The sequence below is a fragment of the Pogona vitticeps genome, chromosome 1 (genome assembly GCF_051106095.1).
Source record: "Pogona vitticeps strain Pit_001003342236 chromosome 1, PviZW2.1, whole genome shotgun sequence".
NCBI lineage: Eukaryota > Metazoa > Chordata > Lepidosauria > Squamata > Agamidae > Pogona > Pogona vitticeps.
Window position 1 is genome coordinate 40,829,452 of NC_135783.1, and position 270,211 is coordinate 41,099,662.

Sequence of the window (270,211 nt, forward strand, 5' to 3'; positions counted from 1 at the left end):
GGACCTCCATCTTTTCTGTGCAGCCAGATTGTTTTGTTATTGCCTTGGCAGATTTCAGAGGTCATAGAAAGTGCCTAAAATTCACCCTCTTTTCCCCACCACCAAAGCAGCAGTGTACAGATTGTACTTGTGGGAGCAGAGGGTCTCCTGGATCTTCTGCTAATACTTGTTTATGAAGCTTACACCCATCAACAGCAGAAGGGCCTAAGAGCTCTCATCAGCAAGGTTATTTATAGGTAGCTTCCCTACTAAAGTGGAACAGTTAATCCTATTATATATCTAGCACAGGTGGGTGATGAACGATTTGAGTCACACTGCAGCAGATTGGCATCATACTCGTATACCAGTGCCAGCTAATAGCTTGCAAGGTATGTGCTTTCTTTCTTGCAAAAATGCAGATGTAGTACAACTAGAAAGAAATGGAAACTATGAAGTTTGGTAAAAAGAGGCAGTGCCCATCACAAGATAATGTACTTCTGGGCAGAAACTATTTCCAAAGTATGGTAGGGAGAAAGGGGTATAAAGTACCCCAGGGATATACCACCGTGTCTGTCTTCCAACTACTTTTCCATTGGTTGTTGTAGGTTTTTCGAGTTGTTTGGCCATTTCCAGAAACACAGCCAAACAGCCCGAAAAACCTACAACCACCATCGGATCCCGGCCATGAAAGCCTTCGAGAATACTTTTCCATTGTCTGATCAAAGACTCAGGACTGATTGCAAGGTAATACTGTACAACCTTTAAAGCACATGTTGAATACCTGCATAAGGAACTGCCAAAATGTCCAACATCTTTCAGGAACAACCAGGGAGCAAAATATTAGATGTTGCTGCTGGATCTTGGGCTTCTGGGGCCTTCAGTAATTCCAGCAGTGCATGTCTTCAGTATGTGCATTTATCCTTTTACTTGTGGCACAGTAACATAGCACCACAGTATAACACCCAGAGTCACAGCATGCAAGTATATCAAATCAGTATATTGTGAGCAAGAGTAGAATAGGAGCAACAAAGCAAGAATGGCCTCACAAATTATTCACCCTGTTCAAAAGTGGCAAAACCAAATGCAATGTTAAAGGTGTGAACAACGAGCGGGTCTGTGCTTTCAGTAGGCAGACTGTAAAACATAATCCATTGACTGGAGTTCTCAACTGATACCCACCGTTCCTGCCTGATGATCCAGTGCATGAGTACTCCGAAATAAGCCACTCTATTTTCTACCAGACTTACCCAAAAGTAAGAGAAATGTCATGCTTAATGTAGCACATCAGATCAATTCTCTTTCACTCTTAACTCCACACAGCTTTAAGGTGAGGCAATTGTCCTGAAATATTACCACAACCGTTCTGCAGTGCATGGCTTGGTCCAGCTGTTGCACATTAGGAAAGTCCTTGGGGTCATCTGCTCCTAAAAGGGCAGCTACCACCTACGTTTAATCCTGGAACAATGACCACCACTTCAGTGTCTCTTCACAGTGCCATAACTCCAAATGTGGATGTCTAAACCAAGTGTCTTGGGGGGAAAATCCCTCTGTACCCAGCCTCTTCCTTCTGTATCAAAGCTTTGCCATTAGGAATGTGTGTCACTTTTGTACAGATGCTTATGCAACATTGCTCATAAATCAAGGGCCTATGCATTTCAGGGATCCTTCTCAAGATAAAACACTAATATATGGTCATTGTATTTTGTATTGTATTTGTATTGTAATTAAGTGTAGTGAAGCTAAAGGCATGAAGACAAAATAAAATGACTATAAAGGAAAGCCTGCATTTGGATATGTATTATCTCTGTATTGACTCAACAAACCAACTGGTCAACAAACTCTTTGGTTCGTTGGAAGATGAACCAATACGCTTGGCCTCTAGGAAGACTGCAAGCCATAAGTAAAGTGGCTAAGCTACATTATGTACTAGTAAAGAAAAATAAACCAAACCCATTTTGATTATGAAGACAAGTGAAAGGGATCAACTACAACTTACAATAAACCAAGCTACCTGGTAAAGACTCACACTTTCCGCATTGGTTACAGAAAAACCATTAACTTATCTGGGTAACATGCAGCTGGGCTAAATACATCACTAATGCTCTTTTAGGGATTAGATTTGCAGCATTTGCATCACAGCAAATTGGTTTTACTCTCAAGTAATTGCTACACATTTGCACTGTGCAAAAAATAGGATACTCATTAGGTGACGTACAAAAAGAACAAAGGAGTCGTCTGATCTGCTCACATCTCAATCACTCTGCCTTGCAGCAAGGACAAGTAAACTACGAATGCTTAGTCATCCTGTGAGGTGAACCCAGCCAACACTATTCCCGCCCAAACATGCCAGACAAAGAAACTATAAAGCAACTCACACACTGACACTTTGGACAACATGATGAACAAGCCACTCTTTTTGATTTCCCCAACTGGCTTAGCCAAACCTACTCAAAATGGCAGCAATTAGGCAACCGGTATCAAGGTGTATTCAATAAACAAGGTTGCCAGTTTCCTAATTGTTACCTCCAATGTAGCCACTGTGTAACAACAGTATCTGAATGTATCAAAAATTTCCACCTGCTTTTGTTGCAAGCTTTATTCTGGAAGCCTCCTTACTCAAAGAGGTGGAGGCAGCCTAAAGGAAGATATAAACTGACAAATACACATGAAGTGCATAAACTTTTTTATGCTCAAGACTGGCACATCTATAGAGTACATCAACATTGTACAGCCTTAAAAAGGTATTTAAAACATCTACTTTATCATATTTTACAGCTGCTGTTCTGTGCCCTAAATATCTAATCAAACTGGCATGAAAAGTGATTTTTTAAAAAAAGGATACTCTGTAATAGCTCAATTTTCTTAAAAGCAATGAGTATCATTAAAGTCAGACAACTATCAACAGCAGTTTTACATCAAAATTTAAACATGAAAGAGGCTGATGTTGGACATCACAAGGTTCAGTGCATCAAGGTATATTTGCAGCCTTAAATAGACACCACTAATTTTCGGATGGCTTATAATTAAAAGGAAGCTTAGGGCCACAATTTACAACTGCTACCTATAGTTACAAATGATCATTAACTACAGGACTGCAGCTTTTTCATATTTAATGCAGATCAGGAAAAACTGTTCCATCCATGTTGGAAATATAATTAACTCTTCTGTAACTAGCTAAAAGTTAATCTAACATTGAGACCAATGTAACTTCAAATTGCTGTACATTTAAATGCAGTTTGACAAGACATCTCATTTTCAGAGATGAAGCCGTTTTGTTGTTTCTGTGGCTTTCATTTTAACATCAAACCTTTAAAATGTATTATGTCTTTCATAGCAATAGCACTATAAATTCATAATCATGCATTTCTCCAAAGCGGCATTTCTCAACCAGTGGTGCATACACTATCGATGGGAAACAGAGCAGTGTCCAGCAGGGACTCAAGGTTTTCATAGCAATTACTAAAAATTCATTCTGTCCATCCCTATCTCCTTCTGCAAGTAGGATGTGCATCTCATACCAGCCATGAATTATTCATTTGTGACCTTTCTGCATGATAGTAGTAACTTGAACACTCAGCTTTTTCTGATTGCAGGAGAAAGCCTGAAAAAAACACCACCAGTCTCCTTCTCAGGAAAAAGTGAGAGGGAGTTTATTCTGTCATGAAAAGTTTCAAGTTTTTTGACATGAGGAAATAATATGAAAATTGAGAACCACTGATTAAAAGAAGCATGTTACAGTAACACATAATTAAATCTGCTACTGGCAACGTTACAGCAATTATATAAAAGCAACAAGAATTTCACCATGCAGCCCTTTAAATGACTTTTCCAAAATATGTGCCTACAGTGAGAGAATTCTTACTGTATACTGTACAGAATGACAAATACCAAACTGTATTTGGGACTCAAGCATCAAAATATAGATCTACCTTAATTTAAGTTGGCAAACAGAAAATTGTCCAATGGCTTCATTCACATCTTAGGCTGTAGCTGCTCTGCTGGCTGAATAGTTGAGTGAGTTAGGTAGGTATCTGGCTGTGAAGACAGAGGTTCAGAGTTTGATTCCCACTGTGAGTCCCAGGAGAAGAACCAGGCTGTGTAGCCTTGAGGAACGTGCATAGTCCCCCATGGCCCCAGAGAAGGGAACAGGAAACCACTTCTGAGTACTCAACTCCTAGGAAAACCTGACACTTTGCCATATGTCAGAACTGATTTGACACCATGTAAGAACTACTACTACTAACTACTACTACTACTACTACTACTATGTTTATTATGTCTGTAGCTGGCTTGAAACAAGCTAAAGGTTACAGTTAGCTTGATGTGTGTCCCAGAAGAAGGGAAAACGTGCAGGTGCAGCAAAAACAGATTCATCTGTAAGTTTTCACCGATATATCCTTCCAAAAGACAGCCAAACATGACAGTCTGACCCAAGGCAAAAAGCTGGCAATGGCTGTTACAAACCCAAAGGGAAACACATTTCCTTAGCATATTTCCATGGCAGAAAAATGCGTATTTCCTCCAAAAGGTAGATAAAAGGGCACCTATCCATGCACAAGTGATGTCACCCTGTAACCTCTCCCTGACCTAAAAAAAAAAAAAAAAACTCAGGAGCCAATCAGGCTGCTGGCTGGACACTGCCGGCATGTGTAAGATATTCATGGCTGCCAGCTATAGCCTCAGTAACAAAACCATTTCTCCAAAATATCAAGGAAGAGGAAAAGTCAAAGTGCATAGTCTTTGTTCCAAGAATATTTTGCTGAAGGTGCTTCTGACATGCTACTGGTTTTGTGCTTTTTTAAAAGGGCACACACAGACATAGATGCACATATATATACATATACTGTTTTTAAAGTGCTTTTACTATAAACCTGAAAACATTTGTGCTCTTTTAGATTCCCTCGCCCACCCACACCATTTCTTTATTTACACTGCTCACTGAAGGGACACATTCTTCAGACAAGTTTCAGCTGCTTACTTTTTGCTTTGGTGGATCTGCCTGAATAATGAGCTATAAGTTTCACGTCTCTGCCCCCTTCTTTCCATAAATACTGTCAGCTGTCTCCCTTTTTATTGCTATTTCTTTTCTTCCCCTCACTGAAGACAGTTTAGCAAGGTGACAAATCTTAGTGCTTTGTTTAACAAGCTCTGCAATCTCACGTGGCATTATAGCTTCATTAGAACTTGGGATGTAAAGCATATTTGTGAAGTGGCAGAGCATATCAAAACAGCGCTAGATAGAAAAATTGTCTAGGATTCAAATAATATGGCAGCTCACATATTTTACACAAGAAATGATCAGGGAAAGTTGCTGAAACTAATATTATTCCATTCCTCAGAGTCATAATGCCCTTCCATAGTCTGGTTAGAGCTGTGTACATGTTAAAGAAGTGTAGCTACAGGACTTTAGATAAGACAGGATGCCATGCAGGTGGATGGCTGGATTCCCATATGTGCTTTATTGCTGATACCCTCAGCTCAGGACTAGAGTGCTTTTCTTCAACAGATGTCATCCACCAGCTTTATCCCATTAATCCCACGGTAAGTCACTCTGTTTGGCCTCACAAGGACTCCGTAGTTTGGCTTGCAAGTGAAGTAGCGCTTGTCACCCACAGAGCCATCATTCTTGCCCTTCGCACTCCGTAGTTCCAGGCCAAGCCAGATCCCAGGAGCAAAGTCTGTGGGCCCAATGTAGCGAATGGTACCCATCTCACTGGAACTGGTCAAGAGGACCTGGGACCCTTCGTGAAGCTTCACTGGGCCTTCAGTGCTTGCTGTCGTACTGTTACTCCAACTGCGCCACAGTGAAGAATTTTTGGATCTGGACAAGGAGAAAGAGAGAAGACTACATTTTGAAAACCAAGGCAAAACAAAAGCTGACAGCATACACGTACACAGGGAACACAGGGAACAATACGGTGATCTCTTAAAGGCAATAGCCCTCCAAGGTCTCATGCCTAGCTGTACTTGAGATACCTGGTGGTCTTCCATTCAAGTCCTGAGAAAGACAGATCCCGCTTAGCTTCTGACATTAGACAAGATCAGATGTGTTCAGGGCAGTATGGTAGTTTTTTTACTGATCTCAGTAGCAAAACATGCACTCAATGGCCCAAATGACTATTGCAAAATACCATACACATAATGGCAATTGTGCAGTCTTCAGGCATTCCTGTCCATATGCAACCTATTGCATCGTCAAGCATGTGATGGACAACCAGCAAAACCTTGAACATGCTACTTGAAGGACCTTTGGATTACCCTTCATGATTTCAATAGGATTCTGGCCACTTACTCTGAAGACTAGAAGGTGTACTCGTGAATCCAAGAGAAAAGCCAGTTTATCCCTCTTTTTTATGTTTTTATTTAGTTATTTAAAGTATTTTTAACCCACCTTTCTCCTTAAAAAGGGTCCAAGGTGGCTTACAACTTAAAAACAGTATTTAAGTCAGTAATAACAAGTATAATCAAGTCCAGGATGTTTAGAGAAAGATGAAAATGATGACACTTTCCTTCCAATGGAAACAGAACCTATGAAAGAGCTGTACAGTATATGTTGGGATGCAACAAAGAAGCTGCCTTATACTGAGGCAGACCATTGGGCCATTTAGCTCAGCACTGTAAACTCTGACTGGCAGCACCTCTCCAGGGTTTCAGTCAGGATTCCTTTCTAGCCCTATGTGAAGACACTGGGGGCTAGGGACCATCTGCAACACACGAAAGAGGGTTAAATCTCTCTTCCTCCCTTGCTGCGACCCAACAGTTATCAGCCCCACTTCCTCCAGTGGCTCCTCTGTGGAATTTTTTAAAATGCATAGTATGCCAAGATCTATTTGACAGTTCTGATTTTAGCTATTATCTCTAAATGCACGATCCATTTTTCTCCCCAAGCACACCCAACACAGTGAAAAGGCAAGCAGAAAATACTGTATGCTTGGTTTCTTCCTATAATCATTGAAGTGAGGGTGAGAATTAGGAACTACATCTCTGTATCAAAGTGACTCCTTAATTACCAAGATGTATGGCTCGAGAGAGAAAAGAGAGGTTTACTTCATCTAATTAAAGGAGATGACAACACATTCTGCTTAGAAAGAAAGAAACAGTCACCCACTTGATAACAGCATTTTTCCTGTTTATTTCCTTTTGGGATGGTGCAGAGGTGGTACTAAAGCTCCGTCGGAAACCTGAACATAGAAAGATATTTTTTTACACCAATCTAATAGGCAATAAACCTATGTTCATTTTTCTCTCTTATGAAAAGAAAGGCTGTTATGTAGACTTTTTCTCAAAGCACAGCACAGGAAAAGGGATCACTCTTCCTGCTTTATTAAGACCCTTACTGTCTTCTGAACCAGGACTGCACTCCATCTTTAACCCTGGGCTGTGAAATGTCCAGCTGCAAGTAACAAACACTGCACAACAGTTGGCCCACTGCACTGTGTCATGAATGAATTGTCAAAACCCCAAAGCCCTCATCAAGGTCATTGTCAAATCTATCCCACTGCTTGGAACTTAAGATGCCCCTCCATGGAAGCAAGGATAGTCTGAGGCAGCAGAAGCCTTGTCCAACCAGATAGCCAACATGATGGCAGAATTTAACAGAGAAACCTAAGCTATATGATTCTGCAAACTAAGCAGTAAAATAGCCACTCTTCTTATCAATGCATCCTGCCAAGAAGGGAGATTACTTTAAAGAGAGAGAGAACCAATGTTTTCTTTTCCAAAGAGGAAAAGAACATTTCCAACATTTTTCTGCATTTCAGGAAAAATGCAGGTGGGTGGGAATGGGAAAAGCTGCTGCTTTCAGGTCCTCCCACTACATTCTTAGTCCCCACCATTACAAACAAATATCACCAAGAAGGTACAGCAGCTTCAATTTGGGTAGCTAATGGAAAACAATGAAATTAGATGCATATCCAAAACTTACCAGGTAAAGAATGATTCATTTTACTCGATGAAACATCTGGGAGAGAGTCAGATGATCCTGTTAGCCTGCAAATAAAATCATGTGTTTAGTGGTAGTTCTCTTCCCCCCCCCCCCAAAAAAAAACCCCAGAAAAGCTGGATTCTTCTGAGAAAGCTGGCAGAGACCCATTGTGGCGCATACCAAGAGTCCACTTGGAATTAAGAGAAAGACAAGATCCCACCATGGCCTATAAGTTTCATACAGATCCAAAATAATCAAGATTAAATGTGGGAAGAGTTAAACAAAGAGCTCTGGCATCTCAGCAAAGAAAGCAATTCAGTGAAAACAAAGCAGAAATACTTTATTTGTACCATTAAAAAAGATACATCCTATTTTCACGTCTATATCAACAGTGAAAAGTTGTTGTGCAGAAACCTTTTCAGTTACACCTTTTCCTTTAGGGCTATAAGAAACTGCCATTTAACCCAAGTTGTTGTTCTTAAGTGCCATCAAGCCGCCCACTAACTTATAGTGACCCTATGGATAAGCAATCTCGAAAATGTCCTCAATATCCCTGCTCAGCTCTTGCAAACTCAAAGCTGTGGCTTCCTTTAGGGAGTCAATCTATCTTGTATTGGTCTTCCTCTTTTCCTGGTGCCCTCAACGTTTGCCAGCATTGTTGTCTTTTCCAGAAAATCCTGTCTCCTCATGATGTGCCTCAAGTAGGACAGCCTCAGTTTCAACATTCTTACCTCCAGACATAGTTTAAGTTTGATTTGATCTAGTACCCCTTGTTCATCTTTCTGGCAATATAGGGTATCCACAAAACTTTCTTCCAGCACTACATTTCAAATGAATCAAGTTTTTTGCCCGCAAGCTTTATTTTACTGCCCAGTTTTCACATCTATAATAAGTGATCAGAAATACAAGAGAGTGGATGGTCTTGGTCTCCAGTGACACATTCTCACACTTGACCATCTTTTCTAATTCCTTCATTCCTGCCCTTCCTAGTCTCAGTCTTGTTCCGATTTATTGGCATTTAGACTGAGGCTTGAACCAAAGTATATAAAATATCTATTTCAATCTCCTCATTGTCAGCACTAAAGTTTTGTAGCTCTTCAGTAGTCATAATTTTTGTAATCTTAACATTCAACTGCAGTCCAGCTTTGGTACTTTCTTCTTTGACTTTCCATAAGAGTCATTTCAAGTTGTTGCTGCTTTCTGCTACTAAGATGGTGTCATCTGCATATCTTTAAACACTAGTGTTTCTTCCACCAATTTTCACTCTTCCTTCATCTTAATCTAGTCTGGCTTTGTGTATTATACATTCTGTATATATATCAGCTAAGGGGATAAAATGGACCCTTGTCTGACACTTTTGCCTTCCTTTCTCTCTCTCTCTCTTTCTGGCACAGACCAATCAGAAAGGAAACCATTTTGTTTCTCTGTATTCAGTCTTAATTGTAACTTCTTGTCCACAATACGGGTTATGCATCAGGACAAGTACAAAGGCACACCCATTTCTTTCAGATCAACCCATAGTTTCTCATGATCTACACAGTCAAAGGCTTTGCTGTCTACAAAGCATAGAATGATCTTCTTATGAAATTCTTTGGTGTGCTCCAGTAGCCAGCAGATATCTGCAATATGATCTCGAGTGCTTCTTGCTTTTCAGAATCCAGTTTGACATCAGGCATTTCTCATTCCTCAGAAGGTAAAAGCCTTTGTTACAACACCTTAAGCATCGCTTTATTTGCTTGGGAAATTAAAGCATTGGTTTTATAGTTACTCTTTGGTATCTCCTTTCTTGGGGATTGGTATATACAGTATATTGAACATTATCAGTGTGTCATTGTTTAGTTTCCCTTATTTGCTGGCATATTCTTGTTAGGATTTTGACAGTGTTTGTGGCTAACAAAGTAAATAATGGGTAAATCTAACTCAGTATTGAATTGGATTGAATTATTACATTTGGTTTATTGATTAAACTAATTGACTGTCATTCTCTACAGTTTTCGATGGAGGCCTTTCCCAACCCTAATTGGAGATGGTGGGGACTGAAATTCAGACCTTTTCCAATCACCATGTTGGCCTGTCCCTGAACTACAGATCTTCAGTTGTACTGGATATTAGGTGAAGGTTTTAAACAGCCATATTTGTAATAAGTAGATTTCTTTCAGTGAGAAGAAACTTTAAATTCTAACAACTAAGGAAACAGTTTTAGAAGTCAGGAGTAATCTAACACACAACCGCTTTTTCTTTACAGCAATTCAGCCAAAAGCACATGTCAAGTTTATTGATTGCTATCATATTAGCTCCAAAGATTGATGGCTTCCTTTTGCCATCCTCAGAACAAGAATGATCTCAACTTTGGCAGAACAGCGGTGTGGTGCTCCTTTTGGCTCCCATCCATTCTAAACCAGATTCCAAACAAAAATATTTATTATTTTTTCATATTTGTATGTATTTCAACACCAACGACGATGGCATGGCTTATAAGATAAAAACAGAAAAAACAAATACAAAGCCTCCAATAAACTTAAGAAAAATGATTCTGGTAATTGAATCTGCAGTTAATACCGCAAATAAGGAAGAGGAATGAATGCATCCAGAGGAAGAAAAATGCCTCTCAAATAAATCAGCTTGAATAAACTATCAAGATGAGTAAGCATTCTTTTGAATTTATTTTCAAAGTAGCCTGGGAACAAGCACCTCAGTGTAAACAAACTGTGGTCCAAGGAAGTAGGGGTAGGAGGCATCTCTTTAACATTCCAGGAGGAAGCATCTCCTTCCTGAACTCTGTCAACAGGGCAGTACCAACAATCATAGAATTCCACTCTTACCTCTGCACTCTGGATGGTGGCGCAAAGACACCATATCTTGGAGAGCAGCTGAAGTACTGCACACCTGCAACTGAGCCATCGTTCTTGCCATGAGGTTTGTCCAGCTCTATTCCACACCAAAATCCTGCAACAGTCCAAGTCAGATATTTGAAGAGTGACAAATAGGCAAAAACAAAACCTTTCAAATTAAGTGTTATAGGCTACAATCAAAGTAAATATTTATACCCACATAGGAGCACTGGCTTAACCCAGAGCAGCAAACTGCTGCTAATTAAAATGATCTGAACAAATTCCTAGTCACGTGTTGAGTCATACAACTGGCACACTACTAGGAATTCATCTTGTAACACACTAACTGGCAGCTATTTGCTGCTCTGAGTTATGTCAATGTATTTAACCATGTGTAAATATTTATTCAAAACTCTGGCCACTGTATGCTATAAGAAAAGTTTAATTTGTTGCACAGAAATAATTCCTGACAATTTGACTAAAATCCTCAAATAAAGGAGGGGAAAGTCTTTTTAAAATATATCAGCTTGGATTAGCTACTAAGATGAATGTGTGTTCCCCCAGGTTTCATTTCAATTTCTAAAGTACCACTGAAAACCATTTCTATGAATAAAATTGGTGATTTTAGTCAGGCAGGAAAGGTGGTGGTGGTGGCGATGAAGCAGGAAGTGGCTTCTGAAATGCTACATTCCAAGAAGAATAATCCATAGAATAAGATCATCTTCAGTTTATAAGAACACCAAGGCTATCTTCCTTGGTCCTGTTCCAAATGTATATATTTGACTGCCTGACATTGAATGCATAGTTACTTTCATTCACTTGCCCCGAACTCAATAAAAAAGAAAGAACAGAATAATTACACTGGATTGGATCAGAGACTGATCTAGACTAGCTTTCTGCTCAGATAGTGGGCAGCCAGTCACTTTTGAGAAGACCACTAGTCATACAGCATCCTTCCAAACAAATTTCTTAGCAACTGATACACACTACCTCCAGCACTGGAAAAATATACATCCTTCCAAATTAATACTCGCTGATAGCCTCATCGTCCATGAATTTGTTCAGTCTCCTTTTAAAGTTATCCATGTTGGACACCATCACTACCTTTTGTAATAGTGGATGCTACAGAGTTCATTATGCATTGAGTGAAGAATGACCTCCTTTTCTCTAACCCTTTAGCTTCAATGGATGACAACAGGTTCCAGTATTATAAAAAAGAAAATCTACTTTCTCCACAGTATCGATACTTTTACACATCTTACTCACTGAGCAGCCTGAATGTTGGAAGCTTTCCTCCAGCACCTTGATGGTTTGGGTTGCATTTTTCTACTTGTATAGTAACTTTTTTAGATGCAGTGGTCAGAACTGTACACAATAACACATGTGCTGCCCCTATGGAGTGTATAATGGCAGTTGTACCTTCAGTTCCTTTATTAATTATGGAATTTGCCCTTTTTTTAACAGCAGTTTTACTTTTGGTTCCTTTATTAACTACAAAATGCTTGACAACTACTTCTTACATGATTTAATTCCCTTAGACTGAAAATTAAAATTGAAGTTACTGAAGTTCCAGGTGCAGTTTTAAGGGCAATACTAATTACAAGCTGAAGCAGCCAAAATTCACTATTGGTTTAAAAGGATTGGCTGGAGAAGAGTAATTTTCCTCCTGCCTTTAAGATCAAGAGCAACATATTTCAGACCTCATGTCAATAACAATGCTTATACAATACCTGAACCTTTACTGGCTTGAACTCATGTGAGACGCTGCAGTGGAAGCATTTCCCACAACAGAGCAACTCTTCTTTCAGGTCCAAATACACATTAGCAGTGTGCATGAGTGCACATGTGAATGTTTCAAGATACATTTTTTTCTCTCCACACTGTTAGTTCTACAGCAAAATTACCAAGCTTTAGAAGTTCCACCATCTCAAACACCAAAAGAAAGCCCAAACAGGCTATTCTGTAAGAGCTCAAAGCTGGTGAGAAGGACAAAAGTGCCACAGGCTGACGAAAACCAGAGACCACCAATAGCAAACTACTGTCTGTTCAGTCTAAGCTCCCAAGCCATTCTCCTGGGCTTATCGACAGGCTATGTGGAAAAAACACATTATGTGCCACATAGCCTGTCTGGAACTCATCATCTGAGCTTACTGACATCAAGTGTGATGTCCCCAAGATGGGGAGGGGAAGGTCTTCTACTTTGCCTCAAGCAGCCAAATATTGTAGGGCAGTCTGCGATAGCCACACCAAAAACTCCAGGTTTCAGACAGTCATCTTAATATCATTTCCACTGCATTTTAGTTCTGAATTAGCTAAAAGCCCAGTTCCTGATCAGAAGCAAATTCAGATTAATCATTATAGAGGAAAGACATGAAAAGAAGTGGCCAAGCAGAAGCTACCTTTGATGCAGACCGCTTACCTGGTGCAAACTTGGTTGTCCCATAGAATCTAACTGTTCCGGTTCTCTGTCCTACCACCAGCACTCTATCTCCAATTTGAATTTCTCCTTCATCAAAAAGATTCCTCCTTGCAGATGGAAAAGTGTTATTTCCTCCTGTTCCATTGGGTTTACAAAAATCAAGAGGTGATATATGAATCACATACAAGGAGAAAAGGGCAATTACTAAATGTTCAAGTAAAGAGTCAACACAGCAGCTTTTGTGGAACTAAACAGAATCTGAACTCCAAACCTGAACAGCATTAACTGCAAATCTGAACAGCATGTAGGGTGAACACAATCCACTCACCCTTAACTTACACCTCTCTCCAGCCTGAGGAAGAATGTGTGGCCCGTTATGCTTTTTTGCCTGTGTGTCTGATATACCATGACTAACTCAGGCCTATAACACCCTACAACCCTACCCACATTTACAACAACAAGTAATTTATGGAAAAATCTGTAGGTCTCTTGTTTTAGATTTCAGCAATTGCATTAGGAGAAGCTTAGATTTGCCCTGAACACAACGAGGCCTATTTGCTTATCACCATTCAGGGAGTAGTATTTTAAAGAGAACAATGAAAATGAAATTGTACCAGTGAGAGGTTTGGATGCAACAGAAGGGGGTCTTGAGCCCTCCTTCTTATTACTGCCTGTTGAGGTCCTCTTCTTGGGACCATTCCGCTTGCTGTCTAATGAAGTAGTGGAAGATGAGTTGCTGCTGGAGCCAAGGGACGTTGCTAAAATTAACAAACCACAGCGTTACCCAGATATGAGAAAATGGCAGACAAGATGTATACAAGGCAAGAATTCATCCAGATTTTTATTCATCACCCTAAGGAAATAAGAGAAAGTATGTGCCAAAGCTAACTGCTCATGATGGATGTCACTTAATCTTTCAAGCTGATTTTAATACTATGTAGCACTTGTAAGCATGGAGTGTAATTGTAAAAATAATGCAGCCTCGAGTAATAAACGACATCATCCCTTTGCTTTTGATAGCCAGTATATTAAATTTTTGATGAGAAAGAGGGAGAGTGACATTTTGTGGGTGAATTATGAAGTGTGAGGATTAGTGCCTATTGCATGCTATTACGCACCATATTAATATTAAAATCTAGTCTATAAAATAAGATTGCAAGGTAAATCACTTTCATTTCAATTTGTGAAATCTTGATGCCCATGTTGCCTACAAAGATTTATCTCCAGCTTCTCCTTCTCTTACAGCTTCCTCTTTTGGCCCACATGAACCAACATTGATGATATAGTGCATGCATCTTGGCTTATTTGTCTGCAATGCCAGAGATACTACTAATTTATCTTTCTGTTAGAAACAGTTTTTCAGGGAAGCTTTGTGCCTCGATTCAGCTGTATTGAAACACTTGAAAACAATAATAAAAAGGGACCAAATACCTGCTTTGTGTTATACAGTACACTATACTCATCTCAGGCAGTCCACAGGCAACATCAGAAGACCAAATAGCATGTTACAGATAATGAGGACAATATCCTGTTAAATTTCCACTGACCAGAAAGTCCCACCACTTCTGGCAAACGCAAGGCAGGCTTTCTTCATGGAGATCCCCACTGTCATAATTGTACAAATTATACAACCCCACCTTACTATTCTAGTGGGATTGCCACTCAGCACAAGCTCAACAGGAAACTTCCCTGTGGCATTAAAAGATAAAATAATGTCAGTGTTCCAAGGCATGATTTGGGAGAACATTTGCACTTGAAAACTCTGATTTGCAGACAAAAGACTGTGTTTACAATTACAACAGCCCAAAGACCAGTTACAAAATAAAGCAAAGTTTCCATAGTCTGGAAACTATGGAGGTCTGTAAAACTCCTTCTGCAACAACAAAATGTTTTTAACATTTGAAGAAAACTCCCAGGAAGCATCACAAAGCTGATGACTGTGAAAAAGAGCACAAAACCTTTGGCCACTCTGTAACATAATCTCAGTGTCAACATGACACCCTGTGGCATCTACCGAGGTCATGAATATTCATATGCTACCTGCATAGACCAATGGGAGTGCTGGAGGGGCGGAGTCACGAAATATAAGAGACTCACCAGGAGGAGGAGGAGTAGTTAGTCAGATAGTGAGCTAGGGAGTTGAAGAGACTGAGATAGAGTTTTGGAGTTTGAGCGGGAGAGTGGCAGTTGAGAGTGGATGAAGGAGGATGTTTGTTAAGAGTTAAAAACATTGCTTGAAGTATCTTTATCTGTAACAATAACCAGTTTCTATTTGGTTCTATTAGAATGACATATGGTCTGGACATCTATCATTAATGATAATGTTGATGTAATGAGCTGGTGGCAGCTGAAAGACACATAGCGTGAACTCTTAGTTTGGTGAAACAAGCAGGGGCCATGTGGGGATGGTGACACACCCCAAATGGCCTCCAATGTTCTTCCTTTCTCTTTTTTACCAAAGCTGATTTATTCACATCCTTCTCACACCAACTGACAGAAAACCTTCAACTGAAATGATCAGCAAAACGCTAGTTATTCTGGAAGTTCCCATGCTCTCACCAACAGCCAAAAACATCTTAAGAACAAGTTACCTTCTTTAACTGGTGGAGTTTTCGTTCCTCCTTCACTGCCCAAAAATGCAGAATCAGAAGTACCCTCTTTTCTCAGTGAAGATAAGCCTGTGGCCCAAATCGATAAAGCCATCAGAGTTCAGCAATAGCCCTCACCCCAGCTTCAAGAACAAACATCAGGCATAAGGAGCATGTCACTAAACCTAAGTTCCATTGTACAATTTCTGAATCATCTGCAATAGAAAGCCCCTCATTCTTTTACAGATAAAAGAGACACTTAAACCCTTTGCAGCAGCTCAGTAACCAAACCAGGATTCTGTATGCATGAAATGACAGGTTTGTGGATTCAGGGTTTTGATACAATTGGTTAGACGCAGGTGGTGAACAGCAAAGAGGTTGGGCTCTTCTGGGTAATTTGAAGTAGATCAGCAAGGATTTCTGATTCCCAGTTGTTTAACAATATTAATGACAAAATGCCTTCCACATATACTCAGTTCAACTCTGATATTTAGAGCAATGTCCTGAGTTCAGAATTTATCAATTCTAAGCATTTCCTATTTATATTATGTTCAGTTGACAGAGCAGGGCAGGAAGAATTCCTGCAAGTCACAAGTCTATACTCCCTTGGTTGATTTTATCAACTGCATTAATGAGATGTACAAGTTTTCATATAATCAGGTGCCCTTTAAATGAGGTAAAGTGTTTTAAGCATATATTGTCTCAACAGAGAAACAAAATCTACCAAGACTTGAAAATATCCCCCAAATTCACTATTAATTAAATCCTAAGTGTGAAGTGTGAGGATTAGTTCCTAAGAAATTCTAATCACAGCTCCACAGACAATGTCAGCTTTTGCCCTACAGTGCCTGCATTAGTACCAACAGTTTCAAAATACTTAGGATAGTTATTAGAAAAATTGTATTTGCACATAGAAATATTTTGAAAACAGAACCAATGGTTAGCCTAAGTGAACAGCCATGCAACCCTAAATAAAATATGTATGGAAAATAATAGTAACACTTAATAATGACCCACAGACCCTTGATTACATAGTAATAATAGACAATATGCTACAGTTAGCAAGGAACACAAGTCTGTTGTTGATTTTGCTAGCAATAGTCATAAAGGTCAGAACCAAATTTCTCCTCAGTTATGTCATACCTATATCCAGCTGCTGGGGTCTTTTTTCATACAATTTAATGACTATTATCTATTATTAGGGTTTTTTGAAACCAGGCTCAAAGACTAAATGGAATAAATATGTTTATAGATGGGCTTCTCCACACTTTATTCTATGGGCAAAAAACAGCTGTTGGTAAAGAATCTGATTAAAAAACCAAACACCAACCAACAACTCCTTTAAATCATGTATGGGCAAAGGAGGCATTTTGCTGGACAGCAACTCCCAACGTTGCTCACCATCAGCTGTGCTGTGATGGGACTAATGGGAGCTGAAATCCAGCCACATCAGCAGAGATGAACTTTGGCTTTAAATGACATGAATATTACCAAAAAAGGTAGTAGGTAATTCAAATACATCATTTCTTGGTGCTTAGATCTATGAATTTAAAGAATCCATATTGCAAAGTCAAAGGGGGAATTGCGATTCTCCATTAAGCACAAAAATCAAGGACTTATTCACATGTATAAGGGCACAGAGCAATAACGTCTAACTGATCCATCACATTGGGAGGGGGTTCTCTGCTGAAGAAACCATCCTTTCTAAGTCCAGAAGGGCACCTGCTATGTGGAAGGGAGGAGGGCATCCTTTATCATGATTTTCCCATTGATTATTTCTTTTCAAAATTTCCCCTTCCAGTATTTAATGGGAGTGAGAACAAGACTGCCGGTACCTGGAGGGGATTTTTATTTATTTATTTATTTTTGGTCCTATCTCAATTCATGTTGGGGAAACAAGATGGTTCTGAATTTCTCAGAGGACATGGGCCCCTGCCCTCTACCCAACATCTCTACTTCCAGTTCTACCACTCCTGGACCAGTCATAGTGGTGGTGTTTTCACATCACATTGGTTTTCATTATTTAGTTTGTGAAGCAGACGCAGCAAACTATGGACTGTGTTTCAATTTTGGATAGAAAATAGTTCATCTCATAATACATCCTCTACCTTCAAAATCAAAACACAAGATTATAATGATTACCAGAGTTCACTTTGGAAGTCACACGTGTTACATCGATTTTCTTGGATTTACGTGCAGGCAGAGGCCGTGAAGAAGAAATTCTTACATTCTTTTTCTGCCCTGAAGCTTTACTTATTTTAGAAAGAGGTGCAAATATGCCTATAAGAAAAGATATACAAGAAAGATCAAGGATATTAATTGCAGAGCTCAGCTATTACTTGATAACCTATTCAAATATTTATGGCTGCTCAACTATTTAGAGGACTGCTGGGTATCTGAGAGTCATGTGCAATTATGTCAGTACAATTATGCCGTGACAGTTAGTACTAGAAAGTTGCTTCAAGCGATACTGTTCTCTTTTATGGACAGGAGATGAAGCACACTGTAAATCTGGAACACTTAAGCTTTCACATACAAAAGACTTTGACTGAAATGGGAACTAGTTTCATTACTCCTACATGCGTTCTATTTTTCCACCATTTGCACATATTTTTTTAAATAAAGCCATTAACAATCATTCTTAGCTATAATAAACATAGGAAACTTCAGGAATATCAAAGGTAATGGAGGCACATAGCATATTGGGAAGTGTCAATCTAAATTATAATGCAATCTAGTTGGCACACAAGGAGGCAGACACTACTGGTAATTATTAAAAGATTCAGGTGAACTACTTATGAGCACTTTTTATAGGGGCCATGAATGAGATTTCATGACAGAAAGTCTAATTTTAAATCAGTTGACACAGAGCGGGAGAAAAAGAGCTTAACTTGACAGATATGTGAGCAAGTCAAAATACATTATAAGAGCATGCAGGACATACTAAAATAAAATACTATACCATGTTTGGGTGCACACTTGAAATACTGCACTTTCCCAACACTTCCATTGTTTTTTCCTTCAGGTTCATCCAATTCTACACCAGCCCACTGTCCACTAGCAAATTCTGTTGTGCCACAAAATCGTAATGTCCCGACCTAACAAAAGGAGAGAGAACACCCTGCATGTTTTCACTCACTGATACAATAGCAACTCTGAGCTCTTACCGTGCTATAGAATCATGACTAAAATGTGTAGAACTGAGCCCTAACATTATACACGCAAATTTCACCAGCCTGCTTAGGAGGATGTCATCCAGCATGGCAAAGAATTTTGCGGAATATCAGATAACATATTGTACATAATACACACTGCTAGGGTAGGACTGGCTTTAATTGGCATGTTTTAGGCTAGTATAAGAAAGTTTGTTTTATTGGGAACAGTTTGATTAATGGCCACTGTTAATAATATAAAAGACACAGCCAATGGTTTCTGCACTTGTATTCTTCAAAGCTTTCACGGCCGGGATCCGATGGTTGCTGTAGGTTTTTCGGGCTGTTTGGCAGTGTTCTGAATGTTTTTCTTCCTAACTTTTCGCCAGTCTCTGTGGCTGGTGTCTTCAGAGGACAGGAGTTAGAACTCACCAGAACACAAACAGACCATCATTTCTACATTTTTCTTCCAACTTCACTTCACTATTTGTAGCTACACCTCAACCATGTGTACTGTTACATATATCTGAGCTTGCAGGTTAACTCTCTGTATATCTGATGAAGTAGGCTACTGTTTACAGAAGAAACACACACTTTTACAGCATCAAGCCATATAAATAAAACAAAATTAAATGCAGAGCTTCAAGTACTGACATATATTACAAAAAGCCAAGTCAAATAAGCAAAAGACACTAAAACTACAAATATGACAATGTAAGACCAATGTCTAAGTTTGGCTATCTATTCTGCCTACTATGGCATGCCGCCCAAAATTTTGCTACCAGTTCTGTAGTAATCCGATTTTGATCAATTAACAATTGGTTACAGTAGTCCGAGTCTGACTGGCTTGTCATGTCTTTTAAGAGGGGTGTATACAGAAGAAATGCTATAATACATTTGTTCATCTTTAAAGCATCACAAGTCTCTTGTGTGTCTTGTTCAACAGACAAAAAATGCTATCCATGAGGGTAAGAAGGGTAATGACTTATCTGTTTCTCCAGACATCAAAGGCTGAAGTAGATCTAGTGGGCTTAGGTTATAGGAGGAGACCGCTTTGTTAACAAATTTGTTAGGAGAAATTTGTTATCTAATGATGAAACTGATTAAGTGAGTTCTCCTTAGCTAGAGGTCTCCACACAGGCACATGAAATATGCTTACTCAATTTTCCACATCAAGCAGTGGTTTGAACCAGACAGATCATAAAGCTGCCTCCAATTCTGTGAGGTTTTTTTTACTCTATATAAATTCATACAAAAATTCACAAATAGAAATTGTAGTATGTGCCAAATCCCAGATCTCAAAATATGGTGCTTAATGTAATAAATATTTCTGCAAAATTAAGCATCTGTGTGGATATTTTAACATAGTTTATGTGTTATTTTACACATAAACTGGCAATCTACAATACTTATTTAGCCCGTACACCAAAATAGCATAGACCAAATTACCAAAGAATAAACCTACACATGATTAAATGAAAATAAAATGTTCACACAAAAAGCTGAAGCTTTAATTCTCTTTAGATAATTTCAATTCCTCTTGAAAATAAATTGTACTTCTCAAATCATATGCTCTGCAAATCCACAGAATTCAGGCAATAGCACAGGTGTCTGCTGCACACTCATCCGTTATACACAGTGTATCTGAGTAAAATAGGAGAGCCCACTTCCTTTCTGAATGGTGTTAGCCAATCACTATGGTAAATTTCAATCTTCCAATATCAGCTTTTAAATTGTGAATTTCAATTATGGTACTGTGTGGTAATAAGGAAAAACTCAAGAATTCCTAGTTTCCAAAACATATTTTGACATATAGTATTATATGAGTAAGAGGGCAGGAAGCCAATTTTTATTCAGTAGGCTAATTTGATTGCTAACATCATATTTTGTTGGTCAGAGTCAGGACAGAGAATAGCTGCAAAATCCTTCTATGGGAATGGCTGCTTACAGTGTTATATGGGGGTGTGACCCACAGACCCAGCCAAGGGACATAGAGTTACAGATACCACTTAAAACTAATCTCCACTGGCTCATTACAGCAAATGGCTGAGGAACAGTTGCAGAATCAAATGCAAACTTTATGGGCCACTGCTGGCTCCACAATGACTACCACCTCCAGTTGCAATGATATATGTGAAGAGGATTCACAGTGAAAATATACAGCTTTGCATAAAGATTTTATTTGATATGTGCTTGGATAACTGTGGAAATGGCTTTATACTTGATTTCATTTCAGAGCAGAAGCAGGTTACATTATCACCTAAAAATCCCATTCGCACATAATTACTGTGAATCTTGATTCCATCAGAGACAATAACAGTCAAAAACATGACAACCAGCCGTGAAGAGCAATAACTGTTGGCCAAGATATGATCAAGATGTGCCTACAAGCTGAATAAGCTCCATAAGTTAAAACATCCAAGTACTGAGAGTACTTGAAGCACCCTTAGCATCTCCAAGGACTAAACTTTAGCTAGCTTCTTTTTATACATAAATGATACTGATACAGCTAACTGTGCTCTTTCTCCTAATTCCAAGAGAAAGATATTTTTATGTATGTATGTATGTATGTATGTATGTATGTATGTATGTATGTATGTATGTATGTATGTATGTATGTATGTATGTATGTATGTATGCATGCATGCATGCATGCATGCATGCATCTATCTATCTAATCTATCTATCTATCTATCTATCTATCTATCTATCTATCTATCTATCTATCTATCTATCTATCTATCTATCTATCTATCTATCTATCTATCTATCTATCTATCTATCTATCTTATATGCCGCACACACTACCCAAAGGTCTCTGGTTGGCTTACATCAATTAATTGCACAGCAAGACTTAAGATTTGCATTAGCAGCTCAAACCAGACTTCAGGACTGAGCAGTCAGGCACATTTCAGGCTTGTGGACCGACTAAGTTTTTTCCTAGAACATCAGGACCTACCAAATAGCTTGGCAAAGACAGATATCGTGAATTAATGAAACCCGAACCCACAAACTTTGCTTGAATTTCAAAACTGAACGGGCCTCATATTTTTCCACACAGAAATGTTGCAGCTATTGCTGAAGAATGAGAAATAAGGAACCCTCAGTAACCTAGTATGAATGACCCAAAGGTCTCTCAGTAGATTAAAATCTACCATTTGCGAAAAGCAAGGCAAAGCAAATTGTGCTGCTTCTATACTGTCCCATAATGCTTAAAGCACTCTCTGGGTGGTTTACAATTTAATTATGTAGGCCATACATTTCTCTCCCCCACCCAGCAGGCTGGGTACTCAATTTACTGACCTTGGAAGGAGGGAAGGCTGAGTGAACCTCGAACCACCTACCTGAGATTGAAGGCAGGTTGTGAGCAGAGTTTTGGCTACAGTACTGCAGTTTAACCATTGCATCACAAGGATTCTTGTTAACCCTTGGTCTAATGAGGCAAACCATCACACAAAGAGCAAGGGAGCCCATCTCAGCACAACTCTACACATCAATCATGACTGCCCCCATCTAGTCCATATCCATTACGAACAGTATGTTTATTCCAAATACCTTCTGTCCTGCAATAACAACTCGATCTCCCAGCTTTAGACCAAGGGATTCCAGAATGTCTATCCCAGTGATATTATCATAATTTGGAAGCATGGCCTTGGAAATGTCACAGGATAGAGGCACTGCATCTAAAAGCATCTGCTTGATCTCTTTAGCACTTGCTGCAGCATCTGCCATCTCCAAAGGCATGTCTACTGGGTCAGGAACCACATCTGCTGGTGTCTGCCCTTTGTCATTCTAAAAAACAACATAAACATCAGCCAAATCAGAAAAAGCATAAATTCATATGCTGTATTAATGCAGTTCAAGATGTAACTATAGCTCATTTTATTAAGTAACTAATAGTTATGATTACTGTAAATAGTTTTCTACCTCAATGGCTAAAACACAGATAACAAAAAATATACATCCTGGAGGTAACTGGTGATGTGGGTCCTGAAAAATCAGTGGTAATTAAATGTGCGCTGTGTTTCAGTTGTGCCTAAAGGCCAGTAACATACACACACATATGCATGCACACACACACACTTCTAACATACATGTATAAATATGTACATTAGGTGCGTGCACATATACATATATACACGTACATGTGCCAGCTGGATAAGCTCAGTGAGTTGAACTCCTAACTTCTGCAGAGCCAGAGGGAGTTCAATTCCCCCTCGAGCTTCCTGGGAGAATAGCCAGCCTGTGTGGCCTTGGGCAAGCTGTACAATCAGTCCCAAGTGACCCTAGAAGAAGGGAAATGGCAAACTGCTTTTGAGAACTCTATCTAAAACACCCTTGAAAGGGCAGCCATGAGTCAGAATTGACTTGATGGCACAGCATTATTACTGTATATGTACATGTACACATATGTATATATATACATAGAGACATGTACAAAGAAACGTTTCCTAAAGCATGTCAGCCATCATTTGTCTAAACTGCAATGTTTTGGAACACTTTTTGATAAACACTCTAAGAAAGATGTCAAATGTAGCTAGAAAAACTGAAAAAAGCCACATCAAAATCTCACCCGAAAGGCAGGATTGGCTCCGTGTTCCAATAAACGCTTCACAGTTCCTGTGCATAAATTGAAGGCAGCAATGTGCAAAGCTGTTCCAAAATCAAAATCACTGCAAGTGGCATCCACATCTACAATGAAGCATCAGGCATAAGTGAGACTGGATGACCAAGCACCAAGCACCAGTTGTGAAACATGCTAGATTGGTACCGTATGTTGTTCTTATCCTTAAGCCAAATACGAATGGCAAACATAAACGCGAGACTTAGCACAATGGGCCAAAGATATTCCCATCATTAGTAGTAATAAATTTATATCCTGCCTTTCTTACGTTTCGGAAATCTTTTATTATTTTTTAAATTAATTAAGGAAAAACAATAATGACAATACTTACATAAAAAGTGTGTACATATCTACTGTACAACAATTTTATCCCTGTGCCACCATCATCCTTGGGACCAGATAACCAAATATATTCTTAATCTCTTTTCACCACATTCTGCTCCAAAAATACATTGATTGTTCTGCTGCCTTTCCCTTTTACAAAAACATAATTCAAATATAGATTCCATATCTCTTTAAAATCATCGTATTTTGTCACTCCCCTTCTTACTTTTATTTCACATGTTAGCTTATCATTTATCGCTAAGCTCCACATTTCTTTATACCAATCTTCAAGATTAATTTGTCATTTTTCCAGGTTGTTGTAAATATTAGCCTTTCTGCTGTGGCCATTATAACTATTAATTCTTTCTGTTCTTTTTTAAGATGGTCATCCTTGATTATATTTAAAAGGGCAATAGTTGGTGATATTTGAATATTATATCCAATAATTTCTCTGATTTCTTTGAAAACCAATGCCCATTCTTTCTTTCTCATTTCACAACTCCACTACATATGTAAATAACTTCCTTTTTCCTTTTTACATCTCCAGCACTGAGATAGTACATTTTTACTTATAATATTCAATCTTACTGGGGCAAGGTACCATCTTAATGTGACCTTATAACAATTTTCTTTTACCCTTATAGACATATTCTTCATTATTCTTTGTGACCATATTTTGTTCCAATCCTCACTTTTAACCTCTTCCTCCAAATCCTCTTGCAATTGGTTTTTCATCATAGCTTTTTTTGCAGCCAACATTTATTAGAATCTTATAAATCACACTTACTGTGCCCTTTCTTTTATTTCTTTCCTCTTGAACTTGTCTTTGCTCTATATGGTCTCCTCAAATTTAGTAAATTTTCTAATTCTCCTGCTTTACTGGTCCACTCCCTTGTCCAACTTTCCATTTGGAGTAGACTTAACCAAGATATCCCCTCTTCCTCTCCCAAGATTTCCTTTATAGTATTTTTATCTTTCATCTTTTTCATCCAAGCTCTTAATGTATTTAACCCTTTCTCTACTAATATTTCTTTAATTTTAGTTTTAAGGATTTGGGGCCTCTGAGCCTCCACTGCTTCTTGTAGTGGTGAGATACGTGGACTCAATATATATCTGAATTTTTTCCAACATTCTAAAAGCAACACCTTAAAAATTCAGGGCATCTGAACATCCATGAAGTTCATGAAGCTTTGTCAGGCATGATGGTTCACTGTCTCTGACATTTATACCCCAATTTGCAAGGACCCTAACTTTCAAGGCAATAATCAGTGAAATGGCAGAAACAGTTACAATGATAAGACATGATTAGAGATGAAAGCATGCTAGTGTGGGAGGAACCATAACTGAGACAGAAAATCAGACTTCAAAGCAACTGGGTATTTAAATCCGAAAGATCGCAAAACAGAGCAACTTAATTTGCAAATTAAGTGAGGTGAGAAAAACTCCTGCTGTGCATTCAGAGTGCAGTTTTCAGCAATTAAGAAACTGCCTCCTCTAATCACAGGCTACCTGCAAACTCTGTTTTTGTGAGTTCTAATCAATAGCTCAGTGGTTTAGGTATATGAATTCAGAACCAGAGGTTGGGAGTTTGATTCCCCACTGTGTTTCCTTGACAGGGGTTGGGCTTGAGTATCCAGCTTTGTAGTTCTAAATTGATGACGATGATTGATGATGACACTCTATTGGATTAATTAACATTTTGCTCCATAAACTTCACTGCATTCTGTCTGCAGATGTCTGTAGATAAAAACTCTCAGAAACTCCTCAGCTAGTTCCAAAATGAATGTAATTAATAAAACCAAAAAATGTTTTGCAACTTCTTCCAGATCTCTATTTCCACAGCTAAGAGTTTCAGTCTTCTGAAAGTATCTAAGCTGTTTCAGTGTTTACATTAATCTTTCCTTGTCTTGAAGCAAACATGCAAAGGGAGTGTATACCCAACAAGCAGTAGCAAAACTGCCTCACAGCACAGAGAACAGAACATGTCATTGAAGATAATAATGGCTGGGAATTACATATAACAGTATAATGTATGCTGATCTGAGCATGAGCTACTTGTTTGTTTACTTTCCTGAACACCAAGCTACTGCTCCCTGCATGCAAAGAGAGGTTCCTGCACTCAGATATGTCTTACTAAACAGCAAACAAGATGAATCCGGGACAAATAACCAGTAGACTTGTTGGGAGCACTCCTGAACTATGTGGCTGCCACCAAATGACACATGCTTGCTGTCTGCCATTTACAGCTCAATTCACCAGTTTCTGGAGGAGAAAAGAGGTCCTGATCATCTACTGGGGGAATGGGAGAGGGGAAGCCTAGGAATGTCCACACAGTAAGAATAAGAACTCTTTGGCTCCACAGATGTGATGGATTTGCAGGGGCTCCTTATCCAGTTCTGAAATTTATTTTATCAATATCTCAGATCAATGACTGGAGATAAGAGTCTGTTTAATTCAGAAAACTGAATACAGAGACAAGAAGAAGGGCTCCTTCCATGTATACTGATTCACAGCACGGTTAAGTCAAATGTAAGTGCAGGAAAAATTATATAAATCCTGCTATCACCGGAGTGCTCACTGGAAGGACAGATCCTGAAGCTGAGGCTCCAATACTTTGGCCATCTCATGAGAAGACTCCCAGGAAAAGACCCTGATGTTGGGAAAGAGTGAAGGCAAGAGGAGAAGGGGATGACAGAGGATAAGATGGTTGGACAGTGGCATCGAAGCTACCTACATTAATTTGACCAAACTCCGGGAGGCAGTAGAAGACAGGGGGGCGTGGCGTGCTCTGGGCCATGGGGTCACGAAGAGTCAGACATGACTTAACAACTAAACAACAACAACAACAACAATCTACACAAAAGGAGGCAAGCAGACTCCACTCATGCACTTAGATTGTTCTCTTCAGACAAAAGCAGCATGTCTAAAGAAAAGTGACTGTTCTATCCATGGATAGAACACGAGCCAGAACTTGAATTTTTTTTTCATGCTGTAGGTTGTGGGGGAGTCTCCATCAACAGAGAGGCTCTTCTGTACAGACAAATTGCTTTTGCCTCAAAACAGAAACTATAGGGAAGATCAAAGCTAACCCGTTCTCCTTCTCATGTGTATAATACACATACTTCACAAATGTGTGAATAGGGATATTCTCAGCATAGGAGTTGAGACTCTAAGATTTTCTGAATAGAAAAAAATGTATACAGCTAGAAACTAGAAGCATGTTCAAATGAACACATGGACGATAAATATCCATCTCACTATATGGAAAGTGGAAAGTTGAAAAACCTTGAAGTACTGCATTTGTCATCACCCTGCATGCCCTTCTGCCCCATAGAAACCAACTATGGGGAAAATGTGCATCACAGTCCTATCAAGACACCGCTAAGAGCCATTATACATGCATCTTTGTCCCCTTTTTATTACCTTCATACGTGAACAAGAAAAAAAGTAACATAAGGAGCAGTACTTAGAGATATTAGGAAATAGACATGGATGAGGTGTAAGACATCCAAGGCTATTATACCTGGTCATATTTACCTTTTGGCTTAGCGTTTTTCAAAATGACACTAATGAGCTCTGGAACATCAAAGTATGCGGCATAGTGCAAAGCATTCATATTTGTCCAGCGACTCCTCAAATTGATATCTGCGCCCAAATCAATTAGTTGGGAGGCAAATTTGGTAGCAGTTTCTACATCCCCTGCAAAACAGATATTTTCAAAAAGCATTTATATATGGTTTAGCAGTATTTAATCCACTATTGCAACATGCCAAATAAGTACTAGGTCCAAAGAATGTTGTCAAAGTTAAAGTAATAATTATGAAGCCCAGGCATTCTCAGCTAGATGTTTCTTTAAAATATAGTTCCAAGAATTAGCTAGACATTTACTAGTTGTAAATATAAAGAAACACTGATGAAAATAAGCTTTACGGTACTTTCCATATGCAGTTATAATCTCCTGCCAGGAAGCCAACTCCAACTTACAGTAAACCCTCTCAAAGTTTTTTTAGGTATAAAATACTTAGAAGTGGCAGCTTACCGTATCTAACTTCTAAGAGTGTGAATGACTGTGAAGTTTTGCCCAATGCCACACAGGCTGGCTCTTCACTCAGGCAGCACAGTGGAGAATCAGACTCCTCTAGCACCACCTAGGCATTCCAGCTCTCTTAGCTATCTAGTCAGTTTACTTGTTACAAGTACTAGCACCAAAAATATCAGTGTATAATTTTTGTTATAACTATCAACAAAGCAGTCATAAGAACATGAGAAGAGCCATGATGGATAAGGTCAAGGGCCCATCTAGTCCTGCTTCCCGTGTCTCACAGTGGCCCCACCGGATGCCTCTGGGAGCACACAAGGCAACTAGATACCTGTCTCTTGATACCCCCTCCCTTGCATCTGGCATGTTTAGGCACCTTCCTTTTAAGCCTGGAGATTATATATCCCCAACATGATTTGTAACCTGCAATGGACTTTTCCTCCAGAAATCTTACCAATCCCCTTTTAAAGGCATCTAGGCCAGATGCCATCACCACACCCTGCGGCAAGGAGTTCTAGAGACTAACAACATGATGGGTAAAGAAATATTTTCTTTTGTCTGTTCTCACTCTCCCAACACTCAATTGAAGTGGATGTCCCCTGGCTCTGGTATTGCGTGAGAGGGAAAAGAGCTTCCCTCTATCCACTTTATCCACCCCCTGCATAATTTTATACATTTCAATCATGTCCCCCTTTAGGCACATTTTCTCTAAACTAAAGAGCCCCAAATGCTGTAGCCTTTCCTCATAAGGGAGATGCCCCAGACCCATCATCATTTTAGTCACTCTCTTTTGCAACTTTTGCAGTTCCACGATGTCTTCTTTGAGGTGTACAATACTCCAGGTGTGGTCTTACCAGTGTTTTGTACAATGGCATTATAATGTTGGATGTTTTATTTTCAACCCCATTTTTAATGATACCTAGCATAGGATTAAAGTCCTTTCACTTCAGGCCTTTATAACTGTAACAACCCCAGACCTACTGGGATATATCACCCTATAATTAAGCTGCCACCAACCATTCCCTGTAAGGAGTCACACAGACCAGGAATGGATTTTAACAAATAAAAGAACAAGGTTTATTTAAATAACAAACAGGGTAAATAAAAAGATCAAGTAAATCAGATACTGTAACGTGGCTTAGTCTCAAACTTACACATATAACAGTTTGGTTCACACAGAACCCTTTAAAGTAAAGCACAGACCCTGAACCTATCAGTTCTGGCTACCTATAAAGAAACCTGAACCTATCAGGTATGTACGAACTGACACACAGTTGTACTCAGTCTGACACACAGACTCCCACTCCAGCTTCTTCTAAACTTCTCCACACAAGCTCCAAATATTTATACAGTACAGCTCCTCCCCCTGATGTCCCGCCTTCCACTCCCCATAGGATGGAACTTTCCCTCCAAACCCATGACAGACAGGTAACATCAGTGCTGTATGTAACACCTCCCCTCTTTATAAGTTGTTTTGTAGGGGGAAAGCTAAAGTGCTTTTCTCCAAAAAACAACCAGGATCAAAACACACAAAAACAGTTATACAATAACATACAATCCCATACTTACACTCTAGGTTAAACATATCAATTTTTGCATTTAAACGTTAATATTTACAATACATTAAGTCACCTTTATTAATACAAACCAAGCATGTTTAATAAACAAGTACATTTAACTTTTGGTCACCAAAATATATACATAGTCCATGGTTTCTTCGCCGTCTTCATTCTTCAGGTCTTCTTGACAATGCGTCAGCAACACAGTTCATTGACCCTCTGACCACCTTCACTTCAAAGTCATAATCTTGCAGGTTTAAAGCCCACCTCATAAGTTTACTATTATGGGTTTTCATTGTCTTTAACCACTGCAGTGGTGAGTGGTCAGTGCACAGAACAAAATGTCTTCCCCAGATGTAAGGTTTGGCCTTCTGGATCGCGTATACTATGGCCAGGCACTCCTTTTCCACGGTTGCCAAATGTCTCTCACCTTTCTGGAGTTTCCTACTCAGGTAGGACACTGGATGCTGGTCACCATTCTCATCCTCCTGGCAAAGAACTGCTCCTACCCCGCTGTTAGACGCATCGGTGTAGATGATGAACTCCCGGTCGAAGTCTGGAGCACGCAGCACTGGATAATGGATGAGCGCCTGCTTCAACCTCTGGAACGCCTCCTCACAGTCGCTGGTCCACGGGATGCAGTCATCAGTCTTCTTCCGCGTCAGATCGGTCAGCGGAGTCGCCATCTCGCTAAACCTCGGGATGAACTTTCTGTAGTAGCCCACCAACCCAAGAAATGATTTGACTTTTTTCTTGGTGTTGGGTCTGGGCCAATCGCGAATGGCTTCTATCTTGGCCTCTAGGGGTTTGATCACTCCTCCCCCTACTATGTGACGCAAGTATTTTATTTCTGGGCTACCCAGCTGCAGTTTGTTCTCTTTGCAGGGCCTAAGCCAAAGCACTTCCTCCCCTGGGTTAAAGTGCCGCTCCCTGGCTTTCTGGTCATACCAGGTTTTCTGTCTGACCTTCTGAGCTTGCAGGTTTTCTGCTGCTAGCTCTGGGTTTCTCTTCAGGTCATTCATTAAAGAGTCTATATATGTCACAACATCTTGTGGGTCATCCTGGGTGATCTGTTCCCAATTTTGTTTGATTAAATCAAGTGGACCTTTCACCCTTCTCCCAAACAAAAGTTCAAACGGACTGAACCCGGTACTGGCTTGAGGCACTGATCGATAAGCAAACAAAAGGGATTGCAGCTTCTGGTCCCAATTGTTTGGATTCTCTGCCAAGTAAGCCCTAATCATGCGCATCAGAGTCCCATTGAACTTCTCCGTTAACCCATTACTTTCAGGGTGATAGGCAGTGGTTTCCTTGTGCTTAATTCCACAGATTTGCCATAACCGTTTCATGAGCTTCGATGTAAACGATGCGCCCAAATCTGTGATTATTTCTGAGGCAAATCCCATCCTGGACATATACCCCACCAAGGCATCTGCCACTGTGTTAGTTTCGATGTTAGTCAAGGGTATGGCTTCGGGGTACCTTGTGGCATGGTCCACAATGGTGAGAATGAACCTGTTCCCCCTCTTTGTGGCCTTGGGCAAAGGTCCCACAATATCCACTCCTATACATTTGAACGGGGTGTCAATCACAGGCAACGGGCACAACTTCACCTTGGTCCTGTCCCGGTTATTCCCCTGCCTCTGACACACATCACATTGTTTACAGAACTCCTTGATCTGCTTCCCTATTTCAGGCCAGTAAAAATTCTGTGTGATTCTCTGCTGTGTTTTGTTCACCCCTAAGTGCGCAGCAAACATGTCAGAGTGCCCCCTTTGTAAGATCATGGGGCGATACTTTTCAGGTACCACTAGCTGACTTCTGATCCCATCTCCCCCTTTTGAGATATTCATTAGGGTCTCTCTATATAAAATTCCCTTTTTCTCACGAAATCTCGCTGTGGTTTCAGGTGTTAGCTGGGTGTCTGTCACCTGTTCAACACACTTTTGGAGAGTGGCGTCCGCCTTTTGCTCTTGGCCAAATTTGCTGTCTGTGGTTAAGGTTTCTACCACAGCTTCGGAGCTACCCTCACCTGCTTCCGTCTCGGGCTCTCCAGTACCCCCTTGAACTGTCCCCGTGGTGGCTTGTGAGCGTGTAATCACTAGCACCCGTTTCACATGTTCAGCCAGGTCATTTCCCACGAGCACGGCTGCTGGCAGAGTCGATGAAATCGCTAGCCGCCAAACTCCCTTCCAGCCTTGAAAGCTCACAGGTACCTCAGCTACTGGCAGTGAGATCACCTGCCCCTCAATCCCTGCCACCTTCAAGCTCTCATTTGGGATTATATACTCCCTAGGAATAATGTCTGGATGGCACAGGGTCACCTGGGAACAAGTATCCCTTAGCCCCCTATACTGATGGTCAAGTATTCCTACGTCCACCCCTGCGGTCTCAAACAATTGTGAATCTGTTCTCACTAGTAAGCAGCGCTTGACCTCCACTAGAGGACCATTTTCCCCAGCCTGATCAGCAGATGTAACTGTTCCAGATTGAGTAACCATGGCAACAGGCTCCCTCAGTGGCAAGGAGCCTTGCTCTGTCTGGACACAGAACACAGCTTTTGGCTTGGTTCCACTCAAATCATGAGGCAAATTTCCCTTTAGCTGCTTTAATTTCTCACACTCTGAGATTAGATGGCCCTTTCCTTGACAGAAATAACATTTTCTGCTGTATTTGGAGTCTTTCTCATCTGGTTTTGGTTTTCCCTCCAAAATCTGAGGTCTTTGTGGTTTCATGTCTGAGGGCTCCCCTTCAACATGGGCCCCTCCCCCTTGCTGGTTTTTCCCTGGCCCCTGAGAGTACTTGCTGTAGGTTTCTTTGTGTTTACCTACAGATTTCCCCTCAGCACCTAAGGGCTTTCTTATTTGGTAAATAAAATCTGCGATCTCTGCCGCCTCTGTCACAGATTTCGGTTTCCTCTCCCTCACCTGGAACTTCAGTTCCCCATGCAGGACTGAATAAAACTGTTCCAGCGCTATCAGGTCTTTGAGCTGCTGGAAGGTCTCTGTCCCCTCCTGAGACAGCCATTTCTCTAGCAGCCTCACCAGTTGGGCCCCCACTTGGGTAAAAGTCTGCTCTGGTTTTTTGGTGAGTGACCTGAATCTTTGCCTCAGCTGTTCCGCATTTATCCCATGTCTGGCAAACACCAGTTTTTTAAACTCAGCGAAATCTTTTAGCAGTTCCTCTGGCATCTCTGCATAGACTTCTGCCAGGCTGCCACTGATTAAAGATCGCATAATGGTCATCTTCTCAGTTTCCCTTACTGAGAAGTCCACAAACGCTCTTTCCACGAGGGAAAAGAACACCTCAGGGCAATCTCCCTTGTGGTACACAGGGAATTTCTTCAGGTCAGTTTTAGACAATTGGCCCACCTCAGAATCTCTATTGTTATTATTGTTCTGATTCATCATTTCCAATTTTCTTAACTCAAACGCCATTTTCTCTCTCTCCAATTCCATTTCAAATTGTCTCTGCCTCTCCCTTTCCTGCATTCTTTCTCTCTCTAATTCAATTTGCCTTTGTTTCTCTTCCCTTTCTATTTCCCTCATCCTCAGTTCATGCTGTTGGGCTAGGAGCATTTTCCTGAGTTCTGGGTTCTGTTCTCCCGTGCTCTCATCCTGCACTGAGCCAAATTCCTCCTCAGAACCTTGGTCTACCTGGGGTTCTCTTACTTCACCCATTTCTGCCATTTGGCTTCGAGTCAAGGGCATAATCCCCCCCCGAACAGGCTGCCTTCAAAAGTCAAGCCTCAAAATAAAGCGACGACTTTTTTCCTTTTGCCTCAGAAACAGCTTTCTATAGATTGCTGCTGTTCCTTCAGCACTAACTTGCAACTGTTGCCAGGCAGAATTCACCCCCTCTGCTAGGCCTCTCAGCAGACAGGCTAGATCACTGTTACCTCACACAGTTTTGCCTCAGCCCTTTCCCGCCAAAACGGGTTGCCTCAGAGCTCCCTAATCTAGTTCCCTAATCTCAGTTGGCACGTTCTTCCACTAGCGTACCTCCCCGTGAGGTAAGCCTAGAAGATTACCTACGCGCCCTCAGATTTTCCCTGACTAGACCCCCCTTGCTCTGGGCACACTTGCCAAGGCTTTGCTGGACCACTGGACAACTGGATCAGTCGTATCCCACACGCTGGACACCAATCAATGTAACAACCCCAGACCTACTGGGATATATCACCCTATAATTAAGCTGCCACCAACCATTCCCTGTAAGGAGTCACACAGACCAGGAATGGATTTTAACAAATAAAAGAACAAGGTTTATTTAAATAACAAACAGGGTAAATAAAAAGATCAAGTAAATCAGATACTGTAACGTGGCTTAGTCTCAAACTTACACATATAACAGTTTGGTTCACACAGAACCCTTTAAAGTAAAGCACAGACCCTGAACCTATCAGTTCTGGCTACCTATAAAGAAACCTGAACCTATCAGGTATGTACGAACTGACACACAGTTGTACTCAGTCTGACACACAGACTCCCACTCCAGCTTCTTCTAAACTTCTCCACACAAGCTCCAAATATTTATACAGTACAGCTCCTCCCCCTGATGTCCCGCCTTCCACTCCCCATAGGATGGAACTTTCCCTCCAAACCCATGACAGACAGGTAACATCAGTGCTGTATGTAACAATAACCTATAACCAATATGTATTGGTTTAAGTTAAATTAAGTCTTGGTTTGCCCCTCTGTTTTAACACAGAGAAAGTGAAAAGGGGTCTGCTTTGCTCTTTTTTGCATGAGGAATGGTATAGCACAGACTAAGATCAGCCACCTTTTCAATCTGTTTCTGTTTCAATCTGATAGCATCAGCTATCTCATTCATTGTGCCTCAGTCCCAAACTGGATTTCAAGACTTCTTTCTTCTTCTTACACAAGAATTATACGCCTATTTCTAACAAACACTCATGTACACATTTTACCCAACAATCTAAGTGTACCTGTGTGCCATTTTCACACGCAAATATGATCCAGAGTGTATTTTCTCTAAAATGCAACTTCAAGCCACGCAAAATAATAGATTTCTTTTTTTTTAAATTTTTTTTATCTTTTTTTTTTATTATTTAGGTACAGGGATAGAGGGTACAAAAAGAAAGAGGGGATAGGAAAGGAAAAATGGTTTTGGGGGATAGGAGAGCATAAAGTATAACATCATCCAATCAATTCATATTACTAATACATATCAACTTTTTGCTTTTTCACAGTTTGATTACCCTCCTGCTTTTATCTTATCATTTAATTTTAATTTTATTCTATGTTATTCCAACATTGTCTGGTAGCTGCTGCCATTTATACAATACATCCCATCGTTCAGTTTCTTTTTGAATTGAACAGTCTTTCAGCCCATCTGACAGAATATCCATTTTTTTCACTTCCCATATTTTCACCATAAAATTATCTGGTTTCAGTATCTCTGCCTCCTTAAGATTTTTGTCATAATGCTTTTTAATTTTGGAAGCTGCATGGGTCACTGGATAACTCTCTACTGCATTCATATTACCTGGTGTCATGTCTAATACAGACGATTCTAAAGTCTGTACAACTTCATTTAAGTTTTGTTTGGCATCTACTGTCCCCTCTTTCGTCCCGCAAAATAATAGATTTCTGAGGCATGCTGTGTTCTATTCTACTTCCAAGTCCCAGGAAGTTCAAAATAGATATTAATATTCAGAAATGAGACTCCAACGAATTCCTTTTCCATCCCTACTCACAACAACATTCCTTCCCTTACAGTTAGTCTGAAACAGCAGCCATTATTAGTAACACTGCCATTTTTGCAACAGTTACCTGTTTTAGCTCACAATGGCAAACGGCCAACAACCAACCCATAAAACAGTGGATTATGTTGTCAGTGGTGTAGTTTTTAAAAAGCACATCTGACTAATACTTCTCAGCCAAAAAAAGAGATGTTCCTTGACTTGATTGGAAGTAATAGAACTTAAAATCATTTCCTTTAACAAATAATGCAACATGTTGAAGCTTATGTAGGTATATTTCATTTATTACAGTATTTCTAAGCTGACCTATATCAATAATTCTCAGAGCATGGTACTTCAATATATAGCAGCCTGCAAACAATAGAATTAAGAGCATTCATTTTCAAGTGTCAAATAAATTTATTAAGATCTTATTTGTGCAATGTCTTGACATACTTTATGTCTACCATGATAAAATAACATATTCCTGTTAATTAATACCATTTGTATTGTATTCATATCTGAATATTTCAATAGTTGCTATGGAAAGAAGGAAAAGAAGCCACAGGCTTGAGTTTGCAAGAGCTGGGCAGGGTTGTTGAAGATAGGACATTCTGGAAATTATGCTTAAATCAGAGGCGACTGGACAGCATGTAATAACAACATCATGGAAAGTTACTTTTGCTGAAGGAATATGGAGACCACGGAATGGATTGAGCCACAGAAAGCTGAAATGTTTAATTTTAGCACAGACTCCCTTTAGAAGACTTACAGAGCAGGAGAGCACTAAAACACAACCCATTTCTGTAATACATGATTACCATGAAATAATGATTGATTGATTGAGCAATTGAGTTATTTATTTATTTATTTATTTATTTATTAGATTTATATACCGCCCATCTAGAACGTGTCTACTCTGAGCAGTAACAAGCCCTCAACTCCAGTTTTAATGAAGACTGTCTTGCAGATGGTCAGATATCCAGAGATGATCTTTTAGTTATAAGAGAGAGGAGGCAGACATGCTCTTTCATAACACTTAATCAACTGGAGAAAACAACCCTTTTTGGTGAGTCTTCAAACATTACTGTGCCATCCACATAGTCTTGCTCATATTTAAGTTCTCGCTTGGGACTTCTTCCCAATTCTTTTTATTTTCTGTTACTCAAAACTATTATTGCCTAGCTGTCCTTGACAGATTCTTTTGTGTGTGTGTGTGTTACTTTCACAATCATTCTGTGGGGAGAAAGTTGCTTATAAGTGTTATCAATAATAAACAGTATTCTCACAGTCCTGTCATATGAAGCAGCCATGGTAGCCTTTTTTTTTCCGGCACAAAGAGCAGCACAGACACATCCTATTTCAACTTCAAATCTAAAGAGGGGCAAGGCAATCCTGAGAAGAGATGAAGACCAGTCACATCTTCCACCAATAAGGACAATTGTCACTGCATATCTCTCAGTTCTTTACTTACCAATACCATGGGCCCCTGATTTGCACGTGTAATGTAAGAGAGTCATGTCAGTTAAGCCATCTCTGTCATTCACATTGCAGCCCCTCTTAAGGATCTGCAGAAACAACAGAACAAGACTGTATATGACTCCAATAAAATTATGTAAAATATTTTAATTTTAGACATGTAAAATTATTATTTACATGTTATTTTCCTATATTAACATAGCAATTTCAAGTCTTTCACAGTGCCTGAGATAAATGTCATTATCACAATGCACCCCATTAATGCAGTATCTGATGCCTTCTATCAGTGGCCTTTAAAAAAATAAATTTAGATATGACATGCAAGATATGGGAAAGGTATGCAGCCCCATATCACTCCATCCCCTGGAGCAAGCATTTTGTACAACTTATCAGCTCTTGCTAGAATTCCAATAATTTAAACTTACATTTTATTCAGAGTTCTATTTCTGTTCCATATGGAACTAGATACACAGACACTTTCTGTAACATTAGATCTCATATAAAAATGATATTGGTAGAAGTGGCAGTTACATACACCAACACACACATACACACACACACACAAACATACAAATACTGTGAATTATCTTTACACTTAAGAAATTTCAAAGCACTGCTCACCTCATTCCCAATTATATCAATGTTCTGCTGGACTTGGGGGACCCACTGTCTTAAAATTGCAAATAGTTCCGAGACAGATGTTTTTGGGTTGAAAAGAATTTCCTGGCATGCTGCATCATTTGGATCAAAAAAGGAGAACTCTGAAGGAACAGGTGGAAAAAGTAAGTTTAGTTTGCATGTATTACCATAAGTCTCCCTTCCATCCTCTCCCAATATATTTGTTGACATACTATTCACATACTACACAGATTGTTATGATCCTCTGAATTGGTAGCAAACCTTGGGGTGCTTCTAGATAGAGCTTTAGTGGACAATTAACTGATCTTAATCGAAGAATTTGATTAGAGGTTCGGATGAGTAGAAAATATTTATTTATTTACTTATTTATTTATTTAAAATATTTTACCCTATCTTTCTCCTAAAAAAGGACCCAAGGACGCTTACATCATTAAAAACAGAATATTAAAAGCAAAACCAGGTACATTTTTCAAATATTAAAAAATTACTTACATTATGTTAAAGATGTTAAGTAAAAGCATTTTACCCCAGAAGTAAAAATGGCACACGAAACTGCCATGTTGGAGAGAAGTATCTCTCTCTCTGTGTCTGTGGCTTTGGAATGGGGAGAAAAACATTTGCTTGAGACTGCACTCAAACATATAGGAAAAATAAGACTGCTTTAACCTTTTTTTTTTTTTTTTTGGCTGACTTTATTTCCTCTCAAAATCACCCCTATTAAAATAGTACTCTTCCCATCCAGGTAGAAAATTAACAAGAGAGGAAGATACTGAAAGAAAAAATAGTTAGCAAAGTAAGAATTGGACATTATTCTTAATTCCTGTGCTCCTAGAGCCCGTCTCAACCAGTATTAAATATTTGTTTACCAGAAAGTGACATAGCTCTTCAGATGGCCCTTACCTAGTTCTATGCTTGGGAAAACTAGTATGCAGAATTAGAGGTAGGAAAATCACAAACATGTACAAAAACCTTAATTCAGTTAAGTAGTCCAGAATCATTAATATCAGAAATTCATCAGAAACTTGTGTTAGTCTAATTATGTTGTCTTATAGGCAATTCAAGTGTTTTGCCAGCTATTCTGAATGTACAGAGTTTATACAGGGAATAAAAAACAGCAGTTCATTGCATCTTAGTTAATTGCATTTGTTGTCAGTCTCATTAATGTAAAGATGTGATTAGAATAAAACCTATTGATGTATACAGCTGTTGGAATGGATAAAGAGATCGATTTATTAGCACTAAGAGTACAGTTGGAGCTCCTTTTATTTATGAGACAATTAAACATGCTTAGTGACTGCACACTTAGTTCAGGCATCAAAATGGCTATTAACAGATAAAATTTAGAAGCTAACTATCCTTGCATTAGCCACCTAAAGAACATTTCTCGAGGTCTAAGTAAATGGATTAGTTCTGACCACTGCGTTCTTCTTATGAAACAGAACAGTACATACCCCAAAGTTACAGAAAAAAGAAAACCCAAAGTTACAGAAAAAAGAAAAGAAAGCTAGTCTTCCAAAAGACGGTCAATGTAATTTTGAAAGCATCCTTTTGACCCTGTACCAGGCTGAGGAAGGGTCTTCCATGGCTCATGGAAGGAGAGAAGGGAAAGAAAAGGGATACTGCTGTTGCACAGAAGGTGACACATTAGCACTTTCATGGGGCAATGCATCTTGCATATGACATTAGAATGGTTCCTTTGAAATCTGGGCATTATATTTTACTCTGATTTCAAGATAATTCCTCCTCTGGCAGTTGAAAAATGTGTATCATCTGGTAACAGGCAGGTGTTCAACTCCTAACATCTGCTTTCTTGCAGGATATACAGGCTGCAAAGCTGTCTCATACTGTATTTTCTTCTCAAGAAGTCATTAAATCCCACAAAGACTTAAAGAAGACTATCTACTTCCATTCTTCTTTAAGTGTATTGACCTTGTGATTCCTTCTTTTTCATATCAAAATAAAGATAGAATCACAATACTGATTCACTTAAAGAAGGCAGCAAGTAGTTGGTCTTTTTATACTCAACATCTTTGCCTGCAGCTGGTATAAGATTCATATGTTGCAGGTCCAGTGTGTTTGATGAGGAGGGTTTCCTTTCGTTCAAAAAACTGGCATCTACACAACACATACTTAACTCAGATCAATTCTGAGATCAAATTATTTTATATGGGAACTCTCTCTACATCTTCACTGAAAAAAACATGCACGCCGAAGTGGATTTCGAAGTATGGACCTGGCTGACACAAGCCAGTTGCAATTTTTTGCACTATCATCATAGGCACAGCACCATTAAAATGCTCATAATTAAGAAATCTCTTTCACAATCCGTTCAAGTGCAGCAAACACCAGCACAGCCTTGCACTGGAAGCTTCTTCAAATGTTTAACTGAACACAGAACACTGAAGCAGAAAGCATGACAAGCACTGGGTTGAAAGTAAAAGAACTGAATTATGGAGCAAAGACAGTACACACAATCTGACGTGATTAATAGATCTGGAACAAATCCCCTCGGAGTACCCTCATTAGTTTTCTACAGGAAAACGTTGAGTCATCCTGAGATGTTTCACTTATCTCTGGGACCATAGCTAATTTATTACTGAAATTTTTAGACTCAAAATGTCCTTAGTAACATGCTATATACACCTGTTCAATGTGTATACCAGCACAGTCTTTAGCTAAAACAATATTCTGCTTGCTGTTTTTGATAGATGCATTTGACCATGTCAAGAACATCAGTTTGAGTGTGTCAAACTAGCTTCCTACAACCCATGCCATCAATTTTAATTTGAAGATCCAAACAAAGCCACCAAACAAGTTATGTATGTAATGAATGTAAACATGTTGCCCCACTCTGTCAGTCCTGTCAATCAGCTTACTGCCTTTTATTCCAAAGCATTCATAAACCAGCAAGTTGAAAATGTCATCTTTTCTTATTTTCTTTTAGAAGATTTGCACTAGGTATCAGTGGTAGAAGCATTCACTTGGGAGTTAAGTCCCAATGAATTCAGCAAAAGTTATTTCTGAATTAACATACCTAGGATTGGCATGCCACTGTAGCATGGCAAGTAAATATGCATTTCCCTTAATGTCTAGTTTGACTACCATATACCATATTTTTCACTCCATAAGACACAATTTTTCCCCCTAAATAGTGGGGGAGAAAGTATGTGCATCTTATGGAACGAATACAGTACAAAAGGGTTGAACCACCACCACCCAGAAGCCCACTGCCATGCTGGGAGGCCTCTGAACTGGCACCAAATGCTTGCTGTTTGGACTTCACCATTCTGCACTGCTGGCTTTCCAGGATCTGCTTCCTGGAGCCCACCTGGAAAACCAGAAAGGCCAACAGGCCTATGACAGCAGGCAGTGAAAACAGCCAAGAACCAAAGGGGAAAGAGTGATTCTAGAAAGACCAGGGGAAACCACAAACACAGTACCCCGCTTAGGCAGTTGATTTTCCCACATTTGGGGAAATCACAGGGGTTAGCACATCGAAAGTGCAATAGATGAGCCTCACCCTGGGAAAACCACTTTGATAATCATGGTATCTCCCCTGCCAGGTATGAGTTGGAATGGCCCCTGAACCTCCCGCCCCTTTCTGTGCCCTGTCCCCCAAAGGCATGGTGATGCCCCCGGCTGCATCTTCTGATCAGAACAGGGCTGCACAGCCGCACTCCCGAAAGAGGCCAAGAGAGCTACTCAGTGTTTTCGGGTGCCCCACAGGACCCCCATCAGGGACTGGATGTTCCTCCCACAATCCTCCAGTGCACAGATATTAGCATACCTAATATGCGGGGAAGGCAGGGAAAGCGGGGAAATTCAAACTTTCAGTTAATGAAGAGGCTGCTTATCTGCTTCCTTGCTAGTCCATGCAGTTAGAGAGCTGGGAGAGAGACCTGGGACTGCCTGGTATTGTCATTTTAAAATGTAAAATTTAGTTTAAAAGCTGTTTGTTTGGAGTTAGTGCTCGGGTGAAAAGGTGCTCCGTTTGAGTTGAAACCTGCTTGTGTAGAAACTTGCATACCAGTACTTGCTTTAAAAGCTGCCTGGGAAGCCGTTCAGACCAGCGCCGATCAGCTGTTAGGTGGGGAGAGGGGAGGGGAAAGGAGCAGGAGCAGGAGTGGAGAAGAGCACAAAATGGCTGCCATCAACTTGCAAACTTTTCAACTAGTTCTGGGCATCTAATAGAGAATGTATTTCCAAAGGGTGTTGCAGCAAGGAAACTGTGCCTCGTGACTTCTAACTGGATTACAGTACCTGCTTCCTGATTTCAGCTACTATAGTTTGTATTCAGTTTTCTTTGGCTCGTCAAGAACATTGTTCATGGCTTTGTGTGGCCTAACCTGTTGGGCCTTGCATGCTATAAGCGTTCAATTATGTCAGAAATTGGAGATTTGGTCTTATGCTGAGCATATGCTACTGCTAGTGAATGGGATCAGATTAAGCTTCGTGTTGCTGTTCTTTTGCATAACCTAAAGTAAATAAGGAAAACCAGCTGTTAAATAGTTTAATTCCACTATTTATCCTCCACGCAACTAAAAGGGACCTCTCAATGCAGTGCCAAATCAGACAAACCATTTCTAACTTAATATAGGCTTGAGCTGTAGCTGGGCAGAGTTGCACAACAATCTCATCTGTCATTGAGACATTTCTATAAGCATGGGGAGGAGGTGGATGAAAGGAAATGTAAAATATAGGTAGAGTGGTATAGGTCTTATCACTGGCTGATAATGGTCTATATGTACTTGAATTAAATTTATGGTACACAAATTTATGGTACATAAACTAGAGTACACAAAGCTTTAAGTCTCTCCATTTGTTAATGACATTTGGTAATGGTTCTTAATGCCACTGTTGACTGCTGTTCACTTTACATGGTTCAAATGTTATTCTGTTATACTTTATTAAATATTTTATTACACTATTTGGTTCAGAATATATTTTCCCTGTTTTCCTCCTCTAAAAATTAGGTGCATCTTAAGGTCAGGTGCGTCTTATGGAACGAAAAATAGAGTACTATAAACAAAAAGGTGCTTGCAGCTTGTCTGTAGGCATGTGCATTTGGGTTTTGGGTGGTTGCTTTGGTTTGTTTTTACTTCAAATCCTAGAATTCTCCTTTCTGGGAGTTCCAGCTGCCAGGCAGATATCAAAATTGTGATCACCTAGATGAGGGCTGGGCTGGAAGGCCTCATGACTCATTACAGTATAAGACAAACTGCGGCTTAGCTGCTTGTTAAAAAAGAAAGTTGCCTTGGTGGTTGCTGGGAGTTCCCAGCAAGCTCTAGGCCCAAGGTTAAGCTAGCTTGGACCATGAGGCCTTCCAGCCCAGCCTTCATCTAGGTAAGTGCAATTTAGGTGTCTGCCTAGCAGCTGGAAATTCCTGAATGGAGAATCCTGAGATTTAGATTCTGAAAACAAAACAATACAAAAACATGAATGAACATGCCTAACTGTCATAGCCCAAACTTGCAGTGAAGTTCATAAGTCTTGTGTTGCTTTCATATCTTCATTTCTCAAGGCTGGAATCCTGAGTAGTAGTTATTCAATAAAAACAGAAGCAGACATGCACAGTATTTCACATGGAAACTGTTCCATACAAAGAAACTGCCACTGTATTTCACATGGAAACTGTTCCATACAAAGAACCTGCCACTGAAGTCTATGAATTTTCCCAACTGAACATTATCCTTCTGTATTTTTCCTTTTAAAGATATCCTTACCACATTCAGAAGGCATTGGTGCAGCTGAAACTGAATAGGTAACAGGATCTTCAGAGCCAGGGATAAAATATTGGTATATTCTAGTCAGTGAATCTCCTTCTACAGAAGGGTCAGGCAGATCCTCTATGGTCATCTTCTAGAAAGCCACCTTTAACAAACAAAATTAAACAGAGAATATCTCAAAACACATAGATGGTACAGTAGCCAAATTCCCATTGCACAGCTTCAACTACACGTCAACCTATCAGACTAGAACATGCACCAAAATCCAACAGAGACTTGTTAATTAGCAGTGAGAAACCCCTGCAAGTTATGCTTTTTTCCTTCCATAGGCATAACTATGTAATGGAATTTCAGCCAATATGTTCAAGTGCTTATCAAAAAAAGGCAATGCTAGGCTGCATTTGATTTAAATCAAATTGATTTAAATTTTTAAAATCAGATTTTAAGAAATTACAGTGGTGCCTCGCATAGCGAGGTTAATCTGTTCCAGATTAACCTTCGCTATGCGAAACCATCGCTCAACAGAACAAAAAACCCATTAAAACGCATTAAACTTGGTTTAATGCGTTCCAATGGGCCCTAAACTTACCCTTGAGCGAAGCTTCTCCATAGGGGCGGCCATTTTCAGGCCCTCGCAAAGCGAGGGCGCGGCGGGAAAAGTTGCGGTGGCCATTTTGGAACCGCTGATCAGCTGTTTTCCCCCGCTTCGTTGTGCGAAAATCACTAAGCGAATCGCTTAGCGATCGTCGCACAGCGAAAAAACGCCATAGGGGCCATCGCTGAGCGAACGCTCCAGCGATGGCCCGGACCCCCTCGCTATGCGAATTCATCGCTCAACGGAGCGATCGCTAAGCGAGGCACCACTGTATTGACTTTTATCCACCCTGATTTACACTGCTATTCCTGTTTTCAACTCTACCTCAGAAATTATTAGCAATTCTCTTGCAATAAAATACTCTCTTCTACCACTTAACAGAATAATCATTGTGTGCTGTCAAGTTGATTCTGACTTATGCCAATTCTTTCCAGGGTTTTCTAGATAGAGAACACTCAGAAGTGGGCTACTCTTCTTTTCTTCTGAGGGCAACTGATCAGCTTGGCTCTTCTCCCAGGAGGCACCGTGGGGCTTCCAACTCCCAACCTCTAGCTCCACAGCTAGGTGCCAAAACCACTGAGCTATCCGGCCACCACAATTATTAATGTACCAAGCATAAATTAAAATATTCAGCACACTGAAACACTTTGAACTCCAGCACTTCTGTAGACCATCAGAAAACATTTCACCACTTGAAGATATTCAAATTCTCCACATTTGGGATAAAACATGAAAGGAAGCAGACTCCCCCTCCCCCCATGTATTATTATTACTAAAACAAGCAATTAAAATTCAAAGTTTTTGAGAGTTCTTCTCCATGCAAACTTGTGCTCACAACAGTTACACCGGTTGACATTTTGAGGGTACTTTCAGACAAAACCATATTAGCTCCATGTTAATCTATCTCAACGTAAACACAAAGTTTTTGCAGTTTAAACAGAAGCACCTGGAACATCTTAATGGAATCCAACTGAAAAATTACACCAGCCTAAGTCCACTGGAAAATGCTGACAAGGTAATAAATTGGTGTAGGCATTTATTGTTGTGCATCAAGTCCCATGACTTTGCTTCTTAAGGCACTTGTCACTAAGTGTTATGATGATACATTTAGGTCAGGAGGCATAAGTAACAGGATTCAGGCCAGTATTGGTTAATGAATGCACAGCAATTGCTTCTTAGTAAAATATTACATGAGCCAATCCAGCATGCTTTTCAAGAGACCAATGCTTTCAGATAGCCTTCTGAATTTCTAAAATTGTTTGTCATCCAAAAGTAAAGAATAACAATTTGGATACCACAATTAAGTACACTTAGCAATGACAAAGACTTCTTAAAAGAGTACTTTAGGCATCACATTATTCTGTAGTTACTATGCAGTGGTGGGTTTTATAAGGTATGTCAGTGTTTGAAGATTCTTCCATAGCACAGTATAATGTATAGAACCTGAATGCTTCTAACCATCCAAACACACAATAATCATGTTTTATATAAGTACTTCATAACTGGGACTACTTTAAATCCCATGCAAGACCAATAAGAATATTTAACTATCACTGATGATAGATACCCCATTCCAATATTCCCCAAACTGATGACCTCTAGGGTTATGGAAGATGAAGTTCAAAACAATCTCTAGAGGACATCAAGCAGTGGAATCTGCCTATTCTATATATTATGATGTCACTATGGTGCATGAAACAAAGCTTAGGAACAGAAGTAGGTCAAGCTCCTCGCCCCTGCAAGCTCACTCCCCAGGACAAACACACAGTGCTATTCTTCTCATAACACCGAGGAGCAAAAAGATAGCCAGAAGCCTCATTTAGTTCATCTTCCACTACTGCTTCATCCAAATCCAATGAGTCTACAATTTCTCACTCAACTCATCTAAATGTGAAGTCAAATAATTTATATGGCTTGTAGGGCATGCCAGTATGTTTTTTTTTCAAAACTGATAATCATGCTCAAGTGTTCTAGTGTACCCTGCAGCTCCAAACCATTCAAAGTCTAAGCATTAATTAAAAACACAATATACTAATTTTTTAAAATAAGAACTATGGTCCTCTGCTTTCCCGTGAAAACTCCAAATGAGTTTGATGTAGTGCCATGTGCTATGTTAAGCAGATCTGAATCTACACCTGATGGGAGGACACTTGAAAACCTTATTCTATGAGCTCACAAAAAATAGGTAAAAAAGTATTGCTAAGAAGTTTTAAAAGTTGTCACAATAAGCAAGAACAAAATTCTAAACACAAATACAAAAGATTATGTCTTTTATTTAATTCAGCAAGACTATCAGCTCCTCTTATATGAATTATTTCCCTCTTTTTTAAAAAAATTGCCTCTTATATATAGTTGTCAATTTTTGGCATTTTTAACCACTCAAAGGGTGGAATAATATAGTGGGCCTTGTATTGTTTACGAAAGTAGATCAAACCTTTCTAATTTTCCAGCACCCTCAAACCCATCAGTTACTCTGGCTGAAATCTAATACTATAGCATCCCCTACTGAGCCCCATTTGATTGTCGACCTAGCCCCTCTCCTTCACCCGTTTCTACGCACATTACATGAATATCGTATTTTTCGCTCCATAAGGCGCACCACTCCATAAGACGCAGCTCATTTTTAGGGGAGGAAAACAGGAAAAAAATATTCTGGCAATTTCGGCCTGCACGGGTGGGTGGGTGGAGCCTCGGAAGGGTCCTAGAGTGCCTTCCAGGACCCTTTGGAGGCTCCCCCATCGCCCCCCCCACGGGGCCAGTGGGGGCCAGTAGGCGCGAAATCGCCAGCTTCCAGGACCCTTCTGAGGCTGCCGAAATCGCCAGCTTGCAAGACCCTTCTGAAGCTTTCCAAGCCTCAGAAGGGTCCTGGAAGCTGGCGATTTCACCCCTGCTGGCCCGACAGGGGGATTCTCTGAAGGTCCTGGAAGGCACTCTCTGACCCTTCCAAGGCTCTCCCCACCCCCGCTGGGCCCTGGGAAACACTGTTTTATAGTATTCGCTCCATAAGACGCATGCACTTCTCAGTGAGTCTTATAGAATGAAAAATATGGTACATCCCACCTTCCTCTCCATACTGTTTACTTTTGCAACATCTTGCCTGTGGAAGATCTTGAACATGTGCACACTTTGTTGGTCCTTTTTGGTTGGCCTAATGAAGCTACCAGCCAAGTAAAAATTTGGAACTGGTTTTATGGCTAATATGGCTCCCTTATTTTTTATGAGTACAAAGGCAACCAGACTTTCTTATGCAAGTGAAAAGGAGATCTTCAAAATTTCTCTGAATGGCTGTCTAGTGCCAAGCAGTCTTCAAGTTTTTAACTTCAGAAGTTCAGTAAAGAATCCATTCAAAAAAATTATTTGGTCTTAAACATGTGCCTTTTGATAGATTCCGATCCCTACAGTTGAAGAGCATGTGCTCATAATCCAAGGAACACTAGCTCTTCAATTTATCTGTGTTAGAGCACAGTGGTAACTCATATTTTGGAAAGTGTACATATATCATAATTAACCTATATGTTTATACCATATTTCTCAAATGGTACAATAGAAATGTTGCAAATGTGTTTGCATATATTTCAGCACAGATTGTTGAAGGTTAAATGGAAGACACACTTGACTAGGTACTTAGAATAACATTTATCCTTGATCACATATAGAGTCAGGGCACATATGGCCTTATTATTGTCTTTATTTCCAGATTACTTTAACCCCACTCCAGCCATAATGGTCAAATTGAAAATGGGTTGCCTGTCAGTCAATGAGGCTTAAAATCTTAGTATGCCAATTTAGCCGCGGAGTTAGTTATCCCAATAAAGCTCTACATGGCTTGCATCCTGCTTGCCTTCAATTACTCTTCCCTTCTGCTGTTTTCATCATCTTAATAAATGATTGGGGTACCATATTTATGATTGGTATACCAAAATTATATACTTATCCAAGAGAGGTCGAGAACAATAAACACTAATGTCCCCCTGGAGGTAACCTCATATTTACAGAACTCTCCTCCAAGGGAGGCCACCTAGAGACCAATTTTGGAGATTTTAAAAATTCTTAGTATAATGATGCTGAGTAGAAAGCTTTTGTTGGTCAGAATGAAGAAACAATATTTCAAATTGGTCTGACCTATTTTATTTTTGCAGGAGATCACGTCTAAATAGATTTTGTTTTTGTTCTATAAATATAGGATTCATTGTTTTAAACTATTCAGACCACATTTAAAGTAACATGACCTCTTGAAGACATAAATATGGAATAATTAAAAATAAATCTGCTGTTCTCATTTTTAGCGGCACACAAACTAATACTAATTTACTGCTGACATCAAGTCAAGGTCTTAAAATACACATGGAAACAAGATTTCACTGATGTTATTAATACTCAAAATCCTCATGTTATTACAGTGGACCCTTGACTTACAGACTTTTCGAGTTACAGACTTCTCTGGCTGCAAAATTTAGATTCGACTTGCAGCCAGAGAATCGACTTACAGACCAGAAAAAAACCAAAATGGAATAAAAATAGAATAAAAACCACTGGTTACGAGATTAATCGGTTTTCAGTGCATTGTAGGTCAATGGAGATTCGACTTACAGACTTTTCGACTTGCAGCCACCATTCCAATACGGATTAATTCCTTAAGTAGAGGGTCCACTGTAATTCTCAGCAATAAAAAAACAAATTTGTTGCTCTTGTAAATAAAAGCAGATGGCAAATATTGTTTACAGGAACTACTATTTTACAGGTTAGGTTAAGACACTGCCTGACAAAACTCCAATACTTGAGGACTCATATAAATTTTTCTATAGCTATTCTGCAGCTCAAGAAGTCTCAGTAGCCCAAGATTTAGATTAGGCATCCTTCAGTCTCGAGAGACTATGGTAACGTGTTCTGTATGGAGGACTTGGAACAACGTCTAGTGTGGCTGAGGAGGCCAATTTGAGAGTGACAATCCCTTCCACACTGAAGACAAATCCAATCTGGCCCCTGTCCAGCTCCCTGATTTTGCTGGGTTCGGGACTGCCTCTTGGCCTCAGCCTGCTGGACAAGGGTCTCTTCAACTTTATTTATTTATTTATTTATTTATTTATTTATTTATTTATTTATTTATTTATTTATTTATTTATTTATTTATTTATTTACTCACTCATTCATTCATTCATTCATTCATTCATTCATTCATTCTACTTATATCCTGCCTATCTGGTCTTGCGACCACTCTAGGCAGCTTACAGACACATAAAATAACAAGTAAATATAACAAAAGAAATTATTACATTAAATAACCAGTTCTTCAAGATGGAGAAGAAAAAAAATAAAAAGTGAACAAGAAAGAGAAGAGGAAGAATCAGATATTAACGGGAGGGAAGGCCTGCCTGAACATCCATGTTTTTAATTGATTTTTAAAAATACCCAGCGAAGGGGCCGCATGAATCTCCAGAGGCAGATTGTTCCAGGGGCGAGGAAACTGGGAGAGCCTGTGATGCACCGCCTCCAGGCTGAATGCTCAGATGTCAAGGTTTCCCATCTGTTGAGGTCCATTCCTAAGGCCCTCAGATCCCGCTTGCAGATATCCTTGTATCGCAGCTGTGGTTTCCCTCTGGGGTGATTTCCCTGCACTAATTCTCCATACAGGACATCTTTTGGAATATGACCATCAGCTATTCTCACGACATGCTCGAGCCAACTGAGACATCGCTGTTTCAGTAATGTATACATGCTAAAAATTCCAGCTCATTCTAGGACTACTCTGTTTGGAACTTTGTCCTGCCAGGTGATACCAAAAACGTGTCGGAGTCAACACATATGGAATGTGTTCAGCTTTCTCTCCTGCCTTGCACACAAGGTCATGAACAACCTCCAATTCTTCTGTGGAGATGGCAATAGAGGGAGGTGAGTCCACGCTCTGGCCCATGACTTGTTTCCTTCAGGCTGATTGTTAATCCAAAGTCTTGGTAGGGCTTGCTAAAGCGATTCGTGAGTTGTTGGAGGGCAACAACAGCTGCATCGTCCCGCAAGCATTTCAGCTGGACTTTGGGCTTCACTCTCAATCTAGAGAGATTAAAGAGCTTTCCGTCTGATCTAGTCCGGAAATAGACACCTTGTGTTGCACTTCCAAAGGCCTGCTTCAGCATGACAGCAAAAAAGATCCCAAACAGGGTCAGTGCAAGGACACAGCCCTTTTTCGCTCCGCTTCAGATGTCAAAGGGATCTGATGTTGAGCCATCAAAAAGAACAGTCCCCTTCATTTCCTCATGAAAGGACCTGATGATATTAAGGAGTTGAGGTGGACATCCAATCTTGGGAAGTATTTTAAAAAGGCTGTCCCTGCTAATCAAATCAAAGGTCTTTGTGAGATCTATGAAGGTCACAAAGAGTGGCTGTTGTTGTTCCCTGCATTTCTCCTGCAACTATCTGAGGGAGAATACCATTTCAGTGGTGGGATCGATTAGCTCGAAATCTACACTGTGATTCTGGATATACTCTATTTGCAAACACTTGAAGTCTCTTCAGCACAACATGGGCAAGCAGCTTCCCTACAATGCTGAGAAGAGAGATACCATGATAGTTATTGCAGTCGCCCCTCTCTCCTTTGTTCTTATACAATGTGACAATGTTTGCATCCTTCACGTCCTGTGGTACTCCACCTTCCCTTCAGCAAAGACAAAAGATTTCATACAGCTCGGTGGTGATAATCTCTTTACAGCACTTAAACACTTCAGCAGGGATGTTATCCTTCCCAGGTGCCTTGCTGGAGATGAGGGAATCCAAGGACGCTTTTATTTCTGCTAAAGTTGGTTTGCTGTCCAACTCTTCCAAGACAGGCAGGCACTTGATGTTATTTAGTGCCTCTTCAGTTACTATATTCTCTCTGGAATATAGCTCAGAGTAGTGCTGCACCCAGTGTTCCATCTGCTGTGCTTGGTCCTGGATGATCATGCCTGTAGCAGACTTCAAGGGAGCAGATTCCTTCTGTATTGGACCTAAAGCCTGCTTGATACTGTTATACATTCCCTTGATGTTACCTGTGTCTGCTGCTATCTGTATCTGAGAGCAGAGCTGAAGCCAATAATCGTTGGAACATCTCCTGGCAGCCTGTTGGACTTTGCTATGAGCAAGTCAAACAGCCTGCAAGTTGTACTCACTAGGACAGGCTTTGTATGCTGCTAGAGCTCTCTTCTTATCCTCGATGGATGGCATCAACTCCTCCGAATGGGCTTCAAAGCAGTCTGCCATCTTTTTGGTCTTCTTGCCAAATGTGGACAAGGCGGTGTTATAAACAGTGTTCTTGAAATGTTCCCATCGTTCAGGTGCATTTGGATCAGCTGGGCCTGGGTTTCCTCAAGTGCTTGGGCAAATTCCTCCCAATGACCTCTCCCGTCGGACGTAACCCCTGGCGCCATGCTCTATGCCAATCGAGCAAAGACTTATAACCGGTAACTGCTACTTCCCGTGTTGTTTCGACACTGTATGTGAAGCTGGAGTGTCCTCTCCAGAGCATGAAGCCTGGGTAAAATAATATGGAGGATACGCTGTTACCAAAGCAGCAAATCCCCCCTCTCCATGTCACTGAAATAGTCCAGTGGAAAGGCAAGAGCCAATATAACTGGTTCCAGTGGCGTCGCAGGAGTTGCCAGAATGACACAAATTGCCTCCGGGACTCCGGCTCCGGATTTTGCCTCGAAGTTAACTCCTGAAGCTTTTTCCAGCCCAAGATAGCCTCTAGACAATAATCTTATCCACAAGCCATTCCTACCACTACCAGGTATCTTGTCAGATGCAACTTCTTTCGTAATAGTAATAAGAAAAGTCTTACAATCTAGGCCACCTTCCCAAATATGCCACTCCTCAAATACATTGGGCTGTCCCTCCTATCAATGCTGTCCCAAACAGCATTGACAAAGGCAGTCCAACACATCTCAGGGGAGACAGCCTCCTTGACAACGGCTGGACTTGATGATCTATAAGGTTCCTTCCAATTCTGCGGTCTCTGAGATTAGACTAGATCTCTTGTTGCCTCCCCAGATAATGAAATGTTTTGTCCCAATTTTTCTACTATTTCCTTAGCACCTTTCACCTAGATGTATGAATTGCTACAAAGAAAAGCAAACTGTGCTGCTTATATACTGCCCCGTAGTCCTTAAAGCTCTCTCTGGGTGGTTTAGTTATGAGGCTACACACTCTCCCCCTCCCCAGCAAGCTGGGTACTTAATTTACCAACTTTGGAAGGATGGAAAATAAATCAACCTTGAGCCAGCTATGTAAGCCCATAATCAAACTCTCAGGTTGTGAGCAGAGTCTTGACTGTAGTACTGCAGTTTAACCAGTGCCCCATGAGGCTCCTATTTACAAGGGATGGAAACCTGAAATCTTGCAGATCTTGTTGGATTTCAGCTCCTTCATTCTCCTGTTAACTAGGGCTAAGTAGGATTGCTGTCCAAAAACTGAAGATTTACATTCCCTACTCTCTAGTTAAGGAGATCTGCTGAGAACTGATTACCTCATGCATTTTCTGAATGTGTAACCCGTTTATTATGACAGGAAGGGGCAAGACAGATCACTCTGTTCTCCCTTTCCACACCCTATGACTGTACACTTTGAGCTAGGCATGTCCGACAAATAAAAGCCCCATACACACTGCAGACATAACTACCTCATGTGAAGACTCATTTCTAGCTGCCATACCAGAAGTCAGAGAGGGATTTATTAGTGACCAACTGAATAGAGAGGAAAGGCCTACATAATTATGGGGGAATAATGTTTCTCCAAGTACAGACTATGGTACAACACACTTTCTACTCTCAATCTCAAACACTCTAGCCATCCCACAATTTTATATTTTTGGGGGTAGGCTCCTTAGTTATAAACAGATGTGTATACATATGAAATTAGTTTAAATTATAAATATGCAAGTCAGTATGAGTAGCTGGCCATAGCTTGGGTAACTATTGATAGCAAGACAATGGCCAAACTAAAATTTGGTATTTGTGCCAAAAGCAGTGGTTGTTGCTTTTTAACTGCACAACAACTTCACTTTGAGATGTTCTAAATCCATATTTACCTTTTCACGCAATAAGTCTTCTCCAGCTGCTTCCCTTCTACCACTTTTTAAAATGAGTTCTGGCTCTCACAGTTCTCAACTGGAAGTATGTTATATCAAGAGAACCCACATAAGAGCAGGGTCACAACCAGCACTCCCTGGATGGTTTAGCAATGTGGCTTGAGTGGCTATTCCATATTTTTATTTGCATTGTCAGTTCTGTTTCATTATTCTGCTGCAAACCACCCGGAGTAGTGCTTCCAACTAATGGGGCAATATACAAATCTAATGAATGAATGAATGAATGAATGAATGAATGAATAAATAAATAAATAAATAAATAAATATTAAATTGCCTAGATATCATTAATCATGGTAATTTCAGTCTCCACTAACTGCTAACACTAGACAAGAGATAGCTTAAGACATTTTGCTGTTTGAGGCAAGTTACAAGATCCTGCAAATGACCAAGTCTTACTTCAGCAGTAGCAACAGAATAGTGTTTTCTACCTCAGCTGAGCACACAAGACTACTCCAGAGGGAGTGGGACAGGCGGTACAGTATACACAACTTTGCCTCCCCAACAGAAAGGAATGATCAAGGATTCACCAGGAATAATGTGGTTCTCCTGCTGCCCCTCATAAACACAGTCCAAGGGTGTTGCCTAATGGTAGCAGGACCTAACTGAAAAGTCAGTATTGGCCACATAAAGTTAATAGCTTATAAGGGTGTTAACAGTTACTGTATATATTTTAGGCTGCAGAATATATGAGTAGGCTATTGGGCTAACATACACAGTACACGAGCATGAAGGCCAACTTTTCAGTGCCAAAGTTTCAGAAGATACAATTTCAGGAGTCTGATACATCTGTCCAACCTGATTTACTTTCAGAACTAAATAGCATTTATATTTACACTTGTACTATAAGTAGCAGTGTATCAGGTAAATGTGAGGAGACAACTGCTTGCAATCCAGAGAGGGCTGTGAGTAGCACAGATTAATATGTAAAATCAGATCTAATTTGACATGGAAAACATTAATCAGCTTTCACCTGACAACTTCAGGATCGCTTCCTGTTCTGTTAACAAGTACATTATATTTAGACAGAAATTATGCTAGAGAAAAAACACAGAGAGTAAACTAATCTTACAATATCTAAGAACATTTAGAAATACTAGAACTAGTGTTTTGGGGGTTGTTTTCGACTGCAACTGTCACTTCTGGGTGGTGTATTCTAAAAAAGTAATTTTTCAAGGCTCTGAGGAGTGTTGTCTGAAAATTACAGTCAAGCAAGAACTGTGAGTTAAGAAGCAGATTAGTCCACATGAGAAACTCAGTGGCTTGTCCTCAAGAATGGACAAGTACTTACATGCATATTATGAATTTCTGGATGGTACATGATTGAAATTCTATTTCAGCCTCAATTACTGTCATAATTGCTTCTGTTGAATGCTATTCTTGCTACCTTATTGGAGTTTTAAAGAAACTGCAGTTCTCCCACCAATTCAAAGTAGATCCCACTTCTTAATTAGCTAATATGGAGAGAAAACTCCAAAGTCACACTTTTCAGTTTTGTGGTTTTACTAAGATACTTTGTAAAGGGGCACTTTAAGAACACTTATATAAGCCCTAAATTAAAAGGTTAACAACATCTATGCCCTGGAAAAAAGTAAAGCAGAACACGAGTGGGGAGTCTGGCCTAAGGCTTTACTCCTGACCTAAAAAGCTACCATTAAGTCTAAATTAATACTGTATTAAAAGTACTAATTGCTTGCAAAAGAGAGGTTTGGAAACACAGGAACCTGAAGGTGAACACTCACGCAGATGCAGCAGACTATGCGACAAAAAGGCACAGACTGGGGAATGGGTTAATCTTAAAGGTGCCACAACAATTTTGTTTTATTTTTATTTTATTTTTATTTTTTTGTAAAACAGACTTAAGACAGCACTCACTTAAGAAACCGCTCCTAGAACATAACACGCACAAGTGCCACCGTGACTTATTTTCTGTACAGCGATGCGTTTGCGAAGTCAAGAGACTCCCCCCCCCCTCCAAAAGGGGCATCCCGATTCCATTCCGCAACCACAAACCAGTCTCTTTCTCCCTCCCTCTCCTTCCAGATCGCATTCTTTGCGCACTCCAGCGGCATCCACACGTACTTCCCCTTGATTTGTCATCTGCAGCCCTCCAGGGCCAGAAAAGTGCATAAAAGTCACCTTTGACAGTTGGCGGGATTGGCCGCCCTTCCCCACGGAAAGACCCGTCACGGAGCCACCGAGAACGCCTGCCCGTCCTTCCACGTGGGCTTGTTCTGCCAGACTCGCCCCCTCCCACTTTTGACTTCCCCCGCGCATCACATCCCCCCACCCTTCTCTTCACATCACACAGGTGGGCTCATATCGCCTTCCTTACCCCCTCCCCACAGGTCGTCGTCATCATCATCATCAACCCACCCACCCGCGCGCACCCAGTGTCACACCACCCCGTCGCTCGGGAGATCGGCCACCCCACATTTCCCCCTTTCCTTCCGAGCTGTCAGGGGAGGAGAGACCGGGCGCTAGCCATAGCCCCTCGACCCACGCTCCCGCTCGCTCGCCCGCCCACCCCCTACCCGGCCGCGCGCTGGAGCCGTTACCTGCCCTCTCCGCCAGCTGAGGCTGCCTGACACGAGGATGGAAGACGCTCGCTCTCCCCCGCCCCTCCAAGGGCCACCCCCAACCGTCACAGAGGCGCTGTCGGAGAGCGGCTTCCAGGCTGGCTGCCTAGCTCGTCTTCCACGCCCCACCCCCAAACACCTCCGTCCATCAGCTCACAGCTGGGATCCAAGCTAGAAGCGCGGCCACTGCGGAACTCCGCCCCTTCAACCATCTCCCCCCGCCCGCCCGCCAGCCACTGTTAGTCTCTCAGCCAATCGTCAAGATTAGTCCCGCCCCTTAGTCGAGACGTTTTTGCATACTCAGGGTCTTCGGGTCGAATGGCAGCGGCCGCCTCACGCGCCGCGCCGCTAGTCTGCACCTAGGAAACGGCGCCAGGAGCTGCGCTTGCGTTCAATAAGCTGTTCTTCATCCTTTTCCCCGCCAGCCTTCCTATTTCCGTGCTTTTACTAAGTAAAATAGGGAGGAAAGGGGGGGGGAAGCATGCGCGGCCCGTCAGGGGCATCAACCTGCTTTGTCTGACCATTGGATGGTTGGGGGTTACTTAGCGGTGATGGAGAATGCCCCGCTTGTCTGTCTCTGAAACCCCTCTGCAGGCCGGAAGACCGGTGCAGGAAGCGCCGGAGCACCGGATTCTCTGCATTGAGGAAAGATAGCTGAAGATAATTATGCACTACATACATACATACATACATACATACATACATACATACATACATACATACATACATACATACATACATACATACATACATACATACATAGTCTGCACCTAGGAAACGCCAGTAGAACTTAACCGAATTTAATTTCTGTACACACACACACACACACACACATATACATACAATACTGTATACCGTTTCCCCGAAAATAAGACCTAACCTGAAAATAAACCCTAATATTATTTTTCGGGATGCATGTAATATAAGCCCTACCCCAAAAATAAGCCCCACTTAATTGAAACCCCTACCCTGCACCATTGGTGCAGCAACCAGAAGAAGATGACAGGACTGTATTTGAACAAATGTAGATTGTTATACATGAAGAAAAAAATGAAACATCCCCTGAAAATGCACCCTAATGTGTTTTTCAGAGCAAAATTAATATAAGACCCTGTCTTCTTCTCAGGGAAACACAGTATTTTGTGTGTGTCTGTACATACACACATGCACACACAAAAACCCTACTTGGTGACTTGTTTAGTTGTTAAGTCATGTCTCTTCATGACCCCATGGACCAGAGCACACCAGGCCCTCCTGTCTTCCACTGCCTCCTGGAGTTGGGTCAAATTCATTCTGGTAGCTTCGATGACACTGTCCAACCATCTCATCCTCTGACGTCCCCTTCTCTTGCCTTCACACTTTCCTAACATCAGGGTCTTTTCCAGAGAGTCTTTTCATGAAATGGCCAACGTATTGGAGCCTCAGCTTCAGGATCTGACCTTCCAGTGAGCACTCAGGGTTGATTTCCTTTAGAGTGGATAGGTTTGTTCTCCTTGCAGTCCAGGTATCCAGGCTTGAAGATAAATCCATCCAAGTTGCAGAGATGAGTTTTTAGGGGGAGTAGAAACCCATCCGGCACAGATTGACTCTCTATTCACTTATCTGCCTTTTAGTTGACCAGGCGCACCTCTATCTTCCCTAGATTGAATTTCAGTTTGTTTGCCCTCATCCTGTGTAATGCCTAGCACAGATGAACTAGACAATTTAATTCTAGAATCTGGATTGTATCATGTCAGACGCAAATATTTTTTCTTTGACTTCTGGTTTTCATAATGCTGGCAATTCTTGAGTGTGTCATTCTGAACTCTTTGACGAAAGATTGATATTAAAATAAAAAATATTACAAAATCTGTAATGTGAGCCTCCACCTACAATCTTCAGTGGCTCAGTATAGAAGTAAATAGGTTTACCACATCAGTGAGAACAAGTCTTGAGTGTATGGGCTGGGTTTGAAAATTACCTGCCCAACCAGTTTTTTTTAAAAAAAGAAATTAGCTGTCAGAAAGTAGAAGAAAGGCAGGAGCAGGCTGAATACTTGTATAACTTGCTGCATCTGAAGTGGTTTGGAAAGAGCTTTGACTTTTGAGAATGCAGTTTTGTAAGAACTAGGGTTGGTTCACATGCTCTACAACATTCACTGTTATTTCATTAATTACAGTTCACCATGGAATGCTAAAACAAGATGAGGCCTGTCTATTGAAACTTGCAAAGTAATTAAGTTATGGGTTCATTTTCTTCAGGACCAGAATTTTTTCTGCTTTCCAGATAATATTGCTGCATGTTCAGTGTAGTCTTTCTGTGGATTATAGTGGCTGTGGCACACCGTAGTTCCTAGTCTTCTGTAGCATTGACTATAGTGGCTAGAGCTGATGGGAGAGTTGACATTCCTTGGCCCAGCATGTAACACATGTGCAGTCTAAACTGCATTTTACAACCTGCTTGCATCAATAACCAGCAACCATTATTACAGCAAACAGATCCCCAAAGAAAAAAAGACATTGGAGTGACATTTTAAACCCACACATTTTAAAACAACAGAGAGGTCACAGTACACAAATCCTAGAAGCCACAGAATGCAAAAATAAATAAATTTACATTTTAAAATTACAGTCTAATTTTCACATTTTAAATCCACACTGCAAGACCCATCAGGACACAGAAACAACCCCCCCACCTAGCCCTACCAAGCTGCAAAAAAACCCTGTACAGTACAGTAAATACTGTACAGTGTATGTACTCACCCAGAACAGTCTCTCTGTTTAAAAAAAAGTCAAAAATAAAAAAATAAAAAAGGAAAAAAATACAGTCCGTACAGTACAGTATCAGGCAGTACCAGGCACTACTGTACCAGGCAGTCTGAAGACTCTCTCCCTATCCACTCTCTAACTGCCTGGATGAGTGAGGTAGCAGACAAACAGCCTCTTCGCTGGCCAACGGTCAACTGAAAGTTCAAATTGTGTGCTTTGGCCAACGGTCAACTGAAAGTTCAAATTGTGTGCTTTCCCCGCCTCCCCCATGGTTTTTTTCCGTTCGTACGTTGAAGCTCGGTTCGCAAGTAGAAGCAAAATTTTGCGAATGGAGGTGTTCGTAAGTTGGATTGTTTGTAGGCAGGGACGTTCGTAAGTAGAGGTTCCACTGGCCAATTTAAGCCTCTTCAGCATCAGTGGTTGGTGCATAAACTTGGATTACTGTGATGTTGAAAGGTCTGCCTTGGATTCATGCTGAAATCATTCTATCATTTTTGAGATTGTATCCCAGTACAGTTTTTCCCACTCTTTTGTTGACTATGAGAGCTACTTTCTTTCTTCTATGAGATTCGTGCCCACAATAGTAGATACGATAATGTCTCTAAGAAGCTCTTAGATGAAGAGTATTAGAAGGCTAGTCAATTTTGAAAAAAGTTGTAAAGTGTGCTGAAAGCAGTATATTTTATAACTTTCTCCTCCTCCAGGTCAGTAATGGTCAGCAATACACATTACCCAGACAGAATCAAATAAGGTATACTCAGAGGCTTCAGTGTGACAAAATTTCCCAGTGTGTACAAGTACACATTTTGAGATTGGTTCGGGTCATCCAACCAATTAATTTAGCACCTCACTTTCATCAGTCTTGCACCAAATGGATCCAAAATAACCTAGCGGCTGCAAGCTCACGTACAAGAGCTAGCTTCGCTTAAAAGTAAAGCAGAAAATCAATATCAATGTAGATTTTGTGGGTAAAGGAAAACAGTGCTCCTCGGGTGTATAGCCCTTAATTATCAGACTCATTTTCTTTGTCTCTGCGATAAACAGAATGCAGCAATGTCTTCAGTGCTAAATATGCTGCTTTTAAAATAGAAGATGATTCATATTGCTGTAGCTCTGTTAACTATGAACCTACATATTTGGGATCCTTGCAAACTCTATATCAAATTTAGCATTGATATTTTCCATTATTTTGCAATCCTCTCACAACAGAATAACTGATAGATAAAACCAAGGTTCCTAGTTAATGCTGAAAAATCTAGCATTGCCTTTTTTAAAACCACAATATGTGCCTGTGCCAAAGGTAAACAATCAAACTTTATGTTTTATAGCACAAATGTTTCAAGAACAGATGGAAAGCTATCCACTATGTAATTTCTTGGCTCATTCACATACATACTTCTAATCTCGTCATAAAAATTAGCATTACTTTGGCTACCTTTAGAGACCTCTAATACAGAACCTGAACATGAAACTGTTGGAGAAAATAGCATTTTTAGAAAAGATTATATAAAAATGAGTATTTGTAGAAATATAGACAAACTTATGTATAGATTTTAATTCATTTTAAAAAAACAGAAACTGAAAGTGAAATACAATCAACTTAATACTGGAAAAATGCAAAACAGATCAGAATTAGTCTTAGCATTCATCCAACCTCAATTTAGGACCCCAATTGGGCTTAGAAGAGCTTTGCGAAGGTTGTCTATATATTGTGAGCAGGAAGACCTGATAATTTTCAAAAAACAAAAATCATGTCTTTTGCCAAAAGGCCATTAATACCAACATGGATTATAAATCAGCATAGAATTGATCAGATCCACCAATTTAAATATCTAGGTGTCATTTTCCAATCTAACGGCTCTAGAAAAGCACACGGTGATTATGTGGCATTAAATGCCCAGAGAAGTTCTGCTGCAATATTACAATTTATGAGAACAAAGGGAGGGCATTACATTCCCTCAGCCATTAAATTGTTCCAAGCAAAAGCAGTAGCCCAACTACTGTATGGCTCCCAATTGGGCCCCTTCCAAATATTGCAACCTTGGAATGTGTGCAGTCAAAATTCCTGAGGGCAATATTAGGAGTCCCCAGAGATGTCGCCAATGTAAAACTAAGATTGGAAACTGGTCAAATTAAAATCGAAGCCAGGATATGGATTGCAATCCTCATGTACTGGCTCAGACTGTCTTATCTCCCTATTGGTCTTGCACCACTGATCCTGCAAGACACCTTTAAGTCAAAATGGGTTCAGTTAATTGAACAAAAAATAGCCTCTTTGGGTCTCTCTGGGTTGACTCTGTTAACTATGGGAACGGAACAGGCAAAGAAAACAATCAAGCAGCGCATTGAGAGACAAAATGATTTAAGTGGTGCCCCAGAATTCTACCTTAGGGAGGATTATCTATATAAGGTCACAGCAGCACCTTATTTTGCCCAGTTGGAGCAGCCCAGGCATAGAAGGGCATTTACCCTGGCCCGGCTTAATGCGCTACCTTCAGCAGTGCAGGAGGGACGGTATAAAAAGATCCCCTGGGTAGAGCGCCTTTGCCCATGTGGAATGGAGCAGATAGAAACAACTGAACACGTTCTGTTGCGGTGCACATTTTACAAGGATGTATGTGAAGAACTCGTCTCCTCTCTGATTGGCCGATTCCTCGGCTGTACAGAGCAACAATCTATGCACATGCTTCTATCTGACTCCAATCCCATTCTTACACATAGGGTTGCCAAATTTTTCACTGCTGCAATGGGCATTAGAAAAAGGACCCTAAAAGGGGATGAGCCTCATGTAGTTAGAACATGATTTGCCAGAAATTCTGGAATTGCTTTAGGGGAGATGTTTTGATGCTGTTGTTCTTAGAACCCCGTATTTGCATTTTATCCCAATATTTTCGTAAATCTTTGTATATTTATATATTTTGAAGTTTTATTTGTGGCTGGTCTCAGACCGTAATAAAGTTTTATTCTATTCTATTCTAATTTAGAGCATCAATAATTTTATTATTTTACATGACTACAACATACAGTACGTTTATCCATTCTGCTTGGAGATAGTTGAACTCACACATTAATTCATTTTTGGGTATTTTTCTGAGTTCATTCTCCACTCATGATTCAGCTGACCCAAATAGGTCAAGGAGGCAATAGCAGCACCAGTACTATCTTTCTTGTGAGTCTTGGAGCAATTCTGTGTGAATTACATGGATGAGAATTATAAATAAGCTGAAAGTCTCAAACATTATATGCATAGCTCCTATGAATAATGAGGATTATCATACGAGACTACATCCAGGCTGTTTAGCAGTCACAGTGTTGGACTAGGCTCAGGAAACCTGAGTTCAAATCCCTACCAAGGAATGAAACTCAATAGGTGAACCACAGGCCAATGAGAGCCTCTCCTTCTTCACAGCTTTGTTGTGGAGATAACGGGAAAAGAGGAGATTTGTATACGTTGCCTTGAGCCCATTGAAAAAAAGGTTGGGTATAAATGTAACTAATAACTGATAGAACTGTCATGCCTGTGAAAATGTTTTCTTAAGCATTCTTCACCTGGTCTGTAGGAACACAGATTGCCTCTCGTGTTTGTACTAGAAGTGAAATTGTTTGGATCCCATTCAAGAACACTGAAAGGACATTTTCATTAGGCTAATCGCCTGCGTCTGCTTGTGTTCGTGTAGCCTTTTGACATAGAGAAGATTACTGAATGCAAGCGTGATGCTGAGAAACGTGAGCAACAAGAACGATTTGTAGGCCACCCAAGGACTGCTGCAAGTAGTCTTGTTTTTTCTATGTAAACATTTGGTGTAAGCAGATAAAAGGTAAGAGTGTAGGGGACTAAAAACAGGTTTTTGTTGTTATTTCTCAATGTACCCAAAGAAAGTTCTCAAAAACAGCTGTATGTATGGGATAAATCGGAAGGAAAGCCAAGCAGTTTTGACGTTGCAGGTCAGAAAAGGCTGAGAAACTCTGGTCGGGATGACCTAATAGGCTTTTCATTCTCTCACCTAACCTGACTCTGTGTATTGTGCTTTCTTCCTGATCAGTATTATCCATCCAATGTCACGTTTGTCCTTGCAGGTATTTGTCTATTGGCATTTTGCCTTTGAAACAATATTTATTATGGCCTCTTTCTTTGGATTTTCCAAACACTGACAACAGTTTAAGAAATTAAGCATACTGGGGAAATGTGTTGTAAAAATTATAAACTGCAATGTACAACAAGAAAGCTCTGTTACAAATGCAACAAACTCGTTGAGCGATATTTAGCCTAATGAGCTTAACATCTTATTTCTGGTTGGCATCTGTCAAGGCAGAAGCACGATACACAAGCACTCCTAATCACTAGCTCATTCGAAATGCAATTGCTTTTGCACCACGGGTTTGTATCTAAAGGGGAAATTATTAAGGAGAAGAATGTGTCATAAATTCTTTGTCAAGAGATGCACTAAGAAAGGTGAAGAGGGAGCTGTGTAATAGCTAACAAGGCAGTCTACAATCTTCAAACTCTTCACAATGAAACCTTCAGAAACATCAGATCCTGACATCGGCTGAACTTGTAAGTCTCATTCTTTTCATTTCCTTCCTTGATCAATTGGACATATTTCAAGAGTAAAGAAAGCTAGGAGGTGGGAGCATAATGGGCTGCACTCCTTCACGTAGTGATATTGCTAACCATCATGTGAAACATGGTGTCCTGCCAGCTGATTTGGAAAGGGAAGGTTTCTCACTTCCACTGCTGATCAAAAGTTCTTCCTCTTATGATACTGAAGAATTTTGTCAGGAAGAGACTCAAGTTAAAGATAACTTGCTCGGAAATTCATCAGATGAGGATAAAAATGTTAACTTCTGTTCCTCATTTGAGGATCCTTCACTACCTGAGCTTGACCAGGAACAAAAGGAAGTTGAAAGAACAGTATCTGAGAATGAGATAGCCATCACTGAATTAATAGAGTCTGATAAACAAAAGGCAGAGGGTAGTAAGATAAAGAATCAGGACTCTTGCACATCAGAAAAAAATAGTGCTACCTTGGAAGACAGAAATGAAAGTAGTGAAAAGCAAAACCTGAAGAAAGGGAAAAAACAAAAGAATAGTAGGCAAGGAAAACAAGGTCGTCATTTGAAAACAAAAGAGAAATCTACTCCACCTGTGGTTGAGAAGAAAGTGGATTTCCCAGATCTGCTTGTTAAGGCTCATCAAAATGCATATGCCTATCTTAATCCCAACCTTTCAAAATACGAAGTTATTTTGTGTATGGCCAACCAGGCTACTGAAACGCAGCTAATAATGCAGCAAATGGTGAGCTTTTTACTATTTCGGTTTGATGAAATCAATCATCTTTTGGAAGAAATTACCAATGACGGAGAAGATTTGCTCAAAGAAGTGGGAGGGCACCTGGCTTGGCCAGCGGGCAAAGGGAACCCAAAAGAGCAACCAGATCTCTTACAGCAGTTGCTACAATACACAGTCAACAAAATGCATGTGCTAAATGGAACTGTGGCTTCCTTGACCTCTTATGCCCTTCAGGATTCTTGTAGCTTTTTACAGTCTGCTGGTAACAACTTAGAAGAAAAACTGAAAGCAAAACATGCTTTTGACGAACGTTTGCTCAGGATAATAAAGCTTCTTGAAGCATCAGCAGTTGGGGCTACTCATGCTCAGCCTGAGGATATGCCTCTTTATTCTGAAGACAGTGGAATAGGTATAGACAGTGAATCAGTCAAAGACTTGAATTTCATTGATAAGCACGGAATGCATGCAGATTTTGATTCTTGTCTGCATGTTCATCAATCTCTAAATCAGAGCAGGACATCAGAAGAAAAACAGTGGCCATGCCGCTCGGTATTTAACACAAGCAGGTCTCACGTCTGTGCACTAGAAAAACAATTTAAGGATATTTTTTACCCACCAGCTCATACAAAGAATTTAATGCCTTCTTCTTCAGAAGTAATACTAGAAAATACAGCCACCAATCCCTATAATCAAAACATCATCAAAACTCCTTCTCTTCACCCTGTGCATTGTGGTGCCACTCATGATGATGATTGTTTCAAAGAGTGTGCATCACTGAATGCATCTTCCACTAATGAAGACAGTGACAATAGCTGCTCTGAAGAAGAAAGTGACAGCGTATCTCTGTCTGCAGCATCAGATTATAATCAGAAGATTTCCAACAAAAGGATAGATAGCCCAGAGAATGAGGAGATTATACTCAAAATGAAAGATGCGATTAGTGGAAAGATCAAATTTGTCCCAACTAAATCTGGAAAGAAGGAATGGGTGGAAGAGGACAATGGAAAAGGATCACTGCGTCCTAGAACAGCAGCAAGAAGCCAGAAGTCTCATGTGAAACAAAGAAGGTCTAGATCTGAGGAATCTCTCAAAAGTCATGGTGAGGACCCAACTCTTCTGGAACTTCAAAGAACTCAGAAGGGGCTCAGCAAAAGGTTGGAGATGTTTTACACACTTAATGGAGAAAAGGATGCATTGGTATCCCTGAACCGAAAAGAACCATATGACTTGCAGGATTTTGAGCATGTTACTCATAGGTCATCCACAAATAAACTAAAGGCATCTCTTGCTAAAAACTTCAATATATTGCCCAATCAAGAAAAAGTCCCATTGTTTAGACAGGATCAAAATGCTATTCGCCAACCACCTGATGAAAGGAAAGGTAGGAAGCATATCACAACAGCACCATGCTCAGTGGATCTCGCATCCAGAAAAGAAAACCAGCCCCCTGGGACACAGAAACTGAATCGCGTTGATTGTGCTCCACCTCGTAAATCTGTTAAGAAATTGATTGAAACCTTCAGCCCCACGGATAATCTTGCAAAGCCTTCAGGTTTAAGAACCCTGGGCCCAATAAAATGTATCAGAAAATTTGGACTTCCAAGCATTACTCCTAATCTACCACTTCCTAGAGGGCTTGTGCCTTTGAATCACAAACATAGGATTTCACCATTAGGAGAAATAAATTGCAGAGACTTCAGTTTGTCACGCTGTCGTTTGGGTTCTGCTGATTCACCCATACCAGCAAGTGGAAGTGAGGCAAATGAGGATTCAGATGAAGATGGCATGGAAAACTTGCCTCCACCACCTCCTGAGATGTTAATAGACACCTCATCTGATTCAAATGTGTCTTCAGAAGGTACAGAGAGAGAGAACAAGGATTCGGGAATTACCCCAAACACTGCCAAGAGGAATGAGTATTGCACCAATAAGAAAAGTATTCAAATTTCTGCACGAATGAAAGCTTCCCTATGTTCCATTGACTTGTTACCAAGTAAGAACCTCAGTGGTCCCAATCTCAGTGCCAACAAAGCAACAAAAAACACTGAGGGGGATGCAACAGCAAAGAAACATTCCCTTGAGCTGAATTCTAGCCATATGCCTGACTGCCATGAGGAGATCTTATTAGCATCCAGAAGGGATCAGGAAATGGAAGAAAAAACTGTAGATCTGCATAAGCAGTCCCATAAAATAATACCTCTACAAAATCTTACTGAAATACCAGAAGATAATGGAGATAATGTAGGCAGCAAAGAATGTCCTACACCATTTGCTTTCACTCAGAAAAGGAGCTCTCCTGATGCATTCAGGAAAAATGAGAATGCAACAGGTTTTATCAGACGAGTGTCTCCAGCAAGAACACCACCTGCATCACCTCCCAATGAGAAAAGACTCCCAAGCCCATCACAACTTCACAGGCACTTTAAGCAAGCCTCTTTCTCTACTACTTCTCGACAGCCTAGTCCGCCTTCTAACTCCAAGGTACCAAGCCCTCCAGCAGAAAGGAAGGTGCCTTCGCCACCTACCCAACAAAACCTATCCAGCCCTCCGATGACACGCAAACAGCAAAGCCCACCAGTTCGTCGGAAACTGTCCAGTCCACTAGCCCACCGGAAAGAAGCAACCCCACCTCCTTTCTCAGCTACCCCATCCCCACCTGCTTCCCCATCTCGATTACACAAAGCATTACAGAGCAAAATTGACTCTGGGGATGAGCAGCAACCTGCCTCCCCGAAGATTGTCAGCAATGCAGGCTCAATATTTTGTCCAGTTACAGCCTCTTTATTTGAAGCTAAACCAGTGATGCCACCCAACAGTTTCACAACAGGGACTCTTGTGAGCCATCCTGAAGCTATCCTTGCAACATTTGTACGGAGGAGCAGTGCCCAACTGGAGCACTCTGGGAACCAACAGAGGAAAGTTTCTTTCAGTGCTTCAATCCCACAGCCTTTTGTAAGGAGAAGCGCCTCTGACCGCAGGCCAGGATTACAGATTCCAGTACCATTGTTTGCTGCATCTGGAAGTGAACCCGTGCTTAGTCAAATAAGGTAATAAGTGTTCTTTTGAAGTTTTTTACTTTACATTGAGATATATAAACTTGAAGCTGTGTTGCTTTGTAGAAGGAGAAAGCTACTTTTTTGGACAAAATCTCTCAAGAATCCCACAAGCAGCATAGTGATGGGCCATGTTGTCTGTAGTCTAAAAAAGTAACTTCTCCCATTTTTGCACTTTCACACCATTATCCCAGCTTCAAGAACTTCTAAGAGGAGTATTCTTATGAATGAGGGAATTTGAGTTAGACATTTTTAAAAAATTATTTTCTTTGACTACTACTACTAGAATTCCCGGCAGACATGGCCACACCTCTGTGGTCATGTGATTCTGGGAGTTGTGGTCCAAAAATTAATTTTGTAAAGCTGTGCTATTAGGGCACCTCAGGACACACTTGAGTGCTGCAGCTGCAGATTGATATGCTTCATGTCTCTGAGGTGACGGCCCATGCCACAAGTGGAAAATCAGTCGAGTGAGTACTAGCACCAAGCCATGCTGCCTATGTAGACTGGCTTTCTTCATAGCATTAAATGAAAAATCAGTGGTTAGTGTGGGTGTGGGGAAAACATCAGCTTCCAAGACCCTTCTCACCTGTGAAGCTGCCTAGCTGGCCTTAAGGCTTAGGTATCCCATTTCACAAAGTGATAGTTAAGCTAGAAATGTTTCTGAACATGTTGCAGGAAAGATGGGATGCTTACATAATAAATACATAATCATAAAAAGAGCCAGCACGCTTACTTCTTTGGGGCACTTAGTTCCTCTGCATCAGGTCAAAACTTTTCTGTTTGCCTGAGTGGTTTCAACCAGCTTCATCCCCACAGATCTGCTTTGAAGTTTTATCAATGTGCTGCCTTGTAGTTTTAAACAAAGGGTGGAGAACTGTGCTGCATTGTCTCTGTTGCATTGTTTTGTTATTACGGTACAATGACCTGGAACCCACTGGTGAGCTATGGTCCAAAAAACATCTACCATTTCCGCATTAATTTGTCACATTGATATCCCAAAAGAGCAGCTTAGACATAAAAAAAACAGAAAAATAAATTAAAATGAGAAAGCTTAGTTTTCCTGTTTTTCAGTGATCTGTGGCAAGCTGATCCATGTGGATATTCCCCTAATTTTAATGTATGTACTATAGCAGCACCTTGAAAAGTTGCTTCTTAAGAAAAATGAATGCAATAACATGTTGAAAACATCCATAACTGACTGCACAACGATGGTCTGGTACCTAGAGTATTCTCCTACCATGGCTTGGTTATGGATGGCTTCTGCATGTCATTATATTCATCCTTTTTAAAAGTAACTTTCCATGTTAGCATTTACTCCTGTGGCAACTTCTCACTTCACGAGTTAAAACATTGTGTATACCAACAGTTACTGGGATTATGAGCTTATACAACTACCTCATGAAGACCTATGAACTATGAGAAACAGGGACTATCTGTTTGATTTGAACATGTGCCCTAGAGTTTCCGCTTCCTTCATTTGGCATTTTAGTAAAACTCTAGTAAGGATGACTTTAGCATCCTAACTGCAGTGTGGGAAGTGACTGTGAAAATCAAGGGCCTATTTTTACATACAGGATCTGGGGATTTTTTATTTGTTAAGCTGAGACATAATAGAATAAAAAAAACATGGTCAGGTGGACCAGATGGGCGGGATACAAATCAAATCAAATCAAATAAATAAATAAATTATTTCAGCCATTCCCTACAAAATGCTGAGGAGAATTTTACCACACTGTGTCAGAAATGGTGTTTCCCTTTGCTCTTAGTTCTTTAACTAGCCCTGATAAACAGTTAACAGTATTTGCTCAGTACCCCTCAGAACCTGAAGAATAAGAAACAAAATTCATAACAATCATTTTTGTATCTTTTCCTTCATCATCCTCTGCTAATACTGCAACATGAATGAGGTGATATTGCCTCATAATGAGTCTCCTATCCCAGCAATTGGCAGCTATTCAGTGTGAGTGAGGGCAATTTTTATGCAGGTTTGGGTTTGTTTGTTTACTTTTTCATTTTACCCCTGTTACCAGAGAAAGAGACAGATGAAATAAAAGACTATAATAGCAGCTACACTTGTCCTTCAACATCGAGTTAAGCCTTCACCCAGAATCTGGTCACTCAATAGCATCAACTTAAAATACTGAACAGAGAGAGCAGTCCTGTTATTTCCCCATTTAAGAGAGCGAGAGAGTAGTCGAGAGCTTACCATCCTTTGTTTCGGGTTGGTTTTTGCTTTTCAGTCTTTTCAACCTTGGATTCAGGCTTTCAGTGTGTAAACAAATAAGATACTCAAGCAAGCGTAGTGGTGGTGGGGCAGCGGCTATTATCCCAGAATAACTGGTTGTGTAAGCAGGCTCCATATCAATTTTCTATGAAACATGTGCTCTTCCTTCTGACTTTACTGTCTCAAGAGAGAAACGTGTCACTGGCCCCAATTAGAGTTGGAGTGTTTGTCCCAGCCTTGCTAAAACCCTGGGGAATTTGCTTTTAGTGTTTTAAATTGTGGGGACTTGCAGCCATCTGGTCCTAGAAGGAGGGAGGGAGGTGTACTGAAGATATTTGCTCTTTTGAGCCTGGTCTTTGGCCAGGAATCAGCCTCGAGGGGGATGCATTTTCACAGCACTCTGTCCATATAAATCCCTTTAATCCATAATAGGATTTGTGTGCGGGTGGGTGTAATAGGGAAAAAAAGTTAATTTTAGTCCAGTGATAAATATCAGATTAAAGGCCTTCCTGAGGGGAACAGCTGACATAATATTTTGTGTGACTCAAGGCCATGGACTCTGTCTGATGACTTGGACCAAAAGAAGAGTCTCAGATATGAATCCTTCCAATGCTGGAGTAGATTTCTGTTGGGTCATGACTGCATCAATATTATCGTTGTTGGTTGTTGTAGGGTTTTTTGGGCTGTTTTGCTGTGTTCTGGAGGTTTTTCTTCCTAATGTTTCGCCAGTCTCTGTGGTCGGCGTCTTCAGAGGACAGGAGTTAGAACTCTGTCTGTGTTCTGTATTATTGTTGTTGTTACTGTTTCTGCTTAAATCTGTAAGCACTTGTATGGGAATAAACTCCTGTACTCACCAGGACTTACTTTGACTCCCTCTATGATATATTCTGTCGAGGCTGTACTTTCACATTAATGATACCTTGATAAAATTGATTCTTGGTGTCAGCACTTTGAATTGGTACAAAAGAGCACTTCAGTGAATACCCACACTTCACTGTAACCAGATATAAATATAGCTAGTATTTGTGTATCATTTCTGATCTGCAGAAGTCTGCTTTGCAGTCTTCCTGGTCTTTACTCTCAAGCTGGAAGGAAGCAAATATACTTTCCCTGAAGATACAGATCTCTTTGAAGAGAAAGATGATTAGCAGGTGTAAGTGGGGCTGTGTATATTATGATTTTGACATCGATTTAACATCTATATGAGGCCGCTGGGTGGGGTCATCAGGGGGTGTGGAGCCCGATGTCATCAGTACGCTGATGACACCCAGCTCTACATCTCCTTTCCACCTACTGCAGGAGATGCCGTTCTGTCCCTTCAGCGCTGCCTGGGGACCGTACTGCAATGGATGCAGGAGAACGGGCTGAGGCTGAACCCGGACAAGACGGAAGTACTAAGGGTGGGCGCTCCCACAGTCGGGGCCTTGGGAAACTCGCTCTCCTTTGGGGGGGTGACCCTCCCTGCTAAGGATGGGGTTCGCAGCCTGGGGATCCATCTGGTCCCGGTGCTCACTATGGAATCCCAGGTGGCGTCCGTGGTACGAACCACCTTTTACCATCTTAGGCGGATAGCCCAGCTGCGACCCTATCTCGATGTTGGGGCGCTCACTACCTTGGTGCATGCGCTCGTAATCTCAAGATTAGACCACTGTAATGCGCTTTACGTGGGGCTGCCTTTGAGGTTGCTGCGGAGACTGCAGAATGGTGTCTCCGCAGTGGTGCAGAATGCGGCGGCCAGACTTCTTAGTGGGGTGAAAAAATACCAACACATTTCCCCCACTCTGGCCCCATTGCATTGGCTGCCCATCCATTTCCGCATCAACTTCAAAGTGTTGATGCTTACTTATAAAGCCCTAAACGGTTTAGGGCCTCGATACTTGGCGGAACACCTTCTCCCACCAAGATCTACCCGTGTCACCCGCACGAGTCAGGAGGTGAGGCCGAGGAGCCTAACGCCGAGGGAGGCTCAGAGGGAGAAGACAAGAAATCGGGCCTTCTTGGCGGTGGCTCCTCGCCTCTGGAATAACTTACCCCCTGATATTCGCGCGGCTCCCTCGCTGGGTATTTTCAAAAATCAACTAAAAACACTGATGTTTCGGCAGGCCTTCCCCCTCAATCAACTCCTGATCTTTCCTTCCTCTCCTTTCCCCTTGTGTCTGTTCTAGTTGTTGAAAGTTGAAAGTTTTTCTTTATATGATATTGTTTTATCTACATTGTGGTATTTTTTGGTTGTAAGCCACCTAGAGTGGTCTTAACCGACTAGATAGGCGGGATATAAATAAATAAATAAATAAATAAATAAACAAACAAACAAACAAACAAACAAACAAACAAACATGTTCAGAGAAATAGGAGAATTCATTAGTAGATATACAATTTACTGTGCTAAAATCTCAGTTTTCATGATGGTGATAGAACTTTTGAGACTATGAGCAACACCAGGTGAATCCTTTAAGGTAAAACAATGGTTGGCAGTTTTTCAAGTGTTGCTCATAGTATTGCTGCTCTGTATGGCTTCCTGGCCTTTCACATGCTGGTAGAATATAGAAAAAATCAGAATCTATTATGCACGCTGGCTTATGCTTCACATCAGAGTGAGCAAGACTGGAATTTCCAGATAGATCTCTGGATGCTTTTACAACTTCATCAGTTTAACAATAACAGGTAGAATTATAAGTTTGTTGGGTTTTTTTTTTTAAAAAAAAACTATGCCATAAGTACTATAGTGCTAATTGCTTCCCTCTTAGTCTGAATCTGCCTTATTTTTGAAGTATGAATATAAATTTGCTTCCTTGAACAGTCATGGAAAAGTTTTTTGGACCAAAGCTTCCAGAATCTCCTACATAACATGGCCTGTGTGTTTCTTAGCTCTGATCCTGATCTTTTTGTAGCTTTGTTGGTTTGTCTTAGTAATTGGTCTATCCTTTGTACAAAGTTTGGGAGCGCTTGAGCTAATAGTTCTTCATCTCCAGATGATTATGGAGTATCGTTTTGGTGTGAAGAAACTGCAGTTAATAACAACACAGGAACTAGACTGCATGGTAATAAACACTTAAGACTTTTCAAAATGGGTGTTGCTGGTGTTCTTGCATTCATGCGTGTTTGCCAAAAGGTCACATTGCATTAAACATCTCTCTTTTAAACACCTTCTCTCTTTCCAGCACAGAAGATAGCTATCGACTAACAGGGGACAGTTGGAACAGGACAGGCTTCCCTGATGGCAAAGGAGCAGGCAAATCATTTTCTTATCCTGAACTCTATGTTGTTGGACAAGGACTCCATAAAGACTGAGTAGAGGTGATAAGGTTGGAAGATGGATGCTGTCATCCAAGTCTTACTACCATCCAAGACTTAGAGTCCTGCTATGTGTTGTCTGAAGCTATATGTTTTTGCTGTACCAATCATGCCAGGCATGATTGGATACTGAGTAGAAATGAATTTTGACCTAGGAAAGGAATGCAGACCTGAACCTCCCTGTGCTCAAAGAAATTAAGATTGTATAGCTGTCCACTTCTAAAAGACCAGCATTTGCAATCCAGAATAGCATAAACTAAAGGCAGCATGTGAACTGCAAGAAAGCACCTTTAGCAAATATTTGCTGTAGAATCAAAGAAATAGGGCTATATGTCCCTAGGGGAAGACCAGAAAAACAAACCTTTCAAGGCATCGCATCCAAAGCCGCATCATCTGCTACTCTACACAGTGATCAGTAGTAAAGTAGTACATCTGTATGCACACAAGCAGTGACAGGAAATGCATGGCCATGCAGAGGTTGTTAGATTACAGCACCTCAGCATCCCTTCTTACTGGCTGTGCTAGCCAGGACTGATGTCAACAATATGCGGATGTTCCCTGGACCAAAGTATTTGAGCCTGTTGGAATGATCCTTTGCTTTAAAGGAAGGATCCTCTACCAAAAGTTTGGAAAACCAAACCAAATCTACTTTTGTAAGACTGAGATCTTTGGATATATTTATGCTAGCACATGTCTCATTCATTCATGTAGAGAAAAAAACAAGTACATGATGGATCATTCCGTCCACAGCAGTAATAGTGGACCAGACACAGAGTGCATATTGTTCCCAGCATCATCAACAGCTCCTGTCTCCAAATGGGATAAAGCACAATGACATGGTATATAGGCAGATGTGTTCACACATGCCTTAGAATAATAAATCCAGAAGAGAACTCACCCTTGGTGGCTACTCCATCTTTGGCTCTTGCAGACATACTATAAAAGCTAGCTGGCACCTCAGTGTGTTGTAACTGCTTATGAATTATAGTTTCACAGTGTTCTTGTTACAAGCTCAGTCACACACGAGGGGATTAGAATCAAAAAGCCAATACAAGATAACATTGATTAAGTTTAACATCTGTTGCATAAAATTCTTTTTAGAAGGACTGTTTTTTCAGAAGGTATAACCTTAGCCACCATGTAATCTCACTGTTTCTGTGTCTCAGAGCATAAAGCTTCATTTTACTTACAGCAAATGTGTCATATATGATCAGGCCTCTTTTTTTAAGCAGCACTAAAAATTTGCATATTTCTTGGAATGCGCTTAGAGAATAATCAAACATATCATCTGTTAATGTGCAATTGATTGACAATGTGATTCTGTAGAGAAGAAATTTCCCTTGCTGCATTGCCATTATTTTCAAAAATTATTATAGCAGCCTTCACCAACTGGGTGTATTGGACTACATGTGTCCATGTGTATTGGACTACAACTCTCATAACCCACAACTACTGGGGCCATACTAGCTGGGCACTATGGGTGTTGTAGTCCAACAAATACAAAGGGTTCTGGGTTGAGGAACACTGACATATCTAAACAATAAGGATAACTCGAGTGTGTAGATAGATCAAATATTTTGAGAGTAAAATTATGTGCAGTATGTTCATGTATTCCCCCTTTCTGATACCAATCCGATATATATATATATTTGTTGCTGTTTTAAGTCTATAACCTGATGTTAACAGTTATTGTTCTAATTTATTTCTCATAGAGATTGGGTGTCATCATGTTTGTTGGGTTATAATTTGGATGTTGCAGCTCTAAACAATAATGCTATGTTGTATCAAGACCAAACATTATTTTACAATGTATTCATAACTTTCTATATTTTTGTACATACTGTATTGCTTTCTTTCTGCTCCAGATTTGTACATTTATGAATATGAATCACTTGGTTTGTATTCAGAAATTATATTTGTTTGTTTTTTTTAATCTGCTGTGGGAAGTCTTATACTGGAGTAAATTCTCTCTTTTCTAAGCTTCAAAGTCTTAGATACATTTGTTTTCATAGTGCTCCTACGAGGGAATCAAAACAGAAAATATCCCACATGGTCATGTTCCAAAATACTGTACGTAAACACACACACCCAAAAATATATATCAGCCATCATATATGAGTCCCCACCAGAATAATTGGATAAAAGATTGTCTGCCATTTATAGGTGTTCTCATACTCTCACATAAAGACTGAAGTGGAGGGAGGACATGAATGCACCAATGAGACTCCCCCCCCCCCAATTAAGGTGTTTATTGTAGATTCAACTTCCTTTGTGGCGTAGTTTTCAATTTGTAACTCTTCCTGTGGTTTCTCATTATTTTTCTATATTTCTCATATCCTAAAATGCATTAAGGAGGGCAAGATGAAAGAGTTGTGCTAGCATTTTAATAAGTAGCACTGTGAGCCCTTTTTGGAATCCTCTGTGGAATTTGCACAACTTACCTTTTTGAGCTTCTAGAAGGGTTTGACAAAGATGAAGACTGGAAGAAGAGCAAGTCATAACATTGTCCTGTGGTGCTTGTTTGGAAGCATTTTTGATAAACAGAGCTGTAGTCTGCAAAAGCATACGGCCAGTTCATCTTTAAGGTTCTACAACACTTTAAAAAAAACATAGGCTAAGAGACTCAGACAGCCATCCACTCCCCCCGATAGTTACAATCGCATAACGAGAGCCTGTCCAATGTATTCCCATAGAATACTGGAAAATTTGTGAATGCTTCAGAACTAGCTGAGGGGTTTGCCTTATAACTGAATTCTGAGATACTAAATCAAGGTGTCCATTACATCAAGCATATGAGTAAAACATATGACTAAAGCATCTGATTGTCACAGCTGGAGCTTTTCACACCTCCTATAATTTGGAAATTGGCATGTCCTCTGGTCATAAAATGTTGACTTTGTTTGAAAGACTAGTTTCTCAGACACAAAGGTCTGATAGCACAACCTCTGAAACGATAGGATGACTTCAGCTACAATGATGTTAGTATATCTGTAATGTATAGTTTAAACTGCTTGTTCCAACTTTTTCCAATTGTTAAGAAGCTATGTTATCCAGTTCAAAGTATACATTGGTGAACTGAAGCAAAATCAGGCAATCCAGATTCATTTTAATTTTTATGTGTGTGCGTGTTTGAACTGCCTTTCAACAACATGTTCTTGAATGCACAACGATACTGCAGCAGATATGGTCTCCCCAACCTCTTAAGAGTTAAACCTAGAGCACGATGAGCACATCCACTCTGCAGGGCTAACTGGCTTTGTTTACCTGCATAGTAACCTAGCTGACTGCTTAATGCACAGTAACGTTGCTCCTATGCCTCTCATCATATTTCACTACCTTGCAGGAAAGTTCAAGCAGTGTCACTTTTCTTGCCACGTATCCTCCCGCCAGAATTGAATACACACTCTGCATAGCCAAGAAAGCAACAACTTTATGCAACCTTTAATTTGCAGTCCTGTACCAAAAGGAAAGGATGTGGGGAGCTTTAACGGCATCACCAAAAATATGCACACCTTAAAAACAGCACAGACTACAAGAAATCTCAATTATTAGAATTCAAATCAGCCCAAGGGTTTTTGCCCTCTATACGTCTGCTCTCTGCCCTCTCTGCAGTCAAATATGCAAAGGGCAGAAAAGCAAGATGGAGAGAATGCTAGTGACAAACATAATACATAAATTCAACCACGGTGTCCTGTTGGAAGGAGAGCAAAAATCCAGTATTTCTAAAAATGCTGCAGAAAAAGATATTTATGGGCCACAGAAAATATCATGCTTGGACTCATTTAATTTTTCTACAAGTTTCTCCACCAGCTTCTATAAAAAGCAACTGGTTGGCCTGCCGTTGAAAACCCATTTTCTTCTGGAGCAGGGAACAGAACAGTTGAGGGAATAATATTCCACACCAAAAGCATTGGTGAAGGGATTAAAAATAAAGTTCTGCCTGCCGTAGCTATTTTTTATAAGCAGAAAGCTGGGGCTATTAGGGGAAATGTGTGTGACTAACTCTCAGTGGTACAACAAATGCTGCATTTATCAAAAATCGAAATTTTCAGATACAGTAGTCTGTTCTTTCTTTGAATTTGAGTATCCAAAACAGAAGGTTGTCTGTGCATTTAGCAACAGGTGGAGAAGGATTCTTTTGATCTATTTATTATCGACTCATTCTTAAAAGGCTGTTGAGCTCAGAAGTAATCATGGATGGAACTGAGCTGGTAGTTCTTTTTCTTTTCTATTCATACCTTTCTGTGGCAATTGAATGGGCTTTGTTGTACCAACCTAACAGCAAAAACAGCCAACAGTTGAGCCATTTTACATTTTATTTACATTCCTGAGGTATAAATACAGTATAATTCAAGTATACTGGCAGTGAAATGCAGGAATCGAGGGAATTTCTCTTACATATTTATGCACATGGGATTCAGGGAGGGGGGATATTGGGGGCTCTTCCAGATGGGACATTTGTATCCCTTTAATTTCCCTACGAGGATTCACAGTGTGGGGTAGTGGATAGAACAGAGTTTGAATACCCACTTGACCATGGGAACTCACTGGAGGAGTGGAATTGGTAAAACCTCTCCTTAAATATCTCACATACCTTGAAAGCCCTATTAGGGTCACTATAAGTCAGTTCTGACTTGACAACATAGCACACACACAATTTCTCTATCATAACAAAAATTATCCAAACATCCAATGTTTCTCCTAAAAATTATGTTTTTATGAATTTCCACATCTTTTTGTGGGAATTCATAAAAACAAATCCCAAATCCCTTGGTTTCTTTTCTCTCTCTCTTGGGAGCAGAATGCAAACACATTGTGTTTCTCATGCAGCAAAATCTAGAATATCCTACCCTGAAACTGAAACTGTTGGAGGTTTGAGTAGGATGAGGCCACCTGAATCCTCCCTTTCCACTCCCCCTCCCTCATCTTGGTTGCAGTATGACTTCCTCCCCTGGTTGCTTTGGGTTTTGTCATGTTTTTCCCCTGTACCACCCTTTGTGGCTTCTGCTTTTTAATGCATTTTATTGGTGTTTTGCGTTGCTTTTTGTGATCTCGGAGCAAGAAGCAGCTAATGATGAGCAGCAATGCAGAAATCGAGATGAAGGAAGGGCATGAAAGAGGGTGGAAGTAATTTTTTTAAAATTCAAAAATATGTCAGCAATAGGAACGGATGCAGCCCAAGGGAAGAGGAAGTGAAGTGAGGGCAAGGGTGGGAGGGATACTAGGTGGCAGAGGAAGGGGGAAGCAGGAGGGAAGGAGCAAAGCATTTGGCTAAAGAAAGAACAAAATATATGTATTGATGCATGTATGATCTGTCTTTCTGTCTCAAAGCATTTTTATGCTACATTTTATTTTTAAAAACCTGAAGCTGTTCATAACAAAAAATAGAACGATAAAAGAGTAAAGCCAGTGGCTAAAATGAAAAAAGCATTAAAAGCAATCAAACCCCTGAATTAACAGGTAGTAGCTGAATATATATAGTGAAATGTGAAACTTATACATAAGGCAGAAAAGAGTACATAGAATGATTTTGGATTTGATATGGCAATAGGTATAGATTGGATATTAGTATGCTATGATTTCCCCTCTCCCTCACAAATCCCCTTCCCTCACAAACCCTAACCCCCATGTCCCTATGTCACCCTTTATGTAAAAAATAAAATAAAATTATAAAAAAAAGCAATCAAACCCATTAAACACAATTTATTAAAAACTAGGGTAACTTAAGTGGCAAGAGGAAAATAGTATGGAAAATGCTGGGTAAACACATAGACCGTTAATGGAAGCATCCAGCACTGGGAATCTGCCAAATCTCAATGGGGAGATTATTTCACAGGGTAGGGGCCACAACAGGGAAAGCCCTCTTCTGTACTTCAGTGGGAAAAGCTTCTTTAGCAGTAAGCAGAGTTCCTTCCTAGAACATAAAGACTGCGGTGGTCTTCCTAGGAGTAGACCACCCCAGGGTCTCAAATATCCTGATCCTGAGCAATGTAGAGATTTATAAGTGAAATAACAGATTTGTGTGACATTTTTGGTCAGCATTCAACTAAAGAAATAAGAGCAGCAAGTGATTCACCCTGTGAATCAAAGAATGCACCTCCATTTTATAGGCCTACCCTCAGGTCAAAGTGTAATTTTCAGGAACGGTCTCTGAGGCTTTTTTGTGATCACAAGTTGAAGGACAGTATGTGTGTGTATACATGTTTGCACAAACCTTGTTTCTTTAGCAAATTGCCTTGCCGTAGTTTGTGACAATGGAATCCCAAACTGACGCCCTTGCAGTTTGCTCCCAATGCTTTATAAATTACATTTTGCCAGAACAGAGTGTCTTTCCAGAAGCATCCTAGTTTAAAAAAACATGGTAGCCCCCACGCCTTGAAGCCCCTTCCACCTTATTTTACAGAGGCATCATTTTGGCACACATGGAAGATTTCAGGGACATCAATCTGGTGCTCTTTGTACTGGTTTTAGTAGCCCCTGTGTTCCATTCCTTTTTGTTGGAGTTCAGAAGGGAGAAAGAGTATACAGCAGACATAAACACATAAGATTTGTGATTAGAAGGTAATGAAACTTTAAAAATGATTGATTTAAAAACATCATTGTCTGCATTCTCCTGACAGGAGAAACAAAGGATAAAAATCTATCTATCTATCTATCTATCTATCTATCTATCTATCTATCTATCTATCTATCTATCTATCTATCTATCTATCTATCTATCTATCTATCTATCTATCTACCTACCTACCTACCTACCTACCTACCTACCTACCTACCTACCTACCTACCTACCTACCTACCTACAGTGGTGCCCTGCTTAACGAGCGATTCGTTTAACGACGAATCCGCATAGCGATTAAGTTTTCGCGATCGCAAAAGCGATCGCATAATGATGTTTTAAATGGGAAAACATTGCTTTGCAATGATCGGTAAGCATTTTGCTTACCGATTATCGCATAACGATGTTTTAAGAACAGCTGATTGGCGGTTCCAAAATGGCCACCGGGTGAAGAAAATGGCCACCCACTGTGTTTTCGTGCCCTTTCCTCGCTTACCGGGCAGCGAAAATGGCGGCCACATGGAGGATTTCTGCATAACGGTGAGTTTGGTGCCCATAGGAACGCATTAAGTGTTTTGATGCGTTCCTATGGGCTTTTTTACCCCGTATAGCGATGAATCCACTAGCGACGGTTTTTTCGGAACGGATTATCATTGCTATGCAGGGCACCACTGTATCCATCTGTCCGTCCGTCCGTCCGTCCGTCCGTCCGTCCGTCCGTCCGTCCGTCCGTCCGTCCATCTATCTATCTATCTATCTATCTATCTATCTATCTATCTATCTATCTATCTATCTATCTATCTATCTATCTATCTATCTGCAGCCTTTCACCCAGACTTGGTAGCTATAATACTGTCGTTTCATCCATTTCTGCCCATACTGTCACAACAACAAAACCTTTTAAAAAAAGCACAATTTAGGCCTAGCTTCCCTTCCTGCTAATCTATCCTGTAAATTAAAAACCTGGTATTGCTTGCTCTGGCCTTGTGAAGGTCAAAGCAATGAGATGGAGTGGAAACGGGAATGCTCCGTTTGTCAACAGAGTAAGTCTTGTAGAAGCCAATGCAACTTGAGCTCTGTTAACATTTCTGCCAACTGCGCTGATGCTAATGGATCTTTTTCTGGTAGCAGTAGGTCAAGTGTGGCTGTGATTCATACTGTCAGTGACACATGGAACCTGAGATTAGGACTACATTAATCCTATGTTTATGTGAGGTGCATGTGTCACCCGAAAAAGCACACAGAAGAATGGGGGGGGGTTGAACTACAGGTGAAAGGCATAACAGAGTTCTTATAGGTGGAAATATAAAATCATTTTAAATGTCATGAATTTATTATATATTCAAAACACCCTTTACAAATCCAGACACATTTAGAGAAATGTTTTCTTTATAGATGCTTCAACAGATACAAGAGATGCTGAAACTTAAAAACAAACAGCATCATATCTACTAACAGCAAATTCATGGAAGTATTCACATTCTTGGGAGAACTCCCAGGTTTGCAGAAATTTGAGGAGGGATGTATATACAAGAAGCGAAGGTGGTCTTTAAGGAATGCCACACTTTGTGCTTTTCATGTTCTTTGTAGAGTGATGCTATGAAAGACTAATGATTCTGCCAGGGGCATTATCATATGTGGTACAATATGGTGCAAAAAAATAAACCTTGGTTTTCAGAGATAGAAAAGATGCAGGTCTTTTTTTTTTAAGTGTATAACCTAGTGTTTAAGGTGGATCAAATGCCATCTCTGAAAGACTTCTGTCACAAAATGACCTGATTAGGATTCAGCATGCTCAGTCTGCATAAAATACAGAGCGTCAGCTGAGGGAAGGGGCAGAAAACTAGCAAAGGCTGGAATGCCATCTCATGAAAGAAAGCGTAGCCAGCTGGCTGGCTAGATTTCTTTAACTGATGCATTTGTAATAGCCAAATGACAGAAGCAAATCTACTCAGAATCCCTCCTGCAGCCGCCATTTCTTGCCCCTATGTACATTTACTGCCTGGGGATGGGCTATTTCTGATGCTGGATCCAATCTGGCAGCATTCTGTATGAGGAATAAAATGCTGTTAGGAGTACTGTACACTTTATCTGACCGTAGAAATCCCTGAGGAGATGATGGACACAACAGCTACCTCAATAGAGTGGAGCATATCAAGTGTGCTGAAATATTTCATTTATTTTCCCCCCCGAAAGAGATGCATTAGCCCTGGGTGGGAATGGAAACGTTGCTCTTCAACGCAGTCCCTGTTTTTCCAGGACTTTTGGAATGCAATACTTAACCAAACCAGGGAGCTGTTCAAGTATGTGGCAAAGGCTCAGACATTCCAATGACCAGTGGTTTTATTTGTAGGCTTTTTCCAAGCTGTGACTCAAATTGATATCCACAGCTTAATTAAGGTATTCAAATTTGAAATAGTGCTGGCATGAATTAGTAATTTGTAGCACCCTTATTTCTAGCATTCCTGTATAAGGATAAAAATAGAAACACTTTCTCTTTCAAGCACTTTCCTGTGCATTGTGAAGCTCCAAGTTTCCCTTTATACATCAAGCAGAGATTAGAGCTTTCTTTTGAGTGTTTACCACAGTTCCAATTAACTCAGCACACTGTTCCCTCTTTCGGTTCTTGCACCATATGGCCAAGCCTTTCCTTTAGACCAATGGTTCCCAGCCTTGGGTCATCCTGGACTAAAACTCCTAGAAGCCTTCATGACTGGCTGTACTGGCCAGGACTTTTGGGAGTTGTAGTCCAAGAACACATGGGCACCCAAGTTTAGGAAGCACTGCTTTAGGCACGATGAGTAAGTCACCTCAAGTAGCAAATGCTGGCAGGAAAAAAATCAGTGGCAAGGGGACAAGTAGAGTTGGCCCACTGATTATGCAATGTGAGGCAACTGCCTCCAGTGAAAAATTGAGAGTAGTCCTCCCTCGTTATTTCTCCTAAACCACACAACTTTTCTCTCCTTTTGGGAGACAGGGTTGTGTGTTCCACACAACTTGCCCTAGATTCTGTAAACCACTCTGCTATTCTCAGTGCCAGTGATGAAATCAGGTTGAAGTATCAGTCTGGATGGCTCCTGTACAATGGAATGGAAGAAGGTGACATCTTGTCCTGTGTGTCAGGCTGCAAATATCTTGGGCTGGCACTGGAGGACAGAGCTGTGTGCTGATATTCAAGCCTGAAGTTTGTAGTTAAATTATTTGTAGAACTGGTGAGGGACCACACTAATCCATGCACCTGAATGGAGTAAGGCAGCTCTTTCTCCCTACCTGAAGAAATATGCAATACAAGAAATACAGGTTCTTATTAGCAAGAAAATTGCCCCCCAAAACTTATTGATGCTGTGGTCCAAGTATAAGCTTAGACAACAGATCGGGTGATTGACTGATTGACTGACTGACTGACTGATTGATTGATTGATTGAATTTATATACCACCCCATTAGTGCAAAAACCCTACTCTGGATGGTTTACAATCAATTTGGAGATGGACACAAATTACCGGATCGGTGATTCGCTTCAGTTCATTTACTACTGCAATAGATTTTTGGGTGGTTTAGTGCCCCACCCACTTTGGTGGGTTCCCACTTGGAAGCAGCATCCCAGCTTACCTGCAACACCTCCTCCAGGCACTGCTTCTCAGTGGGCAGCCACTGGAGGGAGTGGGGCACTGAACTGCCCAATACTTGTTGCAGCAGTAAACGAACTGGTTCGTGCCCATCTCTAGTCCCAAGCACAGGACTTGAGTCACTGCCAAAACTTTTAGCAACCCCATCTAGCATTGGAATATCATCAGTAAATTCAGAAGAAACTAGGACCTGGCAGCTGCCAAGGACCTAGAACCAAACCAAACAGCTGGTGGTTTTCAAGAAAAGATGGTATGAGATCCGGGATGGTATGAGGTCTCCTGCCTTGGGCAGAGGGTTGGACTGGAAGACCTCCAAGGTCCCTTCCAACCCTACGATGATTCTACGATTCCATGATGGTTCTATGAACCATTTATGTTCATGATTACCATACAGCCTAGAAGTAACATGTCAGAAGTGATATCTGGCTTTTTTTAAAGGAGGAAGGCACAGCATTAATACTTTAAAAAATTTCAAAGAGAATGACATTAATGTTAGGATTTCTACAAACTGGATGTTTACTTAAAGGCTGGAATCCTGCTGGTGCACTTCCATGTGCAAAAGGCATCAACTGCTGCCTTTTTTCTTTAATTAAAAGTTACCTATCCAAACACCAGCACCCCCAGGTTCTGAGGCTCCCTAGATATCTCATCCAGGCTGGAGTAGACTTTGGGAGCCTTGGGACAAGGAGGAGCCTTTAATGTCCAAAAATTAAATGTCTCCAGGGATCCTTAGGACATCTCAGAACCTGGGTTGATGAGAAGCCTACAGCTGGTGATATCATCGGCTTTACATGCATGGAGCACAACAAGAGTATTCCGTATGATATTTTAGAAAAGTTACTTTGAGAAGGTTTGGCGTTATCTTAGTTATTTAAATTAAGGTGAAATATGATGGTGGGGTCTCGACTTACGAACGACCCTACTTGCGAAAAATTCAACTTACGAACCCACCCTATAGGGAAATAAGTACTCGACATGCAAACTTCCCTCGAGTTACGAACAGGAAAAAAAGTGCCCCCTCCCTCCCCTTAGAGACTTTTGGAGGGGAAAAAAGTTCAGAAACTTAAAAATAAATAAAAGAAAGTCACTTACCAGGCCTTGGTAGCCCCCAAACAGCAAGAAAAAGAGCAGCAAACAGCTAAAAGCCCACACCAGAAGGGAGCTTGGCAGCCATTTTGTGCTTCCCCCCCTCCTGCCCCCTCCTCTCCCCGCCTATCAGCTGATCGGCTGGCTCTGGGGAGGCTTGCTCAGCACCTAAAAAGCCTTCCTGTGTGTCTTTGTGTTGAAAAAATCAGCACAACATGCTTTAAAACATGATTTAAAATTGGCTTCGTTGAAAAAAAAATATTTCAAAAGTGCTTTGTAAACTGTTCCCTGCCTTCCCCCTTGTTTCCTGAACCTAAGGGGGAAAAAGAAAAAAGAAAAAATCCTCCTCTAGTGGCAGAAGGTGGAATAGCAGCTTCCCATTAGTTTCTATGGACGGAAAAGAGCAGATACAGATTAAATGGTTTTCGATGCATTCCTATGGGAAATGCAGATTCGACCTACAAACTTTTCAAACTACGAACCACCTTCCAATATGGATTAAGTTCGTAAGTCGAGACCCCACTGTAACACATTAATAATGCACTGTTATTCATTACTTTTAATTAACAAATTAATTTTCTGAAACAGTGACTAACAAGCAATGTGTTGCTTTTTTTCACATAATGAATGTGGTCTGAGCTTTTCAGTTGTATCATACACTACAAATTTTACAACCAAAGTTAAATTGTTGCAGTCATTTATTAGTTCCAAACAATTCCATATGTCTTACTGTAGAGTATTGTTGAGATGAAAGAACTTTCGAAGATGAGACTACGTACGTATAGTCCTCATAAATGGCTTGACTGAAGCCTTTAAGGGAAGAAGTGCTCAGTGGGAAGCTAGAATGAATGAGCTTAGTCCTATTCTCCTTGGCAACGGAATATTGTTTCCTTGGCTCTTCTCACATTCTCTAATGCAAATTGAACTGATTTTTGTGCGCAGGCTGAATTAGCAAGCAGATGGAATATCCTTTTCATGTATTTGGTACTATTTGTTATGATTCCATTATAACTGCGAGACTTTTTTACTGCAGTGTATACATTTGCCATTTGCTGTGCCCCTCCTTCCTTTGAGAATTGTTGCCATGAAGTGGATAGAGTGATGGACTAGGACTCAAGGGAGCTGGGTTCAAATCTATGATTGGCCATGGAGTGATGGGAAGGTTGTAAAACTACTCTTGCACACCTTGAGAACAGAGTACTATAAGTCAGATGTTATTGAATAGCACATAATAAACACACATAACACACATCTTTCCTTTGATGGACAGAACAGCATCTCAGTGGATTATGAGAATATTTGGACTGATTGGCCACAAAGCTTGCATGTAAGGATTATCCAGCTTCTTTTTGAACTCAGACTAATGGCTGCACTGTTTTAGTCAATAGAGATTGCTTAAACATTTAGATTTATATTAGCAAATGCTGTATTGCTCTGTATAACTGTACATTCAGGTAAAGAAATTTGGTTGACTTTTAATCTTTGCAAGTTGCTATTCCAACAAAGCCCCAGAGGACCTACATCATTAAAGTTTGTACTTGCATGTAGTTTTGTTACTCTGTATCTGTGAAGATTCTCTTTCATCCAGGTGAGGTTATCTGGAAGTTGAGTCATGGCAACTGGACTTCTTTCTTGTTAGGTTGAAACATTTCTCTACCCATCCAAGTATCTTCTTCAGTCTGAGGAGAGTTGGTAGGAGGCTCCTGATATATCCTCCGCATTGGTTTCACTTCCACCTGGTCTGAATCAAAGTGGAGGATATTTCAGGGATCTCCTACCAACTCTCTCCAGACTGAAGAAGCTACTTGGATGGGTAGCAAAACGTTTCAGCCTAACAAGAAAGAAGTCCAGTTGCCATGACTCTAGTTCCAGACTTCGTTACTCTCCTTCTGCAAACCAAAAAAGACATTTTTGGAACAGTGAGTCACATCTGATTTAAAACCACAATTTTTGTCTATCTTATAAAGATCTCATTAGCTCTTTGCCAAAAGGTGCCATCTAAGGCACAGTTCTTACTAAGATTATCAGCTTGCACCACATCAGACTTTTAACATGGAAGTTGCGTAATGGACATGTTATGTGAAGCAATATGTGCCCTTGAGCACTCACCCTTTAAGGAGCCATAGTTGTTTAATGGACAGAACATAGGGCTGAACACTTGGAGCAGCAACTGGGCCAAATAGGTCTTGATGCAATAACTGTTCCTTTAGTTTCCGACTCCCTCAAGCCTTATACCCATGTGGTCCCACAGAAACTGCTTCCTAGTGAGGCACCTCCTCAACCCAATCCACCCATTAAATCTCGCAGTTATAATGGAATCATAAAAAACAGTACCAAAGACATGAAAAGGATATTCCATCTGCTTGCTAACTCAGCCTACATACAAACATCAGTTCAATTTACACCCATACGGGACAGCAGGAGGGCTTTCCCTGTTGCAAAGATGTGCTCATTAAACCTCTATGTGTAGAAGAAGAGCCTAGACCAACATTCACAGAGATGCTCATTTAATCTACACAATATTATATCAGCAGTCCACTATAGTAGAACTAAATGCCCATTATTTATCATTGTTATCTTCCTTTCCCTCCTTTGACACACATTTATTATATAAATAAAATGCTCTTTTTATATACATGCAAGAATTACATTTGTGGTTGTTGTGCTTTATTAAAATATAAGTCTCTATGGGATATAGTTGAGAAAATTTCCTTAGAAAAATATATGATTTACTTCTACACCAAAATATTTTATATACACTTTCCATAATGGGTTATTGCTAGAAGCTGTTCACAGTATATTATTATATTTTAAAATATTGTAACTGAACAGTGGCAAGCTCTGTGTCATTGTCTGCCACCTTCTTTCTGCCCTCTCCTGACAGGGCTTATGCTATAAATGGTCCTGGATACAATACTCAGCCTTCTTCACTAGAGATCCATATAGAGAAGTTCCTGGAAGACTTTGATCACATGTTGTGGTTGGCTGGTGACGAATTCCTCAAGTCTGGGCCCCATTTGCTTGTGAAGGCTTTTAGCAAGTTTAGAGACCACAGTTCTTACATTTCCAGTCTTTCCAGGCAACACCCCATTGCCAATCATGTTGTTCAGGAAATAGCACAGAACAGGGAGGATGTGTCGCTCTACTGGCTGGGGCTTCCGTGGATAAACCAAAGTCACAAGCACTGTAATGCAAAAGATGGAAAGACTATATAAATTAAAAAGGTGATCATTTTTGTGAACATCATCGTTAGTCCATTATCAGTGTACAACTCCTTTCTTGAAGCCCATATGCTGCCATGCTTTTATTAGTTTTGTTGTTACTCTAGGAAGTCTTATAAAGGACCTAGGACTCGGATATGATGGACAGCTCTGACCTCTCTCTGGCTCTTTGGCTCAAGTGACCACAGTTTATCGGCAGAGTCGAAGAGTAGACAGGTAGAGTGAAATTTTATCTTGGACAAGGTTCGACTCAGAGAAGGATATTGGGGAGCGTAAGTGTGGAGGAAAGATGAGGAGGAGAATTGTCATGCAAAGCACCATTACCATCTACCTCCATGTAGCTTATAACTTTGTTCCAGCCTTTTAAAATAAAGTGTACTGTTTTTTGTCTGATGGTATTCCTTTATTTCATGGTAGGTTTGAAGCAGCAGCCCTGGGAAATAAACAGTGGCCATCATGTGAGAAGAGTCCTTGTCTGTACCACAACACAAGGTACCTAAAGGACAGTGTTACCTTGCACGTCCCCTACCTGGCCCCCGTAGGACATTCCAGAGTAGTAGTGTCTCATGTTCCAATTGTCAAATCTATGACCCATAAGACTGAGCATTCAACACCTGCCTTGTGGAAATTTATCCTTCTTAGTATCAGGCAAGTACTCATCACATTAATTTTTAGATATCCACTTAACCTATTTGTTTAAGCACACCTTCCCTGACATCTAGTGCTAGATAACTATTGTTTTATCAATGTATATGGTACATTGAACATTCATATTGTTTCCAGTATTGCACTGTCTTATGCTGTGCACCACTTGTTATGCTATGTGTCAGGCAGTACAATAAATCCAAGCGTGCATCAGCAAAAAGAAAACATTCTCACAAATGAGATTCAAAAGTCAGATAAAGAAAGAAGCAGACTTTTTGCAAACAGACTCTCTGCCAGGCACCCATTAATAATGCCACACCAAGGAGTAAAAGGACTTGGGCCAGCCCTGGTTTCCAGTGACATCTCCTTCACTTTCTCTCAATGATAGCTGAAGTCTGTTGTTTAGCATGACAGTCCGAGAATACTTACTCGGAACAGGCTGCTAGACTCAGCGATCAACAGAAGCCAACCCTGGTCTCTGCTTTAATAGCCTACCATTACTCTTCTGACAGAGGCTGCTCTTTTTCCAAAGCAAAACAGCCATTTCGTAGCCCTGTGGGGGTTGAAGGGCAAGAGTGAATGTGGGCCCATATTTTCTGAGGGGGGACTCATCAACTATAGACATAACAACTGCAGTAGATCATAGCTTTCTTTGCTGAACCTGCTGAATTAGGAAGCTGAAGGTGTTGAACTCACTCCCTAATGATATAAACAACAGCGCAACTTTTAGAGGTGGTATGTCAGGGCTCAATGTGTTTTCAAAGACTGGGGTGGAGTGGGGACAGTAGACTTGAACTGGTATTGTTGTTCTACTACTAATACTACTGTGTGGCGTTGTAATTTTATAGTTAATGTAATTTTTTTGATGTCAATTTTAATTTACAGGCCACATGCAGCCCTCTAGGGGCCCAGAGGTGCCCTCTAGCATTCTCAATCCTCTCCCCACAAATTAAAAAACTGGAAACATGTTTTAGCTAAAGGAGCCCCTTTGCACCCCATGGGGGCATTGGGGCAATTTCATCATGTTTTGAGGACCCCGCAGCACTCTTAAGGCTCCTTGTAGCTCCCAAATTTTGATTTTTTTAAAAAAATAGGGGGGCAGTAGAATACACAAGGAGGGCTTTTCTAGTTTGTAAGGAAAAAGGTGTGTTGGGGGGAGGTTGTAAGAGCAAGTGTATCTTTCCAAGATAGCCATTTGTGGCCCCCAAATCTTTGGAAGCTGTCCATCCTTGTTTAGATGTTATTGTACACAAAATTTAAAATACTGCGATGAGATTATTACTGGAGGATAAATAAATAATGGGAATAAATAAATGAACAAGGTCTCTTTTTCATAGCTTAGAAATCTGAATTAACGGTGTACTATTTTTGTTTGTTTGATCTTTTGTTTTAGTTGTTTAATGTACACTATTTTATTTTGTAAGTGATAGGCCTGGTATTAGACATTAGACCCTTCAATGAGTGCAGTCTCTCCAAAAATTTGGGCCGCTTACAGTGATCTCTTTGGGAAGTCTTAAGCAAAGTAATGTTCCTCAGTTTCAGCCAATCACCTGTGTGAACTTATAGTATTGTAAGGGTTATTGAGAAAATGCATGTAGTGTGCTTTGAACATTACATTTTAGTATGCAAATACTAAATAATAATCTCAGGAGCAGCATGCGGACATTTCTTGCTTAGTTACATTTGATAGCTGCTGATTATCATAACTGCATTACTAAGTGTAAAATGTGCTGTTATTTCATAGTCAACATAAAGGAGATTTTAAAGAAATAATTATTACTTATTCAAGTGGCAGGAAGCCTATTACACACAAATCCAGGAGGCTCTAAGTGGTCAAACACTGTAAACATGCAAGCCAGCTACTGATTTCAAAATTTAAAGGTCAGGAACACAGGTAGACTTCCAGTCAGCCTATGCAGAACATAAAAAGGTGTTGCTTATATACCAAGCATACCTCAAGAGCAGTCAACTGAGACTTTTTCTAAAATGAAGGAAAGCCGGGCAAAACCACATTGCATTCATTTTTACTGAATTAAATGTGGAGGGTGGGGTAAACACTTATTTTATGAAATTTCATGGATAAATTTTACTAAATGAAAGTCATGCTAACCTTAAAGAACCTACATCTCTGCAGAGTAAAAAAATTCAGTTCTATGCTTCCACAGGAAAAGCAGAATTCATGAATGTTGTTGGGTTTCTGTGACATGCTACAAAAGAAGAGTTGGATACTCATCTTATACATTGAGTTGCTGAAAAGGGCCACATAAAATTTCCAGACTGTGCCTTGGAAGTTATAGGCTGAACCTGATCTGTGATCTTTGGGTGGTGCCTAATGAAGGAGCATTAAATTCAGTTTTGAGTTTCTACAGATGGTCTGTGGCTCATGAAGAATGATTATATCATGTTCTGGAGTCAGAGACTGATTACAAAAATCAAACTGTCTGGTAGAAAGTGTATTTAAAGTTTTCGTATTGAAAGAGCAAGTTACACATTATGAGGCTCCAGTCCACTTGCCTTGGGTCCAAGTTATCTCAAGGACCACATCTCACTTTACGAGACTGCTCGGGTTTTAGGATTATCAGGAGAAGCCTTTTATTTTAAAATTTGGTCCCACCACCTTCACAGGTGCATTTGGTGGGGACACTGGCAAAGATCTTCTTGGTCACTGCTCCCATACTCTGAAACTCACTCCCACAGGAGACTAGGCAGGCCCCATCTTTGCTGTCCATCTGTAAATCGGCAAATACCTTTCTCTTCAGGCAAGCTTTCCCTCAGTGACTCCCTACCTGAGTGAGGTTTTTGAATGGATTGCTGTGCCTTACTGCTTTGAATGTGGTTGTGGTGTTGCTTTTCTTTACTATTTTTAAGTGAGGTATTTGTTTGATCTTTTTAAATATTTGTATACTTACTGTTTTTAGATTTAATTATTGTCTTTAACAATGTAAGGCACCTTGGGTCCTTTTTAAGAGATCTGTGGGGTAAAAATATTTTACATACATACATACATACATACATACATACATACATACATACATACATACATACATACATACATACATACATACATACATACATACATACATACATACATACATACATACATACATACATACATACATACATACATACATACATAGCAGGTCTCAATGCAAGTATTTCACCCCCCAATTCTGGTTTCAGGAATAGACTGAATATGTGGTCAAAATACATGCTCCCTTTGCCCAACAGATTCACGAGCATTGGCCACAAATGGCTTTCTAGGTCACTTTAAAATGCCATATACATGGGTAGAAAGATGTTGGCAAAAACAGCATTCAGGTACAAGAGCTCACTTATGTGTCAAAAGGACAGAGGGATTCCCCAAGAATGCAAACCACAGTGAGAACAATGTTAACAGTTTTTTTAGAAGGCCAAAATCTAAATTCTGTATTTGGCTAACGGGGCAATCAAAGCGGGGAGGGGGCTGCATTCAGGGAGATATGCTCACCGGTATGTTTCAAAAGAAAAAGGAGAAGCAACTCTCACTTCTGCTTTGAAACTGTGTAAATGGTAATATAAAACCCTGCAAAGCAAGAAACCATTTGACTCCTGCTGTTATTCGAGTTATTGATTCATTTCTTTGGAGGAAACACCTAACTCAGCACCCTTGCTTGTTACCTGACAGGCGGTCTGTGATCTCCTGCAGTGCCCGGCCACTGACAAAACGCACCCTGCTGGCAAATGTCTGAAGCAGCAGCAGATTATCTGAAAGAGACAGAAACACCTTTTTGTCTGACAATTATCATCAACCAAGGGGGAAAAAAGAATTGGATGCAGTGGGGAGAGAGACATTTATCTTTATCACATAACAGATGCTTATGTCTTGTTTTCTTTAAGAATTAACTGAGAAGATTTGAGCTTTGCAGATCTTTAGGTTGGTTTGCACATCCCTGACAGTCCTTCATGACAGCAAGCCTACAACTGAGTGTTTGAATCAGATCCGCTAAAAGACAATTAAGACTGAAACACTAAGAGATGATAGAAACATTGTTTTTGTGACACAGGATCTGTGATGTCCTGGTTTTCCCAGCGCTTGGAATGAATTACTTTTTTTCCAACTACCCCTCCCAGAATCCTTCAGCCAGCATAGCTGTAGTCCAGAAAAGTAAGATTCCCAGGTTCTGATCTGTACACACAAATGATTCCAAAAAGTTGCCATCATAGCATAGAAAACTTTGTTTCTCACCTGTATACCTCCATATAAAACAGGTGAGGGCAACTTGTGGGACCCATGATGTTGGAGAACTACAACTCCTATCATCCTAAGATGCTGACTGCTGCACTCTGTCAACATCAGGAGGGCTGTTACATTGCTCATCCCTTAAATAAAATTTAACTACCAATGGACCAATGCATTTCTTCCTCTTCTTTAGAGCATAGTTTCCCAAAGCATCTGCATCAATTAAAGATCCCAATTTATCATCTTGTAATTAACTGCACCACAGAAATAGTACAGTTCAAAAAGCAAAGTATTTTACATACAAAATTTAAAATAATAATTAATGAGTCATAGCAAAAACTAGTCTCCACAGGCAAAATACAGAACTCTGTGCTTCTGTATTTGTTGTTATTGTTGTAGTGCAAAGCAGCCAGCTAATAGGAAGTTCTCGCCCTCTCTTGGATGCAATTTTGATTCATCAGGGGAATAATTTGACACCCTGAAGGGATTAAGAGTGGGTGGACTGGTTGGAAGCCTCCGTCAAAGAAGTATGTCTAGATTCTCAATCACAGTGGAAAGATATAGATACTAATCATCATGTGATTCTGAGAGTGATAGCAAAGAAACCACTGATGCATAGCAAGAGGCACTGGCAGCCCACGTGCTTGTGGAAGCTTTACATCTGAGAATCAAAATGGCAGCTTAACATCTAATTAGCCTTAAGTCACTATGCACGCTCAGGGCAGCTTGTGATTCCCTCAGATCTTGTTACTGCAAAGCAGCCTGCGGAACATCACCAAGAACATCCTCTTTGCCTCACATGTGCCATGTAGGAGATGAGAAGGAGTATTCAGAGCTGGTGGGGGGGGAGCACTAATTGTACTGAAGGGGAAAACAGAACAAGAGCGAGAATAGGGACACTGCAAAATAGCTCTCCAGACTAATGCACTGTGTGCCTCACAAAGAATAATATTGTTTCATCATGTAGCATTGATTTGCATATGTGGAAAAACAGCCATAAGCAAAATGGGGGAGGGGGGAGAGAAGAAATGCAGTATGGTCTCAACTATTCAAGTACCAGGTATCAAATGCAGCTGTGACATGCAGCTGGAGCACTTAATAAAGCAGAGGTGGGGGATTTTGGACTTCCAGATGATTTGAAGTCCAAATCCAGCCATTCATTACTACTAGCAGCTGTACTATCTGGGATTCTGAGAATTCAAACGGTTTGGCCAGCCAAAGGTTTCTCGCCATTGTAGAAAAGGGAATGAGACACCTATTCCAGTTTCACTCTGAAATCCACCTGCATTATCCATATCTAATATACTTTTTTAAAAAGCTGCTCTAATAATTGGCAGTGGCTTCCCAAACTCTTGAGATTCAGCAGTGCTTAAGGGCCACCTGATATAAGATGCAAAGAGCTGTTATACTGAATCAGGCAACTGGTCTGGCTAGCTCAGTAAGCTCTATTCTGACTGACATCAGCTGGTTTTACAGATCTCTCAGGCAAAGCATCTTTACCCACTTTTTAATCTGTAAGTTTTTTAAAAAATCAGACATTCCAAAGCTCTTAAACATGCATATCACCTGTACCACTGAATAATAGTTACTGCCACCAAAGCACTACCTTGATTTGTCCGTCAGGCTCAGTCAACAAGGAACACTATGGCTTCATGAGGTTGACCCAGGTTGGTGGCTTTCCCTTTCCCAAGACAAGTACCAATATATATTTTTGGATCCATGTAAGGTATTTCTACTCAATGTGATTTCTGACAATCAGAAGTAAAATTTTAATAGGTAAGAAGTTTTCAAATAGAGCTCAGGAATGTGTATCCCTCCAGATGTTGAGAACTGACACAGATCAGAAGCAAAGATCAGGAGCAGAACACGTGTTTTGCTGGTAGAAGGTCCTAAGTTCAACCCTCAGTATCTCCAGATAGATTGAAAGAACAGCTATCTGACTTTAATGGAGCAAAAAAGGGAAGATGAAATTGTGAAGGACTGCATGGTAAAATGGGCTCAAAATATAGGTCATAATATAGAACTAAGTGCCTGGTCACAAATTTGGGAACGAAATATTAAAATGACTAAATCTATAAATCTAAAAGAAAGTATATACAAAATGTTTTACAGATGGTATGTAACACCAGAGAAATTAACAAAAATGTATAAGAATGTTTCTAATAAGAGTTGGAAATGTGAAAAGAAAGTAGGGAGCTTCTATCATATGTGGTGGATGTAGAGCCAAGGAATTTTGGAATATGATTCACGAAATGAAAGAGAAAATTTTAGGGGTTAAAATTGCTTTGACACCAGAAATTTTCTTATTGAATATATTACCAGCTACACTTGAAAAAAAAAACAAGACTTACTTGATCTTACATCTGATAACTGCAGCTAGAATTGTATATGCCAGTAAGTGGAAGACTACAACAGTGCCGACAAAAAAGGAATTTATTGAGAAGATTTTGGAACTAGCAGAAATGGGTATTTTGACAGATACAATAAACGACAGACTGGATAATAATAAATGGGAACCTCTTTATACCTGGATGAAATCTACACCGATTTAAGTAGAATAGATTAGATTAATATTATGTTAGAGAGTATAAGAAAAGATGAAATGAATGGAACATATTGTAATAAATCACTCAGGTTGCAACAGACAGAAAAGTAGAACAAATACAATAAAAATACTGTCTGAACCATTGGAGAGTTGCTGCCAGTCAATATGGACACTGATGTGACTCAGTGTAGGGCAGCCTCCAACCCGGTCAGCCTACATAGCACGGCCAACATCTGAAGGGTCATAGGTTCTCCAACCTACTTTGGAATGCGTTTTACTTCATCTGATTTGACTGAATGTGCTGCATTGGTGCTGTACTGGATTTTTTTAAAAAAAAAGAGTGATGAGTCACCCCAAGCCCTAATAGTTGAGTGAAGTTGTTCTGCAAGTAAATAAATAAAATCATATTGTGTAGAGGGCTCTCAATACTTTTTTTTAAGAAAATGTTTTTCTTAACCACTTGACCCTTCAGTTTATGCAGCAAAGGATCAACTACAACTAAGCTAAGAAAACAGAGAACAACAACAAAAAAAATCAATTTTCTGTCTGACGCTTTCTTTTTTTCCAAGGATGATGATGGGTGTGCTGAGCCAGACAGCAATGTTAGTTCAGTGATGAATGAAAAGAACAACTGCCATGTTTCAGCAGGATGAATAAAATGCTTTGAAGTGTTAATGTAAGATGTAGAGGTGTCAGGCAAGGTATTAATTATTAATAATCATTCCCTGATTAGTCTCCGTAAAGGTTTTAGTTCACCTTTAAGACGGCCTTTGAAAACTCATTTTAAAGCAAATGTCATACATGTTTGCCTTTCTTTTCTTTGTCATTCTACGATGTGCAGTGCATTTCAAAATATCCCCTACCCATGAAAGCACCAATAAGCAATTGGTAGGAGTTTAGCTTCAGATGGGCTTTAGGAGGTGAAGAAAAGAGCTGCCGTCCATATGACAGCAAAGCTTTCCTTTCTCTCTGTCACTGCTCTTTCATAAATGATAAATTAGTGATCAGTCACCAGATAAGAAGCTCAGCTTTTGAAATGCAGTGGAAGGACACCCCGTCTCCTTTGAATTCATATCGCCATTTGATCTACACAAGCAATACCCTTTTGGCAAGCAGAAGCTTGATGAAACATCCAAAAATGAATTTTTGATGGCTCTTTATTGCTTACTCTGGGAAAACTGGGAAAGGTATTGGATGCCATAAGATCACTTACTGTCAGGCCTATTGATCAATGCAAAGACAACCCGTTGCTCTCCAGACATTCCATTTTTCTTACCTAGAAGACATTACCAAGTGGGAAAGAGCGCGCATATTACCATGGAGGACAACCCCAGTTACAAATGAGTTTATATAATGGGGCTTTGTGCCTATGGGGCTTTTGACCTAGGAAGAAAAATAAGCAAGGGAGATATGACAGAAATGGATGAAATTAGTTTCTGCCTCTCTCAAATTGTGAAAACCGGAGATACAATGAAGCTGAATGGTTGGAAATTCAGAAGCAAGACAACAATTTTGGGGAACATGGGTATGAGGAAGCTTTGATGCCCTGTTTGTGAGTTTGCCATGAGCTGTTTTGTCACTGTAGGGGAAAGATACTGGACTAGATTAAAGTTTAGTCTTTTCCAGTAGCATGTTCTTATTTTAAACCACATCTATAGAGACAGAAGTTCTCGTTTCATTATTGTGGCCTCAAAATATCTACAAACATGTACTTAGAGTTCCTCAGCAAGACATGGCAATCATTAATACTTCCTTACAGACTGGCCTTCTAGGGTGATGGGTCATAAATCATCAATATATGACAGCAAATCCCAGTCAAAAGATAGAAATCAAGTTCCCTGCTAACTCTGAACGCAAACAAAAAGCAATCATAGGGGGTTGGACTCATGTTGGGCCTTATAGCCCCAACTTAATTATTTTATCATTCCAGATTCTCAGTAGTTCTGATTTCCAGAAAATGTATTCCACTTACATCATTTTCATTAATAATGAGTTGTCACTCAAGACTATATTTTTCTGAAGGTGGTGGTGGGGAATAACATCCAATGCAGAGAACTGAAGAATCTAGATGGATCATGAAAGTAACTCAGGATACATTTACAGGGGAACAGCACCCGTTTACTCCACAGTGACTAAATAACCAAAATGGGGGATATATTCATTTCTGACCCCAGGTATGTCAGGGTTCCTTGGCCAAGCCCCTCTTCTTAAGTCATTCAGCTACATCCCTCTACCTCAGCGATGGCGAACCTATGGCACACGTGCCGCAGCTGGCACGCAGAGCCCTCTCTGTGGGCACACAAGTTATAAGTTGCCGGATTGCTACTCCCCCCCCCCCGGCAGCCAAACCTGAGGAAGTGGCTGCAGCCACAGTGCTGGTGCTCTGACAGGCGGCGGACCAGGATCCGGAGCAACTAGCGCTGGCGGCGGATCCGGAGTGGGGCCTCCACTTCCACCACCACCACTTCCGGTTCCGCCACTGCCTGCTAGGCTTACAGATGATGTATTACTCTCTTTCTGAGGCAGGTTTGATATGTCCCGAATAAAGTTCAGTCTGAAGCGACTCTGTCCCCTTGCTCAGGCCTTCCTTTGAAATGTTCAATAGCAGAAGATGGGTTCCAGGTGTGAACGTCGATTTCCCAGCCACACAGAAGCATAGAAGAGTCCAGCAACCAAATTTCATATTTCACATGCCCCAAGTTCTCAATTTCATCACAAGGTATAGCTCTCACACTCTTTAAAACAAGGTATGGTTTGTCGTTAGATGTGCTTGAGTTAAATTATTAATAACCCTACTAAGACACCTAGTTGTTCCGAGTCCAGTCCTGATTCTTACAACCACTCTAGAATTCACTATTCACTCTGCTATGTGTTTTCACTGCGGACATAAATCCACATGGCAAGGAATTTATAGCAGTCCTTGGTCATGTAGTTATTGGCAACTGCAATTTCCATCTACGGAGAACAACATTGGAAACAAGCCGTCATTCAGAATTGGATTTATGTGTGTTTGTTCTTCAGAAATGAGTTCACTAAAGCATAAATTTCCTTGAGAAAGAAAGAGTGTAGCTGGGAGATATTTATGGACTAGGGAGAGGAGAAGGAGCTAACTGGTGCTCATAACTTAGGGCTTCTTTTTCGCTGGCATAGTAGCAGCTAATTTGGGAAAATATCTTCCAAATCAAGACCAAAATAACTCACAAGGAAGTCCATATAGATCCATATTTGTTTCCAGAACAAATTGCTTTGGGGGGCAATTACAGATTACAAGGAAACAGTGATGTAAACATATATGTAATGGTAAATTTTGTCATGCAGAATTTTGTCATGACAGTTCTATAGGCATGCCCTCCAGGACATCTTAAAAATGCAGGAAGTTAGATCCAGATTGATAAGTGCATCTACACACACACACACATACTAAAGAGCTACTGTTGTTATAATACCCAATTTGTTAGAATCAGCTAAACAATATTGAATCAAATGGTAAACTTTCAATGGTCAATGTGGTAGTTAGGATGTTATAGTTCGGCATGTTATATATGAAGCTGCTTGGCAGAAAGTGAGGGACACAGTATGTTCCCATGCATCATAATATCATGATTGCAGGCATTTCCAGGCATTTCTTTTCCTTATATCAGAGAGACAGATTTTCCCTGTAAGTCAACAAAGCAGTTCTAGCATTTTTTACAGAGCAGATCTTTTGCAAAGCTAATGGATCTTAATTGCACATTTAAGACCAAGCTATCCACAAAAGTCTCACATTCCACTAGAAAAGTTCAGAATGTTTTCTGCTGTTGTGAGGAAAGCCCATTTAACTCCATAAACTGTGCAGATTCTGACTAAAAGGAGTTGTAGATTCTGTTGTTAATTAGGAAAAAAATCCTGTTATTTTTCTCATATAAACTTTGGATATATTAGGAATAGGGAGCCAACACATCTAGTGATGTGCCCCCCAGCATGCACAGACCCGTTTTTCTCATTTCTTTACAAAAGCTTAAACACTTAAGCTTTTTCTCTTTTTGAAAAAAGAAGGCACAGTAAGCAATTTCACTACATTTTCATGTTCTTCTGGCCTGTTTTAGGAGGGCCAGTTAGGAGAGCTTTTTCCCCCCCAAACCAGAGATGACTGGAAAATGACCTCTCTGGACCTAAACAGGCTAAAAAGCCCCCTCCAAAAAGTGAAATACCCCTAAGGTGTGTATGAGGCTTTTAAGGGGGGGATGGGGAAGGGGAACAGGAGGGGCGTGGGGGTACAGCTGCCAGGCCTGTAGATGTTCCTCACCCCATCCTACAGTATTGCTTACAAAGCCATTGCAAGAGGCCTACTTTGGGAAGTAATTGTATGTGGTATTTGGCCACCTTAATGGTTCATCAGTTCCTCTTACTATGTGGCCAGACTGCAGCTAGCTCCTGCTTCACATTTTTTGCTCCCCCCACTCCATTTTTGTGCACTTTTTTATCCTGAGTTTACAAGTGGTATATAGTCATCTGTATTTGTTTCAGTAAAACATGAAGGTTGCCGCATTGTCCAAAAGGACAATTCAAATATATATATATATATATATATACTAACCTCTCAGTGATGCCTTTTGTTAGGTCATCTCTGGGGTCACAAAATATTATGCAATCATTCATGTTCTCCAGAACACTTTACCAGTCTAAAAGGTGAAACAAAGCAGGGATGGGAGGGCAGCAAAGTGGCTTCAACCTTCAAACTGCAAAGTAGTTAAGATGCAAAAGGAGTCAGCTGCAAACATTCAGTTTTGACTAAGACTTCATACTCAACCTGCATCCCTACCATGAATCAGAATAGGAACCAGTTTACAGGGTTATATCACAAGAATTCAATTATTTCAGAGGTTTTAGCATTTTCGATATTACCTTGGAAAGATTTCCCAAGATATAACTTATAGTTCAAGCAATTGCAAGACTGATTCAGCATGCCAAAACTAAGTTCATCAATACTGACTTTGCTGCATTAAAAATAAAGCTGTGGGCTGCTCCTTAAACGAGAACCACATGCAAAGTATTCTCCCTTGATTGTTTTGATCCTCGAAAAACATCACACATTCCAATTGCATCATTCCACTCAATATAAGTTTTCGCAATATGGTTACTGCTACTTATCAAAAGACTCTTAAGTGTCCTGTGTGTATTCTTTTGAAAGTAAGATCTGTTTTCCTTTATAGGCCAAAAAAGTGTGCTTAGGACCACAGCCTAAAATAATTTTCAGGATGCATTTGTACACATGCTGTAGGTGAGTTGTGAATAAGGGCAAATGTAGGACTGCACACAATTCAAAGTGCCAAGGCAGGCACTTTGAATCTTTTTTTAAAAACCACAGAATATTCCCTGCAGCCAGAAACCAAGCACAGTAGGCTACAAATAGTCGTCCTTGTGTGCTACTTTTCTATTCGCACTGATTTTCTTCAATGACAAAATATATAAAAAATGGAACACCACCTCTGTTGCCTGAAATGATAGCACTCGCTCTACCATCTTATGTTTCTACTGCCCCAGTTCAAATGCATGTGTGGACCCATGGGTGAGAGGTGACAGATTTACAGACTTAGAGTGTGTTTTATGTACAGAAAAGCAGAATCAAAGCAACACTTTTTAAAAGTCAGCATATTACTCTTACCGCACAAATGATATCAAGAATGATAGATGGTTGTCTTTGGAGTAGTCATACCAGAATCAATGATGGTACTCCAAAAGAGGCATTTCACCTCTCACCGCAACTTCCTTAACCACAGTGGAGATAATAAGGCAAAGCTGAGGATAAGTTTGCATTTAAAGCAAAGGAAAAGAACCCCTTTTAATCTGAGAACCAAATTCAGTTCCAGATAAGGTTTTACGGGGGAGGGGAGGAAGGCACGTTCCAGTGGTGAGTGGAGCAAAAAAACAAAAGGGTGCGTCCCAAAATACTGACATGTTTTAGCTTACCTCACAACTTGTATTGTGAGATACTAAACCTCAGGACAAACATTTCTGACCTTTCAAATGAGAAGGTGGTAGGAAACCAGCAGATGCCCGTATTGTGGGGAAGGGACAGAGGGGCCACTGAAGGGATCAGGAGAACTGGATTCAGAACTAAAGTATTGTATGAGGTGCCTCATCTGTGAAACAAACTCTGTGAAGAGTAATTCCCCTAAAGTTCCATCATCTTCACCTGTTGTGTTTTTTTAAAGGCAATAAAGACAGTAGAGGACTCTGTACAGAAAGACTCTTGGCTACAGAGATAGATATTTAGCAACTATACTTCGCATGCACGACCATTTTGAAAGAAGCAAAATATCGGCTGCATGATTTCAGCATAACACTCATATTACAAGGGAAGAGGAAAACAACTAAACTGGCTGTTGATTGTTCCTTCAATGAGACTGTGGGTCTTCCATCACATCTGAAATCAACACTTTAGCTTAAGAGGGGCAGATCAGGCATGGATCACTCCTCAAACATCTTCCTATCACTTCCCCATAGCTGTAAATAGCAGTTTCACCACCCAGGAAAAACAGCACAAAATCGTGTGAAAATAATACAAAAAGTAATGAGAGAACATCTTTCCAGGCCAGAAACCTGGTCTACAAAGCCCCACATAGAACTTTCCTCTGCTACGTCAGAAGCCCTGTGTACCAGTCTCTGTTTTTTCTCCTCCCCCCACCCCCGGAGGTCTGATCTACCAGCTGCTTGTCCTGTGGTGGAGGACAAAGCCACCAGGCCAATTCTGGAGATCTGGTTCACATTGCCTTTGCCGCTGGCACCCAAATAAAGGGTGCACATTCTAAATTTGATGCCCTGGGGAAAAGCCCCAATTGCCCTATCTTTCTTACGCACCACACTCACCATCTTCTGTCACCCAAGTTGGCTTAATGCTGTGGCTAGACTTTAGCTAGCCTTCTGGTATGAAGTGTCATCTTTTCAGAAAGCCTATTTTGATTTTTAGACCTAGAAATGTGAAACTTATTAACACTTCACAAAAGAGCATTCACTGATAAATATACATGGACTTATTTAAATGCTGTCTGGTGGGCTGAAAGGTGCAATTAGAGATGGGGATATTCGTATTCATATACTGTACTAATACGAATATCCCTGCACAGCTGGACCTGACGAGGGTCCTGCCCCAAGACTGTCCCATCCACTCACGAGTGTTTTCCTGCAGGGCCAGTCCCACTCGTCCTTCCAATGGAACCCGGAGCTCCGTTCTCTTCCTGCTCGACTGGCCACTCCAGGCAGGGGGCAGGAGGAGGAGTCTCCCTGCATGGCTGCTGAGTGGCTGGCCAAGTGAGAAGAGAGTGTAGCTCTGAACGCCATTGGAAGCACGAGCGAGACGTGTGCAGTGGCAAGACATGTGAGTGGACAGTCCAGTCTGGGGGGGCCGGACCCTCATTAGGTCCAGTTGCGCAGGGATATTCATATACAAATGTCTCCATCTCTAGGTGCAATATAAAGAAAAGGAAGGAATTGCTGTCAAGTCACTTCTGACTTTTTTCATGGTTTTCCAGGTAGAGAGTACTCAGAAGTGGTTTACCATTCCCTTCTTTTGGAGGCGCCCTGGGACTGTTCAGCTTGCTCAAGGCTACACAAGCTGGCTCTTCAGGAATGCACAGTGGAGGATTGAACATCTAGCTTCTGGCTCCACATCCAGACACGTAACACTGAGCTATCCAGCCAGTGCAATATAAAGGCAGACATTTAAAAATAAATCAATGCATGGCAGAAACAGCCATTACCTAGATGAATGATCATTGTATCCAGCACCTTCCCAGCTGCACTGTAAATCCCAGAATTCTTCGAGTTTAGGTTGTCAGCGACCACAGTCACCACAGAAACCAGGACTGGATTTAAGCCTTCCTTGAGGATTGGGATCATGAGGAAAACTGATTCCAGTGCATACTGGTTCACTTTCTTGTTGGAGTCTTGAAGTCTCAGGGTAAAAGCATCAAAGATCTGTTTATATAAAGGGGGAGGAGGAGATAAATTCTACTGCAAACAGCATTACTGTGCATAGAAACAGGTGGATAGAGGCACTTCCTAAATAATTATATAAAGAAATCACATTATCATATAGGGTTTTAACAGTTATGATTACCTCTGTGTCTACCATCATTTTTCAAAGTATAGATGCTTCCTACCAAAGAAATAGGAAAAGGGAATAATTCTGATTTTTCCTAGTGAGACAGGAAAAGATCCTTGTCTAGATTTTTTTTCTTCATAAATCGTAACAATTCCACAAATGATAGCTCTATAATGGGAAGGGAAAGCTCAGGTTGAGATAAAATAGATGTAGCAATTGAGCAGGAGCAGCAGCTGGTTTGAATCCTTGATGGAGAGTATTGTTTTCATATTTATTTGAAAACATCTGGTGTTCACTGATTAACTACACCTTTTATACATGACACAGGAAACTGAACAAAAGCCCATTCAGACTTAAATGGATTGAACTGAATGAGGATAAAAGTGAACTGTCCTTATGCAACCTAAATGGATAGCTAGCCTGTATTAAAGGTGCAAAATCAGATGGATCTCATTACCTGTATGATGTTTGAGGAGACAAGTGCAGTGTTATTCCTGCAGTATTCTGTTAGCAATTTTATCCCCTCCATCCGTGTCTGAAATTCCTTTGCCATCAGCAGGTGGTTCAGCTCCCTGAGCTGTTCCATCACTTCAATGCTGCGAAGGGAGGAGCGGCGAGGCATGGACTGTGGCAGGGCTATAAAGGTGGACCTGATGTTGAGAATTAAAGACTTTTTCAGTACATTCTTCATCAGTATCCTAGGCAGGTAGCCAGCACTACCTAACACCACACAATATCTTAGTAACATAAGCTTCAAATGGAAAAATGCCCTAACAGCTTCAAAATGTCAATCTATGGCCTTGGCAGTGGCTGAAGGACGATACCATGAGATTCCCTGGGAAGACAGAACTTGCCCATGTGGCACCATGGAAGTAGAAGATCCAATTCACTACTTAATTAATTGCCCCATATACAAAGTCCTAAGAGCGAACTTGTTCAGAGAGATAGGCCACATAACCAACAGATCAGGTGCTTATCTGATAAATTTTTGGCTGGGGGATGGAGTACCCTAGAGTGGTCTTAACCGGCTAGATAGGCGGGATATAAATTAAATAAATAAATAAATAAATAAATAAATAAATAAATAAATAAATAAATAAATAAATAAATAAATAAATAAATAAATAAATAAATAAATAAATAAATAAATAAATAAATAAATAAATAAATAAATAAATAAATAAAATACCACATACAACAGAAAAAGTAGCCTGCTTCACCTTTAGAGTATCAATTTTAAGAAGGAAACACTGTAGTGATGAGGACCTGATTGATTAACTGGATCTAACTTACTTTTAATATTAGTTTTGACTTGTATCTAGATTAATGCTTCTGTTTTAATTTATTTGTAATGTGTGTTTGCAATGGTTAAGGCCACACAAATAAACTTGAATTTGATTTGAACACCACACAGAGCAAAAGGAGATCCTATCTGGAGTTCAGTGTAAAATATTGCGTCATTTGCAATTTTTAATTTTGTTTTAATTTCCTTTATCTCCATAATTTCCTCTAGGCACAGTGTTGTTAGTTGCACCAGGAAAGAGTCTGACAAACATGGAGAATCTTGGGGGAAATTAAGGAATACTGATACTAGTTGCCCCAGAACATCTTGACATTTTGAGGCAAAGTGGCTCATGACCTTCTCCTGCTCCACAGCGAAGGTGCCCAGCACTCAAAGCCAGTCAAGTTGACACCAGAAACAAAAATTCTCGCAAGGGCCTGTCCCACTTCTTAAAACAAAACAACACATAAAACAAAACAACACAGACAAAAGTGTTCTTCTGTTTGAAGAAGCCTCTCATCTGCAAAAGCTCAGTTTATCTTAAAAGTGCCACAAGGCTGTTAGTTTTTGTTCACTTTGCTTTGCTTTTGTTATACATGCTGAAACAAATGAACAGAATTTTTGCTTTCCCTTAAGGATACAGCAAACATTCTCTCTTTAATGAAGAAGACTGTCTTGACATATAAAAATGGTGAACTGCCACAAGATTTTCACCTGTGCATAAGAGTGAAAATACAGCCCTTATTTCATCAATAGCATAATATCTGTTTTTTTTTAATTTCTTATGCAAAACAAACGTTTTTTATACACTAGCAGTTGCACGAATTTTTCAAAAAGGTTTGGCAGAAAGAAAAAAAAATGCAGAATTCTGTAAACTCTTTTTTCCCTAGGCAGGAAACTTTTGCTAGTGTTCGTTCTTATTTTGCCGTGCTGCATTCTCACTTGCAAAAATTAAACCAGCAGATTTATGTGCCTACTCCCAATATGTGGCAGTGAATATACAATCATAGTAAATTACCAAATGATTACCTTCCATGACTACCAAAATGTATAGGTGGCTCACTCTATCTAATAGTAGACTGAGCCTGAGGAAAGCATTAATATCACTATGTGTCATCAAGTAAAAACTTATTTTTAGTGATTTTAATAGTGCTCTCAATGTGAGATATTTAAGGAGTGGTTTTACCACACGCGCACACACGCACACGCACACGCGCGCGCGCACACACACACACACACACACGTGTTTTCATGGTTTCCCAGGCCTCCTGAGTCCTGGTCCATTACTCCATCCAGTACATCACACTGGGTACCAGAAAGGGCATTAGGAAGATAGAAGTAGGTATCACAGAAAGGAATTTGAAGTCGACAGGGCATTTCCCAAGGAATCCTGATCAATTAATGAATCTTTTGTCTTTTCAGCAGCCATTAAGAGTTAAGAAAAAGGAAATAGGATGTCAAAAAGACAATGACAGTGAAGGCCATTGAAAAAAATAGAACAAGATAACTCTCTGAACCCAGCATGTTGCCATCCAGGATAGGTCCAGCTTCTCATATGGAATAGCCAATTGAGCTTTTCAAAAAGTTTATGTTATTGTGTACAAACAATATCATCCATGCATTCATAAACAACAAAAAGTAGATGATCTTCCATACCCATCATCTGAAGGCAGGCTGTCCAGTGAGGCTGTTAAGCTGCTGTTCTTTGATACTCTGTGGCTTTTGGCTGAAGGAGCCTGGGATATATGATCTTCTGTCCCCTGCACACATAAACATGCCAGCACTTTAGCAATGTTCCAATGGCCCCTTCACTGGGCACATTTAGGAAGCTGTTAAAAATCTGGCTATTTAAGTAGGCCTTCCCTGAACAAACACCTGCATGATAGATACAACAGTGTTTGCTAAAATATCATCCATCACACCGCCATGCTTTTTGTCTTTTATATTTTGTTTTTAACTGTAATTTATTGTATTGTACAGTATTTGTTTTACTGCACCTTATGATATTTGATTTATATTCTAATTGTATTATTATTTTGTATATGTATTATTTTGTTCCTCTATTGTTTGTTTATCTGCTATAAACCAATCAGAGTGGCCTTGGCTGCCAGATGGGTGGTATAACAACAACTACTACTACTACTGCTACTACTACTACTACTACAACTACAACAACTACTGCTGCTGCTGCTACTTTCTACATCTTCACATTGTTTTCTGTAAAATCTGAAAAGGAGTCATATGTACTGAAATACATATATTTTTCTTTGCACTTTTATACTCACTTTCTGCTTAATTGTAGCAATGACATTACGTAAGTCATGTGATGGAAGACATTGCTTCAAGTATCCATCAAATTTTGAATGGGACATAAGTATGTTCAGCATCTTCCGGCCATAAAACCTAATGCAGGAAAGGAAACTTAATTGAGAGTGTAAGGCTACAGAAATGTAATCTTCATGAGGAAAACTGCATTTCATGGGCATAGGGATGTAGAGATAGAAGAGATCCCATGTGTCATTGAGATCAGCACCATGTGGATGAAGATATTTGTTTATACATAATACAATCTAGACATCATTTTCAGAGGTTGGCTGTTACTTTTAATGGATTATATCTCTCCAAATCACCAAATAAACTGAATTCTGGTATCTACACAAGAAAGAAAGAAAGAAAGAAAGAAAGAAAGAAAGAAAGAAAGAAAGAAAGAAAGAAAGAAAGAAAGAAAGAAAGAAAGAAAGAAAGAAAGAAAGAAAGAAAGAAAGAAAGCTGTTGTGTATGTGTTTGTGCATTTTAATGTAGGAAACTCTTTGGAGCCAGCATGTTCACTGAAATGAATATGAAAGGTCCTAACTGTTCCAGACAGTCTGTTACCTTGTGTCTTGATTGCGATCCTGAGCAAGTCTGACTAATGTCTGCACGAGAGCCTCTGTGTTCTCCCGATTGCCTGAGAGCAATTTTTCAGCCCCAATCTGCTCCACAACAGTCAGTAGGTGTTCAGCAGCACATTTTCGTATCAGAGGGTTGCGGTGGCTAAAATACAAAAATATAGGTAAAGGTAAAGGTTCCCCTTGACAATTTTTGTCCAGTCGTGTCCGACTCTAGGGGGCGGCGCTCATCCCACTCTTCAAGCCATAGAGCCAGCGTTTGTCCGAAGACAATCTTTCCGTGGTCACATGGCCAGTGTGATTTAGACACGGAACGCTGTTTACCTTCCCACCGAGATGTACCTATTTATCTACTCGCATTTGCATGCTTTCGAACCGCTAGGTTGGCGGGAGCTGGGACAGGCGACGGGCGCTCACTCCGTCGCGTGGATTCAATCTTACGACTGCTTGGTCTTCTGACCCTGCAGCACAGGCTTCTGCGGTTTAGCCCACCTTTTGAAAGATCCTGAAAACTTTACTGTCTGAGTTACAACTTTTTGAAGTGGCTGTGTTGGCTTGAGTTCAAAATGATTCCTCCCCGCCCCCGTCCCCCCCCTCAAAGTTCCATTGTTCTGCTTCAAACTGCAAAGACCCAACACCCTACGAAACATGGAAGGCTATTAGCAAGGAAATCGCCAGTGTGGATTTCGAGCTAATAGATCCCACCACTGACATGGTATTCTCCCTCAGACAGATGCAGGAGAAATGCAGGGAAAACAACAGCCACTCTTTGTGGCCTTCATAGATCTCACAAAGGCCTTTGATTTGGTTAGCATGGACGGCCTTTTTAAAATACTTCCCAAGATTGGATGCCCATCTCGACTCCTTAACATCATCAGGTCCTTTCATGAGGGAATGAAGGACACTGTAGTTTTTGATGGCTCAACATCGGATCCCTTTGACATCCGAAGTAGAGTGAAACAGGCCTGTGTCCTTGCGCTGACCCTGTTTGGGATCTTTTTTGCTGTCATGCTGAAGCAGGCCTTTGGAACTGCAACAAAAGGTGTGTAGCTCTGCACTAGATCAGATGGAAAGCTCTCTAATCTCTCTAGATTGAGAGAGAAGACCAAAGTCCAGCTAAAGTGCATGTGGGACTTCCTCTTCACCGACAATGCAGCTGTTGTTACCCACTCTGCTGAAGACCTCCAACAACTCATGAATTGTTTTAGCCAGGTCTGCCAAGACTTTTAACAATCAGCCTGAAGAAAACACAATTCATGGGCCAGGACATAGACTCACCTCCCTCTTTATTATCTCCACACAAGAACTGGAGGTTGTTCATGACTTTGTGTACCTTGGCTCAACAATCTAGGACATCCTCTCCCTAGATGTCGAGCTGTATAAACACATTGGTAAAGCAGCTACCCTGTTTTCCCGAATATAAGACCTAACCTGAAAATAAGCCCTAGTATGATTTTTCAGGATGCTCGTAATATAAGCCCTACCCCCAAAATAAGCCCTAGTTAAGTGAAATCCCACCCTCCATCATTGTGCAGCATTGTGCAGCAATCAAAAGATAACATGACAATATTTGAATATATGTAGATTGTTGTACATGAAAAAATAAAACATCCCCTGAAAATAAGCCCTACTGCATTTTGGAGCAAAAATTAATATAAGATCCTGTTTTATTTTATTTTCAGGGAAACATGGTACCATGTTCTCTAGACTCACAAAGAGAGTACAGCTTAATAAGAAGTTGATAGTCTATACCAAGATCCAGGTCTATAGAGCCTGTGTTCTGACTACACTCTTGTACTGCAGCGAGTCCTGGACTCTTTGTGCACGGCAGGAGAGGAAGTTGAACACATTCCATATGCATTGTCTCCTGGCAGGACAAGTTCCAAACAGAGTAGTCCTAGAACGAGCTGGAATTTTTAGGATGTTTACATTACTGAAACAGCGACGTCTACGTTGGTTTGGGCATGTCATGAGAATGGCTGATGGTTGGATTCCAAAAGATCTCCTGTATGGAGAATTAGTGCAGGCAAAGCGCCCCAGAGGGAGACCACAGCTGTGATACAAGGACATCTGCAAGCAGGATCTGAAGGCCTTAGGAATGGACCTCAACAGATGGGAAAACTTGACACCTGAGCGTTAAGTCTGGAGGCAGGTGGTGCATCATGGCCTCTCCCATTTTGAAAAGACACTTGTTCAGCTGCCCGAGGCAAAGTCCCAAAACCAGCAAAATCAGGGAGCTTGACAGGGGACAGATTGTACAGTGGTGCCTCGCATAGCGAGGTTAATCCGTTCCGGATTAACCATCGCTATGAGAAACATCGCTCAACAGAACAAAAAAACCCATTAAAACGCATTAAACTTGGTTTAATGCGTTCCAATGGGCCCAAAACTTACCGTTGAGCGAAGTTTCTCCATAGGGGCGGCCATTTTCGGGCCCTCGCAAAGCGAGGGTGCAGCGGGAAAAGTTGCGGTGGCCATTTTGGAACCGCCGATCAGCTGTTTTCCCCCGCTTCGTTGTGCGAAAATCGCTAAGCGAATCGCTTAGCGATCATCGCACAGTGAAAAAACGCCATAGGGGCCATCGCTGAGCGAACGCTCCAGCGATGGCCCGGACCCCCTCGCTATGCGAATTCATCGCTCAACGGAGCGATTGCTAAGGGAGGCACCACTGTATTTGTCTTCAGTGTGGAAGGGATTGTCACTCTCAAATTGGCTTTCTCAGCCACAATAGACACTGTTTCAAGTTCTCCATATAGAGCACGTTACCATAGTCTCTCGAGTCTGAAGGATGCCTAATCTAATCTCCCCTCTTCTGCAATTCTCTCATAGGGAAGGGATCAGCAGAGAGACTATGGTTAGAATTTGCAAGACTATATTACAAGATCCCAAAAAGAGTTTTATTTTTGTTATTCATTACCCACCCACCACTTTTTTCTTATAAAAGGCAACTTTTCAATGTTACTCTTTATTTAACAAGTGCCACATCAGTAACACATTAATTTTTCATTGTGTTTTTGAAATGTAATTGAAATATATATTAAAAAAGAACAGTACTAGCCCAGCTTTTCACAAAATTATTCCCCAAAGCAACATTTAAGATTAATGAGTAAACATTATTAATTACACTAAAAAGTAGAAATGGTTCTAGTCCTTATGTTACCTTTAAAAAAATAACATTGTTATGCCATCATCACCCTCCAAAAGATGTCTTACAAAGTCTCTCTCTCTCTCCCTCTCTTTGCCACTGTGCCCCTTCTCAACCCTGTATGCACCTATGCACACACAAACACATGCATGGAACAGAAGGGAAACCAATTCTGATGTGGGCAGTCAAGAGAGCAAGTGTGGGCCTCAAGCACTAGTATCCACAGGCTGCAGATTCTTAAAGAAAGATCCAGATGCCTTACTAATCCCTACAAAGGTTTTTGGAATGTCTAGCTGAAGGAACCAACATGTTTCACAAGAGCAGTCAACTCACTCATTAACACAAGAATCAATGTCCTCACCCTGATTCTGTGTAGTGTGGTAATCATACAAGAATTATCACTAGTTTAGCAGCTAGGAATGGAGTATGGTATCTGAAAGTAGATAACATTTATGGCCAGATTTTGGTCTAAATGGACAGCAGGAGTGCCATTCACTTCCTTAAGACCTCAATACCATTCCCTCAGAACTTTGAGTGCCTGGAAAGGCAAAATGCTTTTTTCAGACAGCGCAGGCTTTGCAATTATTTACCATGCTTAGAGGCATGGATTTTACAGGGTTGCAGGGGAGGGCAAATTTATACCTTGATTTTCCTGCAATTAGTTCAAGAAGGCATACATGGCTCTCTTCCTCTCCACTTTCAGCTTAGAATGACCCAATGAGTTGGTCAGGCTTACACCGACAGTGTTTGGCCAAGGGCTACCCAGTGAATTTCACAGATGAGTAGGGACATGAATTTGGATTTCCAGACCAAGTCTAACCTTAATACCACCCTTTCACATCAATGTTGCCATTTTAGCTACTATTTCTTATCTTGAGAAGCTGAATACTCTGGCTGATGGATCACTCAAGCACAAAGACTTTCATCTGGCTTTACAAAAGCAAGTGAGAAAGAAAAACACATAGCAAAACCTAACAAGCTCATCCCACCCCATCCCACACTGCAGCAACCTCTTGCCTTGTTGAGGTAAAGATAAAGGTTCCCCTTGACAATTTTTGTCCAGTCGTGTTCGACTCTAGGGGGCGGTGCTCATCCCCATTTTCAAGCCATAGAGCCAGCGTTTTGTCCAAAGACAATCTTCCGTGGTCACATGGCCAGTGCGACTTAGACACGGAACACTCTTACCTTCCCACCGAGGTGGTCCCTATTAATCTACTTGCATTTGCATGCTTTTGAACCGCTAGGTTGGCGGGAGCTGGGACAAACGACGGGCACTCACTCCATCGCATGGATTCAATCTTACAACTGCTGGTCTTCTGACCCTGCAGCACAGGCTTCCGCGGATTAGCCCACAGTGCTACCATGTCCCCCTACCTTGTTAAACCCTGCACTTTTATTTTCTTTAATTCTTTGAATTCTGGTTATGACCGCCTTGCTCATATTTGGATGTAATATGTCCTAACATTTTTTTTTAAAAGAAAGTACAGGAGGAGACAAAACTATTATTTTTCAAATAGAGAAACAGTATGCTTTAGTATGTAAGCGTGTTGTGCTGTGACTGGGAGATCCTGCTCTGCTACAAAATTCACAGTGTGACCCTGGGTCTATCATTCTGTTTCTCCGTATGTCTCTCTTTCTAAGCTTAACCTAACTCACAGTGGCATTGTGAAGATAAAGAACAGGGGAGAAGAGCCATGTGGATCTCCTTGACATTTTACAGAAAAGATGGAGTTTACACATTTAAGAAATAAATTCATAATAACATGGAAAGCAGGTGCCTTGGAAAACATCAGCATATGCATGTGTGTGGATACTGGTTACTGAAATTTCCAGAGGCTACCTGTATTAGGGTGCAATCAGACTGGGATTTGTCCCACAATTTGATCTGGTTTGGGCATGGGCTGATTCACTCCTTTTTCCAGTGACTATATGACATGTAGGCAATCACTAGCCAGCCTGACCTCTATCTATGCTTATCTTTTCTTAGTCCTAGTCAGGGGCTACTGTTTTGGGTTTATTTCCAGTGAAGATAGGATCACCCCATTTTACATCAGTTTCCAACATGTGTGATTCCCAGTACTGGTAGCCCCCCGCTCCCCGCACCCAATTCAGTGCTGTATCACTTGGGTAGCAAGCCAATGAAATCAAATGTTATTTACCAATAAAAGGGAAAAAAATCCAGTTCTTCCCCCCCCTTTCCTACACAAAGGGTGCCAGGAGAGAAAGTGTAGGGTGATCTCTTTTTCCCCCCTTTACAGTCCACTGCTGTTTCACTTGGATGGCAAGCCAATAAAGTAATGTGTCACTTACTAATAAACGGGAAAAAAATCCAGCTTTCCCCTACTTCCCCTTTGGAGAGGGAGGCAGGAGAGGATGGGGGTGGGCATGGAGGCTCAGGGGGAAGTGAGCCCAAATGGAATTGCTTTGAGGTGTGGTGTGCTTTCCTGTACCAAAACCACCCAGTCCTTCCAGATGGATGCAAGGATCATTCTAAATCTTACACTGAACTGGTTAGCCCAGGATAATTTCCCTGTCTAATCGCACTTTTAGTCTGCAGCAGCCAAACCAAGAAAGAGTCTTTTGGCATCTTAAAGACTAAAAAAGTTTTGGCATAGATTTTTGTAGACTGCAGCTCAGGGTGCCACTACACAGTTCCACACATTTAGCTGTATGTTATAAAGTTGCCAGTAAATACTTCAGTTTTAACTGTGCCAACTCTCATGCAAATTGCAGGGTAAATTGACAATGTAGTTACATCCTTAGTCCTTGCATCTGAAGAGCTCAGCTGAAGTCCATGGAAGCTGATGCCAAATAAAGCCCATTAGTCTTTTAACATGGCACAAAAGCTTTTGGTCTATTAATGGCTTTGTGTGAACATGTTAAATGCATAACTGCCTCTCAATGAGTGTGGAGGACATGGGTATGGTGACGGTTTGGATGATCCTCCCACTTTTTAACTTTGCCCACTCATTGATGGCATGCGATACAACATGCAGAATAACAATATATGACTGAAATCCTTTGGCCAAAAATGTTCCCCAAACTCTACAAGAACTGCTCACTATAGCAGCTGAATTAGTCAGAAGCCTTCTCTCTCTCTCTCTCTCTCTCTCTCTCTCTCTTTGCCTGCCTTCCTTACATTGATAATAGGCACATAGGCACTTCTCCTCCAACAGCTGCCATCTTTGTCATTGCCCCACTGTGCTACAGATGCTGAGACTTCCTGCCTCTGCTAAGATATTGCCGAGGATGCACATATGCAGAAGGAAATACATTTTACACATACCTTACTCCATTGGCCACGAGGGCCGCCATAGATCGCGAAGGAGTCACATTCCGTGCCATGATGCCTAAGGACTGGTCAGCTGCTTTCTGAATAAATTCACTAGAATCACCCGCCTTCTGGAGAAGCACCCGGGAAATCTCCTCAACATCTTGATCCATCTGCTTCTTCATGGTCTTAAAGAGTTCCTCAAGAGTTCCAATAGCAAACCGAGACACCTTGGACCGAAGGTTGCTAACCTGGTAGAGGAAATACTATGTATGAAACCTTCACAAGTCAGGTGACCCTATTTGTGTTTGCACATTCTGATGTATCCATCAATGGGACAGTTCACCACCATACACATGATGGTACTTCTCTTATCCAAGTACTGTAGATCAGCGGTTCCCAGTCTTTTTGGGGCCGTGGACTGGGTGGGGGAGTCAGCGTGACCCCCCCATGAGCATGACATGCCCTCCCACACGTGAATGCAGGGGGGGCGGAGATTCGTATCTGCAGCCCAGTTCCGCCAAGCCACGGACCAGCACTGAGCCGCGGACCGTGATTTGATGACCCTTTCTGTAGATAATACCATGCCACAGAATGCATCAATCAACTAAAACAGTTCCAGAGCAAGCGTCCATATGGTGTACTTATCGTGGATATGAAGAACATTAAAATATATCTGTTTTGGGATAGCTCTCTGAGAAGGAATACCATAGTGTGGGAAGAAACAGACAGGTATACACAGAAAGTAGTGACTTTTATCTTGCACCTCAGTGAATCAGACTCATGGATCCTTAGGAGTGCCACACCAGAAGTTCAATCTGCTCATGGAAAGGCTGAAAAGGGGAGGGGGAGGCAAAGCTTAGAAAAGCTAACTTTTCAAGGTTATAGCTCCCAGCATCCTCGAGCACTGGCCCTGTTGCATGGGCCAGTGCTCAAGGCAATTTATTTGGACTGCAGTTCTGAACTGCAGTCCAAATAAATAAAATTTACAAACTCTGGTGTAGTGTAGTGCACACACACACACAATCCCTGTCCCCATGTTCTATACTCCTGATTGCATGGAGCTGCAGAAACTCTCACAACTCCCTTTTAGTTCTTAGCACTAAATGTACGAAGGTCCTTTAAATGAACTTGCATACTTTGGGACATGGGCACAAGGAAACTTGCCTGCACACCCTTCCACATAGCCTACATATTTTTTTAGAGAAAGCCTTATTATACTCTAATATTTATTCAGTTCTGAGCAAACTACATAGCGACTACATAGCAGTCAAGTCATCTGAATCAAACCAGAAGTTTCTCTTTTTTTTCATTTTCTCCTATGTTTTCTCCTCTCATTTTCTCCTCAAGTTGAACAAGATATGAAAGGCAACTACTGGACTGCAAATTTGATTGCAGTGGTAGTGGAGGAAAGGGGCCAATCTCGAGTGGAGCTTCCTATCTTCAAATTCTCAAAGCACGTTTGCATCTGAAAGTGGAAAAATGTTTGGATTCCAGAAAAATGAATCCTAAATTCAGATGAGAGTGTGAAGATGCCTTAACCCTCCTATAATCTGGGAACAGGCTACACATCCATAACTCTAGAGAAAGCTGGAGACTACAAATTACACAAATGGTCAGCCATTATTTGCTGTGGACGACAAAAAGCTTAATGGCTTTTCCAACTTGGCTCTGTTAAGAGTCTGTTCATCTGCTGCGCAAACAAAGAATGAGTATAGAGATTGCCCCTGTGGTTTCTTTTACCTCCTGCTTTTTATTAGAAGGGTTTAAAATGAAAGCAATAAAGCTCTCCATTAAGTGGTCAAATAAAGAGCAAAGCTGCTCAGCGCAGGCATGGGTGAACACACTCCCCGGAATCCAAACATTGGCAAGCTCTCAGAGTCCGACACAAGCTCTCCAGGAATGTCAGATTGTGTTCACTTTTGGGTAATGTGGGTGACTTTATTTAGACACTGTTTCCATTTTTCGTAATAGAAATTAAGGTCTACCCAACACATTTTGCTACCTGAGACACAGGACTAAAAAACATCCCCTTCCCAAGCCCAATACAGAAGTTGACAGGACAGGCAGTTGAATCTTGTTTGGACACTAGTCATAGGATAGTGTCTACCCCCAAAGTGGGGCAGCAGGCCTAGAAGGAAACAGGAGGGCCATCAGCAACTATAGTTTTATCCTCCACTTCAAACAGGTAGACTTAACATACAGAGTTATTTCTTTTGAAATGTGGGTTTACTGGCATTGAACATTTTTAAGCAGGCTCTTACAAATCATCTATCAGAACTGTTGCATTGTATCAGATCTCCTGTATCAGCAAAGAGTAGTCGAGATGGCTTCTGAAGTTACTCCCAACTCTTATGATTCTACTCTGTTTTAACCATTTTATTGGTTTGATATTATTATGTTGAATATTATCTATTTCTGTCCTTAATTGTTTTTTCTAAACATTTGAGAGACAATAGTCCTTTCAGGTTTTTATGGTCAAAACCTTTATTCTTTTCCTTAAAAATAAAGGGTTATGGCCCTAGAAACAGAAAATCAAAGAGAAAAAGTGAGTGAGAGAGAGAAAAACCCGAATAGATGAAATGGGTGAGAGAATTTAATTTTAATTTACTTGTGATAAGAACTTAGCAAAATTTGTGGATTTCTTTTTGTCCAGGAGGCAAAAAAACTTGAGAATTTAAAAAAAAATCTAAGTATGGGAAGAAGCAAAACTGATAGATCCATCTATTTGGGTCCAGGACTTAAAATGGTTCTTATAAGTCTGAGTTTGAAATCCTGTTATTTCAACTAGGTAAATGCTACATAGGCTTGTGAAATCCACAGAAAGGCTTGACAGAAACCTGTTTTATAAACTTCTTTGTTTTTCTAAGAAGCTCCTCAACACCTTATAATGGCAGGCAGCTACAACATGAGAAGGTACCTGTTGAATTTGGGCACTGTGAATGAAGGAAAAGCTAATTGCAGCTTATTTTTGAAAGAGTTGTTCAGATTAGCAAACTATATAGCTGGCTGGAAATAAACTGAGACTTAAACAAGACAAATAAAAAAGAAAAGGTAGAGGTGACATATTTTCACATCCCTAAAATGGTTCAGCTAAAAATGGAGTTCATCTGAAATAGGGGAGCAATCTTGTTTTAAAACCCTACAGCAGACGTATTTGTGAAAGTGAAGAATGTACATGCTGAGCCTTACTCTCGGGCACAAGCCTCTGAACCAGATCTTGGAACACGAGGTTCAAAAAGGTTAAAATCTGTGAAATTTAAATATTAGAAATTAGAATAATTACTTGTTACTATTAATGTTAAACTGAAAATGTGTAATGCATTAAATTAATGCTATTAACAAATCCACTTGATCTACATTATAGTCATTTTTGGTCTGAGCTGTTATTGAAAGAATTGTTCCCAGCTTTAGCACAAGAGTGGTAACAGCAGAAGAAGGCAAGCATGTCTCCATAGGCTGGTAAAGAAGGAACAAGCCACAGGTTTGTAAAATCCATATAAAGACATGACATAAACCTACAGTATTTTTAACATGGTACGGATCCTTCTCAGTTTTATAACTAGACCCAATTGTACAGTATTCCCAAATACAATAAAGTAACTGTATGAATACAACTTGTTGAACACTAGCCAACATTTACCACAGTTCTAGTGATTCAGTGGCCAGTATCCTGGTCCACAGCTCCGCCAGTGCAGCAGGAGTAACATCACCAGCAACGGCAGATTGCCAGTAACTAAAAAGTTCCTGTTTCAAAATATTGGGCTTCACATTGCTTCATCTCACTGCACACGGGTCATGTGCAACGCAAAACTGAATCAACGACTCTTTAACTGGCAGGTGCTGGTGGAAATGTCCCTCTCACTGTATGTACGAATGGAGGTATGGAACTGGATACCATCCAGCCAATTTGCTACAATTGGCACTAACAACTGGATTTAGTCCAAAGTGCAGTTTCTGATATCAAGGTGGGCATCTAGTTAATTCCAGCCTTCTTCCCCCCAACCCGTATTTTTTAATATGACTGTCTAGTCACCCTGACAGCTAATAGGTATCTGAGAAAATCGACAAGAGGGCATAGCTTGACCGTCCAGAGGCCACAAAACAGGGCTGCCTGCAGCTCTCTCCCCTTCTGCCATGAAGGGAGTTCTCTGATGTACCAAATACATATTCCTCCTCTGCATTCTTTTTCCCCTCTCCAAACACTCTCTCCTTTATTGGTTCTCTTCCTTCCTAACTAAGGTAAGAAGTCTTTAAAAACGTAAGTTTCAGAAACAGGCAGCTTTATACAAGTGTAGCCTGAAAGCCGGATCAATTCAATGCAGAGGTTTGGTTCCACCCCCCCTTTTGTGCAAACTATACCTAACTTATTAATTATATATGTAATAATAATAGAGTCTGTTTTTCCTTTTTATCTTGTAAAATAGCATACTTTTGCAGGTACTGAAAGGAATCAAAGCTGCTCAGAGACACGTCGGCTAACAGAAACAGATTGCAAAGCATCCGTTAACTCACAGAGGAGGACAGAACGGGCCATGTTCCCCACCTCTTTCGTAGCTGCCAAGGAAACATCATGAAGTCTACACTGGAGGACTTCTGAATGGCAGGTGGCCAAGCATCTAATGGTGAAGAGTCCTTTCTCCTTTAAACACCTGGGAAGCCATTATCACGGAGGAAATGGAAGGAAAGAAAAGAGAGGAGAAATTATCAGCCTCGCTTGGCATTTTGCAGAAACAAGATTCTTCACAGCAGCAAGAGTGTCTGAAAATGAGATGTGTCATAGAAGTCATACACTCGGACTTAGCGAAGAAGAAAAAAAGCAAAGATGCTGCATTTAGCAGAAACTCTTATAAACCGTGGCTTTTTAAACAACGATGGGGGGGGGGGGAAATAACTTTCACCACCAGTCTATGTGCCAGATAGAATCTCCCATAAATTAAGCTGAATAAAGAGAGTGATTGATTTACTTGTTCCACATGATAGGCTCCATCCTTGGAAAGGCTGAGACCTGTATAGCAGGCTCAGGAGACAAAGCCTCCTTTCCCTTGCCTCTAAAATACAGTATATATTTTTAAATACTTTTGTCAGTAAGTCCTCTTCTGCTCTAGCTCACTGAATTAACAGCACCACCTATTGGTGAGCTGGTGACAAAAAGTGACACAGCTGATGAATTCCAGAGGCAGCCATGCTAACCCTATAGCAACAAAACAAAGGAAGGGAGGAAGGATCTTGTTGGTCCTTGTTAAAGACTAATATTTATTATGCTGTGACATACGCTTAGTGGACTAGAGACATTTCATAGGCGTGTGAGAACCATTGTTCTCATTTGGCAAGTATACACAAGAAGATACTGTACAGCCTCTAGATATGATGGTGAATTTTTTCATTGTTTATTTTTATTGTTCTAATTCCTTTTCAACAAAGGTTGTGCATCAGTACAGCTATTCTGACTTTATGCATTGCTTCACTGAACTGATTAGATAGCTTTCTATCCAAAATGACACTCAAGACAGTTAATAACACTCAATTAAAAACAGGCACAGAATTAACATAGAAAAAGCAGATTAAAACAAGGAGTGGCTCATCATCTGAGCAAGGGGCGACTCACCCTAAAATTTCAGAGTGAATCCCTCCTGCTCAGATCACAGGCCACCTAGAATTGAGCACAGGTAAAATGCATGAATTAAAAGAACTAACTACACCCACTATTTTAAAATTCAGTCCAGCAGCAACTCTTTGTAAATGCCAGAAACCTGCCTGAATGATAACATCTTTGCCTAGCTAAGGAAAACAGATAGAGAACCAGCCTATCTAGCAGGGCTGGCAAAAACCTTGACAGACAAAAAAGCAAAGACTTAAAGAAAGAAAGAAAGAAAGAAAGAAAGAAAGAAAGAAAGAAAGAAAGAAAGAAAGAAAGAAAGAAAGAAAGAAAGAAAGAAAGAAAGAAATTGACATTGAAATCAGATTTCTAAAAATTATCATTGTTAAACTTTTTTAAGGCCTATGTGATGATAGATTAATTTAAAATGCAATCACTCAAAGATCTAATTATGAAATAAGCAACATGCATTCCAATTTTATTTTTTCTATTTTTGGAGAAAGTATATTTTTAAATTTTTTTTAAAAAAAATATTTTTAATATAAACAAAATCATGCAAACATAAAAACATGGATTCTTGGGAGGAATTAAAAGCATCCTATTCCACATGCACCCAGATTCCAGGGGATCCTGTTTACTGAGAAAGTCACTGTTCAGTGACTAGGAGTCACTGAACAGGGCAGGGAATGATTTAAAGCTTCTGGGACTGATGACAGCAATTTTCCAGCTTTATTTCCTATCTTCTTCCAAGTCTCCCCGAAGCTTCCCCAAGTTGAACAGGATCCCTAAGAAGCTTTCAATTCCTCCAAAAAGGTTGTAGCATAAGCTTTGTAGCTCATGATATCATCTGAGTTGCATGCAGAGCTCACGCAACAGGATTCCTTTTAAAAAAAATTTTTACTGCTTGGGAAATGAGAGATGAAATATTCTGCCTTCAGCTTCAAAATATCAGTGCACTGGGTGAGGGAGGAAATCACTATAGGAAGCAAAAATGTCTTAGTCACTACATGTCTAGGTGTGTGTATAATCCTACATCTTACTAAGTGGATTTTAATTTGCATAAAAGCTTATGTTACAGTATATCATATTTTGAAGGCCTCATAGGCTCTTTTTTTGGCTGAAAATGCACAGGTTATGAATTCAAGAGTTTTCCTCAGGAGTTTTCACACATAAGGCTTCAATTTCAACTTCTTCTTTAAATTTGTGTGAAATCCAAATGTAAAACTGACATCAAGAATGTGTGTTCAATTCTTTATCTTCCCCAATGACAACATGAACATATGTCACAGGACCAGGAAGGAAGGAAGGAAGGAAGGAAGGTATTTACAATTGTATTAGCTAAATCAGAAAGCATTCCTAAATCCTTGAAAAGCTCTGGAAGATTCCACATATACTGGTTGCTAACTTTCAGATATAAACACAAACACTTTTACAGTGTACCTTCTCTGACAGAAAGGCCTGGTTTCTTTTTTGGCCAGTGCCCTACCCATTTTTGTGTTAAAGCAACATAACAACATTTGTTGTTTTAAAACACCTTTCAGAGACATCATTTTAACAATATCATAGGGAATTAAGTTGTTCATATTTTCAATAGAATCCTGATAATGTGTTTTACAGGATGATTTTCATCATCAAGCTGTAAAGAACAGAACCTCAAAACTAGAGCTATGGTGGGTGTTTATACGGGGTTAATGGAGTTGTATTCGGGGGGGGGCTCTAAGACATGGGATGAAACAATAGGAAAGGAATAAATTAGGGGGAATGGACAGAATGAAGGTGATGGGATATATTTTTGATGGAAGGATGTTTTATGACCTAGTGCAAAGGAGTAAAGAAACGGGGGGGAAAGGCAAAATTCTTTCCTTACCAGTCATTGCTATTTAGCCACTTCAGAGCATCTACCAGCCCCTGTTCTGGGTGAGACAAAGGTCTTATTTCCAAGGCATATCTGGTTAAAAAGTCTTCCTCCCATTCTGGAGAACCTTGGAGATTCGCTGGGAGCGAGTTAGCTGAAAGTTGGGGGAGAGGGAAGAGGAGAAAGATCCAACAATATAATTATAGTGATATTGATGCTCAGAAAATTATAGTTAAGACTGGTTGCTATAGGAAGGATTTATACTTTTCTCCATTGCTTTTAGATGCAGAGATGACTTGCAGTCCATGGAAAATATTGCAGAGATTATAAATGAGAAGGGGCTGTTGGGAAGGTGGTGTTCTTCCAAAGTTGTGGATGACAGGTTGTTGGAGGGTTTTATGTTTTTTTGTTTTTTGTTTTGCAACCTTGCATACTGCCTTTAGTAGGTTTCGCTGGGAAAGATCTTTCTGGGCTGGGGTTATTGTTAATCACTAACCAGTAGTTTCTTCCCTGCCTCTCTGCTCAGAATTCTTTTCCCCTCACCCTAATCTGTAGGAAGCCGTCTGTAGTCTGTTGGGGCCTGTTTCTGAATGCCAGTCACCCATGTTTGTCAGTTTTGTTATTTGATCTGTTCAACTGTAAGGAAAGGTTTTTTTTTAATTCTTTCTACTTCAAATGTCTCAGAATGGGACTGTAATTGACTGTTACTGAGACTGTAAATGCCTTTTGATGAGAAAAGGGGGTATTCTACGCTGGAGAACTTGAAACTATTCTGCTCTATGAATTTATTTATTTTATTTATTTATTTCATTTATACCCCACCTATCTGGTCATTACGAATCCCTGTACTTCTGCTGCACAGCTAGAGGAATTTAACCAACATTCGAAACTGTGCAATACAAGAATCAAAAGTTCCACAGGCAATGATTTGGGACTCTAGAAGTTGAAGTCCAATATATCATGTTGACCTGCTGTACCCTGTGAGACACCAGTCCCCTCCAGGACCCAAACTAGACGGATGTGTTAAGGCTTTCCTGCCATCTTGTCCATTGAGCAAGAGGGCAGAGGCAGCAGTATCAACAGGTTGCAGTTAGGGTCTCCAGTTTCTCCCCTTCTTATCTCAAAATGTAAGCATCAGCAATAATTCTAGCAGGAGTTCAGTGGCTCCCCTACACCATTAACCTCCATACAACCAGAATGGTTTGCCAAGACTTTACTTGGGACTCAGGAGGAGTTTTTAACATCCCTCTCTTGCCCCCCACACTGCAAATCAGACAGAGACACAAAGGCTGTAGCATTGCTGTAAATTGGCACTGCCTAACAATTTGACGGCACTATATCACATCTGGTTATGGGGACCCTGAAAGCTTGGAAGAGGCAATGGGAGAATCCCAGGGTTCTGTCTCAAGAGGGAAACACCATCTACGGTCTGAGAGACCAAGGAGGAAGTGGAGAGTGGTGGCTAAATGAGGATGCAAAATAGGAGAAACCAGGAGCATGTGTGCCATCCATCAGCCTGACTGTGCCTTATGCGGCTGCCTCTTGGAAGAAGAGCCAAGTCATAATCAGGAGAATTGCATATCTAAATATTCTACATATGTAAAAGATCTCCTAAGATGCTTCCATGATTTAAAATTAACTACCCATATTCTTTCCCCTTTGCCTCTACACTTTTTGATTCTCTCTAGCCCTGTTTCGGCATTAGATTGCATGCATGAGGGCAGCAATGAAGGAATAAAAAAGTATTGTCAAGTGTAAGGATGTGTCACTGGAGGCCTTGATCAAGATCATCCACACTCTTGTACTGTACTCCAGATCATTATATACAGGTGTGGAAGCTGGACAGTAAAGAAAGCTGACAGGGGAGAAAACGTTTGAAATGTGGTGCTGGAGAAGAGCTTTGTTAATACCCTGGACTGCCAGAAAGGAAGCCACAGGCTCGGGTTTACAATTGACAAGCAGGGCAGTTAAGGACAGGTCGTGTTGGAGAGAGCTTATTCATAGGGTTGTCATGAGTCGGAGGTGACTTGATGGCATATAACAATATCAGAAATGTTCAAATTGGTAAGAATGACATCTTGCCATACCCACTTTGCTGTGACCTTAACCCTATCCATCCTTGACTCAAGTTCCAAAAAGCTCTGGCTTGCAGTCACTGTTAGAACGTAGTGCTCAAGACCGTCTCAAATTGGAACTCAACCCCTACACTGGAAAAAAGTTCTCGATTCCTGCTCTAAGATAGCCAGTTATTTTTCAAGATTTAGCACACCAACCAGCACAATGGCAAAAGAGGCTGTGTTTGTTTTTTATCCCTCATGAGTCCACACTCCACTTTAATTGCTTACCCGAAGCATGTCTCAAGAAGCTACTGTCATGGTTGATGACAGGAATATTGGGGAGTGACGGCCGGTTCACCCGTTTCTTCAAGGCTGTTCCAAAAGGAGCTCGGCCAGGGTTGTTCAAGCCAATTGCAACCAGTGTGGCCCCATTGCTATTAGGTGGGCTGGAACCTGCAGACAATAATTTAGTGAGGTCAGCAAGAGAGTCAAGCAGCAAAATACAATAAAAATGTCTCAAAAAAAATAGGGCTGGTCCAAGTACAGCTCCTTGAATAAATAGCAGCTTAGATATCCCCATCAATTTTGCAATTTTGCCAAGCTGTGCTTAGCATGTATATAGTATTTGCAGTAATTAGTAATGTCGCTTCATAGGAAAAAAAACTTTCTCCTAGTTTTTCTTGAGATCAAGAAACATCAAAAAAGAAATAAATCTGAAAGTTTCCAGATGGATGTTCATCATTAATATCCAGATAAGATATTGGACTTTAGAAATTAAATATGCTCCTTTCTTTCTTCTTCTTAACCCCTGCACATGGAACACTAAAAACACATATTGGAGTTCAGGATAACCAATGGGTTGCTCTCCCCAAGGCTAGCTCTGATTGGTTCATTGGTAGAAGGAGGTGCATCCATTACAGAAGCCTTCTGCAATATAGGGCTGTCTATGTAGGGCTGTCTATGTATGCTTGACTATAGCTCACATAATCCTGAACCAGCATGGTCGTTACTGTCTGGGGTGATGGGAATTCTGGTTCAAGGACACCATGTTGAGGGAAGTCTGCTCAATGTCCCTGAGATGACATTTTTTTATGTGACCTAAGTCACCACCTACCAGCGGAAAATGTTCTTCAGAAACATTTATCCACACAACCATACCAGAAATATTTCCATAATAAAAATGTATTAGGCATTCCATCAAAGGTTTCTGTCGAGAAAAGTCAGCCAGGTTCTGACTAATGCCAGCTTCCAACTAAGAGCCATCATTGTGGACTAATGGTGTGTGTGTGTGTGTGTGTGTGTGTGTGTGTGTGTGTGTGTGTGTGTGTGTGTGTGTGTGTGTGTGTAAAAATTGTGTGTGTGTGTATTTATATATAAATATATAGATATAGATAGATATAGACATAGATATAGATATTTATAGGTAGGTAGGTAGGTAGGTAGGTAGGTAGGTAGGTAGGTAGGTAGGTAGGGAGAGAGAGAGAGAGAGAGAGAGAGAGAGAGAGAGAGAGAGAGAGAGAGAGATAGGGATAGGGATAGGGATAGGGATAGGTACAGTATACTGTATATAGATATAGATACAGATATATAGATATAGATACAGTATATAGATACACACACACACACACCATTATTTGTATATATAATGGCATGCTTGGGCTTAAATTATATACAAATATGTCACAACTGGCTCCATCTGTGAACATTCATTATTTCCTATGTTACACACACACACACACACACACACCATTATTTATATATATAATGGCATGTTTGGGCTTAAATTATATACAAATATGTCACAACTGGCTCCATCTGTGAAGATTCATTATTTCCTATGTTACACACACACACACACACACACACACACACACACACCACCACCACCACCACCAACAACAACAACAACAACAACATCTTCAATCCCCCACCACGACATACAAAACCCAAACAAATTACCATAAAGAATTGCTGCTGACTAATAAGGTGCCAGTCGCATTACCAGGTGTATGCTGCCTGATTGTGCAACATTTATGTGCACTTAGTAGTGTGGCTGATGCCATATCAGCTAGTAATAATTAGCTGCAGCAAGTGACTTACATTCATGTACATCACCAACAGTTCTGTCCTTAGATTAATCAATTGATGGACCAAATATTATGGATCTTGTTCCAGTGTCTATGCATGGAATCATATTTTAAAAAACCACCTGCAAACAGAGCTCTGAGGCTGATATCTTCCCTTCTGCCAGTATTAAAGGAAACAGTTAAGTGACCTTGCCCCCATGGTCATGGTCTGGCAGAGGGCTGGCCTCCAGCCCTATGTGCAGCAGCCATCCAATTATAACCAACCTTTTCCCCACTCCCTCTCAAGCATCCACATACCTTTCTGAGCAGTTTTCTGTAACTGTTCTTGGAACAACATTGATCTTTCCTTTTCTCTCTCTTTCTCCTTCTCTCTTTCTTTGTGCAAAATCTCTATTTCCTTTAGCTGCTTCTGCCGCATTTTCTTCTGAGCTGATTTGGATATGGTCACTTGAATCTGGGTAACAAAAGAAACACATAGTAGTTTTTAAGGCAGCAGTAGGGGGATATGTGGGACGTGGTGGCACTGTGGGTTAAATCACAGAAGCCTCTATGCTGCAGGGTCAGAAGACCTGCAGTCGTAAGATCGAATCCACACAACGGAGTGAGCTCCCGTCGCTTGTCCCAGCTCCTGCCAACCTAGTAGTTCGAAAGCATGTAAAATGCGAGTAGATAAATAGGCACCACCATGGTGGGAACGTAACGATGTTCCGTGTCTAGTTGCGCTGGCCACATGACCACGGAAACGGTCTTCAGACAAACGCTGGCTCTACGGCTTGGAAACGGGGATGAGCACCGCGCCCTAGAGTCTGACACGACTGGACTAAATATCAAGGGGAACCATTACCTTTAGGGAGATATGTATGGGTTCCCTCTTTCAAGAATGAAGAGCTTTGGAGCACAGCATGATATAATGAATTTCAACACAGAGCATAAGCCATTTCATAAATCCTGGTATGTGATAGAGCAAGATAAATATATAATCAAAACTAACAATATTACAGTTTTCTTATCTTTTCATAAGAGTAACTCCCTGAAATTTGTCTGCTGGAATAAATGCCATATTAAATATATACTACCTAGTTAAGGCATAATACATATGCCCATGTGTGCTTTCGTACTCTGAAGAAAGCACACATGGGCATGATCCAGATTGGGAGTTTAGGAAGCAAAAACATCAATGGAGATTTTTCCTTTCATTCCCTTCCCTTCCCTTCTATTCCCTTGTGTGGCCTTTTAACTCTCACAGATAGAAGGAGGAAATTAAAATATGGGGAAAATATTTATTCCTTCTATATGGATTGAGAGAGAGAGAGAGAGAGAGAGAGAGAGAGAGAGAGAGAGAGAGAGAGAGAGAGAGAGGCTCGTTCTCCATACTGTTTATTTCAACATGGTGCGTAGTTTAGTCTCAAGCAGTGGAGAACCCAGTGATCAAAACCCTCTTGCACAGCTCCACCTGTTCAGCAAGACTGACATAAACAAGAGTGGCAGGTGGCCCCGATTCTCGATTAAAGGCTTCCTTTTCTAATTTGGGTGTGTGTGTGTGAATGCACTGCAGGTGCATATACCCTGAAATCACACCAAAAAAGCCCTCAACCAGTGGCAATTCCTGCTTTCTGTGATGTCATTCCCCTTCTGCAAGTGGACCTTGCTCAATCGGATCTCAGCCGGAAAGTTTACTGAGAAAAGTAGCCAGATCAATTACTAACACTTGTGTCTGAAACAATGTTTTTTTTTTTTTGACAAGTAGTGTGGCCTATAAAATATAATTTATCTATTCAATACTGACATGGATCTTTAAGTGTGACCTCAGGGCCTAATTAGACATGAGTCATAAAGTGTGACCTCTAAAAAGCAACTGCACCGGGGTTGGCAGTGGCAGCAGAATAAAAATGGATCAGGCCAGGGGAAATAGGATTATAACATCACTGCTTCTTGTACTATTGCCTAATTCAAATCCAATCCCTGAAGCTGGCTGTAGCCTCGGAGAAGAAAAAGACAGGTACAAAATGGTCATTTACAGCAAAACAGCAAGCTTGAGGGCTCTTCGTGGGTTTTTGTGGACTATAGCCCACTACAATTCATGAAAGTGTATGTTAAATAAAACCTGTTAGGCTTTACAGTGCCACAAGACTCTTTGCTATTTTTACTGTAACAGACTACACACAAATTAACATATATGGGATCAATCACACATGAGAAAAGAACTCCAGATTCTTTTAATACCTTTGTTGTACTGTACTTCTATTTTTTTCCCCAAAGGTCACATGGCATATATACATATGCATTCACATTGTTTTTAACTGCACCAAGTCATTTATTTCTATTTGAACTGTTATAGCAGGCTACACTGCTCTTTAATTTTGTATTGATTCATTTTCTCTACTGTTTCTTGGGGCATTCAGCCTCCTTTTGTCCTTTTTTCTTAATTACCAAAGGTAATATACCGATGAAGCAGTGCCTTCTATCCCCCCCACCCAGTTTCCCTTACCTCCTTTGTTCACTTCCCTGCATATCTCTCCCTCTAAGTTCTTGTGTATTGTGAAGAGGAGGTTTTTTTTAAAATGCAATGCTCCTTTCTTTACAATTCAGAGCAGGAAATCTCAATCCCTCTTTCACCTGCAAGGGAGGGGAGGAAGGCTTTCTCCTTCCGAACAATATATTGACATTGCTTTTGTGTTGGCAGCTATGGTTACTAGCAAGGTATCAATACTCTTAAAAATATTTTTAAAAGGCGGGGGTACAAGCACATTGGCCATGAAGTGGCCACGGTGTCCAGATACCCAATCTCTTCACCAAGAAAAGAAATCAACAGCAACATTCACACATGCAGAAATGCTAAGAAATGAAGGGACACATCATTGGTACAATTTAAAACAACCTTTCTGGTGAGGGGCAAATAAACAAACCACCAGGGTGTTAGCCATGTGTCATGTGAACAGAAAATTATGACTATCTAAATAACAGACAAATCGGTGTTACTGGGGTTCTTTTGGCAGGTGTGGTTGAGCCCATAGTGAATGTTTTAGAAACCTTTCTCTGTTCTCTTCTGTGGTTACCTATAATTCCAGGAGATGATTTAAGTCAGTGAAACAATGCAAAAGAAAAAAGCCTTAAACCCTCACAAGAACATATTCAATCTTATTTTTCCCTCTTTCCACCACCCCAACTACCTTTTAGAGGGAAATATACATTGTGGGAAATGTGACTGGATTTCTTTGGCCCATCTAATTTGGCACCCAGAACTGAAGGCACTTGAAATAGAAAGTACAGAGAGAAGCAGATATTTGACAGAAAACTAGCGAGGGGTATAATGGGGATATTATGTCAAACCAGAAAAAGAAGAACTATAGAAAAAGAAGAACGGGAAGCCTTATATTATTTATATAATTGATTTCATATATGGTTTCAGGCTCATATTTTTAAAAAATGTTGAGTATAAAGCTTTTTCAGCCCAAAGCACAGAAAAATTTTAGCAAACACTATGCTGAACATATTATAAAGAATCTGGCTTGATATGCATAAAAATGCAAGCAATTTATATTAGGAGAAAGGTTCAAAGGGCCATGCTGGCTGAGGATGATGAGATTTCTAGTCTTGCACATCTGGAAGCCACAGAGATAAGGAAGGTGTTATTATGCAATTAATGACAAGTAATAAAAAAACCCAGACCAGGTTCAAGGTTCTGGCACTTACATACAAAGCCCTCCATAGTTTGGGCCCGTATTACTTGTTGTAGCATCCTTCCTTAATGTCATCTGCCTGATCCACAAGATCATCTCAGTCAAGGCTCATCTGGGGGCCACCATAACACCTCTATAAGAAGTAGGCCCTTTTCATGGTGGTTCCAACCTTATGGAACCAGCCTCTAGAGGAGCTCCGCCTAGCTTCCTTTCTGTTGATATTCAGGAGGCAACTATAGATATGGCTTTTCAGGGAGGCTTTCCACACCAACCTTAGTTGATGGCCTTTGCCCCCCCTTCACTCTGTCTACTCTGTCTTTTTATATGACTGGCCCATGCCATCTGTTTTTAACTGTTATTCACAAACTCTTTTTTAATGCCTTTATCTTTATTTTTTGGTTTGTATTATATTTATTGTAACCACCCAAAGTAGTGCCTTGGAATTAATGGGAGAGCAATATAAATCAAATCAAATCAATAAATAACATAGAGTCATGCGAAAAAGAAAGTATAATCTGGTTGTAGTGGGTTTTTTGGGCTGTTTGGCTGTGTTCTAGAGGTTTTTCTTCTTAATGTTTCACCAGTCTCTGTGGCCAGCATCTTCAGAGGACAAGAGCTAGAATTCTGTCAGTGTCTTTGAGCATGAAAGACACTGCAGACTAAAACAACTGGAAAAATCGGCAGTAGCTGAACATGCCCTGAAACAAGCTGGATATGAAATCCTATTTCAAGATACAGAAGTACTGGACAACACCAGCAATCATGTTAGACTACACAGGGAAGCCATTGAAATCCACAAACATCAGCACAGCTTCAACAAAAACAGAAGAAAGTCTAAAACTCAACAAAGCCTGGCTCCCAGCACTGAAAAATACAGCCTGCAAAAAAGGTCAACAAACTCTACCCAGCCACAAGGACCGGTGATCACTGCACACAAAAGACTAACTAATGACGCCCATCAATCACAGTGACAGATCATCCCCCCTTATCACAACAAAACACCCATAACAAAAAAACACCCTGATCACAATAATCACCCAATCTCCTGAAAAGGACAAAAAGCTGATCCCAGAGCTACAGATACTCAACTATCCCACACACTACACCAGAACACAGACACCCCCTTTCCTCTGAAGATGCTGGCTACAGAGACTGGTGAAATGTTTGGAAGAAAAACCTTGAGAACATGGCCAAACAGCCTGAAAACCCCACAACAACCATCAGATCCCGGCTGTGAAAACCTTCGAGAACACAAAGTAGACTCTCTTTGAATTCTATGGTTTTACATATCAGGACATAATAAAAATCATCTGGTCCTTAGCAGGTCTGACAATTAAGTAAATGCACCCTCAGATGAACAACAACACATTACACATATTATACCGTCATGATTTATTTTACAACAACAAAGCCAAAATAGAGAAGCCATGTGTGAAAAACTAAGTATAACTAAATCATAATCATAACCTTAATACAGTTATTGGTCTTAACACTTACAAAATTAGTCCTGCTGTCTTGCTTTTATATTATTTTATATTATTTTAATTATTATTACTTAAATTTTGATTTTATGACTATTATATTTATTGATTTGAATTGTTTTTGTTTAATATGTAAACCATCCAGAGTGGCCTTGGCAGCCAGATGGGCAGTTTAGAAGTTAAATAAATAAATAAATAAATAAATAAATAAATAAATAAATAAATAAATAAATAAATAAATAAATAAATAAATAAATAAATAAATAAATAAATAAATAAATAAATAAATAAAATTGCTTCGGAAGAAAGCCACTTCAGGGTATTGACAAATTAAATGGAAGTGGGGTGTTTTTTGGCACTCTATTGGGGCAGTGCAATGCTTATAAAAATGTGTGTGGTTTTTTTTTTTTTGAAAACTTCCTCCTGGAAGAAAGAGGAAATAGGAGGGGACAAAGAGTGCCCCCCCCACTTTTTTGGTGACTTGTCAGAAAGATTAGGTCAAGAACCTGTCCTTGCTGAATCCACTGCCAAGTACTGACTGATATGGCAAACTGACAGCAGAAGGAACCTTGGCAGCCCCATGTTTGCTTTGCTTCACTTCATTTTCAGTAACTGCACATGCTGGAAACAAACCAAACAGAGTGATCCTACCCACAGCAAAAAATAGGAGCCCCTGACAAGGACCCACAAAGATGCAGATAGGAACACATTGCATGATTGCCAGAAAAAAGAGTGAACCACCACCACCTCCGCAGTGGACCAAGCAGCAGGACAAATACCCATCTGATCCTACTTTGAGGGCATGTAGGAAGGACCCTCCATCACTGGGTTTGCACGGGGCAAAACAGGTCCCAGCAGGCTCAGCCACAATTTGCCCAGTTCAAAAGAGCACTTACAGTGTCCCCTCAAATACTAATAGCTTGGTTATATCTTTACTTTTGCTTTGGCTCAGTCCTGCTAAATCCTCAAATGCAAATAAGTCACCCCATCAAATTTCCTTATTAGAAGCAGACACTTGGCCTATACCCTTCCATTGCTCTCCTTCCACTCTTCATCTCTTTCCTTGCAGAGGCGTGAGGAGGGTGTTGTTCTGGGCTGTGAGGCTTCAGGTGGGCACCCATCAACCTTCAAGGCTGCGGGCAAGCTGTCTCTGAAAGCAGGGTCTGATGTTCCAGTTTCTAATGAGCCTATAAAACATAAACAACATGTTACCATGGTCAGTGAATATGTATGAACTCTTTAAAAAGAAGTGCACGAGCCAAGAAATTACACAATATATTAATGTAGCTCAAGAGGTGTGCCAAGGAGTTACTCCAGGAGATTGAGTCATTCCTGTAGACGAACGCAGAGTACAGTCTGTGTGAGAGAAAGGCAAAATGAAAGAACAGGTCTTCCTGCTTCCATTTTCTGCCCACTGAGGGGTGTGCGCACGTGCATATCATAATGCTATTTAAATCTGCAAGAGGAGACTGGAACTCAATGTATCCGTGCACTCTCACCTTTTAACAAGAAGGTTTGTGTTCAGTTTTCAAGTTGACAGGGATGTTGGCGGGTCTTTGGTTTCAAATCTGAAGTCCGAGTGTGAGTTTTGGTACAGTGGGGTCTTGACTTGAGAACTTAATCCGTATTGGAAGGCGGTTCTCAAGTCAAAAAGTCTGTAAATCAAGTCTCCATTGACCTACAGTGCATTGAAAACCGATTAATCCCGTAACAGGCCGTTTTTGTTCCATTTTGGGTTTTTTCTGGTCTGTAAGTCAAATCTCAGTCTGCAAGTCAAACCTAAATTTTGCGGCCAGAGAAGTCTGTAACTCAAAAAGTCTGTAAGTCAAGCCATCTGTAAGTCAAGGGTCCACTGTACCAAGTTCTAAGTCCAACTCTGAGTCCCTATTAAAAACAAGCTTTTCCCACCCAGAAAATAGGGAGGGATGCATGAGTTCCAAGTCATCAGTCGAGTCCCGAGTCATTGGGAAAAAAAACTGAGTTGAGTCCGAGTCAAGTAACCAGTGCAATTTAATTCTGACTTGACATCCCTGGTCCCCTCCTACAAGAGGCCATCTTATTCCTCTCTTCCAAATGTTTGCTCATCTTTGCTGGTTTACTCAGTATTCCATTGCTACCGAGCATATTCAGTCTCCACAGGGCTTGGTTTCATAAAACATGTGTTTCTCTTCTGCAAACCTCAGGGGTTCCTGAGGGCAAATGGCATCTCCTTCCTCTTTCTCCATGGGTCCATTTCAATTCTCTTTGTTTTGGCACTTACCACCTGAGTCACCATAAAAGAGACAGTGTGTCCACATATACAAAACTACCTAGAATTAATTCACCCCATCTCAAAAGAGTAGTAATATGGCTAGGAAGCATACTGAGAAGGGAACAGATAGAGGACACTTCCTTTTATGAAAAAGGAAGGCTAACTTTTTTATGTTTTATGTGTCTGCATCTGTATATGTGAGAAAAAGACAGAGAAGGGAGTTAAATATGGAAAAAAACCAGTAAGAAGTTTTAAAAATAATTAGTAGCATGGGTGGCATAAGACTGTGGGAACTTTACTTCTTCTTTTACATCATTAAAATTCTAGTAAACACCGTTGTTTTTCAGGACAGACAAATGAAGGTACTTCTTGACATAACACCTGACCAGCTTACTGCAGTTTTTGCCCAAAGATATCATGATCACCTCCGGTGTTGATGGCTCTAAAAAGGCAGAAAGCACATTCTTCAGCTGGTCCCTGGGTTTTAGGAATGATGCTTAACTGGAATCTCTGTATTTTGAAGCACAAATGGGAGAGGCTTTTGCTTTTGCATGCCGCTCTTGTCCTTCCTAAAGGCATCTGTCTGGCATTCTGAAAAGCAAGGCGCTGGATTAGAAGGGCCCTTGATCTGTTCCAGCAGAGCTTTTCTTTTGTCTTTACTCTGACTTTGTGACTGAACATGGCTCCGCAGGAGCTCCTTCCGATTCCATCAGCTGGAGTTTAAAAAAAAATCAGACATTTCCTGAATTGTGAATCATCAGCTCTGCAGACGGCCTAGGTAAATTGGATCTCTTCCTTCCTAGTACAGGCTGTCCAACAGTTCACACCTTTTGACTGTGTTTGTTCCTGGGATTAATGACTTCTCTCAGCTCTCCTTTCTCACTGGAAAGAACCTCTTGGAGGTGGCATGACCTGAAAGAAGGTGTAAATGGCACTTCTACTTGCGTTTCTTCAGATTTTCTGGGGCCAGGCTTGAAGTTTTGTGATGTCCGTCCACTCAAACTAATAGGCGAAAGTAGCCTCTTCTTTCCCTGTCGAGCACCAGCAAGTTTCATTTGCTAGGGCTAGTCCTCAGACGGGCAGTATACAAGTAGCAGTTAAGCCACTAGTTAAGTCTAACAGTAGTACAACAATCTGGTGCCTTAATGATAGGAGGCATTGCAACAACTCTTGACAATAGATTCTAAAATAAGTTCTCATCACACAAAGTCCTTTTCTATGACAATGTTAAGCTCACTCCCAGCCAGGTTTCCAGCTTCATAAAAAGAATATTTTTGCTTGACTAAATCTTTCTACAGCATGAATAAAACCAACAGTCTAAGTCAGAACAGGAAAAGCTCTTCAGCTCAGATGAAGCAGACTGGTGAAGTCTATGCATGCAAAAGATACAAAGTTCAAGCCTGGGCCAGGCTGGGGAAGAGACTTTCTGAAAATGCTAGAGACCCACTGTTAGTTGGTAGGGAAAATGTTACATTAGATGGGCCAGTGGACTGTCTTAGTGGACACCTGAAAGAAGGTGTCATTTACACCTTCTTTCAGGTCATGCCATGCCACCTCCAAGAGGTTCTTTCCAGTGAGAAAGGAGAGTTGAGAGAAGTCAGCAACTTTCTAGGATGCAATGGACATAACACACAATTCTGAACCAAAGCATAGTAGGGAAGGTGTGACCTTCCAGAGGTGACTGGATTATATTATACATAATATAACTCAGCACTGGACTGCAAAGACAGTACAACCAGTTGCAGGCTAATGGGACTTTTCATTCAACAGCATTGGAAGGAAGAGACATATTCCCCATCTCCAAACTATAGACAACAACAGGGTAGGTGACAAACTGTTGAATCTCCTGCACAGTTACAACTTTGGGTTAATGTGTCTTAAAGCCAGGATTCCTAGGATCCAAGGAATGTCCACATTCCTGAGCTTTTCTCATCTTTCAACAACTGCCATTAGCTTTTGTTTGCTTGTGGTGCTGAACATTCCACTAACCCACATGAATCCTGTTTGACTCTAATGGGGTAAAATATTTTAAATAAATAAAAATAAAATAATGCCCACTGGGAAAGGGACTCGATGTGAATCTTGCAATAGGCAATACCTATACGGAGGCTTCCTTAAAAACTCTGGCTTACAGGAGTCAGTGCAGGCCAGTTTGTTCCCAAGGCACTGCTCAGATTTCCCACTGAAGTGCTGAATCAAAGCTATGCCGTCTGTGCATGTGATTAAAATCCAAAACATCCCTGGGGGTAGGCAGGGCTCAAAGCAAAAAAAGCAACAACAACAACCAGGGAAATGGATAAATTAATAGAGTCTGATCTGCATACGAGGCCTAAATCACCCAGTTATGGATTTCATCTAGGATTATATAAATGTAACAATATTGATTGTAAATATTTTCTGCATTTTTGCAGAACTGTGTTACTCATCCTACAATATTTGTGGAAGAATAATTTGATAATACACTGTCAAGTTTTATAATTCAATGATTCTGTATCTATATGCAGGAGGAAACAAATTCTCTTTTCTGGCTGATAGGGACTTAAATAGATTTTTAAAAGAATTTAGCTACTTAGACCAGTTGCCACAATAAATCTCTTTTCTGAGACAACCCCTGCAGTGGAATAATTATCAAAGCTCGCTACTCAACCCCTTTGAAATTAGTACCTTTGACCAGCTCTCACCCTAGAGACAGAAAACGACATTTCATTTTTGCACAACACAAGATCTGCTTCCCAGCAGAGCTTCTTGTGGCTCAGAGTACTAAATGGGTCACACTTATAAACACCAAGAAGCCATGCCACAAGCTAATAATAATTCACACAACAATGGTGTTTAATAATCAATAATGCATGTTATATTATTTAACTTGAACCAGCCTATGTAGGTTATTGGTTTTTTTGCCATTAATCTTGACATGGGAAAACTATTGTCTTCCTGCTCAGCAGACCAGTAACACAGATTCATAGAGCTGCTTTCTACAAAGAAACAAGACCCACTACAGTACTGTGATAACAGAAACACCAACTAGCTCTGTCAACTTTACTTGTTTTGTGTTCTTTATTTATTAAACTCATTTTCCACCTTTCCTTCAGGGAACTCAAAGAGGCATACACGGCCATGTTACTGCCTTAAAACAAAACTGGGAGGCCAGGATCCAGCAGGATGCTTCTGCTAACGGAATTATTTCTATAAACAAAACCTGGAGGAGGCGCTACCTTTCTCTTTGCAGTGATTGGTGCATCCCAAAAATCTGCGCCAGAGAGCTGAGAAATTCTCCAGACCCAGCATTGTGGGTGAGGTGTGGGGAAAAGGAAAAGGAAGGAATGTTGGATGTAGGCCAGATCTAGGAAGAGAATGTCTCCTCACTCTGACAGACAGATCTGAATGTAGTCCTAAATCCTGGTCCTAATCCGACAATCCAACAACTATACTACTATACCTTTTAAAGTTGAATCTTACTCTAATTATCAAACACCTAATGAAACCAGGTTCAAATATGACTAAAATGGTGTCTCAGTTGCGTGTGGTTGTGTCCCACACTCCTCTGATAATATCTAAACTGAGAACAGTACAAGGATCTGATTATGTGAGAAGCTGGGCCTAGATGCACTGATGTGATAAGTTCCCAGATGATCCTCACTATCCATGAGGTTTTCTAGCTTGCATATATTATTGGAATGGCTAAATCTACCCTTGCAGAATGAGGGCTAAAGAGCAGCAGACGGAAAGGGCAGTAGATTGTTAGTTGTCATTATTAGATTTTTACTGTTAGAGGGAAAGAGTGCCTGAGGTATTTTCTGCAAAGCATGAATGGTAGATGGATTTGCTATTCCAACTCAGATAACAAAATGTCTTGGAATGGCCCTGAGAATCTGGGATTCAACCACAAGTAAAATTCTCAGGTAACATATTTATTTATTTATATGCCGCCCACACTACCCAAGGGTCTCTGGGCGGCTTACAATAATTTAACTACAGTAAAAAGATAAAATGATTAAAATACAATTAAAAATACAGAGTTCTAAAAATTGCCATCAGGACCCATAGCTGATATTATTTCAATTAAAAAACTTCTAGAACAGGAAGATTTTCACCTGGTGCCGAAATGTCATCAGCATTGGGGCCAGACGAATCTCCCTCGGGGAAGGCGTTCCATAGTCTGGCAGCAGCTGCCGAAAAGGCCCTTTGTCTACAAGCCATCCCTCTTACCTCCTTGAGGGATGGCTCTTTCAAAAGGGCCCCCTGGCTAGATCTTAACTGCCGGGTAGGTTCATATGAAAGGAAGCAGTCCTTCAGGTATCCAGGGCCCAAGCCATTTAGGGCTTTATATGTCAAAACAGGCACTTTGAATTGGGTCCGGGCAGCAACTGGTAGCCAATGTAATTTGGACAGGATTGGCCCGGTGTGTCCCCTAGCCGCCCCACCACTCACCAGCCATGCAGCTCAATTCTGAACCAGTTGCAGTTGCCAGACCATCTTCAAAGGCAACCCCACTTACAGCACATTGCAGTAATCTATATGGGATGTTACCAGTGCATGTGTAACTGTTACGAGACTCTGCTAGCCCAGGTAGGGCCATAGTTGGCATAATTTCCACAGCTGAAGGAAGGCGCCCCTGACTACTGAGTCCACCTGGGCTTCCAGAGTTAGACCGGGGTCCAGGAGCACCTCCAGGCTGCAGACCCTGTCCCTTAGGGGGAGTGTAACCCCATTCAGGGCAGGGAAATGACCCTCCAGCCTGTCCGGCGAAGCACCCACTAACAGCACTTCCGCCTTGTCTGGATTGAGTTTCAATTTATTAACCCTCACCCAGTCCATTATCAGGTCTAGACACGAGTTCAGGACAGAAACCGCCTCACCTGGATTGGTGAAAAACGAGAGGTAGAGCCGAGTGTCATCAGCATATTGCTGACTCCTCAGCCCAAACCTCCTAATGACCTCTCCCAGCAGTTTCATGTACTGTAGATGTTAAACAGCTTGGGGGGACAATATTGAGCCCCGAGGAACCCCATGACATAAATGCCATGGGGCAGAGCAACTGTCCCCCAGCACCACCCTCTGGACATGGTCAGCCAGGAAGGAGTGGAACCACCATAAAGTGGTGCCCCCAACTCCCAACCCAGCCAGCTTATCCGGAAGGACACCATGGTCAATGGTGTTGAGAGGTCCAGGAGTATCAAGAGGGTCACACTCCCCCTGTCTCTCTCCTGGCAAAGGTCATCGTACAGGGTGATCAAGGCAGTCTCCATACCAAAACCCAGCCTGAAACCCGATTAAAATAGATCCAGAAAATCCATTTCATCCAGCAGCACCTGGAGTTGCCCGGCCACAACCCGCCGCAACACCTTGCCCAAATAAGGGAGGTTTGCCTTAGTAGTTAACCACTAGCCGTGGGTCAAGGTTAGGCTTTTTTAGGAGTGGCTGAATTATCGCCTCTTTTAAGGTGGTAGGGACCACTCCCTGTCTCAAAGAGGCTTTCACAGCCTCCTGGACCCAGGTGCAACCCCCCCCCGGCAGATCTTCCAGTTAGCCAAGGTGGGCAAGAGTCGAGCGCAGTGGTGGTAGAATGGACAGTTCTCACATATGAATATGAGACATACAGTATATTATGGTAACTTCTATTTTCTTACATGTTTCTTAGGTGTTTCTCATGCCAAGTCTCCTTCTCTCATGTATACAGAACAGAGGATCTCAAAATTTGGCCCCTCCAGGTGTTTAGAACATCAACTCCCAAATACCCAAACCAGCCTAGCGAATGGTGAGTGATTCTGGGAGTTTAATTCCAAAACATCCGGGCAGCTGTGATGTAGGACAATTATTAAGAAACTATGAAATTTTCTCACCCCTTATTTCCAAATATTCACCAGTCTAGTTTAAGACTTCTGCTCCACATGGAGAAATCTGATGTAAGAGGTCCTATTTTCTTAGTGGATTCTTCCTTTTCTTTTACTGCCACAATTCAGTTTTCTTTCCTGACTGATCAGCTGGTTTTAACTGTTACCATGACATTGGCTTGTGCCCAACTTCCGTCTCAGAGTAATGACTTTGCTCCAACACTGGATAAACAGCTGCCAAGGATGGTTACGTGTAACGACTCTCTTTGTCAACATGGAAGGATTATACTTGATGAATATGAACCTTCCTCTGTCATCCTTTCCAATTCTTCTTAATCACAATGTGTTGCTGGAGAGTCATCCATGGATATTTCAATACCATTTTAGCACAGTAGACACAAATTCATATGACATACCTGCTCATCCACACCACTCTTTTAGACTTTGAATGTGTTTGCTGTGCTTGAGCAACTCTTTCCAATTGCTATTCTAGTATTTCTTAAGACTTCCTATGCATAAGATAAATTTGATCTATTTATCTATACTGCATAATTTGCAGCAGATTAGCAAAGATTCAGCTTCCAGTTCTTAAATGATACAACAACATGACCTATAACCCCTACTCTACTGAAAACTGTTAATAAGAAAAAACTGGGAGTGCCCATGAATAACTATTTGGTTGGTAGAATTATGGGCTCCCTTCAATTCTGAGATTAAGAGCAAACTCCTTAGCTCAGAATTCTTTACCTTCAACAGTACAATCCAGGACAAGACAGTTCAGAGTAAGTCTCACTAGGTTCAACAGGGCTTACTCCCAGCTAAGTAGGTACTGGAATGTAGCTTAAATGTGACTTCCAGTTAACCTCCCCACTGACAGAATAGCTTCTGACAGCAGAATGGGCAAGAGTTTATTTTTCCCCTTTACAAGTACCCCCAACATCTTCAATATCTGTTCCAGAAAGTTGTGGTACTCTGTGATAAGATCTGATGGCTAGTAACGGCAGGCTAGCTCAGTGAAATGGAGTACCTGAGTTTGGTGATGTGCTGATGTACAATTCCCCACTGTATCTTGTAGAAGAAGAGGCAGCCTGTGTGGTTTTAAGCAAGCTACACAGTCCCAGAGTATCCCCAGAAGAAGGGTATGGCAAACCACTCCTGAATACCTTATAACTAGAAAACTCTGAAAAGGGTTGTCATACGCTGAATCAACTTGATGGCAAGTCATTACTGTTGTTAAGGGGCTACAAGATGAAGAGGGAAGGGAAAAAACTGTTACACAATGGGAAGTCACATAACATTGGGGGATTGCTTTGTTTGTGTCTTGTGAAGCAGGATCTGGTAGATAGATTTTGGGCTTCTACTAAAAAAAAAGGAGCTCCTCCAAGTACGGGCAATTTCTGGACTTAATGGGGTTGAATGCCCCACCACCAAGGTTCTGGGGGTGTCCCTACCCACTCTGGTCATGAGCCTTCTACATTAGTGATTTTGACATCTTCCCATCCTGGACCACCACCACCACCACCACCACCACCACCACCACCACCACCACCACCACCACCACCACCAACAACAACAACAACAACAACAACAACAACAACAACAACAACAACAACAACAACAACAACAACAACAACAATAACAATAATAATAATAATAATAATAATAATAATAATAATAATAATAATAATAATAATAATAATAATAATAATAATAATAATAATAATAATAATAATAATAATAATAAAATGCCATCAAGTCAATTCTGACTTATGGCAATACTTTTCAGCATTTTCCAGATAAAGAATAATCAGATGTAGTTGATCATTCCTTTCTTCTGGGAGCATTCTGGGATTGTGCAGCTTGCCCAAGGCCACACAGACTGGCTTTTTTCCAGGGAGACAGAGTGGGGAATTGAACTCCCAGCCTCTGGCTCTGCAGACAGATACCTAATTCACTGAGCTATCCAAGGAACTTATAATACATGTAAATGTCATTTTAGGATGATAAGAAACAGTTCTATTTTTCTGCTCCCCCACTCCAAAGTTTATTCTTCAGACCAAGTTATTTTTCTGAGAAATGGGCCATGCATAATTCTTCTGACAACATGGGTAAATGTACTTGGGTCCAATAAAAGTCACATGATAAGCATGCCTAACACCAATAATACATGGCTAATTTTCTTTTAGACCCTTCTAAAAGAATTGTGCTTTCAAATGCAGAAGTCCTGGTGCTGCTACCAGTCAAAAGACATTGCAGCTCCCTCCCGCCCATCCCCACATCCCATCCAACACACAAACAAATTTTCTATAGCTAGAAAAGGGACAGAAGAAGTTGTGGAGAAATGTGGGAGGGCTACAAATGGAAGACAGCATTGTCCAGATACAGACAAAAAGAGAGAAATAATGTGACTGGGGCAACATGACAAAGTGCTGAATCAAACCCTCATGTATCCCAGACCCTTTGCCCATTTTCTCTGAAAACATAAATGCATAACCTGCACCTACCCTGACTTTCAAAATGGTCCTCTTCAGTATTACAAGCCTCTGGCCTGGACCTTAATCAGGAAGGGGAAAAGAAGATATTTGAGGAAGACATTTGAGAAGGCAAGAGGAAAAGTAGTGCCTTTCACATGAAATATAATTATTTTGCACTTGTGTCACAGATCAAGAACCTGTGGGCCTCCAAAAGTTTTTTAACTGCACTTCCATCTTCGCAGAACATTGATTGTGCTGCCTGGGGCTGATGGCTGCTTAGAATCCAGTAACACCTTGAGGGCCAGATTATTTTTAAGCCTTTGCTTACAAAGTGATTTTGAAGAAACTACCAGTGAGGTAGTCTGTTTCAGCACATCACCAAAAAAAGATAGACAGTGTGTTAATACTGTGGTAACTTAAACTCTAACAGATTTCTTTTCTGTGTGAGAACTTCTGTGTGTAAAAATGTGCTGCCTCAAACACAGGAAGTGTGTCTAAGAAAGGGATTTGGTTTCCCAAAAGCTCACATGGAAAGAAACCTGTTAATCTTTAAGGTAACACAATACCTTGCCCCCCCCACCAGCATGTCAAAGTCACTCAGATTACTTAAAGCACTTAATAGGTATTAATTTCTCACCATCCTTCCAAAAGCTTGTAAGGATAGATGATCATCATCATTATCACCATCATCCACATTCTCCTCACCATGAGGAGAGAAAGGGTTTAAGACTAAGTGTGCGATCAGGTGGCTGCAAAGATACACACCTGCTTGCACTAGAAAGGGCTCCCATAGAAAAGAAAACCTCTTGCCTCACAACTCCTGCTAAACATCAAGTACCTCAGTGGTTCTTAACCTTGGGTTACTCAGGTGTTTTTGAGCTGCAACTCCCAGAAATCCCACCCAGCACAGCTGGTGGTGAAGGCTTCTGGGAGTTGCAGTCCAAAAACACCTGAGTAACCCAAGGTTAAGAACCACTTAGCTACATCATAGGTAGTGTAGGTGCTGCAAGCCAGAACAGGGGAGGGCTGTTGCCAGAGGCAACTCATTGGCTGATATGGGAAAGGGAAGGCTAAGGCACCTCTTATGTTCAGTGCCATGAGATATTTAGAATGAATTACAATTCACACAGCAGCTGTAGCTCATATTTCTATTGAAACAGGCAGAAGTTAACTACTTGGGACTGCAAAACTCTCAGAATTTCAAAGGTAGTAGCAGCAGTCATTAGCCAAGCTGGAGTGATGGATTCTGTGAGTATTCAAACAGAAGTTTTCCAGGCTCTGGAAATATGCTGATGGTTTTTATTTGATTGCATTTTATAATGTTTTATTCTTCTTTGTAAGCTGCCCCGAGTAGACTCTGTCTAGAGGGGCGGGGTATAAATCGAATAATAAATAAAATATAAAAAATAAATGCAACAATGATAATGACCTGTAGGCTTACAATAAGGGCATAACAAGGGCAAAATGTGTCCTTGAAGAACAACCTTCCTCAGCTGGATGCCTTAGAAATGTGTTGCAGTTACCTTCAGCCAGCTGGCCAAACTCTTCAGCTCAAAACAATCTGAGAAGGCCAGGGTGGAGAAGAATGTTGTCTCAATGACCGATGAGGCTTTTGCACTTGGCGTTACTAAAACAGAGGCTTACCATCGTTCAGGGAACTCCTCGGCAGCAGAAGGAGCAGGGTCCAACTTTGATGAGTTCAGAAGCAGTTTCAGACATTTCTGAGAATCATCTTCACTTGCCTTTGCTGATTTGGTGATGGGTGGGATCAAAGCAGCACCCAATGACCTCCTCAAGCTCTCAACATCGCCATGTGGGATCTAGAAAGAAACATGGTAGGAAAAATCTAAAATTTAAACAAAGGCCATCCTTAATTCTGAGCTACATATATGTATTTCGTTTATATCTTGACAGAAGAGTATAAAAACAGTGAACACATTTGGAAGGGCAGCAGATGTGAATATGTCTCATTGACCTTTGCTTTTTTAAATTAAAAAAAATCACTACTGGTTGCAGTGGCAGTGCTGAAGAATAAAATAATTCTGTCTTTTAAATCAAATTCTGTTGAAGGGGTGAGGGAATAACTTTTTGTGTTACACCAAACTCTCTAGGAAAAAAAGAGTTAAGAAAGTTCTGTAAGCATGCAAACTCCAGTATTTCAGCTAAAATACCTAACTTGCTGAGGTCTGAAAATGTTTGCATCACCTGCAGTGTGAGAGCTCCCCCATCTGTGCTTCCTGTCCTCTTTGCCAGTAGAAATTCAGCACTCACCCTTTTCCCCCTTTTCTTTTTAAAAAATTACTGGAATAAATTTAGAACCCCTCTCCAGGATGTATCTATTATTCCTGCCAGACAGGCTTGAGCTCCGGCCAATTTTGCAACTCCTTCGACCTTCCATCAAAATCTGCTTCTCAGAAGTCTATTAATTTTTTGCATTACTGCTCCTCCTGCCGGCCCTCATCAGCTTCTCAGCCTAAATGATAAGGTGTGATCACTGGATTCTTGGTCCTCTCCAAATGTCACTTAACAATTTGTCATATCTAAGTTACCACAAGTTATTAACTCCAGAGGAGCTTCATATCTCATAGACCATGCTATACATTGACTGTGCTGAATAAAATGCATGTGATCTTTGTAAGAGACTATTCCTGTGTCAGGAATAGACTTCTAATGCAACATTCCTCACCCAGGTGATGGACCAATAAAAGAACCCTGTCATGGGTACTCTGGCCCACATAATTTTTTGTCTAGCTAGGGTGATGGTACTCCATCTCCCAATGATGCCTATCAGAAGGTCTCCATTTAAGAGGCAGCAATACAGCGGAGTAAAACAGAATCTTATTTCTGTCCCTTTGGCCTAGCCCTCGAAAATAACATGGAAAGCAGGGGGGAGAGTACATTTCCCCTCCCATACACCACCACCAAGCAGGCAGATATATAGCACACTGGCATCAAGGCTGTATATTACACTAGACTACACTGCAAGAAGTTTTTCACATTTTCATTCAAGTCATTCAAGAACGACAAACCATATGCAATCCACTTCTGCAGTTCCTCAAATCTTAAGACAAACTGCCAATTACACAAACTAATGCAAAAGAAGAAGAAAGCTAGAAGCTTAAATATAGTTTGAAGACATGGTTATACAGGCAGGCTTTCCCTACAGCCATATATATAAATAAATAAATAAATAAATAAATGCTTTCATCTAGACATAAATCTAGGCCTGTACTGTACAACTGAGGTAGGTGGTATGGACGTTGGCCAATATCCTATTGCTGGTCCCAACTAAAGTGGACTCTTTGACTCAATGGAATTTACTTAAGTGTTAACAGCTGATTCATTGGGTCTGCTCTTCGCTGCAATTAGGAAAAGGCCATTGGCTATTATATTCAGTGAAGAGCAAGAGCACTTGAGCAACATGTGCTTAACAGTTTGGGCATTAATGGAGAATGTAAACTCTGGTGAGTACCCCCCTTCAACATGAGTTAGTGAATATGGACCACACATCAGATTCATAACTGGATTTGGTCAAATGCCCACTTGTTCCTAATAGGTATGTTTGACTTGACTGGAGAACTGATGGCAACAATTTTGTAGTGCATTCATTCATGCACTGAAAGTGTCCACACAGCAGTTGGCCCAATTAGGCACCTTTCTCCATCTGGCACCTCACACCTTTCTCTGTCTGGTCTTCCTTCCCAGTCATCCCTCTTATTTTGTTTAGTTCATGAAGTGACACAATCCTATATTGACAAGACATGGCCACTTCTGGATTACTGCTGCATCACCTATTTGATGCAGTGCTAAAGCAGGAACATCTGAAATAATCTTTTGAATTCATTTTTTAAAGAGGTGTCAACCTGAGCGTGTGAGCTGGGGGGCAAGTAATGCTGAACCATCACACCCTGCCCCACTGAAGACATCACCTTTGAGTGTGATCAGGAATGCCCACCTACTGCCCCAAGACAGACATTACTTTGCAAATAGTAAGTTACCAAAAAGCAAAGCAAAGCAAAACAAAAACCCTAGCTCTGCCAGCCAAACAAAAGGTACTGAATATGTATGGGGAAAGACCATACAGATGATTAGATTTACATCATGTAGCCCATGGAAAAAAATTATAAACATTAACACTGAGAATTCCAGCACAAGCAGCAGGACAAATGTTTGTCTGGTTATGCCCGAAATTATATGTAAGTCAGTACAACTGGACCACGTAGTGTCCTTATTGCATAGAAATATGTTAGCATCTCACTTTCTGATGACAGAAATATAAGATGAACCAAAATTCTTGCAGAATCAGAGACTTCTGAAATGCTGCTATATGTTATTCTATTTGACCGCACCTGTTGTGTGGCTCCTCTTGACTCTGAATGATTCCGTCCAGCTTCCAAGCAACCTCTGCCATTCTCTGACACTTCATGCTCTCTTCCATGGACTCCATTTATCTCTGGGGAAGTGGGGATGCTCTGAATAGGAGGCATAGGTTTAGAAGCGACCAAGAGTCTTTGAGAAGCAGATCTGGATATGGCTGGTTTCAGAGCTGATCCCTTGGGACCTGCAGGATCAAGAAAGCCTGCAACATGAAACACAGGGAATGTGACATTTCACACATCTCTTAGGGTCGAACTAGATTATATTTAGCACATCTGTGTTTGTTTGTTTGTTTGTTTGCAGAAGTACCTCCTGAAGTGGTGAAGGGCAGTTTCTCATCAAATAAAATTTTCCTCACTGAAATATCCTGCATTTAGCATGATTGGTCATTGGGAAGTAAACTTGACTCTGTTCAGAAGTCTGAATGTTGAGGCACAAATGTTTAGGCATATCCCATTGTGAGAAGGGAAAAAGTTAATTCTGGGGAATAAACATCCCTGTTAACATTTGCTTTGATCCACAGCAACACTGAGAAGATCATACAAAGAATTCAGTCCAGTATTAGCAGTCAGGACTGCTGGAAACAACCTCGAAATGTGAACATATGTTTTTAAGTGCTTTCTTCTTCTCCAGAAAATGGCATACCCATGCTCATCCTGCAGTTATCTCCTATATCCACCATGTTGATGGCCCAAAACAGATCGCTGATTAAATCCCTACTACAGCTATGGATTCCTCAAACAATATCCACAGGACAGGTATACTGTATCTCTGAAATAAGGAAGAAATGGGCATTCTCCCTCATATGGAGAATGAGAGAAGAAATACAATTATGAAAACAGACTGAAAGGCAGCCCAGAAATTATACAGACTGGTCACAAATTACACCTGCTATATCTGAGTGGCGCCCAGAAGAGAAATAAAGAACTAAGGCTTCTTCACATATTTCATTTTTCAGTTTACTTGTATGTACACACCTCAAATGCATTTGTTATATGCAATGAATAGTTGCTTTCAATCACAGGTACCATGCAGAGAGAGTCAAAACTGCTTGCGGTATCTCCACTACATGTATACATAAAATGCCAAGCAACCATTTGTTATCCCAGCACTGAGAAGCAGCCCTGAGTGTTGGACCTGGAAATATTTGGCATTGATCAGCAAGGAGGAAACACATCCAAGTTGCATGCACTGATGGCGAGAGATCATAACATCACCTACTGGCACGTTGATTGCCAAACCTGTTCTTCACAGCGCATTTATTTAATCGCAACTCTTTTGACTTTTAAATAGAAAGAAACCCACAACAGTTTTCAGTCCAAGTGCTTTGAAGACATATGCTGCCACACTGATTGATCATTTTGTATGACAGTGGTGGACTTTAGCCATCCTGCATCTGTTCAGATTAATGTTACAGCTTTGCTGCAAACTGAGCTTTAGAACAGAGATGGTAAACAATATTTTTGTAGACTGCAAATCTTAGAAAGGTTTTCATTTCTTCTTTTAATTTAGGAAAAAGTTGTTCCTGTTTTTTTGCTTTCATAGCAAAAGTTGCTCTGGCTCAGCTTTAGTTCTCCACCCGTAAAATGAGAATAACAGCAACTTAGCCAAAAAGATTATTGCAAGAATGCCACAAGAGTTTAAAGCTTACTCCACAAAGAATATCACCACCATCACCACCATGTTACCAAAAAGCATGTGTAAGTACTCATCATACCTTTATTAGAAGCAAGTGTGCCTTCAGACATTCGCCTCTTCTTGAGCTTGTCCTTGATCTGGGCAGTCTCCATGGCTGCACTGCAGACTTCCTGTTCATCCGGGTGCTCTCTCGGCTGCATGCTGGGTGGTTGGGTAGACTCTTCCATGCCTGCGCTATTGTTAGCTTGCTTCTGAAGGCCTTTCCTGCTGTCCCAGCTCTCCAGAGGGGAAGGATCAGAAGATTTTCCCTTGTCTTCCCACAGACATGATTGTTTCTTTAGAACCGTATGAAGAGATGCTGTGGGGCAATTTACCAAAACAGGCAAAGTTACTCAACCTGCCCATGTGTAGATGAGGCCCCTGTAGCCCTCCCTCTGTATTTTTCCAAAGAACAAATTAGCTTTTGGGGAAGGCAGTGGGAAAATTATGGACAACAGGTTGACCAGATGAAGCATAAGATGTCCTCGCTAACTGTATCAAAGAATTCTAGCAGGCATCATCATCATCATGCAGGGATGAGAAATCAGCACATGCCAAAATTCCACACACCCCATCCCTTCTGTGCCTCTGGTCAGTCAAATTGGCTGCCTTAGGTTGCCAGGGCTTTCGGAAGAGAAGAGGCAACTTCTGTGATGGCAAATTCCTTTTTAGACACATTTTGATATGCTATGAAACTGAGCCTGTGATGCCATTTTGCATTTGTCATCTCAAGAGAAACAGCAAGCGTTTCCATTGGCTCTTCAAAAACAATACATGTCGGCTACTGACCAGCTGAATGTTAACAGAATGTCAACCATGTGATGGGCATAATCCTTCCTGCTCAGATGCATATAAAAATTAACACCCAACCTGAGCAGGGATAATTTCCCCAATGAACAGATACAAGATTAAAAGCTTCGCTATACCATGGAGTCCCACACTTAATCAAATCAGAGCCCCAAAGCACAACAGAGAATTTTACTGTTAGGGTCTATGAGTTCTGGCATCATTCACTCATACGAGATACCATTTTGACAGTTGTGTGTGTTATGTGCCGTCAAGTCAGAACCAACTTGCAGTGAGCTTAATCGGGCTTTTAAGGTAAGCAAGATATGTAAGGAGTGGTTTAAAAATTCCACTCCTTTAGTGAGTTTTCATGGCTGAACAGGGATTCAACTCTATTCTAGGGGGTCCTAGTTCACCACTCTGTCCCCTACTCTACACTGTGCATCATTTTGGTGATAGTTACAGGCATACTGTTGGTTCATCTAATGCAGTGGTCCCCAACCTTGGGCCTCCAGATGTTCTGGGACTACAACTCCCAGAAGCCTTCACCACCACCTCTGCTGGCCAGGATTTCTGGGAGTTGCAGTCCAAGAACATCTGGAGGACCAAGGTTGGAGACCACTGATCTAATGTGAATCATAGGGTAAGCAGGATAAAAAATCATCAGTGCTTAGACTGCAAAGGGTGAGCTACTTTGTTTATTAAGCTTATAAGGTCAATTCATCAATAAATACTCTCTTATACAATGAATACGGTTAGATATCAAGAAAGATTGTTTCTCAAAGTGCTCCTTTCATCTTGTTTTTTTTTTGGGGGGGGCATGCATTTTTTAAAAAAAATAACAGCTCCAGACTAGGTTGTACATTGGCTCTGCAACCTGGAGTCCATCACTTCCCACTTCACAAGCAGAGGGCAGGTTTTCTTCATGGAGGCAATCCTTGCAGAACAGTAGTGCTTGTACCAGCAACACACTCCCATGTTACTTCACTAGCAAGACTTTCTGCCCACAGACCACAAATCTCATTTCAACCTTTATCGGAAATCACACCCGGGTATACATCCTCCTCACCATCATTTGCTGGCATCCATCCATTCCCATGCAGATGCAGACTGGAATCCATGCTCCCTCCTCTCAGGGCCCTGCATCCAGGCTTCACTTGGGGAAGGCGCCCACAATATATCGCAACAGGAGCTCGGTACTTCGCTTGAAAATAAAAACAGCACGAATGAAATAACACGTACAGGAATAAAAATGAGCACGTCTTTGTTGTGGAAAGGTGGGCTATAAATGGAATGAGTAAAGAAATGAATTCTCTAATTTCTCTTTGTTTAAGGATATATGCAAAAATTATTATTAAATCACTCAATGCAAGAAATGGAAAATAACTAAGGTGTGACTTTTGCTTATTAATGCTCACTGAGCCAGCTGTCTGCAATCTGATGAAACCAAAGGCATTGGATGCATGTGTGAGATGACTGCTACACTACTAACGTCTGCCTCTTTTCCACACCTTTTGAATTTCCCCTCCTATGGCCACTCCCTGTGCCAAATCCAAGGCTTTCCCTGAGTATCCTCAATTAGGAAAGGGTATTAGGGTAAATTACTGCAGTGGAAAATACAGAGGCCGTAACAAACTGAGAGTGTTGGGTGAAAAAAAACCTTTCCTCCTGTCTGGTCGGGAATGCCCCAGTATGCAGGAGATCCTCTTATTCAAGTAACTGTTACAAAAGCTGTTGAATGATTAAGTCCAATAGTGAAAACTGGGCAAAACAATCTTGGTTGTCAAAACACAGAAACAAGTGTGTATGTGTGTAAAACAACCTAAACCCTACACACATCTTTTCTGTGGCAAATCAATGCCATTGCTATTCCAACACTAACGTTGCTTATAAGCCAGTCATTGTGTGATTTTATATATCTACTGTCACCAATAAAAGTATTTGAGAAGGGATTTTCGTGATATGCTGTGATATATTTATGTCCCCAGAGACAAATCTCAGAGAGAGAGAGAGAGAGAGAGAGAGAGAGAGAGAGAGAGAGAGAGAGAGAGTGTTCTCTCTAAATATGACAATGGAGCAAAGAAGGAAAGGAAACGAAGGGAAAAGGAAGGAAATTTTACCTGCTGTAAAATCATCATGTGTGGTCATGTGTAACAGTACAGAAGTACCCAGGATAGCTTTATAGCCAAGAGGTCAGATGCCCTCTGTCTCTATGGTCCTGCACCCACAGCCACGAGTCTGTCAGAATATCCAAAGACCTGCACAGAACAACAACAACAACAACAAAACAAGATCATTGTGGGCAAAACGTTACTCCACAAATGAAAATCCTAAACCTTCAGAGACTGTTTCATACCAAGGGATGGGAAATTTTTCTTGTTTGAGTGACAGCTCCCAGAATCCCAGCTGATGGCCGTAGAGGATGTCGTCTCAAAAAAGCAACCTTTCTCATGTTGTCCACAAAAAGTGAGTTTCCCCATCTCTGTTGCATCCATCAAGTTCCCACATATAGATTTTTTCCTTATTTACATCAGCATATTGAACACCGGGTAGGTGGGGCTCGTGAGCCATGGAAGGCAGCCCATCTAGGAGAAGGAAAACTCCGATTTCAAACCTCCACTGCCTTGTGGCTATATCCACTCATGGAAAAGGCTTCAGGAGTTAACCTCGAGGCAAAATCCGGAGCTGGAGTCCCGAGGGCAGCATGTGTCGTTCTGCCAACTCCTGCGACATTGCTGGAACCAGTCGTATTGGCTCTTGCCTTTCCATTGGACCATTTCAGCAATGTGGAGAGGGGGGATCTGCTGCTTGGGTAACAGCCTATCCTCCATATTACCTTACCCGGGCTTCATGCTCTGGAGAGGACACTCCTCGATTCAGAGCATGTTACCATAGTCTCTCGAGACTGAAGGATGCCTATGTATTGAACAATTTAAAATTATGAAAGACAGGCAAACTTAAAAACAAATTAGAATGTTGTGATAATTAGACTGCTTTTGACCGATTGGGGGACAGTTGGTCAAGAGAACCTCCCCGAAGTGCAGAAAAGCGTAGTATACTTGGGTGTCCCCTGAGCAACAGCGTGCAGCCAGCCAATCCTTCACCTCAGAAGGGTTCCCCACACATAAATAAATAGATGTACAGTGTGGGTGGCGGGTATCATCTTCTATGAAGGTATTATAAGAGTTTCTCTTGCTGGGTCAGGTGTTGGGCTGCAGAGGCAGACCTTGGGAGTTCAATTCATCTGGTTGGGGCCACTGTGAGATACAGGAAGCTGGACTAGAAGGGCCCTTGGCCTGATCCAGTAGGGCTCTTCTTATGTGCTTATGTAACATTCTGTTTAAATTATGAAGAATAATTTATTTTTCATATGCCATTTTATGTACATCAAGGTTCTCTTTTGTCCTCCTTTTTGGTGATGTGTGGCTCCTCTACGTGGCTCAGGCAAAAGGTCCATCTAATCCAGCCCTGTGTTCCTATTGCTGCCAAGCAAAAAGCAAAGCGTGCTGCTTATATACCACCCCACAGCACTTAAAGCACTCTCTGGGTGGTATAATAATGCAGGCTATATATCCCCCCCACCTCCCAGAAAGCTAGGTACTCAGAAGGATGGAAGGCTGAGTGAACCTCAAGCCAGCAACTTGGGATTGAACCTGAGTTTTTGGCTGCAAGACAGTAGTTTGACCACTGTGCCATGAGGATCCAACCAAATGCCTTTGAGACACCCATTATCAGGATATTAATGCACAAAGATCCTCCTGTTAATGTTCTCTCTTAATGATGTTCCTGGTATTCAGATGCACAATGAACCAAAAGTTGATGGGACTAATAACTATGGATTAGCCTCATCCTTCACTGCCAGACAGCTTATGAAGGTAGGCCAATATGTACAACTACAAGCAATAACAAGGGAATCACAGTGATACAGCACAAACATATTCTCAGAGCATAGAAAGGGACAGAGATCTTCATGGATGTTGGCAAGTCATCAGATGCAAGTCCCAAGTTCAAGTCTGAGATTTTAGTACCAAGGACCAAGCCCCAAGTTCAAGTTCCTATTAAAAACTTTTTTTCCCTCAGATAAAAAGGAAGGGGTGGATGGGTTCCCAGTTGTGAGTTGAGTCTGAGTCATTAGGGGAGGAAACCCTAAGTCAAGTCTCTGGTGCAATTTAAATCTGACTTGACAACGAGTCCCATGACTCAAGTCCCCATCCCTGGAGATTTTCTTCCTCAGGGAAGATGGTCACTCTGCACGTTTCCAGATTATCAGCTCAGCTCTGAGTGTTTCTATACATTCAGCTTCTAATGCTACTCATTCAGTGCTCTTATGCTATATGTTACACGAAGAACCTCATTAGAAAGTGAGTTTACACACATCAGGGGCCATGGCAGATTGTGATTTGTATTTTTCAAACACATTTTCTCCCAAAAAAAAAAGTACACTTCCGAATATGTTGTCATCTTAAAGTATAGTTTTTAAGGTCAAAGTTGAACAGTATAATAATATTTGGAGAAGAGCGAAGTCCATTATTTTCTGAACTGCACCTGTCCAGGAGGTACACATCACCAAGCCTGATGCATCCAATCTTGCTTCCCAAATCTTTTTCTCACAAATTGATCACTTTGGGGAAGTTTGTGTTAGAATTCAGAAAGATCATATTCCTCAAGGGTCTCTATACATCACTACATATTTTAACCATGCTGGAGATAACCTGGCTGACATTTGGGGAGATTGTGCTTCTATTCTTCATCCCAGTGATCACAATTTCAGGGCTGGCCCAAGACACTTAGCTGCCTGAGGTAACGATCTTCCTCTCCAAATTCCATGTACGAAAAGCAAATGAGTCTGGTTGTTCTGTTGTTCAAGGACTGGTGATGAGACAGCCTCCTCCACTACAATGGAAAGCATCAGAGTGGCTTGAGGGCATCGAACAGGCTGTGCATTAGAAACACTCCTTATTCAGTATCTTGTTTCTGCCCCCCACTCTCTACCACTTGAGATGAATCCCTTCATTCCAAGAAATGGTAGGTCCAGTCCTGCAGATTTTGTACTATCTCAAAAAAGACAGAAGAACTATGGGGAAAGCACAAAACAGTAACCATTTATTTATGACATTATGCAAGCCCATGGAAAACACCAAGTGTGGGTGCATGTCATAAATCTGGGTTAACCAAAAAGGCCCAGTTCTGCTGATATTGCAGCTTACTATAAATTTCACATTAATTTCAACATCACGCAAGCTCGGTTATGATGATAAACACTTTTGTCAATTCCACAGACTGTTAGTAGAGGAAAGAAGAGCCATTTGCACAATAAACCAAGCGTGGTAACAGTCCAAAGAGACTGATTTGTGAGGAAAAAGATTTGTGAGGAGAAATTGGATGCATCACACTTGGTTAAACCATGACAAAAGAGTGTGAGCCTAGTATGAGCCTCGTATGAAACAACCAGAAGTATTTATTCATTCTTCCACTAAAAATGAAATATTGAGAATAACTCTATATATGCCTCAACATGAAATAAATATGCAGGGATAAAATGTCAGCCAATTAACTGTAAATTTAGATGAGCTGACCATTTATTAATTTATTTGTCAATTTATCATGCTGCAGCCTGCCAGCCATTTCTCAGGCATCTTCCCTGTACAGCAATATATTTATATTCCCCCCACCCACCCAAATTGTGCTCTGCTACTTGAATTCCTAAATTTAAATCACACAGAGGTGTAAAAAAATACACTCATCTTAAAAACAAAAAAGCCCTTGCCTGCCATTTCTTTATTCTTATATTCTTAAATTCCTTAATTTTTCTTTTCTTTTTCAAAATGGTATAATCTACAACTTTATGAGATGACAGGAAGCCAGATGGAATGATAACTAGATAAGGGAGTCCTAACATTTATTGGGACACACTCTCAGCTTCACTCTTCATCTCTGCTTCTTTTTTCATCTCTCGCTTGATGGCCTGTCATGTCACAGTAGCTGTCCTGGGATTTATCAGCTTACCTGCTGTGATGTAAAAAAGAGAACTGCAAGCCTTATGTAAAGCCTGGGGTGGAGGGAGATTATGAGTCTTTGGATTTATTTATTTTTGAAACATACAGGCTGAAATCTTGTTGTTCAGCACAGTAAATCATACAAGAGGTAGGCCCATTGAATTGGTGGGGATATGGTGAGTCAACTCCTCTGTAGGTATCACTGATTCAAAATGGACCTATTTTGGTTGTGAGCTGCAGTAGTGTAGTAAGTTACAACTCAAGTAGGTTCATTTGAATCAGTGCAATTTATGGAGGAGCTGGCTCACCAAATCCCCATTGATGCAATGGTCCTGCTCTTGTGCAACTTGCTATGCTATGAAACAGAATGTCAACCTAAGTCTGCCACTTCTTTATGTACACTAAAGAGTCACTATTTTAAAAAGACCACATATAAAATTAATAAAACACTGTTCAGATGACCCTCATCTTCAAGTGGTCAATCACTCAGTCCCTGTAGAATCTATGCAAATACACATAAACATCTACTGGACGTTAAACATACAAGCCATCAATTTTCAGGGGCACTGAATCAGAAATTTATGTGCAGCAATACTGGGTATATAGCAGCCACTTGATACAAGCTCCATCTTCCCCCTCCATGTACTAATTAGTCTCACTGGCTGAAATCCAGTAGTATGTCAAACTACAGTAGGTGCATTGAATCAATGGAACTTACATAGACATTGATTGACTAAATCCCCACTGATTCAATGGACCTACTCTAGTTGTCATTTACAACCAGTTTTCAGTCAATCTCTTTTCTCAGACTTCTATTCATTGAGTTAAAGGTAGAACTGGATCATAAACCCAAATTTCCTTCTTTGCACCCTTTCCTACCAGGTATTGGATGTTATCATGGCTATTTTGATTCTCTGAACGGTAATATCAAGCAAAAACAAATAAAAAATAAAGAAGACAAAAATGTTTAGCACCTTAAAGACTAACTGCTATATTTTGTTTGTTTGTTTGTTTGTTTATTTATTATATTTGTGAGCTCTTGTGGACAAGTCCACTTCCTCATACACATTTGCACAACCAGCTGATTAATGAGGAGTTCTATACCTCACCCTACACTGGACTGCCCAGCCTCTGTGACATTATGACAACCCACTGCCTTGGTATCATTTCCTGGCCCTGAAATCTCAAGGAACAGAATATTGCTTACTGGCAATGCAAGAACCATTTTCAATGGTTTGGGTATTTTGCTTTTCCAAAGCAGCAAATACGTAAAGCATACAAACTCAAAAGCCTACTGTATATGAATCGATTTCATATAAAGCCTTTAAAGCTTTATATGAAAGCGACTGGTCTAGTGAAACAAGTTACCCATTAAAGGTTTTGCCAGAAAAGAAAATAATCACTGTATCTTTTTTAACCTACAGAATTCAAAATGGCTCCTTAGAGCAACAGATTCACCAACAGTGTTAGAGGTGGCAGCCATACTGAAAAGTTGTGTATGGCAAATTTAATCACAAATTAACTATCCCTGCAATCACAAGCAGAAGTGAGCAAGCAGGGCAAACTGGTTCTGACTCTATACTCCAGCACTAATTAAACAGCAATATTGAGTGCCAGGTATAGGACATGGCAGATTATTCAAGCACTGTGCCCAGTATTTGCAAAGTACATATTGTTACTGTCACCACTAGAGTTGTGGCCAAGATACACATACTGTATTTCTAAACAGCGGCTGATAGATCATCCTGCACGTTTTTTTTTTTCTTTTCCAGTTAAACAGTAGCAGGAACAGAGAGTATATTTTCATGCAATACCTAGAGGACAGTGAAGTAAAACAGTGGTCCCCAACCTTGGGCCTCTAGATGTTCTTGGACTGCAACTCCCAGAAGCCTTCACCACCACCTCTGCTGGCCAGGATTTCTAGAAGTTGAAGTCAAAGAACATCTGGAGGCCCAAGGTTGGGGACCACTGAAGTAAAACAACATGCCTCTTGTTAACTTCAGTGAGTTTCACGTTATTTATCTATAACATTTCTATCTTGACTTTTCTGCAATGAGGTCCAGGGAATGCACAAGGTATTCTTCTTCCTCCCATCCACTTTATCCTCCCAACAACCTTGCGAGGTGGGACACTTTGCAGCTATTCCGGCACTCAGTACTGGTGGAGCGTGGATTCAAAACCAGTTTGCCCTACTTGCTCCCATCTACTTATTTACTTACATATTTAGGGTTGATTTGAATTCCTTCTACTCCCGCATCTACCTCTTTTGGAACTTGACTGCCAAACCCCTGGAGACGACATCATCTGCCTTTGGCTTTTGGTTCCTTCATGAATCATTTGGCCATGCTGCTTTCCTTTAATCCTGCTGGGCCCTAACAGGAAAAATGGTGGGAGGGCCCCTCTTGGTGCAAGAGTGTTTCTCTGAAGTGTTGAAGGTATGCACTCTACAGACATGAGTTCTCACCTCCATTTCTTTTCAGGTGCAGTCATTGAGTGATCATGAATCACACATACACAGCAGTGATAATGGGCATGACTTCATTAGCTGTCCTAGACCTAACTTTGGTATTATCTGAAATACAAAAGAATCCAGGAGAAGTGTTTAACTGTGTGTGTCCTGCTCAAAGTCATCAAATGAAATCAGGTGATGCACACAACAGTGTGTGAACATGGACAGAGGCTAGCATGACTGTCAGGAAGCTACTTATTCAGGCAAGTGTTAGGAGCTATAAAAAACTTGAAGAAGATTTTGACAACATAGGGTGGATACTTTGAGAGCTTTTCAAAGGGAGAGTTAATTATACATCTTAAAATCTGGAGGACCCCAACTCACAGCAGTTCACTTTGTGACTCCTTGCTTTCACAAGGCTTCTAATATCAGCTAACGCCACTCCCCTAGCATTCAAAACTCACAACCACTGTGACAGGCTATTGCAATACTAGGAGAGATGGTGGGTGAAAAGATTAGAAAATGGCAGAAAGGAGAAGCCAGCAAGCATTCTATAGAGACAAATTCTCAGAGAGAAAAATCACAGAGGCTTTATTTATAAAGCATGAACATTTTCCAGCACTCAAACCCCTGTTTTAACACCCAGCCTAAAGGAAAATAGGGTTCAACTTCAATAGTTTTGCTTTACAACTACCATCAGGGAACCAATTAGGTTGTATGTGCAGAGGTCTGGTCTAAAGTCTGCTAGGATTTGGGGAATTCTTAACATTCCAGAGCTGGAGCAACTCCTGTAGTCAAGATTTTCATAGTTTTAACTGAATTCATAATTAAAACAATAGAAGCACAGAACAGTTTCATTGTATTATCTGCATGATCAAAGTACTCTGCGTTCTTAATTGCTTGTACGGTGTTTGCCTGGTACAAAGTTGCCTCGTTCTTCACTGGAGCAACCGTGTATTATTACTTCATGTGATTGTCTACGCAGGAGGTCATACACTGACCTGCTGGTCCTTGGCCCAGCACTTTCACCTCCTTCTCTGGGCCATCACACATGCTTCTCTAGGCCAAGGAAATGGTTTGGCCAGAAACAGGGGCTCTCCCATATTTGTCTGTCCCCTAAGTCTTTTTGCTGTTGCAGCTTGGAAAAAAATGACTTTTTGGACCACATTTTCTGGAATTCCCAGCTAGCATAGCCACCAGCCATTGTATTCTGGAAGATGCAGTCCAAAAATTTTGCTTCTCAACTTCTGCTTTCTATACAGGAGGATATTGGTAACAACAGAAGAGCTGTGCTTCCTTCCCACAACCTTCTACAAGCTTCATTGGCTCTCATTTTCTCATTTTGTGACTACAGTGAGTTTAGGTCATTTATATTTTGTTTGAAAGAATGGCTGCATTAGTCTGCAGACAGAGTTCATCATTCAGTGGCTAATCCTCAATCTATTATCTATTGTTCTGGACCCAGGAATAACAATAATCTTAAAGCAACTACTTTCTTTATCACCTATACATAAACCACCTGGCTATCTTAGTCGGTTTGCTATGGTGTAACACACACTCTGTGTTCAGTATGATCCCATCCTCACTGTGCTCAACTGTGATCAACCATTCTCCTCACTTGGAGAAATGGAGAGTGTCTATCAATAGTAATTGTGTGGGACCTTAAGAACTAGAAAGTGTGGGGAGTCACTTCACACATAACATCTCCTTGAATCTAGCCAGCCTGCACAACATAGTATTAGTGTTGTGTTCTACTGAGACTGAGTATTTTTTGCATAATCTATGGTTCTGCAGTCATTCTACACAAGCTCAGAGACTGCAGTGGGGTTCATCCTTTTTCAAAATGCACATTTCTTGCTGATAAGAGGCTACAAGTAGTGCTACTCATGCAACAGTGCCACCATTTCCCACCACCACCACCTTCCTACTCACAGCAGCCCTGCAGCGTGCCAAAAATCTAGGGTTCCCCAGTCCTCTGGAGCAGAATATAAGGGTATATGGGAGGTTGCATGAGAAGAGGAAGCTGACACTTCTCTTTCTACTGGCAAAAGTAGGTTCTGCCAGCAGAAATGCTCTGTTGAATAATAGCCATGATTAGGACAAAAAATAAAATCCAAGATACAGAGGAAATTACTGGTCACATCACATCACAGAAAAGAAGGAGGAACAGCCTACAAAGGGATGCTAGAATTCAAGAAGAAAGGCTTCTGTGGCATTCATTTTTGCTCCATGCCATAACTAAACCAAACAAAACTAACTTATGCAAATCAAAGATGTATACATACCATGTGCTTAATTTATATAAGTTAATGTATTCCTTTCATTCATTCATTCATTCATTCATTCATTCATTCATTCATTCAACTTGCCAGCTACACTGAAGAATAAAATTACAAGGTTATATATAAGACCACAGCTCCCAGAATCACCTGGTCAACCATGGCAGCTGCAGGATTTGGAAACCTTTTGTCCAAAAAAACCCAAACAACTTTTCCAGGTTTTGCATTTAACACTTCAAAATCTCATGCAAATACGTCCCTTTTTGTGTCTTCTTTTCTGGCAATCTAAACCAAGGAAAAAGAAATATGGACCATGGGCTATACATTTGCAGTTAAGGAGACAGTGAACAATTAATTCATTGTGCATGAGTTTAATATACGACACACATAGATTTAAGAGTGTGATTTTATGAGGAAATAGATTTGTGGAGCTTTCTGGTACAATCTATTCCCCATAAATCAGAATAAGCCCCATGGTACAGTGGTTAAATAGTACTGCAGTCTAGCTTCTGCTCAGAACATGGGTTAGATCCTGACAGATTCAGGTAGCCGGCTCAAGTACAGGTGTATATCAGCCTTCCATCCTTTCAAGGTTGGAAAAATGAATAGCCAGCTCACTGTGGGGCAAAGTGTTGTTAGAATAGTTATATTATAAACTGCCTAGAGAGTGTTTTAGCTCTATGGATTGTATATAAGTTGCCATCATCCTCATCTTAGAACTGCAGGGCTGAAAGGGACCCTATGGATCATAGAATCCAGCCTCTATCAAGGAGGCATAGTGGAGAATCAAACTCTCAACTTCTGGCTCCACAGTCAGATGCCTACACCACTGAGCAATCCAGCAATTTTATCAAAATGACAACAGCAGTAGTAGAAACAGCAACAACATGATATATGGGGAATTGCACCCTGAACCATGCCCAAGCTGGACAAAAAAAGCTACTACTCTTGAGAGCCAGGCTGGAATTTCCCAGCAAATGAAAGGGTTGCCCTCAATTTGCTGCAAGCAAAGAGCAGAAGCTGAAAGTGATGCCAGCAAAGGAACGTAACTAACTGTACATGAGTTCAGATATGAATATAATTTAACTGCACAGTTTAACAGAAGACAGGGAAAGAATGTCTTGATTATAAGGACCTTGCATTTCATATGTATGAGTGAACAAAAATAGATTTTAACTTCAGAGTCTGTCTTTTACTTCTGACTTCCACACAGATTGTTAAAACCAGATTATTTTTCCCCCTAGGCTTTTTTTTTTACTGATCAGAAACAATCACCCTGGTTCATTTCAGTTTGTTCAAGATGAGACTGATCTGTCAAGATCTAGAAGTGACACTTCCTGTAACAGGACATGGCCAGCAGTATCGCCTGCTAATATCTCCAAACCAAATGCAGTACAGGAGCAAGGCGTGGTAAAAAGTGGGTGACCGTACATTACTCAGATGTCCTATAGTTCCACTTACTACCAAACAAGAGGTTGTAGCTCTCTTAGGAGACACTTACTCCTTTGCAGGACTCTTGCCCACTTCTGCAAGGCAAACCAGCATTTTCTTACCTGCCTTTCCCAGACTGCTTGATATTTTAAGGGAGAAATGGTCTTGGCCAGGCCCAAGAAGATCCTCTCTCGAACACTTGGAAAACCTTTTCTTCCAGCTTCCAAGATTCAAGAAATCTCTCAAAGTAACAGCAAGTAAAACATTGTCTCTAGAGAAGAGCGAGGGTAACCAGCAAACATCTCTAATAATGAGCTGTGGGAGAACCTGCCTCATATCCCTTAGAGAGTCTCTGAACACGCTTGCCAAAGACTATAGGACAGTCTGCTAACAGTCTCTGGAATTTTCAAAATGAAGGAGGAATCCATTCAAAGTTTATGTTGTTCATGTTTTTGAAGAACTCTTCTTTGAAATGGTATTAGATTAGATTCCTCTATTATGATAGAAATTAAGAGAAACTGAGATGGTATGCATATGAGAAAGAGGTTGAGAAACTTCCCCACAGAGTTTTACGGTTTGTCATCTAAAACTACAAGTTACTATAATATTAAACACAAACAAATTTATTACATGAAAACACTTAAATTCAGTTATAGGACAGATTGGGGGTCAAATTACATGTTATAAGAAAATGTTTCCTGTTATTACAACACTATCCCCCAGGTACACTATTCCTTTAAAGTGCCATGTCTGAACAATCAGACTTGCAAATAACTTTAGTGTTTACCACCTGAAGATGAGTTGCAAAACAAAAGCAACACAAAAATACAAAAAGCAAAGGTGAGGAAGGCTTATACTGGGACAAGTCGATCTGTATTACTGCTTAAGGCAGCTCAGCTTCCAATAGTATACTAAGCATATTGCCTAGTTTGTTCTCGAGAAACAAGACACAATCTACCAAAGGCAGGTTCTAAGAAGATACCTGAAGAAAGGGAGAGATGACATCATACAGGAGTTCTAGAAAATAATACTGGTCAGCAAAGGTGAAAGTGCGAGTCTTGTGAAAGAGATGGATATTCCACCTATGAAGACTAGGAAAACACAATTAAATTACAGCCTAGAAGAATGGCAGGCTTCTAGTCACTCAAGAAGTCCCTGTGTGGCCTTTTTGTCTTTCTGAACAGATGTTCTCTGCTAACAACAGCAGCAGCAAAAGGAGGAAAATGTCATAGAAGAAATGGAGGAGGTTTAAAAATATGAAGTTTAAACATCTGGAATCCATAACCACCACCAGCATCCGCAAAAAAAGTGCTATGAATTTGTGTATGTACAACAAAGGGCTCCTGGAGGACCTATTTTCTTGGAAACCTTTTTTCTCAATAAATAGTATGAGACATACTGAGCCGAGATCCATTTTTCATTTTTAAACGGTGGGGCGAGGGGTTGCAATTTTGTTTGGTCTTTCCCTCCTACTCCCTATCAAATACTTAAAATTATAATTTTAATTACACAGCCATCAAAAAGCCATTTCTCCCTGACATCTGTACAGTGACTGCTTGAGTAGTCACAGGTACGCATTCTGGAAAATCTCTGAAGCATTTAACAGGGATGGTTGAGCAATTACTATATGGAATCAAGGGGCAAGTTTTGTTCTCAGCCAGCTGAACACAACCCAGAGAAATAAGTGCTTGTGTTTTAGGCTGTGTTTCAGGACAGAAAACTCCCCATTACTAACGCATTCAAGAAAGGACCAGTGGAGCTGAACCATAAGCTAAAAAGCAGCTTTCTTACTAATTAGGAAAAATCACTATCATTTGTAGCAACATATCTTGCTAAGACATTTTATTGTGGGATTTTAATCAAGGATGCAGCTAACATGGTTTGCATAGGTGTTTGGCCATGTCATCCTACTAAAAGTACAAGCAGTTTCTCTGATGCAGATCTTTCCACCTGGTAAGTCCTGATAAGGTAGGGGAAGAGGCTCAGGTTTTGCTCTGGGCTGACTGGCTGGCCAGCCTGTGCACAACCTAAGAGAAAGTCCCATATTTGCTTCCCCAAAGCACCTTGAAAAATAATACCAGCCACCACTGAGTACTTTCTAGAAAATGACAGATCTCCAAATTACAGAGCACTGCGCATATTTTTAGGGCCAGCTCTCTGTTTCTCCTGAGCTTTGTGGTTTCCCCCCTTCTTAGAGAGTAGAGCTTTGTGTGCCACACAGCTCGCATTGTACCCTATAAACTGCCCTTCTGTCCTTAAGATCCTTTCCCACTGCTAGTGTTTTGAGCAAGCTTGAATTCCCAGTTCAGTGTGTTTCTGTACATGGACTAGGGAGGTGCTATCTTCTCCTTTGCTCATGGCAGCAGAATGCCTTTGGTGATCCTTGCACATTTGTTCATATTCACAGAGCATATTATTCACACACACCTGTGAATTTCTCCATAATCTTCCATTCAGCTGTGTTCTTCTAGTGCAAAAGTGGGGAATTCTTATAGCTGTCTAAAGAGTAACACTCTGGCTAGCGGGCAATCTCACTAGGAGTAATTTTTTTTTTTTGTCCTGCAGTGTAGGATTAAGAAAATTTTTTGATCCGAATGACTGATTTCAATGCTCTTCATAGGGTTTGAACTGGGGATTGCAGAACCTCCTGACATTCAGTCACTCCAAAATGACACAAGCACCTGCGAGTATCAGCGTGATTCTATGGCCAGAATGTAAGACCTATTCTCAAGCCTAAGCCTGCCTACCTCACAGGGTTTCTGTAAGGGTTAGGGGGTGTGAGTGTGTGCATACCATTCTAAGTAACATGGCCTCATTCTGTGATTCCCATCACTCATGCTCACTTAGGTAAACGTAGCTTTTCGCCTCTGCTTCCCCACCCTATAATTTTCCCTATTTCCCCCCTTCTTACACACAGAAATAAGGAAATCCGTCAAATAGCAGCTTACCCTCTCAGTTTTGCATCCATAGCGGAATGTTCCTGTCATCCTAATTCCTAAACAAGCACTTTTCTCCTTATAGACCCCCCTCCACAGTTCTCTAAGGGCCAATTGACAAGCACTAGATCCCTGCTAGTACTTCAGCCAATGCTGAAACCTTTCTGGGGGGTTTCCGCTTTTCTTCAGAGCGCTTGCATGACTTTTCCATTCTGTGCGACTCTAGTCCTGCTTGAAGCAGAGTACATCCCTAATGAAGGAGAAACGCCAAATGACACTGCAGTTATATAACAAGCTACCTAGCTGAAATCATGTTTAGCTTAGGCATTTGAGTAAACAGTATTCTAACAGACAGCCCAGTCCTCAAACAACAGTTAGAAAGAAATGGAGTTCCAGTCACTCACCTGAAGTCCCCTTTACTTCAGGAATGTGATCCCCATATTATTAGACCTGTTATCCCTTGAAAAGGCATAAAGTTTCAGCTGCAAGTGCCTTCCCTTCTCCCTTGGTGACTCTGCCTTCCCTCAAGTCAGATGACAATGTGGTCCAAACAAGTATCGCTCTGGGTATCACTCTGAGGCCAATTCTCTTACTGCCCTAGGCTAATAAGCTGGCACTTAGCAGGTTATACACACTGAGCAGGCAAACAGTGTCACATACCATGAACAAACAAGGCTGCATAGCAACCACTTCTTCAAAGACGTCTTGAAATATAAGCGTAAGGAAGAGGCTTTGCCAGCCTACGTTTCATGGGGTTTTTGAATGGCAAGCACCCAATGACCTTAACAGCACCCAAACTCTTGAAAAGTCATGTGCCCCAGATAACAATAGGAAGGAGGCTTGTGTATTTTGGACTTCTCTTTCCAGAAGCTTGTCGCAAGAGAGCAGCTTTGAATTTCCCCAAAGTATGTGAATGAGAGAAAAGGCCTATCCCTTGTTTACTGTTATAGGATAAAACCATTTTAAATAACACCCCCTTCCCCCAAATTGAGTTTTTCTTCAGGATGAAATTTACTAGTCAGTCTGTCCAATGGCCAAGGGCACACATTGCCTAGCAATTCTTCCTCAAATCCATCTAGTTAGGTAGGCATCATCAGTGGTCAATGAAGATGTCTGCATGAGAAGTGGACTTGCAATTCCATGTTCAGAAAAGTGGAGGTCCCCATAGCACCTCTCATGCCTTCAACAATACACTGTCTGAGGCAGCTTGGGATGCTGTCTCACATCTTTTCACTGTTGCACTTGTCTTTAAGCAGACATAATCAAATTGTGATCCAGTTATCCTTTTTTTCCTCTCCCACTAAAGTCATTGCAACAACACAGGCATAAATAGCAAAATTGTTCTCTCTTGTGAATTGCTTTGACACAACCCCAGTTGCTCAGGCCAAGACTTTATGTTAAGGATGGAACTGTATGTTACAAAGATGACTCACAATTAGAAAATGGAATTCCTTAAGTGCTGGTTGTGTGGAATTGTCACAGCAAGAGATTTTTCTCATCTTCTAGAGTCCACACACTAACTTACTTTTGTTTTCTAATTCAGTTTCAAAACATAAGCACATTCTTCCTTTGCAAGTCAGCTTTCACAGACATGAAAAACTGCCTTTATCACATATCTGATAATCTGCTACGTTTTCAGCTCTAATGATTATTTATCTGTAATATATACTTTGTCTTTGAGGCAAAATATAATCTTTCTATTTTGTATGCAAAAACTGGCTGGAGTGGAGTTTGAATCTTGTTTCTACAGAGGTGAAAGTATACTTGTCCTCCCTAAGGCATACCATCTTTTACTGCACCCAAAGACAGCCACATGGTGTTGAACTTTTGTCATTTGAAGAATGCTTTTGATGTTGCTGTCATAAGCTTCAGTTGTGTTTAAAGGGGAGGGGGAAGAATACACATACAGAAACATTTAAATAACCAAGTGAGGGCCTCATTTGTCCAGAGCCAAAGGATGTCTACCTTTTGTTCTACGTGGTTCACTTCTCTAGCTTTGATAAGCCATTCCCACCACCACAGAAATAGTCACTCAAGAAAGACACACAATCATTTAACCCAAGTGATGAGCAAGCAGAGGAGAACATCACCATAGCTAAATGATGTGAAGTTAGGGGAAGAGCAAATTGAGTGTTACAGACACTCCTCTGGAGAAGGGAGTAAGTAGGCATGACAGCTTCAGAAGCTCAGGGAAAAAGGGAGGGGACTGATTGCTTGGAGTGGAAAATACTTATAGAAGACCAAGCCTTGGAAAGCCTCTGGAGTTGCAATTAATTCCAAGTCATAGGGACAAAGAGTACTAATAGGAAATTAAAATATATAGATGGCATGTGGACATGAGTTCCATGGCAGAAGGAGCTTGCCATGCCCTTATTCCATGTGGATCATTGACTTAAAACTAAATAGAATGAATGGAACGTGGCAAACTCATTGGAAGAGACTAATTGCTCAAAGACAAATGTGCACTTATGCAATGCACTCAGGAATATCGCCTCCTCTGACTGTGTCTTCATTCGTTTGAGATGTAATCTGCCTATATGCAGAAGAATCACATGATCCAGAGATAACCTCATTAGACATCCTGTGCCATTAATCCAATTAATTGTTTATATTGGCTTAACAACACACTTCATCTTTGCAGCAAACTACACCACGTTCAAAATACAATTCCTGTTCAGATTGCATTCATGCTGGCCAATGCAGAAGGAAGAGAGAGAGGAAAGGAGCTTTTAACAAACTCTAAACAGCGTTATGTTGGATGCATTAATAAAATATCAAAAAACAAGTTCATGCATAAATTTTTTAGAGTGGTTGCTAGAATTTGACTTAAAACAGTATTTTAGATTGAATTTCTGTCATACTGAATATGAGAGGCCTTTCTCCCCCCCCCTCCACTAGTAACAAATTTAAAGTAAAAAGCTTCCTTTGCTTGAATTAAGGGACTTTTTATATGGCATACTATATATTTATTATTCGGTCCACACAACACTGTCTGTCTTTCAAAGCAATAACGATTAGTTCAGTCCTGTATATGAATGCTCAGTAGTAACTCCCAATGAGTTTATTTGGGCTTCATTCCAGATATATAGTTATAGTAAAGAGCTGTAATTTATTTATTTATTTATTTATTTGTTTGTTTAAAATACTTTTACCTGATTTTCTCCTCAAAAGGACCCAAGGTGGTACACTTAACTTCAGCTAAGATTTGTCCTTGGAGCTGACATATTCCAGTTGTCCAAATCTGGCGAGCCTACTTTGAATATTTCACTTGGACCATTGACCGAAAACTAAAGAGAATTAATGGAACATGGCAAATTTATTGATAAGGATTAACTGCCGGAAGCAAGCACACATGAAGGCATATATTATGGAAATGTGCAATCTATTTGCATAATGTACAAATGTGCCTATTATGCAAATTAACATGGCTTTTATGTTATGTAATTTAAGCAATTAATTGTTGTATTCTTTTTCTACCAATACATTTCATGTTTGGCACCATTTATAGAATAACCAATGACACGAGAGAGCCAGTGTAGTGTCATGGTTAGAGTGTTGGATCTGGAAACCCATATTCAAATCCCTTCTATTCAAATAATTCACGTGGCATCCTTGCCTGTATTTCTTAGTCAAATTCAGCTTAAACAGATGGTGGAATAAAAGGGAAAGAGGAATTCTGCAGGCATGTATATTACTGGTGCATAGAAAGAAAGAATTAAATTGTGCCTCCCCCCATGAGCTTCAGGTGATAGCCTAATGAGTTGGCTGATGGTTTTCCCCATCAGCTTTTACTTGATGTTAAAAAACCAAAAATAAAACCCTACAGATTCATGACAATACTCCGGCAATCCTGTCATCTGATTTGCGGGGGGGGGGGGGGGAAATGCAAAGACAATTGAGAACAAATTACAGGAATCAGAGAAAGGGCACACTCTTGAAAAGTACAGATTGAATATTTTATTGTAATTAGAAAATATCTGAGCTTAACATTCTTCACCACCTTCACCTTTATACATGCTTGTATGTGAATGCGTGCAAATACACACACACACACACACACACACACACACACACACACACACAGAGTGCAAGTGCCAATCCCATGTAGTAGCTCCTTCTTAAACTCCTTCGCAAATCCAAATAATGTGGTCCTTGTGTGCACTCTGAAGACAAAGTTTGGTTGGGTGCCTGGATTAGACCTGTAAAATATGACAGAAGCTGGCTTTCAACTCCTACAGAAGCATTCATTAGGTTCAGCATTACAGAACTGGACTGCCCCCGCCCTCTCGCATATGCGTGCACTCTCTCTGTCTCTGTCTCTATCTCTCTCTCTCTGGAAGATATCCTCAACAGAGTCAGGGCAGTATATATAACCATGCAAGGACATCACCTAAGCAGGAATATGAACTGAGGACAATATCTTCCTCCAACCAAGTGTATAAACTAAGCCAGGATCTCTGATATGGGGTTTGTTGTGTTTTTCTGTACCTCTGCTCCCAGCCTGTGTTTTCAAGTAAGGCAATGTGGAAAGGGCTGCTGAGCGACTGGCAACCCCTTTGTCTAAAAAAGATTGGGAGGGTCATTCTCATCTATACCCCCAGGAGTGAAATCTGCAGCCCCCACTTTGGAACTTGATTTAAACAGAGAAGCCTACCACATGCCTTCAGCTGTGGTTTGGGGAACTTTTACATTTCTTCTCTTTTCCCTCCCTTAACACCCAGCATGATTAAGACTTCTGTAGGAGCTGAAAGCTAGCTTCTGTTTGGGATATTTGTGAGCTCTAATAACAGTATCACCAACCCTTGTCTTCAGCTCTATTTCGGACATTTACTGAGACAGAAAAACCATTAAATTCAATAGGACATCCATCTGAAGCAGCCATTTGAAGATATTATAGGTAACATCAAAATAGAAATGAAAAGTTAAAAAAGACATTAAAAAAGAGATTTAGCATGGCAAATATTTATACATTGCATAAAAATATAGATTGTTGGTAAGAAAGTCAATGGGTGTAACATTGTGCTGATGGCATCTTTGCTATGCAGATCTTCCATTGAACCTCGTGCTGTAAAGAATGTGAGAACCTATCAGTTACATATTTTAAAAAATACAAAAATTAGTCTTTAAGGTGCTACCATGTTTTTGTCTTTTGTTACTTTTTATTTCTATTTTGCTTTTACCTATAATGCTTGCACAGACTAACTAGGCTACCCCTTCTACAACTACAAAGATACTATAGTATGGTGGGAGAAGCCCACTTAATATGTTTTCTCCCCCTCTTTTCTGTTCAAAAGCAAGACAGCAAGCATGAAGTGGAATGTTAATTTATTAATATGCATCATTCATATGCAGAAGGAACAGGCTGCCAACACTATCAAAGGAGTATAGCATTCAAGTCCTGAAACAGAAGAGGGCATCATAATAAGCAATTTATGGACAGGTCATGACCCTTAGTAAATATTCAGCTCACAACTGCTGGTATTTCCAGCTGTATCATAACTCTACTATGCACAGAATGGGAAAAAAATGATTAGCACAGCTGGAAAGTCAAAGAGCAAGGGCATGGCAAAAGGCTTCTGATTTCAAAGATCAACATAGTAGCCTTTACTCTGACCTATGAGATCAGATTGTTAAAAAAAAACAGGAAGGTGCCTTTTCAAAGCAATCATACTTTTAAAAGTGCCTTTAATAAACATATACCATGCTCTCCTACAGGCCTTGTAGTGGCCTTTCATCCAGAGTTGAGGTACTATCTATTAGCAGCAGTAATATTCCACTATCCTGTGCTCTTAGATTGCCGAGCTCTCCTTTCCAGCTTCAAGAGTTCATCTGAAAGGCCTGCATCTCTCATGAAAACTTGCCTGCAGATTAAGATTGTCATCAGCTTCCCTACCCCAGACACACCGAGGAGAAGGGATCAGTTATCCGCTATTCAGGACAGTGGCATCCTGTTGATCAAAGGTCCTTGATAGAAATTTGTGCTTTCTTAGTTCAGTTTTAGATGTCAGCTGAAGATCATTTGTTTGCCCACATCATGCAACAAAGAGGAAACGGAAGAAAACTTTGCATTGCTGGTTTTAATTGTATTAATCACATAGCATTCTACTCTGACCAGCACTGTTTTTTTTTACAGTTCTTCTAACCCATTATTGCAGGATATATATCTATTTAATTGACTATGGTATTTTGAACATTTTGAAAAGTGTGGTTCAAACTGAAGAACAAAATATTAATTTGGAAATATATAAAATTATTATCTTATTTCTGCATAAGTATACAATGTGATAGTCTTAATTTTGTCATCCTCCCATAGTTGTTGTTTAGTTGTTAAATTGTGTCCGACTTTTCGTGACCACACGGACCAGAGCACGCCAGGCCCTCCTGTCCTCCACTGCCTCCTGGAGTTTGGTCAGTTTGCTGGTAGCTTCGATGACTGTCCAACATCCTCCCATACCTTGTTACCAATAGCACAATGTTATTTGAAGCAAAAGACTTTAGATGCAGAACTTGGAGAAGGTCACTTTTGCGACTAAAACATTCAAAATCATTCAACATTCTGAAGCTGTAGTTTATTATACTCAAGGTCTCACAAGAACAGAATAAACAGCAATCAAAGGGAACACTGTGTGCACAGCTGCCAATATAGTGTTGTTAGTTCCCTTTATGGCAGCCCTGTGAATTAGTGACCTCCCTGCCCAGGTCCCACGAACTAAAAGCTGTGGTTTCCTTTTTTTGGTGAGTCCACCTCATATTCAGTCTTAGTCTTTTCCTGCTGCCTCCCATTTTCCCCAGCATTACTATATTTTCTGGTGCGTCGTGCCTTCTCTCAGTATACCCAAAGTATGGCAGTCTCAGTTTAGTCATTTTCATTTCAAATGAAAGTTCAGGCTAGCACCCACTTATTTACCATTTTGGTGGTCCTTGTTTCTGTAAAGCTTTCTTCTATTTCAAGTGAATCAATTCCGCTGGGGCCCGTATCATCTTTCTTCACTGTCCATCTTAATCCATCTGTACATAGCAATTTGGAATACGTACCATAGTATGTACAGTATGGTATAGTAATGTGAAAGCACTAGGCCAACATGGTTTATTGGTTAAAATGTCGATTTGGGAACAGAGAAACTGGAGTTCCAATCCCTAATCTATCACAAAGCTCATTGGGTTATGGTGGGTCCTCCCCAATCTTTTCAGCCTAACATATCCAGCAGCACTGTTGTAAAAGTGGGCAGCTCATATAAATCATCCTGAATTGCTGAGAGAAAGGTGGGATGAAAATGCAGTACATATATTTGCAGAATGCTTGCATATTGCAAAATGCATGCTGCAAAATCTATTTGTGGTCACGCTGAAAGGAGACTTGCTCATCCTGATGCTTTCTAGATGCGCTGGATGCTGACAACATATCTGGAGAAGAATGATGCTGTGACATACACAATGTTGTAATGCAGAGATACAATCATCCCTGACTGGAGCTATTTATGGTCCAAACTGTAGTTGGCTTCTTGCATGGGACAGCCACACGTGTGTGTGGTCCAACATGAAAGGGGCGAATACCCTTTTGACTTAGAGAGTTCCAAATTTACTGCCTCCACACTTTCTAGGCGTCAGTGTAGATCATTGGAATGCATTGCAGTGCATTTGAGTGCACTCTGCCTGGCATGCTACTAGCTATTACAACACTTAAAGAGTCCCTTAAGGAATGGCTCACTTCAGAGCTGTAAATAAATCCTGTTCAGCCTCAATTTTCTTCAGCGGCTCCAAGCTACTTGGCAAAAGGCAGGAGCTACTGGGCAGAGGAAACAGAGGCTGCAGCGGTGACTGCAATAAAGAAAACCTACCTCTGTGCGCATCTAGGTGTACCCAGTTCACACTTGTGGCTCATTTCGAATGTCTACAGTGAGGGCAGATCAGCCTTCAGGGCTCTGCTTTCCCCCAGACATCCATCACTCCTCAGTCATCCCTTCCTGCATCCTGGATTTTTATTTTGTCCTTCTAACTTTTGTAACGAGTGAAAAACTGTCCCCACCCCTTGTTAAGGAATGAATGCCTGCAAACGCATAAGGAGATTCATTAATGCGTTAAGCAAATCTGATCTGATTGGTTGCTTTTTTTAGGTCTTTGGCACACAGGATGCAAGCAGATCTCTGAGACCTGGGTGTCAGGGGAGACCAGGCGACCTGCCAACATGCTGCTTTTTAAAAGGAGAATTAAAGCCAGCATCAGGTCCCCAGAGCCAAAAGAACATGCAGCCAGAAGTCAAAACTAATGATGCCCCTAAGCCAAGTGAAACAGGAGTTTTTTTAAAAAATGTGGGATGACTGTTGACGGCTTCTGAACTCTCTAGGTGAAACTGATTTCCCTCCTTGACCACCTCCCTTTCTCTTGGGATGAGATGCATTTAGTGAAGGGTGTTCTAGCCAATACTGATCAGTTATTAGTGAACAGGAAAGGAAGCCTAGCCAATTCCAGTTGGGCTCAGCAATCCTGATACAGGAAATGCAAAGCGTATTGTGGTGAACTGTCTGAAGATTCCCTGTAACAGCTCTAGTAAATGCACATATTGAGAATAAAAAAAGAAGACAGAAATGGCACGCACAAAGAAGGGAGTGTTAAAATCTGTGGGATAATTTTCCCTTCCAGGCTCAATATAAAGGGCTGGGTTGTATCTGTAAAGCTATAAATGGATTTTGGTGCAGTGTTGTTTATGCACTATCAGGTCACCTTCAACTTATGGCAGCCCTATGAATGGCTATTTCCCAAAACATCTTATCATTAACAGTGCTGGTCAGCAATTGCAAAATCAAGCCTATGGCTTCCTCTATGGGCTCAGTCCACTTTGTATTTGTTCCTCCTCTTTTTCTTCAGCCTTCATCTTTTCATACCATTGTTGTCTTCTCCGGTTAGTCTTGTCTTTTCATGATGTGTCCAAAGCATAACAGCCTCGGTTTGGTCATTTTTTTTTCCTTTAGAGAGTTTAAACTTGCTTCTTTTGTTTTTCTGATGGTCCAGGGTGCATGTAAAGCTCTTCCAGCACCATATTAATTTAAAAATTACTTAAATGTTGTTTTAATTATGTTTGCAAATGATCTTGCTGGACTGATCCTTGAAGAGGTAGCATATCATTTTCTTAAACAAATGAAGTGAAACGCATCAAGGAAAATGTGTTTCTGTGTTCTCCTTCACACAAGCGTATCCTGTAGAATTGTAAGATTTGCTGTCTCCATATTTTGGGGGGAAGTGTGAAACCCAAAAGTGTGTATGTGTGAGAGAACATTCTTTTTAAAGCATTCATTTGTTGAAAAGATTGTTCTTTCCCTCAGGCTGAAGCAAAAGCTCACTCCCTTCAAGCCAGCACTGCTACCAAAATTCAACAGCGTCTAGAACAAGTGAAGGGATTAAAAAAAAAAAAAACAGGACTGATAAGCAACTGAGCAAATTGAATTTTGCCCTTTGCTGATTGTCCCTGTTTCTCCTGTGCACCCAAGAGATTCGGAGGCAGGGCTTTGACAGCAAAGGGTTCATCCTCGAAACAGATGTAAGGTTTCATCACTGAGTTCTGAATAATTAGCCACAAACTGAACCTTAGTTTTGCCATGGCCCAGCCATTGCCCCAGCCAGCACTCTTTAGATCTGTTGGATTTTGACTCCCATCATCCCCACAATCATTGCCAGCTCAGCAGTTTAATAAGGAGTAGGTAAAGGTGAAGGTTCCCCTTGACATTTAGTCCAGTCATGTCTGACTTTAGGGTGCAGTGCTCATCCCCATTTCCAAGCTGTAGTGCCAGCGTTTGTCTGAAGACAGTTTCCGTGGCCAGCTGGCCAGCGTGACTAGACACAGAAGGCCGTTACCTTCCCACCGAGGTGGTACCTATTTATCTACTCGCATTTTTATATGCTTTTGAACTGCTAGGTTGGCAGGAGCTGGGACAAGTGACGGGAGCTCATTCTGTCACGTGGATTTGATCTTACGACTGCAGGTCTTCTGACCCTGCAACACAAAGGCTTCTGCGGTTTAACCTGCAGCGCCACCACGTCCCCAATAATAAGGATTATCAGCATCCTAATTAAACGCCTACCTAAAGCTCACTTTGTCTCTGAAATCCAAAGTCCTTGGGTGGCCCCAGCTGACCAGAAAGACAAAAGAAGGGAGCAAGTCAGGAGTTAGGCTTCTGTCTTCTAAGGGTCCAGAGTCTTTAGGCAATGTGACAAAGGCCTCCAAGCAAGAAATGTACCAGACTTAAAGTTTCATAGGGAGTGACAGTTTCAAGCAAAGACTTGAAAGCTTTATCAGCATAATTTTTGGAAAGCAAAGTTGAGCAGATATTTCCCATCTTCTCATTTTGTGTTCAGAGTAGAAGAGCTAGCCTTCATTTTAAATAGGCTTATGTCTAAAAATAGCATGACAAATGGCAGCTCATTATTGCTTTTAGATGCCACCAAATTGAGTCAGGTATTTCCGTTGCATTTTCTTTCATATTTATAAGCTATTTTGAGGGTAAAATGCTAGATTTAGCATCTGGGATGAACTAGAGAATATTTCTCTGTATTTTTCCTGACTATACATCAGGGGTCTCAAACATGTGGCCTGGGGGCCATTTGCGGCCCCTCCAGATGATAGTTTGTGGCCCTCGCCTTGCCTGCCCCCCCAAAGCGCCCACACATCCTCTGCTGTCAAGAGTTTAAAAAAAAGCCTTGCCTTGCTCGCCGGCTCTCTCCCAAGACAGCACCTCTTGCACCCTCCATCCAGAACTGCAGCCTGCCAGCCAGCCCGCCTGTCTGTTGGCTAAAGAAAATCCTGGGTGGCTTCCTTGGGCTCTTGCTCCGCTTGGCAGAAAATCTGATGCGGCCCAGCCTCACCCAGACTCTGCCTCTAGTGGCCCCCAGGTAAATTGAGTTTAAAACCCCTGCTATACATAATCATAATAACAACCTTATGTTGCCCCCACAGAAATAATACAAATCACTTTTTCAAAATAATGTTCCAAAGTTTGTGAGACAGCAGGTGTTTAAGAGCAAGGCCTGGCCCTACTGGCATGCCATTTCCCCACAATATGCACCGAGGAGCAAACTTCTGAGGCAGGGAGTACCTTTGACTTGTTTCCAATAAGGGTTTTACATGTTACTCACATGAAACAGAGTACAGTACACCCAAGTAAAGAGCCTCGTGGCACAGTGGTTAAACTGCACTACTGCAGCCAAGACTGCTCATAGACCGAGTTCAGTCCCAACAGGCTCAGGTAGCCGTTTCAAGGTTGACTCAACCTTCCATCCTTCCAAGTTTGGTGAATTCAGTACCCAGTTCACTGGGAAAGGGTGGTGGCAATGTGTAGCCTGCAGAATTAAATTGTAAACTGCCCAGAGAGTGCTTTAAGCATTATGAGGTGATATATAAGCAGCACACTTTGCTTTGGGCTTTGCTTTACTTATGTAAGAATTATATAAAAAATATCCACCTTCTCAAAACAATCTTTTTAAAAAAGAAGACATCTCCATGAAAAACCAAGCATATGATGTCTTACCTTAGTGGGAAGGATTGCTGGCATACCCAATGAATCTTGTAAGTTTTCGCTGCGACAGGCCCTCTGCCTTGGCAAATTCCCTACCTAAATTTCTACTTGCTGATCTCGCAGTTACTCCCAGACTTGTAATCAATAACATTTAATTTTATGAAGCTCCATAAACAATGCTGACAAGTAATAGCAGCAGCTTCAAGATCAGATAAACATCCCAAACACAGAGATGGGTAGAGATACATTCCTGAGGGTAGCGCAGCAATCAGTAATACACCTTGAGTCATGACAGGCCCAACCATATATAACCAGGAATTAGACAGGTAAGCCTCAACAAATCATTACATTCCCAGAGCTGTAAAACACGAGGTGTCAGGCGGAGACCATTCAAGGACTAATTGGAAAGGAAGGAAGGAAGGAAGGAAGGAAGGAAGGAAGGAAGGAAGGAAGGAAGGAAGGGAGGGTTACAAACCTTTTCCTAAGTGGCTGCTTCACACCTTGCCAAATTGTCTACAAGCAGGGCACTTTTTGTAAAAGCTGACACACAGGCAAGCAGATAGAATTTAAACCGTAATGTGTTGTGCTGTTTCAATTTTTCACCTTTGAGATGTAAAGAGAGCTCCAGCTGCTCCCAAGATGGAAACATGTTCTTTTATATTGAGATCACAAGGGAACTATTGGGAGACTTTTCGTTTGCTTAACACCAGAGCTGTAAGGAGCTGTTTTGGCTCCCACGGCTTTCCTACTGGCTAGGCCTGGTTTGTGTGAGATTGGAAGACACGGGGAAAGGACAGAAGAATGGGGAGGGACGTTGGGGTCTCAAGGCACAGGGGCCACATGGGTTCCACACTGAGTCTGGCTGTTCTCTGTTTCCTTCTGCTCAGGGAGATGCAGGCAAGCCTGTGTGCTTTGGATGGGTTTGCTTGGAGTGGGTCCCGCAGGAAATATTTGGGTAAAATTCAGCAACCTGGGTGAAAGCCCCAGTTTACCTCACCACTTCAGACTACAGACTAACAATAGTGTATAAAGCATGGAACTAGTTCCAAGTAATAAGGTACTTGTAAATTCCCCACCCAACCCCAACCCCGCAATCACCAAGGTATTATTACATTACACTAGGACTGTAACTCTCATTGATTCTTTCTTAGCAGGCTTTCTATAGCAGCAGGGTCCATTCTAATTTGCTGCAGAGCTAGGAAAGGCTAGTTGTTTGGACTCTAATTCTCTTCTGGGATCAACACGCCCTGAGTTGGAGTGAAACCACCTTGTCACTTTGCCTTCACCCCGCCCGCACCCCAACCTAGAGAACCTACCTAGAAGCCTCAGGGATGGCGTCAAAGCTGTAGGAAAGCTATTAACAACACTTCACTCTCTCCATTCCCCTTCCACTCCTGTCTCTGGGCACTAGGGCAATGAAGGCTGTTTCACTGCCAGAAGCAAGTGGGAAGTTTCCTTCTGACATCATCTGCCTCATCTTGCTTCCACACAGGATGGAGGGATGCAGCCTACTTTGCTGACAAAATCCCTCTTGCATTGATTTTTCCCCCAAGACCACTTAGAGAGGACTCCGCAGGGATCCCCAAATTTTAAGCTTTCAATGCATCCAAGCTTTTTTATGCCTAGAGGCAACAAGCATATGGGCAGATGAAATGGCTGCTATCTAATGGGAAGTATGAACAGCTTAAGGGCACACGCTTCCAAAAAAATCATATTTTGTGATCAAAAGCTCTGATTTGAACAGCAGGAGAACAGGGCTAGCAAATGCCATTTGAACAAACCTCAGTCACATGTGGGGAAGACAGAAGAAAGTCTGGAAGAGAGGAACACGGACAGAGATAGCCCCCACCCCCAGAAATGAATAGGTCCAGTTCAGAAGACAGTCAAGACCAATGAGTTTCCCCTTCCAGAAAGACATTTGTTTGAGAGAGAGAAAGAGAGAGTCTGTGTATGTGATGTTTCATTTGAACTTACCTTGGTCAAATATTTTCAGAAGTGCTGTGGCTGGCCTCATTCAGCTGGGTTCCGAGAGGTCCTTCAGCCCTAACTCATTGATGTGGGCATGAAAGAGATTCTTGTTGATCTTAGTCTCTCACAGCAACTGTTGCCATAGTTATAAATCATTTCTTATTGCCCCCCACTGGGCAGCAAGTGAATATAAAGAATGGATTTACTAAGTAAGAGCAACAGTACTGCACACAGGACTGGCTCCCCTTCCTTAAGTGTGACATTGGGCATCAGCAAAGTCCAGGCAGTTTTATTGCCTGCACTTCAGAAAGCCAGTAAAATATCTCTGGATGAAGCCCAGTTAATAAAGAGAGTTTCCAAAGTCACAAATGAGGAGATAAAAGCAGAGCAATCTTTCAACTTAGACATATCAGTGAAAGAGGAAGCCTGTGTGATCTTTTCCCTGAGTAGAAGCAGCAGATGGAGAGGGGATTAGCATTAGCACTGTCCTGTTTGAAGTGCAGAAGAAGAGCTTACTTTGTTACAGGAATGTGGTTTGAGTAGCTGCCCCATCAGACTACCTGCAGAAAAATTCACGCCACGCGTCACATATGGAGATATAGGGTTATATCCTATCCTTCCACTCTAATATGAAGGAACAAATGAAATAGAAATGGTGGCAGGAAGTCACATAGGCCTCAGTACAGTTGCTAATCCAAATCAGAGAAGACCCCCTGAATCAACAGCCAGTATCCAGTTGCAAAGCTCTGTCCATGCAAAGGGAGTGATGTCACCAGCAGAAGTTTGTTCCTAGTTATTGACTTTCTTTTTTTATTTCAGGATGTGTGTGACTTTGTTTCATTGCAGAGTAGTCACATGCAACCCAAAATTGAAAAAGAAAAACTTTAATAAATGGCATTCAATCACCAACAATGATATCGTTTTTAGAGTGCAGGCAGAGCTGCACAACAGGATACTAGCAATGGGATGTACCGAAGTGTTGCCATCATTCAGCAGTTGATTCAATTACTCTTTTGTAGTTGGGAATAGCAATTGGACTACGGTCATACTGGCCAGAATTCTACCAAATTTGCCCAGCACAAACCCACAATGATATAACTTTTGAATGCAATTGCTCTGCATGGCCCTCATGCCCTCAGATATAGGAGGTCACACACATGGTTGTGTATCCTGACATACAACAATCAGCCAGAAACATTAAAAAAAAGTTTACAATATTTCTGCAATAGATTCCTGACCCTTATTTTTGTTCATTATTTCACTAGTTATTTCTATGTCACTAATTACGTCTGTCACACTTTTCCTTCAATGAGCTCAAGGTAACATTCATGGCTCTCCTCCACTGCATTCTCCCAGTTGTTGTAAATGTATCAGAGGAGGTTCAGCAGAGATGACATGGGCCCATCAGTCCCACTGCAGATCCATGGATAAAAGAAGCATAAATCAATTTGTTGTTGTTTAGTCCTGTCCGACTCTTCGTGACCTCATGGACCAGAACACGCCAGGCCCTCCTGTCTTCCACTGCCTCCCGGAGTTGGGTCAAATTCATGTTGGTAGCTTTGATGACACTGTCCAACCATCTCATCCTCTGTCGTCCCCTTCTCCTCTTGCCTTCACACTTTCCTAACATCAGCGTCTTTTCCAGGGAGTCTTCTCTTCTCATGAGATGGCCAAAGTATTGGACCCTCAGCTTCATAATCCAGTGAGCACTCAGTTGATTTCCTTTAGAATGGATAGGTTTGTTCTCCTTGCAGTCCAGGGGACTCTCAAGAGTCTCCTCCAGCACCACAATTCAAAAGCATCAATTCTTCGGCAGTCAGCTTTCTTTATGGTCCAGCTTTCACTTCTATACATCACTACAGGGAAAACCATAGCTTTGACTACTTGGACTTTTGTTAGCAAGGTGATTCTGGTTTTTAAGATGCTGTCGAGGTTTGTCATCGCGTTCCTCTCAAGAAGCAGGCATCTTTTAATTTCGGGGCTTCTATCACCTTCTGCAGTGATCATGGAGCCCAAGAAAGTAAAATCTGTCACTGCCTCCATATCTTCCCCTTCTATTTGCCAGGAGGTGGTGGGACCATGATCTTAGTTTTTTTTTGATGTTGAGCTTCAGACCATTTTTTGCACTCTCCTCTTTCACCCTCATTACAAGGTTCCTTAATTCCTCCTCACTTTCTGCCATCAGAGTGATATCATCTGCATATCTAAGGTTGTTGATATTTCTTCCGGCAATCTTGATTCCGGCTTGGGTTTCATATAGTCCTGCTTTTCACATGATGTATTCTGCATAAATCTAATAGTGAAACTTTAAAATGGGAAAGCCTAAACCTTCATCCTAATGTGATAGGTACATGCTCCAGGAGAGCACAGACTGAAGGAGAGAGAACGTCTGCTTTTTAGCAAAACAAAAAAGGAAGTTGAAGTGAGGAGGGACTGATAATAGAACCTGAGACTATCAATCCACAGAAGGTGTGGGAAGAAGTCCAAGTCAGAGAGACAAAAGGGATAGACTAGCTTGTTCTTACTCTCAACCCTACTTCCAGCAATCAGAGTTGGAGAGGCGTAAGAGACGAAGCTTGGAGGATCCCAGGCTAACACCAATGACTGCAAGATGGGTCAGGCTAAAAGAGAGTGAGTGGCCCAAGTTCGCCTCGTAAATTTCATGCTTCAGTGGAAACATGGATCTGGATCTCCTAAATCCTAACCTCATGCCCAGTCCATTACTGTATATCCTACTGCTTCTAGATGGGTATGTGGGTCTGGGAACACATTTTAAAATTATGCATTTTCTTAGGCTTGCGCTAGAAAGCCAACCACCAAATCCCTCAGCCAGTTCAACCTATACTGAAAACAGGAAATGTATTAGATTCACTGTCTCCCTAAGGCAGTGGTCCCCAACCTTGGGCCTCCAGATGTTTTTGGACTACAACTCCCAGAAGCCTTCACCACCACCTCTGCTGGCCAGGATTTCTGGGAGTTGAAGTCCAAGAACATCTGGAGGCCCAAGGTTGGAGACCACTGCCCTAAGGGAGGCACCAAGCAGCTGTCAATTCTACTGCCATCAATTGCCCTTTTGGCATATCTCATGTACTGTATCTGCTTGTGGCCTCATGGTGCAGTGGTTAAGTTCAGGTTCAGTCTCCAGTAGCCAATTTGAGATTGATTCAGCCTTCCATCCTTCTGAGGTTGGTAAATTGAGTACTCGGCTTGCTGGTGGGGGTGGGGGTGCAATGTATAGCCTGAATAATTAAATTGTAAACTGCCCAGAGAGTGCTTTAAGCGCTATTGGGCAGTATATGAGCAGCATGCTTTTTGTCACCATGCCACAGGTTCCAGAATGCAGGACTTCAGCACCTCGGCTTTATTTTGCTTTCTTCACAGGGACGTTCTGAGTAGATAGAATGATAACATGCACATCTATGTTAAAATGTTTCCCACCACCAAGTGTATTTCTGTGCCTCAAATACTTACAAATCTAGACACTGCAGCAAGACACTGCAGCTATTTTAAGCTGCATTAATAGAATATAGTTTCCAAATCTCGTGAGGTGCTAGTCCCCCTCTATTCAGCACAGGTTAGGCCTCACCTTGAGTATTGTGTCCAGTTCTGGACACCACACTTCAAGAAGGATGCTAACAAATTGGAACAAGTTCAGAGGAGGTTGACAAAGACGATCAGAGGGCTGGGAAACAAGCCTTACAAGGAAAGAGTGAAAGAATTGGGCATGTTTAGCCTTGAGAAAAGAAGGCTGAGGGGTGATATGATAGCGCTTTTCAAATATTTGAAAGGCTGTCATAGAGGAAGAGCAAGATCTGTTCTCCATCATCCCAGAGTGCAGGACATGCAACAATGGGCTCATGTTAAAGGAAGCCAGATTTCGTCTGAATATCAGGAAAAATGTCCTAACTGTTAGAGAAGTACGACAGTGAAACCAGTTACCTCGGGAGTTGGTGAGTGCTCCAACACTGGAGGCATTCAAGAAAAACTTAGATAATCACCTGGCAGATATGCTTTGATTGTATTCCTGCTTGTGCAGGGCGTTGGACTTGATGGCATTGTAGGCCCCTTCCAACTTCACTTTTCTATGATTCTATGAAGAAAAGAGCTTGCTGTGGGAAATGGAAGGCTGCACACACTGCTTGCCAAGACAAAGAAATGCTCAAAAGAAAACAAAACTGAGATTTTTGTGGGTGCACTTGTGTAACAATCTGGATATATAAGACAGATCTAAAAATGTTTCTAGAACAGTTTAGAAAATTCAAAGTTTTGTTACATGGACACATGTAGGTAACAGAAAAAGTTCTTTAATAACTTATTTTCTAGGAATATTTCTGTATCTTATCTTTCATGTTAAAAATGTGTTGATATTTTTTGGTATGGCAGCAAAGACAAAGGGGACTAGTCTCTCTGTACTGCTGGTTGTTCCTCCTCCTTATTCACAACCACTGGACACCCACCTGCAACGCTATAAGCAGCTGTATCACTGTGGGTGCATTTCTTAATATAGATCATATTAATGGTAAGGAGGCTGGAGTATGAATGTGCATTAATATTTTCATCCTTCAGAGAAAGAAGTAGGAATACTATCACTGTCAGTTGTAAGAAGCGTTGTTCTGTTGCTAAATGCAGAAATCATGTGCCTATAAACCAGACTGATGTGGGAAGGTTTGGGATTTTTGCCCAAGAGAGCCAGTTTTAATTTGGCTGAAAGGAATTTTGATACAAAGGACAGTGTCAAGAGAGAAAAGAACGTTCCAATTACTTCCTGCTTAACTGGAGGGTCCAAAAGTGATCACGGTTCATAAGATTAAACATCTTGTGGAAATTTTCCACTGCTGACCCACACAGATTCTACAGCACAAAGGATCTCGCATGAAGTCCAGCTAAGAGTCTTGTTTTGTTCACTGGAGCAAAGAGCAGCAGCAGGGGGAATCTGAGAGTTGCAGGAAACACCATGCTGATTCTGAGACTGGGAAAAGAAGACAACGTTTGGTTACCCAGGCAACTCTCTAGACTTTTATTCTGTCTGATGACTTTGCTGGGAAAGCAAAATTCTGGCTCCTTTAGAATGGGTGAGAACTGGGGATTTCTCCACGGTCTTTGAACAAATGTGTCTATACAAACCAAATCAGAGGTGTTTATATGCTTCCAGGAGATCACCAGGTACAGCAAAAGCCTAAAGGCATTGACAGGATGAAGCAGCACTCATTCAGACCACTTGTGTTGTGTCTGGCATTTGAAGTGGGGAAATTAGAAGTGGGGAAAGAGAAAGATAAACTAAGGAAGACAAAGGACGTTATACTCTTTGCCTTAGAAAATAAGCTTTCTTGTCTTTCCTGGTGCAAACTCTTTGATTGAATCACTAGCCATGATTTCACATCCATGAAATGGGAACAGCAGGAGAGAGGGAGACAGGAAGGGGGAAGTATAGAACAGCAGTCTCCCTTTTAAGAAGAAATCAGAGAAAATTGTGCCCATTGCCCTTTTAAAGTCTCCTACTGATTCCCTTCCTAATGGCTGTCTTAAAAAGCTGATTGGGACTTCTTCTGGTAGCTGTCAAAAAGAGAATAAATACAACAGAGTGTGCAGTTCTACAGACTGGTGCCCTTTTGTCCTGATTGCACCATTCAGTCTAGGACTTGACCATGCTGTATATACAGTATTTCCCCATTCACAGAAATGGTTGTTGTCCCTGATAACTGGAAATGCACAAATATTGTTATGGGCCAGGACAAGGATAAGGCCAGATTGTCTCTAAAAGAGTACCTGGCAAGTTGCTCTTAATCTATGTGTTCTTTATTCAGGCACAGAATAGATCAGGAGACCTATGCACATCCCTATATAGATCTATACAACTAGCACTTGTTTCCTTGAATAGAACAGAAAACAAGTTGTTTGTACTCTTCCATGCAGAAGGTAACAGCTGTCCTGTTACTGATGAAAAGCCTGCAGACATTACAATGGGTGAAAAACACTGCCTTTAAAAAAATCCTCACAAATTTTGCTAACTTCTAGGAGGTCTAATGATCTCTGTATGAAAGAAGCTCATGTTGACGTCTCTCCACCTCCTCTTTCCTATTTCATTGTTTTAGCTCTTCTACAAGTACTTTTTTTTTTAAAAAAAATCAAGATTTAAAGTGTAAAAAAACCAAAATATTTATTCATTTATTTAAAATATTTTTGCCCATTCTTTCCCCTTAAAAAGAACGCAAAGCTGGTTTCATCATTAAAAGATAATATTTAAAAACTAAAAACTGTAAGTGTACAAATATTAGCTGGATGGATAGCTCAGTGTATCTTTAAGTAAGAGGGTTGGGAGTTCAATTCCCCACTGTACCTCCTGCAATAAGAGCCAGTCTGTGTAGTTATGGCCAAACTATACAGTCCCAAGATGCCCTCAGAAAAAGGGAATGGTAGATCATATACAGTATGTGTATTCTCTACCTTGTTGGGAGCTGGTCCAGGATTCAGAAAGGCTAGAAAGACTGTAATATTTATCTTTGTTAACAATGGCCAGAATCCTTTTGGGTATTTATACACATTGAGGAAGAATCACAAAAGCAGATTGACAAAGTGCCAGTCACATGCCCAAGAACGGGTCCAGCATGCACCTGGCACATGCCCAGCCTCTTTGCCAATTACCAATAGCCCATGATTCCTTGTGCACACATAAGTAGACCATACGATTTTGGCCAAGGGTCACCAGAGTTAAGCGTCAAATTAGGAATGTTGCTTGGATTCACCCTCCCAATATGTAATTCATGGAAATATTTTATTTTTTTATTTATGTATGTATTTATTTAGATTTATATCCTTTCTATTTAGTGAGCATGTCACTGCTCTGGGTGGCTTACAAATTATAATAAAACATACAGCTAAAATATTAAACCCATATAACACATATTGAAAGAAAACAAACAAAACCCTAACCCCCCTCATAAAATCACCAGTCTGGGACATAAGATAGCAGGCAATGGGCCAGCATCCCACGTTTTTCCATGTATAAGATGCCCCCATGTATAAGGAAACCCCCCCCCTTTCTAACCCAAAATTTCTTTCTTCGCAAAAAGTGGAAGGAGAAAGCAGGAATCATCAAAGCACTTGAATTCCTGATTTCCCCCTCCACTTTCTTGTGAGGAAAGTGCTTTCTCCTTCCACTTTCTTCGCAAAAAAAATGGAGGGGAAAAGCAGTAATCAAAGCACTTTGATCCCTCCCCCTCCTTACTTCTGTGTATAAGACAACCCTCAGTTTTTAATCTAAATATTTTAGAGACAAGTATCATCTTCTACATAAAAAAATAAAATTTTATGAAAGTGTAGTGCTTAGGAAGTCCTGGGTAAAAAGCCAGGTATTAATTTGCTTTTGGAAGCTCAGGAGGGTGGGGGGACAGTTGCACCTCCGCAGGAAGAGAGTTCCAGAGTGGAGTGGCCACTACTGAAAAGGCCCGGTTTCTGGTTGATGCCTTTTGGGCCTCTATATGAGCTTTATATAAGCTCTTTCACATTTAGTTAAAAAAAACAACCAAAAGCTTTTCAAGGAAGGCAAAATAGAAATAATACACATTTTTGTTAAGTACTGGCAATCTCTCCACCCTGCATTTCAAATGTATACATGTTGAGAGAGATCTCTGTATCTCATTGGTCTAAATTTGAAGTTCTCTTCCACTATGCCGTTAATTAATATTGACATGATAACTTCAAGATAGCCAGGTTTAACTTGACTAACAGTGAACATCTATCAACTTCTCTTAAGGATTTTGCACTGCAGTACAGAGTATTTTAGAAAGGTAAGCAGAAAAGAGGAATACAAAACAAGCTTTAATTTAATGGTGGAGGCACCAGACATTTCAAATATACCACAATACTTCACATCGCTTTTGCCCAGCAAAATCATTCTGTGGCACAAAGCTGACACCTGATGGCCAGCTATGGACTTAAAGCTCTTAGCACAGTATGCTTATACAGCTGGGTTAAACACCAACAACTTAGACTTCAAAACACTGAATCTCTATTAGTTAAAATGCTAATTGATTTGCTTTATGTTTAAGAAAGAGAGAAACTAATTTCCTTAAAAAGTGGCCAGTAAATGAACATAATTTGCTGCTTAAATCAGGAATTGCACATTGATGGTGAAAGAAAATTTATTCATTTTTTTTGTATCTCACTGTTCTCCCACTGATGTGGCTTGAGCTTGACTCTCCTTTATCTTCCCCATTCTCAATGGAATTGTTTCTCTCACTTGTCAGCTGCTGCTTCAGTGTGGGACAAATTACAGCGAAAGGCTGAAAAAGTGTTAAGAGCTAAACTATGCAATCTTGGATAAACTAGTGTCTCGCAGCTCTCCTCAAAGAACGCAAACAACTTCTGAGTTTAAACTATAAAGTCTTAAATAGCTTCAGTCCAAGCTATCTCAAGAACCACATCTCCCTTTATGATCCTATCTGGGTGTGAAGATTATCACGAGAGGCCTTTCTCTCGGTCTCAACACCCCCACAGGTGTCTTTGGTGAGGACATGGAAGAGCGCTTTCTCTATTGCTGCTCCCAGACATCGGAACTCACACCCACCGGAGGCCAGACTGGCCCCATCTTTGCTGTTCACCCACAGGCCTTTTTTCTTTAGGCAAGCTTTCCCTTAATGACTGGATGTCTGAGTGGGGAGTTTTTAATGGATGGATGTGCCTTACTGCTCTGAATGCATTTTTGTGTTGATTTGTTTAATCTTTAGAGATGATATCTTATCTTTTTTCGTGTTTGTACTGTATAATTACTGTTTTTTGATATATTGTCTTTGACAGGTTTGGGCTAAACCTGATAGATTTGTTAAATCCAGTTTGGTAACATGACAATAAGTATTGTCAGAATCAGTATTGTAAAAGTGAAGCAAAGCTTGAATATACACAGCTGAGGTGATTGTTACAGCTGTGAGTGCAATCATAGGATTGGACAATACTGGGATAAAGCTAGCAGCACAAGCACACACAATCTGTGGGTTGCTGTGGGTGATGCTGTTGGTGTGTTTGTGGAGAAGAGTCTTCGTGTTCCTGTGCCTGAGAATCCTGGAGGAAGCCGTGTCTATGTGCTTGGTATTGAAGAGGAACTCTGGCTACCTGGATGGAACGTATGGTATACGACTACTGAACTTATTTACTGGACATTGACTCTGATATATGCACTAAACTCTGTGGAAACTGTTGTGCATTGCTGTGGAACTGAGAACAAAGACTTAGCTGTAAATATACCTGTATATTCTGTAAATAATACAATATCTGCTATCAATACTACTCTGGTGCTTGGCGTCGTCATCATCTCAGGGAAGATTCTTTTGGTTATCGCCCCCCTGGTGTATACCTGTGCTATCGCTACTCTGTCAGTCTTTAATGTTATATGCCACCTTGGGCCCTTCTTGAGAAAGGCAGGGTAAAAATATTTTAGACAGATAAACAAACAAGCAAGCAAGCAAACAGAAGAAAACTCTGGAAAACTCTACTCCTCTTTATCAGCCATCAAGTAATTCTGAATTACCTGATTACCCTAATTATTGAACAAGTCAGTTTATAAGCCAGCAAAAAGTGGTTACTTACCTGTAACTAAGGGTGTACGGGAACCTTGGTGTCGAACAGAAGATCGATGTCGGGAAGCCTTAGGCATCGAATCTTTGACGTCATGTCTGTTACATACAGCACTGATGTTACCTGTCTGTCATGGGTTTGGAGGGAAAGTTCCATCCTATGGGGAGTGGAAGGCGGGACATCAGGAGGAGGGGCTGTACTGTATAAATATGTGATGCCTGTGTGGTGAAAATAACAGACACTGAGAGATGCTGAGAGACACTGGGTGGTGACGAAGCAGCAGCTGGGAAGAAGAAGCTGTTGTGGGAGTCTGTGTGTCAGACAGGGTACTTCTGTGTGTCAGAGTACCAACCTGATAGGTTCAGGTGTCTGTTGGTTAGCCAGAACTGATAGGTTCAGGGTCTGTGCTTCAAGTTAAGGGTTCTGGGTGAACCAAACTGTATGCATGTATGAGTGAGAGTAAGCCACGTTACTTTATCCTATTCACCTGATTGTTTATTTTTCCCTGTGTGTATTTAAAATAAACCTTATTCTTTTTATTGTTTAAAAATCCATCCCTGGTCTGTGTGACTTCTTATAGGGAATGGTTGGTGGCAGCTTAGTGTAACTGTGTGACATATCCCAGTAGGTCTGGGTTTGTCACATTGATTGGTGTCCAGCGTGTGGGATACGACTGGTCCAGTTGTCCAGTGGTCCAGCAAAGCCTTGGCAAGTGTGCCCAGAGCAAGGGGGGTCTAGTCAGGGACAGTCTGAGGCGCGTAGGTAATCTTCTAGGTGTACCTCACGGGGAGGTGCGCTAGTAGAAGAACGTGCCAACTGGGGAGACTTAGATTAAGGTGCTCTGAGGCAGCCTAGTTTTGGCGGGAAAAAGCTGAGGCAAAACTGCGTAGTAACAGCGAGCTAGCTTGCCAGCTGAGAGGCCCAGCAGAGGGGGGTAGGCTCTGACTCGATACTGTTGCAAGTTAGTGCTGAAGAACAGCAGCAATCTCTAGGGAGAGCTGGTTCTGAGGCAAGAAGGAAAAAAAGGGGTCGTTTTATTTTGAGGCTTGACTTTTTAAAGCAGCCTGTTCTGAGGGGGGATTATGCCCTTGACTCGAAGCCAGATGGCAGAAATGAGTGAAGTGAAAGACCCCCAGATTGACCAAGGTTCTGAGGAGGAATTTGGCTCAGTGCAAGGTGACAGCACAGGAGAGCAGGACCCAGAACTCAGAAAAATACTCCTAGCCCAACAGCATGAGCTGAGGGTGAGGGAAATGGAGGAAAGATTAGAGAGAGAAAGAAGGGAGGAAAGGGAAAGGCAATTTGAAATGGAGCAAAGGGAAAGAGAGAAACAAAGGCAATTTGAGATAGAGAGATTGGAAAGAGAAGAAAGATTGGAGAGAGAGAAAATGGCGTTTGAATTAAGAAAACTGGAACTGATGAACCAGAACAATAATAACAATAGGGATTCTGAGGGAGGCCAATTGTCTAAGGCTGACCTGAAGAAATTCCCTGTGTACCACAAGGGAGATTGTCCTGAGGTGTTCTTTTCCCTAGTGGAAAGAGCGTTTGTGGACTTCTCAGTGAGGGAAACTGAGAAGATGACCATCATGCGATCTTTAATCAGTGGTAGCCTGGCTGAGGTTTATGCCGAGATGCCTGAGGAACTGATGAAAGATTTTGCAGAGTTTAAAAAACTGGTGTTTGCCAGACATGGGATAAATGCGGAGCAGCTGAGACAAAGATTCAGGTCCCTAACCAAGAAGCCAGAACAGACTTTTACCCAAGTGGGGGCCCAATTGGTGAGGCTGCTTGAGAAATGGCTATCGCAGGAAGGGACAGAGACCTATGAGCAGCTTAAAGACTTGATAGCCCTGGAACAGTTCTATTCAGTCCTGCATGGGGAATTGAAATTCCAGGTGAGGGAAAGGAAACCGAGGTCTGTGGCAGCAGCCGCTGAGATCGCAGATTTTATTTCCCAAATAAGAAAGCCCTTGGGTGAGGGGAAATCTGTAGGTAAACCCAAAGAAACCTACAGCAAGTACTCTCAGGGACCAGGGAAAAGCCAGCAAGGGGGAGGGGCCCATGGTGAAGGAAAGCCCTCAGACATGAAACTAAGACCTCAGATTTTGGAGGGAAAACCAAAACAAGATGAGAGAGAATCAAAATACACCAGAAAATGCTATTTCTGTCAGGGAAAGGGTCATCTAATCTCAGAGTGTGAGAAATTAAAGCAGCTAAAAGGAATGGTGCCTCAGAATGCTAGTGGGACCAAGCCAAAAGCTGTGTTCTGTGTCCAGAAAGAGCAAGGCTCAGTGTCACTGAGGGAGCCAGTTGCCATGGCTACTCAGTCTGGAACAGCTACCTCTGCTGATCAGGCTGAGGAAAATGGTCCTCTTGTGGAGGTAAAGCGCTGCTTGCTGGTGAAAACAGATTCTCAATTGTTTGAGACAGCAGGGGTGGACGTAGGAATACTTGACCGTCAGTATAGGGGGCTGCGGGACACTTGTTCCCAGGTAACCCTGTGCCATCCAGATATTATTCCTAGGGAGTTTATAATCCCAAATGAGAGCATGAAGGTGGCAGGGATTGAGGGGCAGGTAATCTCTCTGCCAGTAGCAGAGGTACCTGTCAACTTTCAAGGCTGGAGGGGAGTTTGGCGGCTAGCGATTTCATCGACTCTGCCAGCAGCCGTGCTCGTGGGAAATGACCTGGCTGAACATGTGAAACGGGTGCTAGTGATTACACGCTCACAAGCCACCACAGGGACAGTTCAGGGGGGTAATGATGAGCCAGAGACGGAAGCAGAGGGGAGTTCAGAAGCTGTGGTGGAAACCTTAACCACAGACAGCAGATTTGGACAGGAGCAAAAGGCAGACGCCACTCTCCAAAAGTGTTTTGAACAGGTGACTGACGCCCAGCTAACACCTGAAACCCCAGTGAGATTTCTGGAGAAAAAGGGGATTTTATACAGAGAGACCCTGAGGAATATCTCAAAAGGGGGAGATGGGATCAGAAGTCAGCTGGTGGTACCTGAAAAGTATCGCCCCATGATCTTACAAAGGGGTCACTCTGACATGTTTGCTGCACACTTAGGAGTGAACAAAACACAGCAGAGAATCACACAGAATTTCTACTGGCCTGACATAGGGAAGCAGATCAGGGAGTTCTGTAAGCAATGTGATGTGTGTCAAAGGCAGGGGAATAACCGCGACAGGACCAAAGCAAAGTTGTGCCCTTTGCCTGTGATTGACACTCCGTTCAAATGCATAGGGGTGGATATTGTGGGACCTTTGCCCAAGGCCACAAAGAGGGGGAACAGGTTCATTCTAACAATTGTGGACCATGCCACAAGGTATCCTGAAGCCATACCCTTGACTAACATTGAAACTAACACAGTGGCCGATGCTCTGGTGGGGTATATGTCCAGGATGGGATTTGCCTCAGAGATAATCACAGATTTGGGAGCATCGTTCACATCAAAGCTCATGAAACGCTTATGGCAAATCTGTGGAATTAAGCACAAGGAAACCACTGCTTATCATCCTGAGAGTAATGGGTTAACTGAGAAGTTCAATGGGACTCTAATGCGCATGATTAGGGCTTACTTGGCAGAGAATCCAAACAATTGGGACCAGAAGCTGCAATCCCTTTTGTTTGCTTATCGATCAGTGCCACAAGCCAGTACCGGGTTCAGTCCATTTGAACTTTTATTTGGGAGAAGGGTGAAAGGGCCCCTTGATTTGATCAAACAAAATTGGGAGCAGATCACCCAGGATGACCCACAAGACGTTGTGACATACATAGACACCCTGATGAATGACCTAAGGAGAAATCTAGAGCTGGCAGCAGAAAACCTGCAAGCTCAGAAGGTCAGACAGAAAACATGGTATGACCACAAAGCTAGAGAGAGGCACTTTGACCCAGGGGAGGAAGTGCTTTGGCTTAGGCCCTGCAGAGAGAATAAACTGCAGCTCAAATGGGCAGGACCATATAGGGTCATTTCCAAGATGTCAGACCTGAACTACCTAATAGAGCAGGAGGAGAACCAAGCAAGGAGGGTGGTTCATGTGAATGCCCTAAAACCCTACTACAGAGGGGAACAGAGGGTTTTATTCGCAATAAAAGCAGCTGAGAGTGAGGAAGCTGAATTACCCTTCTGGGAGGGTAGAGGGGAAGTAAAATACAACCCAGAGGAGGTAAAGATCAGTCCTGCACTCACCCAAGACCAGCAGCAGGAACTAAAAATGCTGCTTAGCAAATATCAACAGGTGTTTTCCAACAAGCCGGGGATAGTGAAGGGAGTGATGCATCGGATCCACACCGGGGATGCACCCCCGCAGGCAGTATCCCCATACCGAGTAACGGGACCCTATAGGGACAAGGTGCGGAAGGAGCTGGACGAGATGCTGAGGGAGAACATAATCGTCCCCTCTTCTAGTCCTTGGTCCTCTCCGATAGTCCTTGTGGACAAGCCTGATGGGAGCATTAGGTTTTGTGTCGATTACAGGAAATTAAACCGTGTAACCACTCCTGATGCCTACCCAATGCCCAGGCTAGACAACCTGATTGAAACCATAGGGGGTTGTCGGTTCATCTCATCATTGGACCTGGTAAAGGGATATTGGCAATTAAGAATTGATCCCAGGGATCAAGAAAAGACTGCCTTTTGCAGCCCTTTTGGTCTCTATGAGTTTCGAGTCCTGAGCTTTGGTCTCAGAAATGCACCAGCCACATTCCAAAGGCTGATGGACCAGACCTTGGCAGGGCTCAGTGACTTTACAGTGGCCTACATTGACGACATAGGGATCTTCAGTAATACCTGGGAAGATCACCTGATACACCTGGAGTTAGTGCTGCAGAGGTTAAGTGCAGCAGGGCTAACAGTAAAGGCCAGCAAGTGTCAGCTGGGTAGCCCAGAAATAAAATACTTGGGTCACATGGTAGGGGGAGGAATGATAAAACCCCTGGAGGCCAAAATAGAAGCTGTTCGTGATTGGCCTAGACCCAACACCAAGAAAAAGGTCAAATCATTTCTTGGGTTGGTGGGCTACTACAGAAAGTTCATCCCGAGGTTTAGCGAAATTGCGGCTCCGCTGACCGATTTGACGAGGAAGACGGCTGATGACCGCATCCCGTGGACCAGCGACTGTGAGGCGGCGTTCCAGAGGTTGAAGGAGGCGTTAATCAACTATCCTGTCCTGCGTGCTCCAGACTTCGACCGGGAGTTCATCATCTACACCGATGCGTCTAACAGCGGGGTAGGAGCAGTTCTGTGCCAGGAGGATGAGAATGGTGACCAGCATCCAGTGTCCTACCTGAGTAGGAAACTTCAAAAAGGTGAGAGACATTTGGCAACCGTGGAGAAGGAGTGTTTGGCCATAGTCTACGCGATCCAGAAGGCCAAGCCTTACATCTGGGGAAGACATTTTGTTCTGTGTACTGACCATTCACCATTGCAATGGTTAAAGACAATGAAAACCCACAATAGCAAACTTATGAGGTGGGCTTTAAACCTACAGGACTATGACTTTGAAGTGAAGGTGGTCAGAGGGTCAGTGAACTGTGTTGCTGACGCCTTATCAAGAAGACCTGAAGAATGAAGACGGCGAAAGAACATGGACTATATGTATATATATTGATGATAAAAAGTAAATGTACCTGGTTTTGAAATTGGTTTGTATGAATAAAGGTAAATTGATGTAATGGATATGGTAAATGTTTAAATGCTTATTTGCTATGGTTTAACTTAGAATGTAAGGATAAGTAAGTATTATATGGTATTGAATGTATAACTGTTGTTGTGTATTTTATACAGGTTGTTTTTTGGTGAAAAGCACGTTAGCTTTCCCCCTACAAAACAACTTATAAAGAGGGGAGGTGTTACATACAGCACTGATGTTACCTGTCTGTCATGGGTTTGGAGGGAAAGTTCCATCCTATGGGGAGTGGAAGGCGGGACATCAGGAGGAGGGGCTGTACTGTATAAATATGTGATGCCTGTGTGGTGAAAATAACAGACACTGAGAGATGCTGAGAGACACTGGGTGGTGACGAAGCAGCAGCTGGGAAGAAGAAGCTGTTGTGGGAGTCTGTGTGTCAGACAGGGTACTTCTGTGTGTCAGAGTACCAACCTGATAGGTTCAGGTGTCTGTTGGTTAGCCAGAACTGATAGGTTCAGGGTCTGTGCTTCAAGTTAAGGGTTCTGGGTGAACCAAACTGTATGCATGTATGAGTGAGAGTAAGCCACGTTACTTTATCCTATTCACCTGATTGTTTATTTTTCCCTGTGTGTATTTAAAATAAACCTTATTCTTTTTATTGTTTAAAAATCCATCCCTGGTCTGTGTGACTTCTTATAGGGAATGGTTGGTGGCAGCTTAGTGTAACTGTGTGACATATCCCAGTAGGTCTGGGTTTGTCACATTGACGATGCCTCGGCGGTGAAAGTAACACAGAAGAAGAAGAGGCATAAACATATTTTACCTTTTTACATTTATTAAAGTCTTTCAGTTCATATTCGGTGTCAGAGTCGTCATGATCCCGATGGCACTTAGATTTTCTTTCAATGTCGATGTATATGGGTTTGTCATTTTCAGAGGAGGCTCAGCGTCAAGATCTCCGAGGCAGAATAAGTACCTCTCGGCTTGATGTTCAACGTTGGGGGGGGGGAATATGTTTCCTTTTAGCAGTCTTTTTTCTGGGGGACACATGACACACAGATTCCTCCGAATTAGACCACATCACAATGAATGTCTGCGCGGCTGAGACAAGGCTTGAAGGGGCAGAGTCATAGCTGGATACAATATCAGCCTGAGTGTGATCTGGAGACTGGGGCAGGCTCGGTATCAACATTGAAGCCTGATTTGCATGGTGTTGAGTGGAGATCTCTCCCTCTGAGGCATAGTCGTGGCCAGGCAAATCCCCAGACATTTCCTCTAGTATAGAAGGCACAGACGCTGAGATCAGGGGAATATTTCGAGGTCTTTAGAGCTTGTCTTTTTTGCTTTTATTGGATTTACCAGCCAAATTTTTCTTTTCCAGGTTGTCAGCAGAAGAGTGTTTGGAAGAAGAAGCAGTTGAAGGCTTCTTGACAGCCTTTTTAGAGGATTTCATCAGAGGAGAACTTGAAAGTAAAGGAGGTAAGGATGGGGTGCTGGAGTCAGTATGGGCAGTGGAAATCAGAGAAGGGTTTTGTTCCGTAGACATCTTGGGGGCGGGGGGGGGGAAGAGATTTACTCCAAAGAAAAGCCTTAAGCTTTTGTTCTTGAGATTTTAAAGCTGGCTTCGACAGATTCTTACAATGAGGGCAGGTGTGGGGTTGATGTTGCTCCCCCAGGCAATACAGACGTTCGTGCCCATCAGTGAAGGGAGTCTTCGATTTACAAGAAATACCTATTAAACAGTCCTGAAGCGGCCATAAACCAGGGAACCAAAGAGTATGTGGGGCAAAAAGACTTACGGAGCAAATAAGTCCAAATCAGCACTTCAAAGGAAAAAGCGAGAGTCTCCTCTTCTCATGAGATTAGCTCACATGGCCCATAGCAAAACTCGAGATGAGAGTTTACCTCTACTTAGTTGTTACATACATACTTTCCTCCAGTACATGAACAGAGGAACATGTACCCCCCCACAAACCATCATACTTGTCTCCACTAGGAGAATAATGTATCTGCAGAGGAGGAACTCTTGCTAACGTGTTGGCTCTCCATGGGAGCAGGAATCCTGATTTTCCAGGGTTACTTACATGGAAAAGTTACATGTGAATAGGAACATCTCCTTTACATACTTGCTGCTATCCATACGAAAAAAATTATAAAGAGAAGTACGTAGAGCTTTATACCCCCCACCCCCGCTTGCATTGGAGAGAAAAATGGAATACCTGAATAGAGCCTTTCCTCCTTTTTTTCTGACCGCATTATTAATTTGTCTCTTTTCAAGATGAAATCGCTGCACTGATTCTACCCTCTATAACTGCATTTTCCTCTATTCAATTATGGCCACTGTTAGAAACATGAGCACATTTACTTTTGGTTATGACGTAACACTCTCCTTTCCTTTGGCTTGGAGAAAATGCAGTTCCAATACTAAGTAGATACAACTGAATAATAGTAAATTCTGGAGCATAGATGGGGCAAGGAGTACATTGGCTCTTCATAGTAACTGATCCACACCCAGATTCAAATGAATGCTCATTCACTCTTACACTAACTTCCAGACTTCCTGCAGCCCCATCTTACCTTTTATGCTAAACCTCTGAATTCAAATTCTACTTTCTGCCCAAGCATCCACTCTATGAGTCCCCCTTCCCCCAATATTTAACTTCAATATGTATATAATATTGAAGCTTTTTTCCCTTATGGAGACCCATAGCAGCTTACAAAAAATATTTCAAAACCACAAATAATTAAAATTAAATTTCTGAAACTATAGCATACAAATATAACGTTTGAACAATATAAATGTTTTTAAAACCTGCCAAATTACCCCATCTCAACTGCCTGCTGAGTCCCCAAAAATCCTTTCTAAAGATGTAGGTCTTCAGTTGCCAGGCTGAACCTCCCAAGGAAGGGAATTCCCTACTCTCAGAGCATAGACAATAAATATGCTCTCTCAAGTCATCACCAGCCATGCATATAAAGGTGGTGGGACTGAAAAGGCAATGACCAGAACTTTTAGTTGGGCCTGGAAAAGATCTGGTAGCCAGTGCAGCTGTTATAAGGTCCTTTCTCTTTAAAATTCCAAATTATGTAGATCGGGGGGGCTCCCATTCCTCCCCAACTGGCTGTTCATCACCAGCCAACAGGGTAGCCATAATGGCTGTCCTACACATCAAGGTGGCAATAGCAAGGTAACCCTTTTAAAAACACCAACATGCTAGAAGGATGACTGCCAGTGCCCAGTATATATTTGGAATCAAGTTTCACGTACAAATAACTGTATTTTTTCTCTGAATCTGGGGAGACAACCTTTATGGTTAGATAAAACACTGTTTAGCACACTGACAATCCATCACATTATAGAGCCAACTGTACATCCCACTATCAGTGAAATATACATTGAGCTCTACAAATAACTTTTAATTTAAAAAAATGGCTTCGAATTCACATAATTCACCATATCCTATAGAGTCTATAGGATAGACCTGAAAGAGAAATGTGCTTATTAGTTGACATGTAACAGTCCTAAACCAAGTCACTTGTGCAAGGATTCATATGGAAGGATATACAGTGGTGCCTCGCATAGCGAGGTTAATCCGTTCCGGATTAACCTTCGCTATGCTGAAGCATCGTTGAACGGGGCAGGGATTTCCATTGGAATGCTTTAAACATGGTTTAATGCGTTCCAAATGGGCCAAATACTCACCGTTCAGCGAAGCTTCTTAATGGCCGGCAGCCATTTTCGCGCCCTCGCCTTGCTTAACGAGGGCGCGAAAACGCCGCACGCAGCCATTTTGGCCCATTTCCGGGCTTCCGGCGGCCATTTTGGCCGCCGAACAGCTGATCGTCGGGCTTCGTTTTGCGAAGATCGGTAAGCGAAACGCTTACCAGTCTTCGCAAAGTGAATTTAGCCCTATTTAAAAAACGTTAAGCGATCGCATTAGCGATCTGAAAAAACGGATCGCTATGCGATTTCGTCGTTATGCGGTGTGCTCGTTAAGCGAGACACCACTATAATTATGTATAGTACTGGCAGAATTTTGGATGGAGCCCTGGCATACAAATCCTAAATCCACAATCTATTTGAGAATACCAAAAGTGAAAATAAAGTTATGCTGCCTGCATGCAAGGAAAGAGGGAGGGAGGGAAAGAGAGGGTGGAAAAAGAGCAAATGAGATGCAGCAAAGCAATTATAAATAAGTGGAAACTCTCTAAAAGCTCATGTCTGGTAACTTGCTACCTGAAGAGTGAGAAAGTACCTCCACCTGCAAGAACCCAATCCAGGACTCAACACGACAGGACTAGTATTTGATAAAGGCAATGTATATTTATTCATTTTACAAATGAGGGCAATATTTGGTTGTAACAGTTCCAATTATAGACAAATATACCTGTACATTATATTGGTGAATGGCTCAAAACCTTGTTAATCTTGCTCTTTGAAATAGTTTATACCACTTCAGCTTAACTGAACTAATAGCAAGCCCTGTTCTGCCCCTAAGATTAAAAATTCATAATAAATGTATACGCTTTGTGTTACATTATTAACAAGCATTTGCCCTCCTTTCCTTTTCACTATTATTCTTTTGCATTAATCCTTACTCTTTCAAAGATGACAGTTCTCTGGGTCAGCGTTGATTTATATACAAGCTCAAATAAAAGAAGAGGTTGGGAGCCACCAGTCTTTTTTTTTAAGTACAAGAAAAGCGAACATTTTGCACAAACATACAAAAAGTCCATTTGGTTTTAAAATGTTGCTGCTTCCAACCTTGCTAGCACTGTGTCATTGCCAAGACATGAATAATTCTGTTAGGAGGGAATGGACATGTATGGGGAAAGAAGACAAAAAACTATCAAGAAAATTCAACAGTAAGTTTTAGGTCTTACAAAAATATTTATTCTCTTCCAAAAAATGTAGCAAGATGCCAACTGGAAAAGTACTTAACTAAAGTAGGTTAAGAAGATACAGACAGAGTGGTCTTCAGTTCATCAGAATTTCAAAAAAGCTGCAACAAGTTCACCATCCAAAGGGCCTCGGTAAACTATTCCAATTGACATGCAAAACGAATGTCCAAGTAATGGGGATAATTTGCCTACTATGCCAAAGTTTCAATGTGATCCCAGAAAATATAGGACAGAAAAAGGCTGGCACTTTTACACTTTCTGTTATTGGAAACACAGGATTCCAATATACTCTCACACACTGGCTAGGTGTTGTTTGCACTTGCTTGTGTGACGCAGGCGGCTTTCACCATAACAATCCAGACATAAAGTTTTGGTGGCCAGCACTTAAGAAGCTTTGTTTCTTTGAAAGCTGTATGTTATTCTTCTTCACTTTCATTTTCTGGGTCCAAATCTGATTCTCCATTGATTTCTTTATCGACATCCATTTCCTGGTCATCGTCAGATGCATCCTCTTTCTCATCATTTTCCTCAGCTTCTCCCTCATCATCTTCGTCCCAGTTCTCCTGCAAGAGAGTGACAAGATACGTGATGATGACTGTAGTTCTTTTCAGATATAAGAAAGGACCTGAAAATCAATGGTTCCTTGGGTGCAAATTGTTCTTCCACTCATACAGATTGCAACTATTCCACTTTTCTACTGTGTTTCCTAGTTACTGCAGCCAATTAATCACCTGGTGACCAAACGGGAAGGGAATAGATGGAATTTACTTACATCCGAATCTTTTTCCACAGCCATCTCATCATCTGAGCCTTCCTCTGATGATTCTAGGAATAAGCATAAGTGTTTTATGTAGACTTTTCAAAAACATACAAATGAAATGCACTCTAACACACTGAAGAACTTTGCAAGAAAAACTACTATGAAATATTGTTTAGTATCTTCCGAGTGCTTTACAACATGATCTCCATGAGGCTTCTCTTGAAAACTGGAAGGTTTATACTTCTTCACCCCACCTCCTCCAACATCTGCATCTTCAAGAGAATGCTTGAAAGATGGCACCTTTACACAACGCTCAATAATAAAGATGGGGCCAGCAGGCACAGTCCCCCACTGCATCACCACATGCAGACTGAAACATGGGAGGAAAGTTAGTGTAATGCTCTTTTGACATCTCGACCAAGCTGGACCATGTATCATTTTTACTTTGGCACAAGAGTCTAGGAAACAATCAAGGCGCACCACATTTCCTGATGAGTCCCCATGCATCTCCAAAAAGTCACTTTGCTTACCTTCTTCATATACCAGCTTTGCAGTCTGGTCAACGTCAGGCACATCCTGAGCCTTTTCCAATGCAGCAACCTAAAAATGAAAGCACCGCCTCATCAACAAGGATTATGATTAGGTCATCATGCAAGGGCAGAACTCATATTACTTCACAAAATCTCTGTGATTAAATGAAATGCTACTTGGAATGAAAAGCTACCATTCAAAAGAAAGAAAGGTAGATAAACTTCACATTTTTTTTACCTCAGTAACATTTTTGCAAGTACAAAACTCCTTTGTTTAAGCAACTGTTTAAAAAACTGGAAGTGCCAATAAATCTGCAAGTGCCAATGTACCTGTGCAATTCATATCATATTTCAAACATTGTATTTGTGAAATAAATATCACATACTGCCCTTCAGAAAATTTTCAGGCATGTTTCTCTGATACACTGATGGATCTACTGACATATCACGGTGTTACTGTGATAAACGCCTCTAAGTAAGAGCTCATTTTGGCAGTGTTATCCACAGTGGCGAGATGAAATATGTTGAGGATTAACACTTCATGCAATTCACAAAGGCGATTCTAAATGCATATGTCGCAATAAAATGATTAGCCTTAAAGATCGAGAAGATTCTCTATTTCAGATATGCATCCAGTGCTATAACATTATTCAAACAAGTGTCTTCCTTCAAGAAAGACTGTAAGCATAAATTATCAAATGGAAAAGTCACAGCTAGGAAAGAAAATAGAATACTTAAAGCCCAAACCTATTCCAATATGAGAATTTATGCTGTAAAACTATGACTACCAAGACATACAAATTTTTTTTGCTGATTTTTAAGTGACACTAATTTTTTTATTGAAGAGTGATTATAAACACTTAATAAATAACTTACAATGTAACAACCATTAGGATAGGAGACCTCATTGTGACTGGTTATGTACCACTATTCTACATTCACATCTTTTAGAGAGCGACACGATCAGCTTCGACTCACCTGGGTAACAATAAGATAGAGCTTTCCATGCAAGCGAGAGAGCTTCTGCAAGGTCTTCACTCTGCTCTCCATGAGCTGATATAGCATTCCTAGTTGGGGAACCAAATCTGGCAACTTGGGAGGGAAATGAAAAGTTTGTTAAAGGACAAAACTGATGGCCCTTTAAAGGGAACTGTTTTCAGGCAAAGCAGGTTGCTATCATCCCAAGCCCTTTTTACATATACACATGCTAACTAGTTGTGCTGGCATCTCTTATTTTTAAGAAATTGCTGTGTGCGCTTCGCTTTCTTGAATATCCAGCATGAGAACTATACCACACCTCTCTGCCCGGGCTTTACCACTGCAAATTATTTTTCTCTTGTCCTCTTTGCTCTCTGCACAAAGAATCTCCCTTATTTATACAACCTCTTTTAGCACAGTACAACCACTACTGTTCAATAGGGCGCAGAAGAGGCTATTGGGAGAAGCTGTGTGTGTGTGTGTAAAGGTGGGACGAGGAAAAAGAAACATAAGCTATGGAAGCTATCTTCTATTCAACACAACTAACGGATAATAAAAAAGCAAAACACAGATCGGACAATCTGTACACTTACTGTTGAAAGATAGGATGCATGAATAGTCAAAACAGACTTCAGCCATCGAACCATTTGTGAGGCACTGGAAAACAGCGACAAGCATGATTTGCAGTTATTGACAAGAGTTACAAACATTTTTAAAAGTTTCAAGATGACAAATAAGATGTGGACAACGTATGGTTGTCCAAGTACTGGGCATATTAGGATTACTTGTTCTAATTTTCCTAAAACTTTCACCACAGCCATGAGAATAAAAGAAAATCCAAAGGAACAAACAAAACAAAGAAAAACAAGTCCAATCCCCTCGAAATAATTCAAATCCAGAATACAAAATTAAAAGTAGTCTTTAAGTTTTCCTTCTATGTTTTTAGTGATGAAGTGCAATGGTTCCAATTCTGAACTGTTTGGTTGTGGAGAAATTATTTCTATCCTGGCATGCCACATCCATTTCTATTGAAAAGTTTCCCCCTTCGCTCCCTTGTCCGTGCCCAATCACAGAGACTGCATATGTAAGAACATTTCTAAGGGGCTTTCACTTGTGGTATATAAAAATGCACTTTACCCAATTTGGAATTTCTTTTAAAGAGTAATGTAGTAGTATTTCTTAAAAATAAAAAATGACTGTATAGCAAGAAGCTGTATCATATTGTTTTCAAAGGGAAGCACATTCAAAGTCACGTCCTAACAGGTGGGTTTGAATATAGCTTTAAACATGAGCAACGGTAGGACTGATGTATCAGCTTTATCAATATGTAACAGCGTGATGAGCCTAAATGGTCAAAAAAGAAAAGTGCCTTATTTTTAAATACTTATTATCAGCGTTTCAGATAATCTTGCCTTACCTGTATGGATGACCTTGTAGCCTTTTTGTGAGCTAAAAAAGGGAAATGAAGTAGAAACTGAACTTGTATGAGGCGCTGATACAAACAGATCTCTCAATGAAGACATATACACATAAATCCTTTATTATTTAAGCCACTACTTCAGAACAATTTGTAACAACTTCTGCTAGATATGTTTCATCTTTTTAAAAATCATAACAAGGAAACTATTATTTGTTCGCATCATGTAGCACAATAGTCGTCTTCATTGTCTTTCACACCTATACATATTCATGAGGAATATCACAGCATGGTCTCCAGCAATGTATCATTACATTTAGGGATCTTTCTTAGTTCTTTCACAGTAATATTTTGTAACATATGGCATACTTCATAAAGTATTATTACTTCATTCTTTCAGGAGTGTAAACATCAGAGGAACAGATGATGGATTGGCTGGTTTAAAATATAGTTTCAGATGTTGGGCTTATTTTATTTTTAAAGTCATTCTGATAAAACTGAGGCTTTGCTTAAAGGCTGGCCCATTCAGCAGGTTTGTTGGTAAAGCAAAGTATTTGCTGGACATTGGCAATGCAATAAACATTTCAGATTTGAGAAGCTTTGAATTGGACCTACTTTAAAAGGGGGAGAAGGGAAATACAAACTGCAATGCAGTGTGACGTCTTACTATTGCAGGACTATTGGCGTGAAAGGCATACTGCAAATCAAGTGAAAACAGCTGCTTGGGGCCTGCATCCACATACAAGAAAAAGAGTGTTCCTTGTATATGTAATGAAGAACTCCCTTTCCAACCCAAACCTCTTTCAACAGCTAAAACACCTTGCTCAAACTGTCTACACTGACAACATGTATCCAGAACAGAACCAGAATTTTAATTAGGAACTTAAAAGAAAATATGACTTTGACACAGCCCAATCAGTTCCTCTTTTTTCAGAAAGACAATTTATTTGACTTTGGTGTTCGTTACATTGCCGTCAAGAGAAAATAAATAGTTGCTTTATGAGATAGTCAGGCTGCTCTCATTCCCCTAATGAACCATAATCAGCATTTCTGTATACACAACTCTGTGCACTGACAGTGTTATATAAGTTAATGAAAATAACTGTAATAGTGACAGTAACATCACCCTCATTTTCAAGACTGGTTAAACACTACCCCATTTTACAATGACAAACTCACACTCCTTTTGTTTTTAACGAGGTAGCTCTGTTTATTTCAACATGTATAATAAAAATAAAAAACCACAAAACTGTGGTTCCTTAAAGGCTAACAGATTTATTTCAGTGTGAATTTTTGTGGTTTACAGTCTGCTTACTCAGTCAGAAACTGAAATAAATTTGTTACACTTTAATACATCACAATTTGTTTTCATTTTTATTATAAAGCCTGTTCATCTGCTAATTTGCATTTGATTTCTCTGAAAAAGAAGTCTAACATAAAGTTGTGATTACAGTGACTAATATAAGATATCTCTTACCTCATGCAGGAGTGGAATGACAGCATGTACAGGCATTCTGGCTACTGTTTTCTTGATTACTGCTTCTTTCTTGGTCTGAAGCACTTTCTGTAAAAAAGGGGAGAAGAGGAAGAATTTACCAGCTTTCCATTATTGCCACTAAAAGACCTATACCAGAAGCTGCTGTCTTACAATGAGACAGCTTGTTATAATTCATCTGGTGAGAAAGGAAGGCAAATCTTGATTCACCCATGATAGTCACTTGGTGATCCTGGACTAAAGACAAATTTTTAGCTTTACCTTCTGCACAGGAGAATACAAAAACAAGTGAGATATACAATCAAGTGCTGTGGTGTGCTTGATAACCATTCCGTTCAGGCACACATATCTTCCTTCCCCAACTTTCCTCTCCATCCCGTCAGTCCAGAACCTAATGGTGTCCCCCTACCTTGAATATTCCTTCAACATTTGCTCACTGAGAGGTTTAAAAGCCCTCTCTCTTAGCAGGTGGCATCGGTAGTCCGTACCGCCTTTTTCCATCTCTGGCGGATAGCCTGGCTGCGACCCTATCTCGACACGGGGCGCTCACTACCTTGGTGCATGCGCTCGCAATCTCAAGATTAGACCACTCTAATGCGCTCTACGTGGGGCTGCCTTTGAGGTTGACGCGGAAACTCCAGGTGGTGCAGAATGCGGCGGCCAGACTCCTTAGTGGAGCGAGAAAATACCAGCATATTTCTCCTATTCTGGCCGCGCTGCATTGGCTGCCCATCCGGTTCCGCATCGACTTCAAAGTTTTAATGCTTACTTACAAGGCTCTAATTGGTTTAGGACCTCGATATTTGGTGGAACATCTACTCCCACCAAGGTCTACCCGAATCACCTGAGCGAGGCAGGAGGCGAGGCTGAGGAGCTTGACGCCGAGAGAGGTCCGGAAGGAAAAAACATGAAACTGGGCCTTCTCAGCGGTAGCTCCTCGCCTCTGGAACAATCCCCCTCCGGAGATTCATGTGGCCCCTACGCTGGGTATCTTTAAAAACCAACTAAAAACATGGATTTAGGCCTTCCCTCCAGTCAATACCTGATCTTTTTCTCTCCTTATTTTTCCTTATTTATTTTTGCTCTATCTTCTGTCTTGTAATTTTTGGAAGATATTTTATGTAATAATCTTTGTGGGGTTTTTTTTATTTGCTGTAATGTCGTATTGGAAGCTGCCTAGAGTGGTCTTAGGACCAGATGGGCGGGGTACAAATGAAATAAATAAAATAAATACTGTACATAAAATAAATTTTCCCCTTTTAATGTACTTTGTACCATAAGTGTACCCAAGCCACTGCTCTCTTGTGTGTGAATACTTACATAAATATCTGGTTTGCTTTTTACCTAGATATTTCTATGTTTCTGATCAAAGAAAGCTAAGAGGGTATTTTTGCTACTAGCTATACTGTTCAACTGGAATTTATTTATTTATTTAAATATTTTAACTCCACCTTGCTCCTTAAAAGGACCCATGTTCTCTGGATGTTATAAACAGAAAACCACTAAGTAAGAATAGGTCCACTGTAATGGGCAGCCAAAACATCAGCTGTCCGTCACAGCTGGGCAGTGAGTCATCAGCCAATGGTGTGACGGAGGGTGGAACTTAAGGGGAGGAGCCGGTACAAAAAGGGGGGTGAAGAGTGTGTGAGGGCAGATAGAGTTTGAGATGAGAGCTTGTGCTGAGGGTTTAAAGTGATTGTTAGCTATAGTGAGTGAGAGAGCCTGTCAGTGTGAAATAGTCTGTGAGAGCCAGTGATTTATTTACAGTGATTGACTTATTGATTCTTTACCAGTGATTTACTATTTTTATTTCCTGTAATCAATAAACCAGTTTTTGTTTTTCAAAGTTACACTTGTCCTTCACTTGATTTTCAAGGATAAGTTGGTGGCAGCAGATTTTAAAGTGAAGTAGCAACCACTCTTTGAGGTTTGAGGGTGGCTGTTACATCCACATACAGCTTAAGAACTATTATCGGTATTAAGTTCTTACCTACTTACGCTCCTCACTTTTTGAGAACTCCACGTACACAGTCCAAGAACCATTACAAGCCCACTCATAATATGTTTGTTTTCTACATGCACAACATGTACAGCCTCAGAGCTTCTACTTTCAGCTTATCAAATTTGCTCATCATGATCACTAAACTGTTTGGAATATGAAAACATCAGCATCAACCAAACCCATTTCAAAGAATAGCTTACTTATCTCATGTTTTGGGTAGGATAAAGGTTGGAGATGTTGCATTTATATTTCATAGGGAGATCCACAAAGTCATGTACAATGCTTGCAACAAATGATGGTCTGATTGACAGAATCTAACTCTAACCCATGAAGCAAACACTGTCTGGACAGGTATCCCTATCTATTTGAGAGTAGACTATGGGATACGCAGATGGCAAAGAGTGTACTTAAGTGTACATAAATGTAATAACTGTGTCTCTAACTGAAAAAGCAGATCTGGCCATGATGGCATTTGATTTATATACCTAAAGACTGGACTAGTATTGATGCACTTTAGATGGGGCTACATTCGAAAAGCTCCCAGAAATTTCTATTAGCACATTATGTGGCAGTAAAAGTTCTGAGCAACACCAGGGTCAAGTAGAATACTATGTATTTTTTTTTCCCTCCTGGATTGATGACTGAGTTGGTTCTGGGCTAAGTCCAACAGAACTTGCTCTTTATTATGGTTGTTGTGGGTTTTTCGGCCGTGTTCTGAAAGTTGTTCTTCCTAACATTTTGCCAGTCTCTGGGGCCGGCATTTTCAAAGGACAGGAGTCAGTATTCTGTCTGTGTTCTGGTGCAGTTTGTTTGGATAGTTGAGTATTTATAGCTGTGGGATCAGCTTTTGTCCTTTTCAGGACAAAAACCACTGCAGGATACCTTGCAGTTATGGGCCAGGTATATATTGGAACTACAAAACGCAGCATCCACACCAGAATCAAAGAACATGAGAGACACTGTATACTAAAACAACCAGAAAAATTGGCAATAGCTGAACATGCCCTAAAACAAGCTGGACATATATGAGATGTATGCTTAATGGTATCCAAGAACTCTGTGCCCAAGATACCTTCGTGGCAACCACTATACCGTCCTTCTGTCTCCTTGTTGAGATCTGATCAGCTATTTCAAATCATTATTTGCTGTTCATTATCGTCTTAACTACTACACTTTTTTTTACTATGTTAGCTAAACTGATCTTCCTATTAAAAAAAATCTGTCCTCATCTCAATGATTCACATAGTGCCACTGCATACAGTCTGTCTGTTCTATGCACCTAGCAAGCAAAAGTGAAATATATTGTCTTGCCTGACATGAAGCTTCTGTATTACTTAAAGGCTGTAGGAACGATATGTGGAAGAGTGGAAGGGACACAAATTTGGAATATACCCTGTGTAAAGTTAAATTCAAAATGAAATCTCTTCCCCTATCTTTACTGGTTCTGTCCATACAATATGAGCTTAAAGTAGTGATCACCCATTAGTTACATAGGTTTATGATTAAATAAATAAACACTACCTAGAAGCATAACACAGAAACCCGGGTGATGCAGTCCACACGCTTTCTACACTACACAACCATATCTCCTTGAAACAGAAGGCAGGCATCAGTAAAGTGGATCGAGGATTGTTTGTGTTCACATGCAAGAGCACTTATCTGAAAACAAGGACTACAGTTCAGTTAGGACTGTGGGCCACATACTGGGCAAACCAGTATTTCTACATGAAGCAGAAAACAAACATCCAGTTTTATCTGTACCTACAAGTACTCAAGGTTACGTACAGTCATACATTATCTATTTTGTAATATTTCTAACACCACTTTTAAAATCTTCAATAGAAAGACAGGCTGTATTTCAACATGTAAGGCAGTGGGCAATTTCATGACCAGCAGTGAATACTGTTTTCTTCTAAATAAAAGTTATTTTCAAAAAGTGGCACTTACTATAACTGGTTTTAAAACACTACATTCCAGTTTTAGATGTCAACCCACCCTATTGGCAGGCTAGCTTTTAGCCTCTTTTATGAAACTGAAAGCCGCCGGGGGGGGGGGGGAGATATTTTTTACACCATTATCCTAATAGACATAACTATCAGGATTCTGACCAAAATATAATTTTGATCACTTTGTACAACAGAAAGGCTTCCCATATTATTCTTAATACTTACATTTAGAATCTCAGGATCACTGCTTTCCAATCCTTGAACTAGAAGCACTGCAAAATTGTCAGTCTGTGGAAGGCCTCCTGATGACTGTTTCGCTTTCATCACATCTATATCCATTGCACCAAGACGATCTTCAATGCTCTCCTATGTGATTAAGGAGGTTATTGCTTTAAAAACAAGAAGCACTACCTATGGAATAATATCCCCATAATTAAACCTTTTTGCAAGGTGGTTAATATCAATGTTATTTTAAGAATCACACTGATTTCAATCACAATTTAAATAAAAAATGATTTATTTCAGTCGTCATAAATACAAATTTTTAAAATTTAAATCATTTTCAATTGACTCCATTTCCTGCAGTCTCCAGCACAACCTCCTAAATTGTGCTGACTCTGTCAAGTGGCATTTTGTAAGGCAAGGGATCTATTTTCACAAGTAGCACTGTTTCCTGGACAATGTTCCATCCATGCCTGGTTCTACCCAAGAACCTGATAAGGTATTTCCTTCCATTAAAAATACTGCACGAGCTGAGTACAATCAACAGTCCACAGGTCAAGAGACTTATTTCTTGAAGACTTTGCAACCCTACTGCATCTAATTTTACTATGCTATTTTTCAAAGGAGATGCAGTCCACAACTGGACACCAACACTACCATTTCACACTTTCAAGAGACATGGAACTATACAAAGTTGTCCATATGGAGTCATTTGCCACAAAAGATTTTGGAAATGTCCTTGAATACATAGTTTGCTCATGCATACTACATTTCACTGTTACTCCATGTGGGACTAGAAACATGTCTTGCAATTCACTCAACAATCCTTTGTTGTTGTGGGGGTCAAGATATCTTTCAGAAAAGCTTGACTGAAACCACTCACTTTCCTACTAAAAATTCCAATACATAAACTGAAAAGAACTGGTTTTAGCTATGAAGAACATCTCCACAATGTGAATCGCAACAAATGAGTGGCTGAAAAATCTTACATTTCACCCGGATTAAGTGGACAGTCATTTACCTCTTTGCTATCTGCCTTCCTTTTAGTTTCATTTTTTTCTCTGCAAGATAAAGGTCTGACAGCTGCACTATGACCAGGAATCCCAGGAACTAATGTTTTAACTTCTGAGTTGATTAGAGGCATTTTCACCTAATTAAAAACAAAGAGAGAGAGAGGAAAAGATAATCTACATGGATCCGAAGCCTTTTGTATTTTGTAACAATGTTAACCTTGTCCAAACTCAAAATCTACACAGGAATGAGCTTACTAACATATAAACTCTTGTTGTACAAATGATACACCTGATAACACGTTTCTATAAATTGTATTTAAATAACTGTATAGGAAATGTTGTTAGCACTCTGCTGGACTGAGATTTGTCACAAATACACAAAGTAAGTTTTACAGAAAACCAATCATGAATCGATCTCTAAGCAACCACTGAAATCCTGCTGTTGTAGCTATACCTGCTACAAATACCTGGGGTGACATCACCAGCAGGGCAGATCTCTGTTCATAAAATACCTTCTCTCCCTCATCTCCTCCTCTGATATGACTTAGCCCCACCCCTTCCCTGGGCTTTTACATTCTCTGTTTATAGAGAGACAAGGAGAAGAAGGGTAGTGATCTCTCACTCCATTCACATTTCCAAGAGGCAACACAACTGGCTGGGGAAAGGACCCCACTGGAATCTCCAGTGTTGGTCTGGAGAGAGCTGCAGGATTCCTTCCTCAACCTCCAAGTATAAGAGCAATGGCTATAAGAAAGAAGCGAAACAAAACAAGCTAACTCAGCAAAGAAATACACCAGGAATCTAACACTTAACATTTGCAATCTATTATTCCATTGTGCTCAACTTTCTAAAACTGGTTTATGTGTTGAAAACTCTTATAAGGGTTGAAAAATAAGTATTATAATCATCCACAGAAAAAACCTATTGGATATACAATATGACTTATTAAAAGGCAATAGCCGAGACCTATCAAATGGCATCTGGTACTAGTTCTTTGCTTTTTCAGTAATTAAACAAAACTTGTATCACAGAAGTATGCCGTATAACATATTATGACTAAGTAGGCACACTTATCCTTTCTAAAAAGAATTCTAATAAAGATTCTGTAAAATAAGGATTATAAAATAAGAAATTTGTAACAAGAAGGTAAGAGATAAAAGCTAGGCAGACTAATTCATTATTTAATTGTACATATTTAAAGACCATTTGTCTTCTCCTCTTTCTTCTGGTCATTGACTACAATGCAGGAATCAAAATCATGTAGATCTGACACATGTATACATGTATTTCCTTAGTGTCACAGGAAGCATGATTTACTGTGGAACACTAGCCAGAGGGTACTGTCGCCCTTGTGGGTGTGCCATAGCATCTGGTTGGCCGCCTTGTGTACAGAACACTGGCCTTAATAGGCACATGATCCAGCATGGTGCTTCTTAAACCCTTCTAAATAATTAACATGAACAATGCAGGTATGAAAGCAACTGAGAATGCATCTGAATGTGGTTCTAGGCCTCTCTCTCTCTCTCTTTTTTCCCAAAGACAGAGGAAATCTCATAACTTTCCTGTATTTTCTCTTCTTCTATCTTTACTGAAACCTTCACACTGAGTCAACAATCTGTCATCTCCACTGCTTGTTGTCTCTTTTAGCCTCGAAGATACACAATTTAAAGCTTCAGTTTAGGGAAATGCTGCGAAACCTCCCTCAAGAATGAATCAATAATCCTGTACAATTCAAATAACTGTCTGTACACCGAACAATGACAGGAAAGGGTGACTAAAATATGGATGGGGTGATAATTTTCTAAAGTGTAACCTATAATTTTTAAATACAAAAACTAATCAATACAAAAGCAAAAATTAATGTATGAAAATATTTACACTTGCTAAAAAAATCTCCCCCAAACTCGTGGATTACTAAAAATCAGCAGCTGTTCTTTTTAATAAGTATTTTCACATCATAATGAATGTGAACATTTCTCTCATAACTGTTTTATATAAAAGCATGTGCACTATTTTGAGATGATCTAACTATTTTAACATTGATTTCCTTACTGAATAAAGTGGGATTAAAAAACAAATTCTTAAGTGAACTCAGGTGAAAACAGCAGAGAAACCAACAGAGTTGACAATGTTCCAGATAATGCATCCAAGGTTCTGCATACTGAAGCCAGCTCTCCCCCTCCTTCAAACTCTGCATTTTCTTTCAAGAACATAAATTGAACCAGTGGCACTGCTCTTAAATTGTGCACAAGTTAAATAACAATAGAGTACAAGATATATGACTTAGGATCAAACTCATGAGCAATCTTCTACATGTCAACTCACAAGTAAGTTGATTTCTGATTTCAACAAGGTTTACTTTGAAGTATGTACAAAACTGCATTAAGCAGCACTGCTCGTTGGATGCTCGGAAAAAACTATCCTACTTACAATGAGTCTAGCCTTTTGGTGGGCTTTGTTTGGATCCTAATTAAACGGACTCCTAGAATAAAGAGACATGCCCATATGAAATGTGTGAATTCTCTCCACTCCCAGGCATGCTCAGACAGCCAAGAGTATATGTCATCACTGGAATTCAGAGACAAGCGAAACCAAGACAGCAGTCATCACAGCACACCCTTTGACCCTTGGCATTTCCTTTCCTATGGGGTTGTCCTGTGGCTGAAAAGCATACACTTTTTCATTCCTATTAACACGCAAGTAAATATAATTTAAAGAAACCAAACATAAAACTGTCTCATGGGCATCCTTAGTGAAATGCCCGTTTATGTTCATGTGTCTGGACTCCAAGAATGGTATTTAAATATATACATGGCAGAGATGAAGCATGTGCAGCATTAGTAACAATAATTTTTAAAGATTAAAAAAATCGGCACTTTCACAGATTACAATCAACTTTCTTGTACACAATCAACAATCTATTAGTGTTTAAGGTGCCAGGGTAATTTGGGGGTTGTTATGTTTGCCACAGAGACTAAGACAGCTGCTTCATTGGAACAAACTCAACAGTATAAGCTAATGTCCTAATAACTAAATGCAGTTTAGGTCCACTCACCTCTGTAAACAAAAATACACAGCTTTGTCAAAAGACATACTTGGATGTAACCATGCATCTGCCATTTTACTTTATGTATCTTATACCCGCTACCACTTCCACTGTAACAAGAACCACTTAAAAAATAAAAGAGTTCAAACCTCACCTTTGTCACAGCCATTTCTGTTTTAAGTGTCAGCGTCTTTTGAATATCTCTTACTAGGCACAGATGTGATTCTGTAGTATTCAAAGACTAGAACAAGGAAAGGAAAAAATACAGATGTTTCAAAGGCTTTCCAAATCAATAAATTTTAGTCAGACCATCTAAGTTAAGCTGTAGAATATTTTCATGAATAAAACAAGTATTTGGATCATTGACCAGCCACGACTAAGTAAGATTCCTAAATTATAAGCACCTTAAGGATATACTACTAAAATCTGGCCTGAATATTTATGATTGCTATTCAAAGAATCATAGAGCAATTGAGTTAGAAGGGGCCTATAAGGCCCTCAAGTTCAAGTTCCTACACAATGCAGGAATCAAAATCATGTAGATCTGACAGAGAATGTCTCCAGCGTTGGAGCGCTCACCACCGCGCAAGGTAATTGGTTCCATTGTTGTACTGCTCTAACAGTTAAGATGTTTTTCTTGATATTCAGCCTAAATCTGGCTTCCTGTAGCTTAAGTCGATTATTGCATGTCCTGCACTCTAGAATGATCAAGAATAGATCCTAACTACCTTTCAAGAATTTGAAAAGTGCTATCGTATTTCGAGGCTACTGTAATACCAAAGAGGAAGAGGAGCTCTGCACAGAGGGGAGCAGAGTTACGCAGGTGTGCACCTTAGAGGGAACCTTGCATATCATAATTTTTAGATAAATTTTCAGATAAACTTTGAATTTCAAAAAGACTTTACATACCACTCTTTCAAGAACAGGCTGTAAGGAGTTTCCATACACAAGCAGCAACGATTCCTTATCTGAACAAAACGCAGCTGCTAGAATAGGAACTGGCTTTGGTGTGGAATCACCACCCTCTCCAGGTGTTGCTATTTGGATTGTACATTTTGATGTCAAGGGCTTTTTGCAGTATCTAAAAAGAAAAACATCTGATAAAAATACATTTATATTTGCACACTTGACTCCTTTGCTTATAAATCACTTTGTAATCAGATTCCAAACGAATTTTATTCATTTCTCATATCATATAGCAACTACTGTTTTCATAGCTTTTTTTCCAGTGGCTGCCCCATATCCAGTACAAACCCAATAGAGTAGACCCTCTAATGAAATTGACATTATTCACAGTGATATTAAAAATACTGGGCTTCATTGTAAGAGCATCTAATATTTCTAAAAGAGGAGCACACTGCAGCTAAGATTTACCTTGCTATTCCTCCCCGGACTACTACAACTCAGAATCCAAACAAAAGTGCGTTGGTGCTTAAATGCCAACTTACCCATTCAAGATTTGCTCAAATATGTGCAACTGTCCATCTCTGCATACAACGGCTATTTTTACCGGCTGAAAACAATGAATACATCATCAGCACAGACTTTAAGAATTAGAGTAGCCAAATTTGAAAAACAGATGCATTATTTAAAATGAAAAAGAAGGTGAAACCATTTTATATTGAGCTTCCCATTCTAAAATTAGTACTTCTGAAACAGCCACACATAGTGACCAAGGGCTGTAAGAATTGCAAATATAATCGTAGTTGAATGGAAACTTTACCATGCCCACAGTTCTTTTTAATTGCTTAAGAGACAGCAGGCATATTCCTGTCTGTAACTCCCTCTGTACAAGTGTGAGCATACTAAGACCAGTTGTGGTCACCATTTAATATTAAACACAGCTGCTTCCTACACAAGTCCCACTGAACAAAATGGGACTCACCTTAGTGTAAACAGCCACAGGAGGCTATAAAAACTGTGTAGAACTTTTCAATGCCAAGGGCTGGTAGTCGGTGGACAAAACAGTGTTTTCCTATGAAATGCAAAGTACATGTCCATACTGCCTGTTTAGGGGGTTGCACATAGTCATGTACTAAAAACTGCAGTGTGTAATCAGGTGAAGAACCATAGGGGTCCGATAGATTTTATCTGAAAATTCACATCCTTCTTTCCTCATACACATACAGTGGTGCCTCGCATTACGACGTTAATTCGTTGCAGCGAAATTGCTGTAGAATGAAAACATCGTAATGCGAAATTAAAAAGCCCATAGAAACGCATTAAAACCTGATTAATGTGTTCCTAGGGGCTTGAAACTCACCGTCCAGCAAAGATCCTCCACAGGGCACCATTTTCGCTGCCCGTGCAGCGAGGAATCCATCCCAGAAAAGAGCGGGGAGCCTTTTTTTTAACCCAGTGGCCATTTTGAATCAGCTGTTTTAAAACCGTCGTTTTGCGAGAATCGGTTCCCAAAGCAGGGAACCGATCATTGCAAAGCAAAATCCCCCCATTGAAACCATCGTAAAGCGATCGCTTTTGCAATCGGAAAAAGTTCGTCATAATGTTAAACAGGGCGCCCGTCTTGCGAGGCACCACTGTACATGAATCATGATGGCTTACAACAATTTAGCACAATATCATAATAAAAGTAAGTAGAATATAAAAGCAATAGAAAACAATAAATACTCAATTCCCAGAATGTCAAAAGCTTGCCAGAACAAAAAAGTCCCTAGTAATCTGTGTATGCATTTGTTCCAATCAATCATGCCTCCACTACAGCTGGGACACATTCAGATGAGTCCACCATGAAGGAAGCAAGCAGGCTGATATGGCTGAAGGCGGCTCTCAAAAAACAATATAATGGATCCAAGTCCCTTTCCAGATATAAAGAGGAAAGCCTCTTCTAAGCACTAACAAGTTTGATCATATGCTAATTTCCCAAGTGAAGTTAGAAGGAAGATCACAAGAACATGTACCAACTAATACATGACATCTCCAGTATTTCTTTTAACTTGTGCTTTATATTTACATAAAGCATAAGACTTTAACTGGTCAGGTTTGAGAGGAAAGCCTAACTCTTTAAGAGATTAAGGTATCGGCTTTTATGAAACTCAGATTTGCTTTTAAATTAATTTATGCTAATTTTAACTTAACCTCTTAGTTAGATAAACAGAGCAGATCTATGCCAAAATAGTTTCCACAGTCTTGAGCAGAAAATAACTACTGAGAATGTAAGCTATATTCCTTACCTCTTCTTTAGTTTCTGATATTGTCAGGTCAATATGGATGGGTTCATTTGTAACTGTAAAATTCATCACAGCATTCTTCTCTTTCCTGTCAGATCTCACTTGCCTTGAGACAGAAAAACATATTATGAAAAAGTATTCTAAGAACAAGAATTCTAAGGGCAAGTGCCTTTTTTTACTGAAAAATGATTTCCTAAAGAAAAATACCTTCACAAAAATGGTAAACACATATCCACAACAAAGAATGAAAATATAACATCATCACAATATATTATAAGCTGTACATTCAGGTGAGCACCGGATACTCACTGGAACTGCTAAGTTGGAAGGCTTATTTTACATTATAACTGTTTACTGCAACAGTCCCAAACCAAGTGGGATTTTTATCATGTTGTTTATATTTCTTGATACAAATCAACACGCAAAATTGATGATGGTAGTTGGAAAAAAATACATACCAGACACTGAGTAATCGGTCATGTACTGCTCCAGATAAGAAATAGAGCCCTGTAATTCCATCAAAGGGTTGATTTTCACTGGCAGGCCGTAATGTGATGAAGATAAGCATTGAAACTGCTGTAGCATGTCCTGTGAAATGCTAAAGAAGAAACTTCATTTGAGATTGGTCATGAAAACCTACACAGAAACTTAATGCTTAACCTGCAATGAAGAATAAGCTAAAATATCATACTTTTATATAAATGTCTTTTAATAAAACAAATGACATTTTCTTACTAAGGAATTAATTTTGATTTTGAAGCAAATCCCAAGAGCTGAACTCACAAGGGGCAGGAGAGGAAGGAAAGATGTGATAAAAAGGCAGAGTCTGCATATTAAAAAACCCACTACACTGGATTTTTGTTAACAAAAAATGGATTTAACACTAAAATATTGTTAAACATCTACTGGCCAAAAATATATGTTAAATTTTTTAATAAGTATAAGAGATTCTTAAAACATGCCAAAATTGCTTCCTAAAATATACAATGGGACACTGTGAGCATTGAAAAAGAATGTGTTCCCTTTAAAAAATGTTAAACAGTTTTTAGAGATGTAGGGATGGTACAAATTGCCCTTAGAGGATCAAATGTGACTAATGTTACATATGCAAGTGAGTATGAAAGCAAGCCATATCACAGTAGAGAATAGATCAAATTCAGTGAGTACTCATACAAATATTTCAATGATTCAGAATTACAAATACACATTAACTTCTCCCATTTAATAGATTCTATTTCCAAAGAAGCACACACACTGTCCTGTGTGCTTTTTCTAACTCAGGACAAATTTAGTGAGCAGAGGCTACTAGCAGTGCTCAGACACAGCCAAGGAACATCCATGTCCTCATTCAAATGTCAGTCAGTTGAAACCACATTTTAGGGTATCATCACAGCAACCTCTCAAGAAGCCTCTGGTTACTTAAATGATATTAAACAAGATAGAATTTTAGATTCAAAAGTGGTCTTCTTTCTTATATTTCCCCTTGCCCCTTTAAATGACTACATACTCTATAGACTTCTTTGGTCTCCAAGTCCCACAATTTGATTGATCGACCAGCTGAAAGCAGCATCTTTCCATCAGGACTGATGCACAGGGAACTCACACTGCTGTTATCACCTTTCCATTTGCTGAAAAAAATAAGAACAAGGAAAATAAGCATTATTATCACCTATTTATACTACCTTGACAAGAAAAGAGAATGAAATCTAATATAGAGCTCTTATTATCAAAACATTTGATCGTAAGCACATTATAAAGCAAAGTGATGACTTAGGCACCTCATTCCAGTGTAGGAAGCGGCTTTGTAGAGTTCTGACTATGTAGTTGAAAAAGGAAAAATAGTTTTTTAAAAAATATATATATTACAAACTCTGAATGGGGAAACAAAACTCAAGGAATACTGGGATGCATCTTCATTTAGCTACCCTTCCCAGTTTACACATTAAGTATAACTACCTAATTTAAAATCCAAAACCAACATATAATTTACTCACTGTAGGCCCATGCAAAATTTAGGAGGCTCCAATTCTGTACCATCTAGCTAGCAGGAAGGTCCACTGAGTTCTGGCCTTTCACTTTAGTTTTAATTGTTGTTATTTGGTGACATATGCTTTGCAGACAACTGTGTTCTCGTTTAGGAATCAAAAAGCAGCACAGAAGTTCTTTTTATAAAACCGCACAAATTACTTTTGAATAATTTAAGATCAGTCTTTTGCTTAGTCTGTTTCTCAACTATTCCATCCTACCACCTTTACATTTAAGGTAATGACAAAGTGTTATGTTTAATTTTCATATCATTCTACATCAAAGATGATATTACCAAAAAAACCCCAGCAATTCCTATTTGGCAGATATAATTTTTCAGCAACATCTGCTCAGACAGCCAAGAGAAAATTGTCCTCACTACTTATCAGAAGTGAGAAACCACATGGATATCATCATAGCAGTGCATTTTTCTTAACAAGTATTTCGCAATCATACTTAACAATTTAGGAATAAAACAAGTTCATTTAGCATAGTAATCCCTAGGTTCATTTTTAATAGGTGACCCAGCAGTTGAAAACATAGTTCCTAAGTAAGCTGAAACAGCTCACAAGGGATGCAGCTCCACCAATCACTAGAAGCTTCAAGTTGTGGAACAGACACATACCTCACACTTCATAGTCTACTGCAACCAACAAAAATGTAAGTTGATCACATTAGCTTGAAGGCTCTAAGTCATAGGTGGGAAGCCACTGCTCAGTAAACAGGTGCAGCTCACAAATCAAACCTGACCTTGACTTCTAGGTCCCACCCTCATTCCAGGCAGCAGTCAAGGTTAGGAAAGCATGGGTCCATCTACAAAAATGGGTCTTCACTGCTATGCAGTGAAAGAAACAAGACGTGGGCAGAAAGTAGGTAGGCTACTGCCAGCTCTATCTCACCCACTTTGGCTTCAGTACATCCACCATCAACTGTGGCCTCAGAGATTTTCCTATGGGGATATGGCCATCCACATACAAAATTTGCCACTGCTACCCTAAGCCTTCCAGTGGATTGAAAATCACAACTGCACAAAGGTAATCAACCTATTTTTCTTCATCTAGAAACCCTTAGTTGTTGTTGTTTAGTTGTTAAGTCGCGTCTGACTCTTCGTGACCCCATGGACCAGAGCACACCAGGCCCTCCTGTCTTCCACTGCCTCCCGGAGTTCGGTCAAATTCATGTTGGTTGCTTCGGTGACACTGTCCAACCATCTTGTCCTCTGTCGTCCCCTTCTTCTCTTGCCTTCTCACTTTCCCAACATCAAGCTCTTTTCCAGGGAGTCTTCTCTTCTCATGAGATGGCCAAAGTATTGGAGCCTCAGCTTCAGGATCTGTCCTTCCAGTGAGCACTCAGGGTTGATTTCCTTCAAAATGGATAGGTTTGTTCTCTTTGCAGTCCAGGGGACTTTCAAAAGTCTCCTCCAGCACCATAATTCAAAAGCATCAATTCTTCGGGGGGGGGGGGTTGTCAGCCTTCTTTACGGTCCAGCTCTCACTTCCGTACATCGCTACTGGAAAAAACATAGCTTTGACTATGTGGACCTTTGTCGGCAAGGTGATGTCTCTGCTTTTTTAAGATACAGTCAAGGTTTGTCATCACTTTCCTCCCAAGAAGCAAGTGTCCTTTAATTTTGTGGCTGCTGTCTCCATGTGCAGTGATCATGGAGCCCAAGAAAATAAAATCTGTCACTGCCTCCATATCTTCCCCTTCTATTTGCCAGGAGGTGATGGGACCAGTGGCCATGATCTTAGTTTTTTTGATGTTGAGCTTCAGACCATTATTTGCGCTCTCCTTTTTCACCCTCATTAAGAGGTTCTTTAATTCCTCCTCACTTTCTGCCATCAGAGTGGTATCATCTGCATATCGGAGGTTGTTGATATTTCTTCTGGCAATCTTAATTCTGGTTTGGTATTCCTCCAGTCCAACCTTTTGCACGATGTATTCTGCATATAAGTTAAATAAGCAGGGAGACAATATACAGCCTTGTACTCCTTTCCCAATTTTGAACCAATCAGTTGTTCCATATCCAGTTCTGACTGTTGCTTCCTGTCCCTTAGTACATAACTTTTTAAGAAGTTTATTTTGTTTGTAGATAGCCTCCCAATTTAAAGCAACATGACAACAGAAGAAAACAAGGAAAAAGAAATGCCACTTTAAAATACAAAGCGAGGCTCACCATTTCACTCTGCATGTCTGTGTGTTCCATTCTACAATTTGTTTGTCATCTGAACAGCTATATAAGCAACCATTGAACTGGTTCCACCGTACACAGTTGATTTTACTGTCATGGCCACTCTAAATGAAAAAAGAAGGTGTGGATTAGCAAACAGTATTAGACCCTCAGTAGGACTGAGCCAATCTATATCAACATTCCAAGGACAAGATGCTTTACAAGAATATATTGTTATGTACAATATATGATTTGCCCTAATAATCCATTTCCTGTAACTCTATTTCACAAACACAAACAAAAATAAAAAAATAAAAAAAGTAGAAGCAACCTTAGACTTTTCTTAGCTAGATATGGCAGAAGGTACAAGCGTTTTATTACAGAATTCTCTCCTTGGGCAGAGACGTAAAAAACAAAAGGTGACCAAAGACGAGCAGTTTGCCTTTACCCACTTATCACCCCTCTCTGTCTTTTTCTCCTTAAAAAGCAAATATAACTGAACAAGGAGAAAAACTAAAATGAACTGGAAAAGCAAACTGCTGGCCATACAAGAGTTCTGCATACCTTCCAGTGTATCTCCACTGGTTTCTCAACCTAGTAGGGTTGCTACATGTAATCCAAAACATTTACATCTATCAGTGGCTCATTCGGTTTAAATTTCTGTCTTTGGAATAAATTTAATTCCGAAATTATGTTACAACATCTGGTCAAATTTCTGTTTGTCCTTGCTAATTTCTCCATCCTTTAATATTTATACAACCTAGCTCAACTAATAGTTCTAGAAAACTCAAAATACCCATATTCTTGTAGTTTTTTAGCTGGCCGTAACAAAGGCATTTCTCTTTGTGTATTTTATTTTTATACTGAACAATGAGCTACATTTGTTGAGCAATATGTTTTTGAATTAACATTTGTTTGTTTAAAAACAAGTGCATTTGTTTTCATAACTACATTATGTTACTTTCTAATAGAAACAGAAGAACCCAAGGTTTCTATGGTATTATTTGTTCCTAAAAAATTAAGTTTTAACTATCCCAAAACTTCATCCTTTCTATAGAGTCTAATCAAGATAGTTGAAAAAGGACTATTAAGAAAAACTACATTATTTTAGCAGTAGTAAAATAGCAATAGAACATGTAATACTTACTAGTTTGTTTTGTAATTCTCCTTTTATTGTGCTGTATAATAAAATGCTGCCATCTGCAGTACCAATAGCCAAAAGATCTAACTGTCCACTTGCTCCCACAGGTTCAGATTTTCTCTTTTTTCTTTGAGGGCCTTCCTGTAAAGATTCAATAAAAGAAAAAAAAAGTCCAATTGGCTATATTTCAACATTTTACTACTGTGTTTCCCCGAAAATAACACAGGGTCTTATATTAATTTTTGCTCCAAAAAAACGCATTAGGGCTTATTGTTTTATTTTTTTCATGTACAACAATCTACATTTATTCAAATACAGTCATGTCATCTTCTTCTGGTTGCTGCATAAAGGTGGCAGGGTTTCACTTAATTGGGGATTATTTTTGGGGTAGGGTTTATATTACGAGCATCCTGAAAAATCATACTAGCACCTATTTTCAGGTTAGGTCTTATTTTCGGGGAAACAGGGTAGTAAGATTAAATAAAGCTTACTCACACTTTAATGGGTATTACCCTCTTCATGTCCTAGATCATGTCCTTGCATATTAAGCTCTCCAGGTTGGAGACAGCAGAAAAAGAAGAAGACCAAATACTAGATGGAATGACTCCTAAAAGGAAGCCACAGGCTTGAGCCTGCAAGAGTTGAGCAAGGTTGTTGAGGACAGCACATTTTGGAGATTTCCCATTCATAGGGAGTTTGAGGGAAAGGGGAAGACTTGCTTGTCCTTCTGTCAGTCCAGTGTATTTGCAAGAACTCTTCTCCAACACCACATTTCAAATGAATCCTTTTTTCCCCTGTCAGCTTTCTTTACTGTCCAGCTTTCACACCCATACATGGTGATTGGGAATACAAGAGTGTGGATGATCTGGGTTTCCAGTGACACATCCTTCCCCTTGATGCTCTTTCCTAATTCCTTGCTCCCTTTCTGATTTCTTGACTACGCTCACCTTTTGGATCCATCCAAGGAAAACAAAATCTTTTACTATTTCCATTTCTTCATTGTCAATATTGAGTACTTAATATATGAAATGTGATAAAATCACTTTACTCCTCCATAAAGAAAGGGCAGGTTATAGATAAATAAGACAAGACACAAAAGTTGCAATCCTATACACCTTTACCTAGAAGTTTTACTGCACCCGAGGGGACATATTTGAATAAATATGCATAAAGATATGCTGTAAAGCACCAATACTAATTTACCTCCAATGTCAATTGAGAAAACCTACTAGGGCACAGCACAAGGCTAAACTTAAGAAAGCAAAGTTTTTTTGTCCTATGTCTGCCTTACAATAATAACTTTTTACAAGAGTAAAAACTAAGGCTAAACCTGAAAAGTAGTGCAGTAAGGAGAAGGCACAAAAAGTCTGTTACTTATAAACAGCATAGCATAACCTACAACCCTGTGTCCCTCACTCTCAATTGCATATGGGGTCTGAAGGAGAAACAAGGCTTAGGGAGAACCTGTGGAGGAGCAGCCGGAGGACCACGTCCTGGTTCTGCCCCGGGCGCTGTGCTCATTCACGTGCCATGGGTCAAGGTCCCCCGGCCGGGTTTCGAGCTCTTCCGCCTCCGCAGCCGCCATGCCCTCGCTCTGAGGCGGAGCCACGGTGCTGAACACACGCATGTGGCCGCCGTCCTAAGGAACTCCGGCGGAGCTTGCAAAAAGGCTCAGCCGGCTGTGGAGAGCAGGGGAGGCGACGGGGAACCGGGAGAAAGCCGCCTCTCCATCTCTCCCTCCTGGGAGCCCCAAAGACACGGGCCAGCTGACAAGCGGGCCTCCCTTTCAGACGGAGGCCCATTCACACGTGAGAGTTGAGGAAGGCAAGTGCGGGGTTTCTCCGGCGGTCCTCCTCCGGCCCTTTCTGGGTGACAGGCCGCCTTTCAGGGAAGGCCTTTCGCCCTTTCCCCCCTCCCCTCGCGGCATCAGGACCGAGGCCCAGAGGTTCCTCTCCCCGGCCATTCCCCGGGGCGACAGGACGCGGCCCGGCCCCCACCCCCATGAATACCTTGGTGGGAGGGGAGCGGTCGCCTCCTCCGCCTCCTCCTCCTCCACCGGCTCCTGGCGGCGCCCAGGCCAAGCAGGTACAGGCGGCGCTGAGGTGGGCAGAGGGCACGTACTCGTGGTGCAGGCGGCTGCTGGCCGTCTCCCACACTCGGAGCCGCCCGTCCGGCCCGGAGAGGGCCAGGAAGCGCCGCTCGTGAGGGGAAAAGGCGCACGGAGTCCCTGTCACGAAGAGCGGGCTCTGGGCGGCCGTCGCCCGCTCGCCGCAGCCGCACGTTGTGTCGCTGGCCGAGGCGCTCGCTCCTGCCGCCGCCATGGCGCTCCGTCCGGGCCCGTCCCCCCTCTCCGTTCCCAGCAGGCCAGCGAGCGGTCCCCCCCTCGGCGGCCACGTGTTCGGGTTCCGCGCAGGCGCACTCGCTTCCGGCCATCCTCCACGAGGCGAGGCGGTGACGTCGTATGAGTGCGCCTGACAGCGAGGCCTGTCACGCATCGAGCGAAAGGCGCCGTTGTATTTACTCAGAGGAGGCCTGCGCAGAGGTGGGGATCATTTCCGTTTGAGTGACAGCTCCCAGAATCCACCAGCCGGCATGGCCGTTACAGAAAGTGGTGCCGTTGCTGTTTTGGGGTACTTCTCCCAGGCGCTTTGCATGGCTATAACAACGCGAAGCTGAGCTTGGAAAAGTTGCTTCTTTCGGAGTACAGATTCTAGCAGTCCCCATCATGTTTTTTTGGGGGGGAGGACGCTTCTGGGAGTTGTAGTCTCAGAGACTTCCAGACTCTGCAACTGAGGTTCTGTTGCACTTATTCTTGAGTAACTTTTTTTAGCCCAGTGGCGGAAACAATATGGAATCCTTAAGACTTATTTCTAAGTAACACTATTCACGATTATTGCAGGCATTTTTATTATATGGCATTCAGTCACTCCTATATTTATTGTACGTACAGTATGTGTTCAAAGCAGCCAAACAGGCAATAATATACGTGGGCAACCACACAGGTAATAAGTACAGTGGACCCTCTACTTACGGAATTAATCCGTATTGGAACGGTGGCTGCAGGTCAAAAAGTCTGTAGGTTGAGGCTCCATTGACCTACAATGCATTGAAAACCTATTAATCCTGTAACCAACCGTTTTTGTTCCATTTTTGTTCCATTTTGGTTTTTTCCTGGTCTGTAGGTCGATTCTCTGGCTGCAAGTCGAACCTAAATTTTGTGGCCAGAGAAGTTTGTAACTCAAAAAGTCTGTAAGTCGAGCTGTCTGTAAGTCAAGGGTCCACTGTAGTCGTATAGTTGGAAACACAAGATGAAGACATTCCATTCTGTTTGCAATAACAAGACCAGGAACAGAGTGGGGACCAGACCATGAACAGTTGATGTGAAAAATTAGACTAAGGTGAATAAAAACATTAGAACAATCCTAATGCCAAAATATAATTTAAGTAGCATTCTTGATTAATATAAACAGCTGGTTTCATTATTAAAATGAACTGAATGTAAACCAGAACAACTGCATATTGAAAACGAAAATCTCATTAGGGAGGAGTACAGAGACTTATTCTGTACAGTAGTCAAAAGAAAATGGCTAGCTTGATGACCAGTGAAATTGGAAATTGTTAATAGATGAGAAGCAAAAGTAATATGGGGCAAAATTAGGGCCAAAAGACCTGAGGTTTGTTGTGTATCATTAAGTTGGATCCATCTTACAATGATCCCAAATCAGGACCTGGTGCTGTGGATTAAACCACCGAAGCCTCTGTGCTGCAAGGTCAGAAGACCAGCAGTCGCAAGATCGAATCCACGGGACGAAGTGAGCTACTGTCACTTGTCCCAGCTCCTGCCAACCTAGCAGTTCAAAAGCATGTAAATGTGAGTAGATAAATAGGTACCACCATGGTGGGAAGGTAATGGCATTCTGTGTCTAGTCGTGCTGGCCACGTGACCATGGAAACTGTCTACGGACAAACACTGGCTCTATGGCTTGGAGACAGGGATGAGCATCACACCCTAAAGTCAGACATGACCCAACTAAATGTCAAGGGGAACCTTTAATTTTACCTACAATGACCCTATTAGGGCTTTCAAGATAAATGAGATACAGCAGGACCCCAGGGTTTCACTTTCTGGTTGTTTACCACTACCCCATATACAACATACAAGGGTGCCCCTTTGTAGTCTTTGCCCTGCCTCATATATTTTATATAGGGTTCCTGTAACCATGGTGGAACCAGTCTCCTGCAGAAACTGTATTTTAGGAAGTGGTTTTATACTAGTTCCACACACCACAGTGAATGTCTATGGCTGAGCAGAGACTCTAACACATACATTGGGAGTCCTAGTCTGTCCTTCAGTTTAGAACACCACACTGGGTATCTGACATAAGGTGGATTAACTCAAAATCTGAGTACAAGAAGTAATGCAAGACCAGAGCAGGACTGTTAATGAAAGGACCTTTTGGAAGCCATTAATTCACAGGATCACCATAAACCTTAAGTGATATGTACATGATAGCCTGATCAAGCATTTGGTATCACTGTCCATAAAGGTTTTGGGGGAACAAAAGGTGGTTATTATTTAGAGAAAACGGCCTCTTCTTTGTGCTTAAAATACAATTTCATTTAAAGCCTGAATAGAGGAAAATAAGCATTTTGAAACTAATACAATGTTGCGCAAAATGGTAGTAACCAAATCAGAAAACAGGGGTTGCCATGGCCAGGAAAGGTTCTTTGTTTTGTTTTTTGCATCAGAACTTCTTTTAAACATTTTACCTGTTATTTCATTTCACAGACATTCTTTGTTTATTTTAATATATGTAAAGTATCGCAGAGATAGTTGACACAATAAGGCACTCCCGTTTGTCTCCCACACACACTTTTGGAAAGGGTGACAAGGGCCCTAGAAAAAGAAAGTGTGATTGTGAGTAGAGTGTAACTGCTGAAAACAGTGATAAAACTAGGCAGTATTTCCTAAAATGGGCATCTAAAGGCACCAATTCATGCTAACTGAGCACTGGAAAGGTCAAACTGTCTATTTCAAAGTAACACCATGAGATTTTCCTTTTTCACAAAGTACTTAGCTAAAGCAAGCCACTAAGACTGAATGTCACTAAACATGCTTGTTTTCCTAGGTCTAACTTGAGTCAGAACCAGCCAGGACTTAGCACTCCATATGATATTTCCAGTAGTGGACTCAGTTCAAGCACAGTGGCCTTGGTAATCGGATGGGTGGTATAAATATCAAATAAATAAAGGCAGGGCTGAGCAACAGCTGGGTCTGCAGATGTGGGATTGCAACGGTTAGCAGCTATAGCCAGCAAAGCCTACTGGAAATGACAATGGGAATAGGAATAAGAATCTGACAATATCTTGAATGCCACACAGCCCTCAATCATGATTTCAGGCAGAATGACACAACATAGGTCATAATTATATGCTCAGGAAAATGCAAGCAACAACTACTGTCACTACACACAACATATGCTCTACTGTGATTTAAAATTGGCACCAATCTGCAGTTTTGAAAACCAGAGTAGGGCTTTTGTTGCCAGCTGGCCAGTGCTGGGAGGCTTCACAGCTACCGACAGCATCTGAGTTGAAAGTAGATCCTGCTGATTCTAATGGGATTGACTCCCAAGAAAATGTGTACACAGTTGCAGTCCTTCTGGGCATGCACAGTAATATGGTGGGGAGGTCTGAATGTGTCAGGGAAGCTGAGAGCAATGCCATCAAAAGGACACATACAATTACAAGTCTAGATTTCTGGCAACATCATTCATTCATTCATTCATTCAATTTATTTATCCAGTTTACTCAAAGATCACCCAAGGGAGAATGGTTAAATCTGAAACTAATCAAGGTACACCTGCCATCTTTAGGAATTAATGGTCACATCAGCAGAATAGAATTGATAGTTCCAATGAAAATGGGGGCACAGAAATCTTTGAAGGACAGTGACTGGGCAGCAGCAGTAGTGGAAGGTGACATGGGCAGGAGGATCTTTCATAGACATTGTCAGTTAAACTCAAGCTACCTCCTGTTAGTACTGTGCAGAAAGACATATTGGTAGACCACTTCTGAATGTTTTATATCTTGAAAACTGCATGACAAGACAATCCAAAATAAAACGAGATAAGACTCCTGGGTTGGAGCACACGGTTGGAGCACACTCAGTTAACTATCAGGCAATTGTTAAGAAAAAGTACAGATAGTGTTGTTCATAATGAAGGAAGTGGGTTAAAGCTGAAAGGACATTTAATTGTTGATATGCACAGAAACAAAAACAAGTTTAAAGTTGTATGGCTGGTTGGCATAAAGATCTTTAAAGCTCATTACATATGGTACTGTCTGGAAGGGACTGTCAATGCTGTGGAAGAGAACCCTGAAAGAGAGAACCTATGTGTTAATCAACTATTTATGCTTTGTAGTTATGGTTTGGGGGCATAAGCATTATACATGGATTCTGAACTACATGAGGGTCCAGCACCCCTAATTCCGGAAAATGCAAGCAACGACTACTGTCACACAACTGAAAGGAGATGTGCATTTTTTTTTATTTAAAATACTTTTAGCTTGCCTTTCTCCTTAAAAGGACTCAAGGCAACTTACATCGTAAAAAAAAATATATTTAAACTAATAACAGTGAGTATAGAAATATTAAAAAGAATCAAACAAATACCATACTAAAAAAACATAAGCAACATCAAGGCAGTAAGGTACAGCAATCCATTAAAAAAAATCAAACCCACTCAGGCAGCCAGTCACTAGGAGAAAACCTGCCTGAAAAGAAAGGTCTTCGCCTCTTTGCGGAAGGACAGTAAAGATGAGGCCAGCCGAGCCTCCAGTACCAGTGAAGACAACACACCTTCCAATAGTACTATTCTTGCTCAAGGTAAAAATATATTTTGCATATGTATTATTTTCTCCAGGATAAAAAGTTTAAATCCATTCTGGAAGAAAAAGTATATACTTGAAAATCCATTTTTCTGGCCTTACATCTCCATGTTTCCAGCAAGCAAATACAGAAAGTCAGATTAAGCGACAGTGGAAAAATCAACGAGGAACGATGTTCAAATCTGCATACCGCCCATGTGGATTTCCATGTGGACCAGGCGGTCGCAGATCATAGACGTCATCTACTTTTTTTTGCGAAGGCCATACAGTAGTATTAATAGTTCTGCAATAAAACGACCGGTGCCCAATTGCAGCAAAGGGAATCCTCCATTTGCGGGGCAAGACGCATAGAAACGGAGAACTCTCAATACGAAAAAGAAAACTGTTCGGTTTAAAAATAAAGCTGCGTTCAGCTTAAAATAAAGAAAAAACAGCCAACAGCTATCAGATCCCGGCCGTGAAAGCCTTCCAGTATGCAAAAAACAGTTGTTTTTTAGAAGGTCCCTTTCATCGCAGTACTTCAAGTTAATCATATTTTGTGCACAAAGAAGTACAGAAAATGGCAAAAATACTGTAATTTATTTGTCTGGCACAGTGTCTTTTTTTAATGCTCAAAATAACGAGCAAGAATTGATGGACCCCGCTCCTGGAATAAGCCTGTTGCAATTTATAACACTGAGAAGATTCTGAGGATTCAGAAGTGTGACTGGTGTACAAGTGCCTCTCTTTGCCAGCCTGTTCTCTTCAACGGGGCGGCGGGCAGGAAAGGAGGATTCACAGAGTTTACACAATGGGAGAGAGAGAGCAGACCCACAAAGGCGGACAGGCGGCAATTCCGGAGATACATCTTTCAATTCGTAGTAAATTGTCGAATGGCTGCCTGTTGCCCAAAGAGAGCAAAGCCCAGGCCCAAGTGGTCAATCGTGGCACAAGGAACAAAATTCCTTTCTAAAAATTTAATTAGAGCATTGTCAGCAGCGAAAGATAAAACCCTCCTATTGTCTTCTAGTTAGTTTTTCTGTGATTGCCTACCCGTTCCCACCCTCACGTGGAGAAGACTAATCGGGAACCGGAAGCGAGAGCCGCACGGGCAGTTGTTCCTCTTAAAGGTCGCGCTCGAGACCAAGCAGCGACGCAAACTCCGGCGCGTCCCCTCGTGCCAGGCGGGGCGGAGCGAGCCGGCCAGGTAGCAAGATTCCGACCGTGCAGACTCAGTAGTCGCCGCCGCCGCCGCCGAAGAAGAAGAAGAAGGGCTTTGATCAGAGCGAGCTTCCAGGCCGGTCCTCGCACGGCATTTCGAGAGGGGGGGGGCGCCCGCTTGCCGACCAGCCATGTTGCAGGGCTGGCGGAGATGGGCGGGTTTGCAAGGGTGGAGGCAAGGTTGGGCGGCGATCCGGAGGGCGGCGAAGGAGACGCCACTCGTGCCAGGCAGCGGGAGAAGCAAGATCAGCCTCGGCGCTGCAGTGGCAGGAAACCGTCGCTGGCATCGCCACCACGACGGCCAGCAAGGCCGGCCGTGCCCGGGAAGATCAGACCCTGCCCTGCCTGCGGCCGGGGGTCCCCACGATTTCCAGCACCGGCGGTTTTCCGGCTCTGCAGGAGACGAAGATGGACGAGATAATCCAAAGGAGAAGGCTGATGATGTTGCTCCTCGTCCTCTGGAGTCGGGCAGGCTGATGGGGAGGAAACGGGCGTGGGAAAGATCGCTGTCTCCTTTGGAAAGACTGAGCCGGATGGTCCCCGAGGAGTTCCATTCTCCGGAGGTCCGAGCCCTAAGGAACACCGAGGCACAGGAATCCCAGGAGGAGGACGAAAAGGAAGCCTACAGAACAGGAGACGGATCCTTTCCTGCTTCTCCCCGGTTCCTCTCCCAGACAGAAGCCCAGCTGGGTCAAGTCTCTGTGTCTGAAGAAGTGCCAGCCGGGCCTTCTTCCAAAAACTTTCCCTTCCAAGTTGGGGATCTAATTCTGGCAGAGATCTGGCGGAAACACAACATAAAGTTTAAAAAACTGTGTAAGCTTACCAGTTCTGGAACTTTGCAAAGTCCCTGGGGGGTGATTAACTTTGCAGACATTAAAGGCAAATTCCCTGGGGAGATGCTCCAGACATCCACAGGTGCCCTCATATTAATCAGGAGGCCATCCTTAGAAGAATTTGTGCTGCTCATGAAGCGAGGACCTGCCATCACCTACCCAAAGGTATAGGTGCCGAATTTTTTTCAGCACCAGGGGCGCCTTGGCAGCAGCAGTAAGTGTGGGCAGCAGGAGTTGAAAAAGCCACATGTACCCCTTGCTTTGGTCACCTCTGGCACAGAAGCAGTGACAGGGAGGGGGGAATTTGTGACCCTCTGAATGTAGAACTCCCATTTTCCCTGACCATTGGCCAGGCTGGCTAAGGTTGATGAGATTCTGAGGCAACCTTAGCCAGTCAAAGCTTTCCCACCTCTGTTCCAGTGGCAATAATATAGCATAATCTGCTTGGTTTGGGGACAGCTCACTAATCCAGCAATTGAGGAGAAACCCAAGCATGGTGTGGACTATTCCCTAGTGGCAGTAAATTGTAAAACGCTCTACCACATGGGCCTAGGGCTGTCTGAAAGACCATATTATATCTCCCCATATGTAATAGCCTGGGTTACAAAATCCTCAGAGGCAACCCTCATTTTGGACTACCAGCCTCAGAGGCATATTTGGTGAGGACACAAGATAGTCTTTTGGCAGGAGACCTTCCTACTTGGCACTTTGTTTTGTTTTGTTTTTAGTGTTATATATTGTTATGCTTTTAGATCACACACAACTGTCAATGCACAGATAAATGAAACAGTACTTCTTTGTTCATGTCAACACCCCTTTGGTGGAAGAAAGTGACATGCACGTGATATTCTTTAGTAATCGCCAGGACATGTCCTTAAAATGAAACAGAATTCTTTGGCTGAAGTCCATTAATAAGAGTAGTCCTATTGAATCAATGGAACTTAACAGAGTTGGCCCACCAACTTCCCATTGATTCTCTTGGTCTACTGTAGTTGTGACTTACTGCTGGATTTCAGCCTGTATATACTTAGCTGGGAGTAAGTCCCATTAAATTCATTGGGACTTGCTTCAGAGTAGGCACGCAAACATGGTGAAACAGCCCAAAAAACATACAACAACCATCGGATCCCAGCCATGAAAGCCTTAAAAATACATTAATACTATTAATTTGCCTGCAGAAGTGTATAAAAGAGTTGCCTCCACTTCAACTGTTGAGTTGCACGGAGGATGAGTGCCAAGCGCCAGCTCATCACTGGGATTCACAGGTTCTGCTGAGGTGGATATGGACAATGTTTGTCCATGTCATCCAGAGGGAGGATGGATCTGGATGGTTTCCTTATGATTCTTATTGTCATCTGTCAAGAGCAATGGACACAGCACTCCCAAGGACGTGGAGCCAAACTAGCCCGATTTTTTAGAGAGTTGGTGGTGATGAAAGAAGTGGGTTTGTAATTGGAGTGACACTGGAGCAAATCCAACCAAACTTGTGCTAGAGGCTATAAGAAGTCCCACTCCATAGGCATCATTATGTCTGCAGTCATCCAGCAGAGATTTCTTACCTGGTTTAGGGCCTCTTGTTCTCTTGCCCTTGAGGGGAAATTGAAAGCTACTCAAAAGCCCCCTGTGAACACTGTGCAGTGTGTTGCAGACCAGACTGCTCAGATCCATTTTGATTTGGATGACTTAGTTCACATGGGCCAAGCAGATGTAACCCGTCAAGTGACAATGGCTGCTTTTCAGTTTGTACAGCCTAAGGATGGGGACAGAATCCTTGGAGATCACACGTGCATTATGTAGGTTGGATCTACACCCTTCCTATCTTATAAAAACAGCCAAAGGGGAAGCAGGGAATGAATACCTCATTGCAGGAAAGCTGGGTTCTAGCATAGCTGAAGGGGATAGTAGTCAGTGCAGTGCTGAAAAAGTCTTTCTTTAATATCATAATGAGTAACTGTCAGCCGCCCTTCAGTATTCCCATCTTGAATGAGGTATTAGTGGCCTACATAGTTCTGTTTGTATTCGGTGCCAAGGGTTCTTGGATGAGATGGATTGGCTAGGTCAAATTCATTTTGGCTTCAGGCCTTGCTATTGAATAAGGAAAATGTTGACCACCTTGGTGGACGGTCTGTACTGTGGACCAGACAAGGCGCTGTGTTTTCTGCTAGTTCTGCCAGACCTGTTGATGGCTTTCAGTATTATTGAAACTCAACTCAATCAGTTGAAAGGTAGATCAGAGAATAGGGAATCAATCTGTGGTTTGTAGGGTTATACCTATCCCAAAACATGGATTTACCACTTGAATGTACTCCTTAGAATGATATAGTCAGCCCTGAACATGGATAGTTTTAGTGGCCAGGAGTGAATTTGTGTAGCTAGAACTAGTGTGTCAGATTCATCTGTTTGGAAAATGTCTGGCCAGGCCTGATCTGGAAGACCATGTCATTCTATCTGAGCCTGATCAGAATCTGAATTGTTGAGGAAAGTATTTCTCTCAGTTTGACCATCCTCACAGGTATGTCTAGTGAAGTCATGTGAGGGCTTTTCTGGTGGCTGCTCCCAGGCTGTAGAACTCTCTCCCAAGTGAAGCCGGCTTGGTCCCCTCCTTGTTGTCTGACTGTCAACAAAACCCTTTTTTGTTCAGATGAGCGTTTGGCAGCTGCCTGCCCGCCCAGTAAAGGGTTTTAATGATGCAATTTTCACATTTTTAATGTGCTTTTAAATTGCTGCAAATGTTTATTTAATCCACAGCCTTTAATATGATAATAAGTTTAATTGCTCTTTAATATGGCATTTACTGTATTTTTAAAATCTGTATTAGTCTTTTAAATATTATGTAAGCCACCCTGAGCTCATTTATCAGGAGAAGGGCAGGATATAAATGAAGTGAAAGAATTTGCAATGAAATAAGATACAGTGGTGCCTCACATAACGATGTTAATTGGTTCCAAAAAAAAATCGTTATGTGAAAACATCGTTATGTGAAGCACCATTTCCCATAGGAATGCATTGGAAACCGGTTAATCCGTTCCAATAGGAATGGATTATCCGGTTTTCTCCCTCCCTCCGCGGCTTGGATCTGACCCAGGGCGGCTAACTCAGCCATGGCTTGACTCCCTAGAGTCCGGCCATGGCTGGGGTAACCACCGCGGCTCGGATCCAAGCCGCGGGGGGAGGGTGGTGGGATTGGAATGCCTTTCAGGCATCCTGGGCTTGGATCCCACCTGCTGCCGGTTACCCAAGGGTAACCGGCGGCGGGTGGGATGAACGGCTGGGGTAGGCTACCGGCATCGGGGACAGGGTGGGGGGGATCGGGAAGGCTTGAAGCCTACCCGCGCCGCTTACCCAGGCCGTTTTCGGACTTCTGGAAGTCCGAGAACGGCCTGGGTAAGCGGCGCGGGTAGGCTTCAAGCCTTCCCGATCCCCCCCACACTGTCCCCGATGCTTGAAACCTCCCCGCGCCGCTTTCCCCAGCCGTTCTCGGACTTCCAGGTGTCCGAAAACAGCCGGGGTAGGCGGAGCGGGGAGGCTTTAAGCCGTGGGGAGAGGATCAGAGGCATGGATGGGCTCTTCGGCAGCCACCGAGGCTTGGATCCGAGCCTCGGCAGTTGCCGAAGAGCCCGGCCATGCCTTCCACCCCCTCCCCGCAGCTTGGATCCAAGCCGTGGGGAGAGGATCGGAGGCATAGCTGGACTTCAGCCGGCTAAGAGGCCGGCTATCAGGCAGGAGGAGGTGGGAAGATTCCCCCACCACCTCCTGCCCGATCGCCAGCCTCTTAGCCGGCTGAAAACCCGGCGTTCGCTCAGGAGGGGTTGGGGGAAACTTCCCACCTCCTCCTGCCCGATCGCTGGCCTCTTAGCCGGCTGAAGTCCGGCTATGCTTCCGACCCTCCCCCCATGGCTGGGATCCAAGCTATGGGGAGAGGATCGGAGGCATAGATGGGCTCTTCGGCAGCCGCCGAGGCTTGGATCCAAGCCTCGGCAGTTGCTGAAGAGCCCGGCCATGCCTTCCACCCCCTCCCCGCGGCTTGGATCCAAGCTGTGGGGAGAGGATCGGAGGCATGGATGGGCTCTTCGGCAGCCGACGAGGCTTGGATCCAAGCCTCGGCAGTTGCTGAAGAGCCCGGCCATGCCTTCCACCCCCTCCCCGCGGCTTGGATCCAAGCTGTGGGGAGAGGATCGGAGGCATGGATGGGCTCTTCGGCAGCCGACGAGGCTTGGATCCAAGCCTCGGCAGTTGCTGAAGAGCCCGGCCATGCCTTCCACCCCCTCCCCGCGGCTTGGATCCAAGCTGTGGGGAGAGGATCGGAGGCATAGATGGGCTGTTCGGCAGCCGCCGAGGCTTGGATCCAAGCCTCGGCAGTTGCTGAAGAGCCCGGCCATGCCTTCCACCCCCTCCCCGCGGCTTGGATCCAAGCTGTGGGGAGAGGATCGGAGGCATAGATGGGCTCTTCGGCAGCCGCCGAGGCTTGGATCCAAGCCTCGGCAGTTGCTGAAGAGCCCGGCCATGCCTTCCACCCCCTCCCCGCGGCTTGGATCCAAGCTGTGGGGAGAGGATCGGAGGCATAGATGGGCTCTTCGGCAGCCGCCGAGGCTTGGATCCAAGCCTCGGCAGTTGCTGAAGAGCCCGGCCATGCCTTCCACCCCCTCCCCGCGGCTGGGATCCAAGCTGTGGGGAGAGGATCGGAGGCATGGATGGGCCCTTCGGCAGCCGCCGAGGCTTGGATCCGAGCCTCGGCAGTTGCTGAAGAGCCTTCCACCCCCTCCCCGCGGCTTGGATCCCACCCGCAGCCGACTACCCCAGGCATGGTCGGACTCCTGACAGTCCTACCATGGCCGGGGAAGCCGACCGCGGGGAAGGGGAATCCCGGCGGTGGCCTCTGAAGGACCCTTCGGAAGGGTCCTTCCGAGGCCACCGCAGGCATTTTCCCCCAGCTGAGCTGCGGGAGCGCTCCTTGGGAGGCTCCCGCCGCTCAGCTGGGGGAAAATGGTGCCTATGGGGAAAACATCGCAAAGCGATTTTTCCCCATAGGCAACATCGCTATGCGATCGCTTTTCCGATCGCAAAATCCGCATCGGTATGCGGATTTGTCGTTAAACGGGGCACTCGTTATACGAGGCACCACTGTATATAAAAATATTCGGGTTATATACTTGTTCAGATTGGAGTTTATAAATGTTTAGAATCTCTTCTGCTTTTTGCAATTCCAGGATATTTCTGCAATGCTGCTACTAATGGACATCAGTCAAGGAGACATAGTGCTAGAAGCTGGTTCTGGGTCTGGTGCCATGACTTTGTTTCTATCAAGAGCAGGTAAAAATGTTTAGAAAAACTTTTATTGATATCAATACTGTGGAATTCTATGCAATAGGCTGATGAAGTCTTAGCAGTTTTATGGATATTGGGTAGAGTTTGAAGAAGTTTCTTTTCTAAATTCTAATTTTAGGAACATCTGGGACAGATTATGCAAATTTTAGATCAATCTCAGACCAAAGGTCCAGAGCTCTGGCCACACTGGATAGCTCAGAATAAAAACCCAAAGGGAAACTTCTTTCCCTTGTAGAACCATTTCGTTTTTGCTCTTTTTATAAACTGGGGGAAAATAGATTAGGACACACACACACACACACAAAATTTATGAATAAGGCATTCTAAACAATATCTTCATATATTGACTCCTGCAAAATGTTCTCTAGAAATTATTTAGTAGATGTTTATGTAGGACTGTTTTAGACTATCAGGTTGTATGGTATGTGAGCAGCAGTAAATTCTGTTGTAAAACAGTGGTCTCCAACATGTTTGGCACCACGGACCTGTTTAGTGTGTGCGCGGGGGAGCATCTGTGCATGCATGTGGGGGGGAGGCGTGTCTGTCTGTGGGGGGCATGCATGCGCATATGTGTGTGTCAGGTGCATTTCTGGGTATGGGGTGTGTGTGCATCTGTGCATGTATGTGCTGGGGGGGTATTTGTGTGCAGGGGGGGAGATCTGTCTCTGGGCCCCGGATCTGGGGTTGGGGATCTTTGTTGTAAAATACAACTTTCAAATGCATTTTGACCTTTAGGGGGCACTGCCATTGTCACAAGAGAACTAAAAAGGTTCAGTTTTTTCTTAGATTGTCGGCTTCCTCATGTTGGTGTTGTGGGTAGATCTGTTTTTTTCCTCTTGACTAGGTCTCAAAGGTGTTAAAGGAAGTACAGGATAGCAAAAAGTCAAAAGCAAACGTACTTGCAAAGTAGAAGCATAGCTTTATCTGAATTAAGGAAATTGAACCATATTTTAATAACATTAATTTACTTTCATAACTCTTATGCAAATCATATTTTAATTCCTTACTAATCAGATGTTTTGTTGCAACCCTGTTCCATAATTTAGAATTTAAATGCAGAGTAGCCACTATATTATTTTTTTTCTTTCCCTCCCTTCAGCAAAACACATCTAGAGTATGGAAGCATTTCAATACTGCAGGTTCTTCTGATGAAAAAAAAGTGATTTGCAAATTCTACCAAATGTAAAATGCCAGGATGACAAAACATATCCTCCAATATAAGAAAAATCACAAAGATGTTAAAAATCCTTCATTGATCTAACAACAATAGTTCAGATAGCTTTTCCCCATGTTGTGCTTGCAGAAGTCCCTTTTTGGCTGCTTCTCCGTCAATAGCATCATCATGAAGAGTTTCCCATCAGCAACACTATCTTCTGGTAAGCAAACATCAAAAACAACTGCATCCAAAAATATTCAGAGTCAGCCGCTTCATTTGTAGACAAGATGACACTGATAATCAAGAAAACATTGAGCTGGGTTTTGCAAGAGCAATATATTCATCTAGAACTCCACTGTCTCTAACTGATAAAGCATCCTAGCAGGAAGCTTTTGAATTGTGAAGACCATCATACTATTAATCCATCAGACTTTGTTTGAACAAGTCTCTTTTAGAATCAGAATACGTATGTGTAATGTGATCTGCAGGATACCCCATGTGGTCTAGTAAATAGACTAATGGACTGGGACTCTGAAGGCCTGGCTTCGAATCCCCACGCAGTCATGAAAGCTCACTAGGGTATGGAACCAATAAACGACTCTCATCAACTTGAAGGCACCTTTAGGGTTGCTGTAAGTCAGTCCCAACTTGGAGGCATATAAGAACAACATCTGCAGAAAGAAGATTCTACAAAGCACTGGGCCTGGCAGAACTTCTAGATGGCTTCACAAACGTGAGGGAGAAGGATTCATAAAGTATAGGATAACAACACTACAACTAGTTTGTTACAGAAGCATTGAAACCAGCGAGAACAAACATATTGCAAAGTATAGCAGTTGTAAAATAGATGAAGACCAACAGAAGTTTGGGAGTAGTAAAGTATTTTTTTCTGACTAAGGGTCAGGTAATATGAAAGCAGCATGAGAGATAATGAAAGAGTTTCCACATATTATTGCAATAGGATATACATGTCATGAGTAATACTTGCCTCTAAGTGAAATAGTGAAACTGGGTGCCCTTCAAAAGATCAAGACAAGTGAGGGGAATTATAAAACGTAAAAGCTACTTGTATTGTAACTAGTCTTCATGAAGGACGAAAATGCAAAGAAAAAAAATAGTGGTATCGATATTCTATTGTAAAACCAAGTGGGATGAAATGGTTGTCTCCTTCACAGGTGTACTACGCAACAAAGAAATTCTTTCAGAAACAGTAAAAGCTGAGGGTGTTCAAATACCAAGAAGCATAACAAACATGGTCTTCACTATAAAGATGAATTTTGGGTTCAGATGCAGAATTTCTGGAAGTCTAAAATAGAGCGTTCCCCCAACACCACCTTCTGAGTTCTCCCCTCCAGGAAGAACTGGAACAACCATAAAACAGTACCTCAAACATCTGTCCTAAAAGAATATCTGGTCAGTGGTATCAAAAGCTGCTGAGTGGTCCAGAAGAACAAACAAGGACACATTCCCTTTGTCGATTTCCCAGCATAGGTCATCCACCAAGGCAATCAAAGCAGTGTCCTCCTGTAACCAGGCCTAAAGCAAGATTGAAATGAATCTAGATGATTGGTCTTATTCAGGAACCCCTGGAAGCCATTACCTGTTCCAACACCTGGCTCAGGAATGGAACATTAAAAAGCTTCTCCTATGATATATTCTGAATATGGATTGACAGTCTCTGTCATGTGAAGTAGCTCTGTCGGTATCCTATCAAGTCCTGGTAATTTGTTTATTTCAGTTGTTTTGAGAACAGTTGTCATTTTATTTTTTTAAATAAAATAAAATAGTACTAATAGTACTATTTATATCAGAGATGGATAACTTTTTGTCACAAGCCCCATTCCGTCATGAATAATCAGTTAACCATCTGAATTGGGCCTTACATGCAAATTGCTATTCCAAGAATGAAATCACAAGAGCCATCAAACCAAGAAAACAACACCAAACTGAAGAGGAAAAACAACCACTCACAAATAAAGTATTTCTGCCATACATCAAAGGGGTCACGGACTGCAAGAGGAAACTTTTTTAAAAAACCACAACCTACAAACAGTATTCAGGCCATCACAAAAACGCAAATGTTACGATGAGCGAAGGACAAGAGGGACTCCCTCACCACTGCAGGGGTATACCAGATACCTTGCAGTTGTGGCCAGGTATATATTGGAACCACAAAACGCAGCATCCACACCAGAATCAAAGAACATGAGAGACACTGCAGACTAAAACAACCAAAAAATCGGCAATAGCTGAACATGCCCTAAAACAAGCTGGACATGAAATTCTATTTCAAAAGACAGAAGTACTGGATAACAGGGACGTGGTGGTGCAGCGGGTCAAACTGCAGAAGCCTCTGTGCTGCAAGGTCAGAAGACCAGCAGTTGTAAGATCGAATCCACACGACGGAGTGAGCTGCCGTCGCTTATCCCAGCTCCTGCCAACCTAGCAGTTCAAAAGCATGTAAATGCAAGTAGATATATAGGTACTATTGCGCTGGCCACGTGGCCACGGAAACTGTCTATGGACAAACGCTGGCTCTACAGCTTGGAGACAGGGATGAGCACCGCGCCCTAGAGTCGGACACGACTGAACTAAATGTCAAGGGGAACCTTTACCTATACCTTCCAGGACAACACCAGCAATCATTATGTTAGACTTCACAGGGAAGCTATTGAAATCCACAAACACCAGCAGAGCTTCAACAAAAAAGAAGAAAGTCTAAAACTCAACAAAGCCTGCCTCCCAGCACTGAAAAATACAGCCTGCAAAAGGTCAATGAAGTCTACCCAGCTACAAGGACCAGTGATCACTGCACACAAAAGACCAGCTAAAGACACCCATCAATCACAGTGACAGATCATCTCTCCCTCTTATCACATCAATACACCCACAACAAAAAACACACTGATCACCACAGTCACCCAATCTCCTGAAAAAGACAAAAGCTGGTCCCACAACTATAAATACTCAATTATCCAACAAGCTGCACCAGAGCACAGACAGAGTTCTGACTCCTGTCCTCTGAAGACACTGGTGACAGAGACTGGTGAAACGTTAGGAAGAAAAACCTTAAGAACACGGCCAAACAGCCCGGAAAAACCAAGCAACCATCGGATCCCAGCTGTGAAAGCCTTCAAGAATACAATCATTTAAAGGTTGCATTTGTTCACAGAAGCAACATGTCAGCCATGACTGAAGCCAGCAGTTGGCAGAGCTGATTGCCTCTGTTCTGCTATCCCATTAATCCTCTGTCTGCTTTCTCTTTCCCCTTTCACCCAAAAGTCTTCCAGGGAGAGGACAGGTTGTTATTGGTAGTAGTTTTTAGTGATCACTTGTAAAAGGCTGCATGAAATTGGGCTGGGCCCTGCAGAGTATTTTATAGAGCTATAGATGGTCCAGCCATTAATTAATTATACAACTTTTTCTTTAAAGTTGTTAGACTCTGATTTCTAGTTAGCACATCCCTGGCGATGCTGTCTGGGAGATCCTAGCTGGAACATTTTAGGAGTTACAGTCCTAAAATATGTTTGCTGTGTAATTCATACAATATGGGAATGTTTGAATCAGTTTAGACACTTTGTTCAACTGTGAATTACAGATTAAAGTTCAGGGACCACAAACATAAGCCATACATGAGAACTAAAAACAATTGCTAATTAATGGACTTTACTAGTCTAATAAAAAGAATGAGTGAACCTGAGGTTTATTAAAATGTAATTTTTTGAATTTGTTAACATGCAAATAACATGTGTTTATGGCTGCAGCCTGAAACATAATTTAATCAGTTGACAGTCCTTCTTCCCTAATCCTTATAATACTGGCAAAACAGAGACAACTTACCGTTCCTCTTTGTATGTCATTTATTCCATTCTTCATAGAAAAAGAACTGAAATTAATATTAGATCTATTTTATTTTGTTTTCAGTTGGGCCACAAGGTCATGTTAGAAGTTATGAAGTCAGAAAAGACCATCATAAATTGGCCATGAAGAATTACCAGACCTGGCGTAACGCATGGAAAATAGGGCATACTGTGAAATGGCCACATAATGTGAATTTCATTGAGAAAGACATTGTAACAGCAGCTGAAGAGCTGAAGACTATAGTATTTGATGTAGTAAGTATTTGTATTTTTAAATGAAGATTTAAAATAATTAAATTCTCCACAACAGTATAGAAACAATATAAGGAGAAAATTAAAGCACATATATTTGATAACCCAATATCATTAAATCTCACAAGATTCTTAATTCATAACTGTATTACTGACAAATTATACAGTTTCTTCACACCAGATATATGTTAAAAATGACATTACAGTGGTGCCTCACACAGCGATGTTAATTGGTTCCAAAAAAATCAACGTTGTGTGAAACATTGTTCTGTGAAACACCATTTCCCATAGGAATGAATTGAAAACCGGTTAATCCGTTCCAATTGAAACAGATTGCCGTCTTTAAGTGAAAAAACCCATAGGAAACATCGTTGAGTGAAACAATGTTTCCTCCATTGGAATGTATTGAAGCCGACTCAATACATTTCAATGGCTTTGCGAACTCCTTTTTCGCTCCTGTAAAAGTGCCTTACAGTGTTTGGAACAGGTTTTAAATGCTTGCAATCGTTAGCCCACCTCCTGAACCCTATGCAAACTTAATTTGATGTTGTTCTGAGTCGTCCTTAATTTTTAGTGATTTTTTGAATTTTCTCTCATTGGAATGTATTGAACTTTCCGTCCAATGCATTCCAATGAGAGAAAATTTAAAAAATCACTAAAAATTAAGGACGACTCAGAACAACACCAAATTAAGTTTGCGTAGGGTTCAGGAGGTGGGCTAACGATTGCAAGCATTTAAAACCTGTTCCAAACATTGTAAGACCCTTAAAAATGAGCGAAAACGGAAGAGCTTCAAAAGCACTGAAGCCGGCTTCAGTGCTTTTGAAGTCTTTTCCGATGTTCCTTTTCGCTCATTTTAAGTATCTTACAATATTTGGAACAGGTTTTAAATGCTTGCAATCGTTAGCCCACCTCCTGAACCCTATGCACACTTAATTTGGTGTTGTTCTGAGTCGTCCTTAATTTTTGGTGATTTTTTGTTTTCCCTATTTAAATGCATTGAACTGTCCATTCAATTGATTTAAATGGGGAAAATAAAAAAAATCACCAAAAATTAATGAAGACTCAGAACAAAACCAAATTAAGTCTGCACATGTTTCACAAGGTGCACTATGGAATCCAAGCATTTAAAACAGGTTTCAAACATTTTAAGACACTTTTAAACGAGCAAAAAGGGACATCGTTAAGTGAAATTCCCCCATAGAGAACATCATTAAACGATGGGGGAAATTCCTCAAAAAAACCCATCGCTGTGTGAATTCATCGTTGTATGAAGCAATCGTTGTGCGAGGCACCACTGTACTTTCTTTTTTTTCTTTCTCAGTTTGAGACTATTCTATTTGTTTTCATCAAGTCTTCAAGACTGCTTTAAAGTTAAATATGATTCATAGCATTGGTATGGACACAAGTTAGGTCATTAACAGTAGTAAAAACAGAACAACTGGAACATAAATTAAGTAGGATATGGTGATTAGTGAAATTCTGGAAGAACCAAAGTGCCACAACAGAGCAGTGTGTGTCTGTTAGCCAGCCTGTGCTGTCCTCTGAAGATGCCGGCCACAGAGACTGGCAAAACGTTAGGAAGAACAACCTTCAGAACATGGCCAAAGAGCCCGAAAAACCCACAACAACCATTAGTTCCCGGCCGTAAAAGCCTTTGCGAATACACTACTCAAAGCATCCCTATCCATGTGTCATTATCATTTGGGAGTTTATCTGGTCTGAGGAAAGCTTCTGGTCTCAATCCCACATAATTATTTGAAATTGTGAACACAACAGAGAGTATACAGTCTCCTCACAGTACAGACTTATTAGAAATATATGTAAAATCTTGGCTAAGATACTGAAAATTTCAGCATGAATTGTTCTCTGGTTTGATTTTGTAATGATTCTGATAAAAATGTGGTATTTGGGATCAAGCTTTTATGCCTTGGACTCCGGTAAGGTAGTGAGAACCTCCCAGGCCAAATTAGGGGTGTGAAACCAGAGTAGGAGGTGGAGCAACTCAATTGCCCCCTTGCCATTTCCATGCTGCTTCTTTGTCAAGTGGGAAGTGATGCACCATGCTGTGTTGTGGGAGTCTTAAGGATCCCTTGTGACTCACTAAGATGCATGAAAGGGCAAGTTCCAATGGATGGTCCCTCCATATAGTGTTTTTGGAAATAGCCTCCATCAGATCTCGGCTTCCATGCTTCTTTGTGAGTCACAAGGAATTCTTGCAAATTTCACACTGCAGTGTGGTGCTTTTCTTCCTGCTTAACAGAGGCGCAGTGCTGGAGAAGCAAGGAGCTGTGAGAGTACTCTACCTCCTCCTGGTCTGGGGGCTTTTTGTTCCCATAATTTGGTCTGGTAGATCTCACTGACTTATGGAAGTCCTTAAAAGTATGAAAACCCCATCCCTATGTGGGATGACTTCAGTGTTTGTCAAATGTAATTTTAATGCATTTTCTTATCAGTACAGCTCACCCTTTTATTTTAAACTAATTTGTGAATTTTTGATTGCTTAAACGTCATGCAAAAATGTAATCTATCCTGGCTAGTGTGCATTGTGGAAGATTAATAGCATGTTGATTCTTAGAATTGCCTACTTATAACAAACGTTTGTTCCATTTAAAATATATGTGTGTATCAGTTTTACCGGAACAATGGTTTCTGTTTTTTTAAGCCTATTCCTCACTCAGCTCAGTGTCGAAACTTGGAACATTTACAAACCAGCTGCCTTCCTTCCTCTTTCTCAAAATTTATACAGTAGATATGTTTTTGTCAGTTGTAATGAGCAACTGGCTACCTGGCACTCTGGATGTGAATGCTTAGGGCTGAGTTTCTGGTCAGTTTAATATTATGATTTGTGACCTTATTGCAACTAAAACATGTGTATGCCCCATTCAGAGCTTTAAAAATCTAATTTTGACATTAGTCCCTAGATTTCCTCAATCAGCACGGCTACCGAGGGACTCGCGGCATTATAATCCAGAAAATATAATTTTTAAGTGCTTGATCACAGAGATGTGTGTGCATAAGTCATAGTGCAATCAGTATATCTAACATAAGTGCATATTAAATTCATTTGTGTTCTTCTGTAACCTTGGTTAAAACCTATGATTCTTCTGTAGGTATTTTTAGATATGGTCAACCCCCTGAAAGCCTTGCCTACAATTTTTCCAAGTCTAAAACAGGGCGGTGTTTGTACCGTTTACTTTGCAAAGTAAGTATTAGTTCTTCTTACTCGTCTGTTTGTAACCTCATTTAACTTGTATCAGCCTAATACATTTTCTACATAAATGACATTAAATTTGCTTTATACTAGGGCTGTGCATGATTCCCGTCATCTGAGTGCCAATTTGGCATTTCTACTGGTGACACTTTCTGATTGAGAGGGATCCAGGCAACTCCAATCTAGTCCAGGCCCATGTTTCAGTATCCAGATATATCTGGAATTCTTGTTTACTTGAATGGGGAGACACAAATGGCTATAATTTTGGATGGATACCTATGCTGTTTTTGTGGGTTGGTTAAATGATTATGCTTTAGAATGTGAGCTATTTAGCCAAGCCAATCTCTGTAGTTCAATCAAGAGAACTGTTATAGTCAACTACATTTAAATGCTTAAATTTTCTACTAGCTGCAGTCAAATCTGAATAGAGTATTTTATTTTGGCTAAAGAGCTAAGGCTGCAGGCTGGTGTACATTTACTTTGAATGAAGCCTCTCTGATACAGTGAACTGAACCTGTTGACTAATTATGCATAGGCAACTAAAAAGCTCGCTGTTTCTTACACATTTATGTAGAGATTCACTGCCAATACATGTAACTTTAATACTTCTACAAGTGTCACCCAGGTTGTTGAACTACTGGAAGCCATCCGGACAAAACAATTAGCCTTTTTTTGTGAAAAGGTACTTGAAGCAACACACAGAGATTGGTTAATACTTCCAGCTACATGGAAACATGGTGGAATTTTCAAAGGAAAAGAATCTCAGCAAAATACAGACAACAGTTCAGCTTGCCATTCTGAGAGCGATGAGACTGCTATGGAGGAACAAGATGATGGTATGGACAGATGGTTGTGAGAGCTTGTTTTGTGTCAGTAATTAGAATATTGGAGCGTATGTTTCATTAAGTAGATGTGAACCTTAGTGTAAAACACAAAGCTTAAACAAATTCAGGGCTGTTGGATTTGTAAGGTACTCACCACACAGTGATTTGTAAAGACGTAGTGTTTGCTGCTGTGATCCTTCACAGGTGATAGCAGAAACATGCATCTGAAGGAGGACAATGTAGAGAAGGACAAGAGTGCTCAGAGATGCAGGGAGAAAAATAATATATGAGATTTGAGAAGGTCCCCAGGAAAATTATTGGTTAAAACAATTAATGAGTATTTCACAACCATATGTTTTTGTTTTATTTTCCAGAATCTTTCATTTCTGACAGTGCAAAGGTACATTACATTGCTAAACCTCACCCATGGCAAATTGGTCACACAGGTAAGAATAGCTTGACAAAACTATTCTAAGATATACATTCATTTCTACTTCTATTTTTTTTCCTACTGCTGTTGTTTTTCATAGAGAGAAATATATAATGAATCAAAGCTTATGTCATGAAAGTGCATCTGTATGGTACTACTAATGTGACTGTTTTTAATTTCCCCCAAACTAGGATTTCTTGTCAAGCTGCGTAAATTTAACCCGGCAGATCCAAGACCTGATCCAAATGGTGCATGCTAATTTGAAGAGTGCATTTCAACAAAAAACTGTAAATAATTGCTACCTATTTAGATTAAGAAAACACAACTTTGATTTATGTTGATTAGATTTTTTTGATACTGTATGCTTCAACAAAATATAAAACTTTAAAAAATGAACTCCAACAACAAATATTTTGAAAGGTATTATGTGTTTCATTCAAATGACTAATAATATCTCCTTATAATTTATAAACTTGTTGGCTGAAATATTTTTTCATTCTTCGTTTCCAGTAAACCAGTTCATTGATTCATCATGACCAGTACAGATATTCTTTTTTCCATTGTTGGGTAGTTTGTTGCAATCTATGAAAAAAAAATCCAGGAAAGAGATTTACATTAAAAGTGTGTGAAAATGTACAATATTCTTCTAAACAATCCAGTATAGTTACTATGAAATTCAGGACAGGTTACATTTATGGAAGCAAGAGACGTATTCTCTGAAGTTGCAAAACATCTGGTCTCCATCAAAAAAAGCTTTATGAGTGCTCACTAGTAGAATTTTGTACTTGCTTAGAGCCCATCTGTAGGAGTTCTTCCCCACAATCTCCTATAGTTTCTTTAATGCTTCTTGTCCTTTTATATTCACTGTGAGAGACAGATGCTGCTTCATTACTACCTACTAGGTTCAGTCCTACTGCATGATAAATAGGACTGACACATCTGGATCTGTTTCCTTTTCCTTAACAATGTTTTACAGCTGCATCCAGCAGGTGTTACCTTACACTATTTAGCAGCAGAACCATGTATTTGTAGGGATATGTGAGAAATTCACCCTGGATTGTTTTTTAATGGATTTTCTTATCTTCATCTTCCAGACCAATTGTGGAAACGGGGACAATGTATGCCTTGAAATGTATACATTTTGAGGTTTTCACTACATGCTGTGATAAAAATGTTCAAAATGGGCACATTTGAAAAGCAAAGAAATAATTTATTATTTATTTAAAATTATTTTTATTTAAGCTGCATGCATGCATACTCGCCCAGAACTCCATTGGGACTGCACAGGCAACCCACAGTTGGTTTGTTTACTTCCCATTTCAAATGAAGCCCCGCCCACTCCCATGCTCAAGGAGTGAGGCTCCTGTGCAGCAGGATAGAAAATAAGAACATTAATTTTGAACCCCATCTTTCTCTTTAAAAGGACCCAAGGCTGACACAAAGCTTACATCATTAAAAAAGATGGTATTTCAATGCTAAAAATAGTATACAAATATGTAAAATGAATTAAACAAGTATTATATTAAACATGTTAATTAAAATCAATACTAAAACACATTTAAAAGCAGCAAACAGTCCCTTCAAACCCCTCTCTCAGACAGCCAGTTACTAACGAAAAGCCTGCCTGAAGAGAAAGGTCTTTGCCTAATTACGGAACGACAGCGAAGATGAGCCCAGCCTGCTTCCCGTGGAAGGGAGTTCCAGAGTCTGGAAACAGTGACAGAGAAGGCCCTCTCTCATGTCCCCAACAAGCATGCCTGTGGGTGGGATGGAAAGAAAGGCTTCCCATCATGATCTTAATGCCCAGGCAGGCTCATAGAGGAAGATGCAGTCTTTTAGTATATAACTTTTATATCTCTAAAATGCACCCAAACATGATTTACTCAATGGGGAATAGTTGACGAAGATGGATTATGTTTGGAGAAGGGAAAACAGAGATGATATATAAGATACCCAAAGTACTGTCACATGGAAGATGGAACAAGTTCATTTGCTGCTGCTCCAAAGGCCAAGACCTAAGTATTAGGCTAGGATTTGAGAAATGTGGGTTCTGCTCCCCTTGGAGACACAGCACTAGACTGCCACAAGCCTATCACTCTCTTAGCTTGACCTTTCTTGCAAGTTTATGCAGGTGACCTTGACCTCCCAGGAGGAAAGTCAGGTTTTAAGTGTAATGTACAAAACAGTAGTGGATTTGACAGATCTGCTGATCCCTAATACCAGAATTTAAGGAGACACCAAGAAGTCAATGAAGTAGTACAGAATTTGATTCCTTAGCTTATGTATGTCACCTTAAGTATATAAAAAAAAAGACAAACCTGGAGAAACTGAGAGAAACAACTAGAGAAAATGTTCTGTTGGATATTTCAGTATAGGGCTTGCCTGTTAGTCTAGCACTGACATCATTGCTGCAGTCCTCACGATAGCATACCTTGGCAGCAACAGTGAGGAGGTGGTTCAAGAGACATTTTATTAGCTGAGAAAGAGTTTCTCAATCCCTGTGGTATATGTTGCTCTGTCATTTCCATGGTGCCATTGGAGGAGGAAGATGATAATCCCAGGCTGACAAACCTTCTTTTTTTCCCACAAAGCAAACAGTCTTCAGGTGTGGCATTAGGTCCTCGAGGTAACTGTACTTCATCATGTCTATTGTTTCTTGTAGCTCCACTATGATGGAGCGAACGTTCCCGCTGCCATATGTAATGGGTTGAGGCAATAGCCATTACCTGTGTAAGAGAATCTTAACTCCAAATGAAATTATATCAGAATCAGCAAATGCTACATAGGCATCATAAAGGCTAGCTGGGGATGTTTTCTGAAATTGCTAATAAAATAGTTCAGAAGGATGAAATGTTTGTGGTATAGCAGGATTGCACTGCTGTTTCCTAGGGTACCATCCAGAATCCTGAGGAAAGCTAGTTCTTCCTGCTGTGATAATCTAATTAGGCTTTCATTTACAACAAAAGTATCTTCCCTCTCCTGCATCTATTAATGCCACTGTTCAATTACACAAAAGCCTTCAATGAATTTCCCCTGGTTAATGTTTCAGCAAATGGACTGGGCCTGTCATAATGGCTTTGTAAACATTTAAAGCAGTTTCTTCTCTTAAGTCTCAAAAAGATCCCTTGTTTCAGAGCAAGCTGCTTATCAAAATGCAATGGCTCTTAATATGTGAGAAATGCATCTTCCTTACCTCCTCACAACAGCGTCTGCTTACAATAGCCCTGTAGTCCATCTTGCTCCAGAGTTCATCCCTTAGAACTAAGAAATCTGGAAAGAGCTTTCTCCAGGATTTTCCCAATGCCCATGGAAAAATCTCATATTTTGATTCTTCATCGTCTTCTTCAACTGTATTTGCCAGGTACCTACAATGAGGTACACTATAATTTACAAATACGGGCTTAAGGCGGATGTGTACCATCAAGTCTTCCTAGTCTTGATAGAAAGTCATTCCAAATTGAGCAAATTAATTTAGTTTTGAAGAATCCTTCCAAATGCATTTTTCACAGCCAGGATTTGTTTGAGATACAGTTATCTTAATCAGCCTAATCCAAAATCAGTGGATTAGCTTTACGTATAGGGGCAGAAAAAGCCCAAAACGTAGAACTAGTAATTTCAGTTTCCTGAAAAGCTCAGATTTTACTTTTAAGGAAATAATGTTTCTAGCTCTTTATAGTTTTGAAGGTTTGTGGACAGTGTTTAATATAAGAGGCCAGAGACTGAACACGATCGTAGTTGTTCAGAGGACAGGATTCTTGCCTTTTTTCATGACTAGCAGCAGCAGAATAGTGCCAATCAAGTTAATAGATGATTACTTGCATAATTTCTACAGATCAGCTTTACTATCACATAGACTTTATTGCATTGATACAAGAAATGATAGAATCCTGGGTACTCAGCAATTGCTTGCCCAAAGTTCAGTGGGAGTTCAAATGGAGAGGTAGCTTAAAAGACAATAAGGCTCATCCATTTCATTTGTTAAGGTATTCTCTTTTGCTTGATTTGCTCACACATTTTTGTCAGAAAATTAAGAGTCACTGCATGCAAAGTAACATTTATATAATAGATATATCATATGGTTTGATGGCAGCATCATGCATTTACTTTAATGAATGTACTAGATTTGAAGATGGCGCACAAGAAGCAAGCTAGTCACCTAGGAAGGAGGGTGATGTATTTGTACCACCAATAGCTTCTGACCCAAGAAGTTCTTGCTGCCAAATTCTGTCCAGTACAAAGTGAAACGAACAAAAATCATCTACACAAAGTGGTTTTTAAAACCTACTCTTTGTCCAGTTAATACTAACATAATCATGAAAATCCAGATGGTGGGAAGAGATCAATATCATCACTGCACCATCAGGTAGATATAGAGAAACAAATGTTCTGTCTAGATGAGCCCTCAGTGGCCAAAGTAGAGAATACACAGTCTCCCACTATTCCAGCCATCACTGACAGCAAGTCCTCTTCTTTCTTAGGCTCACCCCTATCACTTTCCTAAATAGCTGTGTATATTCTGAAGTCTGGTGCAAAATGAACAGAAAATAAAATAATTACAATAGCTTTAATTATGGCTTTTTATTTGTAACTGCTTAAGCCTTTGGAAAAACAAGTTTTACTCCCTAATTCTTGAAAAAAATCAAAAAGTGTAGGCATTAGTTAACCACACCCATGCCCAATTTAAAATAAAGAAGAACATCACCTTGGACTTCAGAAAACAACAAAATAAGGCCCACCTGTGACTTTGGGTGAAACACTGTGTCTAAGTTGAGACAACTCACCATCAAAGCCATTGAGGTCGGTTCCGAAGTACATTATTTATATTGGGGTATGCATAAAATTTATTTTATTAAAATTAAAGATGTAGAATTAAACAGAGAAATCCAGTTCTCAATCAGTACAAAATTTGGTGGTACTGGTTGAGAACTCCTTGGGATTCCAGTCTTTTTCACAATATGGTCTTTCCTGAAAATGGTTGAACAGCACGACTGGTACTAGAACTCTAGCACAAATCCAGCTGTAAATCCCAACTAGTGTAGACACACAGAATGAATTGCTGATGTGTGTCAACACTTAAGGTAAATTCAATCGATTCAAAGGGACTGCCAGTTGCCCTTTCACTGACACTAATAAAATAAGCTATAGATAGCTTCATACCTCTTGATTACTCCTTACAGGGCTGCATGGCTCCATCTTATTTATTTGATGAGCAGCATGTTTTTCTTCCCCCATGACCACTGTTCTCTCAAATAGAAAACTCAAGAATATCCTGGCCTACATTCTAATTGTACTCATAATTAGAGAATACTTACAGAGCAACAAAGAAGTTAAGTCTAGTGTGTTCCTTTATACTGTAGCCAGCCCTCTTGAAATAAACGAAAGTCATTGCCAAAAGGTACTGTTGGATAAGGTAGAATATTAATATTCTTCTTTTATATTAATATTTTTCAATCATTTAGTGACAAATGTATATACACACATGCATTTAAATGTCATTTTAAATAGTATTTTCCTACTTGTCATGTGTACCTGTATCTATATATCTATATCTACAGTCATGTGAAAAAGAAGGTACACCCTTCCTGAATTCTATGGTTTTACGTATCAAAACATAATAAAAATAATCTGGTCCTTAGCAGGTCTGAAAATTAGGTAAATGTAACCTCAGATGAACAACAACACATGACACTGTGTCATGATTTATTTTACAAAAATAAAGCCAAAATGGGGAAACCATGTGTGAAAAAATTAAGTACACCTTGTGATTTAATAGCTAGTAGAACCACCTTTAGCAGCAATAACTTGAAGTGATCGTTTTCTGTAGGACTTTATTAGTCTCTCCCATCGTTGTGGAGGAATTTTGGCTCACTCTTCTGTACAACATTGCTTCAGTTCATTGAAGTTGCAGGCATTTGTTTAAACACAGGTCCCACCACAGCAATTCAGTTGGGGAGAGGAGTTCATGGTCAACTCAATGACTGCAAGGTGACCAGGTCCTGTGGTTGCAAAACAAGCCCAAATAATCACCGCTCTACCACTGTGCTTGACCGTTGGTATGAGCTGTTTATGCCGATACTTGGTTTTCACCAAACATAGTGCTGTGCATTATGGCCAAACATCTCCCCTTTGATCTCCTGTGTCCAAAGGACATTGTTCCAGAAGTCTTGTGGTTTGTCCAGATGTAACTGCAAAGCTAAGCTGTGCTGCCATATTCTTTTTAAGAGAGAAGAGGCTTTCTCTTGACAACTCTTCCAAAAACAAACCATACTTGTTCAGTCTTTTTCTAACTGTACTGTCATGAACTTGAACATTTAACATGCTAACTGAGGCATGTAGAGTCTGAGATGCAACTGTTGGGGTTTTTACAATTTCCCTGAGCATTGTACTGGCTGACTTTGAGGTGAATTTGCTTGGACGTTCACTCCTGGGCAGATTGGCAACTTGTCTTGAATGTTTTCCACTTGTGAATAATCTTCCTCACTGTGGAATGATGGCCTTAAATGGTTTGAAAATGGCCTTTAAATCTTAGAGTCATAGAGTTGGAAGAGACCACTGAGGCCATCCAGTTCAACCCCCCCCCCCCGCGCCATGCAGGAAAATCCATCAAAGTACTCCCAACGGATAGCCATCTAGCCTCTGCTTAATAACCTCCAAAGAAGGTGACTCCACTACCCTTCGTGGCAGCCTATTCCACTGCCGGACAGCTCTGACCGTCAAGACGTTCTTCCTAATATTCAGATGGAATCTCTTTTCCTGTAGTTTGAAACTATTGCTCCGTGTCCTAGTCTCCGGAACCTGGAAAACAAACCTGTCCCTTCTTCAACGTGACATCCTTTAAATATTTAAACATGGCTATCATGTCCCCTTTAAACCTTCTTTTTGTAAGGCTAAACATTCCAGCTTCCTAAGCTGCTCCTTGTAGGACATTGCTTCCAGGTTGTCAACATCCTTTCTGAATTGAGGTGCCCAGAACTGGACACAATACTCCAGGTGAGATTTGACCAAAGCAGATTGATCTTCTCAGATTGATGGCCAACAACAACAGCTTCTCTATGATCATTGTTGATGTGTTTCTTCCTTGGCATTGTGTTAACACACACCTAAGCACTCCGGAAAACTGCTAAAACTTCAGCTTTTATAGAGGTGGTCATACTTACTAATGATCAGTTTACTCAAGGGCATTTGGTTAGCAGCACCTTGCTGCTATTTAGCCTCTTAATACCTATGAAAGCTGTAAAGTACTTAGTTTTTTCACACATGGTTTCCTCATTTTGGCTTTATTTTTGTAAAATAAATCATGAAATGGTATAATATGTCATGTGTTGTTGTTCATCTGAGGTTGTATTTTCCTAATTTTCAGAACTGCTAAGAACCAGATGATTTTTATTATGTCCTGATACATAAAACCATAGAATTCAGAGGGTGTGCTTTTCTTTTTCATATATACCACCCATGAAAAGCATGCATACTTTCCCTTAACGGAATCTGGCCTTGACAGTTTGGGCCTAAATTTTAAAAATGAGGATGAAGAGCATGACAACAAAACTCTGCAAAAGTCTTTTTTAGCAAAGGCACAAGGGGAGGGTGTTTATTTGCTTATGAGAAGATTTGTTATCTGCCCCTTTGCCTTTACAAACCCCTATGTTTTTACACAAACTGAAACATTAAAATCTAATGTGAACAATAAAACCAAATATAAACTGAATTAAAATATAACCACACGATAGCAGAACTTCATGAACTAAGACCCAATAAAAGCAACAAAGAACATTTTTAAAAGAATGCTTCTAAAACTAAAGAGATGGAACTGGTCCTTCCATGTAGTTGGAATTCCATAGTTAAGGTGCTACTGCAGATAAGTTCCTGCCCTTTGTTTTTGATTGATGTCATCTCTCTTGGTAGTGGGACACACAGAAAAAATTCAGAAAAAGATCACAGGCATTAAAGGAAAAGCAATTAACCTGTTTAGCCTCCTACAATGATATTCTTCAGAGATAACATACATGAGCAATCAGACATGCAAACTAAATCTATTCCCTTCCAGTGACCAATTACAAAAACAAGCTAAATGTGGGAAGAACATTTTTGTTTGATGGCTGCTGAACAACAATGATTTCTGACTCTCAAGGCATTAACAATTGGTTTTTGCCATATCCATTAATTTCTTCCTATTTGGCCCATTATTGCTGGCTACACCATGGAATCAATTTATTTTCTCTGTTGTTTCCTGGGGTAGTAATGGCCGTTACTTTTATTTAAATTTTTAAAAAATCCTTCTGATACATTAATATGGTGGAAAGGGATTCCCAATTAGGAACATTTGATCTGCTGTGCAATAGAGGGATCCAAGCCTTCTCTCCTCCTTTGCAAGAGCAAAGGGTTTTTTAAGAAAGGAAATGCTGCCCTCCTTTCTTTACAAGTCAGAGCTGGGTTTAAAAAAGGGATGGGGAAAGCTGTCCCCTTCAGGCTGCTTGCAAAACCAACAATGCTCAGAGAGAGAGAGAGAGAGAGAGAGAGAAACCTGCTGATTTGTTGATATGCCTGTCAAAAAGATAATTTTTTAAAAAGGATACAAGTGCAGTAACTATCAAGTTGTGACAGCACCCAGCCCCCCGAGCTGTTTGTAAGAGCAGAGGTTAAAAAAAGGGGGGAGGACTGGAGAAGGAAATACATTGATAGGAGCAGGTACACAAGCTATACCCATAGGTACAATTTAAAGCAACTCTCTTAGTGAGGGGGGAATAAACCAGAAATCCATTTCCTTGCTGGGAGGGAAAATGAATAAATGTCATCCCTGTGCCATGTTCTTGGGAAATTATGAAATGATATTAAAAATGATACATTGGTATAACTAAGGTTCTTTTGCCAGGTGTGAATTGCAGCCTAACATTGAGGTAACTAGAACTGGATTTTTATGTATAACAACTGTGAACTCCACTGTTTTATTTGAGACAAATTCATAGATTCAAAAATTCTCTAGTGCTGCACTTGTGTCTAGGTTTCAGGTGGTGGATCTCAGAATTTGATTGATTGAGCTTATAGATCACCCAACTTAGTGAGAATGTTACTTGGGACAGTTTACATACTTAGGCAAATATATAATAAAATATTTTTTAAAAATCAAAATGCGTAACACCGCAAACTAAAACAGATCTAAGATTGACACCTGATAACTTAAATCAAACCAAGATACACAAACCATCACATATTAAAAATATACAAAAGTATAATAAAAATAGTCAATAGTATTATACACTGTGTGGAGAGTTACACACTGTGTGGAGGCCTGTGTGTAGTAGAAACATAAAGCGTCTAATATTTTCCCCTCAAAACAACATTCGGGTTTACCTTGTCTGCAATTTTACAGCAACAATCCATCCATAAGAAATCTTGAATTAAATCATCATCTGTGAAATAAGGCAGCTATGACACACCAGTCACAATTCTGTGTACATCTCAGGAACAATTAGTTTAAAACATTCTTGTAGGAAATCTAATAATATTTTAAATAGCCAGTTTATAAGCTGGAAAGCAGTCTAGCTGTCTACAGAGAGAAAGCTATTTTTAAGAACATCTAAAAAAGGAAAAACTGCTGTGAAGACAAAATAGAAGTGTCTATATCTGGGCAAGTGTTTCTCATTCCCCTATTCCTTCTCTTTCAGGCAACTGAAGCAGAAATGTTTTCCATTACATAAGGAATAACCAACAGAATATTGTACTATAGAGGCAATTCTAATCAAATTACCAGGTTCATCAAAAATATTATTCTACATGCTGTAAACTTAATATTTATGGTATATAAGTATACCCTAAGAATCAACAAGGTTCTGGCAAGAACCTTAGATATGACTGTATTAGACAGAGTTTCAAGGTCTATGTGTTGTGGAGGCAAATTACAAAAAAATGATTTTAGACCTTGACAAGTGGTGTATGTGAAATACAACAAATACAGTGGTGCCCTGATTTACGAACGCCCTGACCTATGAATGTTTTGAGTTACGAACAGCTCCGGACGCTAAATATTGCTTTGAGATATGGATGGAGCTTTGACTTACGAACGAAAAAAACCTTTCCTGCCCTTTTTTGACCTAAGTTCATCTTAGGTCAAAAGAAGAAAAAAGAAAAAAATATTGTTCTCCCAGTGGTAGAGTACGGATTAACTTGCTTTGCATTAGTTTCTATGGGAACTAATGCTTTGACTTATGAACCGTGCCTTGACATAAAGACAAAAAACAGCCGGAACAGATTAATCGGTTTTCAGTGCATTCCCATGGGAAATGGTGCTTTGACTTATGAACGTTTTGACTTACGGCCACTGTTCCAATAAGGATTAAGTTCGTAAGTCAAGGCGCCATTGTACATTGCAAACATATATTTCAAAATGATTATTAAAGCACCTACCAAATAGTTTGAAGAAAGCTGTCATTTCTTGGCGCTGAATAAGTAGAGAGGAACCTTTTGGCCGTTTTGGTTTATTATTGTCAATAATGTTTTTTCCATTGTCCTCTTGGTCATCTTTAAATTTAGGACGTTTAAGGCCAAGAGGTTTTTTTTGGTGGTAAGAACACGAGGCATTTGACTTTATGTGAACAGTGACACTGTGAGGTGTCTGACAGCAGCTCTGATTAGGTTTCATTTTTTCTAAATGAAGTCACCTGTTAGAGTAAAAAATATTGTTAGCTAAATTGATAGAACATTAAGCTACCTCCTATGGTCTAAATCCAATTGGAAAAAACTGCATGTGTGAGAGCAATCACACAGCATTTTCCCACTCCAGCAGGATGCTGTTTGTGCAAGTGATTTCATGACTGTCATGTACCTATATAGGCATATGGCTCTTCAAGGTACACATTTTTCCCTACTAACATTCCTATTACATTTTGCAGTAGATACGATGTAACGGTATTGCAGCTTTTAACCTAACTTTTCCAAGTACTCACTGTTCTAGAAAACTTTATATGTAGAAACATCCACTTAGGTTTCTGGAGTAGATTATACCAACACACAATGATATCTATATACTTAGACACATTTGGGATCAGCGTGCCACTGTACACCAGAACTGGGCAATATGCATGCAGTCTGTGGACTGCAAGTGACCTCTAAAAAGATATTTTGAGGTACTGCACATTGTCATGCTGCCGCCACTACAGTACTAAAACTACTGTACACTGCAAAAATCACATTACTGTTGTGGCACCACAGCACAAATCCTTTCTTGTTCTTCTTTCTGTTCAAAAACAGGCACAGCAACTGCCCTGCAGGCCCCCTCTTGCCCCACTGAGCTATTCTTTAAAGTGCCACTTCATCTCCCCATCTGTGCTGAAATCTCCTTCTGAATACTCATTAATAAAATTACTTCTTGTTTGCATCCTCCCATTGTCTATCCATCAGGGAAGCCCTGTGAGAAGCTTTCCACTGCATGCTCATAGGTCTCTGTAGGGTATGAGAGTCATCCATAAATCTCCTACACTACAGAATGACTGTAGATGCTGCCAAATTTGTCAACTTGGTGGCATCTGCAACTTCAACAATGGCAGGGGAAGAGTGCAGCCCCTATAGCGAGTGTTGACTAGTTTCAGGCTGGTATTTTACAGAACACAGACTCTTTTGGATTACAGCTCCCAGAATCTTCCAGCCACCATGATCAGTGCTGGCAAATTCTGGGAGCTCTAGTCCAAAAAAGTACTATTTACAAGCACTAGTAAATTGTTTGCTGGTAGTAACCAGTTCTATGCTTTTTGTATTTTTCTAGAGATTACTGTACACAGCTAGCACTGTATAATAATGATGAAAACATGACAACCAAGACAAATCTGTATTTTTAGGAGGCACAGTGCACAAAATACAGATACATAGTGGTAGTATACCTATTTGATTGATTAGTGCACACTGAAGGACTATAATAATTTTATCTAGGTGGTATTTTATGGAAGTAATACTGTAATGCAAAGACTGTTGCTGGCACCATGAGAGGGAGAGGAGACAAACCAGCCTGTTAACTCAGCACATTTGTGCTTCTTCTCCTGTGGTTCTTACCACAGGAGAGGAATTTCTTTATTTTTATTTTCCTTGTCTTTGGAATAGCCTCCCTCCTGAGATTCACATGGCCCCTTCCCTGGGCATCTTCAAATGCCAACTGAAAACTTGGCTGTTCAAGCAAGACTTTCCTCCATCCATTGTCTGATTCGTTTTTTTTTTGTGCTTTCTCCCATCTGGATCATTGTGGTTTTTTAGTAATATGTTGTTATTATTTTAAATTGTATTTAGATTTGATATGTAGTTACCCGCCCAGAGTAGTCGGTACGACTAGATGGGTGGGCTATAAACAAACAAACAAATAAACAAACAAAACAAACAAACAAACAATAAATAAATAAATAAATATTATTGTCTCTCTTTGCTGAAACAGCCCTTCAGTTTTTGTATTTTCTATAAGCTTCCTTATAGCAGTTAACTCACTTTATTGGGTTGAGTGAGAAGGCTACTAGGTAGAAAGGTGAAAATCAAGGCAGTAGACTAAGGTGAAAAGAAAAGTTTATTTATTTAAACTGTTATCTTTGCTGCCTTTCAAGATCATAGGTGTTGCAATACGAATATGGAAACAATAAGATTAATAAAAAAGAAAAGAAAATGGAATTAAATGTAAAGAATTGTAACTAAAGGCAAAATTAGTGACATAAGATTTAAAATACCCATCAGCAGCAAATTTCAAAATCTTCAAACAAAATCCAGGAAGTGTGGATTGGTTTTAAATCTTAAAAGTATCTTCAGCGGCACTTAACTCCTTGCTCACTTCTGTGGTGCTGATTTCAGTTTGCTTATGGGAGGGGGGGAGTTCCATTTGCTTCAGTGGTGGCTTTTCCTCCCCCTTCCCAAATAAACTTTTGTCCAGATCAAGGTCAGATGGGAAAGTGTAAAATAAAACCTACAACAAATATAGTCTTCTTTTCTCTCTCTATCCCTCAATGTCAGTTTCAATCTGAATCAATTCCTTTATGATTATTACTGAGTAAGAAAGAAAAGACAGAACAGCATGCTATGCAGTAAAAGAAAAATCTGGCTCTTATAGTCACTCCTAGAGTTTGGAAGTAACTTGTTAACAATAAGTGTTACTTTTGGAGATGAAGATGGCCCAACTACATTATTCTGAAAATGCTGTAACTGCAGTGGTGCCTCGCTTGACGAGGATAATTTGTTCTGTTAAAATTCGCTGTTAAGCGAAATCCACATCAAGCGAAACGAAAAAGCCCATTGAAATGCATTGAACCCCGGTTCAATGCATTCCAATGGGTGAAATACTTGAGCGTCCAGCGAAGATCCTCCATAGGGTGGCCATTTTCGGTGCCTGTAAAACAAGGAATCTGTCCTAAAACACAGCGAGGAGCTATTTTAAACAGCGGGCGGCCATTTTGAAGACCCGCCGATCAGCTGTAAAGATGGTCGTTAAGCAAAAATTCGGTTCCCGAAGCAGGGAACCGATCGCCGTTACGTGATTTTTGCCTATTAAAACATCATTTTGCAATCGCAAAAGCGGTCGCGAAAACCATCGTCAAGCGATTTCCTCGTCTAACGAGGTAATCGTCAAGTGGGGCACCACTGTACTAATATTGTTGGAGGTTTTGTTGTAACAAGTTATCCATTATTTTTAAATCTTGGATGTTGTTAAAAGCAAAACAAAACAATTAGGCTAGAATCCGATGGAATGGCACAATGTAAAACAGCAATTATATATGGCAGCCTCTACAACTGCTAGATGCATGTTGTCACCTTCTAATAATTCCCCTCTTCCCCCCCCCCCCTTTGGCCCTGGGTTGTCAGTAATGACCTGGTTGCCTGAGTTTTATAGATTCTGTGTATTTATCTGGATTCCTCTGGTGCCTGTTTCCACAATCAGTTGGCTGACATGGGGACTTCACAAGGACTACCCCATGACATCATAAAAACTACAGGTTTTGTCCTCCACTATCTCACGAAATAGAATGCTGATGAACTGGCAATACCAATTAGCATTCTTTTTATCTTATGTTTTTTCCATGTTCCTTACATTTTTGGAATACATGCAAATGAGATATATATTGGAATGTCTATGTTTAGGTGAGCGTTTCAGCCATCCACACATTCACCTCAAAAAGGAAACAAGAAATAACTGGAACCTGTCTTTTTTTGACCATTTGTACACATAGTAAAACAGAACAAAATGGAGACGGGGGGAGAAATGCTTGTGTTAAAGAGAATAACTGCTTCTAGAGGCTTCCCCAGGTCACCAATTCTTGTTGTTTTGTTGTTGGGTTTTTTGTGAATTTTCTTTCCACAACAATATGGTCTAGTGAGTGCCTGGGGTTATACAAATACATGAGGCAATTGTGGCCTATGTGATTGCTGCAATGTGATAGGATTGACCATTCCTTACTTGTGCAAAAACCATCTCTGTGTACCTCAAACCTTATACTAATTGCCAGAGCTAAGGGATAACTGGGTGGTGGTGGTGGTGGAAATCCCATTTCTTTTCAGTTATTTTTTATGTATTTCCTCATTTTTAAAAAATCCTCCAGTCCTAGTGCCTTTTCTGCTGTCCTATATTCGAAAGTGAAAGTGCTTCATTGTAAAAAAAAAACAAAAAAAACACCCGTCTCTGTAATTAAAAAGTCTAGAAAGCATATTCAAGGAAACGGATCCTAGTACAACTGGCAACAGTACAAGGAGAGACTTGCACTGATAACTTCCCCAGCAGTGAAGTCTCTAACTGCCCTCACAATTTCTATTAGGCATGTTCAGAGGCCTGTTTGGGTGGAAGCAGAAGGAAATTGTGGTATGTGTATCTTCCTCACCATTTGCTGCTCTGTGACGTACTTACTAATACTTCTTATTATTTTACATGTAGCTCCTTTCACTTTACATCCTCCAAGAGAAAAAATATATATGGGGAAGGCAGCATAGGGAAGGGAAAGCATCTGCCATGGGCAGGTGGTCTCTAGAAGTCTTGCGAACTTACAAAATATACCTAGAAAACAGTTTGACTCTGGCTACATTTTGTCTGCTGGATGTGGTGAAGGTAGTGAATGGTGCCACCGCTTTTTTTTTAAAAAAAGACACCCTTCCCTATGTGGTACCCTGCATCCTTCAGTGCTTAGGCAGGCCTCTGTGGCTCTTGTATCCTTCTGTTTGAGACAAGTTTTTGTTCAAAGAGACATGATTTATTTTTACTTAAATGGCCTATTTTCCCCCTATTTTTTAATGGGTGGAAGCGGCACACATGCACACAGAGGTCTATGTATAGAAGTAGCAGGAGTGCAGAATGTTCTATACCAGAAAACATCATCATCATTGTCATCATAGAACAGCAGAGCTGGAAGAGACGCTATATGGTCTTTACAGGAGATGCTGTACCTGCTGTTTTCATGAGAAGAACCTACCACTGCCCCCTCAGCAGAGTGCTCCAAAAAGCCCATAGCAGTGTAGAAAGACAGACAGAATGGGACAAGGCCTTCATTTACTCTCTGAACATAAGCATTAAAATAACAAACAGCATTCCCCACAAAAATGACTAGGCACATCACAGCCCAAGGCTTGGTCAGTTTAGGCCTGAGCCCTCTCTAACCCACCATGAACGTCTGTGATTAAAAAACATTAATAAGGGGTTAGTTATACCTAGCAGAAAGCGGCGACCTCAAAAGCCAGGAAGGTCATCAGTGAAACAATTACCTCAGGCTCATGAGACTGACATGGGGACAGGAGCGCAGGTTGAATCGTAATCTCCCTGCACCAAAGAGGGGAGAAAAAAATCTCTTCAGACAGACATGTTCCTTTGCTGCAGAACCTAACACAACATCACCCACGTTGTGGTGCTCCCCTGGTTTCTTTCACATCCAATCAGAAAACAGTCAGGACAAGTCGCAGCCAATGAAAACGCAAGGCCTCACCTCTCCCTCTCTCTTAACCAAAGGATACCTAGGTAGTAGGTCAAAGGGAAACTTATGATCAGCCAATTGGGAAAAAGAGAACCCTCTTTCTAAGATGGAGGTGTGAGGGAGAGATCAGCTTTGGCCTAAAAATAGCATCAGGTGTGCTAATAAAGGGAAGTGTGAGGACTGCACCTGTTGTATTGCAGAGTTGTCTAGGGACCATACAGATTTATCCTACCTCAAGGGCCGCATCTCCCTCTATGAGCCTGTCTGGGAATTAAGATCACCAAGGGAGGCCTTTCTCTCGGTCCCACCACCTTTGCGGTTGCATTTGGGAGAGAGCCTTCTCTGTTCCTGCTCCCAGACTTTGGAACTCCCTCACACAGGATGCCAGGCTGGCCCCATCATTGCTGTTCTCCCTCAAGCAGGCAGAGACCTTTCTCTTCAGGCAACCTTTTCCTTAGCGACTGGGAGCCTGAGGGTTTTTTTTTTTTTTTTGGAATGGATATTTCTGCACTGTTGTTTTTAAATGTGTTTCTAGTATTAATTTCACAGATCATTTTTAATATAATATTTGTTTAATTTTTTAATTTTTTAAAAAAATATTTGTATACTCACTGTTTTTCACATTTAAATATAGTCTTTTAATTGTTGAAAGCTGTTTTGGATCCTTTTATGTAAAAAGGCAGGGTAAAAATATTTTAAATAAATAAATGATGAATTCTCCTGACTTACCTTCTTTAATACAGTCAGGGAACCTTATTCAGCAACTCAAAAGCACTTTTTCCCACTTACAGCCTGATTTCCATGGCCACCACAATGATAGAAGTTAATTTAAGAGGTAATCCTGGCCTAATTAAAGTATTCCTGAAGCAAAATAAGTATTGTTTGGACATATAGAGAACTGGGACAACTTCTGATTGTGCAAGATGACTAGCAGTGTAGACATTTATACCATCTTAGTAATAGCAAGAATTTCCACAAGAATGTACAAATGTTTTTAATCAAAGATCTAGGAAGGCATTGCAGCAATGGTCAGGAAGAACAACTACATTTTGCATAATTCACTGCCCCCCTCCTTGCCTTGGGTCTCCACAGCTATCTCAAACTGGTAATACTTAGATACTCTCTCTCTCTGGTTATTATAAACTATGGGATCCAAGAATCTGAAAGAAGACCCAGACAAAATGCAGTTTGGGGTTTATAGTAAGATGCCTCCTGCTATAGGAGATGTGGACTTGTGCAGAGCACTGGAAAAAGAGGAGCAGAGGTGACTAGAAATGGGAAGGCCTCGAAATCATCACCACACCTGAAAAACTGGGGAGGAAACAGTTTTTTTCTGTTTTTTTTTCTAAAGTTTTTTTTTTTTTTTGGTTTTTTGTTTTGTTTTTCCAACTTGGAAAAAATATGGACTGTGGAATATGTTCTTTTACAATGATAAATAATATGTCTATGACGTATTCAAACTATATAACATAGAGACTTTAATGAAAGACTCCTGAGAGTTCTCTTGAGATGTAGAATTTCCAAAAAGAAATTCTTGAAAAAACAGGAAAATGGAAATTTGTGGAAGTTTCAAGTGACAAGGAAAGCACAATTTCTGTGTAATCAAGTTAGGATGCATTCAAGAGAAAATTGGATAACGATCTGTCAGATCTGCTTTGATCTGGATTCCTGGATAGGACAGGGATTTGGACTTGATGGCCTTATAGGCCTCTTCCAACTCAATTGTTCTGACTCCTTAAATATGCTGAAACCCAGTAGTAAGTGTTCCTTGCATAATTATGTTGTAAACCTCCCAAAGTGTGTTCTAGCACTATGGAGTGCTATATATGTCGAAACAACATATGTGTCCGGACGGTCTACTCACTGGTGTGCTAATGTTGCGGGGTCCACGCTGCCTTTGCTCGGCAATCGTGATCTCCACTTTCATATTCGTCTACGAATACCCCCATCTCTACTTGCAAACAAAACACTGTGGCTTCCTTCACAGAGTCAATCCAACTCATGTTGGGCCCCTTTTCTCTTGCTCTCTACTTTTCCTAGGATTATTGTCATATCTAGTGAACCCTCTCACAGTATGTCCAAAATACAATAGCACCAGTATAGTCATTTTTGCATCAAGAGAGAATTCTGCTTGACTCAATGTATTAAATGCAACTTATTTGTCTTTTTGGCAGTTGCTGGTATCCATAAAGCACGTTTCAAATGATTTGTTTTCTGTCAGCTTTCTTTGTTCTCCAGCTTTCACATCCATACATAATAATTGGGCATACAATAATATGGATTATCTTGGTCTCCGGTGAAACATCCTTCAATTTGAGGAGCTCCCCTTCCTCTTTTACTACTACCCTTTTGAGTCTCAGTCTTCTTCTGATTCTTTCACTGCTGTCACCGTTTTCATAGACAATTGAACGAAGATATGGAAGATCTTTAACAGTTTTGATTTCTTCATTGTCAACATTAAAGTTCCATAATTTTTTCCTGGTCATCATTTTTGTCTTTTTAATATTCGCCTCTATCTTACTTCTGCATTTCCCCCCTTTCATCTTCTTGGTAATCATTTCAAGTCATTGCTATTTTCTGTGAGTGTCATCTGCAAATCTTAAATTTCTCCCATCAATTTTAACTCCTCCACCTGAATCAAATCCAACTTTTTCTGTAATTTGTTCTGCATTTAGAATAAACCAACAAGATCAAATAAACCTTTGTCTGCCACTTTTGCTAGCTGAAAACAATTCTGTTTCTCCATAGTCTTGTCTCAACAGTAGCCTCTTGTGTATTCGTTACACATCAGGATAATCAAATACCTGTATTGGGCACCTCAATTTTCAAATAATTCATAGTATTTTCATAGTCTGTACAGTCAAAAGCTTCATTGTCATATATAAAGCATATACTGATTTTAATTTTCAGATTTTTTTGGTACACTCCAGTAGCAATATATATTCAATTTTTGTTCTCTGGTGTATCTTCCTTTTCTGAATTCTGTATGAGTATCTGGCATTTCTTGCTTCATATATGCTTAGAGCCTTTGTTGAAAAATCCTGAGCATCTCTTTTCCTGCAGAGGAAATTAATGTGATTGTTCTATAGTTGTTGTAATGTCTCTGTTCTTTGGGATTGGAATGTGTATTGAGTCTGTGGGCCATTAGTTTGTTTTCCATTTCTTGACCTTATTAGGACTTTGCTAGATTCAGTCTCTGCTACATGAAATAGCTCTGTTGGTAGCCCATCTATTCTTGATGATTCATTTCTTCCAACTGAGTTCAGAGCAGCTTTCATTTCATTTTCTACAACTGCAGGTTCTTCATCCATAGATTCTTCTTTGAAGGAACTTGTCATCCCTGCTTCTCTTCTGTATAGTATTCAGTTGATTGTTTCCTTCTTTTTGTTTTGTTCTGTCATATCAGATAATATATTCCCCAATAAGCTTTCAGCATTCCCTGTCTAGGATTAAATTTCCTTTTGACATTTGAGTTGTCTCTCTTTTAATTTTTTTCCCCACCTGTTGCTGTTGTTTAATCGTTAAGTCGTGTCCGACTCTTTGTGACCCCATGGACCTGAGCACGCCAGGCCTGTCTTCCACTGCCTCCAGGAGTTGGGTCAAATTCATGTTGGTAGCTTTGGTGACACTGTCCAACCATCTCGTCCTCTGTCATCCTCTTCTTCTCTTGCCTTCACACTTTCCCCACATCAGAGTCTTTTCAAGGGAGTCTTCTCATAGATGGCCAAAGTATTGGAGCCTCAGCTTCACGGTCTGTCCCAGTGAGCACTCAGGGTTGATTTCCTTCAAAATGGATAGATTTGTTCTCGTTGCAGTCCAGGGGACTCTCAAGATTCTCCCTCCAACACCACAATTCAAAAGCACCAATTCTTCGGCGGTCAGCCTTCTTTATGGTCCAGCTGTCACTTCCATACATTGCTACTGGAAAAACCATAGCTTTGACAATGTGGACCTTTGTCAGCAAGGTGAGGTCTCTGTTTTTTAAGATGCTGACTAGGTTTGTCATTGCTTTTCTCCCAAGAAGCAGGCGACTTTTAATTTCGTGGCTGCTGTGATCATGGAGCCCAAGAAAGTAAAATCTGTCACTGCCTCCATATCTTCCCATTCTGTTTGCCAGGAGGTGATGGGACCAATGGCCATGATCTTATTTTTTCTTGTTGTTGAGCTTCAGACCATTATTTGGGCTCTCCCATTTCACCCTCATTAAGAGGTTCTTTAATTCTTCCTCACATTCTGCCATCAGAGTGGTATCATCTGCATATCTGAGGTTATTTCTTGCGGCAATCTTAATTCTGGTTTGGGATTAATCTAGTCCTGCTTTTCGCATGATGTATTCTGCATATAAGTTAAATAAGCAAGGAGACAATATACAGCCTTGTCGTACTCCTTTCCCAATTTTGAATCAAAGTTGTTCCATATCCAGTTCTAACTGTTGCTTCCTGTCCCACATATAGATTTCTCAGGAGATAGATAAGGTGGTCAGGCACTCCCATTTCTTTAAGAACTTGCCGTAATTTGCAATGGTCCACACAGTCAAAGGCTTTTGCATAGTCAATGAAGCAGAAGTAGATGTTTTTCTGGAACTCTCTGTCTTTCTCATAATCCAGCACATGTTAGCAATTTGGTCTCGAGTTCCTCTGCCCCTTCGAAATCCAGCTTGTACTGGGTGTTCTCAGTCCACATACTGCTGAAGCATACCTTGTAGGATTTTGAGTATAACCTTGCTAGCATGTGAAATGAGTGCAATTGTATGGTTGTTGGCGCATTCTTTGGCACTGCCCTTCTTTGGGATTGGGATGTAGACTGATCTTTTCCAATCCTCTAGCCACTGCTGAGTTTCCCAAACTTGCTGGCGTATTGAGTATAGCACCTTAACAGTGTCATCTTTTAAGATTTCAAATAGTTCAACTGGAATGCCATCACCTCCACTGGCCTTGTTGTTAGCCATGCTTTCTAAGGCCCACTTGACTTCACTCTCCAGGATGTCTGGCTCAAGGTCAGCAACCACATTATCTGGGTTGGTTTTTCATTACTTATTGCGAAACAGTCTGTGTATTTTGAAATAGCATAGATTTGTAGTTACTCTCACAATTATGCAAAGCTGTCAGCATTTTAAACATACATTGAAATGTTTACATCTGCCCAGCATACACCTAATGTGTACCTATAAATCTTATGCAGTTCAGCAGACTGAACAAAAACCCATCTGTAGACTTTAGTTTACATAATTAAATGGGCACCAGGGGGCAGTAGTTGATCACTGTCAAAGCTGAATCCGTCTTCAGTTTTATCCAAACAGCAAATATTGGTTAGACTGAAATTTAATCCTCTGTGGCTTGTGCTTGTGTAGACGCTGAAGTCTTTTTTCTAAACTAAAGACATTTCAATATTAATTATTTATAAATATGTACTATCAGGGCTTCTGAGGCACCTCACAATATCGTCATAAAATAAATGTAATCATAACACCAGCTGTTGAACAAAAACTATGCAGGAAATAAAAGAAACAAGAGAAGAGCCCACAGCTCTGTAAGAGAGTTCATCTGCTGACTGGGAGAGAACCCACATTTCATCTTTGACATCTCCTGATAAGGCTCCCTTATGTCACAAAGTAAAAAAAAAACAGAGGAGAAACAGAGGCTGGAAGGAGAAAAGAGAACATAGTGAAAGATGGAGGGGCAGAGAAAGAGCCAGTAAGGCAGTAGAAAATGGAAGAGATGATGATGACAGGAGACACAAGTAAACCACAATAGATGCTTGTGGAGATGGCAACAAGGCGTTTGTGGGAGGGAACCATGTATGACACAAAATGTGTCATTTCCTTGTGCAGTAGAGGATACTTTTCTGCTGTGTTGAAACACAATTTAGCTACCATTTAATTCTTATGGCTTTGGATATGAAATGCAGCAGTGTTATTTGCTTTGCTTCAGGCAGAAAAATGCCTTGGTGTGACACTAGACAGAACTACATAGACCTAAGAGTCTGACTGTTTAGTTTCCCATATTTTCAGCATAGCTTTGCTCTTAGTTTTTGGGCTGGAGACTACCAGGGAACACCTGGGATCTCCAGTTGGGCAAGAAAAATCTGGAGATCCTACCAGTCAGATGGAAAATCTGGAGATCCTACCAGTCAGACAGTACAGAGCTATTTGAACCAATGGTCTAACTCACTATAATGCAGCACTGTATTATAGTAGCCGCCTAGAGTGGCCCGGTGGGCCAGATAGGCGGGGTATAAATCAAATCAAATCAAATCAATCAATCAATCAATCAATCAATCAATCAATCAATCAATCAATCAATCAATCAATAAATAAATGTTCTCTAAAACAAAAATAGCTGGATGGACCACAATGTCCCAGCCCAACAGTTCTACCTCACTAAGCACAGGAAAATAAGTGGAGTTAAAGGACTCCAATGAAGCTTATGGAGAATCTATCTAGTCACCTCCATCTTCCTTCTCCTTGCTTTTTAGCAGTACAGATTATTTTACCTGTCTCTCCTTTGCAGTGGGGATCATTCTAATGGCAATCCATAGAAAACAAAAATGTATTTGCCAAAGGTAAATCAGTTCAAAAGGAAACTAGATTTCTAAAACAAGTACTATGGGTGGGTGGAGGGGTCATTCAGGGACATCCCTGGATGTCTCCCAATCATCATCATCATGTGCTGTCAAGTCAATTCTGACTTATGTTCACTGATTTCAAAGTCTCTTAGGTAGAGAATATTCAAATGGCTTACCATTCCTTTCTTCTCGGGGCAACCTGGGACTGTGTAGCTTGCCGAAGGCCACACAGACTGGCTTGACTTCACAAGAAGCACAGTGGGGAATCAAACTCCACAGCCAGTTAGCTACCTAAAAATCACTGAGCTATCCAGCCAGCTAGACTCTCCTAATAGCTGAGTAAAAAATTCCAGGCACTTGGTACCCAGGGAAGCATTTAATCACATACACCCCCATAAGGTAAAGGTTCCCCTGGACATTTTAGTTAGTCGTGTTCAATTCTAGGGGGCGGTGCTTATCCCCGTTTCCAAGCCGTAGAGCCAGCATTTGTCTGAAGACAGTTTCCATTGTCACGTGGCCAGTGCGGCTATACATGGAACGCTGTTTACCTTACCACCGAGGTGGTACCTATTTATCTACTCGCATTTACATGCTTTCGAACTGCTAGGTTGGCGAGGAGCTGGGACAAAGCGACGGGAGCTCACTCCGTCGCATGGATTCGATCTTACAACTGTTGGTCTTCTGACCCTGCAGCACACAAAGGCTTCTGCAGTTTAGCCTGCAGCGCCACCACGTCCCTTTATACACCTCCATACTTGTACCGTAAAAAATATGCCTGGCAGATTTTTCTGCTATGAAAATTTGGGAAGTTCATTTACATATATATTTACACATGCCTGAAGAAGTGATTTTTAAATCACAAAACCTAACGCTGTATCTTTGATTTTAATGGTCTAATAACGGTATCACCTCTTCTGAACTTTTATGTAAGGAACCACACATCTATTTTTTTTACAGAGATGGTGTTTGTACATTATTTATTTAAAATATTTTTACTCCACCTTTCTCCTTAAAAACAATGCAGGCGGGCTGCATACTGAACAGCACAGAAGGCTATTCTAAACATGCAACCACACACTATACGGGAGGTCTTGTTACTTGGAGCTGCTACATCTCTAGGAAATCCACCCATTAAAAGTAACACTGACTTTGAGCGAACTATTTTAGAAAATGAAAATGCTTGGTCACAATACAATTAGAAACAGATGGTACACTGCTGTATGTTTAATTCACTATGCTGATTTCATTGGGATATCAATTAAAGGATGAATGTCACACATTCAGCAAAATGATAGCTACATGTTGGCACTGGAGACCTAGAAATGAAGTCTGCATATGAAAGTATCTCAAATTAACTTCTTGCTAACAGTCTTGTACACATTTATCAGGTCCACAAATGAGTTCAAAATACTAGACAGGATTTGACGCTATGGTCAGGATCCAAACCCAAGTCAAACTGCTTTTGCATAAGCATTGAGATGTTCCGGACTCATATTCCCCATAGTAGGCCCATAGCAGATAAGGTAAATAGATGAGACTAGTTTGAAAAGAGGGTTAAATTCAGTTTATATACATAGTATGCCATTATAGCCTGTGAATATCAGACTGAACATGTGGCTTATTTCACAAGCCTAGTTTGTGCATCTCAGAACACTTGATTACACTCCATAATGCTTATTAGGACAGAAGGCATTATTACAGTATTCCTGAATTCCAGCAAATTTGCATTGGTGGTTGACCTGAATTTGAAGAACTTATATCCACTATCTTTTACAACTCTCCATTTTAACAAATTACAAGAGCCTTAATTAACTTAATCTAACCTAGTTTGCAATTGCTACCCAGGAAAATGGGAATATTAGTAGAAGTCATCTGCAGCTATGCAAGGAGTAACTTAAATGAATAAAATTTATTATTTTTTCACCAATACTGCTGAGAAGATATGGCAGTAGAATAATTTCTTAAATCTCTTATTTCATGTCTTTTACTATTTAGTACTTTTCATATTGTGCTGTTCTATTGTTATTGACTAGCATCAGGCACAGCATGCAGCTAGAAACAAAAATCAGAACAGGCCAGTAGACATACAGTCCTTTAGGTGCATCTTGCCTAGGTTTTTAGGCAAGGTATTTGTCTATCAAAATTAAGATGGACTCTGGAGACAGGAAGTTGGGACACCAAAAGATGAATGTCACAGAGCCAGTGAAATGATAGCTACATTTGGCACTGGAGACTTAGAAATGAAGGCTGCATGTGAAACAGGCTAGAAGGGAGAAAGTTGCAATAGTCAAAGGTGAAATTATTTAAGCACGCAGAATTTTCCAAGGTAGTGACTAGATAGGAAAGAGATCTAATCAATTTTAAAAGATCAAACAGTGAAAAGTTAGTCCTTTTTTTTAATAAAGGGGAAGTCTGACATCGTTGAGAGATTTTTTCATCAAAACAGGTGGAAAAAATTAATCTCCAGATAAAATTTAATTTTTCTTAAATATGGGATTATAGCCCTTCCACCAGGTTTTCAGCGACAAGTTTACTGAGTAGCACACTGAAAGGAAAACACTTCAAGGTTGAATCTTTTTTCAGTAGCATTGCCTCACAATGTGGCATGAAATACTTGTAAACAAGCATATATTTTACACGGATATTAAGTCTTAAGCGATTTTTCTGTGCCTTAAAACCAGCCTCGTGGCGCAGTAGTTAAACTGCTGTACTGCAGCCAAGTGTGTGCTCACGACCTGGGGTTCAATCCCAGGTAGCCGGCTCAAGGTTGACTCAGCCTTCTAACTTTCCAAGGTCAATAATAGGAGTACAGTGGTGCCTCGACTTATGAACGCCCCTACATACAAATATTCCGACTTACAAACAGCTCCGGTCGCAAAATTTTCCTTTTGACTTGTGAACAGAGCTTCGACTTACGAACAGAAAAAAATGCGGGGAACGTGGAAAATTTGAACTTTCAGTTAACCGTTGGCCAGCAAAGAGGCTGACTGTCTTCGCTCACCCCAGCAGTTAGTGTGTGTGGATACGGAGAGAGACTTCAGACTGCCTGGTACTGCACTGTACGTACTCTATTTTATTGGTTTGGTTTAAAATGTGTTTTGTTTAAAATGTGTTGTGCCAAATGTGTGGGTTTAAAATGTTTTAAACTCCAAACTCTCTCCCCCCCCTTGTCTTCTCTCTCTCTGCCTTCTTTCTTTTTTAATAATAATAATAATAATAATAATAATAATAATAATAATTTATTGTCATTGTAAGTATATACACATACAACGAAATTCACAGACACCCAGAGACCAGACACATGGACACACATAACATTCCCCAAACACTCCCCACCCACTAAAAGTCCCCCACTGTTACAAACATCTACACCGCAGGCCAAGTTACACAGTCCAACTAATTATTCACTACTGATGGTCTTTAAGCTCATTATTAATTGCAATTATAGCTCTGGGATAAAAACTATTGAGAAAACGTGTGGTCCGAGTCTTAATTGTTCTATATCTTCTGCCAGATGGTAACAGTTCAAAAAAGTTATAAGCAGGATGGGAAGAGTCTCTCAGGATGCTATGTGATTTCCTTAGACAGCGGGATGTGAAGATGTCATCCAGGGTTGGTAGCTGGAGCCCGATGATATTCTGGGCAATTTTAATGGTTCTCTGTAGAGCTTTTTTGTCCGCTACAGAGCTACTCCCAAACCATGCCAGAATGCCATAGGTTAGGACACTCTCAATGGTGCTACGATAGTATGACAGAAGCAAATGCTGAGATAAATTTAACTTGCCGAGCATTCTCAGGAAATACAGCCTCTTCTGTGCCTTCTTCATTAGCATGTTGGCATTTATAGTCCATGAGAGGTCCTCTGAGATGTAAGTACCCAGAAATTTAAAACTACCAACTCTCTCCACTTCCTCACCGTTTATGTACAGTGGTAAATGTACATATCTCTTCCTCCTAAAATCAATTATGAGTTCTTTAGTTTTTTTGATGTTAAGTGTGAGATGATTTTCTTTACACCAAAGTATCAACCTTTGTACTTCCTTTCTATAAGCAGACTCATTGTTCTTATTTATGAGCCCCACCACTGTCGTATCATCCGCAAATTTAATAATTGCATTGGTGTTATACAGTGGGGTGCAATCATGTGTGTACAGGGAATAGAGGAAGGGACTTAGCACGCAGCCCTGGGGAGCTCCTGTACTTAGTACCAGGGTAGAAGAATGGTGAGATCCCATCCTTACTGACTGTGGCCTATCTGTCAGAAAATCCTTTATCCACATGCATATCTCCTGAGGTAATCCCAGGTTGATCATTTTAAAAAACAACCTATTTGGTAGAATGGTATTAAAAGCAGAGCTATAATCCACAAACAACAGCCTCGCATAAGTTCCCTGATGTTCTAAGTGGCTCAATACAGTATGGAGTACAATGGACACAGCATCATCTTAAAAGCTTAAAAGCACAAACCTTTGTCTGAAGGGTCTGTGTGCCCCAGTGATGACATTCTTTCTTTCCTTTTTCCCATTGTTCCTTCCCTCCTTTCCTGCTTTTTTTAACCTAAGTAATCTTAGTTTTTAAAAAATCCCCCCTAGTGGTAGAGAACAGAGTAACCAGTTTTTGCATTAGTTCCTATGGGAAACGAATGCTTCAACTTACAATGGGTGCCTCTACATATAAACAAAAAACAACCGGACCGGATTAATCGGGTTTCAATGCATTTCAATGGGAAATGCTGATTCAACTTAAGAATATTTCGACTTGCGAACATCTTCTGGGATGGATTAAATTCGTAAGTCAAGGCACCACTGTACCCAGATTGCTGGGGAGAGGCAATGTGTAGCCTGCATAATTAAATTGTAAACCGCCAGAGAGCGCTTTAAATTGCTATGGGGCGATATAAAAGCAGCACACTCTCCTTTGCTTTGAACAAAGGAGAACTAGACTTACCGTATTTGTTGTCCTCCAGATACTTCAGACTTCAATTATCATGATACCTCACTACCAAACTCGTTAGCTCAAACTCATGAGAATCAGTCCAAAACATCTGGAGGGCACCAGAACTGAAAGTCTCTGGATTCTCAAGTACTAGTTAAAGTGGCTATAAATATGTCTCAGACTTCATATAATAATGTCACAGGTATTTAAAGTTACCATATTTTTCGCTCCATAGGACACCATTCCATAAGACGCACCAATTTTTTAGGAGAAGCAAACAGGAAAATATAATCTATTTTCTTTGCTCCATAAGACGCACAGACTTTCCACCCCCATTTTGTGGGGGAAAAGTGTGTCTTATGGTGCGAAAAATACGGTACATCATTTTGGAACCATCAAATCAGCAATTGATTTCACATGTACATGGAACTACCAGGGAAATTCTCTTCAAAAAGAATATGTATTGGACTCCGAGACTGAAGTAAGTGAACATTTTAAAATAAGAGACTTGAATAATCAGAAGATTTGGTAATAATTATTCCCAAAACTCAATATTCTTCTAAGCTAGCAAGGCACAGCTCGTTCAAATGTGATGTTCTGCATCACTCAGATGAGTTTCAAACAATTTCTGTGCATTCACACATGTGAAGAAAGCAAACAGGTCATTTGTACAATTTGTTCAAGAACCATCCAGTGAACTGATTTTATCTGGGAATTCGACAGCTTGTCCCTTATTGCACAACACTTGTCTTTAATCAAATTGCTTTCATAATACATTATGAAAGAACAATGATAGGAACCAAACCACCCCATAGTAAGTAGGGGTTACTTACAAGTCAGGTGTGGGCAAATACTAACAAAAAGTGACACACAAGTTTTTTTATGGGAGAGTGGCAATAAAAGGGTCTTCTTTCCTTTTTATTCAAAAAGGAGTAGGAAAAAGGACAGAGTGTAAAGTAATATTTAGACAGACAATAAAGTAGTACTTAGATTTAAAATAATCATGCGCAATACATTACTAATTCCATTCTGATTATACAGAAAGGATATATACTCATAGCCGAAACATTTAAAGCAAACTGCAAAGCAAAGAAAATGACATATATCACTTGAACTTTCATACTGAAATTACTGGAGACATCTGCTAACAAAAGCAACAGCTCACCATCATGTTATGGAGACCAGCATTTGTATTAGTGGATGAAATCTAAAATGAAACAATGGGTAGTCTTAGGTAGTGTCGAAGAGTATGGTCTCTGGAATTGACATTTATAAGAGAAAGATCTTAAATGGTAGTTTTTAGCCATTACATTCCTCACTGGTTTTTCTTGTAATAAAAATACAGTATCTTATCAACATTAAGAAGTGACAAGTGAGGCAGTGGAAAGAATACCAATTACAACAGACTCATAAATACAAATGTTGCTGTCCTTCAAGATGGGTAGTGTTGTAATGATAGTTTTCCAGAAGAATGTAAGCCCAGTTGTGTACATCAAAGTACTGGTTTTAACCACTTCCATATATTATCTGAAATAAGGGAGCTCTACAGTATAGGAAAGAACAAAACAAAAATAAAAAACCCTCC

General features: G+C 40.8%; 6 protein-coding genes, 1 long non-coding RNA gene, 3 other non-coding genes and 1 pseudogene across 18 annotated transcripts; 3 read left to right on the top strand and 8 right to left on the bottom strand.

Annotated features, from left to right (window-relative positions):
* Positions 1 to 2,650: 2,650 nt before the first annotated feature.
* CLIP4 (CAP-Gly domain containing linker protein family member 4) lies at positions 2,651 to 68,656 on the bottom strand. Of its 4 annotated transcripts, none has more exons than XM_020793123.3 (16): positions 55,257 to 55,381; positions 42,985 to 43,132; positions 37,244 to 37,383; positions 36,618 to 36,711; positions 27,379 to 27,540; positions 23,467 to 23,585; positions 22,449 to 22,685; positions 18,704 to 18,839; positions 17,884 to 18,021; positions 15,745 to 15,831; positions 13,768 to 13,911; positions 13,154 to 13,288; positions 10,726 to 10,849; positions 7,904 to 7,968; positions 7,088 to 7,160; positions 2,651 to 5,800 (listed from the first exon to the last, which is right to left on the bottom strand). In XM_020793123.3, the coding sequence occupies exons 2-16, from the start codon at positions 43,115 to 43,117 to the stop codon at positions 5,479 to 5,481; spliced, it is 2,109 nt and encodes a 702-aa protein (XP_020648782.3). In that variant the 5' UTR covers positions 43,118 to 43,132; positions 55,257 to 55,381; the 3' UTR covers positions 2,651 to 5,478. The 4 variants fall into 4 exon arrangements, with proteins under 4 accessions (XP_020648782.3, XP_020648784.3, XP_078239143.1 ...); XM_020793125.3 differs by lacking the exon at positions 55,257 to 55,381 and adding an exon at positions 68,577 to 68,656 and having other exon boundaries at positions 3,605 to 5,800; XM_078383017.1 differs by lacking the exon at positions 55,257 to 55,381 and adding an exon at positions 54,574 to 54,934 and having other exon boundaries at positions 3,605 to 5,800.
* On the bottom strand, positions 40,678 to 40,832 carry LOC140703418 (U1 spliceosomal RNA; annotated as a pseudogene).
* On the top strand, positions 62,492 to 73,869 carry PCARE (photoreceptor cilium actin regulator). Of its 2 annotated transcripts, none has more exons than XR_012084051.2 (2): positions 62,492 to 62,579; positions 71,756 to 71,830. XR_012084051.2 is itself a non-coding variant. In XM_072991179.2 (2 exons), the coding sequence occupies exons 1-2, from the start codon at positions 62,661 to 62,663 to the stop codon at positions 71,883 to 71,885; spliced, it is 3,831 nt and encodes a 1,276-aa protein (XP_072847280.2). In that variant the 5' UTR covers positions 62,586 to 62,660; the 3' UTR covers positions 71,886 to 73,869. The 2 variants fall into 2 exon arrangements, 1 of the variants encoding a protein (XP_072847280.2); XM_072991179.2 differs by lacking the exon at positions 62,492 to 62,579 and adding an exon at positions 62,586 to 66,361 and having other exon boundaries at positions 71,756 to 73,869.
* Positions 73,870 to 83,841: 9,972 nt separating this feature from the next.
* Positions 83,842 to 175,280, bottom strand: TOGARAM2 (TOG array regulator of axonemal microtubules 2). Of its 3 annotated transcripts, none has more exons than XM_078383018.1 (20): positions 175,191 to 175,280; positions 148,739 to 148,876; positions 147,688 to 147,822; positions 145,873 to 146,151; positions 144,128 to 144,357; positions 141,423 to 141,598; positions 139,809 to 139,858; positions 130,246 to 130,406; positions 124,356 to 124,512; positions 122,260 to 122,424; positions 119,927 to 120,068; positions 117,007 to 117,112; positions 112,476 to 112,711; positions 106,031 to 106,189; positions 105,442 to 105,559; positions 104,813 to 104,916; positions 102,332 to 102,524; positions 101,531 to 101,747; positions 90,685 to 90,771; positions 83,842 to 86,345 (listed from the first exon to the last, which is right to left on the bottom strand). In XM_078383018.1, exons 2-20 carry the CDS (start codon positions 148,764 to 148,766, stop codon positions 86,092 to 86,094), a joined length of 2,997 nt encoding a protein of 998 aa, XP_078239144.1. In that variant the 5' UTR covers positions 148,767 to 148,876; positions 175,191 to 175,280; the 3' UTR covers positions 83,842 to 86,091. The 3 variants fall into 3 exon arrangements, with proteins under 3 accessions (XP_078239144.1, XP_020648797.3, XP_078239145.1); XM_020793138.3 differs by lacking the exon at positions 175,191 to 175,280 and adding an exon at positions 162,114 to 162,249; XM_078383019.1 differs by lacking the exon at positions 175,191 to 175,280 and adding an exon at positions 162,114 to 162,202 and having other exon boundaries at positions 144,128 to 144,339.
* On the top strand, positions 140,938 to 144,805 carry LOC144585817 (uncharacterized). Its single transcript, XR_013540382.1, has 2 exons — positions 140,938 to 141,026; positions 144,679 to 144,805. It is a non-coding gene; the product is annotated as an uncharacterized LOC144585817 (long non-coding RNA).
* Positions 175,281 to 194,700: 19,420 nt separating the features above from the next.
* On the bottom strand, positions 194,701 to 219,671 carry WDR43 (WD repeat domain 43). Its single transcript, XM_020793089.3, has 18 exons — positions 219,241 to 219,671; positions 217,238 to 217,372; positions 216,097 to 216,215; positions 213,403 to 213,523; positions 212,354 to 212,493; positions 211,899 to 212,001; positions 210,156 to 210,220; positions 209,617 to 209,788; positions 208,862 to 208,948; positions 205,670 to 205,798; positions 204,652 to 204,792; positions 200,461 to 200,547; positions 198,984 to 199,015; positions 198,160 to 198,223; positions 197,567 to 197,680; positions 196,589 to 196,658; positions 196,071 to 196,123; positions 194,701 to 195,861 (listed from the first exon to the last, which is right to left on the bottom strand). Exons 1-18 carry the CDS (start codon positions 219,550 to 219,552, stop codon positions 195,715 to 195,717), a joined length of 2,091 nt encoding a protein of 696 aa, XP_020648748.2. The 5' UTR covers positions 219,553 to 219,671; the 3' UTR covers positions 194,701 to 195,714.
* On the bottom strand, positions 208,199 to 208,276 carry LOC140703625 (small nucleolar RNA SNORD53/SNORD92). Its single transcript, XR_012082927.1, has one exon. It is a non-coding gene; the product is annotated as a small nucleolar RNA SNORD53/SNORD92 (small nucleolar RNA).
* On the bottom strand, positions 213,207 to 213,291 carry LOC140703626 (small nucleolar RNA SNORD53/SNORD92). Its single transcript, XR_012082928.1, has one exon. It is a non-coding gene; the product is annotated as a small nucleolar RNA SNORD53/SNORD92 (small nucleolar RNA).
* LOC140703624 (small nucleolar RNA SNORD53/SNORD92) lies at positions 214,267 to 214,342 on the bottom strand. Its single transcript, XR_012082926.1, has one exon. It is a non-coding gene; the product is annotated as a small nucleolar RNA SNORD53/SNORD92 (small nucleolar RNA).
* Positions 219,672 to 225,302: 5,631 nt separating the features above from the next.
* TRMT61B (tRNA methyltransferase 61B) lies at positions 225,303 to 241,627 on the top strand. Its single transcript, XM_020793090.3, has 7 exons — positions 225,303 to 226,320; positions 231,363 to 231,465; positions 236,561 to 236,751; positions 239,862 to 239,953; positions 240,578 to 240,798; positions 241,161 to 241,232; positions 241,408 to 241,627. Exons 1-7 carry the CDS (start codon positions 225,454 to 225,456, stop codon positions 241,473 to 241,475), a joined length of 1,614 nt encoding a protein of 537 aa, XP_020648749.3. The 5' UTR covers positions 225,303 to 225,453; the 3' UTR covers positions 241,476 to 241,627.
* On the bottom strand, positions 241,131 to 257,051 carry SPDYA (speedy/RINGO cell cycle regulator family member A). 3 transcript variants are annotated; one of them, XM_020793091.3, is made up of 7 exons: positions 256,922 to 257,051; positions 251,618 to 251,871; positions 250,565 to 250,623; positions 246,529 to 246,614; positions 244,410 to 244,581; positions 243,648 to 243,942; positions 241,131 to 241,798 (listed from the first exon to the last, which is right to left on the bottom strand). In XM_020793091.3, exons 2-7 carry the CDS (start codon positions 251,850 to 251,852, stop codon positions 241,710 to 241,712), a joined length of 936 nt encoding a protein of 311 aa, XP_020648750.2. In that variant the 5' UTR covers positions 251,853 to 251,871; positions 256,922 to 257,051; the 3' UTR covers positions 241,131 to 241,709. The 3 variants fall into 3 exon arrangements, with proteins under 3 accessions (XP_020648750.2, XP_078239146.1, XP_078239147.1); XM_078383020.1 differs by lacking the exon at positions 256,922 to 257,051 and having other exon boundaries at positions 251,618 to 255,004; XM_078383021.1 differs by lacking the exon at positions 241,131 to 241,798 and having other exon boundaries at positions 242,735 to 243,942.
* Between the last annotated feature and the right edge of the window lie 13,160 nt (positions 257,052 to 270,211).

Excerpts from the sequence above, each read along its gene's own strand:
- CLIP4 (XM_020793123.3), bottom strand. The coding sequence starts at position 43,117 with ATGACCATAGAGGATCTGCCTGACCCTTCTGTAGAAGGAGATTCACTG. Across the intron at positions 37,384-42,984 it reads ACCAATGCCTTCTGAATGTG|AGTTCTCCTTTTTTGATCCA; the intron begins GTAAGGATATCT and ends CTGTTCCTTCAG. Across the intron at positions 27,541-36,617 it reads ATCAGGGGCCCATGGTATTG|GGGATGTAGAAACTGCTACC; the intron begins GTAAGTAAAGAA and ends TCTGTTTTGCAG.
- PCARE (XM_072991179.2), top strand. The coding sequence starts at position 62,661 with ATGGGCTGCACTCCTTCACGTAGTGATATTGCTAACCATCATGTGAAA. Across the intron at positions 66,362-71,755 it reads CCCGTGCTTAGTCAAATAAG|CACAGAAGATAGCTATCGAC; the intron begins GTAATAAGTGTT and ends CTCTCTTTCCAG.
- TOGARAM2 (XM_078383018.1), bottom strand. The coding sequence starts at position 148,766 with ATGACCACACATGATGATTTTACAGCAG. Across the intron at positions 144,358-145,872 it reads CACACTTGCTTCTAATAAAG|GCTTTCTTGATCCTGCAGGT; the intron begins GTATGATGAGTA and ends TTCATGTTGCAG. Across the intron at positions 101,748-102,331 it reads TCTCCTCAAACATCATACAG|ATCTTTGATGCTTTTACCCT; the intron begins GTAATGAGATCC and ends TTATATAAACAG.
- WDR43 (XM_020793089.3), bottom strand. The coding sequence starts at position 219,552 with ATGGCGGCGGCAGGAGCGAGCGCCTCGGCCAGCGACACAACGTGCGGC. Across the intron at positions 200,548-204,651 it reads GTGATCCTGAGATTCTAAAT|AAAGTGCTTCAGACCAAGAA; the intron begins GTAAGTATTAAG and ends CCTTTTTTACAG. Across the intron at positions 197,681-198,159 it reads ATGCATCCTATCTTTCAACA|TTGCCAGATTTGGTTCCCCA; the intron begins GTAAGTGTACAG and ends TTCCCTCCCAAG.
- TRMT61B (XM_020793090.3), top strand. The coding sequence starts at position 225,454 with ATGTTGCAGGGCTGGCGGAGATGGGCGGGTTTGCAAGGGTGGAGGCAA. Across the intron at positions 236,752-239,861 it reads AGACTATAGTATTTGATGTA|GTATTTTTAGATATGGTCAA; the intron begins GTAAGTATTTGT and ends ATTCTTCTGTAG. Across the intron at positions 241,233-241,407 it reads ATGGCAAATTGGTCACACAG|GATTTCTTGTCAAGCTGCGT; the intron begins GTAAGAATAGCT and ends CCCCCAAACTAG.
- SPDYA (XM_020793091.3), bottom strand. The coding sequence starts at position 251,852 with ATGAAACCTAATCAGAGCTGCTGTCAGACACCTCACAGTGTCACTGTT. Across the intron at positions 244,582-246,528 it reads CTTAACTTCTTTGTTGCTCT|GTACCTGGCAAATACAGTTG; the intron begins GTAAGTATTCTC and ends ACCTCATTGTAG. Across the intron at positions 241,799-243,647 it reads TCCTCACTGTTGCTGCCAAG|ATTGCAACAAACTACCCAAC; the intron begins GTATGCTATCGT and ends TTTTTTTCATAG.